Source organism: Oncorhynchus gorbuscha, linkage group LG21 (assembly GCF_021184085.1).
Source record: "Oncorhynchus gorbuscha isolate QuinsamMale2020 ecotype Even-year linkage group LG21, OgorEven_v1.0, whole genome shotgun sequence".
Classification (NCBI taxonomy): domain Eukaryota; kingdom Metazoa; phylum Chordata; class Actinopteri; order Salmoniformes; family Salmonidae; genus Oncorhynchus; species Oncorhynchus gorbuscha.
This window is the reverse complement of record NC_060193.1, coordinates 13,215,571-13,503,928: the sequence shown is the minus strand read 5'-3', so window position 1 is coordinate 13,503,928 and position 288,358 is coordinate 13,215,571. Positions and strand designations below refer to the sequence as shown.

Here is a 288,358-nt window from a genome sequence, read left to right as displayed (position 1 = left end):
CTCAGGAGCTCTTCTATGAGTATGCCCATTCAGCATTGGTCACACCATCTTATGCCTTAGCTCCACCCATCTATTTAAGGACTCACATGTGAGGACATGTACTAAAAACAGAGTGAGTAAGGTAGTGTAGTAAACCAGTGTTGAAAGTAGTAGTCTACAATAAGGAAAAACGCCAGGTAAAAATACACTTCATCTCGTCTTTGGCTTCTATCAAATCAAACCAACGTTTATTTGTCATGTACACAGGATACAGAAGGTGTAAACGGTACAGTGAAATGCTTCCTTGCCAGTTCCTCCTCAACAGCACAGTATCAATATCAATAAATAGAAAACTTGTGAACAGAAAAGTATCCCTCACAACGCCAGGACAGCGGAGTCAATCACCACCTTCCGGAGACACCTGAAACCCCACCTCTTTAAGGAATACCTACGATAGGATAAGTAATCCCTCTCACCCCCCCTTTAAGATTTAGATGCACTATTGTAAAGTGACTGTTCCACTGGATGTCATAAGGTGAATGCACCAATTTGTAAGTCGCTCTGGATAAGAGCGTCTGCTAAATGACTTAAATGTAAATGTAAATGTAATCAATATCAATAAATAGAAGGGGAAAAGTCTCAATGCCAGTAGAGAAAGAACAAAAGAATATACACTAAGTAGAAAAACAATATCAATAACGACAGCAGCAATACGGGAGACAGACAAGGAAGTTAGTTACATGTGAACAATCAGGGGTCAAGTGGCTGAGCAGCATGATTCATATAAAAAATAGCAGCAACATATGGTAGTTGAATGTATGATTGTGTGATTGTGTGTGCAGATAGTCCAAGGGCGCAGGTAGACAGCCATTGACAGTAGCAAGAAAAACAGCCTATGACTGAGGTGGTTGGATACCTTGATGATGCTGCGGGCCTTCCTCATACACAGCCTTGTATAAATGTTCTAGATACCTATGAACTCGCCCCCAGTGATGGACTGGGCCGTCTGTACCACACATGAACAAGGGATTCTATATTTGGAGATTCTGTTTCTGTCCTATTCTTGGCTTTGTTGGAGGGCTTGTGATGTCCATGGCTTCGCCCTGATCTAAAATATAGGTTTGTCATGTTGTGTCCAGTCCAGGTGGTGCTGGTACAGGCAGACCATCTCTGGGAAGAAGGACTTCAGCGTTGAGCAGCAACTCACACCTGGTCTCAACTGAATCGAAACACTGCTTTATGACATCACCAGAGTCTAGTTAGGCTTGGCTGCCTGAGGCGATTCCTAATTGGAGTCAGCTGATTCTCGTTGTCTCGGATTGGGAACCGTATTTAGGCAGCCTGAGTGCGCGTTGTATTTCGTGGGTGATTGTACCTGTCTTTGTGTTATTCACCAGATAGGCTGTATTAGTTTCACTCGTTTGTTGTTTTGTATTCTCAGTTATTTCATGTACAGCATTTTCTTCATTAAATGTCATGAGTAACCTACACGCTGCATTTCGGTCTGACTCTCTTCAAACAACAGACGAACGACATTACAATTATCTGTATTAATAAATGTATCAGTCGTTTTGATTAGATTTAGACATTACTACTTGTAGCAGTAGTTTATATTAGATGTATTAGTATTTGCAGTTTATATTAGCTGTATTAATAAATGTAGCAGTCGTTTTGATTAGATGTTTATATTTCCGGCGCCGATGGAGATGGCCGCCTCGCTTCACGTTCCTAGGAAACTATGCAGTTTTTTTTTTTTTTTACGTGTTATTTCTTACATTGATACCCCAGGTCATCTTAGGTTTCATTACATACAGTCGAGAAGAACTACTGAACATAAGAGCAGCGTCAACTCACCATCAGTACGACCAAGAATATGACTTTCGCGAAGCGGACCCTGTGTTCTGCCTTTCACCCAGGACAACGGAATGGATCCCAGCCGGCGACCCCAAAAAACTACTTCGAAAAAGGGGAAAACGAAGCGGTCTTCTGGTCAGACTCCGGAGACGGGCACATCATGCACCACTCCCTTGCATTCTCCTCACCAATGTCCAGTCTCTTGACAACAAGGTTGATGAAATCCGAGCAAGGGTAGCATTCCATAGGGACATCAGAGACTGTAACGTTCTTTGCTTCACAGAAACATGGCTCACTGGAGAGACGCTATCGGAGACGGTGCAGCCAGCTGGTTTCGCCACGCATCGCGCCGACAGAAACAAACATCTATCTGGTAAGAAGAGAGGCGTGGGCGTATGCTTTATGGTTAACGTGACGTGGTGTGGCCAAAACAACATACAGGAACTCTAGTCCTTCTGTTCACCTGATTTAGAATTCCTCACAACCAAATGTAGACCGCATTATCTACCAAGGGAATTCTCTTCGATTATAATCACAGCCGTATATATTCCCCCCCAAGCAGACACATCGATGGCTCTGAACAAACTTCATTTAACTCTTTGCAAACTGGAATCCATATATCCGGAGGCTGCATTCGTTGTAGCTGGGGTTTTTAACAAAGCTAATCTGAAAACAAGACTCCCTAAAGGCTCCCTAAATTTTATCAGCATATCGATTGCGCAACCAGGGTGGGAAAAACCTTGGATCATTGCTATTCCAACTTCCGCGATGCATATAAGGCCCTGCCCCGCCCTCCTTTCGGAAAAGCTGACCACGACTCCATTTTGTTGATCCCTGCCTACAGACAGAAACTAAAACAAGAAGCTCCCGCGCTGAGGTCTGTTCAATGCTGGTCCGACCAATCTGATTCCACACTCCAAGACTGCTTCCATCACGTGGACTGGGATATGTTCCGTATTGCGTCAGACGACAACATTGACGAATACGCTGATTCGGTGTGCGAGTTCATTAGAACGTGCGTGGAAGATGTCGTTCCCATAGCAACGATTAGAACATTCCCAAACCAGAAACCTTGGATTGATGGCAGCATTCGCGTGAAACTGAAAGCACGAACCACTGCTTTTAATCAGGGCACGGTGACTGGAAACATGACCGAATACAAACAGTGTAACTATTCCTTCCGCAAGGCAATCAAACAAGCTAAGCGTCAGTATAGAGACAAAGTAGAATCTCAATTCAACGGCTCAGACACAAGAGGTATGTGGCAGGGTCTATAGTCAATCACGGATTACAAAAAGGGAACCAGCACCGTCACGGACCAGGATGTCTTGCTCCCAGGCAGACTAAATAACTTTTTTGCCCGCTTTGAGGACAATACAGTGCCACTGACACTGCCCGCAACTAAAACATGTGGACTCTCCTTCACTGCAGCCGACGTGAGGAAAACATTTAAACGTGTCAACCCTCGCAAGGCTGCAGGCCCAGACGGCATCCCCAGCCACGCCCTCAGAGCATGCGCAGACCAGCTGGCTGGTGTGTTTACGGACATATTCAATCAATCCCTATCCCAGTCTGTTGTTCCCACATGCTTCAAGAGGGCCACCTTGTTCCTGTTCCCAAGACAGCTAAGGTAACTGAGCTAAACGACTACCGCCCCGTAGCACTCACTTCCGTCATCATGAAGTGCTTTGAGAGACTAGTCAAGGACCATATCACCGACACCCTACCCGACACCCTAGACCCACTCCAATTTGCTTACCCCCCAAATAGGTCCACAGACGATGTAATCTCAACCACACTGCACACTGCCCTAACCCATCTGGACAAGAGGAATACCTATGTGAGAATGCTGTTCATCGACTACAGCTCGGCATTTAACACCATAGTGCCCTCCAATCTCGTCATCAAGCTCGAGACCCTGGGTCTCAACCCCACTCTGTGCAACTGGGTACTGGACTTCCTGACGGGCCGCCCCCAGGTGGTGAGGGTAGGCAACAACATCTCCACCCCGCTGATCCTCAACACCGGGGCAAAATTATTCAGCCCCCTTAAGTTAATACTTTGTAGCGCCACCTTTTGCTGCGATTACAGCTGTAAGTCGCTTGGAGTATGTCTCTATCAGTTTTGCACATCGAGAGACTGACATTCTTTCCCATTCCTCCTTGCAAAACAGCTCGAGCTCAGTGAGGTTGGATGGAGAGCATTTGTGAACAGCAGTTTTCAGTTCTTTCCACAGATTCTCGATTGGATTCAGGTCTGGACTTTGACTTGGCCATTCTAACACCTGGATATGTTTATTTTTGAATCATTCCATTGTAGATGTTGCTTTATGTTTTGGATCATTGTCTTGTTGGAAGACAAATCTCCGTCCCAGTCTCAGGTCTTTTGCAGACTCCATCAGGTTTTCTTCCAGAATGGTCCTGTATTTGGCTCCATCCATCTTCCCATCAATTTTAACCATCTTCCCTGTCCCTGCTGAAGAAAAGCAGGCCCAAACCATGATGCTGCCACCACCATGTTTGACAGTGGGGATGTTGTGTTCAGGTTGATGAGCTGTGTTGCTTTTACGCCAAACATAACGTTTTGCATTGTTGCCAAAAAGTTCAATTTTGGTTTAATCTGACCAGAGCACCTTCTTCCACATGTTTGGTGTGTGTCAGGACCCGGTTACGAATCCGGGTCTCCGGAGTGAGAAACAGTCACTAAACCAACTGAGCCACGAATAGTCAGCAGAACCCAGAAGATGAGGCAGACACAGCAGTACTTGAGACGGTGTATTTAATAAAGTAAAAAGTGAAGTTCTTCAGGAAAACATGTAACTCCACAACCTCAAAAGGAATTCCACAAGAACAAAGGCAATCCTCCAAGACAAAAAGGCAAATCCACAAGGTGGAAGGCACAGCACAAAAAGCCTCAAAAGATACTCAAAAACAAACAAACAAGAACAAAAAACAGAACTCCACAAGAGAGTCCACCGGGATCAACAAGAGCTCACAGAGTACTAGGGCTGGGTGCTAACATACAAACACAGAGCAAAGAACTGAGTAAAACAAAGGGTTTAAATACAATCAGGGTAAACGAGGCACAGGTGCAAATAATAATGGAGATCAAGGGAAAACAAAAGGTCAAAAGGGACAATGGGGGCATCTAGTGACCAAAAACCGGAACAACCCTGGCCAAATCCTGACAGTGGGTCTCCCAGGTGGCTTTTGGCAAACTTTAAACAACACTTTTTATGGATATCTTTAAGAAATGGCTTTCTTCTTGCCACTCTTCCATAAAGGCCAGATTTGTGCAATATACAACTGATTGTTGTCCTATGGACAGAGTCTCCCACCTCAGCTGTAGATCTCTGCAGTTCATCCAGAGTGATCATGGGCCTCTTGGCTGCATCTCTGATCAGTCTTCTCCTTGTATGAGCTGAAAGTTTAGAGGGACGGCCAGGTCTTGGTAGATTTGCAGTGGTCTGATACTCCTTCCATTTCAATATTATCGCTTGCACAGTGCTCCTTGGGATGTTTAAAGCTTGGGAAATCTTTTTGTATCCAAATCCGGCTTTAAACTTCTTCACAACAGTATCTCGGACCTTGTTCTTCATGATGCTCTCTGCGCTTTTAACGGACCTCTGAGACTATCACAGTGCAGGTGCATTTATACGGAGACTTGATTACCACACAGGTGGATTGTATTTATCATCATTAGTCATTTAGGTCAACATTGGATCATTCAGAGATCCTCACTGAACTTCTGGAGAGAGTTTGCTGCACTGAAAGTAAAGGGGCTGAATAATTTTGCACGCCCAATTTTTCAGTTTTTGATTTGTTAAAGAAGTTTGAAATATCCAATAAATGTCGTTCCACTTCATGATTGTGTCCCACTTGTTGTTGATTCATCACAAAAAAATACAGTTTTATATCCTTATGTTTGAAGCCTGAAATGTGCCAAAAGGTTGCAAAGTTCAAGGGGGCTGAATACTTTCGCAAGGCACTGTATATATCTGCTTTCAGTTGACTGAAATGTCATTAATCATAATAAATATTCTGTAATGAAACTAACCATCAAGAAATTCCACTAACCATCAAGATATCCAAGTACCCTCCAAACTCATCATCAAGCTCGAGACCCTGGGTCTCGACCCTGCCCTGTGCAACTGGGTACCGGACTTCCTGATGGACCGCCCCCCAGGTGGTGAGTGTAGGTAACAACATCTCCACCCCGCTGATCTTCAACACTGGGGCCCCACAAGGGTGCCTTCTGAGCCCTCTCCTGTACTCCCTGTTCACCCACAACTGCGTGGCTATGCACGCCTCCAACTCAATCATCAAGTTTGCGAACGACACTACAGTGGTAGGCTTGATTACCAACGAGACGGCCTACAGGGAGGAGGTGAGGGCCCTCGGAGTGTGGTGTCAGGAAAATAACCTCACACTCAACGTCAACAAAACAAAGGAGATAATTGTGGACTTCAGAAAACAGCAGAGGGAGCACCCCCCTATCCATATCGATGGGACAGTAGTGGAGAGGGTAGTAAGTTTTAAGTTCCTCGGCGTACACATCACGGACAAACTGAATTGGTCCACCCACACAGACAGCATCGTGAAGAAGGCGCAGCAGCGCCTCTTCAACCTCAGGAGGCTGAAGAAATCCGGCCACTTTAAACAATGCTACTTAATATATTGTTTACATACCCTACATTACTCATCTCATATGTATATGTATATACTGTACTCTACATCATCTACTGCATCTTTATGTAATACATGAGTCACTAGCCACTTTAAACTATGCCACTTAGTTTACATACCCTACATTACTCATCTCATATGTATATACTGTACTCAATACCATCTACTGCATCTTGCCTATGCCGTTCTGTACCATCACTCATTCATATATCTTTATGTACATATTCTTTATCCCTTTACACTTGTGTGTATAAGGTAGTAGTTGTGGAATTGTTAGGTTAGATTACTCGTTGGTTATTACTGAACTAGAAGCACAAGCATTTCGCTACGCTCGCATTAACATCTGCTAACCATGTGTATGTGACAAATAACATTTTGATTTGATTTAACCTTAACCCGAGGCCTCACCCATATCCTATCCCTGGCCCTAACCATAATTCTAACTTTAACCCCAAACCAAGTTGTTGCCTATCAGCAGAGTTGCAGTTGTTAGTGTATTGATATTGAATATAGCACCCTAACTAGGTTCATATTTTCTATGTTGGCCTGATATGGTTCCCAATCAGAGGCAGCTGTTTATCATTGTCTCTGATTGGGGATCATATTTAGGCAGCCGTTTCCCCATTGTGCTTTGTGGGGTCTTGTTTTGTGTTGTGCCTGTGAGCACTGCATTTGCTTCATGTTTCGTTACTCTTTATTGGTTTTGCGAGTTTCATTTCATTCATGCTGCGCCTTGGTCCATTTCTTCCAACGATCGTGACAAAAGAAAGTCTTGAATGAGTAGGTGTGTCTAAACTTTTGACTGGTACTGTCTGTCTGTCTGTCTGTCTGTCTGTCTGTCTGTCTGTCTGTCTGTCTGTCTGTCTGTCTGTCTGTCTGTCTGTCTGTCTGTCTGTCTGTCTGTCTGTCTGTCTGTCTGTCTGTCTGTCTGTCTGTCTGTCTGTCTGTCTGTCTGTCTGTCTGTCTGTCTGTCTGTCTGTCTGTCTAAAATTATAAATGAACGATTATCACATATTTATTTACTGAACAAAAAGTTAATCATTTCAATAAATGGGCACATTTTCAGGTAAAAGTTTATTTTGAGTCCTTAAAACACAGTAATGTTTAAGCGTATTCTACACACTCCAACAGAATCAGTAAATGGGGTGCATGTTGAAGTTGAACCTAGTTGCTGATCTTGGGTGGCAGGTACCCTAGTGTTTAAGAGTATTGGGCCAGTAACCGAAAGGACACTGGTTCAAAACCCCAAGCCAACTAGGTGAAAAATCTGTCAATGTGCACTTGAGCAAGGCACCTAACCCTAATTATGCCTGTAATTACGCCTGTAAGTCACTCTGGATAAGTCACTCTGGACTAAAATGTAAATGCCAGTTTTACTTCTACCCCACTAATGGTTGAGGTTAGGAATGTAAAACCACCCAGACTTGATTCAGAGTCAGACTGGAATTCTTCCTGCGTAAGGCATGTCCAATGTAAACAAATAGCTACATAGCCAAAGAGATGTGGGGTCTTTTAATGCTTCAAAATTCATGACTTGTGTTCCATGTACAATACTTTACTTTAGCCCCCCGATATTACCTATAAGTCTTAAAACAACTGAATTAAACTTATGTTAGACAAACAACATCCTAATGCAACAGTTTAAAATTGAAGTTTCTGAAGTCAATCTACTGTAACAGTTTAACTTGATTATTTATTGTCTTGTCATGGCTAAGATGCAATCAGAAACATGTCAAACAAGTGTGTGTGTGTGTGTGTGTGTGTGTGTGTGTGTGTGTGTGTGTGTGTGTGTGTGTGTGTGTGTGTGTGTGTGTGTGTGTGTGTGTGTGTGTGTGTGTGTGTGTGTGTGTGTGTGTGTGTGTGTGTGTGTGTGTGTGTGTGTGTGTGTGTGTGTGTGTGTAGGCGATGATGTGGGACTGCCAAGCTTTGAAAAGTGAAATCAACCCGGTAAGCCATGGTTAGTTATTTTATGATTTACTTTCACTACTCAATGCTTCACATGCCTATGTTTTTAAAACTTACAAATCGTTGTCCTCAGTAAGGTCTGAACTAAGGTTTAAGATGTCATGTTGGAGATGGGTTTCCCCCAACCTTTATATGTGTCACTCTCCTTCACACACAATATAGACCTGCTATACAGAGAGATGGTGAGTTTTCTCTGTGTTCTTCTATCTCCAGGAGACACCATCAAAGGTGAGTCACCAAGATGGTTGAAACACACTATTGGATTACCCGATCAGTACTGTATTGGCTGAGATGCAGGGATGAACTGGAGCAGGTAATCTACCTGTGCATTTCTAATACACAACCCATTTTATTCCTATTCCTAATGTTCATTTTGCGAGAAAACTAAATAAAAAATCTGACAGAGCTAAAGATGGACCATTTACCAGAATTGCCATTTGGCACTCCTTTCCTTACCTGGCAGAGCATGAAAAGATATAGCAATATATTGTTCAAAGTTTTCTTTGGCCTTGATTCAAATCCTTTCAATGAATCGTTTTTATCTCCTTAATTTTCCAGCTATTGCTTCTATGATGGTGACTACCTAGAAAAATGGCCATACAGAACAAATATAACAGAATCAGTATACAGTTTCTCAATGCACCTGGTGATACTGTTGGTATAGGCAAGTCTATAGGCACCTTATCTATAGGTATTGGAAATGCAACTACTAGATTATAGGTATGTGAATTATACTTTTCAATTGGTCCAGGTCGGAGATGGGACGGCTTGGGAGCTGGGCATGGCCAGGGAGTCCATCAACAGGAAGAGCCTTGCCACACCGAGCCCAGTGGAGGGCTATTGGACAATATGTTTGAGGAGAGGAAGTGAGTGTGAGGGGTGTTTGTGGATTACGATGAGGAGATTTTTTATGTAACGGGCAGGTCACCTATTTATTTGTTTATGTGAAACCAGTTCACTGAGAGTGCTACCTCGTTCAACCCCAATTTGATTGACAGCGGAAACAACAAATTGCCACTCATCATTGTTGCTGTTGGTGTTGTCAGTGGAGGCAGGACTTTGGATGATGACATCACAATATGAAACGTACTTTGCCATGGACAATCCATTTGCTTTTGAAAGTGCCCTAAAAAGGACAATGGAAAACAAAATAGGTTTTCCTTAAATGTAGAAAAGCAGAGCCTCTTTATTGATACATAGTTAATAGTTACCTAATCTGGTTTATAGAAATGAATTATCTGTAAGAATCACATGTCCTTTTGTTGAATTAAATGAAATGATGGATGCTCTTCCGGTGAAACTGGAGAGCGTGCAATTCAAAAAAGAATCATAAAAATTCTGGATATTATACATTTAGGTACATACTTCTTATATCTTATATTGGTCTTATATCGTTGAAAGCTTAAATTAGTGTTAATCCAACTGCACTGTCTGATTTACAGTAGCCATTACAGCGAAAGCATGCCATGCGATTGTGTGAGGACGGCGCCCTACATCAAAATATTTTTCCACCTGCACAGGTTTCATAAATTCACAAATAGCAATAAAATATTCACTTACTTTTTGAAAATCTTACTCTTATTTGTCATCCAAAGGATCCCAGCAATAACATGTAATGTCATTTTGTTAGATAAAATCCTTCTTTATATCCCAAAAAGTCTGTTTAGTTTGCTCCATCGATTTGAGTAATCTATTCGTTCAACATGCAGAGACATGCACGTTTCTATTGACTCCTCAGATACCCTAAAATGTAATCAAACTATAATATTGTCTTGTCTTCATCTTGTGCCCAAACACGAATTTCCAAGAGTGTGTCCCCTACTGAAACTCTATGTCTTACTTGTTTTGGAATCTACAAGCCTGAAACCTTGAACATAGAATGCTGAAACCCTGTGGAAGTCATAAGAATTGCATCCTGGGAGCTAAAATTCAAAACGCCCCTATACTTTCCATTGTAAGAGCATAGGCTCTCAAAACAAATTTAATCAGTTTGGTTTTTCTTTGGATTTTCTCCTACCATATGTATTGTGTTACAGTCTCCTACATTATTTTAACATTTCTACAACCATCAAAGTGTTTGCTTTCCAATGGTACCAATTATATGTATATCCTGGCTTCAGGGCCTGAGCAACAGACAGTTTACTTTGGGCACATCGTTCAGGCGGAAAGTGAGAAAGAAGGACCCTATCCCGAAGAAGTTTTATATGTAGCTATGTTGTGTTTTATTTTTGCCTCAGAAACCACTCTGTCTATCCATGTTTTTGGAGCAGAAGAGAAAGGATAATGCAGGGTTTCCCAAGGGGTCTGCCTGGGTGCACCTTTTGGTTTCTGCACTAGCACTACACAGCTGAGTTAACTGATCAACTAGTCTTGGCAAAAACCAAAATGTGCACCCCTTGGAGTCCGGAGGACAGAGTTTGGGAAACAGTGGGGTAATGCGACTATACAAACCAATCATATCATTATCTCACGTCCTGTATCCCTCAGTGACGTGTGGTGAGGTCTGAGGCTGGCTAGGGTTAGTACAGGAATAGGTGGGACACTGAGACCAGGCCCAAATGGCTCCCTATATAGGGCCCTGGTCAAAAGGAGTGCACTAAGTAGGGAATAGGGTGCCATTAGGGACAAAACTGAGACAAGCTGGAGGCTGTACACCAAGGAGGAGAAGGAGAGAGAGGGAGAAAGATAAAGAGCGAGAGAAAGTGAAAGAGTGAGAGAGAGAGCTGAGACCCACCCAAACAAACCCTGGCCACACCTTATATAGGCCCCCCCAGATCAGACCTATGCCCCCATGCTCCCCGTCCCTGCAGCAAAGATCTCAACATAATATAATAATAATAATAAGACAGCTGCACATATACCCAGGCCGTGAGCAGGGCAACAGACCCAACCCCCCTCTAATACACCGGCCCAAGCCCCATCCTGAGACCTAAGAGGTATGTATCAGATACTCAACATGCTCTGCTCACATCTACTGTAATAGTCCGAGCCTAAACCACACAAAAGCAAGACGCTATAGTCGGCTCAGGGAATAGAACCAGCAACTTTTCAGTTACCATCCAAACACTCTTAACCACTAGGCTACCTGTTGCCCTAGCTGAGCCTGTGTCAGGTATTGAGTCTATATTACAGTATGTTAAATGTTCTCATTTTTGCGTCAATAAATAATAAATATATATACCCATGAAAGATAGTCAAACATACATTTATTGTAAATAACAGTTTTTATTTTAAAAATGGTCTGATAAAATATTTCCATGATTGTATATACTTTAAAAATGTAATCAGGAAGGTTCACCATCCAGTGGCTTCATCATTATGCACGCCTTCACACACACAGTATATACAACACAGTATTAACCCACAAATTCCCATTTCTGCCACCTTTGCTGCGTTTAGACAGGCAGCACAATTCTGTGGTTATTTTCCACTCATTTGTCTTTTGACCAATCAGATAAGCTCTGAAAAAAGATTAGATAAAAAGAGATCAGAAATAGTCTGCCTGTCTAAACGTAGCCCTTGTGACTTCATCTATGGCCCACTGGGCACACACTGGTTGAATCAACGTTCCCACGTCATTTCAATTAAATGAAATGATGTTGAACCAAAGTGGAATTGACGTCTTCTTCCTTCATAACGTGAGATAAGATAGCATAAACATTTGCACAAATACATGTGTTACATAAAGGGGATGACATGGTGGTATACAAATATGGAGGATGTGTTGTTTTCAAATAGAAGGTAAGTGGTGATGTTGGACTGATTGTGGAGATGATGAATATGAGGTTGAATGTTTTTATATATATTTCTAATCCATTGTCTATCAACACAATATGTTAGTGCTTGGCCTTGTATCACCATTGTCTATCAACACAATATGTTAGTACTTGGCCTTGTATCACCATTGTCTATCAACACAATATGTTAGTACTTGGCCTTGTATCACCATTGTCTATCAACACAATATGTTAGTACTTGGCCTTGTATCACCATTGTCTATCAACACAATATGTTAGTACTTGGCCTTGTATCACCATTGTCTATCAACACAATATGTTAGTACTTGGCCTTGTATCACCATTGTCTATCAACACAATATGTTAGTACTTGGCCTTGTATCACCATTGTCTATCAACACAATATGTTAGTACTTGGCCTTGTATCACCATTGTCTATCAACACAATATGTTAGTACTTGGCCTTGTATCACCATTGTCTATCAACACAATATGTTAGTACTTGGCCTTGTATCACCATTGTCTATCAACACAATATGTTAGTGCTTGGCCTTGTATCACCATTGTCTATCAACACAATATGTTAGTACTTGGCCTTGTATCACCATTGTCTATCAACACAATATGTTAGTACTTGGCCTTGTATCACCATTGTCTATCAACACAATATGTTAGAACTTGGCCTTGTATCACTGGTATCACTGGGTCCATTCTGTTGGTTAATGTCTTACTACCCTCAACTAGAAGGGGTTTCATTAAGTATGTGGAAAAACATGATTGGATATTTAAGCATATAACTTCAGATCTGACATAGTCCTTTGTTCAGGTACCAGAGTAACTCCAAAATGGCACCCTATTCCCTACATAGTGAAAATAGACCTCTATTTAAGGAGAGGGTGTCATTTAGGGACGCAGCCTGGCCAAGTTGAGTAAAGAGAAGGAGACAGGATTCCTGACTGCATGGTGCTTCTCCTTCAGACCTGCATTACAGCATCATCATACCTAGTACACCTATCAGGATCAGAAGAGCTATGGAGGAAAAACAAAGAGAAAAGTAGTAGAGACAGAGAGAGAAGTAGTAGAGAGAGAGAAGTAGTAGAGAGAGAGAAGTAGTAGAGAGAGAGAAGTAGTAGAGAGAGAGAAGTGGTAGTAGAGAGAGAAGTAGTAGAGAGAAGTAGCAGAGAGAGAGAGAAGTGGTAGTAGAGAGAGAGAAGTAGTAGTTGAGAGAGAGAAGTAGTAGAGAGAGAGAAGTAGTAGAGCGAGATAAGTAGTAGAGCGAGAGAGAGAAGTAGTGGTAGAGAGAAGTAGTAGAGAGAGAAGTAGTAGAGAGAGAGAGTAGTAGAGAGAGAGAAGTAGTAGTAGAGAGAGAGAAGTAGTAGTAGAGAGAGGGAGAAGTAGTAGAGAGGGAGAAGTAGTAGAGAGAGAGAAGTAGTAGAGAGAAAGAGAAGTAGTAGAGAGAGAGAAGAAGTAGAGAGAGAGAAGTAGTAGTTGAGAGAGAGAAGTAGTAGAGAGAGAGAAGTAGTAGAGAGAGAGAAGTAGTAGAGAGAAAGCGAAGTAGTAGAGAGAGAGAAGAAGTAGAGAGAGAAGTAGTAGTTGAGAGAGAGAAGTAGTTGAGAGAGAGAAGTAGTAGAGAGAGAGAGAGATAAGTAGTAGAGAGAGAGAGAAGTAGTAGAGAGAGAGAGAGAGAAGTAGTGGTAGAGAGAAGTAGTAGAGAGAGAGTAGTGGAGAGCGAGAAGTAGTAGAGAGAGAGAAGTAGTAGTAGAGAGAGAGAAGTAGTAGTAGAGAGAGGGAGAAGTAGTAGAGAGAGAGAAGAAGTAGAGAGAGAGAGAGAAGAAGTAGAGAGAGAGAGAGAAGAAGTAGAGAGAGAGAAGAAGTAGAGAGAGAGAAGAAGTAGAGAGAGAGAAGTAGTAGAGAGAGAGAAGTAGTAGAGAGAGAGAGAAGTAGTAGAGAGAGAAGTAGTAGAGAGAGAGAAGTAGTAGAGAGAGAAGTAGTAGAGAGAGAGAGAGAAGTAGTAGAGAGAGAGAGATAAGTAGTAGAGAGAGAGAGAAGTAGTAGAGAGAGAGAGAAGTAGTAGAGAGAGAGAAGTAGTGGTAGAGAGAAGTAGTAGAGAGAGAGAAGTAATAGAGAGAGAGAAGTAATAGAGAGAGAGAAGTAGTAGAGAGAGAGAAGAAGTAGAGAGAGAGAGAGAAGAAGTAGAGAGGGAAGTAGTAGTAGAAAGAGAGAGAAGTAGTGGTAGAGAGAAGTAGTAGAGAGAGAGAGAGAGTAGTAGAGAGAGAGAGTAGTAGAGAGAGAGAAGTAGTAGAGAGAGAGAAGTAGTAGAGAGAGAGAAGTGGTAGAGAGAGAGAAGAAGTAGAGAGAGAGAAGAAGTAGAGAGAGAGAAGAAGTAGAGAGAGAGAAGAAGTAGAGAGAGAGAAGTGGTAGTAGAGAGAGAAGTAGTAGAGAGAGAGAGAAGTAGTAGAGAGCGAGAAGTAGTAGAGAGAGCGAGAAGTAGTAGAGAGAGAGAAGTAGTAGAAGAGAGAAGTAGTAGAAGAGAGAAGTAGTAGAAGAGAGAAGTAGTAGAGAGAGAGAAGTAGTAGAGAGAGAGAAGTGGTAGTAGAGAGAGAGAAGTGGTAGTAGAGAGAGAGAAGTGGTAGTAGAGAGAGAGAAGAAGTGGTAGTAGAGAGAGAGAAGAAGTAGTAGTAGAGAGAGAAGTAGTAGAGAGAGAGAAGTAGTAGAGAGAGAGAAGTAGTAGAGAGAGAGAGAAGTAGTAGAGAGAGAGAGAAGTAGTAGAGAGAGAGAAGTAGTAGAGAGAGAGAAGTAGTAGAGAGAGAGAAGTGGTAGTAGAGAGAGAAGTGGTAGTAGAGAGAGAGAAGTAGTAGAGAGAGAGAAGTGGTAGTAGAGAGAGAGAAGTAGTAGTAGTAGAGAGAGAAGTAGTAGAGAGAGAGAAGTAGTAGAGAGAGAGAAGTAGTAGAGAGAGAGAGAAGTAGTAGAGAGAGAGAGAAGTAGTAGAGAGAGAGAAGTAGTAGAGAGAGAGAAGTAGTAGAGAGAGAGAAGTGGTAGTAGAGAGAGAAGTGGTAGTAGAGAGAGAGAAGTAGTAGAGAGAGAGAAGTGGTAGTAGAGAGAGAGAAGTAGTAGAGAGAGAGAAGAAGTAGTAGAAGAGAGAAGTAGTAGAGAGAGAGAAGTAGTAGAGAGAGAGAAGTAGTAGAGAGAGAAGTAGTAGTAGAGAGGGAAGTAGTAGTAGAGAGAGAGAGAAGTAGTAGAGAGGGAAGTAGTAGTAGAGAGAGAGAGAAGTAGTAGAGAGAGAGGGGGGGGGTTATATTAGATTAGGTACTACGGTAACACTTTATAATAGCTTACATGAATTACAACGTTATAAATGGTCATACATGTTTATAAATTATTTGTAAATGATTTATTTATGAATGTTAACAATTTATAAATGATAAAAGTGCTTATGCCTTGAAGTGCTTTTAATGTTAATGGTTTAATAATTAAATTGTTTGTTATAGTTGAATGTTTAGTCATGTTATCAGTTATTATTATGAAGTGTTTGTGGTGCTTCTTATGTGGTTATTACCTTGAGACAGGCAGAAGGCGGAGGGAGCAGAGTTTAAAGAGTTTAACACAGTAGTGTTGGGGTCGGCCAGGTCCACAGCTTTATCACTGTTCAGAATAGCCTGAGGAGAACCTAGGGTATCTGTTACTGAGGGAGGAGAAAATGACAAGAGGGAGAGAGAAAGAGAGAGCGAGTTAGAGACAAACCAGAAAGAAGAGATGCAGGGTCCACAGGGTGTTTGGAGGTGTAGGGTGAAGTTGAAGCTGATCCTAGATCTGTACCTAGGAGAAACATCACCAGGAGCGTGTTTGGATGAGTGACTCACCACTATTAAAAGTTCCGTTGGAGATGGAGAGGTAGTAGCTGGTGTCGATGGTCCGGGTGGCCGTAGCGTTGGGGACAGTAGCAGAGAAGGTGCATTGAATGGTCTGACCGTTGACTGAGCCCTTCACAGACTCCACAGGCAGCTACCCAACACAACGGTTTTACCACAATTACCATTAGTCAAATGTCAGTAGGCCTACAGTGTAGTATTAGTCAGGTTGCTCTCCCAGGCACTGTCCCAAATGGCACCCAGGTGTATATGCAGGGAATAAGAGTCAGAATTGGGATCAAATTCAACTTCAATGACCACAAAAGTATGTAACTCTAAATCATGAATCCTCTATCAGTATCTTGCTCAATTCATAAAACTCATTGATTACATATCAGTTCACTTCCGGAATTTGCCTGAAATCAATCCGTCAAACTAAAATCTGTTCCAGGAAGTCCAAAATGAAACACTGTGTTCTGATTGGTCCAACTCACCTTGTTGTTGACGGTCAGAACTCCTTTGTCGAGGAGAGCTGTGAAGAACTTTACTTTTCTGTTGCTGTTTGCGCACACATAAGTAGTGTCATTCTGACCCTGTAGATGAGAGATGATGAATTTGAATCAATAAAAATAAATCGTAATTTTAACCGTATTAATTTAGGCTATTTTTTCCCAATTCATTAATCAAATGTAAATACTGAATTTCCTCAAGTTAAAATGACTTCTCCCACCAACCCCAACTCTCTTGTCCTGGGTATTGTAACATCTATGCTAATTCTAAAGGCAGGTTTCCATACCTGTGTGGAAGTTTTGGACAAGCCTACTGCGATGTAGCCACTGGACACTCCTCGTAGCTGGAAGGAGAAAATCTGTCCCAAGGACTTCTTGATGGAGACGAAGAAACAGGACCCAGCCACGGCCGGATCACAGTCTGGCGGCTTAGCAGCACAGAGCTGGGACTTTTTACATTCCGCCATTGAGATATTTACCTGTTGAAGAGTTCCATCATTAGTTGCTGTCTTTTTTACATTAAAGGTGCAATCTGCGATTTGTACATACAGTACAGTTTTTAACTTAAAAGGGGAAATCTGCAATTACTATATATGTTTTTTAACTTTTAAATTATTAATATATACCCATTGATTCTTGAAGAACATAACTTACCTCACAAGCTTAGTTTAATTACATCAGAACACAACATAACTTCTTTAAATTATGATTTCTACATTGTTTTCTGCGTTGTAATAAAGCACTTTTGGGGACTTTAAAAAAGCCCAATAGAAATCCTACGTGAGAACTCCAAAACATGCCTTGCTTACGGGATGGGTGCATCAAGAAGTTAATCTACTTTCTGTTTCTCTATATCTATCTCTAGTTTGTTAATTAACCGAGTTATGTGTGTTTTATGAAATACTAGATATATGTTTTCCACACTGTCATGGATTATATTTATGGGTGAACTGCAGGGTAATGTACGTAACAGACACACTTTTTCAATGGCAGTGTGTGCAGTTTTTTGTCCTACAAGTGCACTTAAAATAATATTTGATTTTGAAGAGAGAGGGGGGGGTGGCAGAAAGGGAGAGAGGGAGAGAGAGATCGTGTGTTTCCTTTTTCTAGTCAGAGACTCTGGGAGACAGAGTGAAACGTGTAGCCTAGGTACTCACCGTGAGAGCTGTGACGGGGTTGACAACAGGTGCCATTGTTACGTTGGGTGCCATTGTTACGTTGGGTGCCATTGTTACGTTGGGTGCCATTGTTATGTTGGCCATAGTAGCATTGGAGTTCGGAGCCATTGTGGTGTTCTGTGCCTCGGCTCCCATCGCCATGTATGCCATTGCCATGACAACTGCGAACATCAGTCTGCTGATATTGTCCATTCCTGATAGAGTAACAGAGATCCACGTAGTAAGCATGGGTGGAAAAACTACCCAAACGTCATACTTGTGTCAAAGTAAAGATACTTAATTAATAGAGAATTACTCTAGTAAAAGTGAAAGACGCACAGTAAAATACTACTTGAGTAAAAGTCTAAAAGTATGTGGCTTTAAATATACTTAAGTATCAAAAGTAAATGGAATTGCTAAAATATACTTATCAAAAGTAGAAGTACAATTATAAATAATTTCACATTCCTTATATTATGCAATCCAGACGGAACGATTTTCTTGGTTTTTAAATTTACAAATAGCCAGGGACACACTGCAACACTTAGACATCATTTACAGATAGCCAGGGACACACTGCAACACTTAGACATCATTTACAGATAGCCAGGGACACACTGCAACACTTAGACATCATTTACAGATAGCCAGGGACACACTGCAACACTTAGACATCATTTACAGATAGCCAGGGACACACTGCAACACTTAGACATCATTTACAGATAGCCAGGGACACACTGCAACACTTAGACATCATTTACAGATAGCCAGGGACACACTGCAACACTTAGACATCATTTACAGATAGCCAGGGACACACTGCAAAACTTAGACATCATTTACAAATGAAGCATTTGTGTTTAGTGAGTCCGCCAGATCAGAGGCAATAGGGATTACTAGGAATGTTCTCCTGATAAGTGTATGAATTGGACTGTTTTCCTGTCCTGCTGAGGGTTTAAAATGTAATAAGTACTTTTTTACATATCGTAATTAAATTAAATCATGTGACAAAAGCAATGAAAAAAGTCTGTATTCCAAGGAGAAAAAGTTCATAATGTCTGATGTGATAGTGGAGGCTAACCAGCTGCAAAACACAAAAAACAACCCTATCACAGGCTTGAAAATGCCCTCCACCAGAGAAACGTACAACATAAATAAATAAATCGTTCAAATAGATGGAAATGTTACCTGTACTTTTGTGACTTGGAAGATTTCTGTGGTTCTCTTTGAACAAGCTGTTCCAGAAGCTAATGCTGCGCTGAGAAGTAGATGTTCTCAACAGGTGTCCTTGAGGCGATGTCGCCACCTGAGCTTACTCACTATTTAAAACAGCACTCGCAATGGGAGGAAGGACAAAGGATTGAGAAACCTACCTCTCTCCTACTTCTTTTTGGGGGTGGTTTCACAATGGCATGCTGGTTGGCGTGACATAGGCTTCCCGGAGGAGGGGTGAACCGGAGACAACACTCAATGGAAACAATTATGTTGTTAAACCTAACCCTCCGACAATAGCTATGTCAAGTCACACTTTTTTTAAAGACCCATCTTCCTGAACCCAATTTATTCTACTCACTTCCTTGTGTGTTAAATATGCTTGGAAACTATATACAAGACTATTTGTAAAGAAATAAGAATAATATCATTAAATATATAATATATAATATAATTATATCATATAATTAAATTAGTTACCAAATGCCAAATGACATTTCATCATTTTTTAAACCTATTCTATGATTCATTCCAGGCCAATAACACGTGTCATTCACACCTGTCTAACTCAAATAACACATTATTCTTGCTTTGTTTTTTTGGACTGAGCTGAGTTGAGCCCCACACAGTGGATGGAGAGCAGGCAGTCTTTTGAATTCAATCTGGATTGTGGCAAATTACCCAAAGGGTTAGATACAGTTTTGGTGAATCAAGACATTTTGTTTCAAGGGATGAAATTGAAAACATTACATTTGCCTGGAGGTGACAAAAGTTTAAGATATGGATGTCCTATTTTCATTAACAAGCCAGATAAATAAAGTGCAATATGTTGAACCTAGTTATGTGTATATTATGAAATACTATATCTTTTTTTAAATGTTCACATACACTGTCATGGATTTTACTGTCCCACCCTAGTGTTGCCAGGGAATCAGGAGGAACATGCCTGTCTGATATCACTTTTTGACAACGCTATCAGAGACATCGATTCACAAACCCAGTATCATACTGTAACAGGTTCAGCTGGCAAGATTGTATCATGGTGACTTTTAATCTGCTATTGTTACGTACACACACCCACATACTGAACAGTAGCCTAGTCGTTTACACACAAACAAAAACACAAACACAAACACACACACACATGCGCACGTACACACAGAAACTCCTTGGTTTTGATCCACAGGGACGACAGTGCTGGTGGTTCATCATGCCACACTAGGCCTCTTGAACCGATAAGGAAACATTTCATTTGTTCTTTTTTTTGTGTGCTTTTAAAATGTGTTGCATGACACATGCAGACTTGCGTTGCCATGTCAAATTGCATCATACTGTGGCACTTTATGAATTTTGAAAATTCTATAACTTGAAAACTTGATTGCTGACATGCTAATCATTTTGTGGACTGTATCAACAGTGGACTAATGAAACAAATACCAAAAGTATAGTTTTTGAGTGGAATATTCCTTTATGGAGAGGAATTGGGGCTAAGGTCCTGTGATAGACTGGCATCCTGTAAAGGAGGGTGTATTGTACATCAAGCTGCCTCACACCACAGAAACAGGAGACAGGCTCCTGTCCTATGGAACCCAACACTGGCTTACAGTCATCACTAGCAAATACAAACAGATCACTAGCCAAAACAAGAGACATAATGAAGGAATACTTTATAAATTAACATTTTGGACAAATGATTTTTTATTTGTTAGCTGGTTATTTCGCAACGTCAAAAATCTCCTGGTTAACATTTTTGGAGAATGTACCAATGCTAGTGGCAATTGATAGTGCCATTTAGCGGTGCATTCAAAAGAAACCACAATCCAATGACATTAGAAATAGGAAGATACACATACAGGCGAAAAATAAAAAGAAGGTAATTATTTTGAGTTATTACAGTACAAAGTATCACTCACCTGTCACTCAATAGTAGGATATTTCAGTCACTCTTGTTTTAGTGAAATGTCTTCCTCTCTCCAAGGTCTGTCTTGCATGTGTCTCTTCAGTCTCTTCATCACTATACTTTATGGATGTAGTCTGTTAATCTATCACGTCAGCTTAAGTTGCCTTAGCAACACGTAAATCATAGCTTCTCGACTTGTAGTTTGTTTAGTCAATGTCAATATATGATTTTCCATAAAGGCATGGAACAGCACAGATTAATTTCAATGTTCAAAGTACAAGATAATAATGTTGTCGTCCATGAAACTCTCTGACACCATATTCTAATCTTTAAGAAATTATATTGAATCTTATTTTTATTTGGTCAATCCTGCTACAAATTGTTTATAAACTAACTATCAAGAAATTGTTCAACTGACTATTCACTAACCGTAACCATAACCTTGGCCCTAACCTTACCATAACATGTCCCTGTACCCCCAACCATAACTAACATTAACCTTGACCTTAAACCTCCAAACCTGGCCCTAACCCTAACAAGTTGTTGCATATCAACAGCGTTGCAGTTGTCAGTTTATTGATATTTAATATTACATCATAAATAACTAGCTTGAGATGAAATATTTGTATATACTAAGGATTATTACATATTTATATAACAAAAAGTGAATAATTCAAATTGAAGTAATTTTCAGTAAATGTGCACATTTTCAGGCAAAATGTGTGTTTGAGTCCTTTTTTAAATTATTTTTTATTTCACCTTTATTTAACCAGGTAAGCTAGTTGAGAACAAGTTCTCATTTACAAATGCGACCTGGCCAAGAAAAAGCAAAGCAGTGCGACTGTTACGAGAATTATGTTCTCAAGGTTCATAACCCAATTTAATTAAACTACTCTGCAACCCAGGATTTGTAAGATACTGGTTGAAATTAAATAGACGGAGGTCCAGCTAAAATAGTAAAAAAGGTTTATTCACGAGAGCACTCGTTAGTTGTACAAAACCATTCATTTTATAATGGCTTCTTACGCACATACATACACACACAACAGTAGGTATCCTACGCACACACTGTCCTGCTACCCAGCCGACAAAGATTAGGGGAGGCCGTGAGAATCACTCGCCGTCCTCCCTCAAGATAGGGAGACCCTGGGAAGTACCTCCCGTCCTTTCCCCAATCTCTCCCACTAGCCAGGTTGGCACCGAATTCTGCTAAGACAGTCTGTGTTTAAGATACTATAAAGACATATTGTACAGATGTATTGTTTTACCCTAATTCTGACTAAAACAAAACATTTATTATAAGTTCACTGACGAAAACTACACACATCATTAATAATAATTTTAGGATTCTAATCAATTTCAACAATTATATGATTTCAGGGTGGAATATTCTAATCATTTCCTTTAACTTGTTCAGTGTAGGGGGCAGTATTTTGCTGTTTGGATGAAAAATGTACCCACATGAAACTGCATATTTCGGAATCTAGAATATGCATAAAACTGTCAGATTAGGATAGAAAAAACTCAAAAGTTTCCAAAACTGTCAAAATATTGTCAGTGAGTATAACAGAACTGATATTGCAGGCGGAAACCTGAGGAAAATCCAACCAGGAAGTGGCTTCTATTTTGTAAGCTCCCTTTTCCATTGCATGCCTTCCCTCCATTTAAAGGGATATCAACCAGATTCCTTTTCCTGTGGCTTCCACATGGTGTGTACAGTCTTTAGACATAGTTTCAGGCTTTTATTCTAAAAAATGAGCGAGAAAGGTCAGATCCCGTCAGTGGATGACTGGGTGCCAGCAGCGTTTTGCATGCACCAACAGAGTGGAGCAGACATTTTCTCTATTGAAGAAGCTACTGTCCGGTTTAAATATATATATATATTTTTTCACCTTTATTTAACCAGGTAGGATAGTTGAGAACAAGTTCTCATTTACAACTGCGACCTGGCCAAGATAAAGCATAGCAGTCTGAACAGACAACACAGAGTTACACATGGAGTAAACAATTAACAGGTCACAGTAGAAAAAAAGAGAGTCTACATACATTGTGTGCAAAAGGCATGAGGAGGTAGGCGAATAATTACAATTTTGCAGATTAACACTGGAGTGATAAATGATCAGATGGTAATGTACAGGTAGAGATACTGGTGTGCAAAAGAGCAGAAACAGTATGGGGATGAGGTAGTTAAAATTGGGTGTGCTATTTACCGATAGACTATGTACAGCTGCCGCAATCGGTAAGCTGCTCAGATAGCAGATGTTTGAAGTTGGTGAAGGAGATAAAAGTCTCCAACTTCAGCGATTTTTGCAATTCGTTCCAGTCACAGGCAGCAGAGAACTGGAACGAAAGGCGGCCAAATTAGGTGTTGGCTTTAGGGATAATCAGTGAGATACACCAGATGCAGCGCGTGCTACGGGTGGGTGTTGCCATCGTGACCAGTGAACTGAGATAAGGCGGAGCTTTACCTAGCATGAACTTGTAGATGACCTGGAGCCAGTGGGCCTGGCGACGAATATGTAGCGAGGGCCAGCCGACTAGAGCATACAGGTCGCAGTGGTGGGTGGTATAAGGTCCTTTAGTAACAAAACGGATGGCACGGTGATAAACTGCATCCAGTTTGCTTAGTAGAGTATTGGAAGCTATTTTGTAGATGACAACGCCGAAGTCGAGGATCGGTAGGATAGTCAGTTTTACTAGGGTAAGTTTGGGGGCGTGAATGAATGAGGCTTTGTTGCGGAATAGAAAGCCGACTCTAGATTTGATTTTAGGTTGGAGATGTATGATATGAGTCTGGAAGGAGAGTTTACAGTCTAGCCAGACACCTATGTACTTATAGATGTCCACATATTCTAGGTCGGAACCATCCAGGGTGGTGTTATCGATTATATATTGTAAAAACAACCTGAGGTTTGATTATATAAAATATTTGACATGTTTCCACGAACTTTACGGACACTATTTGGAATTTTCGTCTACCCCGTCGTGTATGCTCGAGCCTGTAGATTTCTGAACATAACGCCCCAACCAAATGGAGGTGTTTTGGATATAAAAATAATCTTTATGGAACAAAAGGAACATTTACTGTGTAACTGGGAGTCTCGTGAGTGCAAACATCCGAAGATCATCAAAGGTAAGCGATTCATTTTATTGCTTTTCTGACTTTCGTGACCAATCTACTTTGCTGTTAGCTGTTTGCAATGTTTTGTCTGCTGAGAGAGATGTTCTTACATAAACGCTTGGTATGCTTTCGCCAAAAAGCTTTTTTGAAATCTGACACGCCAGGTGGATTATCAACAAGCTAAACTGTGTTTTGCTATATTGCACTTGTGATTTCATGAAAATTTAATATTGTAAGTAATTTAATTTTAATTTGGCCCTCTGCAATTCAGCGGATGTTGACGAAAATGATCCCACTAACTGGATGGGTGCGCCAAGAAGTTAAACATATACATTCCATTCACAATACACCCTTGATGACTAAATAATACACACTGATACCTCATATACTATATGGAAACATAAATGGTATACAAGAATAATTCAAACCAATACATGTATGTTTTTCGATATTCAGCAATGACTGTTATAGGCCTATATCCAATTATAACGCTTCCTGTTGGGATTTTTATTACAATCTTCATAAAAAAACAGTGTTAAACATTATGAAACAGTCTCATCCAACATTGGCTCCTCGTAGTTAAAAGAAACGGAGCCATCTCCTAGGCCTGGAGGCCTGTATTCGTCATCCCACTGGCCAGAGCTCGGAATCTGTCCGTACCTCACCATCTGTTGCGTCATTGACCTCTCCAGAGTCCTGGTAATCAAACCTCTCATACACGGAATCAAACAACATCCACACAGAACCAACACACTCATACAGGTGAAAGTTGCCCACAACACAGTGATGATGATGACATTTTTCCATTTCCCAAACATACTGTCAAACCAATTTGTTAGAGAATTATCCACCCCAGAGTTCTCTGCTAATTTGTGAGCTAATGTGGTTAAACCAGCCAAGGCCTTGGTCACTGACTATAGAGCTATCATCTGATCTAACTTCTTCTACCCGGAATGGCACTAGGTTATCAACTGAAACCCTTACTTTCACTACACTCCATCTTCTTCCATACTGGGTATGTGGATTTATGTTGCCCTCTCTCTCAATGTGAGCTATAACCTGTTTCCATGAACTACACAGGGACTTGCACAGATATCTTTGATAATGGCTCATAGTCCTAGACTGCCAAGGAGTCAGAGACCCCATTTGGTCTACATAGAACTCCACTGAGACATCTTTCCCAATCTCACTCTCCCTTCCTTACTATTCAGTTCTAGTGACCTTTTGAGATGCTATGGTAATATCAAATTCCCCTCATCTAGCACATGAGTCAAGTTACCCTCTTTGGCCTTCTCTGGGTTCATGGTGTATCATGAATATGGCTCCCATGATCAGACAGTTCAGGACGGCCAGCACACCTGTGAAGCCCCACCCTCCCCCAGAGAACATATCACCAGCCAGAGGCCAAGCCATACTTTCACTTCTATGAACGCTCACAGCGGGGAAAGGTCAAGTATAAGGGAATCTTCAGCAGAGAGTTTAACCCCCGAACCCTGTTGGTTACGGTTCTGCTCCTACCCCTGTGATTGTTCGACAGTGTTAATGTGTCTTACCCTCTTACATGTGTGATATGCACCCAGGTAGCTCTTTCAGCTATCCTCACTGCGAAGGCTGTCACCAGGAGTACTTGGTATGGCCCCGCCCAACGGGGCTGCTTCCCGTCCATTCTCCTCAGGGACTGGATTGAGTGAATCACCTTCTCCTGTAATCCACCTGTAGTGCATAAAATCTTGGACATACAGGTTTGGTTAACAAACAGTTTCTCATTTGTTCTATCCGATTATATCTTTAACATCTATGCCTACTTGTTAACTAGAATTTATTTATTTTTTAGTTTATTATTCTAGACCTCAATTTACCCATCCCCCCCTTTGATACCTGCCTCTGCCCAGGTAATAACCTTGCCTACTCTAAACAATGACTTAGGTAAGATTGGTAAATTATCCTTATGTTCTGACATTATCATGTAGGAGCGCCCCTTTCATTCCCCACATGTCCAATTCTCCTTCGGGCATCCATTCATGTCTATCCTATCTTGTTCATTTCCTGGCCCCCCTTCTCCTCTCTGCTCTCAAACCTTCACGGTCTCAGCAGTTCGGGGAGGGCTCCTCTGTCTGCACAACAATGTGTTGTTTCCAAATATTACCTACGCGTCTGACTGTTTGGCTTTATCTAAATCATGGATTTGAGAAAAAACATGTCTATTGTGGCAATCTCTAAAGTCCTTACATATCCTTAATCATCCTATCCCCATCCTATCAATAATCCTGAATCACCACAGATGTCATATATCCCTGTCAACTTTAATACTATTTAAATAAAATCTTCTAATGGTCAAATAAAGCCAAAACGAATGCTAACCATATCATATCTCTCTCTGTACTAATGAGCTCTCTCCTTCAGGGGTGCACTGTATTTTATCTAACAATAACATGGGTTGACCTTAAAATCAGTCTCATAAATAATTTAATATATGTTGCATAGTGTGGGATACCTTATCTACAGTAATTTACCCTCCCTAAGAACTGCAACATACAGTGCCTTGCGAAAGTATTCGGCCCCCTTGAACTTTGCGACCTTTTGCCACATTTCAGGCTTCAAACATAAAGATATAAAACTGTATTTTTTTGTGAAGAATCAACAGCAAGTGGGACACAATCATGAAGTGGAATGACATTTATTGGATATTTCAAACTTTTTTAACAAACCAAAAACTGAAAAATTGGGAACAGAACTTACAACATCTCTCAATCAAAATTGTACTGCCAGAAGTACAGAAAAGAGTGTACCTGAACAACGGTTACATTATTGTGTATTCAACGTAATGACTCAGTTTTACGTTATCACGAAACAATTCAACCTACCTCTTGGCAAAGATATATCCCCTATTTGGATTGAGTTTTGCTTTAATTCTATCGTAAAAGTCAAATCAAACTTTCCATTCTCCAAAATTTAAACGTACGACGTATTTTGCTAAATTTGTAGGAATCTTTCAATGGGCACAACTCTATCGTAATTGTATCTTCATTATTATTTAGAATTCATTAGATTTAGGTAACTGTCTCTTCTATGATTCAGTAATTTAAATTAGACTCAATATGTTATTCGAGTAGGCTATTTAGGCAATACAGTGTATTCCAACGACATCGCCCCACTATTATTTAGAATGGATTGGTCTTTCAATTTAACCTAACCAATCTATTAAAAAGTTACATTTATCCCTTCTATCAATTTGTACCAGCTATTAAAACGTTCAGTTTATATCTTATACAAACATTAGTGATCGTATCTTTCCAGACAAAACATACAAATAGTTGAATTACAATCAAAAACTCAAAATTTTGTAAGAGCATTGGCTGGGAACAGAACCCAGGCCTCGCACATGGCAGGTGAGAATTCTACCATTGAACCACCAAAGCATTGTGAATAACTAAAACTCTACGCAAATAAACCCACTTTACAATTGTCTGTATTCGTAACTCCGGCACCTAGACAACAAAAATAGCCCTAAATTAAAGGTCCAAGCTTTTCCTCAGCGAGGATTCTCATTAATCTCGCTTTCGTTGTTTCTGACTCTCTCTTTTTCTCCCGATTGTCGCGCCTGACCTTCCCCTTAGTTCAATTACAATCTTGGTGATTATGTCCTACTCTGTCACAATGTTTGCAGGGAGCATTACACTGTCTTATTGCAATTGAAACTCTCTTTTTCTTTTGACTCACCCTATCCCCTTTTCTCCACTTTTTCCCTTTCTCTACCTCTATTATCCCTCCCTCGGCTCCAGCAGGCTCCACATATGGGGGTGGTGGTTGTGCGGGTAGCTCCTGCAGCCGTATCCTCACCACCACTATTTCATCAACGGGATTACCTCTGTATGCTTGGTATACTAGAGAAGGATATCGTTTTTGACTCTCACCCTGCCCAATTGGCTAACTTTTTCAGCTGCGGGAGCGGAGGGCAGCGTATCTTGGCTCTCTTTGCCTTTTTTTTCTTATCACCTTCCACTCTTTTCCTGGCTTCCGAAATCCAGATTCTAGCTGTGTGCAACCCCTGATTATTCTGTTTATTCTGCTTCTTCACATCCTTACCACATTCCTTATGTATCTGTTTTATAAGCAAATCTAGTTTTTCAACATCTAGACTCCCATCAAATTCATCCTTCTTTCTCCATTTTGGACAGAAATCAATGTTTCTCTTATCTTTCTGCTCCATATAACGCTGGTCTCCCGTTAATCCCGGGGAGGATTTACCACCCATGTTTGATAAATTCTTGCCGTTACTAGTAGCTATGGTATTTATCGCTATCTATGTGTATGTATTTATATGATCTATGTATGTTCTGTTTACCGTTACCTAGTTACAATCTATGTGTATGGATTTCTATGATTTCTCTTCCCTGGAAACTTTATCTATAGCGTTGCTGTCGATCGGACATTAAATCTCACTTGCACAACTATAAGTTCTTACCCAGGGGCCATACATCCCTAGTTAACCTCGGGTTGTGTTAGAGGACGTTTAAAGTACGCTCTTATCTCGTATCTCACTCCGTTACATTACGTTTCCCTCTCCTCCTTTTTTGGATATTATTTCTTTCAGTATTGAATAGGTGCAGTTATCCCGTTCGCATAGAATTACCTTTCCTTCTCACCAAGCCTAGTTTATATCCTCACCTGTTTTCCTACTTACGCTAGGACTTCATTTAGGTATGTCTTTTGAAATAATAGCTGTCCTATTTGTACAAAACGACCGTCCTATCTAACAACACTTACTATATCCCACACTTAATAACCCTCACGGCTTGCAAGGCCCGGATCTATTAAGATATTTTATTTGTGGTAGCGCAACTTGTATACACTTGTATATTGGTCATACAAGTAACCCACCAAATCTGTTTGGAATCGCAAAGCTCCTATTATTTATAAATTCTAAACATTTTTAGAACATCAAATCAAAGTTAACTTAAATCATTCCCCCCAAATTCAAGAATAAAGATCATTTACCGTTGTCCAGTAGACTGGGAAAAGCAATGTTCATGAGATTCCGTCACCATCTCTGTCAAACTTAGATATATATATACCGGCCTGTTCTTTGAACCCCAATTCAGAGGCCAGGACTTTAATTTACGGGTCAATGACCCACCCATGCACGGTTTTCGGTGTAGTACCTTCGGACGACAGGGACAGATTTTTTGGAAATCCGCTCGAAGGACCAAATTGTCAAAGGAATTTAACAATTCCTACGTGTTCATTAACAAATTCAATTAAAATCATTCTGTCTGTTTCTAAGAATTTGTAAGATACTTATTTGCATGAAATAGACAGAGACCAGTCTATCAAAATTAGCCAATAGTATTTATTCTCGGAGCGAGCTGCTCATAGTAACATGTACATCCGTTTATACATTACATATGACGTCATAGGTTATAAAATGTATCTCCTCCTCTCGACCAGGACAATGCAGGTTCAAAAGTTAATTCCATTTTACTAGCGCACATACATGACACACAATATATCTGGATTATCTCCTGAAGTTTCACCATAGTTTATTACCACTTAGCAGACAGTTCCAGATACGGAAAACCTGGAGGGGCTCTCGCTGTCTTATTTAATTGCCTCAGAGTTATAGCTGAGTCGGTTCAAACATAGGTTAATGACCCTCTTTGCTTACTTTAGACACACACAATACATTCCTCCTTCCACAATGGTTATCATTTCCAATTACCCCTTGTCCATGCTACATAACATCTTTCTTATGAACTAACATTATAAATCAGATGTACTAAAACAGGGTAGAATTCAATTAATTATAGTTATAGTTAAATGTATTCATTGTTTAGCCATTATTCATCAAATTCATAACAGGAACTGATCAGACGAGGGCTGCCAAGGGACTTTACACTGAGATTGAGAATGTTCCATAGCTAGGTGTCAGGGGGAAGAGGAGGATGACACCTGAGAGAAAATACAGACAGAGCAGGATGCAAACCTGATCACAAAAATTGCTACACACACACATCTTACCCTATGACCTACTGTAACTATAAGGAATTGAATATCTACTTTTAGTTGTTGGAATTTGCATTAACCATAATAAATGTTCTGTAATACTCTGCCAACTGAGAGGTCATCCTCCTGTCAGCCAAGGTAAGTAACATCACATAGGGATGTAGGAGAATTTCTGCTATTCAGTTCATTTCTATCAGCTTTAATCTTAAACATTGGGTTGTCTTCACTGGACGCTGATTTCCCATAGTTCAGAGTGTGATTCAAGATGATTCTCTGGACCGCTGGGTGATTCTTTCATCTGTGATTCATTCACAGGCAGCAGGTAAGCCACTAGGACTGTATTCACTAGGAAGCAAATGGGAAGGGACTAACGTGAACTTGACCAATAAGAAACGTTAGTTTTCTTGTAAAACGCCTTCCGTGTGCATTAAAGAATAGAGTTTTGAGGTCATGTTTGTCATAAAACTAGCCTCCTGCATGTGAGCTATGAATGAGTTTGAGTTTTATTTAGCATTAGAACACATTTTAGATATTTGTCGTGTACAAATTACGGCGTTTTTGGAAATGCATGTCAGACTCTGCTTTGTTTTAGCTGTCATTTGTTACATGTTTCAACCTATAATAATAATATAATAATATAATATATGCCATTTAGCAGATGCTTTTATCCAAAGCGACTTACAGTCATGTGTGCATACATTCTACGTATGGGTGGTCCCGGGGATCGAACCCACTACCCTGGCGTTACAAGCGCCATGCTCTATCAACTGAGCTACAGAAGGACCACCTGAAGACATGGCTTCTCCCAGTGGTCTATTATCTGAAGAGCAGTTCCAGTGCTCTGTCTGTCTGGATGTCTTCACGGAGCCTGTTTCCATCCCTTGTGGCCACAGTTTCTGTCTGGCCTGTATCTGTCTGGCCCCTTTTTTTCTCTGTGTTATTGACTTGTTAATTGTTTACTCCATGTGTAACTCTGTGTTGTCTGTTCACACTACTATGCTTTATCTTGGCCAGGTCGCAGTTGCAAATGAGAACCTGTTCTCAACTAGCCTACCTGGTTAAATAAAGGTGAAATAAAAAATAAAAAAATTTAAATTAAGAGACATTAGGGAAAGCAGTGATGTTGTCCCAAATGTAAGAGGGTGTGTAAAGATGACCTGATATCCTAGAGAACTAATTCGCTAAAGAAATGTCTGAAAAGATCAGGATGAAAAGATTGAACATATTTCATCTGGTGTCAAATCTGGAAGTGTTCCCTACGATGTCTGCATGAAGAAGACGCTCTAGGCCATGAAGTGTTGCCTGGTGTGTCAGAGAATGGTGGATCTGTAGAGACACACTTCTTGTCCTCAACAGGATCAATCAGCGTGTAAGAATCACAAGAGACTCCTGGAGCTGTTCTGTTGGAGCGACCAGACGTGTGTGTGTGCAGTGCATGGACAGACCACATAACTCATGACATTGAGAGAGAGAGAGTAAAGCCATGTCGGTAATGTTCTCATTCTTCTTTCTTTTTGACTAAATCTTTTCTTACTCTCTTTTCTTTCTGCTTCATGATTTCACTGTGGTTTGTTGTCTTTTTAGCCAAGACAAATTCATATCCACATGGTAGAATGGCTTTACTAATTTTCTGATTCCAATTATGGTTCCAATTCTAATTCCTAGGTTCTGATGACAAAGACTGAGGCAGAGGTGCATCAGATGATTTAGGTCAGACTGAATAAGGTGCAGTAGATCAAACAAACCGTCAGACTTAACAGAGTGAGTTCTTATCAGCATCTTGTTTATCTAACAGTATGTGACTGTTTTTCTACAGTATTTCCCTGTTGTCATCAGACCAGTTCCAAGAGAGACAAATGATAGTGTGCAAGTCTTCAATGTGATTTTCTACGTGGGGTGCCACAAGGGTCCATTCTCAGGCCAACTGTTTTTCGGTATTTCATGTCATCAGATCAAGAGGATGTGTGGGGGTCATCACTGCTCTGGTGCGCTCCATCGAGAGACGTCATGGCTGAGCTCATCAAGGTGATTGAGGAGGTTTCCCTACTTACAAAGCATGTAGAGGTCTGTCATTTTTATCATAGGTACACTTCAACTGTGAGAGACGGAAAAAAATGAATGCAACAAAAACAAAAATTCAGAAAATCCCATTGTATGATTTTTAAGTAATTAATTTGCATTTTATTGCATGACATAAGTACATCAGAAAAGCAGAACTTAATATTTTGTACAGAAACCTTTGTTTGCAATTACAGAGATCATACGTCTCCTGTATTTCTTGACCAGGTTTGCACACACTGCAGCAGGGATTTTGACCCACTCCTCCATACAGACCATCTAGAGATCCTTCAGGTATTGGGGCTGTCGCTGGGCAATACAAACTTTCAGCTCCCTCCAAAGCTTTTCAATTGGGTTCAGGTCTGGAGACTGGCTAGGCCACTCCAGGACCTTGAGATGCTTCTTACGGAGCCACTCCTTAGTCGCCCTGGCTGTGTGTTTCGGGTCGTTGCCATGCTGGAAGACCAAGCCACGACCCATCTTCAATGCTCTTACTGAGGGAAGGAAGTTGTTGGCCAAGATCTCGCGATACATGGCCCCATCCATCCTCCCCTCAATATGGTGCAGTCGACCTGTCCACTTTGCAGAAAAGCATCCCCAAAGAATGATGTTTCCAACTCCATGCTTTACGGTTGGGATGGTGTTCTTGGGGTTATACTCATCCTTCTTCTTCCTCCAAACACGGCGAGTGGAGTTTAGACCAAAAATCTCTATTTTTGTCTCATCAGACCACATGACCTTCTCCCATTCCTCCTCTGGATCATCCAGATGGTCATTGGCAAACTTCAGACGGGCCTGGACATGCGCTGGCTTGAGCAGGGGGACCTTGCGTGCGCTGCAGGATTTTAATCCATGATGGCGTAGTGTGTTACTAATGGTTTTCTTTGAGACTGTGGTCCCAGCTCTCTTCAGGTCATTGACCAGGTCCTGCCGTGTAGTTCTGGGCTGATCCCTCACCTTCCTCATGATCATTGATGCCCCACGAGGTGAGATCTTGCATGGAGCCCCAGACCGAGGGTGATTGACCGTCATCTTGAACTTTTTCCATTTTCTAATACTTGCGCCAACAGTTGTTGCCTTCTCACCAAACTGCTTGCCTATTGTCCTGTAGCTCATCCCAGCCTTGTGCAGGTCTACAATTTTATCCTTGATGTCCTTACACAGCTCTCTGGTCTTGGCCATTGTGGAGAGGTTGGAGTCTGTTTGTGTGGACAGGTGTCTTTTATACAGGTAAAGAGTTCAAACAGGTGCAGTTAATACAGGTAATGAGTGGAGAACAGGAGGGCTTCTTAAAGAAAAACTAACAGGTCTGTGAGAGCCGGAATTCTTACTGGTTGGTAGATGATCAAATAGTTATGTCAGGCAATAAAATGCAAATTAATTACTTAAAAATCATACAATGGGATTTTCTGGATTTTTGTTATAGATACTGTCTCTCACAGTTGAAGTGTACCTATGATAAATAATTACAGACCTCTACATGCTCGGAAAGTAGGAAAACCTGCAAAATCGGCAGTGTATCAAATACTTGTTCTCCCCACTGTATGTGAGAATGCTATTCATTGACTATAGTTCAAAGTTCAACACCATAGTACCCTCAAATCTCATCACTAAGCTAAGGAACATGGGACTAAACACCTCCCTCTGCAATTGGATCCTGGACTTCCTGACGGACCTCCCCCAGGTGGTGAGGGTAGGTAGCAACCAACACATCTGCCACGCTGATCCTCAACACTGGAGCTCCCCAGGTGTGCGTGCTCAGTCCCCTCCTGTACTGCCTATTCAACCACGACTGCAAGGCCAGGCAAGAGTCCAACACCATCATTAAGTTTGCTGACGACACAACCGTGGTAGGCCTGAATACCAACAACGACGAGACAGCCTATAGGGTGGAGGTCAGAGACCTGGCCGGGTGATAATAACAACATATCCCTCAACGTAACCAAGACTTAGGAGATGATTGTGGGCTACAGGAAAAGGAGCACTGAGAACGTCCCCATTCTCATTCAGAATCGAGCAGGTTGAGAGCTTCAAATTCCTTGGTGTCCACATCAATAACAAACTAGAATGGTCCAAACACACCAAGACAGTCTTGAAGAGGGCATGACAAAGCCTATTCCCCCTCAGGAAACTAAAAACATTTGGCATGGGTCCTGAGATCCTCAAAAGGTTCTACAGCTGCAACATCGAAAGCATCCTGACTGGTTGCATCACTGCCTGGTAAGGCAATTGCTCGGCCTCCGACCGCAAGGCACTTCAGAGGGTAGTGCGTACAGCCCAGTACATCACTGGGGCAAGGCTACCTGCCATCCAGGACCTCTACACCAGGCTGTGTCAGAGGAAGGCCCTGAAAATTGTCAAAGACCCCAGCCATCCTAGTCAGTTCTCTCTACTACCGCATGGCAAGCGGTACCAGAGTGCCAAGTCTAGGACAAAAAGGCTTCTCAACAGTTTTTACCCCCAAGTCATAAGACTCCTGAACAGGTAACCAAATGGTTACCTGGACTATTTGCATTGTGTGCCCCCCAACCCCTCTTTTTTTACGCTGCTGCTACTCTCTGTTTATCTTATATGCATAGTCACTTTAACTATACATCCATGTACAAACTACATCAATTGGCCTGACCAACCAGTACTTCCGCACATTGGATAACCGGGCTATCTGCATTGTGTCCCACCACCCGCCAAACCCTCTTTTTACGCTACTGCTACTCTCTGTTCCTCATGTATACATAGTCACCTTAACCATACCCACATGTACATACTACCTCAATAAACCTGACTAACAGGTGTCTGTATAAAGCCTTGCTACTCTTATTTTCAAATGTCTTTTTACTGTTTTATTTCTTTACTTAGCTACACACACACACCTTTTTTTCACTATTGGTTAGAGCCTGTAAGTAAGCATTTCACTGTAAGGTCTACTACACCTGTTGTATTCAGCATTTCACTGTAAGGTCTATTACACCTGTTGTATTCAGCATTTCACTGTAAGGTCTACTACACCTGTTGTATTCAGCATTTCACTGTAAGGTCTACTACACCTGGTGTATTCAGCATTCCACTGTAAGGTCTACTACACCTGTTGTATTCAGCATTCCACTGTAAGGTCTACTACACCTGTTGTATTCAGCATTTCACTGTAAGGTCTACTACACCTGTTGTATTCAGCATTTCACTGTAAGGTCTACTACACCTGTTGTATTCAGCATTTCACTGTAAGGTCTACTACACCTGTTGTATTCAGCATTCCACTGTAAGGTCTACTACACCTGTTGTATTCAGCATTTCACTGTAAGGTCTACTACACCTGTTGTATTCAGCATTCCACTGTAAGGTCTACTACACCTGTTGTATTCGGCGCACGTGGCAAATAAACTTGGATTTGATTTGATTTGAAATCCCACTATACCACCTTCACTATGCAATCTGGTTTCCGAGCTGGTCATGGGTGCACCTCAGCCACTCTCAAGGTCCTAAATTATATCATAAACGCCATCAATAAAAGACAGTACTGTGCAGCCGTCTTCATCGACCTGGCCAAGGCTTTCGACTCACAGAGATCAGCGTGTCAAATCGGAGGGCCTGTTGTCCGGACCTCTGGCAGTCTCTATGGGAGTGCCAACGGGTTCGATTCTCGTTCTGACTCTTTTCTCTGTATTATTATCTATATCAACGATGTCGCTCTTGCTGCGGGTGATTCCTTGATCCACCTCTACGCAGACAACACCATTCTTTATACACCTTGCCCTTCTTTAGACACTTAATAAACCTCCAAACAAGCTTCAATGCCATACAACACTCCTTCCGTGGCCTCCACCTGCTTTTACATGCTAGTAAAACTAAATGCATGCTCTTCAACCTCTTCAACCATCACACATGGCGGGTGCTGCCCGCACCCGCCATGTGTGATGTAGCCTCTGGACACTCCTTGTAGATGGAAGGAGAAGGTCTGTCCCGAGGACTGCTGGGTGGAGGCGAGGAAACGGGAACCAGCCACGGCCGGAACACAGTTTGATGGCTGAGCAGCACAGAGCTGAGAATTTCCACATGCCACCCTTGAGCTGTTTACCTGTATTTGAAGAGATCATTAGTTGCTGTGATGTTTGTCATTCCTTTTACGTTAAAGGGACATGTTGGTATAAAGAGATCGGGAGACAGGCGCAGGAATGCGTAATAGGAATTTTATTCACCCAAATTACAGTGTGCCATGTACAGGCACGGGGACGAAGACCAAACAAACACTATACAAAACACAGGGTTGAAACCCAAACAAAAGAGGGAGGAGTACCTCGAATAAATACGCCGAGGCAAAACCCGTAACATACACGCACACAATGATACCCCATGGGATGACACCCTGCGCAATAATCATTTGCGCAATACAAGCAGCACAGGTACTCACACGACTAATGGACATTGGAACAATAATCGACAGCCCAAGGGAAACCAACAGGCACATTTATACAATGAAAATCAGGGAAATGGAGACCAGGTGTGCGTAATGACACAGTTCTGGAGGGATTTGTGACATAAAGGGGCAATCTGCCATTAGAACTTTTTTTTTTTACTTTGAATGGATAATCTGCTATTGGTCTATACAATTTTTCACTTTTAAATTATTTATATATATCCACTGATTCTGGGCAGCAGGTAACCTAGTGGTTAGGGTGTTGGGCCAGTAACCGAAAGATTGCTAGATCAAATCCCAGAGTTGACAAGGTACACATCTGTTGTTCTGCCCCTGAACAAGGCAGTTAACCCACTGTTCCTAGGCCGGCATTGTAAATAAGAATTTTCTCTTAACTGACTTGCCTGGTTAAATTAAAAACATAAATTCTTGAAGAATATAACTTATAAATGCCTCACAAGCTTAGTTTAACTACCTCATCAGAACATCTTATTTGTATTTTCTTACATTGTTTGCTGCATTGTTATAAAGCATTTTGACTTTTAAAAAGCCCTATATATGTGAGATAGTGTAGTACATGAGTTTAATTTAAACTCCCAAACAGGCACTTTGCTGACTCTACTTTCTGTTTCTCTATCTCTATCTCTAGTTGGTTATTTTGATTAACTTTTCCACACTGTCATGGATTATATGTATGGGTAAACTGCACAGTAATGTAACAGGCACTCTTTTGCTTAATCTACTTTCTGTTTCCATGGCAGTGTGTGCACTTAAAAAAACGTTTGATTTTGAAGAGAGAGAGAGAGAGAGAGAGAGAGAGAGAGAGAGAGAGAGAGAGAGAGAGAGAGAGAGAGAGAGAGAGACAGAGAGAGAGAGATAGACAGAGAGAGAGAGAGAGACAGAGAGAGAGACACAGAGAGAGAGAGACAGAGACAGAGAGAGACAGAGAGAGAGAGACAGAGGGAGAGAGAGACAGAGTGAGAGAGACAGAGCGAGAGACAGAGAGAGAGAGAGAGAGAGAGAGAGAGAGAGAGAGAGAGAGAGAGAGAGAGAGAGAGAGAGAGAGAGAGAGAGAGAGAGAGAGACAGAGAGAGAGAGACAGAGAGAGAGACAGAGACAGAGTGAGAGAGACAGAGCGAGAGACAGAGAGAGAGAGAGAGAGAGAGAGAGAGAGAGAGAGAGAGAGAGAGAGAGAGAGAGAGAGAGAGAGACAGAGAGAGAGAGAGAGAGAGACAGAGAGAGAGTGAGAGAGAGACAGAGAGAGAGAGAGAGACAGAGAGAGGGAGAGAGAGAGAGACTTTTGTTTGCAACTGTTGAATACACCCTAAATCAGCTAAATACAGACAAGAGTGTGCAAGGCTATATTAAATGTGTCACTGTCTGTCACCTTGATTACCCTAATTTGTCTCTCGACCAATGTGCACCTACGTTGCAAACTTTCATTCATAGGCTAGGTTGTAGCAACCTCATGATGGGTATACGGAAGGTTTAGTGCATTTTTGTTGTGTGTTTTCCAAATGTATTGCACGATTTGGCGTTGCCGTGTCAACAGAGATTTGATGACAAAGGGAATGTGTGTATCAGTGTCCATTCATTTGGTTGTTTGCTTGGTACTTCTATCAGATAAACATGTAAAACCAGCCAGGCTTGATTCAGATTCAGGCAGGAATTCTTCTTGCGTAAGGCATTTCAAAAGTAAATATACAGTTGAAGACAGAAGTCACTAAAATTTGTTTTCAACCACTCCACAATTATTTTTTTAAACAATCTATAGCTTTGGCAAGTTGGTTAGGACATCTACTTTGTGCATGACACAAGTCATTTTTTCAACAATTGTTTACAGAAAGATTATTTCACATATAATTCACTGTATCACAATTCCAGTGTGTCAGAAGTTCACATACACTAAGTTGACTGTGCCTTTAAACAGCTTGGAAAGTACCAGAAAATGATGTCATGACTTTAGAAGCTTCTGAGTCAATTGGAGGTGTACCTGCGGATGTATATCAAGGCCTACCTTCAAAATCAGTGCATCTTTGCTTGACATCATTGAAAAAGAAAAAAATGAATCAGCTTAAACCTCAGAAGAAAAAAAAATGGTAGACCTCCACAAGTCTGGTTCAGCAATTTCCAAACACCTGAAGGTACCACGTTCATCTGTACAAACAATAGTAAGTATAAAGTATAAACACCATGGGACCACACAGCCATCATACCGCTCAGGAAGGAGATGCGTTCTGTCTCCTAGAGATGAACGTACTTTGGTGCGAAAAATGCAAATCAATCCCAGAACAACAGCAAAGGAACTTGTGAAGATGCTGGAGTGAACAGGTAGTACAGGTAGTACTTTTTGGAGAAATGTCATCTGGTCTGATGAAACAAAAATAGAACTGTTTGGCCATAATGACTATCATTATGTTTGGAGAAAGGGGGAGCCGAAGAACACCATCCCAACCGTGAAGCATCGGGGTGGCAGCATCATGTTGTGGGGGTGTTTTGGTGCAGGAGGAACTAGTGCACTTCACAAAATAGATGGCATAATAAGGAAGGAAGATGATGTGGATATATTGAAGCAACATCTCAAGGCATCAGTCATGAAGTTAAAGCTTGGTCGCAAATGGGTCTTCCAAATGGACAATGACCCCAAGCATATTTCCAAAGTTGTGGCAAAATGGCTTAAGTACAACAAAGTCAAGATATTGGAGTGGCCATTACAAAGCCCTGACCTCAACCCTATAGATAATTTGTGGGCAGAACTGAAAAAGTGTGTGTGAGCAAGGAGGCCTACAAACCTGACTCAGTTACACCAGCTCTGTCAGGATGAATGGGCAAAAATTGACCCAACTTATTGTGGGAAGCTAGTGGAAGGCTACCTGAAACGTTTGACCCAAGTTAAACAATTTAAAACAATGCAGCCAAATACTAATTGAGTATATGTAAACTTCTGACACACCTGGAATGTGATGAAAGAAATAAAAGCTGAAATAAGCCATTCCCTCTACTATTATTCTGACATTTCACATCCTTAAAATAAAGTGGTGATCCAAACTGACCTAAGACAGGGAATTTTTACTCTGATTAAATGTCAGGAGTTGTGAAAAACTGAGTTTAAAACATATCTGGGATATTCGGGACTCAAGCGTCCCACCTCAACAAGAGCCGGTGAAATTGCGGGTGCCAAATTCAAAACAACAGAAATCCCATAATTAAAATTCCTCAAAAATACAAGTATTTTACACCATTTTAAACATAAACTTGTTGTAAATCCAGCCACAGTGTCCGATTTCAAAATAGGCTTTACGACGAAAGCCCACCAGACGATTATGTTAGGTCAGTACATAGTCACAGAAAACACAGCCATTTTTCCAGCCAAAGAGAGGAGTCACAAAAAGCAGAAATAGATATAAAATTCATCACTAACCTTTGATGAGCTTCATCAGATGACACTCATAGGACTTCATGTTACATGTATGTTTTGTTCGATAAAGTTCATATTTATATCCAAAAATCTCAGTTTACATTGGCACGTTTAACATAAATGTTCAATAATGTTTCAACCGGAGAATTCCTTTGTCTGTATAAATATGCAGCTAACTCTCACGTGATCAGCTCATGGCACTCTGCCAGACCCCTGACTCAATTATTGAAACAGCTCTCATTCCCCCCTCCTTCACAGTAGAAGCATCAAACAAGGTTCTAAAGACTGTTGGCATGTAGTGGAAGCATTAGGAAGCAATATGACCCCAAAGACACTGTATATTCGATAAGCAATGACTTGAAAAACTACAAAACTCAGATTTCCCACTTGCTGGTGGATTTTCTTCTCAGGTTTTTGCCTGCCATATGAGTTCTGTTATACTCACAGACATCATTCAAACAGTTTTAGAAACTTCAGAGTGTTTTCTATCCAAATCTACTAATTATATGCATATCCTATTGCCCCCCAGTCCCAAAGAAGTTAAATGTATTTGGCTAAGGTCTATGTAAAGTTCGGACTTCAACTGTATATGTGGAAACAATGTAGCTTTTAATGCTTCATAGTTCATGACCTACTTAAACAATTCACAACGCGGAAATCGCTACGCCATTTCCTGGTTGCTAAATTCGAATATTTCACCTAATTTCAGTTTATGTGGCAAAACAAGCAAGTATAGTGTATAGCTTTCAAACTCAACTCTGTACCTCGAAGCCAGTTCCACTAAATGTTTTAATTGTTACGCTCTAATCCGGGACTGATTTATATCTGGGACACCAGGTTTGTGAAATTAATTAATACAGATATGCATCTGCTGGTCACAGATACTGTACCTTAAAAAAAGGAGGGGTGTGGATCAGATAACCAATTATTATCTGGTATGACCACAATTTGCCTCATGCAGCGCAACACGTCTCCTTTGCTTGGAGTTGATCAGGGTGTTGATTGTGGCCTGTGGAATGTTGTCCTACTCCTCTTCAATGACTATGCAAAGTTGCTGGATTTTGCCGGGAACTGGAACACGGTGTCGTACAAGTCGATCCAGAGCATCCCAAACATGGATGACATGTCTGGTGATATGCAGACCATGGAAGAAATAGGACGTTTTCAGCGTCCAGGAATTGTGTACAGATCCTTGCGACACATTTGCTGAAACATGAGGTGATGGCTGCGAATGAATGGCACAACAATGGTCCTTGTCACTGTATCCCTGTGCATTCTAATTGCCATTGAAAAAACGCAAATGTGTCCATTGTCCATAGATTATGCCACCCCCCCCTCCCCCCAACGTTGACATCAGCAAACGACAGCATCTGCCCGGTACTGTTGAAGCCAGCGTTCATCCATGAAGAGCACACTTCTCAATCATGCCAGTGGCCATCGAAGGTGAGCATTTGCCGAACGGCAGTCAGATCAATGATGATGAGCACACAAATTAGCTTCCCTGAGACGGTTTCTGACAGTTTGTGCAGAAAGTCTTCAGTTGTTCCAGAGATGGATGGATTATCTTGGCAAAGAAGAAATGCTCAAAACCGGGATGTAAACAAATTTGTGCACAAAATTTAAGAGAAAAAGCAAAATATCATCAACAAGCCTTGTTCGCTGGCAAGCTAACATCAAGCTATTTTAGCTAGCAAATGTTGTTCTACTAGCTAAATATTGTTTGTTTTTTTGTTTTTTTGGAAAATTATAGAATTATTGTGAAAATAGGATTTCATCCTGCAAATTTTCAAATAAATAAGTGAACTATAAGAAATTAAATATCGATTTGCTTTTACTTGATTGAAATTGCATTAACCAAAAGAAATGTTCTACAATACTTTTGAAATGAAACTAACTATCAATAAATTGTTAAACTGACTACCCACTAACCTTAACCCTAACCCTCACCCTCACCTTAACCCTAACCCTAACCCTCACCCTCACCTTAACCCTAACCCTCACCCTAACCCTAACCCTAACCCTCACCCTCACCCTAACCTTAACCCTAACCCTCACCCTCACCCTCACCCTAACCTTAACCCTAACCCTCACCCTCACCCTCACCCTCACCCTCACCCAACCCTCACCCTCACCCTCACCCTAACCCTCACCCTCACCCTCAAACCCTAACCTTAACCCTAACCCTCACCCTCACCCTAACCCTAACCCTCACCCTCACCCTAACCCTAACCCTCACCCTCACCCTAACCCTCACCCTAACCCTCACCCTCACCCTAACCCTAACCCTCACCCCTAACCCTAACCCTAACCCTAACCCTAACCCTCACCCTAACCCTAACCCTCACCCTAACCCTAACCCTAACCCTCACCCTCACCCTCACCCTAACCCTCACCCCTAACCTATCCCTGGCCCCTAACCATAACCCTAACCCTAACCCTCACCCTCACCCTAACCCTAACCCTAACCCTCACCCTCACCCTAACCCTCACCCTAACCCTAACCCTCACCCTAACCCTAACCCTCACCCTCACCCTAACCCCAACCCTCACCCCTAACCTATCCCTGGCCCCTAACCATAACCCTAACCCTAACCCTAACCCTCACCCTAACCCTCACCCTAACCCTCACCCTCACCCTCACCCTAACCCTAACCCTCACCCCTAACCTATCCCTGGCCCCTAACCATAACCCTAACCCTAACCCTAACCCTCACCCTAACCCTAACCCTCACCCCTAACCTATCCCTGGCCCCTAACCATAACTCTAACCCTAACCGCAAACCTTTGCCCTAACCCAAACAAGTTGTTGGATATAAAAGCATAGTTAGTTAGTTTATTGATATTGAATATTACACCCTAACTAGTATTATTATTATTTCTTTTAACATAATAATGATTATTACATATTTATTTATTGAACAAAAACATATACATTTAAATTGAAGTAATTTTCAATAAATATTTTTGAGTCCTTAAAACACAGCAATGTTTAATGTTTCAGCCTATTCTACACCCTCCAAGATAATCAGTCAATGGGGAGCAGGTTGAAGTTGCACCTAGCCACTCATCTTGGGTCAGTTCTGCCTCTACCCAACTAATGGTTAAGGTTAGGAATGTAAAACCAACCAGACTTGATTCAGAGTCAGACTGGACTCTGCTTTTTCATGTACCATCTCCCCTTTGATGTTCAGTCCAATACTGTTTAGTTTGTTTTTGGTAATACTACTACAGCCTAGTTCCTTAAATGATTTCCAAAGCTTTTTAGGGTAATTTTTGTTCTCAATGATGTTCTCAGCAAAGTAACCCCTCTTACCTTCATCCATCCTGCTCTGTGCTTCATCCACCCTCCTCTGTGCTTCATCCATCCTCCTCTGTGCTTCATTTCTGTGACGTTTATATAGGACAAAATCATGCTGCTCTTGAGAGTTCTTACATTTTTTAAAGGCCTTATTCCTTACTTGGATAGATTCAAGAATCTCATGATTAAACCAATGGCTAGATCTCTGCTTTACCCTGACCAGTCTAATGGGAGCCATCACATTCACCACATCAAGGAATCTACATTTAAAGGCTTCCCAGGCACTGTCTATCCCTACACTATCTAGCACAGGTGACCAGTCAATTTTACCCACTTCCTCCCTAAACCTTTCTACACAGTATTTTTTGAGTTCTCTGATCCTAACGGTTTTGTGACACTTAAACATATCTTTAAAAATCCTCCTTGTGCAAAATGTAATATAATTGCACATACTTTACTGTAGCCCCCCTATATTACCTATAATTATTAAAACATCTCAATTAAAATTATGTTAGACAAACAATTAACTACAGCAACAGTTTAAAATGGAAGTTTCTGAAGTCAATCTATTGTAACAGTTTAACATGAACATGTATTGTCTTTTCACAGCTTTGGATCCTTGCCATGGTACACTCAAAAACATGTCAAACAAGTGTGTGTTTGTGTGCATGAGTGTGTGTGTCTTTATGTGCGTGTAAACGATGATGTGGGACTGCCAAGCTTTGATTCACACTCAGTGGAATAGGACTGTCATGCGTTGGGTAACTGGTGCAGTGAATCACAGGAGAGCAGAGATGAGTGTACAAGATACTTCATTCCACGACAGCACCAGTATACAGACAATACTAAAGGTGCGGAGAAATACCGGTCACTCGAAAATAACGGGCTAAAATATATAACCCGGCAAACATAACCAGCCGACGAGGGTTAAATAATGAACATGTAATTGGGGAATAGAAACCAGGTGTGTAGAAAACAAAGACAAAACAAATGGAAAATGAAAAGTTGATCGGCGATGGCTAAAAGACCGGTGACGTCGACCGCCGAGCGCCACCAGAACAAGGAGAGGGACCGACTTCGGTGGAAGTCGTGACAAGGATGTCCTTGAAACAGTGAAATCAACCCGGTAAACTATGGTTCATTTTGTTATTATTTACTTTCACTACTAAATATTTCACGTTTATGTTTTTAAGACTAACAAATCATTGTCCTCAGTAAGGTCTGAACTAGGGTGTCACGCCTTGGTCTTAGTATTTTGTGTTTTCTTTATTATTTGGTCAGGCCAGGGTGTGACATGGGTTTATGTTGTTGTATTTCGTATTGGGGTTTTGTATTATTGGGATTGCGGTTGAGTAGGGGTGTTGTATAGGCTTGGCTGCCTGAGGCGGTTCTCAATCAGAGTCAGATGATTCTCGTTGTCTCTGATTGGGAACCGTATTTAGGTAGCCTGGTTTCACTTTGTATTTTGTGGGTGATTGTTCCTGTCTCTGTGTAGTTTCACCAGATAGGCTGTAATTAGATTTCACGTTCCGTTTGTTGTTTTTGTATTTGTATAGTTATTTCATGTATCGCTTTTTTCCTTCATTAAAGACATGAATAACCACTACGCTGCATTTCGGTCCGACTCTCTTTCCACAAATGAAGAACGCCGTTACATAGGGTTTATGATGTCATGTTGGAGATATGTTTTCCCATACCTTTTAATGTTTAAAAAAAATTGTATTTGTTATTATTGAATTATAATTATAATTCATGACTAGTTATATAGTTGTTATTAGTGTTTAACTTTCTGTCTAAAGAAGAGAGCTTGAATGACAAAAGGTCAGAGTTGATGTTTCCACAGGTGTTTGTGTTCCATTGTCTGTGGTAATGTTCCGGCAACTGTTCATTACCTATATATGTTAGTAGTTATAACATGACTATAATGTCTTAGCATTATTATCATTTAGAGATGAGTGTTTTTATAAATGAATGCATTGGTTCACATGTGGAAAGAACATATTTTGTTTGGATAATATAATAATCTCCCTATCTCGCTCTCTTTCTCGCTCACTCTCCCTCACATACAGAATGTAGACCTGCTATACAGAGAAATGGTGGGGTTTCTCTGCGTTCCCCTCTCTCTGACTGCTTTACAAGTGGAGGGTTTCAGTGGGGGAGGATCTTCCATTGCTTCTCAGTGTGGCTCAATGCTACCTGGTAATAGTTTTCATGTCAGCACAGGGCAGAGCTCTTCCTCATCATACACTGTCAACCAAACCACCTACCAGCCAGGAGACACCATCATAGGTGAGTCAACAAGATGACTGAGATGCAGGGATGGACTGAGACTGGGAATATTCTCTCTCTCTCTCTCTCTCTCTCTCTCTCTCTCTCTCTCTCTCTCTCTCTCTCTCTCTCTCTCTCTCTCTCTCTCTCTCTCTCTCTAGTATTCATACACTGACATTTTATGGTCTGCCATTTTTATCAAAGGTACACTTCAACTGTGAGAGACGGAATCTAAAACAAAAATCCAGAAAATCACATTGTATGATTTTTAAATAATTAATTTGCATTTTATGGGCATGACATAGGTATTTGATCACCTACCAACCAGTAAGAATTCCGACTCTCACAGACCTGTTAGTTTTTCTTAAGAATCCCTCCTGTTCTCCACTCATTACCTGTATTAACTGCACCTGTTTGAACTCGTTACCTGTATAAAAGCACCTGTCCACACACTCAATCAAACAGACTCCAACCTCTCCACACTGGCCAAGACCAGAGACCTGTGTAAGGATAGGGATATCAGGGATAAAATTGTAGACCTGCACAAGGCTGGGATGGGCTACAGGACAATAGGCAAGCAGCTTGGTGAGAAGGCAACAACTGTTGGCGCAATTATTAGAAAATGGAAGAAGTTCAAGATGACGGTCAATCACCCTCGGTCTGGGGCTCCATGCAAGATCTCACCTCGTGGGGCGTCAATGATCATGAGGAAGGTGAGGGATCAGCCCAGAACTACACGGCAGGACCTGGTCAATGACCTGAAGAGAGCTGGGACCACAGTCTCAAAGAAAACCATTAGTAACACACTACGCCGTCATGGATTCAAATCCTGCAGTGCACGCAAGGTTCCCCTGCTCAAGCCAACACATGTCCAGGCCCGTCTGAAGTTTGACCATCTGGATGATCCAGAGGAGGAATGGGAGAAGGACATGTGGTCTGAGACAAAAATGTAGCTTTTTGGTCTAAACTCCACTCACCGTGTTTGGAGGAAGAAGAAGAATGAGTACAACCCCAAGAACACCATCCCAACTGTGATGCATGAAGGTGGAAACATCATTCTTTGGGGATGCTTTTCTGCAAAGGGGACAGGACGACTGCTCCATATTGAGGGGAGGATGGATGGGGCCATGTATCGCGAGATCTTGGCCAACAACCTCCTTCCCTCAGTAAGAGCATTGAAGATGGGTCGTGGCTGGGTCTTCCAGCATGACAGCGACCCGAAACACACAGCCAGGGCAACTAAGGAGTGGCTCCGTAAGAAGCATCTCAAGGTCCTGGAGTGGCCTAGCCAGTCTCCAGACCTGAACCCAATATAAAATCCTTGGAGGGAGCTGAAAGTCCATATTGCCCACCGACAGCCCCGAAACCTGAAGGATCTGGAGAAGGTCTGTATGGAGGAGTGGGCCAAAATCCCTGCTGCAGTGTGTGCAAACCTGGTTAAGAACTACAAGAAACGTATGATCTCTGTAATTGCAAACAAAGGTTTATGTACCAAATATTAAGTTCTGCTTTTCTGATGTATCAAATACTTATGTCATGCAATAAAATGCAAATTAATTACTTAAAAATCATACACAATATAAATTCTCCCCACTGTACAAAGGGTTTCTCCTGGAGGCCCATGAGGAACGACAGAACACAGCTGTGGGAACGTTCTCTCTGGGCAGTGGGACTGGGGTCGTTCTTGTGCCGTGCAACGGGATCGCAGTGAATTACGGTTAGGGTTGTAAAATTCCTGAAACTTTCCCAGTTGGAGGATTCAATCCCTGCTCATAATGTACCTTCCTGATTCTGGAGATCCTCCAACCGTGATTTCTGGAAAAACTGGGTATTTTGGGCAAATTAGCGTAATTTTCCAGTCCTAGACAAGAGTTTGTTAACTTTACGTACTATAGCTAGAACCACCAATAAGAAATGATCAGTGCCTTACCTTACATGATTGTGTAGCAATGTCATTGTTCTCTATTGATTGACTTTACCTGTTGTTTTACTTTTAGGTCTCTGGGGTGAGTCAAAGCATCAATCTACCTAGATCATCAGTAACAGTCACCTGGACAGCACCATCCACATCCTCATTGGGCAACATCATAGTCAAGTGAGTCTGCTAGAGTTGAAAAATAATGGTAACTTTCCCAAATTACCAGGTTTTCCAGAAATCCTGTTTGGAAGATTCTAGATTTCCTGATTCTTTCCTCCTGAATTCATAAACCTGGAAACCTTACAAACAGGTTTCCTGGAAAATGTGGGAATTTGGGGAAAATTACATTACACAGAACACAATTATTTTTTACAAAATTTTTCTGTTGGAATTTTTTACGAAATGTTTGCCGAAGTGTCATGGATATTGAAACAATTACAGTACTGTATATCCATTTGCAGGATGTTTTTACAGACAAGATTTACAACAATTAGTTGCATGATGCCTCTAAATATTTTCTCTGGGTAACACATTTCCAGGAGAGTTTTTCCAGAAATCCCAGTTGGAGAATCTCTAGAATCAGGAGGGAATGAGCACAATCCTACAACCATGGGAACGTTTCAGGAATTTTGCAACCATATTTTATAGGATACTTGTGCAGTCTAATATTGGTACGATTATCTGTCTTCCTCTTCAAGGACAACATTTATGCAGACCTCTAGTGTATTTTGGATTGCCGTGCCTACCATGACAGTCAGATTGACTGTCCTCAGTGTCAACACTACAAGTGCTCCAACCACAGCTCCTACTCCAACAACCACAACTACAGCTCCTACTCCAACTTCTACTCCAACAACCACAACTACAGCTCCTACTACGAACACCACAACTACAGCTCCTACTACGAACACCACAACTACAGCTCCTACTACAACAACCACAACTACAGCTCCTACTACGACAACCACAACTGCAGCTCCTACTACGACAACCACAACTACAGCTCCTACTCCAACAACCACAACTACAGCTCCTACAACCACAGCTTCTACTCCAACAACCACAGCTTCTACTCCAACAACCACAGCTTCTACTGCGACAACCACAACCACAGCTTCTACTACGACAACCACAACTACAGCTTCTACTACGAACACCACAACCACAGCTCCTACTACGAACACCACAACCACAGCTCCTACTACGAACACCACAACCACAGCTTCTACTACGAACACCACAACCACAGCTCCTACTACGAACACCACAACCACAGCTCCTACTACGAACACCACAACCACAGCTCCTACTACGAACACCACAACCACAGCTCCTACTACGAACACCACAACTACAGCTCCTACTACGAACACCACAACCACAGCTCCTACTACGAACACCACAACTACAGCTCCTACTCCAACAACCACAGCTTCTACTCCAACAACCACAGCTTCTAATGCGACAACCACAACCACAGCTTCTAATGCGACAACCACAACTACAGCTTCTACTACGACAACCAAAGCCTCTAATTTGACATCAACTACACAACTAATAACTCAACAGATGAGCACTACACCTCAAACCGCTGTACAGTCAACAACTATTAGTGGACCTGGTAAGTGTAATGCTCCAGGTGTCGTGGGTGTGGAGTCAAATGCAGGAGACAGAGTTCAATGCTGTGCGTCTTTACTAGCACCAACGCACCACAGGGTGCTCACAAAAGTAACGTTCCCAAACACAGGGGAAAAAGTACAATAGAAAAAATCACGACTAGGCACTAAGCACGTACCTCTACAACAGAGCCGAAGGTTTACAATGAAATAATCCCGCACAACAACCAGGCGGGCCGGCTGTCTAATAAAGACAAACTAATTAAACATGAACAGGTGCTACCAATAAACATACAAGGAGGGGGAGGAAAAACAATCAGTGGCAGCTAATAGGCCGGTGATGACGACCGCCGAGCGCCACCCGCCCGGGAAGGGGAAACACCCTCGGTCGGACTCGTGACAGTAAGTGTGATTTATTGTTCTTAATATCTAATCAAACTGGTAATAGAGGTCAACCCATGTCCGTCCGTCCGTCTGTTTCATGCTTCATATTATTGACTCATTGGGTCTCTACAGGACATTAGTTTGTACTCAGGATGAAATTCACCTCGACGACAAAGCTAACCAAATCGGAGATCTTCAAGCAGGTGAGAGTCACAGTAAAACATATAATTTTATAATAAATTATGAATAATTAATCTCCCAAAATGATTATAGGATGAGGAAAAACCTCACTCAACGGGATTTAAGTGTAAGATTGTTAAACAAATAAGGATATTGAATAAAGATGGAAAGTAAAGTGAAGGAGCGTGAAGAGGAGAGAGAAAGTAGCAATAACAAATTAACTAAATGATGTAACTCCTGTGTTAATTCCGTGAAGAACCGATCAGACGAGGGCTGCCAGGGGACTTTACTCTGTGATTGAGAATCATTCAGAGCTAGTTGACAGGGGGAAGAGGAGGACGACACCTGAGAGAACACAGAGAGAACAGAATGCAAACCTGATCACAAAGAGATCTTACACACATACTTTACAATAGATTATCTTCCAGATTACGGTCTTTAGTTGTTGGAAAATGCATTAACCATAATTAGTGTTCTGTAATAACTTTGAAATGAAACCATATAGGTTGATGACTACATTTTACCTAGAATTGTGTGTTTGTTATAGATAGAAATTAGATTTTGACAAATCATGGAAAACGATGTTGCATCTTTTGAAAATAAAAGGTTTTGTTCTTCTGAATGTCTGTGTGTCAGACCTTTCTGGCGTGGAGAGGGTTAAAAGATGGGGAGGCAGACACAATATCATACATACAGCACTGTAGAAAGGGGAGGGGATAAACTTTACCTCAGCATTTGATTGACACACAGTGGAACCTGATTAACTCTACTCTGCCACCTGAGAGGTCAACATCCTTTCAGCCATGTTAAGTAACATCACATAGGGATGCAGGAGATATAATTTCTGCTATTCAGTTATGTGTTATCAGCTTTAATCTAAAACATTGGGTTGTCTGTCACTGGATGCTGGTTTCCCAAAGTTCCAAGTATGATTCATTTTTAATTTTTACCTGTATTTTACTAGGCAAGTCAGTTAAGAACAAATTCTTATTTTCAATGACGGCCTAGGAACAGTGGGTTAACTGCCTGTTCAGGGGTAGAACGACAGATTTGTACCTTGTTAGCTCGGGGATTCGAACTTGCAACCTTTCGGTTACTAGTCCAACGCTCTAACCACCCCATTCATGATGACTCTTTGGACTTTGACCGATGCTTTCACAGGCAGCTGATAAGACACTATGGTTGTATTCACTAGGAAGCAAACGGAAGAAAACAGGGATGGACTAAGGTGAACTTGTTGAATAAGAAACGTTAGTTTTCTTGCAAAAGGTTTTGCTATTGTGTGCACTAATGAACAGAATTTTAAGGTCATGGCTTGTTGTAAAAGTAGCCACATGCATGTGAGCTATGACTGAGTTTGAGTTAACTCTTTGATTTCCTTTCTCTGCTTTATTTAGGATAGGAAGTTTTAGATATATTGTCCATAGTATTTAATGTAGGAATAGAAGACATTTTTGACATTTGTCCATATTGTTTTATATAGAATTATACGATGCTTTACATATTTGTCCATAGTGTTTTATTAATTAAGCAATCAGGTCTGAGGGGGTGTGGGAAATGGCCAATATTCCATATCTAAGGGCTGTTCTTAGTCACCCTGCAACACAAAGTGTCTGGATACAGCCCTTAGCCGTGGTATATTGGATATATTACACAAACCCTGAGGTGCTTTATAGCTATTATAAACTGGTTACCAACGTAATTAGAGCAGTAAAAATACATGTTTTGTCATACCTGTGGTATACGGTTGCATTCAGGGCTCGACCCACACAGTTTATAAATAGAATTAGAAGACATTTTAGATATTTGTACAGTGTTAAAATTAGGGAGTTTTTTTCAATTTAATTTACAGTGGAAATTCATTTCAAAGACATTGCCTTGTTTTAGCTGTCACTCTGAAACGATGTTCCATTCGTTACATGTTTCAACCTGAAGACATGGCTTCTCCCAGTGGTCTATAATCTGAAGAGCAGTTCCAGTGCTCTGTCTGTCTGGATGTCTTCACGGAGCCCGTTTCCATCCCTTGTGGCCACAGTTTCTGTCTGGCCTGTATTAAGAGACATTGTGGAAAGCAGTGAGAGGGTGATTGAAGATGCCCTGATATCCTAGAGAACTAATTCACTAAAGAAATGAAAAGACTGAACATGTTTGATCTAGTGCCAAATCTGGAGGTGTGCCCTAGGATGTCTGCATGGGGAAGAAGCTCAAGGCCCTGAAGTCCTGCCTGGTGTGTCTGACCTTTTCCTGTGAGATTCACCTGCAGCCTCATCAGAGAGTTGCTATGTTGAAGGTCCACAAGCTGATCGACCATGTGGAGGCCAGGATGTGTAAGAAGCACGAGAGACTCCTGGAGCTGTTCTGTTGGAGCGACCAGGCGCGTGTGTGCGCTGTGGATAGACACGGACCACAGAACTCACAACATTGTTCTAGCAGAGAGACAGAGAGTAAAGCCACGTCAGTAATGTTGTCAAGATCAAACACATCGTAAAACTTAACAGAGTGAGTTCTTATGATAAGCATCTTGTATCTTGTTGATCTATTGTTACCGGTTCAGTTCCATTGGCACAACAGAATGTGACTGTTTTTCTACAGTATATCCTTGGTGTCATCAGACCAGTTCCAAGAAAGAGATAAAGGAAAGCGTGCACGTCTTCAATGTGATTTTCTAGGTGGGGTTACACAAGGTTCAATTTTCAGACCAACTGTTGTGTTTTATTTTTGCCTCAGAAACCACTCTGTCAATCCATGTTTTTGGAGCAGAAGAGAAAGGATAATGCAGGGTTTCCCAAGGGGTCTGCCTGGGTGCACCTTTTGGTTTCTGCACTAGCACTACACAGCTGATTTAACTGATCAACTAGTCTTGGCAAAAACCAAAACGTGCACCCCTTGGGGTCCTGAGGACTGAGTTTGGGAAACAGTGGGGTAATGCGACTATACAAACCAATCATATCATTATCTCATGTCCTGTATCCTTCAGTGATGTGTGGTGAGGTCTGAGGCTGGCCAGGGTTAGTACAGGTGGGAGAGGGGGAAGGAGAGGGGGAAGTAGAAGAGGAAGGAGAGGAGGAGGGGAGGAGGAAGGCGAGGAGTGAGGAGAGGGGGAAGGAGAGTGGGAAGAAGGAGAGGGCGATGGAAAGGGGGAAGGAGAGGAGAAGGGAGAGGAGGAGGAGAGGGGAAAGAAGATGGGGAGGAGAGGAGGAAGGAGAGGGGGAATGAGAGGGAGGAGAGGAGGAAGGACAGGGGAGGAGAGGAGGAAGGAAGGAGAAGAGGTCACCCAGGAGAAGTTCAATGGATCTTTTTTTCACATCATCATGATAAACTCACCTACTCTACCATGAGTTTCCCTATCTCTCTCTTTCTCCCACCTCTCTCTCTTTCCATTTTCCCTCCCCCTCTCTTTTGAGGAGAGGGAGAACGAGAGGGGGAGGAGGAGAGGGGGAAGGAAAGGAGAAGGAGAAGAGGTCACCCAGGAGAAGTTCAATGTGCTGCAAGAGGTGGGGGACTACCTCGTTCATCTTTCTTTCACATCATCATGATAAACTCACCTACTCTACCATGTCCCTATTTCCCTCCCACTCTCTTGTTTCCCTATCTCTCTCTTTCTCCCATCTCTCTCTCTTTCTATTTTCCCTCCCCCCTCTCTTTCGTCATCTCTAGGCTTATGATGCTCAATTGGAAGCAACATCTCAAGGCATCAGTCAGGAAGTTAAAGCTTGGTCGCAAATGGGTCTTCCAAATGGACAATGACCCCAAGCATATTTCCAAAGTTGTGGCAAAATAGCTTAAGGACAACAAAGTCAAGGTATTGGAGTGGCCATCACAATGGTCAATGTTTCTCTCTTCTGTCAAAAGAGGGGCAGATACAATGTTTTGCTCGTAAGGTGGGGCGGAGGCCCCAAAACAAAATTTTGCTTACGACCACCAAAAGGTTAAGGCCGGCTCTCACTGGGGTGTGGATGTGGATGTGGATGGGCAGATCACTGCAGCCTCTCATGATGAGTTCAGATTTTTGTGGCTCCCACCCCCATTAAAGTTGCCCATCGCTGGGATTGAGGAACAACAGGAGAGAGAGAGGGGTAAGAATCTAACCTCTTGAGTAGCTAAATATGTTGCATCATATTCATGATCAAATTTCCCCATTACAAATGCAATAAAAACTTCTTATTGTCAGTCTGTTGTATTCTATTCACTTTGACAGAATCTGTTGAGTCGATAAGAGGTAAGCATGATTGCATGGAGCAGGAAGAGTTACAGCACAGACAGGAAGTGACAGCACTGCAAGAGGGACTGTCACAAAGATCAGAGGTCATAACTGTCACAAACATTAATATGAACAATAAATATAAATGATAATAAATAATAATAATAATAACATTAATTAGGATCACAATGTTCTCAGTTTTTGATGTCTTTCTGTCCTTTCTCAGGAGTTTGACATGAGTGTTGAGGACCTCTGTGAAGCCATCACACAGACAAAGGTTGCTCCCTTCTCAGATCATTTAAATAACGACATTACAACAACAGAACAGTTCCTGTTAAATACGATTCACTTTCTCTTTTGTTATGCATCTCGTAATCCCTCTCGTAGGCCTTCAGGCTACAGCAGGAGGGCCGTGAGGGCCTGCGCTCCCCCGGGGTTGATAGGAAGCTGGAGAAGTCTTCCAGAGAGCTGAGGGACCCCAAGGCATTCCAGGTAGAGACTGTGTTAGAACTACAGAAGACTAGAGACCTACTGTTACTGCAGCACCGCATAAATAATTACCTGCAGGCAGGCCTACACACACACACACACACACACACACACACACACACACACACACACACACACACACACACACACACACACACACACACACACACACACACACACACACACACAGAGAGAGACACAGGCGTGCACGCACACATCACAGGAGGTCGGGGAGGACAGGCTCCTGGTAATGACTGGAGCGAGAAGAGTGGAATGGTATCAAATACATCACACACATGGGTTCCATGGGACCAAAGTTTGGACACACCTACTCTTCTATATTTTTTACTATTTTCTAAATTGTAGAATAATAGTGAAGACATCAAATGATTAAATAACACATATGGAATCATGTCGTAACCAGTGTTAAACAAATCTAAATATATTTCATATTTGAGATTATTAAAAGTAGCCACCCTTTGCCTTGATGGCAGCTTTAAACACGCTTGGCATTCCTGCAACCAGCTTCACCTAGAATGCTTTTCCAACAGTCTTGAAGGAGTTCACACATATGCTGAGCACTTGTTAGCTGCTTTTCCTTCACTCTGCAGTCCAACTCATCACACTCGGCCAAATTCACAATCACATAGCAAATAGCAAATCCCAATCACCTGTCTAGCTGCATATCTTAATTTTGACCTGGCTGATAGCTCTGGTCCAGTGCATTAGTGCACGTTCTTTAACTATTTGAGCTGACTGAGATGTCTATCAAACAGTTATCACAATATTTGGTAGCTAACTACACAGTCTGAAAAAGGTGCAATGTGCTGCAAGATAGCCTTTTGACCTAGTGATGTTGTGTTAACTTAGTGGGGATTTGCAACAATTGGAGCTGATTGGAGACCATTAGCCAGACCATTAGCCTACTTCCAGAAATGAACATGATCCTAATCATTATAATAACTTGATTTAGTCAAACTGTGACTTCAATCAATGTTTACACAGTTGAAATGAGTCTCTGTAGGCCAGCGTTTCCAAAACGTTTTGCCCTAACGCTACACAGATGATTGAAATAACCAACTCATCATCATGCTTTGATTATTTGAATCAGCTACGTGGTGCCAAGGGAAAAAAACAAACACGCACCCATTGGGGTCCCCAGGACCAAGTTTGGGAAACACTGCTCTAGGGCAGGCTGACACTCCTACCTATTGGGGGGCTAATCAGTAACCAATTGGCTGTACTTGTCTGTGATGACCAGTGGGAGACCATGCAGGCTGTGAGCCAGCAGCAGTCAAGTTTGTTGTTGTCCTGGGGTGTCCAAATCAACACTATGTATGTCAGTGGTTCAATCGTTCATATCTCTAGACCAGGCATGGCCAACTCCAAGAAGCACTACGCCCCATACAGACACCAGAGACTCCACAAGTACCACAGATACTGACTTTAGTTCTGGAAAACTCTTCTACTGTAGTTCTGGATGTCCCTTGTACTGTAGTTCTGGATGGCCCTTCTCCTGTAGTTCTGGATGGCCCTTATACTGTAGTTCTGGATGGCCCTTCTACTGTAGTTCTGAGTGGCCCTTCTACTGTAGTTCTGGAAAGCCCTTCTACTGTAGTTCTGGAAAGCCCTTCTACTGTAGTTCTGGATGGCCCTTCTACTGTAGTTCTGGATGGCCCTTGTACTGTAGTTCTGAGGGGCCCTTCTACTGTAGTTCTGGATGGCCCTTCTACTGTAGTTCTGGATGGCCCTTGTACTGTAGTTCTGGAAAGCCCTTCTCCTGTAGTTCTGGAAAGCCCTTCTACTGTAGTTCTGGAAGGCCCTTCTACTGTAGTTCTGGATGGCCCTTGTACTGTAGTTCTGGATGGCCCTTGTACTGTAGTTCTGGATGGCCCTTGTACTGTAGTTCTGAGGGGCCCTTCTACTGTAGTTCTGGATGGCCCTTCTACTGTAGTTCTGGATGGCCCTTCTACTGTAGTTCTGGATGGCCCTTCTACTGTAGTTCTGAGGGGCCCTTCTACTGTAGTTCTGGATGGCCCTTCTACCGTAGTTCTGGATGGCCCTTCTACCGTAGTTCTGGAAAGCTCTTTGCTGTGGACGGTACAAACTGTTCAAAACTAGGGCCCAGTTTCTCTCCTGGTCAGGTCACGATGGGGTCAAGGGGCATTGGGAAAACTCTTGCCCCCGAGAAGAGTGGGGGCAGTGGCACATTGGGTCAGGTTTTACTGGACCATGTGATGTGAGCAGGAACAACTCTGGGCCCTGTATATAGTGTTCAAACTAATGCTACTTGCTGTACCGATCTCTTATCTCAGAACTTGACTGGGTATGCGGAAGCAGGATTTAAAAAAATCTAATTTCATGGGTTGTCTTTCATATTCTGGCTTTCACTCTTGAAAATATGCTTTTAGAAGAAAAAAAACATTTACTGCTATTTAAGTCGAAGGGCTGTTCTGTGTTTTCAAAGATACATCTGAAAATGTCAGTCCGTCTTTAGTATTTTCTCACCACTGTGAGGGGTTGGTTGTATTTGGTTAGGATTCATTGGAGCATTTTTACATGTACACAATAAAAATCACACCCGATTCTTGCGATTACTGTTCTTATTCAGACTTCTCATCCTGGATAGGGATACTGTATGTAAAGCACTTTGGTTTGTGATTGAGTAGCCAACTTGACTTAATCCTCTTGGGATCATGGGAGTCCACCATGGCTCTCCACGTCACTCTTCTGTGAGGGCTTTTTCCTCTGGCTAGGAGACTTCACTCAGTTCCTGTTAGTTGTAGGCCTTCCCTGCTTTATCTTTCCTTTCTAGTCAAGTGGGGGTTTTGTCTTTGCTGAAAGTCTCATCCATTTCCTTCTCCTGATCAGACTGTGATGAGTGGTACTATACAAATCAAATGCATTCCTTTTCTAAGGACCAGTTTCCTGGACACACATCAAGCCTCGTCCTGGACTAAAAAGCCTGCTCAGTGGAGAATCTCTATTGAAAGTACATCTTAGTCCAGGACCAGACCTAACCTGTCTGGGAAACGGACCCTTTGTGTGTATGATCAGTGGTACTATGCAAATCAAATGCTTAACGTTTAATTTCGGTCACAGTACAAATAAAAAGCATTAACTTCTATATTCATACATGAATGGGCCATATTGTGAATATCATTTCATCTGACAAAATGGATGACTTTGAAAGATCTTTAATCGTTCTGTTTTGGACACATTAGTCGTTAGGTACAGTATAGTCGTTTGCATCCATGGACAGGTTCCTGTCCACTGTGCGGTCTGAACTACTACAACATTTGCATTGGTAAATGTTCTGCAATCTGCACTGAACACCCGGTCTGACAGAAACCTGTAGTTAAAGTATCACGGCTTTAGAGACCGTCTGCATAGAACCTTAACCACTAAAAGCCAAAAACCTTTACATGAGATCTTTACTTCCACCCAGATATACTTGCATGCATTCTTCATCAGTTACCATGAATAGTGACTAATGTGAAAGGTCTTGACAGACGGACATATGATGGATAGACCTTCATAGTGTAATGACTAACTGAAAATGAGAGAGACAACACAGTGAACCAATTCAAATACTCTGAGTAACAAGTTCACTTACTGCTCTCTCTCTTAAATATATAAAGGTCCTAGTAGCAGACTGACACTAAAAAACAACATTTCAATTAGCTTCCTATCTTAATGACATGCAAATAGATATTAACTCCAAATGAACATAAGTTAACAGTGAGAAAAGTTAAGTGTGTGAACTGGCTATGGGCCTTCATTCCACCCTCTTCTTATTGACGATATAGGGAATAGGGAGTAATTTCAGACACACCCTAGGTTTGAAATAGCCTGTCATGACTGAATAACAATAGTCAATTGAACAAAATCCCCAAACAGGGTACCCACACATTAACGTGCTGCTGGTATACGCAGGTAGGCAAATAATAAATCACCACAGCAGAACAAAAGGAGATGGAAAATATAATTTAGGACTTGAAGAAGTGCAATAGAAAATATGTTGTACAGTATTATTAGGTACTCAATGAGAACACGTGTGTCTCTTTGGCATAGAAGAAAATGATAGAAATAGACATCCTAGAAGGGGCATAAAACCTCTGATGGCAATTAAAATTCTATTTCTAGGGGGTGTAGTGTGACAAAGCGTATCCTGAGAGATTCTGTGGAACAACAGGAAATGGACTGGATCTTTAGGTGAGAGACTGAAGAAAAAAACAAAACTATTGTGTCTGCTGGTCTCCGATTGGTGAAGCCTGCTGTCACTTGTGGACGCAGGCCAATGGGGTGTCGTCTTAGGCTACGAGGAGGCGGTGCACTTGCTGCAGGTGTTGCTGTGATAGGACAAGACGGTGCACCTGCTCCTGGCCCTTGGCACACGGGATGGCCACGCGGCCTACAAACACCGTGCCTCCCTGCTTCTCCTCCTTCGCCTGAGAAGACAGGAGGGTGAGAAAAGAAGATGGCAAAGGACAACACCTACAGGTTCCTGCTTCCACCAGATATCTGTTGCATTGAGATGTATTCCTTGCATTTGTTTGAGTGCCAACTAAGAGAGTCTGATGTCCGGGTCCATGTTACCTTGACGAAAGAGGAAATGGGAAAGGTGGCAAAGTCAGAGACCTTTGCCCCACCAGGCTGCTGAGAAACCACATGCTCCGCCACTTCACCCTGAGAGAGAGACTTGATGTTATGGCCATTTCCATGAAAAACAGAGATTAGTGGACAAAATCTGAGGTGAAGATAAATACGATGACCATTACTAGGTGTTGATAATATAAATTCAAGTCACCTTCAGCTTGTCCAGGGCGTCACTCAGGCTCTGCAGCCGAGCCGTCTGGTCCAAGAGCTGAGCACTAGCACTCACTGTAGAAGAGAAAGACATATTAGTTCTTTATCTATGTACCAACTCAAATAGACACATACCGTGCCTTTAAGAATGTATTCATACCCATCGGCTCCTTCAACATTTTGTCTTTACAGCCTGAATTTAAAATGAGTAACATTTGAGTTGTTGTGTCACTGGCCTATGCACAATACCCAATTAATGTCAATGTGGAATTAATTCATTATTAATTACACTTTGGAATGTGTATCAATACACCCAGTCCCTACAAAGATACAGGTGTCCTTCCTAACTCAGTTGCCAGAGAGGAAGGAAACAGCTCAGGGATTTCACCATGAGGCCAATGGTGACTTTAAAACAGTTACAGAATTTAATGGCTGTGATAAGAGAAAACTGAGGATGGATCAACATTGTAGTTACTCCACAATACTAACCTACTTGGGGTTTAACTTATCTGATTAAGAGAGAGTGTTTAACTTTTCATAAATGTTTTACAAATCTTACCATTTTTCTTCCAGTTTGACCAAGTATTTTGTGTAGATCGTTGAGAAAAAAATGACAATTTAATGCATTTTAATCCTACTATGTAACAACCAAATGTGGAAAAAGTTGAGGGATGTGAATAATTTACCTATACTGAAACACAAATAATATAAACTATGCCACACACACACACGGTTTCCCGATAGCGATGGAATTTAGGCATACGAGTGTTTTAACGATGCATCTCTCCTACAACGACCGAAGACGTAACACGTTCCCCAGAACACCACGGCAGAGAGAACGTTCGCTAAGTGCATCATTGAGGCACAGTGTCAATACTAATCGGATCGAAAGAAATGCAGCACTGCAGTCAGATCAGCCATCTCCATTCAAATCTTACCTTAACATTAGAATTATTTCACAATACTGACGACGGATCAGCTCCTAGGAAGAAATGATCAACTACGGCTGCAAATAGAAGCAGCTGATTCTAATGCTTACCCCCCATAATAATGACCTAAATCAAGATTTGCACGTTGTTACACATCATGGAATATATTGAGGTAAAAATGACAGACAACCTGCAATTAGCAAAATAGAACTCAATTGAATGGGCGTGAAATAGATTTGAATATGATTGAAATATATAGGCCTGTGTAGTCTATATTACATTGATATTTTAATGCGTTCATTTTGATTTGAAGCATCTTTTAATTGTTTGTAACAATTGCAAAGACATTGTCAACTTTGTACTTGTAGTCAACTCGGTTCTGATGTTATCAGCGGTCACAGAGAGATGGATAATCCTCATGATTCTGTGTTCAGCGGAGATCTTCTGCCTCAGAAGGGCAAAAACAGAAGCATCTAACAACGTACTGAGCTGTTCTGCGAGTGACCTGAGGCAGTCGTTAAATAACAAGCGTTCTCAAGTGCAACTTTAGTAACAATGGTTTTGAGAAACAGCTCTGAGATTTAACGATGCTCCTACGGAGGTTCTAACCATGAACACACCCCTCCCAGTTACCTGGTGTCTTCCTGTTACACAAACACACATCCCTCCCAGTCACCTGGTGTCTTCCTGTTACACAAACACACATCCCTCCCAGTCACCTGGTGTCTTCCTGTCACACAAACACACATCCCTCCCAGTCACCTGGTGTCTTCCTGTTACACAAACACACATCCCTCCCAGTCACCTGGTGTCTTCCTGTCACACAAACACACATCCCTCCCAGTCACCTGGTGTCTTCCTGTCACACAAACACACATCCCTCCCAGTCACCTGGTGTCTTCCTGTTACACAAACACAAATCCCTCCCAGTCACCTGGTGTCTTCCTGTCACACAAACAAACACACATCCCTCCCAGTCACCTGGTGTCTTCCCGGTGATGTCGACCACTTTAACTGTGGCGGTCATCTTGAGCAGGGTCCCTAGGAGCTGCTCCGTCTTCCTGTAGAGAGCCCCGTGGAGAGGCCCCTCAGCAGGGGGAGAGGAAGAAGAGGTGGCCTCTCTCAGGTGTAACTTGGGGACGTGGAGGGGAGGGAGAGAGGCTAACTGGGCTCTCATCTTCTCTGCCTGGAGGAGAGACAAGATACACAGAGTTATCAATAGAGACAGGTACACATTCGGTTAACTATGAGCCCGAAACATACAAATATCAACAACTACCGACAATGTATCCATGACTACACTATTCAATGAACCACATACAACACAGACGTGATCTGGAAACAAGAAAGAAAGCATTGATCCATATTTGGATTAGGCCTGAATAGAGAGACGATGAGACTTAGTGACACACACAAAGAGATGAGTCAGTTCCCTGCGGTGTTCCCTGCGGTGTTCTGACCTTGAGTCTGTTGTTCTCGTTCTTCAGGTGTTTGATACCCAGTCTCTGAGCCTCCACCTGCTGGCGGAGGAGAGGGGAGTCCACCACCTGCATGGGCCCAGACAGACCCCCTGCTCCCGGGGCAAGAGCGGCTGGAGAAAGGGGTTGGATAGGGGGGGAAAGAAAGAATTGAGAAATAAAGCGAAACCTTGTGAGATAAAAAAGGTAAAAAGAACAACAAAACACTATAAAAATATTAGGAATATGTATAGTATGAATGACGTGCGAGGTATAAGAGGTGGCGTGTACTAAGGTGTGTGAGGTGAGGGATCAGACGACTCAGGAACCTCACCTCCGGCGGATCCCGTGACAATGGAGGCGATGCCCGAGGCGGGTGGGGCCCTGAGGCCCTCGATGGTGCTCTTTGATTGGCTGGAGAGACGCTGCTTCAGCTCCGCCTTCTCTGCCTCCAGCTGGTCGATGTCTGCCTGCAGGGCGTCCATGGTCTCCTCAAACTCCCTGTGTGTGTGTGTGTGTGTGTGTGTGTGTGTGTGTGTGTGTGTGTGTGTGTGTGTGTGTGTGTGTGTGTGTGTGTGTGTGTGTGTGTGTGGTTAAACAAAAACAACCCTTAGTCTCACTGGAGATCTGACAGGTTTAACAATATGGTGATCGTGCCACCTAGCCCTCTGATAGGCTAGAGGAAATATTACACCTGTCCAGCCCTCTTCCATTTCACAATAGTCCAGAACGCTATAGTCTCTGTAGTGAATACCTAGGAGACAATGTTGGACATATGCACATCTTAACTGCACATTCTATAACAATAACGTCCTACTTCCAAACAGTTCAACCACCCCCGTCTTACTTCTCTTTCTTCTTGAGCAGGGCCAGAGTCTCATCCAGTTTGGTCTGGATCTTCTCCACACGTTCGTCTGCGTCTTTAGTCGACGTGTCCAGCTTCTTCTCCAGGAGACTGAGACGGACGTGGGCTTCACTCAACTCCTCTCCCTGGGTAGGGAGACAGGAGGGAGGGAGACCGGAGGGAGGGAGATCGGTGAGGTGAGAGATGGGTGCAAGTGGAGGAAAATGTGTGAATGTGTATAAGAAGAAGGATGAGAATGACTGGAGTGGTGTGGTGCATGTGTGTGTAAGAACAGAGAAATATAGACATGTCCCTACCTTGATCTTAAGTGACTTCTTGAGCTCCTTGATGACAGTGTCTCTGTCTTCCAGTTTGACTCCCAGGCCCTCTGCATCAGTGATCTCTGCCCTGAGTGCTGCTGCACGAGCCTCTACTGGGGGAGCCTGGAGGAGGGAGGGAGGGTGGAGAGAGATAGAGAAGTAGACGGAGGGAGGGAGGGAGGGGTGGAGGGAGGGAGGAGAGCGGTGGAGGGAAGGAGGGAGGGAGGGAGGGAGGGAGGGAGTTAGAGAAGTAGACGGAGGGAGGGAGGGAGGGAGGAGAAGAGGTGGTGGGAGGGAGGGAGGGGTGGAGGGAGGAGAGAGGGAGGGAGGAGAGAGGGAGGAGAGCAGTGGAGGGAGGGAGGGAGGAGAGCGGTGGAGGGAGGGAGGGGTGGAGGGAGGAGAGAAGGGAGGAGAGAGGGAGGAGAGAGGGAGGAGAGGGAGGGAGGAGAGAGGGAGGAGAGAGGGAGGAGAGAGGGAGGAGAGAGGGAGGGAGGAGAGCGGTGGAGGGAGGGAGGAGAACGGTGGAGGGAGGGAGGGAGGAGAGCGGTGGAGGGAGGGAGGAGAGCGGTGGAGGGAGGGAGGAGAGCGGTGGAGGGAGGGAGGAGAGCGGTGGAGTGAGGGAGGGAGGGAGGAGAGCGGTGGAGGGAGGGAGGGGTGGAGGGAGGGAGGGGTGGAGGGAGGGAGGGGTGGAGGGAGGGAGGGGTGGAGGGGGAGGGAGGAGAGAAGGGGGGAGGGAGGGGTGGAGGGAGGGAGGAGAGCGGTGGAGAGAGGGAGGAGAGCGGTGGAGAGAGGGAGGAGAGCGGTGGAGAGAGGGAGGAAGCGGTGGAGGGAGGAAGCGGTGGAGGGAGGGAGGGAGGGAGGGAGGGAGGGAGGGAGGGAGGGAGGGAGGAGGGAGGGAGGGAGGGAGGAGAGAGGGAGGGAGGAGAGAGGGAGGGAGGAGAGAGGGAGGGGTGGAGAGAGGGAGGGGTGGAGGGAGGGAGGAGAGAGAGGGAGGGGTGGAGGGAGGGAGGAGGGAGGGGTGGAGGGGTGGAGGAGAGGAGAGGGAGGGGTGGAGGGAGGGAGGGAGGAGAGCGGTGGAGGGAGGGAGGAGAGCGGTGGAGGGAGGGAGGAGAGCGGTGGAGGGAGGGAGGAGAGCGGTGGAGGGAGGGAGGAGAGCGGTGGAGAGAGGGAGGAGAGCGGTGGAGAGAGGGAGGAGAGCGGTGGAGAGAGGGAGGAGAGCGGTGGAGAGAGGGAGGAGAGCGGTGGAGAGAGGGAGGAGAGCGGTGGAGAGAGGGAGGAAGCGGTGGAGAGAGGGAGGAAGCGGTGGAGAGGGGAGGAAGGAGGGGAGAGAGGGAGGAAGGGTGGAGAGAGGGAGGAAGGGTGGAGGGAGGGAGGGAGGGAGGGAGGAGAGAGGGAGGGAAGGAGGGGTGGAGAGAGGGGAGGAGGGAGGGAGGAGAGCAGTGGAGGAGGGAGGGAGGGAGGGGGGAGGGAGGGAGGAGAGGGGAGGGAGGGAGGGAGGGAGGGAGGGAGGGAGGGAGGGAGGGAGGGAGGGAGGGAGGGAGGGAGGGAGGGAGGGAGGGAGGGAGGGAGGGAGGGGGAGGGAGGGAGGGAGGGAGGAGGGAGGAGAGGAGGGAAGGAGGAGAGAGGAGGGAGGGAGGGAGGGAGGGAGGGAGGTGGAGGGAGGGAGGGAGGGAGGGAGGGAGGGAGGGAGGAGAGAGGGAAGGAGGAGAGAGGGAGGGAGGGAGGGAGGGAGGGAGGGAGGGAGGGAGGGAGGGAGGGAGGGAGGGAGGGAGGAGGAGGAGGGAGGAGAGGGGAGGGAGGGAGGGAGGGAGGGAGGTGGAGGGAGGGAGGGAGGAGGGAGGGAGGGAGGAGAGGGAAGGAGGAGAGAGGGAGGGAGGGAGGGGAGGGAGGGAGGGAGGTGGAGGGAGGGAGGGAGGTGGAGGGAGGGAGGGAGGGAGGTGGAGGGAGGGAGGGAGGGAGGTGGAGGGAGGGAGGGAGGTGGAGGGAGGGAGGTGGAGGGAGGGGAGGGAGGTGGAGGGAGGGAGGGAGGTGGAGGGAGGGAGGGAGGTGGAGGGAGGGAGGGGGGAGGGGAGGGAGGGGAGGGAGGGAGGGAGGGAGGTGGAGGGAGGTGGAGGGAGGTGGAGGGAGGGGAGGGAGGTGGAGGGAGGGAGGGGAGGGAGGGAGGGAGGTGGAGGGAGGTGGAGGGGGGGAGGGAGGGAGGGAGGTGGAGGGAGGGAGGGAGGTGGAGGGAGGGAGGGAGGTGGAGGGAGGGAGGGAGGTGGAGGGAGGGAGGTGGAGGGAGGAGAGAGGTGGAGGGAGGAGAGAGGTGGAGGGAGGAGGGAGGTGGAGGGAGGGAGGGAGGTGGAGGGAGAGGGAGGGAGGGGGAGGGAGGGAGGGGGAGGGAGGGAGGTGGAGGGGGTGGAGGGAGGGAGGTGGAGGGAGGTGGAGGGAGGGAGGTGGAGGGAGGGAGGTGGAGGGAGGGAGGTGGAGGGAGGAGAGAGGTGGAGGGAGGAGGGAGGTGGAGGGAGGAGGGAGGTGGAGGGAGGAGGGAGGTGGAGGGAGGTGGAGGGAGGGAGGGAGGGAGGGAGGGAGGGAGGGAGGGAGGGGGAGGGAGGGAGGGAGGGAGGGAGGGAGGGAGGGAGGGAGGGAGGGAGGGAGGGAGGGAGGGAGGGAGGGAGGGAGGGGGAGGGAGGTGGAGGGAGTGTGATGGGAGAAACAGGTAAGAAGAGGGGAGAGAGAATGTCAATGTCATGAAATATACTAGAGTTTATTTCATGACATGTTCCAGATGTAATATATAGTATTGTTAGTTTTGAACGGCTGGTAAAGGAGGTCAGTCTCCAGCCATAGCCCCCCCAGTCTCATACCCCCCAGGGAGAAGGTCCTTTTGTAGCATCTAACTCCAAACTGATAAGATGCCTTTTCTAATAGAGCTGCTATATGGAGATCTGTACCTTTCCCTGTGGTCTCTCAGCATCATACTCTCCCTCCTACATGGAGATACATCTGTCCCTTTCCCTGTGGTCCCTCAGCATCTTGTGGCCTCTCAGCATTGTACTCTCCCTCCTGCATGGAGATCTATCTGTACCTTTCTCTGTGGTCTCTCAGCATCATACTCTCCCTCCTGCATGGCAGTGGCCATCTTGTTCATGGTGGAGATGACAGCGCTGCAGGACTGACGCAGACACTCATGGGGGTTTAGACCTTGGTACCCATACACCTGGAGGAGGGGGAGAGATATAGAGAGAGAGAGAATTAACCAAGAGGACCAACTCTTCATCAATATACCTAACATATGTAAGGACATGTGTCATTACTACACTATAGATACAAAAGTATGTGGACACCCCTTATAATTAGTGGATTTGGCTATTTCAGCCACACCCCTTGCTGACAGGTGTATAAAATCGAGAGCACAACCATGCAATCTCCATAGACAAACATTGGCTGTAGAATGGCCTTACTGAATAGCTCAGTGACTTTCAGAGTGGTACTATCATAGGATGCCACATTTCAAACAAGTCAGTTCATCAAATTTCTTTCCTGCTAGAGCTGACCAAGTCAACTCTAGGTGCTGTTATTGTGACGTGGGAACACCTAGGAGCAACAACAACTCAGCTGTGAAGTGGTAGGCCACACAAGCTCACAGAACAGGACCACAGAGTGTTTAAGCAATTAGCGCATAAAATAATCTGTCTTTGGAACTCTGTATTGAGTGTTGCAACCAATCTGCCTCGAAGCAACTTCAGCACAATAACGATTTGTCGGGAGCTTCATGAAATGGGTTTCCATAGCCGAGCAGCCACACACAAGCCTAAGATCGCTTGGCATTGCACATGGTGTTGGCTGGAGTGGTGTACAGCTCGCTGCCATTGGACTCTGGAGCAGTGGAAACGCGTTCTCTGGAGTGATGAATCACGCTTCACCATCTGGCAGTCCAACGGACAAATCTAAGTTTGGCAGATGCCAGGAGGACGCTACCTGCCCCAATGCATAATGCAGTTTAAGGTGCTATTTTGGCCACTAGATGGCAGCAGTGTATGTGCAAAGTTTTAGACTGATCTAATAAACCATTGCATTACTTACTTGGTTTATTGATACATCTTCGAGTTAACTGTGCACTCTCCTCAAACAATAGCATGGTATTCTTTCACTGTGATAAAAACTGTAAATTGGACAGTGCAGTTAGATAAAAAAATAATTTAAGCTTTCTGCCCATAAGACATTTCTGTGTTCTGAGAAATGTTCTTGTTCCTGACAATGTCACGCTGATCACATTAGTGCACGTTAGCTCAATCGTCCCATGGGGGGGGGGGGGGGGGACGACACCGATCCTGTAGAGGTTTAGCAGTTCCATTTCACACCATGCTGTTCATGTAAATCATTTATTATTAATATTCATATATTAATTTATTATAATTTACCGGTTTCGCCCAGTTATTTATCCCAGGAAAAGGGAGTAGTTTTGGGCGGGAAATCTCGGTAACCGGTTTCCCGACATTCAAACCTAATGGGCAATAATACATTCTGGCCTTTCTCTTGAATTTCAAAGATGAAAAAAAATGCATGTTTTCTTCTTTATATGATCTTTTACCAGATCTAATGTGTTATATTCAAATTTCCACAAACTTCAAAGTGTTTCCTTTGGTACCGAGAACATGCATATATCCTTGCTTCAGGGCCTGAGCTACAGACAGTTAGATTTGGGTATGTCATTTTAGTCGAGAAGAAAAGAGTCCGATCCTTACCTACAACCTCTGCATGATGAATCAACGCTCAGGGTGGGGACAGACCTACTCAGTACGGAGCGCAGTACACAATGCATGTAGACCTAGAGTATCATCTCATCATGGTAACCTTTCTTGTGACAGGTAGGCCTACATTTGCTGCAGCATAGCCTATGATAAAGTAACATAAAGGCCGAATGGCATCTATCTCCATCTGGCTGTCGGGGGGGGGGTCATCGGTTTTTTTGTTCATTTTAAAGAGTACACTTCTTTTCTTCTTCTTTAAAATGAGTGCAAACGCAAGCAAACTCCATTTCAATTACATCCAAAATAGAGAATCTTGTTCTAGATGGACATACAGCCCAATATATAGGATGTCCTAGTCTACCTCTTTCAGGTAATACATTCAATACAGTATTAGTCTTATATTTAGCTAATTAATGGTGGGTTATGCATAATAAAGCTTCTAACTTATCGCCTCAGTTTCTTGGGCAATAAACACGCACCTGTGCTCCGCTGGCCCCTCTCAAATGTTTATTTTTTATTTAACTCTTCTTAGCTCTTGGAGTCTCATTTGGGAAAAGCTAGACGAGAATAGCTTGTTGGATATAATTTATTTTACATTTCTTATACCAATAGACTATTTCGCTAGAAGACCTCAAGTCTATTGAATATGGTGGAATTACACTGCTTTTATTGATATAAAATATTTGTTAAGTTGGAAATTATTTATTTTTTGTAGCTCTTTTTGCTAAATATGAATTAAAACAGCCAATAGAAAAATCAGTGTGTGTTTAGTTTGAAAGAAGAAGGAATGCGTGATGGCAGTAGGTTAGAGCAGTTATTTACTCAGACCCATAACCATTCAAATCTTTGTGGAGAGAAGTGAAAGCCTTCTGCATCTAATTTTAGTCCTATATTATTCAAGGACGTCAATAGAATGATAAATGAAATACGTTTTGTTGTCCTTCAACTGTTGAAAGCGACGAAGGAATGAAGCAACAAGAGAGAAAGAGAAGGTTGGCTTATAAACATTAAGGGGAAATATTATGATATATACATAAACACGTCAGCCTAGGAATTATACGAATAGGCCCTGTTGTATTTCAAAATTAATATCAAATTCACTTGCCTATACTAATTAGTAGGCCGCATGCGTGGGACCAGAATCGCATGTTCTCTTCTGATTTATCATAGTTTGAATGAAGTCCATAATTCCAGTCCATATAATTCAATCCACAGTCAAAACGATTACCCTACTGGAGCTAGTTTAGTTTATTTACCCAAGAGAGGAAACATCTATGGGCTTTTGTTTTTCTGTCGCGTGTAATGTGGCCTTTTATAGCCTCGTTACTGTGTGCAGCCTTGTTTTTGTTATTTTCCTGCTGTTTTTATTTTTTTTACTTACCCATTGTTCACCTAATACCTTTTTTGCACTATTGGTTAGAGCCTGTAAGTAAGCATTTCCCTGTAAGGTCTACTACACCTGTTGTATTCGGCGCATGTGACTAAATACAATTTGATTTGATTTACAGTATGAAATGGATAACGGCACAAACATTTGGGATTTTTTTGGGGCTCATTAAATGTCGTTAATGTAGGGATCATAACGTCTATTATTATATATGGCTCATCAGGCCAAGGTAGTGTCAGGTTCGACACTCCCGGTTTTACTGGGAAATACGGGATTACCCGGGAGAAAAGTGATTTATTCTCAGGATGGAACATTAGTAAAATACAGAGAAAATATTCAACCCTAGTGCAAATTGTAAAGTTTGGTGGAGGAGGAATAATGGTCTGGGGCTGTATTTTATGGTTTGGGCGAGGCCCCTTTGTTCCATTGAAGAGAAATCTTAACGCTACAGCATACAATGACATTCTAGACAGTTCTGTGCTCCTAACTTTGTGGCAACAGTTTGAGGAATGACAATGTCCTCGTGCACAAAGTAAGCTCCATACAGATAGTTTGTCGAGATCCCACTAAACACCTTTGGGATGAATTGGAACGCCGAATGCGAGCTAGGCCTAATCGCCCAACATCAGTGCCCGACCTCACGAATGGTCTTGTGGCTGAATGGAAGCAAGTCCCTGCAACAATGTTCCAATGTCTAGTGGAAAGCCTTCCCAGAAGAGTGGAGGCTTTTACAGCACAACTCCATATTACCGCCCACGATTTTGGAATGAGATGTTCGACGAGCAGGTGTCCACATACTTTTGGTCATGTAGTGTACATGTAGCCTATGTTACTGTATTGTGTGACAGACAGGTCGTCCACATTGATCAAGAAGAATTAGCTCCGGGAGCTAACAAGTGTGTGCCGTATATAGTACCTGTTCAACAGCCTTGAAGGCCACATCATCCAGTTTTAGAGCGTTGAGCCCCTCCTGCTCCCCGAGAGGAGCGACCATCTGTGCCCCCGCCGCAGCCACCTCCTGTAGCACGGCAACCACCCGCGTCAGCTGACGCCTGCAGTCCGTCAGCGTCTCCGACACCTGCCATTGGTCCACAGAGCTGTCAGTCACACATTCCCAGAGTATTTCCACCTCCACAAAGTTGACAGTTGCATTACTGTAGTTGATGAGGTAAGTGTAAACACTAGGCTCTGTGCTCCAAACGCCAGCCAATAGTCAAGGCCAGCTGGTGTTGTTAGCATAGGGCTAAGTGTGCCAGGTTACTTGATGGTCACAGCTAACATGTAGCCTTCTATCACATGCAACTACGTCAATGACTTAAAATTGGCTAATATTCGCATGTATGGACCCACTGGGTTTGGGTTACGCACAAGACCTACAAAATGTTGTTCATACTGGGGCTCCAAAGATACTGTGAAACACTTAACAAGGCCAAGACTCTCCAACCTAAACGTAAGGCCTAATCATAGCGCTAGTCACATACCGGAGCTCCAAAAGACAGAGAGGCTGGCACCCCTGGTACATCGGTCCCTGGCATCCTGCGTCTGATCTTCTTACAGAACTGTTTGATGTCGCTGCAGAAGGTAAATAACAGAGATATATATATATATATATATATATATATATATATATATATATATATATATATATATATATATATACACACACACACAACCAGTCAACAGTTTGGACACACCTACTCATTCAAGGATTTTTCTTTATTTGTACTATTTTTTACATTGTAGAATGATAGTGAAGACATCGAAATGATGAAACCCGTGGAATCATTTCGCAACCTCCAAAAAAGTGTTACAAAAATGAAATATATTTTATATTCGAGATTCTTCAAAGTAGTCACCCTTTACGCTGATGACAGCTTTGTACTCTTGCCATTCTCTCAACCAGCTTCATGAGGTAGTCACCTGGAATACATTTAAATTAACAGGTGTTAAGAAGGAATTTATTTCCTTAATTCCTTAATCCGTTTCAGCCAATCAGTTGTGTAGGGATGGTATACAGAAGATAGCCCTATTTGGTAAAAGACGAAGTCCATATTATGGCAAGAACAGCTCAAATAAGCAAAGAGGAATGACAGTCCATCATTACTTTAAGAAATGAAGGTCAGTCAATCCAGACATTTAAGAACTTTGAACATTCCTTCAAGTGCAGTCGAAAAACCATCAAAACACTTATGATGAAACTGGCTCTTATGAGGACCGCCACAGGAAAGGAAGACCCAGACTTACCTTTGCTGCAGAGAACAAGTTCATTAGAATTAACTGCACCTCTGATTGCAGCCCAAATAAATGCTTCAGAGTTCAAGTAACAGACACATCTCAACATCAACTGTTCAGAGAAGACTGTGTGAATCAGGCCTTCATGGTCGAATTGCTGCAAAGAAACCACTACTAAAAAGACACCAACAATAAGAAGAAACTTGCTTGGGTCAAGAAACATGAGCAATGGACATTAGACTGGTGGAAATCTGTCCTTAGTTCGATGAGTCCAAATTTGAGATCTTGGTTCCAACCGCCGTGTCTTCGTCAGACGCAGAGTAGGTGAATGGATGATCTCTGCATGCGTGATTCCTACCGTGAAGCATGGAGGAGGTGGTGTGATGGTGCTTTCCTGGTGATACTCTCTGATTTATTTAGAATTCAAGGCACACTTAACCAGCATGGCTATCACAGCATTCTGCAGTTACAGTTGAAGTCGGAAGTTTACATACACTTAGGTTGGAGTCATTAAAGCTCATTTTTTCAAACACTCCAGAAATTTCTAATTAACAAAGTAGTTTTAGCAAGTCGGTTAGAAACATCTACTTTGTGCATGACAAGTAATTTTTCCAACAATTGTTTACAGACATATTATTATTTCACTTATAATTCACTGCATCACAATACCAGTGGGTCTGAAATGTACATACACTAAGTTGACTGTGCCTTTAAACAGCTTGGAAAATTCCCAAATTGATGTCATGGTTTTAGAAGCTTCTGATAGGCAAATTGACATCATTTAAGTGAATTAGAGTTGTACCTGTGGATGCATTTCAAGGCCTACCTTCAAACTCAGTGCCTCTTTGCTTGACATCATTGGAAAATAAAAATAAAATCAGCCAAGACCTCAGAAAAGAAATTGTAGACCACAAGTTTGGTTCATCCTTGGGAGCAATTTCCAAATGCCTGAAGGTACCACGTTCATCTGTATAAACAAAATGGGACCACACAGCCATCATACCACTCAGGAAGGATACGCGTTCTGTCTCCTAGAGATGAACGTACTTTGGTGCGAAAAGTGCAGATCAATCCCAGAACAGCAGCAAAGGACCTTGTAAAGATGCTGGAGGAAACAGGTACAAAAGTGCCTATATCCACAGTAAAACGAGTCCTATATCGACATAACCTGAAAGGCCGCTCAGCAAGGAAGAAGCCACTGCTCCAAAACCGCCAAAAATAAGCCAGACTTCGGTTTGCAACTGCACATGGGGACAAAGATCGTACTTTCTGGAGAAATGTCCTCTGGTCTGATGAAACAGAAACAGAACAGTTTGGCCATGATGACCATTGTTATGTTTGGAGGAAAAAGGGGGGAGGCTTGCAAGCCGAAAAACACCATCCCAACCATGAAGCATGGGGGTGGCAGCATCATCTTGTAGGGGTGCTTTGCTGCAGGAGGAACTGGTGCACTTCACAAAATAGATGGCAGGAAAATTACGTGGATATATTGAAGAAACATCAAGACATCAGTCAGGAAGTTAAAGCTTGGTCACAAATGGGTCTTCCAAATGAACAATGACCCCAAGCGTACTTCCAAAGTTGTGGCAAAATGGCTTAAGTACAACAAAGTCAAGGTATTGGAGGGGCCATCACAAAGCCCTGACCTCAATCCTATAGAAAATGTGTGGGCAGAACTGAAAAAGTGTGTGCGAGCAAGGAGGCCTACAAACCTGACTCAGTTACACCAGCTCTGTATGGAGGAATGGGCCAACATTCACCCAACTTATTGTGGGAAGATGGAGAAGGCTACCCAAAATGTTTGACCCAAGTTAAACAATTTAAAGGCAATGCTACCAAATACTAATTGAGTGTATGTAGACTTCTGACCCACTAGGAATGTGATGAAAGAAATAAAAGCTTAAATAAATAATTCTGTCTACTATTATTCTGACATTTCAATTTCTTAAAATAAGGTGGTGATCCTAATTGACCTAAAAACAGGGATTTTTTACTCAGATTAAATGTCAGGAAATGTGAAAAACTGAGTTTTAATGTATTTGGCTAAAGTGTATGTAAACTGCCGACTTCCAACTTCCGACTTTAACTGTATATGCCACCCATCTAGTTTTTGCTTAGTGGGGCTATCCTTTGTTTTTCAACAGGACAATGACCCAACACACCTCCAGTCTGTGTAAGGGAAATTTGACCAAGAAAGAGAGTGATGGAGTGCTGCATCAGATGAACTGGCCTTTACAATCACCCGACCTCAACCAAATTGAGATGGTTTGGGATGAGTTGGATCGCAGAGTGAAGGAAAAGCAGCCAACAAGTGCTCAGCATATGTGGGAAGCTGGTTGAGAGAATGGCAAGAGTGTGCAAAGCTGTCATCAAGGCATAGAGTGTCTACGTTGAAGAATCTCAAATCTACAAATCAAAATATATTTTAACAACTTTTTTGGTTACTACATGATTCCATATGTGTTCTTTCATAGTTTGTCTTCACTATTATTCTAAAATATAGAAAATAGTACAAATAAAGAAAAACCCTGGAATGAGTGTGTGTCTAAACTGGTGACTGGTGCTATATATATTTTTATAATTTATTTCCTTTGAAAATATTTACATAGCCTTGATTGTTAAATAAACACAGTGAAAATATTTACATAGCCTGTAATTTGCACACTAATTTATTCGACATACAGTAATGATTTTCAAATACAAAACAATTAACATTTGTCATGCCGTTGGCCTGGGGGGGGAAGGTTTATGACAGTCATAAATACCTCTTTCCCCCCTTTTTCCGCCCTCTACCCTACTGATGTTACATTTGCAAAACCCTTGATTAACAGAGATTCTGGGAACATCAGAAGGTGGGGGGAAATTAAACTATATTCTGGTAATCCGACTAATGGAACAAATGCGGTGGTATTTAATGAATATGATGTCAGTTCGGTTGTCATCTGAGACATTCTCATCAATGATAATATGACACAAACTCTACAGTGGAAAGTCTACACAGAGTTATCGGATTCACATGGAATTGTTGTTCAATTTAAATGTTTGAATATGAAATTATTCGTGATGGGATGAAATGTGATTTTAGCTTCTAAAATGTGAGATTTGGGTTTTCAAAAGATAGGGCTCTGCTCAATTAGTGGCCCGCCCCTGTGCAGGGACATGGGCTATAAAACTTTTCAAACACGCCATCCTCTCCCTTCCTATATAAGCCCATGACGCCAATATAACTTCCTGTTCCGAGGATGTAGGACGACGATCTGATGTCAGAATGGTTCAGATAATAACTACAGAACGAAGCAAACATCAGCGTGAGCTTTGCTTGCGAATGGTATGAACTTTGAACTCTTAATCACTACAGAAGTGATACCTCCTAGCAGTTGAGTTAGCAACAGCAGCTGCAAATGAAGGTTAGGAAGGAACAGAGTATCCAGTCTATCACACAACGACGCTACTACAACGTATCTAATTGACAACCAGACATTCTTCAAAGGACTCGGTTTGGTGAACACGGCTTTCCATCTACCACCAAACCTACCAAAGCGCAGTTCAGAGTAAATATTTATTGCATTTTCCTTTTCCAAATGGGCGGTAATTTACTGTGCTATTTACGATAGCACAAGCTTTGGCCTTTGTTACTCAGTCTTCCCGCTCTTTCACTCAAACCCAGCCCCTTTTCTTTTGTGTAACAAGCGGTCATATCTGTTCCGCCCGCTAGTGACGTTTTCCTTTATGACATAATTTGTAATCAAGTTATGATTTAATTATGTGTGATTAGTTAGGTATTTAGTAAATACATAATTAAAGCCAATTTTGTATTGCTGATTCAACTTGTTAGCCAGGGTTCGTGCAGATAACTAAGAATTTACAACTTTCAGATGAGACTGCATTAAGGTGATGATTAATATTGACTGCTATTGGCTATTGATGTAAAAATATTACTAGGTCTTTAAGAGTTTATTCGGAAGATAACAGCTCTATAAATATGAATTTGTGGTGCCCGACTCTAGTTAATTACATTTACATGATTAGCTCAATCAGGTAATATTAATTACGGATAAATTATTTTATAGTATAGCATGTCATATCACTTAATCCGGCAAAACCAAAGACACGACACATTGTATGTTACTTTTTACAAACACATACGTCTCAAGGGTCTTAAAAGTCTGATTTATAGAACAGAAAAATACACATAGAGCCATGTCACCTGTGGAGCGGCTGCCTCCTAAACATAAGCAGTAACACAAGCATGGTAAACTTCCTAGGTTGGAAGAAACCGCAATATCAGGGGTATTCAACCAGGGGTCTGCGAAAATATATATACAGTACCAGTCAAAGGTTTAGACACACATACTCAAGGGTTTTCCTTTCTTTTCACTATTTTCTAAACTTGTGACTGGTACAGTACATGGAAATAATATTATTAAATATAGTTATATCAGACCTGCACGTGGTGTCCAGGTCCTTCAGAAGGATGTTCAGAGCCAGCCCCTCCTGTCCCGGCTGCAGGAAAGCCCTGAGACGCACCACCCCAGCACCGATACAGTCCAACGCACTCTGGATGAACTACACACAGACAAACACACACACAGAGGGCGACACACACACACAGACACAGGGCGACACACACACACACACAGGGCGACACACACACACACACACACACACACACACACACACACAGAGGGCGACACACACACACACACACACACACACACAGAGAGGGCGACACACACACACACACAGAGAGGGCGACACACACACACACACACACAGAGAGGGCGACACACACACACACACAGAGAGGGCGACACACACACACACACACACAGAGGGCGACACACAGACACACACAGAGGGCGACACACACAGAGGGCGACACACACACACACACACAGAGGGCGACACACACACACACAGAGGGCGACACACACACACACACACACACAGAGGGCGACACACACACACACACACACAGAGGGCGACACACACACACACACAGAGGGCGACACACACACACACACACACACACACAGAGGGCGAGACACACACACACACACACACACAGAGGGCGAGACACACACACACAGAGGGCGAGACACACACACACACACACAGAGGGCGAGACACACACACACACACACACACAGAGGGCGAGACACACACACACAGAGGGAGACACACACACACACACACACAGAGGGCGACACACACACACACACACAGAGGGCGACACACACACACACACACAGAGGGCGACACACACACACACACACAGAGGGCACACACACACACACACACACACACACACACACACACACACACACACACACACACACACACACACAGAGGGCGACACACACACACACACACACACACAGAGGGCGACACACACACAGAGGGCGACACACACACACACAGAGAGCACAGAGAGGCAGTCAGTTGTGTAGGAAGGCCCTCAGCCCCCATACAATCCAACACACTGAATGACCTGGAGGTCAGACATCAAAAAGTCAAATTGAGTTTAGTTCGACAATGTTTGTTACTGAACCTAGAAAAGACTAGGGGCCTGTTAGAAATCTTGATTACCCCAAGGAAGGGAGGAAAGACCTTAACATGGCCTAGAGAGGTTTACTTTCTTCAGTACACGATAGTTTTACCTTGATGTGATCAGCCAGCTGCACGGTGCAGTCTTCAGTCTGCTCAGCTAGGTGGATGCTGTACAGTTGCTGTAACATAAAACAGATTGGTACATCAATCAAGGCCTCACACAATCTGGAGTTTTATTTATTCTTAAAATTGATGAGGCTTGATAATGTGTTTCATCGGCGTTGAGTTGACAGTGTATAGCGTGTGGTCGAGTGTTTTCGTCTCTCCGTCAGGTGTGCCATGGAGTGCATATGAAGAGAGTGTGTGTGTGAATCCGTGCGTGGTACTAACCTGGTAGTACTTGATGGCCTTGGTGAGAGGCTCCACGTGTACAGTCTCATCCAGCTGGTCTTTGTGCAGCAGGTCAATGAAGAAGTCGAGGGAACGCTCATGGACACTCATCTCTGAGTAGAGAGTCCCCATTCGCGTATACACCTGCACACTGCAGCAGTTCAGAGCTCTAGAGGGAGAGAATATTTGATGGATGAAGTAAATGACACTACTCTGACAACAGCCACAGACGAGAGAAAGCAGACTGCCGAATGAGCTGGTAGTATCTTTTGAGAGTAACATTGGGTATGTCAGATTCACAGTACACTTACTCTTCCTAATTAAGACAGAAAGTTATTCAGAATCTAAAAGATAACCATGAAGGAGTTTTCCTTACTATTTAGTAGTGGCAGAGAGAGACAGACACTTGGCCTTACTGTTGGTATTTGTGCAGCGTGGCCTGCAGCAGGGTGAGAGAGTAGACCAGTCCTGAAGCGAAGCTGAGCTGCTCTCCAGGTGGTCCTCTCATCTTCACCCCAGTCCTCTCCACAGGGTTACCGTTCAGATCAAACTTCTCCTGGGCCTGCTTACTGATCAACTCAGCCTAGAGGGAGGGGGGAACATACATTTGGCATCTTGAAAACAAACACTCCTAGTCAAATGTTGAACCTGTTACTGTTCCCCTCTCTCAATGTACCTTGCAGATGAGTCTTGGTATGAGCAGCAGGACCAGGATACAGTCGTGGTCTCCTCCGTGACGCAGGAAGGAGTCGGGCATGAAGGATGTGAGGAGAGACACCTGTCTGTTGGCCTGGCCCACCTCCATCTTCCTCAGCTCCATCTCTATGGCCTGGAGAGAGACACACACACACACACACACACACACACACTATTTATCTGCAATAACAGCACACACCTGTACATTTAACACTAAAATGCAATGCAAGTTTCTCTGGGAACAAAAAGCACATCGGCAGACTGGTATGATGCTCCCAAAGTGTTGAATGGGACAGTTGGACCCCAAGCTGGTTCTTCACCGGAACCCGCTGCTCTGTGTTCCTTACCTTGGCGTAGGCCTTGGTCTCAGCGAACTTGATCTTGAAGTCAAACAGCTCAGCTGGTGGAGGAGGCTGGACCTGCTCTGCGTTGGCATTCTGAGCACTGGTCAGTTCCTTGTTGGCATCCTACACACACACACACACACACACACACACACACACACACACACACACACACACACACACACACACACACACACACACACACACACACACACTTTAGATACAAACAACCAAAAGAAACCACTGTCACCTAACACCTTTCCCATTTTCCATAAAAGGAAAGTGTTCAGGAAGTTATTAAAACCCCAAAGTGTGACAAACGAGTTCACCTTTCCATTGTTTTAACTACTAAACAGGCTTGTTAGTGTTTTTCATTCTTTTGATTGCATGTTCTTTGACACTCCTCTGAAGTTGTGCTTTCCAACCATACCTGCAGACTGGTGGTACATACCTGCAGACTGGTGGTACATACCTGCAGACAGGCGGTACATACCTGCAGACAGGCGGTACATACCTGCAGACTGGCAGTGAGCTGGTGGTACATACCTGCAGGCTGGCAGTGAGCTGGCGGTACATACCTGCAGGCTGGCGGTACATACCTGCAGACTGGCAGTGAGCTGGAGATACATACCTGCAGGCTGGCAGTGAGCTGGCGGTACATACCTGCAGGCTGGCGGTACATACCTGCAGACTGGCAGTGAGCTGGAGATACATACCTGCAGGCTGGCAGTGAGCTGGAGATACATACCTGCAGGCTGGCAGTGAGCTGGAGATACATACCTGCAGACTGGCAGTGAGCTGGAGATACATACCTGCAGGCTGGCAGTGAGCTGGAGATACATACCTGCAGGCTGGCAGTGAGCTGGTGGTACATACCTGCAGGTTGGTGGTACATACCTGCAGGCTGGTGGTACATACCTGCAGGTTGGTGGTACATACCTGCAGGTTGGTGGTACATACCTGCATGCTGGTGGTACATACCTGCAGACTGGCAGTGAGCTGGTGGTCCATACCTGCAGACTGGCAGTGAGCTGGTGGTACATACCTGCAGACTGGCAGTGAGCTGGTGGTACATACCTGCAGACTGGCAGTGAGCTGGTGGTACATACCTGCAGACTGGCAGTGAGCTGGTGGTACATACCTGCAGACTGGCAGTGAGCTGGTGGTACATACCTGCAGACTGGCAGTGAGCTGGTGGTACATACCTGCAGACTGGCAGTGAGCTGGCGGTACATACCTGCAGACTGGCAGTGAGCTGGCGGTACTTGTTGATGGTCTGCTGGTAGTCTGCTACAGTCTCCTGAGCAGCCTCCACTCTCTTCTGGGCCTCTCTCACCCTGGCCCCGTTCAGGTCCAACTGCTCCCTCAGCTCCATTTCTGTCTCTCGGCTGTTCTCCTGAAGCTCGTCATTCATCTCGTTGATCGCTTCCTGGAGGGGTGAGGTCAAGGTTGACGGGTTAAGGGTCAGAGCAGCTATAGTTGTGATGAGTGGACAGGGGTTTAGGTATGAAGTCATGCAAAGACAGGGTTCAAACACAAACGGTGTCTCTCCGTCTCTAAAACAGTCTCCTTGCCAGTGTCGTGGACCCACATGCAGGGCAAACAGTTGACACAGAGTTGGTTATTCAAAACATACTAACAGAGTTGACTCAACAAATCACTGACTACTCAAAGCATACAAAGTAACGGAGTTGACATGGATATCAAAGTTGACATTAAGGTAACAGGGTTGACATTATGGTAACAGTGTTGACAGGGGTATTGTTGATTGAACTCACCAGGTCAGTGACTGTCTCTCTCAGCTCTCTGACTTTCTCCTCCAGGTCCAGATTCCTCTCAGTTAGAGTCTCTACCATCTCCTCTGCCCCGAGAGCAGCATCCACCTAGGACACACAGTACCAGTCTAAATTTTGGACACACCTACTCATTCAAGGGTTTTTCTTTATTTTCCACATTGTAGAATAATAGTGAAGACATTGAAACTATGAAATAACACATATGGAATCATGTAGAAAAAAAAAGAAGAAAAAAAATGTAAATCAAAATATATTTTAGATTCTTCAAAGTAGCCACCCTTTGCTTTGATGACAGCTTTGAACACTCTTGGCATTCTCTCAACCAGCTTCATGAGGAATGCTTTTGCAACAGTCTTGAAGGAGTTCCCACATATGCTAAGCACTTGTTGACTGCCTTTCCTGACCTCTGCGGTCCAAACCATCTCAACTGGGTTGAGGTCAGGTGATTGTGGAGGCAAAGTCATCTGATGCAGCACTCCATCACTCTCCTTCTTGGTCAGCTAAACAGTTGCTCTTAGCAAAAATGTGTTTGGAGCTACCTTTCTAGCTAATAGGCTATGTTAAGAGTTTACACTTCCTTGTCCAATTAGATCCCATGTGGCTCAGTTGGTAGAGCATGGCGCTTGCAACGCCAGGCATGTGGGTTCGATTCCCACGGGGAAACAATATAAAAATGTACGCACTCCCTACTGTAAGTCCCTCTGGATATGAGCGTCCGCTAAATGACTCAAATGTAAATAATAACGTGGGCAGGTCAAAATCATGAAAAACAATCTACCAAAACTATTAATTTCAAAATGTTGATTACTTCTCCTTGCCATTATCATTCACCTGATGAGACATAAAAAAAAAAATTGTTGCTAAAGTATGATGATCCCTGGGTCGCCAGTTTGCCAGGGAGGGGGTCCCTGGGTCGCCAGTTTGCCAGGGAGGGGGTCCCTGGGTCGCCAGTTTGCCAGGGAGGGGGTCCCTGGGTCGCCAGTTTGCCAGGGAGGGGGTCCCTGGGTCGCCGGTTTGCCAGGGAGGGGGTCCCTGGGTCGCCGGTTTGCCAGGGAGGGGGTCCCTGGGTCGCCGGGATGCCAGGGAGGGGGTCCCTGGGTCGCCGGGATGCCAGGGAGGGGGTCCCTGGGTCGCCGGGATGCCAGGATGCCAGGGAGGGGGTCCCTGGGTCGCCGGGATGCCAGGGAGGGGGTCCCTGGGTCGCCAGGGAGGGGGTCCCTGGGTCGCCAGGGAGGGGGTCCCTGGGTCACCGGGATGCCAGGGAGGGGGTTCCTGGGTCGCCGGGATGCCAGGGAGGGGGTTCCTGGGTCACCGGGATGCCAGGGAGGGGGTTCCGGGATGCCAGGGAGGGGGTTCCCAGGGAGGGGGTTTCTGGGTCACCGGGATGCCAGGGAGGGGGTTCCTGGGCAAATAAAGTTGAAGATCCCTGCTCTATATGAGCAACTGACTGACCTGTTCACTGAGCTCATCCATGGTGGGCTGCCTGACTGACCTGTTCACTGAGCTCATCCATGGTGGGCTGACTGACTGACTAACCTGTTCACTGAGCTCATCCATGGTGGACTGACTGACTTGTTCACTGAGCTCATCCATGGTGGGCTGACTGACTGACTAACCTGTTCACTGAGCTCATCCATGGTGGGCTGACTGACTGACCTGTTCACTGAGCTCATCCATGGTGGACTGACTGACTAACCTGTTCACTGAGCTCATCCATGGTGGGCAGACTGACTGACCTGTTCACTGAGCTCATCCATGGTGGCCTGGCTGACTGGTTGGCTAACTGATGGACGGACTGGCTGACTGACACTATGGTTGACTGACCTATTCACTGATTGGCTGACTTGTTCTTTGAGCTCGTTGATAGTGGCCTGGCTGACTGGTTGGCTAACTGACGGACGGACTGGCTGACTGACACTATGGTTGACTGACCTATTCACTGACTGGCTGACTTGTTCTTTGAGCTCGTTGATAGTGGCCTGGCTGATTGGTTGGCTAACTGACGGACGGACTGGCTGACTGACACTATGGTTGACTGACCTATTCACTGACTGGCTGACTTGTTCTTTGAGCTCGTTGATAGTGGCCTGGCTGACTGGTTGGCTAACTGACGGACGGACTGGCTGACTGACACTATGGTTGACTGACCTATTCACTGACTGGCTGACTTGTTCTTTGAGCTCGTTGATAGTGGCCTGGCTGACTGACTGGCTAACTGACTGGTAGACTGACCTGTACTTTGAGCTCAATGATGGTGGCCTGTCGGAGTGGCTGGCTGACATGTTCTTTGAGCTTGTTGATGGTAACCTAGTTGACTGGCTGAATCACTGACCCGACCGACCTGTTATTTTAGCTTGTTGATAATGTCCTGGCTGGCTATCTGGTTAACTGACTGGCTCACGGACAGCCTGACTGACCTGCTATTTGAGCTCATTGATGGTGGCCTGACTGGCTGTCTAACCTTCTTGTTGAATTACCTATTCTTTGAGCTTGTTGACGGTAATCTAGCGCCCCCCCCCCAGCTGACCGACGAACTGACTGACTGACTGGTTGACTGACCACCTTCAGCTCATTGATGATGGCCTGGCTGACTGACCTGCTCCTTCAACTCATCAATGGTGGCCTCAGCCTGCTTCATATCCTCCTGTAGTTTCTGCTTCTGGGTCCTCAGAGTCTCCAGCTCTCCATTCTTCTTGTCCATCTGCTTCTGCAGCTTCACGTGCTCCTGCTTCTCAGACGAGGACAGGTCACGCATCCTGAGGGAGGGGAACAAATAGTTCTGTTAGAGATCAAACTAAAGGGAAACGTTTAAGGCTGGTTTCCCAGACCCAGATTAAGTACAGTCCTGCACTAGAAACCTCTTCTAATGGACATACTCCACTGAGCAGGCTCTTTAGTCCAGCAGTAGGCTTAATTTGTGTCCAGGAAACTGCCCCAAAAAGTGACAGGCAAATCATTTTGAGCAAATCCTGAAGGGAAGAGACACCCCAGTGTACCCATAAGGGGCACTAGATCTCAATGAAACATCAGGTAACAGATGAGACAGTTTGGTCAAAACTGAAAGCTCTCAAAAAAAAAAAAAAAGAAAAAAAAAAAAGGTATTACGGGTTTTAAGTACACACACCTGACCAGAGCATCTTTCAGCCTGCTGTTCTGCTCCTCCAGCTGCTTTACGTGGTAACTAGAGGCAGCTCCGTCAGAACCTGGAGAAGCAAGAGTTAGGTTAGGTTAGGTTTCGTTTCAACTTTGCCAAGCAAAACTGAAGTCCTTGTCAAATATATGATAGCTATTTTTTCTTAAATACAAAGACAATGGGATCCGAAATGATTGACACCCTTGATAAAAATGAGCAATTATGACTGTATGAAATAAATCATTTAAATACTGACCTATAGTGTATGCAAAACGATTTTGATTAACAATATATATTTTTCTCAATTAAAAAGGTAGGAGCCAAAATGATTGGCATCCCTAAAGATTATAAATAATGGAGTCAAAAGTGAAGTATTTGGTCCCATATTCATAGCACAGAATGACTACATCAAGCTTGTGACTCTACAACATTGTTGGATGCATTTACATGTCGTTATGGTTGCATTTCAATTTATTTTGAGTCCAATAGAAATAAATGGTCAATATTGTGTCATTGGAGTCAGTCAGAATGTTTCTGAACACTGCTACATTAATCTGGATGCTACCAATTACAGATAATCCTGAATGAATGGTGAATAATGATGAGTGAGAAAGTTAGAGTCAAAGATCATACCCCCAAGACAGGCTAACCAGACATGCTAACCTCTCACCATTACAATAACAGGGGAGGTTAGCATGTTTTGGGGGTATGATCTTTGACCCTCTGTATGGGATGAGATACCATAAATAGAGCAGCCTTTCATAGCAACTCACTACTAGTGACCTCTAACCTTTCTCCTCAACCTCGTGTTTAATGATCTCCAGGTCCATGGTGAGTTCCTCCACCTTCTCCTTCAGCGACTCCACCTCCACCTGCAGGCTTTCGGACCGCTCCTCGGCCATCTCCTTGTCCAGGGTGGCCATCTCGATGGCGTCCGCCGTGTCTGACATCTCCTCCATATAGCGGTCCTTGGCCTCCAATGCCTCCCGGGCATCCTGGGAGAGGAACATTAGTGTAAATCTCACATTTGTTGAATGAACAGAGTCAGACGAAATACGCAAAAAATCCAGAATGACAAGAGTGGACGTCATTAGCAATGTCAATCTAACCAAAGCTAAAACTAGGTACCTGACAACAGACTTCCATAACTGGTACAACATTACATAAGGGATGACCGTTTAATTATCCTAGGTTAATGACTACCGGTTTGTTACTTGAAGTCTTGCCAAGTACTCTGATTTAATAAGAGAAGTGGACAGAAACCCGAAAAGAAGCGTGAAGGTTCTGTACTCGTTTCAAAAAGGTGACTACCATAGAGGTTAATCGTTCATGTTTCTGGTGTGTACTGTACCTTCTTGGCCTCTTTGAGTTGTTTCTGCAGGTCCGTCTGCAGCTCCTGCATCTTGGTCTTCCACTCCTGGAGCTGCTCCAGCTGAATCTTGTGTTTCTCCAGCTCCTTCAGCTTGACCTGAATAAACATTGTAAATATGAATAAATAATAATACAAGTTATTACATATTTATCAAAATAAAACAAATCTACTTTAGATGTCTTTATATTTGTATATTCATACAGAGACAGCCAGTCAACATGCTGTACATAATATAATAACAAGATAAATAGATTATTAAAACGACAAAGACCTTGTCCTCCGCCCGCTTCATCTTCAGGGTCTCCAGCTTCTCCTCTAAGTCCTTCACCTGGCCACGCAGAGACTCTTCCTCCTGGAAACACAGAGATGTTCAGGTGTGAAGGTGAACACATCAGGGAAGACAGAGAGAGAAAGGGGGGGGGTGAATAGGAAGGGATGGGGGGGGGGCATTGAGAGAGGGGATAGTGGACATCTCAAAGCAACCAGAGACGTTAGAACCCACATTCCAAAAAAACACCAAGACATGCTCCCACCACCAAGTACCGTGTCTGGAGTAAACTCATTTACTCAGTAATATTAAACCAAAGAAACTCTGCCCTCTGTTGGCATGCAGGTGAAGGGCAGTGGTAGTGAGGCTGAGGAGTAGCACCCTATGATCCCTGGATACGTCCCAAATGGATATCCCAAATGGCACCGTATTCCCTATGAAGCAGTACACTATATAGGGAATAGGGTGCCATTTGGGGCAACCCCGGTTTGTTAATCAAACAACATGCCCAGACCAGATAAGCATGCGTTCAGATACCGTTACCCTACCTGCTTTGATGCAGGAGGCTCAGCCTGTTTACAACGACAACATGGACGGAACACAACAGTCAACAGACAACGAATGAGGAAACACAATGGATGGAGGTGATACCATGGTGAAGCTGGGCGATGCGGACAAAAAGATACAATCACCATAAACTGACTGAATCAATACAACAAATAGAATGACACGTTTACAATAATGTGCACCAGCTTTTGTTGTCACCCTTCAAACTACCACTGCTAGTGTGAATGTTGTAGCCATCAACGGCCGACAGGGCCATAAAGATGGAGGAATTCAGATATGACATCTTGTTTTTAGCACTACCCACAGAGTTCTTAAACTACGGCGAGCGACATGGGTCAATTTGCCAGTAAACTTTGTTTTATTGTCTGCGTCTTAAAGCTTTGGGATCATGTACACGGTGCCAATGACCATACGAATAGTAACGGAGAGCGATGAACAACACTGCAAACTTAGCAAAACAAGGAATGTGTGGTAAGTACATGGGGGTCGCCATCTTCATGCACAGTCGCCATTATCCCAATAATCACCCCATATTAGCAAACTTAATTTCAAACTTCACTTTTCTGTAGAATAGGCTAATTATCGTAATGAATGTCATCAAAATGTGGTATGTGTCGATCATTTTTTGGGTTTATCGTCTCAGCTCTATATAAATGACATATCAGGCTGCAGGCTTTTGTTCCAGCCCAGTAGTAAACATATCCAACAACGTATCAATGTTATGATAAATGGGGTGTTTTCTTTCTGTGCTAGACCAAAAAGCTCCCCAGAACCTAAGGTGATGATCTGATTGGCCACAGGGGGTTGTGGACTGACCTTGCTAGGGGTGGTGGGGGGTGGAGCTCCGGACGTGGCGGGGATGCCACTGGGCAGGGGGACGACAGGAGCCCCCAGCGCACCCTTGGAAGACAGGCTGCCCTCGCTGACATCCTCCCTGGACCGAGAGCTGGAGAAGCCGATGGCCCGGGGAGCCTGGAGAGGTGGGAGGTATAGAGAGGTGGGAGAGGGGGCAGGTAGAGAGAGGTGGGAGAGGGGGCAGGTAGAGAGAGGGAGGTAGAGAGGGCAGGTAGAGAGAGGGAGGTAGAGAGAGGTGTGGAAGGGGGAGGTAGAGAGAGGAGGTAGAGAGAGGAGGTAGAGAGAGGTGTGGGAGGGGGAGGTAGAGAGAGGTGTGGGAGAGGGGAGGTAGAGGGAGGTGTGTGAGAGGGGGTAGAGAGAGGGAGGTGTGGGAGGGGGTAGAGAGAGGGAGGTGTGGGAGGGGGTAGAGAGAGGGAGGTGTGGGAGGGGGTAGAGAGAGGGAGGTGTGGGAGGGGTAGAGAGAGGGAGGTGTGGGAGGGGGTAGAGAGAGGGAGGTGTGGGAGGGGGTAGAGAGAGGGAGGTGTGGGAGGGGGTAGAGAGAGGGAGGTGTGGGAGAGGTAGAGAGAGGGAGATGGAGGGGTGGAAGAGAGAGGTGGGGGTGGAAGAGAGAGGTGGGGGGTGGAAGAGGGGGAGGGTGGAGGTAGAGAGAGGTGGGGGGGGGAAGAGGGGGGGGAGGGTAGAGGGGGAGAGGGTGGGGGAGTTAGGGGGTTAGAGGAGGGGGGGTAGGTAGAGGGTGGAGGTAGAGAGAGGTGTGGAAGGGGGAGGTAGAGAGAGGTGTGGGAGGGGGAGGTAGAGAGAGGTGGGGGGTGGAAGAGAGAGGTGGAGAGTAGAGGAGGGGGTAGGTAGAGGGTGGAGGTAGAGAGAGGTAAAGAAAAGATAGAAAGAGAGAGGGGCGCGAGAGAGAACAGGAGGGAGAAATACAAGTAAATGTAAAAGAGAACTACATCTGTGAGACCGTACCATTACCTGTTAATCCCAGTGACCATAAAAACAGACTGCTCCCAGAAGTGAACACAGAAACATTCCACCCAGAGCCCAGATGAACTCCGGTAAACCCGTATCTAAGTGAAACCTGCCGTGGTGAGCAAATACCACACCCAGTGCCATACAAGTCACCCTTTACTGTGCTGATCTGGCCTCCACCAAAAAGTACCAACAGTTCTCAAGGAACTGGCCAGGTGAACTGAACTGTCTGTAAAAGGGTGAACTCTGGTTTTAGAGGCACTACTACAGTAGTAAGTTACTGCTTCACATTTTGTGGGAACTTTGGTTTAAAATACTAAAACTAACTACGCTGTCGTTTTTCCAGTTATTGCAGTGAATTTGACCTTTGTTCACCCCTCCAGGAATGACCAGAGTTCACCCCTCCAGGACCAGAGTTGATCTCTCCCAGGGGAGTCAGGTGCTTTGAGGCCTGGAACGTACCATGAGGAGGGAGGGGAGGGAGCTGGAGGAGGAGAGACGACCTGGAGTGTTCCACTGTTGTATGAGAGTAGACTGTTAGGGGTTGAAGAGCTGTCTACTGCTGTTCTCTCTTCCTGAGCGAATCTTCTAGAACAACTTTATACACTCTCCTGTCTTAGGGGTTGAAGAGCCGTCTACTGCTGTTCTCTCTTCCTGAGGGAATCTTCTAGAACAACTTTATACACTCTACTACTCTCACATTCTATAGTTAGGCCTAAACAGATACACACACCATGTACTGACGTGCGACATACTCTCAAGTCAAATACTGACTGCTAATTATCTCAGTCTATGACGTTAAACTGTAGCAGTAGATCTCCCACTCTAAAACATCATTCCTTCGCAGACTGTGGTGAGCTACTTTCCTACTCTGTCACATACCTACATCTTCCATATTCATGAGCTTATCAACATTCCGTTGCTCTAATCTACCTCAGAGCGTACTGCTGTGACATCACAAGGTCGACACGATCTACAGTAGGAATGGACAGGTGGGCTCGTCTTTAACAGAACCCTTTTACCACAGCGTCTGCTGTTCATAACAAGCTCACCTTGGTGCTACGATGGGTGATGGACTAGAGGAGGAGGAGGAAGAGGAGGAGGAGGGTATAGTAGCGGCGGAGAGGATAGAGAACACACACACAGGCCCAGCAGAGATGGCGAAGGGCAGTAGTTAGCAGGGCAGAGAGGCAGAAACACACAGGGTTAATATTAGTCAAAACACACTGATATATCACTCTCCAGCAGGCTGGACTGCTGTGTGTTACTGCATTCCCCTTAGTCACTCAAAGGAAAACTCCACCCAAAAACTCTCAGTATTTGCTTCATTGTTGACATACAGAAATACAGCCGGTTTGACGCACTGTGCATCAGATGATGCAACATACCGACTGTATTTCTGTATTTGAAAGCTGTGTATCTTGAAAACTTCATTGCTGACCTGCAAAACATTTTAGAACTATATCAACTATTGACTAATCAAACAAATACCAAAAGAGAGTTTTTGGGTGGAATTTTTTTTAAAGTCTTTGTGCAAGTATGAAGTTTGAGCTGATAACCCGCTACTTTTAAAAACTGAGGAGACGTACTGTAGTTAATATATAAGTGGGTGAAGTCGGTGTTAAAAAGTATATAACATGACTTAAAATAAATTACAAAATAAAATAATCCCAAGTGAAGTCGAGGCAAAAACAAGGCGCATCACAATGCAAGAATACAAAAAAAATGTATTATATATAAAAAATGAACCTAACAGCCAGAACATGGAACATCATGCTCCTAAATGTGTCACGGAACCAAAGTGAAAATGTACGGTGACATGAAACACCCATGTGATCCGTTAGCAGAATACAGAACAGAAGACGAACAAAAGAAAAGCTACGACAGGCCAAAAATATTACCCTGAACAGCCTCGTTCAAAAGAAAAGCTACGACAGGCCAAAAATATTACCCTGAACAGCCTCGTTCAAAAGAAAAGCTACGACAGGCCAAAAATATTACCCTGAACAGCCTCGTTCAAAAGAAAAGCTACGACAGGCCAAAAATATTACCCTGAACAGCCTCGTTCAAAAGAAAAGCTACGACAGGCCAAAAATATTACCCTGAACAGCCTCGTTCAAAAGAAAAGCTACGACAGGCCAAAAATATTACCCTGAACAGCCTCGTTCAAAAGAAAAGCTACGACAGGCCAAAAATATTACCCTGAACAGCCTCGTTCAAAAGAAAAGCTACGACAGGCCAAAAATATTACCCTGAACAGCCTCGTTCAAAAGAAAAGCTACGACAGGCCAAAAATATTACCCTGAACAGCCTCGTTCAAAAGAAAAGCTACGACAGGCCAAAAATATTACCCTGAACAGCCTCGTTCAAAAGAAAAGCTACGACAGGCCAAAAATATTACCCTGAACAGCCTCGTTCAAAAGAAAAGCTACGACAGGCCAAAAATATTACCCTGAACAGCCTCGTTCAAAAGAAAAGCTACGACAGGCCAAAAATATTACCCTGAACAGCCTCGTTCAAAAGAAAAGCTACGACAGGCCAAAAATATTACCCTGAACAGCCTCGTTCAAAAGAAAAGCTACGACAGGCCAAAAATATTACCCTGAACAGCCTCGTTCAAAAGAAAAGCTACGACAGGCCAAAAATATTACCCTGAACAGCCTCGTTCAAAAGAAAAGCTACGACAGGCCAAAAATATTACCCTGAACAGCCTCATTCAAAAGAAAACGTGACAAGCAAGCAACCACCGTTGCAAAGTAGGTGAGCATAGTTTTAAATATCTATACCTTCTTAGAAACGGGCGTCTGTAATGGTATTTGGGGGGAGAGAAAAGGAGAGGGATAGAGAGAAGTAGAAAAGAGGGAAGAGGTCAGGTAGGTCACATGGAGGGAGAGAAAAGGAGAGGGATAGAGAGAAGTAGAAAAGAGGGAAGAGGTCAGGTAGGTCACATGGAGGGAGAGAAAAGGAGAGGGATAGAGAGAAGTAGAAAAGAGGGAAGAGGTCAGGTAGGTCACATGGAGGGAGAGAAAAGGAAAGGGATAGAGAGAAGTAGAAAAGAGGGAAGAGGTCACGTAGGTCACATAGAGGGAGAGAAAAGGAGAGGGATGGAAATCGCTCCCAGACAAAAGGTCTGTATGTTTCCTGTACCTGTTTGACTGATTTTGGAATCTCAGGGATGTCTGAAGATAAAAACAGAACGAACAGATCTTATGTTATTATAAACACACACAACCATTTATAAACTACTGCTAAACTACTTCTAAACCCTTTACAAATACTTGAAGTGGACCGTAATATAACGTGTTACAGTAGCTAGGTTTCCATCCAATCGGCAAAAGATTCTCATGCGAATATTCTATATCTGCTTAACAATACGCGCATTTCCCCACCAAAGATGAGTTTCCATCGAATGGACTTGTTGGGGATTAAAAGGCTGTGCGTGATCCCGTAGTGCACATAACATTTACTTCTGCGGTTTCATTCCCATGTAGTGAATAGAAATGTTCAATGGTTTTCCATGGCATTTTCAACTCTACTGATGGATTTCTCATTCATTTTTTTTAAAATGGCATTGCATAGTTATAATTATTATATTATATATAGTTATAAATTCATCCCTCATTTCATCTGTAGTCTAATGAACTGCGTGGTTTCATGTCATCGCGTGACACCAAGTTTACTTCCATATGATGGGTATTATATCAATATTTGTGCATAAAGAGTTTCTGCAGACAATTCTCACATAATGAATTTAACCGACACAAAAAGATCCCACCATGTCTGGAGTATTTCGTTTTGTCGACATGTGGAAAGTTAACGGACACATTTTCTGTTTCCATCAGGCCTGTCATGACATTTTTTATCCAACATGTACTTTACTCGCTTAAAAACGTTGGATGGAAACCTGGATAGTGTTGTCTTTATGATTGTAGCCTAAAGATCAGTGACATGCTATCCAGGGCTGGGGAGAACTCAGGAAGTAAAGTAGCATTGAGGACAATTAGAATTGGAATTTCAGTTTACTTACTGAATTGACTGAATTGAATTGAAATTAAATGAACCCCAATCCTGATGCTATCTGAGGCCATGTAAATGAAGGCCACAGCTTTGTTATTCTGCTCACCTTTCTGCTTGGACTGGAACTTGGCAGTGGAAGATTCTGGGATGTCTGGAGAGGTGGCACCATCTTCCACAAGCTGGATCTGATAAGGACAGAGAGGGAGACCGGTTCAATACACCAGTCTATTACTCTTCCACAATGTGTGTGTCACAGTTAGAGAGAGGTCGTCTGTCAGTTAGAGAGAGAGAGTGTCTGTGTGTGTCACAGTTAGAGAGAGAGAGAGAGAGAGAGAGTGTCTGTGTGTGTCACAGAGAGAGAGAGAGAGAGAGTGTCTGTGTGTGTCACAGTTAGAGAGAGAGAGAGAGTGTCTGTGTGTGTCACAGTTAGAGAGAGAGAGAGAGAGAGAGTGTCTGTGTGTGTCAGTTAGAGAGAGAGAGAGAGTGTCTGTGTGTGTCAGTTAGAGAGAGAGAGAGAGTGTCTGTGTGTGTCAGTTAGAGAGAGAGAGAGAGTGTCTGTGTGTGTCAGTTAGAGAGAGAGAGAGAGTGTCTGTGTGTGTCAGTTAGAGAGAGAGAGAGAGTGTCTGTGTGTGTCAGTTAGAGAGAGAGAGAGAGTGTCTGTGTGTGTCAGTTAGAGAGAGAGAGAGAGAGAGTGTCTGTGTGTGTCAGTTAGAGAGAGAGAGAGAGTGTCTGTGTGTGTCAGTTAGAGAGAGAGAGAGTGTCTGTGTGTGTCAGTTAGAGAGAGAGAGAGTGTCTGTGTGTGTCAGTTAGAGAGAGAGAGAGTGTCTGTGTGTGTCAGTTAGAGAGAGTGTCTGTGTGTGTCACAGTTAGAGAGAGTGTCTGTGTGTGTCACAGTTAGAGAGAGAGAGAGTCTGTGAGTGTCACAGTTAGAGAGAGGTCATCTGTCAGTTAGAGAGAGTGTCTGTGTGTGTCACAGTTGGAGAGAGAGTCTGTGTGTGTCACAGTTGGAGAGAGAGAGAGTGTCACAGTTAGAGAGAGAGAGAGAGTGTCTGTGTGTGTCACAGTTAGAGAGAGAGAGAGCGTGTGTGTGTCACAGAGAGAGAGTGTCTGTGTGTGTCAGTTAGAGAGAGAGTGTCTGTGAGTGTCACAGTTAGAGAGAGAGAGTGTCTGTGAGTGTCACAGTTAGAGAGAGAGAGAGAGTGTCTGTGAGTGTCACAGTTAGAGAGAGAGAGTGTCTGTGTGTGTCACAGTTAGAGAGAGAGAGTGTCTGTGTGTGTCACAGTTAGAGAGAGAGTGTCTGTGTGTGTCACAGTTAGAGAGAGAGAGTCTGTGAGTGTCACAGTTAGAGAGAGGTCATCTGTCAGTTAGAGAGAGTCTGTGTGTGTCACAGTTGGAGAGAGAGAGAGTGTCACAGTTAGAGAGAGAGAGAGAGTGTCTGTGTGTGTCACAGTTAGAGAGAGTGTCTGTGTGTGTCACAGTTAGAGAGAGAGAGAGTCTGTGAGTGTCACAGTTAGAGAGAGGTCATCTGTCAGTTAGAGAGAGTGTCTGTGTGTGTCACAGTTGGAGAGAGAGAGAGTGTCACAGTTAGAGAGAGAGAGAGAGTGTCTGTGTGTGTCACAGTTGGAGAGAGAGAGAGTGTCTGTGTGTGTCACAGTTGGAGAGAGAGAGAGTGTCTGTGTGTGTCACAGTTGGAGAGAGAGAGTGTCTGTGTGTGTCAGTTAGAGAGAGAGTGTCTGTGTGTGTCAGTTAGAGAGAGAGAGTGTCTGTGAGTGTCACAGTTAGAGAGAGAGAGTGTCTGTGAGTGTCACAGTTAGAGAGAGAGAGTGTCTGTGAGTGTCACAGTTAGAGAGAGAGAGAGAGTGTCTGTGAGTGTCACAGTTAGAGAGAGAGAGTGTCTGTGTGTGTCACAGTTAGAGAGAGAGTGTCTGTGTGTGTCACAGTTAGAGAGAGAGTGTCTGTGTGTGTCACAGTTAGAGAGAGAGTGTCTGTGTGTGTCACAGTTAGAGAGAGAGAGTGTCTGTGTGTGTCACAGTTAGAGAGAGAGTCTGTGTGTGTCACAGTTAGAGAGAGAGAGTGTCTGTGTGTGTCACAGTTAGAGAGAGAGAGAGAGTCTGTGTGTGTCACAGTTAGAGAGAGAGAGTGTCTGTGTGTGTCACAGTTAGAGAGAGAGAGTGTCTGTGTGTGTCACAGTTAGAGAGAGAGAGTGTCTGTGTGTGTCACAGTTAGAGAGAGAGAGTGTCTGTGTGTGTCACAGTTAGAGAGAGTGTCTGTGTGTGTCAGTTAGAGAGAGAGAGAGTGTCTGTGTGTGTCAGTTAGAGAGAGAGAGAGTGTCTGTGTGTGTGTCACAGTTAGAGAGAGAGTGTCTGAGTGTCAGTTAGAGAGAGAGAGTGTCTGAGTGTCAGTTAGAGAGAGAGAGTGTCTGAGTGTCAGTTAGAGAGAGAGAGTGTCTGAGTGTCAGTTAGAGAGAGAGAGTCTGTGTGTATCACAGTTAGAGAGAGAGAGTGTCTGTGTGTGTCACAGTTAGAGAGAGAGAGTGTCTGTGTGTGTCACAGTTAGAGAGAGAGAGTGTCTGTGTGTGTCACAGTTAGAGAGAGAGAGTGTCTGTGTGTGTCACAGTTAGAGAGAGAGAGTGTCTGTGTGTGTCACAGTTAGAGAGAGAGAGTGTCTGTGTGTGTCACAGTTAGAGAGAGAGAGTGTCTGTGTGTGTCACAGTTAGAGAGAGAGTGTCTGTGTGTGTCACAGTTAGAGAGAGAGAGTGTCTGTGTGTGTCACAGTTAGAGAGAGAGAGTGTCTGTGTGTGTCACAGTTAGAGAGAGAGAGTGTCTGTGTGTGTCAGTTAGAGAGAGAGAGAGTGTCTGTCAGTTAGAGAGAGGTTGTCTGTGTGTGTGGTATGGAGGGTTAGCTTAGTTACCTGGGACTGGCGCACAAAGATGCCGCAGTTCTCATCACACTGGAAGTATCTCTTCCCCTGGACCGTGCCATCATTCTTGCCCTTGGGCTCATCCAGGATCACACCCACCCACTTACCCGTGGCAAAGAGCGTGGCGCCCACATACGCCACCGTGCCACGCTGGCCCTTACCGATCACCTCCACCACCGAGCCCACCTTGGCAGGCTTGCCTCCCCCGTCCGCACTCATCTTGCTCAGGAGGGGGCTGCCAGAAATCTGGGGGGTAGAGAGAGAGAACATAGTTTAGGACAGAGGACCTTGTGACTGCTGGTGTTAGTCTACAGCCTCACCTCGGTTTGATTTTTTTGTGATCTTTGCACTTCTCTGTGTGCCTGGAAATCTGTCATTTATCCACAAACAAGAAACAATGACAACTGAGTTCTTGGTGAGATCTAAGATAAAACATTTGAACATTGGATTTTCCACCCCAACAAAGTGAAGCATGCAAACATGTTTTTATTGATGACAACATTCCATGCCATCAACTCGGCCATCAGATTTGCCACCAATGCTCCTTACAGGACACATCACTGCACTCTATACTCCTCTGTAAACCAGTCACAAGACCACTGGTTGATGCTTATTTATAAAACCCTCTTAGGCCTCACTCCCCCCTATCTGAGATACCTACTGCAGCCCTCATCCTCCACATACAACACCCATTCTGCCAGTCACATTCTGTTAAAGGTCCCCAAAGCACACACATCCCTGGGTTGCTCCTCTTTTCAGTTCTCTGCAGCTAGTGACTGGAACGAGCTGCAACAAACACTCAAACTGGACAATTTTATCTCCATCTCATCATTCAAAAACTCAATCATGGACAATCTTATTGACAGTTGTGGCTGCCTTACATGATGCATTTTGTCTCTACCTTCTTGCCCTTGGTGCTGTTGTCTGTGCCCAATAATGTTTTATCATGTTTTGTGTTGCTACCATGTTGCTGCCATGCTGTGTTGTCATGTGTTCTCAACTAGCTTACCTTTATTTAACCAGGTAGGCTAGTCGAGAACAAGTTCTCATTTACAACTGCGACCTGGCCAAGATAAAGCTAAGCAGTTGCGTGTTTTGTCCTATATTTGTATTTTTAATCCCAGCGGGAAGCATTTTGCCTTTTGGTAGGCCGACATCGTAAATAAGAATTTGTTCTAAACCGACTTGCCTAGTTAAATAAAAGGTTAAATAACTAGACCTAATTGCCCATTAAGGCAATTACTCCTAGCTCACAGACTGCCAGGAAGAGGCTGAGGGGGAAAATGGCTGATTTAGGCCTATTTCACAACAAGTATTAGAAAGAAACATATTGATGATAGACCCACTAGGTCTAGTTCCCTCTTCTGAATGTCAACTAGCTGACTTTTTGCTAGCTAGGCCATATAGACAGACACAAGGCCAGCTGACTCATGCTAGCTAGGCCACAGACAGCCTGAGGACAGAGCAGTCACACACCCAGTCATATGGTTCAGCAGACTGTAACCATTACTGCCGGTAGACACAGACAGTACCGCTCACCGTCTACCCACACTGAGGACATTTTTGAGAAATGGTCAAAATGGGCCATGTAGGAACATGGCAAACATCATATGTGGGTCTTCAGGGAGGCAATGTCATGTGAGAGGAGACCAGATTAGCTGTAGCTGGCCTGATAGATATAGTCCGAAAGGCAGACAACTGGGAGGAGTAGCCAGGATCATGGCAGGAATGGTGTTAGTCAGAAACTAGAAACAAAAGAACTAGAAACTGAGCTCTTATGTCATAACACCGGAACATCCAGGAAATGCCATTAACATTGGAATAGTCGACCCTTCCTTCCTAACCGTGACTTCTTCAGCTGAAGCGGTGAACAGATCATGGAGCCACAACATGTTATTTCATCATCATCATCACCAAAATCATCATCTTCAGCACCGTGCTGCATAGCCTGCATTGTGAGTAAAACTAGTATTTTAACTTCATTTCTTTGCCAGCAGAATCAACAAGAAAACTGCTCTTGATACAGTTCTGTTCTCGAATGTGGCACCACTAAAAATGGTTGACCGAAGTATCAAATCAAAAGTAGCCTATAGACAATCACTAGCCTTAAGTAAAATAACTGACTGTTGCTGTTTGTCCGTACAATCAAATCAACTCATACGTAGGAACTAGTCTAGTCTTAGACAGAATATCAGATAGGACTCACCAAGCTACCCCGGCCCATTGCCAGGACGGCCACGGAATGCCGCCTGTGCATTCCAGCCATATTGACTTGTTGCCTTATTTATCCGCAAAATAACAACAGTATCAAACAGTGTAAGCGTTTCCATCTCTCCTCCTAGCTTCTCTCACTATTTTTCTGAGAGGAAGTGTTTGTGACAGAGACAGGAGAGGGGGTGAAAAAGAGATGAGTCTCTGGCAGGGGAAGCTATTAGTGATGCTTCGCCTTCAGCATCCAGAAATCATCACAACTCTTAAGTGAGCTTGTGTACTTCTCCCGAATCCCAACAAGTACACAATAACATTGTTGTCTCCAGCGGTAGCAGCTAGATCATTATGGGAAAACTGAAAATAATCTTACCATAACAATACCTGACAAGACACTAGTAGGGCCTGATATGGACCTGTACTGAAAGAAAAACATCAGTCAGTCAGTGAGAAAGGATGTGTTTCTGATTATGCTCCTGTCAGCACTTGACCGTCACCAATAGAAATGACCATTCTCCTTTTCAGGAGTATGTATCTACTTCAGAGGTTGTCAGTGTCATCTTGCCCTGTAAGATCAGGTGAAAGTGTCATCCAGCACAAACATGATGACAGTTGGCAAGCTAAACTAGCTAGCTGGCCAGGTTCAGTGGTTAACGTTTGTCATCTAACTTAGTTAGCTAACGCTAGTTGGTTACTAAGCTAGCTAACTGTAGTGTTTCGTGTCAGTCAAAAATCTGATTGTAATTTTAGCTAACGTTAGGTAGCTCGAGCAAACAAATTAGCTATCTAACTACTCTGAAAAATGTATATTCATAGTTTTCCCATGGAAAGAAGCAGTGACTCTGGCGAACTAAAATAATTAGCTAGCTAACGTTAAATCAACAATATATTTCATTGTAGCTAGTAACGCTAGCTAGCGAACGTCAGATTCATAGCTAACGTTATACTTGATGCGAAGCCTAACAGTCAATAATCCTGAGAAGCTAGATAAGATAATGTTATCAAACTTCTGCCACCTACCTGCAAAGTTAGGTTTGGTATGATGCTCCAAAATAACTTGTTGGTTAAACGGAAGTTAAAAATATATACATGTAAGGGTCAGTTAGCAATATACCATGTCCACCCTATATTATAAGAAAGGTCCACCCTATATTATAAGAACGGTCCACCATATATTATAAGAACGGTCCACCCCACACCAACTTCCGGTTATTTTTTTCTTATTATAAATGGTCTACTTCCGGTCCTTCTGACAAAAGTGAAATTAATTTAACTAGCCATGCGCAAAACGTTTATATAGAAACAAAACTGTTTAAAATATTTGTACTGTTTTCCCACTCACATGAGCTCAGTATAAAAAAGTTTCCAAAAGGGTTATTCAACTGTTCCCATAGGAGAAACAATTTTGGTTCCCGGCAGAACCCTTTTGAGTTCCATGTCCAACCATCTGCAGAAAGGCCTCTACGTGGAACCCAAAAGGGTTCTACCTGGAACCAAAAGGGTTCATCAAATGGTTCTCCCATGGGGACATTATTTGAGATTTTGATTTACAGGTATCAAAAATCGAATACACATTCTTTGGCACATTCTTGTAAACAACAGGTGTAGACTAACAGTGAAATGCTTACGGCCCTTCCCAGCAATGCAGAGAGAAATAATAGAAAAATAATAATACAAGGAGTAAATACACAACGAGTAACTATAATTTGGCTATATCCACATGGTAGGTACCGAGTCGACATGCAGAGGTAGGAGGTAATTCAGCAACAGGATAGATATTAAACATTAGCAGCAGCGTATGTGATGAGTCAAAAGAGTTAGTGCAAAAAGGGCCAATGCAGATAGTTAAATAGCTACCTGGACTAACTATTAAATAGTTACCCAAATAGCAGTCTTATGGCTTGGGGGTAAAAGCTGTTCAGGGTCCTGTTGGTTCTAGACTTGGTGCATCAGTACTGATTGCCGTGCAGTAGCTGAGAGAACAGTATGACTTGGGTGGTATAGAGGTCCTGGATGGCAGGGAACTCGGCACCAATGATGTACTGGGCAGTGCGCACTACCCTCTGTAGCGCCTGGTCAGAAGCCGAGCAGTTGCCAGTTGCCAAGATGCTCTCAATGGTGCAGCTGTAGAACCTTTTGAGGAGCTGATGGCCCAAGACAAATCTTTTCAGCCTCCTGAGCGGGAAGAGGCGTGCTCGTGCCTTCTTCCCCACTGCGTGTGGACCATGATAATTCCTTAGTGATGTGGACACCAAGGAACTTGAAGCTCTCGACCCGCTCCACTACAGCCCCGTCCCTGTAGGCTGTCTCATCATCATCGGTGATCAGGCCAACCATGTTGTGTCGTCAGCAAACTTTATGATGGTGTTGGAGTCGTGCGCGGCCACACAGTCGTGGGTGAAGAGGGAGTACAGTAGGGGAATATGCACGCATCTCTGAGGGCCCCTGTGTTGAGGGTCAGCGTGGTGAATGTGTCGTTTCAGGTGGTGGCGGCCCGTCAGGAAGTCCAGGACCCAGTAGCAGAGGGACGTGTTCAATCCCAGTGTCCTGAACTTAGTGATGAGCTTGGAGGGCACTATGATGTTGAATGCTGAGCTATCGTCAATGAACAGCATTCTCACATAGGTGTTCATTTTGTTCAGGTGGGAAAGGGCAGTGTGTAGTGTAATAGAGATTGCATCATCTGTGGATCTGTTTGGTGCGGTATGTGAATTGAAGTGGGTCTAGGGTTTCTGGGATAATGGTGTTGATGTGAGCCATGACCAGCCTTTCAAAGCATTTCATGGCTACATATTTGAGTGCTATGGGGCGATAGGCATTTAGACAGGTTACCTTGGTGTTCTGTTCAGGGGGTTTACTTATACGTCAAGCTGCCTCACGCTACAGAAACAGGATATAGGCTCCTGCTCCTATGAGCCGTTCCGGCTCGTACACGTTAAGGCTTGTGAAAGGCTGCTTACTTACCTTGGTGTTCTTGGGCACAGGGACTATGGTGGTCTGCTTGAAATATGTAGGTATTGCAGACGGGGTCAGGGAGAGGTTGAAAATGTCAGCGAAAACACTTGCCAGCTGGTCAGCGCATGCTCTGAGTACACGTGCTGGTAATCTGTCTGGCTCTGTGGCCTTGTGAATGTTAAGTTGTTTAAAGGTCTGACTCATATCGGGTACGGAGAGCGAGATCACACAGTCGTCCAGAACAGCTTGTCTCATGCATGGTTCAGTGTTGCTTGCCTTGAAGCATAGTTGTGGTAGTCAACATAGATTACTCAGATGGAAAAGATATTCAGAGCCTTTTATTCAATGGCTTGGTAAGCTATCTTAGATTGTTGGCTGTTAAAGGCTCTCTATGATGAAAAGAGAACTATGAATGTTAGAGATAGCCTGCACAGATAAAAATACACCTTATGGAACAGCGAGGACTGTGAAGAGAAACAGACACACACGCACACGCACTAGCAAACACACTCAACACACACACGCATACATTGTAACATTGTTGTATGGTGGTATTATACATTTTGATATGTAGTGGTGTATTAATGTTATATGGTGTACTGTTTTTATCTTTTGTTGTATGTGTGATGTAAGCGCCTTAATGTGTTTGGACCCCAGGAATAGTAGCTGCTGCCTTGACCTAACCCTAATACTTGGCAGCTAATAGGGATCCCTGATAAATACATCAAATTAAAATCCAAAAATAAATACTTTGTAAAGGGCTGACAAAATACTTTTTGTAGGTAGCTTATGTTTAGAGCTTCAACCTCAGGATAACACTAAAATCATAAAATAAAAGGTGTACTTATCCCATCCTAAAACCCACACAGCATGATGGTTTTAACATGCCTTTCAGTCCAACAATTATATAACCATCTGGTTGGGGAGACTGTAGTCAAGAAGGAGGAAAGGCAGAAGCCCAGATCTATGTGAGAAATGTGAGGGAGAGAAAAAGAGACTGACTGGGTGTCTGTAGCTCAGCTGTAGTACAACTTCACTTTATGCAACAGTGTAACCAACCTTCCATCTGAAGTACCATCTGAACCATTCCACCTCATATACAAAACGTTGAGCTCTCAGCTCTCTATAAGAACTAGAGACAGAGACTGAGATAAGCAGCTTACTTTGTGGCACGCAGTGAATAATGTTTTGCCTACTGTTTTTTCTCACTCTAAGGCATAGCATACCCGATGAAGAAAACTAAATAGACCTGTACACAGAATAAGTGTCACTTATAATAAATCATTGTAGTTTGGACAACAGTTACCTGTGTGCGCCTGCGCTATGATGGCATTAGCGTGGGGCTGTGCGGAGATGGCCAATCACATCACAAAGGAGGTAGGCTACCGTAACCCATCAACCGGGCCTGCTGGGAGGCGCTTGGCTAGAGCGTAGGTTTGGGTGAGCTGGGACAGCTCAAGACCGCAAGGGCGACAGACCGACAATCAGGGAGTGTGACGAGCAGCAAGTCATCCGTGTCACTCTCGTCTCTGTTCCTTCCCAGCAAGGTAAGAGTTATATTGACTGGCATTACTTGAATTAATTATCATATTACTGAGATTAAATAGTTGATGTGATAGTACGTTTTCGTTTTGATACTATTTGGTGAAAGCTTAATTAAAAGCCCTCCGAGAGTCCCATGAAATGGCAAGAGTCCGGAGCTCGATAGAGCGACATAACGTCGCTTGACATGACACTTGTATGGGATCAATATCAAATGTATCGTGAACACACAGCATGCATTTTGTACTCGTGTATCATGATCTGTACAAATAAGTACCAATCCACAAATGTAAATCACTATCCACAAATGTAAATCACTATCCACAAATTTAAATCACTTTCCACAAACAAACACCTTTTGATTTGTATTTGTAAATCGATATATTGCATTAGAATTTCTTTATAACTGCAGATATGCAGGTCATTTCCAAGGGCCGTATTAAGTAAAATGACTGCCATAAAGATTTGCACATAGGAGAGATATGCGCAAACATGACAGATATGCCAAACCTACAACTCCATGTTTGGAAGCGCTTCCGTCACCTGATCATAGAAAAAAAGTTCTCACTGTAGAAAGCGATTTGAATTCGTAGGAAAAAAGTTTTATACCAGTAAAAAGCGATTTCTATAAATCGCTGACAGCTTCTCGTTCGGCCGTGTTGATGCGGCAATATTGATGCCTGCAGAAATGATAGTATGGTAGCCATAATGTGTAACCATAGTATGTCCAACATACTTAATCGAGCAACACTTTTACGGCATACACCCGTTCATCGCCCAAATAGTTGATTTAGCTGCCAAGTGGGATAGCACAACTAAATGTGAAGCATATGTCATACATTGTAAGTGATAATATTGTAACGACCCTGGGTTTATAAGCGCGGAGATCGACCCTGCCGCACGAGCATGCTTTTGCGGCACAGTCGATAACGCGCCGGACCTCGGGCTCGAAGGTCGAGGGTTCGAGACCTGCTCCCTGCTGTTTCATTACAACATTATAATCCATCCGCTGTCTCATGTTGCACAGACGATGAGCATTAAGGAGATATAAGTATTCCCGAGGCCTCTAGCCGTTTCCCCAGGAGAGGCATGCAAACGGTAGGTTATGGGATCAGACAATCAACACAGCTGCCAACACTCCCCTGTCCAATCTGTGGCATTATATTACCATTATATGAGTAATAGCATACATACAAGAGGTATACAAACAGACAATGATAACATATGCTAGGGGGTACAACAAATGACAGATTATACAAATATCTTAAAATACACACGTATTGATTGTTTTAACAGCTTTCTTATTAGAAGAATGTAGAATGGTCTTAAATGTACTGCTCAAATTCCTCATAGAAAACATGGAAGAGTAGTTTTTTGTTAGTGAATTTACATTCATGAATATTACACTGTGCCATTAGCACAATTAGATTTGAGGTAAAAATGGCTTTTCTTTATCATTATTATAGTTAATTAAGGAAACCGAGCAGCATATTCTCCCATAGAAAAACTAAAGTCATCAATAATAATAACATTTGTAAAGAAATGATGGCAAGATATTTATCATTTTATAAGTAGACAATACCAAAATAAATGCAAAACTTTTTCTGGATGCTCAACACAACTACAGTTAATGTTAATATATTTTTTCATTTTATCCAGGTAATGATTCACAGGGTAATACTTATGGATCATTCTGAAAGAGACCTCTTTGATCTTGTTAACAAGCAGGTATCTGTGTGGTAATAACCTGACTTTTTATTCCAATAGATATTGAAAAATGTATTCCAGTAAGTTGTGACATAAGGAATGGATACAATATCCCTTTGAAATAAAGCATGTATAGGTCTGTTGTTCTGAGGGAGCAAGGAGAAACACCGTTTTCCTATTGGAGAGTCAACTGGATTAAGGAGGGCAGGTCAAGAAAGTGAGGTCTGGTTACACCTCTAAACAAACAACATGAGAGTTCCAGATGGAATAGCATCAAAGACTATGGCGAACTCTCTAGTTGTAACAGGGATATTGTAATGAGGTTTAAAAAAAATCCTCCAGTAGGATATGATTATTAAACCAGTTCTTCAAAAATAAAGACTTGTTTCTATACAAAATATCCGTATAGTTCCAAATGAAATGCCAATGCGGGGAAAATTATGTTGATATTTTAACGACCACGCTAAGAATACTTGTCTATGAAAAGCAGATCATTTTGTAGGAATCTTATCAATATTATAGTTACAAAGTAACATAAAATTGAAGCCACTAAAACGGGAGAAGATATAAGGAGGGATGCAATTACAAATTGAAGAAGGATTCTGAAATGTTTAGCCCAATTTATTCAAAGTAGGAAAATCCCCCAAAAATTGAGACCACATATTCATATGTGTTCATAATGACAGATTTCCTAGTATAATGTGTACGGACGGTTCTTCCAGATGAAGTTGGAAAGCATCTGGTCAACTGCTTTACCTATTTTGTTGTCAAGATGCAGGGACTGGGCTGCATAACTAAGTCTGAAGATACCTTCAGCTGTAGAAAGCAATACTCAACCTTTCAAGGATAAATCCCTCTGCAACCAATGGTTCAACTTCTTTTCGTTTTTTTCGATAATAGTTATGAAATTTAATAAGCATCTTATCTTTCCTGTTGACCCTTACATATGGTAATCCCAAAGTATGTTACATTTTCCTTGACTGGAATATTGCATATAGAGGGTATACAATTTACACATATTAAGGTGTAGGCAAAGACCAGATGCGTTGGGAAAAATATTTATCACATCAACTACTCTAGGAATCTGATCAGCATCTTTCAAAAAGAGTGTGGTGTCATCTGCAAGCTGACTGATGATGATAATATCTCTGTCAGCAATAGAGATCCCTTTTATATTGCCGGATTTAACAGAACATTTAAGAAGTTGGGTTGCAAGCAGGAAGAGGTAAGGTGAAATTGGGCAACCTTGCCTAATTCCTCTTTTCAAATCAAATCTAGGAGAAGTGCTTTAATTCAATGGAACTGTTCCCATTCATTATAAAGAGTTTCAATAGTACAACAAAATAATTCCCCAAAACCACATTTCTCAAGGGAGCGAAATAGAAACTTATGTTCCACTGTATTGAAGGATTCATAAACGTCTAAGAAGACAATCAAACTATCTTGGAAGATTAGATCAGAATAGTCAATAAGGTTTAACAGCAGTTGGAAATTATGAGATACATGTCTATTCCTCATGAAGCCAGATTGAGTCCCTTCTACTATTGAGTCCAATACTGCATTCATTCTTTTTGCAAATATAGATGCTAATATTTTGTTGTCGTTATTGAGAGGATAGATTGGACGCCAATTATCGAGGAGAAGCAAGTCTTTCTTGGACTTAGGTATTAATGTAATCAGACCTTAAGTCAAACTGGGAGGGAGAGCATTATTTGCAATGCTTTCAGAAAATACTTCCAATAGAAATGTGGCTAACTGTTGAGAAAAAGTTTTGTAAAACTCAGCAGATATACCATCAGTCACAGGAGACTTATTGTTGTTAAGGTGTTCAGTAGAATAAATGATCTCTTCAACTATAATAGGGTCATCACAGTGTTCCCTCTCAGCCTCCCAAATTGATTTCACATCCCCCAGAGTGTCCAAAAAAATTGAGTTGAGGACCTCACAATACTTATAACTCTATAAAATCCTGCAGAAGTTGCAACTAAAGATAGAGATTAATTTGGGATCATCTGTGATGAGAGCATTAATATGTATTTGTTGAATTGTATTATTTTTAGTGGTATTCTTCTAACCTGAGAAAATAAGATGAATTTTGTTCACCCTCCTCTCGCCACTTCTTCCTGGATTTTATTTATTTATCTATTATTTTACCAGGTAAGTTGACTGAGAACACATTCTCATTTGCAGCAACAACCTGGGGAATAGTTACAGGGGATGAATGAGCCAATTGTAAACTGGGGATTACTAGGTGACCGTGATGGTTTGAGGGCCAGATTGGGAATTTAGCCAGGACACCGGGGTTAGTGCCATGGGATCTTTAATGACCTCAGAGAGTCAGGACACAACCGTTTAACGTCCCATCCGAAAGACTGCACCCTACACAGGGCAGTGTCCCCAATCACTGCCCTGGGGAATTGGGATATTTTTTAGACCAGAGGAAAGAGTGCCTCCTACTGGCCCTCCAACACCACTTCCAGCAGCATCTGGTCTCCCATCCAGGAACTGACCAGGACCAACCCTGCTTAGCTTCAGAATCAAGCCAGCAGTGCTATGCAGGGTGGTAGATCTGACAAAGGCTTCTTCTGTTTTCAGTTTATACATATCATCCAACTTGTGTTGTAGCTCAAACAGGACAAATTTGTCGTCCTCTGAGAGACTTTCAACAGGCTTATGAACAAGAGAGGTGATCTTTGTAATTACACTTTCTTCTTCAACTCTCCTCGTCTTGGCAAGAATACTAACATATTTTCCAACCTCACAATTAAAAAGCTCCCAGTTGTTATTGTATGAATTGTCATTTATAGTTTTGTTCCAGAAGTGTGTAATTAAATAGTTTATCTCCATCTTTACAAACTCATGTTTTAGTATAGAGCTCATAAGCTTCCTGGAGGATGATCTGCCAAGGCCATTATCAGAGAACATGTTTTAATGTCAATTTAAATAGCTCTGCCAATGCTCCGTTGACATATTACATCACCAGTTGTTCTCTATTGTCTATGGAGAGGAATTCCTGTGGAGAGAGAGTTCACAGACCTAATATAAACAATTTATCATGTTGACATATTACATCACCATTTGTTCTCTATTGCCTATGGAGAGGAATCCCTGTGGAGAGAGAGTTCACAGACCTAATATAAACAATTTATCATGTTGACATATTACATCACCATTTGTTCTCTATTGCCTATGGAGAGGAATCCCTGTGGAGAGAGAGTTCACAGACCTAATATAAACAATTTATCATGTTGACATATTACATCACCATTTGTTCTCTATTGCCTATGGAGAGGAATCCCTGTGGAGAGAGAGTTCACAGACCTAATATAAACAATTTATCATGTTGACATATTACATCACCATTTGTTCTCTATTGTCTATGGAGAGGAATCCCTGTGGAGAGAGAGTTCACAGACTTAATATAAACAATTTATCATGTTGACATATTTGGTTTTCATCTTACTTTTATTTAGTTTTTAGACTACTTTAAAAAAAAACTTTGTCCTGTTTATTTAGTAGTTTTTTCTAAGAAGTTGCGAAGTGTTAGGCCTATGTGTAAAAAATAAAAAGTTACCGGAGACAGTAGAGGGCATGCCTTTGGGGCAAATTCGAGAACTGTCTGTAGTTGATATGAAATAGAATAAATTAAATGAACGCAGAAAAAAATCCTGCATACAAATTCCAAATCAGGGCGTTGTGCTGAAGTTATAATTTGCCTAGTTTTTATTTATTTGACCCTTATTTAACTAGGCAAGTCAGTTAAGAACAAATTCTTATTTTCAATGGCGGCCTAGGAACTGTGGGTTAACTGCCTTGTTCAGGGGCAGAACGACAGATGTTTATCTTGTCAACTCGGGGATTAGATCTTTCAATCTTGCGGTTAAAAGTCTAATATTCTAGCCACTAGGCTACCTGACTTGCCTAGTTAAATAAATGTTCAATTCAAAATGAAAATAAAAATAAAATACAAAAATAACTCTATTAGACTGACATGTCATTTGCTCATCATGAGACACAGTAAACATGTTGACAGCAGTAAGTATTCTGAAAGCCCTCCAATCAAAACTGCCTTCCATATTTACAATCTTTGAAATCCAGTGATTTTTGTTTTATGATTGTAACGATAATTTTTAATATAGTTGTGACATCAACACCATTTTAACATTTTGTCAGTGTCATTGATTAAATCTTTCTGGTGAGATTAATATTGAGGTAGATCTTCACTGAACTAAACTGGAGGTCCCTAGTCTGGGTGCCAGTCTGTTTCTAAAACCTTGCCAAATCCATGTCACTCATAGTTTCATAAGGAGTTGGCAAGATACCAGAAATAGAATGGCAGGCTAGGAGGGCCCCTTACACCAGATCCTGCCCCTGACAATCTGTTCTTAGATCAGTGATAGGAAGCCTGTCTGACAAGGCACCCACCCCTGTTCAAAGTATATCTGATAATGTCCTCAAGGGGCTGTGCCTTGTACCAATGACCTTTTTAACACAAACAAACCTGTATTGTGCCCAAAGACAGGGGAATTAGTATCCATTAATTACAGAACAATCACAGTAACATACTTTTTTTCATTGGCCTTTAACTTGCTACCATGTTATTACCATGTTGGTCCCACTTTCGGAACTATAATGTAAAGTGCTACGACAGTGCCAGTTCTCTGCCCTCCTGGCCAGGTGTCCCGGATGTACGGTTACTATGTTACGTCTAGTCTATGAGACCAGGCATTTTGGCCAGGGTTCCCTTGAAAAATAGGTATTTTGACCTCACCTTTATCAGGACAACGTGGTCAAATAAAATAATAATAGTTATGTAAGTCACCCTTTTATTTGAATAGGTAAAAAGATCAAACTATGATATAAAACAGACATGAAACAGAATTTCTACTTCCTGGTTTTATGTCCATATAGATGACGGACGTGGAGCTGATGAAGAGGATGTTACGGGCGGTGCTGGCGGCCAATAAGAGCGGGCCCGGGGTGTCTTTGTCTCGCCTCCAGTCTGAATACAAAGCTCTGACTGGTGAACAGATCCCTCATAAACAGATGGGTCATGCCAGTCTGGACACTCTGCTGCACAGCATTCCCAGCGTGGTTCACATGGAGCGCAACCGCACTGGGGAGGTGAGGAGAGAGTGTACACACATACACATACAAACTCATGGATGGATGGGTGGACGGATGGACGGATAGATGGACGAGTGGGTGGGTGGGTGGATGGATGGGTGGGTGGATGGACGGATGGGTGGGTGGGTGGATGGATGGATGGATGGACGGATGGGTGGGTGGACAGGTGGGTGGATGGGTGGATGGGTGGGTGGGTGGACGGATGGGTGGGTGGGTGGGTGGATGGATGGGTGGATGGATGGACTGGGAGACAAACAGCATGAGGAGAAAACACACAAACACATAGACGGATGGACAGATGGACACACACAACACAACACTTGCACAGCAACACGCACATATACAGTGGGGAGAACAAGTATTTGATACACTGCCGATTTTGCAGGTTTTCCTACTTACGAAGCATGTAGTTTTTAATTTTTATCATAGGTACACTTCAACTGTGAGAGACGGAATCTAAAACAAAAATCCAGAAAGTCACATTGTATGATTTTTAAGTAATTAATTTGCATTTTATTGCATGACATAAGTATTTGATACATCAGAAAAGCAGAACTTAATATTTGGTACAGAAACCTTTGTTTGCAATTACAGAGATCATACGTTTCCTGTAGTTCTTGACCAGGTTTGCACACACTGCAGCAGGGATTTTGGCCCACTCCTCCATACAGACCTTCTCCAGATCCTACGGACTTTCAGCTCCCTCCAAAGATGTTCTATTGGGTTCAGGTCTGGAGATTGGCTATGCCACTCCAGGACCTTGAGATGCTTCTTACGGAGCCACTCCTTAGTTGCCCTGACTGTGTGTTTTGGGTCATTGTCATGCTGGAAGACCCAGCCACGACCCATCTTCAATGCTCTTACTGAGGGAAGGAGGTTGTTGGCCAAGATCTCGCGATACATGGCCCCATCCATTCTCCCCTCAATATGGAGCAGTCGTCCTGTCCCCTTTGCAGAAAAGCATCCCCAAAGAATGATGTTTCCACCTCCATGCTTCACGGTTGGGTTGGTGTTCTTGGGGTTGTACTCATCCTTCTTCTTCCTCCAAACACGGCGAGTGGAGTTTAGACCAAAAAGCTCTATTTTTGTCTCATCAGACCACATGACCGTCTCCCATTCCTCCTCTGGATCATCCAGATGGTCATTGGCAAACTTCAGATGGGCCTGGACATGCACTGGCTTGAGCAGGGGGACCTTAATCCATGACGGCGTAGTGTGTTACTAATGGTTTTCTTTGAGACTGTGGACTGTGGTCCCAGCTCTGGTTGGTAGGTGATAAAATACTTATGTCATGCAATAAAATGCAAATGAATTACTTAAAAATCATACAATGTGATTTTCTGGATTTTTGTTTTAGATTCTCACAGTTGAAGTGTACCTATGATAGAAATTATAGACCTCTACATGCTTTGTAAGTAGGAAAACCTGCAAAATCGGCAGTGTATCAAATACTTGTTCTCCCCACTGTATACACACATACACACACACCAACACTCAGACACACAAACACACACAGTCTTGTACAGCTAACCTTGTGGGGACTCAGAATTCAGTCCCATTCAAAATCTTATTTTCCCTCAATTTAACCCTAAACCTAAACCCTACTCTTACCCTACCCTAACCCTGCAACTAACCCTAGCATCTAACCATAAAACTAACCCTAGCTTCTGACCCTAACTCAAAATGTAATTCCAACACTAATTCTAACCTTAACCATGAAACCCCAGGAAATATAGCATTTGACCTCGTCAGGACTAACAAAATGTCCCCAGTTGGTCAAATTTTTGTTTGTTTGTTTAATATTAGTCCTCACAATTCACTTACTGTACACATACACTCCAGTGGCTGGCTAAAAATAATGAAAGTATCAAAAGATGTCTCTATGAGACGCCAAAGTAATTAAAGCAAGGATGCTGAACGATGATTATCCTGCTGGTGTGAGATAATGAGTGTGCCCTGTGTTGTGTGCGTGCACGTCTGCGTGTGTGTGTGCCCTCTGGTGTGTGTGTGCCCTCTGGTGTGTGTGTGCCCTCTGGTGTGTGTGTGCCCTCTGGTGTGTGTGTGCCCTCTGGTGTGTGTGTGCCCTCTGGTGTGTGTGTGTGCCCTCTGGTGTGTGTGTGTGCCCTCTGGTGTGTGTGTGCACGTCTACGTGGGTGTGTGCCCTGTGGTGTGTGTGCCCTGTGGTGTGTGTCTCCTCTCGATCCTATCCAGATGGTGTGTTTCGCCTCAGTCTCCAGCGAGACGGCCCACGTTGCCAAACTGGTGGCTCGACAGCGTACCTCCAAGAAGACTGGACGACCCCAAATGGTCAACTGTCAGATGAGGGTCAAACCGGCCGCCCCTCTCATCCTCAATGGTAGAGTGTGTGTGTCTGTGTGGGGGGAGGTCTTTGTCTGACTGCCTAATCCATATTATTTTTCAATATGGAGTGGCTTCCGAGCCGACTTTTCTCGACCCCTCTTCCCCACAGCTAAAGGTCCCGACGCTTCTGCGAATGTGCAGAAGCTGATTCAATGTCTGCAAGCTCACATCGTGATACTATTCTACATAACACAACCAAATACAATAGCAGTGTAACATTACTGGAAGACAAAAAACACCACCTCATTTCTTATGAGAATTTAGATTGTGCCAAAACTCAACACTTCACGTCACTAAGCAAAATATGTGCTTTGATTCAAATCAACACAGGTAGGCTATGCTGCAGCTTGTTAACACCATCTACTTTCATTTGCTCACTGTACAAACAACGCTGTAGGCTACCTCGGCGCAAAGCTGTAGGCTACCTCGGCGCAAAGCTGTAGGCTACCTCGGCGCAAAGCTGTAGTCTACCTCGGCGCAAAGCTGTAGGCTACCTCGGTGCAACGCTGTAGGCTACCTCGGCGCAAAGCTGTAGGCTACCTCGGCGCAAAGCTGTAGGCTACCTCGGCGCAACGCTGTAGGCTACCTCGGCGCAAAGCTGTAGGCTACCTCGGCGCAAAGCTGTAGGCTACCTCGACGCAACGCTGTAGGCTACCTCGACGCAACGCTGTAGACTACCTCGACCTAACGCTTTAGGCTACCTCGACCCAACGCTGTAGGCTACCTCGGCGCAAAGCTGTAGGCTACCTCGGCGCAACGCTGTAGGCTACCTCGGCGCAAAGCTGTAGGCTACCTCGGCGCAACGCTGTAGGCTACCTCGGCGCAACGCTGTAGGCTACCTCGGCGCAACGCTGTAGGCTACCTCGGCGCAACGCTGTAGGCTACCTCGACGCAACGCTGTAGGCTACCTCGACGCAACGCTGTAGACTACCTCGGCGCAACGCTGTAGACTACCTCGACCCAACGCTGTAGCCTACATCGACCCAACGCAGTAGGCTACCTCGACCCAACGCTTTAGGCTACCTCGACGCAACACTGTAGGCTACATCGACCCAACGCTGTAGGCTACCTCGACGTAACGCTGTAGGCTACCTCGACGCAACGCTGTAGGCTACCTCGAAGCAACACTGTAGGCTACCTCGACGCAACGCTGTAGACTACCTCGACGTAACGCTGCAGGCTACCTCGACGTAACGCTGTAGGCTACCTCGATGTAACGCTGTAGACTACCTCGATATAACGCTGTAGACTACCTCGACGTAACGCTGTAGGCTACCTCGACCCAACGCTGTAGGCTACCTCGACGTACCGCTGTAGGCTACCTCGACGTACCGCTGTAGGCTACCTCGACGTAACGCTGTAGGCTACCTCGACGTACCGCTGTAGGCTACCTCGACATAACGCTGTAGGCTACCTCGATGCAATGCTGTAGGCTACCTCGACGTACCGCTGTAGGCTACCTCGACATACCGCTGTAGGCTACCTCGACGTAACGCTGTAGGCTACCTCGACGTAACGCTGTAGGCTACCTCGACGCAACGCTGTAGGCTACCTCGACGTAACGCTGTAGGCTACCTCGACGTAACGCTATATAACTCAAGAGGCTCTAAATGCATATCCCCATGAAACTGATTGAGGTCAAATGGTTACTATGGACTATGGACGTATCATTCACTATTGACTGGGAGGAATGTGAAGGGAAGGAGACCACAAAAATGTGTGTGTAAAATAGAGGTAAAGAAACGTGCAGAACGTGATTCAGGATGCGGTGGAACAGGGCGGTTACCTACGGGGATCCGTAGCCTCAGCCTTTTCCATAGCCACCAAACCTACAGTATAGAAAGGCATATTGGGTCTTATCTGAGCAAGGCAGCCTTGTGTCTGTCTCTGTATACACCAGCTATTGTATTAGCAGAGATCCAAGCCTTTTGAAACTGAGATTTCACCTCATACCGATTCCATTGAATGCCCCCTTTTGGAATGAAACTGGTGAAGATGCAATTAACTTTTATCAAATTACACAGACACTTGAGCTTGATTGTAGAATAAGTCTGAACTCAATTACCTACATACGTTTGGAATGGGACCGCACTGGTTGAAACAATGTTGTTTCCACGTGGAACCAACGTTGATTAAATGTTGAATTCATGTCTCTGCCCAGTGGGACAGTGATGTAGTACAATGTACAGTATGTACTTGATTTACAAGAGTATGCTGACAGGTTGAAAGTTAATGACATGGAAAGGTAGCTTGACTATTTCCTGATTAAGTTGTATAATAATAATATATAATGATATGCGGTGGAACAGGGCAGTTTAGGGGATATATGCCATATTGACTCAATGTGAAGGGAAGGACCACAAAAATGTAAAATGAGGTAAAGAAAGCGTGTTATCCAAAGCGACTTACAGTCATGTGTGCATACATTCTACGATTCCATTGAATGTGGTCCCTGGGAAGATCGAACCCACTACCCACTGGCTTGATTAGAATAAGTCGCCATGCTCTACCAACTGAGCTACACAGTATTCAGTGCATTTCTTCAGTGTTCTGTACATTCTTTCAGTGTTGCGAGAGGGGAAGAGATGTAGGGGGATGAAGTAGTAGAGGGGAAGAGAGCTGACAGGGGGGTGAAGTTAATGAGATGGGAAGGTAGAGAGGGGGAGAGAGAATAAGAAGGGGGGAGGGAGGGAGGCAGAGATAGATTGGGGAGGAAAAGGGAGATGAAGCAGAGAGGGGAGATGGGCAGGGAGAGAGAGATGAAGTGGAGAGGGGGATATGGGCAGGGAGAGAGAGATGAAGTGGAGAGGGGGATATGGGCAGGGAAAAGAGATGAAGTGGAGAGGGGGATATGGGCAGGGAGAGAGAGATGAAGTAGAGAGGGGGATATGGGCAGGGAGAGAGAGATGAAGTGGAGAGGGGGATATGGGCAGGGAGAGAGAGATGAAGTGGAGAGGGGATATGGGCAGGGAGAGAGATGAAGTGGAGAGGGGGAGATGAAGTGGAGGGGGAGAGAGATGAAGTGGAGAGGGGGATATGGGCAGGGAGAGAGAGATGAAGTGGAGAGGGGGATATGGGCAGGGAGAGAGAGATGAAGTGGAGAGGGGGATATGGGCAGGGAGAGAGAGATGAAGTAGAGAGGGGGATATGGGCAGGGAGAGAGACGAAGTGGAGAAGGGGATATGGGCAGGGAGAGAGAGATGAAGTGGAGAGGGGATATGGGCAGGGAGAGAGATGAAGTGGAGAGGGGGATATGGGCAGGGAGAGAGAGATGAAGTGGAGAGGGGGATATGGGCAGGGAGAGAGAGATGAAGTGGAGAGGGGGATATGGGCAGGGAGAGAGATGAAGTGGAGAGGGGGATATGGGCAGGGAGAGAGAGATGAAGTGGAGAGGGGGATATAGGCAGGGAGAGAGAGATGAAGTGGAGAGGGGGATATGGGCAGGGAGAGAGAGATGAAGTAGAGAGGGGGAAAGAGGAAGCAGAGAGAGGGTGGAGAGAGAGAGAGGGGGTGGGGAGGGAGAGATGAAGTAGAGAGGGGATATGGGCAGGGAGAGAGATGAAATAGAGGGGGGAGAGAGGAAGCAGAGAGAGGGTGGAGGGAGAGAGGGGGGGTGGGGATGGAGAGATGAAATAGAGAGGGGGAGAGAGCAGCTGTGAACAGAGCATTTGGAAGCAAGAGGTACGGTGCTGATTCACATGCCAATACAGCAGCCTCTGTCTCTTCCTGCCTCCTCTCTCTGTCAGTCTGTCTCCCTCTCTCTCTTTCTTTCTCTCTCTTTCTCCCTCTCTCTCTCTCTCTCTCTCTCTTTCTTTCTTTCTCTCTCTTCCTCCCCTCTCTCTCTCTCTCTCTTTATTTCTCTCTCTTCCTCCCTCTCTCTCTCTTTTTATTACTCTCTCTTCCTCCCTCCCTCTCTCTCTTCCTTCCTCCCTCTCTCTCTTCCTTCCTCCCTCTCTCTCTTCCTCCCTCTCTCTCTTCCTTCCTCCCTCCCTCTCTCTCTTCCTCCCTCTCTCTTCCTCCCTCCCTCTCTCTCCTTCCTCCCTCTCTCTCTTCCTCCCTCCCTCTCTCTCTTCCTTCCTCCCTCCCTCTCTCTCTTCCTCCCTCTCTCTCTCTTCCTCCCTCTCTCTCTCTTCCTCCCTCTCTCTTCCTCTCTCTCTCTCTTCCTCCCTCTCTCTTCCTCCCTCTCTCTTTATCTTCCTCCCCCTCTCTCTTCCTCCCCCCTCTCTCTTCCTCTCTCTCTCTCTTCCTCCCTCTCTCTTCCTCCTCCTCTTTATCTTCCTCTCCCCCTTTTATCTTCCTCTCCCCTCTTTCTCTTCCTCCCCCCCTCTCTCTTCCTCCCTTCTCTTCCTTCACATCTCCTGAATGGAGGCTGATTACAGCTAGAAATACTGTGCCTTTCTGAACCAGGAAACTCTGGGATGCTACTTCTGCTGTATCTGCCTCTGTCTCGCCACCTCCAGTATCGTCTCGCCTAACCTCAGATGGCGCGTCACTAGACACTGTGTAACTGAGTTGAGTTGTGAGACAGACTGCCACATTCGATAATTAGCTGCAGCTAAAGTATCTGTACAAGCAGTGGAATAAGGAGGCTACCTGGCTGCGGTGGAGGACATGGTGAGTATTAGGTTCTGCAGAGGTGTGGAAGGGAGGGAGGAGGAGACAGTTAGGCTTAGTGGTGTGGAGTAGTGTGGTGTGACATCATGACCGCTGGGATGAGCTGACATGGATGATGTAACATGTCAGACAGTTCAGAGTTGCGTTGTGAGGCAGACTGCCACATTCTTGAGTATTAGGTTCTGCAGAGGTGTGGAAGGGAGGATGAGACCGCCAGGCTTAGAGGTGTGGTGTAGTGTATTGTGAGGTGGAGTAGTGTATTGTGAGGTGGTGTGGAGTAGTGTATTGTGAGGTGGAGTAGTGTATTGTGAGGTGGTGTGGAGTAGTTTATTGTGAGGTGGTGTGGAGTAGTGTATTGTGAGGTGGTGTGGAATAGTGTATTGTGAGGTGGTGTGGAGTAGTGTATTGTGAGGTGGTGTGGAGTAGTGTATTGTGAGGTGTGGAGTAGTGTATTGTGAGGTGGTGGGAGTAGTGTATTGTGAGGTGGTGTGGAGTAGTGTATTGTGAGGTGGTGTGGAGTAGTATATTGTGAGGTGGTGTGGAGTAGTGTATTGTGAGGTGGTGTGGAGTAGTGTATTGTGAGGTGGTGTGGAGTAGTGTATTGTGAGGTGGTGTGGAATAGAAGAGTGTGGTGTGGTGTGGGATAGAATAGTGTGGTGTGAGGTAGTGGAGTGTGGTGTGTAGAGTTGTGTGGAGTAATGTGTTGTGGGGTAGAATTGTGTAGTGTAGTGTGGGGAGTGGAGTAGAGTAGTGGGGTGTGAGGTAGTATGGTGTGGAGTAGAACAGTGTGGAGTATAGTAGTGTGGAATAGTGTGCTGTGGAGTAGTGTCATGTGGAGTAGTGTGGTGTGTCGTGTGGAGTAGTGTGGTCTGGAGTAGTGTGGTGAGTAGTGTGGTGTGTCGTGTGGAGTAGTGCGGTGTGGAATTGAGTGGTGTGGTGTGGAATGGTGTTGAGTGGTGTGTTGTGTTGTGGTTTGGAGTAGTATGGAGTAGTGTGGAATGGTGTGGTATAGTGTGGAGTTGATTTGTGTTGAGTGGTGTGGAGTAGTATGGAGTGGGTTGGTGTGGAGTGGTGTGGAGTTGAGTAGTGTGGAGTGATGTGGTGTGTGACGTCATGACAGCTGGGATTGGCTGACATGGATGATGTAACATGTCAGACAGTTCAGAGTTGCGTTGTGAGGCAGACTACCACATTCTTGAGTATTAGGTTCTGCAGAGGTGTGGAAGGGAGGATGAGACCGCCAGGCTTAGAGGTGTGGTGTAGTGTATTGTGAGGTGGAGTAGTGTATTGTGAGGTGGTGTGGAGTAGTGTATTGTGAGGTGGAGTAGTGTATTGTGAGGTGGTGTGGAGTAGTTTATTGTGAGGTGGTGTGGAGTAGTGTATTGTGAGGTGGTGTGGAATAGTGTATTGTGAGGTGGTGTGGAGTAGTGTATTGTGAGGTGGTGTGGAGTAGTGTATTGTGAGGTGGAGTAGTGTATTGTGAGGTGGTGTGGAGTAGTGTATTGTGAGGTGGTGTGGAGTAGTGTATTGTGAGGTGGTGTGGAATAGAAGAGTGTGGGGTGGTGTGGGATAGAATAGTGTGGTGTGAGGTAGTGGAGTGTGTTGTGTGAGTTGTGTGGAGTAATGTGTTGTGGGGTAGAATTGTGTAGTGTAGTGTGGGGTGGAGTGGTTGTAGAGTAGTGGGGTGTGAGGTAGTATGGTGTGGAGTAGAACAGTGTGGAGTATGGTGTGGATAGAACAGTGTGGAATAGTGTGTGGAATGTGTGCTGTGGAGTAGTGTCATGTGGAGTAGTGTGGTGTGTCGTGTGGAGTAGTGTGGTCTGGAGTAGTGTGGTGAGTAGTGTGGTGTGTCGTGTGGAGTAGTGCGGTGTGGAATTGAGTGGTGTGGTGTGGAATGGTGTTGAGTGGTGTGTTGTGCTGTGGTTTGGAGTAGTATGTAGTAGTGTGGAATGGTGTGGTATAGTGTGGAGTTGATTTGTGTTGAGTGGTGTGGAGTAGTATGGAGTGGGTTGGTGCGGAGTGGTGTGGAGTTGAGTAGTGTGGAGTGATGCGGTGTGTGACGTCATGACAGCTGGGATTGGCTGACATGGATGATGTAACATGTCAGAATCTGATGTGGGTTGATGATGTAATGTAAGGTGGATGATGTAATATTAGTCTTGCACTGGATTGGATAGGGTGGTGTCATGTCGGAACTAGGTTAATGAACCGGATACAGGTATAGAGCATTATGGGTACTATGGTATGTCATGCTACAGGTACACTGTATATACAAAAGTATGTGGACACCCCTTCAAATGAGTGGATTTGGCTATTTCAGCCACACCCGTTGCTGACAGGTGTATATAATCAAGCACACAGCCATGCAATCTCGAAAAATCTTGGAGCAACAATGGCTCAGCCACGAAGTGGTAGGCCACACAAGCTCACAGAATGGAACCGCCGAGTGCTGAAGCAAGTAGCGCATTAAAATCATCTGTCCTCGGTTACAACACTCAATACTGAGTTCCAATCTGCCTCGGGAAGCAATGTCAGCACAATAACTGTTCGTCGGGAGCTTCATGAAATGGGTTTCCATGGCCAAGCAGCCACACACAATCCTAAGATCACCATGTGCAATGCCAAGTGTTGGCTGGAGTGGTGTAAAGCTCGCCGCCATTGGACTCTGGAGCAGTGGAAACGCGTTCTCTGGAGTGATGACTCACGCTCACCATCTGGCAGTCCGACGGAAAAATCTAGGTTTGACAGATGCCAGGAGAACTCTATCTGCCCAAATGCATAGTGCCAACTGTAAAGTTTGGTGGAGGAGGAATAATGGCCTGGGGCTGTTTTTCATGGTTCGGGCTAGGCCCCTTAGTTCCAGTGTAGGGCAATCTTAACGCTACATCATACAATGACATTCTCAATGATTCTGTGCTTCCAACTTTGTGGCAAAAGTTTGGGGAAGGCCCTTTCCTGTTTCAGCATGACAATGCCCCCGTGCGCAATGCGAGGTCCATACAGAAACGGTTTGTCGAGATCGGTCTGCAAGGACTTGACTGGCCTGCAGAGAGCCCCGACCTCGTACCAACTCCATATTAATGCCCATGATTTTGGAATGAGATTTTGTCCACATACTTTTGGTCATGTAGTGTACAATGTTAAGTGCTGCAGACAGATTCTAGAATATCTGACCTCCAATCAAGGCTTCGGAAAAACAAGAGTATGATAATTTGACGATCGAGCATATTAAAAAGCTATATTGTCATCCATTTGATCCCACTGGCGATGATGACTTGTTGGCCTGGCTTTTCGGGATGATCGATGTCATTACTGGAATGGACTGGAAGGTATGATGTCATCTCAAAACTGAGCAGCAACGGAAAGCATGATGATGACGTAATCTACACTGGCAGCTATAGTGACTGTTTTTTCTAATTGACTAAAGCACAGGACGTCAGTGCCTTGTCTAACTGTGCTATTTTCTCCCCTTGCCAACTGACCTTTTGCAGATGATGGATGTGAAGGGCGTGAGTTTCTGAGTGTGACATGGCACGACGTGGAATGCTTTGCCTATTTGTGTGTGTTAGTTCTGTACATGTTTCTATGTGTGTATACAGCTGTGTATTTCTTATCATCCTGCCACTACCCTCTTTGTCTCCTCCCCAGCCAAGCCCAGAACCTCTCTGAGACAGCCAGACCACAGGGGTCGCGGTCTGGGGCGAGGAGGAGGTGGGGGCGGCCGAGGATTGGGAGTCCAGCATGGAGACTTCAGACAGGGGAGGGACATGAGGGACACCCAATCAGAGGGAAAGAGCAATCAGAGCTCCAACCAGAACAAACCAATCAATCAGAACACCCCTGCTACCAGGAAGTCCTATGTGCCCTCTGAGAGGTGAGTGGTGATTAGTGGAAACCATAAACTAGACTGGCTAGACTGCACTAATCATTCCCTAATGACTGAAAGGAGTTACATGGAAAAGAAATGGAGGAAGAACTTGTCAAAAAGCAGGACAGACTGACGTTCTCTCACCCTGCTGACCTAATACTGTGAATAGCAATCATCTGTTGGGGCTGTTTGAAAATCTGTCCTTGTAGAAAATGACTCTCTAGAAATTAAATAGTTAAGAGTTTCTTACTCTGTTAAAAGGTGGAATCTCCTGTAGGGGGAAATATTGCCACTGGCCGTTCCACCACGGTTGTTATTGTTTCTGTTGCGGAGATGAGGAGCGTTGTGCAGATTAGTGAAAAACATTTGAGTACGTATTGTGCTCGTCTACCGTGCGTGTGATGATGTCAGAGGGGAAAAAATGGTTTGTTTTCATTATCTTCTTTGTTGTTGTAATAACGCAAATGGATGCGGCTGTTTCACCATGAAGGATTCCAGCTTTATGGAAATATCACTTTGAGTTGCAAGCATTGCCTTTGCTGGGAGGGGAGGATTCTGTTCCATGCACTCTAAAACAAACTAGGAATCAGAATCAGGAACTACTAGGAATCAGAATCAGGAACTACTAGGAATCAGAATCAGGAACTACTAGGAATCAGAATCAGGAAATGAAAGGATGAAAATAATGAAGACAAGGATTTTTCTCAGTCAGTCAGTCAGTCACTCTCCATTCTGTGTTTCTTTCTCTCTTTCTTTACTCTGTCCTCTCCGGTCCTCTGTCCTCTTCGGTCTGTCCTCTTCGGTCTGTCCTCTTCGGTCTGTCCTCTTCGGTCTGTTCCTTAGTTAATGACTTGAATGAGAATAGCACTGTGAATCAATGGCGCTGGAACCCACTGGTTGGATTGGTGGTGCCAGCAATCCCTCTCCTCTCTCCCTCCCGCTCGCTCCCTTTCCTCCCTCTGTGCTTATTCAGGAGTAGCACCAGAGCTGCAGCAGCCTCTCTTTCTCTCTTTCTTACCCCTTCTGTCTCCCTCCCCCTATCCTGTTTTTTCCATCACAATCTGGGCCCTGGCAGCTAGCTAAGGAAAACAACTGACCTCAACCGACTTAATCTTCTGTTTTGTGTATCAGTGACACTCTCTCACCAGACAATGGACCACAGCAGAGACCTGGGTGGCATGACTGAAACCATAGGGACAAGGCAGACTAATCTCTCTCCTATTCTGCTACAGATTAGCAGCCCATTGAATCAGGATGTCTGTAGTAGGACAGTCACTTTCATCTGAAGAGACACGCAAGCAGCACGCACACATGCACACACACACAGCACACACACAGACACACAGACACACACACACACACACACACACACACACACACACACACACACACACACACACACACACACACACACACACGCACGCACGCACGCACACACACACACACACACACACACACACACACACACACACACACACACACACACACACACACACACACACACACACACACACACACACACACACACACACACACACACACACACACACACACACACACACACACACACACACACACACACACACACACACACACACACACACACACAGCATTATGTCCAGCTAGCAGCAGGAAGCTTGGTCAAGAAAATTGATTTGAAATACCAATTGTTATTAGCTTCAGTAATCGTGCACGACATTGGCTGTTTGCATTTCGAAATGCCCCTAATTAACCATATCGGGTCAAAATTAGAGGTCGACCGATTAATCGGAATGGCCGATTGATTCGGGCCGATTTCAAGTTTTCATAACAATCGATATTTTTGGGCGCCGATTTTGCCAATTAAATTGTTTGTTTCTTTACACCTTTTATTTGGTCTCTATTTAACGGTAAGTCAGTTAAGAACACATTCTTATATTCAATGACGGCCAAGGAACGAGGCAGAACAACAGACTTTTACCTTGTCAGCTCCCATGACACCTTCTAGCAAAATCTGAAAAGCAGTTCCTTCATTCATTTATTCCATAGTATATTTTTAGATTCACTTAAAATAAGGTCTGTGTTCCGTGTAGGCTTACACCACCTTGCCAATTGTATAACTGTGTAGATATCCATAGGACAAGGTAACTGATCAATATTGGCTAAATATAAGGGAAGATAAAAAAAAAAATTGTAGAGTGGATTTATGAAAATATTTTGACAAACGTTACATTATCCTAGTGAGATTTACACGAGTATCAAAACGCAGAGGCGGTTTAAGCACGAAACACAGACCTTATTTGAAGTAGATCAAGACATTTTCTATGGAAGACATGAACGGTAAAATAACGAAGGAACCCCTTTCAAGTTCAGCTGCAAGTTATAACAGGAATTATAACGCTCAAACTATTTCTCTCTAAACCATATACCTTTGACTATTACAAGCCTGCTGCTGCCTATCACCCCTCAGTCAGACTACTCTATCAAATCATAGACTTAACTATAATAAAACACACAGAAATACGAGCCTTAGGTCAAATCCGGAAACTATCACCTCGAAAATAAAACGTTTATTCCGTTCCGTATTTTATCTAACGGGTGGCATCCATGAGTCTAAATATTCATGTTACATTGCACAACCTTCAATGTTATGTCATAATTACGTAAAATTCTGGCAAATTAGTTCGCAAAGAGCCATGCGGCCCAAACTGTTGCATATACCCTGACTCTGCGTGCAATGAACGCAAGAGAAGTGACACAATTTCACCTGGTTAATATTGCCTGCCAACCTGGATTTATTTTAGCTAAATATGCAGGTTTAAAAATATATACTTGTGTATTGATTTTAAGAAAGGCATTGATGTTTATGGTTAAGTACACATTGGAGCAACGACAGTCGTCGATTGATTCTTTTTTTATAAGATAAGTTTAATGCTAGCTAGCAACTTACCTTGGCTTACTGCATTCGCGTAACAGGCAGGCTCCTCGTGAGGCAGGTGGTTAGAGCGCTGGACTAGTTAACTGTAAGGTTGCAAGATTGGTTCCCCCGAGCTGACAAGTTAAAAATCTGTCGTTCTGCCTCGTTCGTTGACCGTCATTGAAAATAAGAATGTGTTCTTAACTGACTTACCTAGTTAAATAGAGACCAAATAAAAGGTGTAAAAAAGATATATTTTTAAATCTGCAAAATCGGTGCCCAAAAATACTGATTTCCGATTGTTATGAAAACTTGAAATCGGCCCTAATCAATCGGCCATTCCAATTAATCGGTCAACCTCTAATTTTGACCCGATAAGGTTAATTAGGGGCATTTCGAAATGCAAACAGCCAAGGTCGTGCACGATCACTGAAGCTAATAAAAATTGGTATTTCAAATCAAATCAAATGTATTTGTCACATACACATGGTTAACAGATGTTAATGTGAGTGTAGCGAAATGCTTGTGCTTCTAGTTCCGACAATGTAGTAATAACCAATGAGTAATCTAACCTAACAATTCCAAAACTACTACCTAATACACACAAGTGTAAAGGGATAAAGAATGTGTACATAAAGATATATGAATGATTGATGGTACAGAACGGCATAGGCGAGATGCAGTAGATGGTATCTAGTACAGTATATACATATGAGATGAGTAATGTAAGGTATGTAAACAAAGTGGCATAGTTTAAAGTGGCTAGTGATACATGTATTACATAAAGATGCAGTAGATGATATAGGGTACAGTATATACATATTCATATGAGATGAGTAATGTAGGCTATGTAAACATTATATTAAGTAGCATTGTTTAAAGTGGCTAGTGATATATTTTACATCAATTTCCATCAATTCCAATTATTAAAGTGGCTGCAATTGAGTCAGTGTGTTGGCAGCAGCCACTCAATGTTAGTGGTGGCTGTTTAACAGTCTGATGGCCTTGACATAGAAGCTGTTTTTCAGTCTCTCGGTCCCTGCTTTGATGCACCTGTACTGACCTCGCCTTCTGGATGATAGCGGGGTGAACAGGCAGTGGCTCGGGTGGCTGTTGTCCTTTATGATCTTTATGGCCTTCCTGTGACATCGGGTGGTGTAGGTGTCCTGGAGGGCAGGTAGTTTGCCCCCGTTGATGCGTTGTGCAGACCTCACTACCCTCTGGAGAGCCTTACGGTTGTGGGCGGAGCAGTTGCCGTACCAGGCGGTGATACAGCCCGACAGGATGCTCTCGATTGTGCATCTGTAGAAGTTTGTGAGTGCTTTTGGTGACAAGCCAAATTTCTTCAGCCTCCTGAGGTTGAAGAGGCGCTGCTGCGCCTTCTTCACAACGCTGTCTGTGTGGGTGGACCAATTCAGTTTTTCTGTGATGTGTACGCCGAGGAACTTAAAGCTCACTACCCTCTCCACTACTGTCCCGTCAATATGGATAGGGAGGTGCTCCCTCTGCTGTTTCCTGAAGTCCACAATCATCTCCATTGTTTTGTTGACGTTGAGTGGGAGGTTATTTTCCTGACACCACACTCCGAAGGCCCTCACCTCCTTCCTAGTAGGCCGTCTCGTCGTTGTTGGTAATCAACCCTACTACTGTAGTGTTGTCCGCAAACTTGATGATTGAGTTGGAGGCGTGCATGGCTACGCAGTCATGGGTGAACAGGGAGTACAGGAGAGGGCTCAGAACGCACCCTTGTGGGGCCCCAGTGTTGAGGATCAGCGGGGTGGAGATGTTGTTACCTACCGTCACCACATGGGGGCGGCCCATCAGGAAGTCCAGTACCCAGTTGCACAGGGCGGGGTTGAGACCCAGGGTCTCGAGCTTGATGACGAGCTTGGAGGGTACTATGGTGTTAAATGCTGAGCTGTAGTCGATGAACAGCATTCTCACATAGGTATTCCTCTTGTCCAGATGGGTTAGGGCAGTGTGCAGTGTGGTTGAGATTGCATCGTCTGTGGACCTATTTGGGCGACAAGCAATTTGGAGTGGGTCTAGGGTGTCAGGTAGGGTGGAGGTGATATGGTCCTTAACTGGTCTCTCAAAGCATTTCTCAATGACGGAAGTGAGTGCAGGTAGTCGTTTAGCTCAGTTACCTTAGTTTTCTTGGGAACAGGAACAATGGTGGCCCTCTTGAAGCATGTGGGAACAGCAGACTGGGATAAAGATTGATTGAATATGTCCGTAAACACACCAGCCAGCTGGTCTGCGCATGCTCTGAGGATGCGGCTGGGGATGCCGTCTGGGCCTGCAGCCTTGCGAGAGTTAACACGTTTAAATGTTTTCCTCAAGTCGGCTGCAGGGAAAGAGAGTCCGCAGGTTTTGTTTGCGGGCCGTGTCAGTGGCACTGTATTGTCCTCAAAGTGGGCAAAAAAGTTATTTAGTCTTTCTGGGAGCAAGACCGTCTGGTCCGTGACGAGGCTGGTTTTCTTTTTGTAATCCGTGATTGACTGTAGACCCTGCCACATACCTCTTGTGTCTGAGCCGTTGAATTGTGACTCAACTTTGTCTCTATACTGACGCTTAGCTTGTTTGATTGCCTTGCGGAGGGAATAGCTACACTGTTTGTATTCGGTCATGTTTCCGGTCACCTTTCCCTGGTTAAAAGCAGTGGTTCGTGCTTTCAGTTTCACGCGAATGCTGCCATCAATCCACGGTTTCTGGTTTAGGAATGTTTTAATCGTTGCTATGGGAACGACATCATCAATGCACTTTCTAATGAACTGGTTATCATTGGTTATCTACTACCGGTGTGAGTTGTTTGATAAATCACACTTTTATTATGCGTACGAACATTCTAAGTTCCGTTCGTAAGTAGTATTTTAGAATAATTTCTATGCAATAATGATAAATGAGGTCCTGGGCCCACAATTATCTATGTCTGGGGATTTCAGGCATTGATTGGCCTTTTTCGGGTGCTGTTCTGCCCAGCGACTCAGTTGTATAAGCGTGATCTATTCAGAATGTTATGCTCCTATTGTCTAAGGTAATTCTGGGATGGAGAATCTCCCTTCAGAAAGAATTGTGGGTAGGGTGTAATCAGTGTAGTAGAAGGGGAGAAGGCTCACTCACCCATTGAATTGAATGGGGATGACTGTTCGAGGAGTTATTCCATTTCTATGAGGATATCTCAGGCCTCTACACTCTAGCACAGGTCTAATGTTTATGGAGTGTGAACAGGGTACAGCGGAGTACAGTAGAGTACAGCAGTCTCGTCTAGCACTGACTGGGTTGACTGATGTTGCTGGCTTCTTCCACCTGAGTCTTTTTTTGGTTGAGAAATGGGGACACAAACTGCCATTATGTATCCAACCAGGAAACAAAACAAAAAGGAAATGAATGCAAGTTCTTTTGTTATTCCGCCATTGGTTCAGTGTGTCTGTTTAGACTCTCTGTCATTTGAAGGATACAGTCGAAATGGTTCCAAGTCAAGACTCTCTCTCTTCTTGTTGTGTGTTTAGGTCAGACAAAAGGATGACCCTGCCGTCACTGTTCCAGATGGAAGTGCACACTCATATCTCCAGGAACACCCAGAGCAACCGTATGTGGGACACTGACACACACACACACACACACACACACACACACACACACACACACACACACACACACACACACACACACACACACACACACACACACACACACACACACACACACACACACACACACACACACACACACACACACACACACAAATACCCAGCAGAGCAACAGTATGTAGGACAGTTTAAGGACTACAATAGACTGACTGTATGCCCCAGATCAGGGGTCTTATCGGTCCACAGCTTTGCTGTTTTCATCTGGGGTGTAGTTCCTCACAGAGAGATCAGTCTTTACATCAGAAGTAAAACAGCTGTGTAAATGACTGTTTCAAGAGATGACTGACCCCTCTGGTTCCAGTCCTTCACATTACTGTCCTTTGAATAGAGCACGTCTCAAAGCAAAAATCACATTACAGGCTAGAGATTAGCATTAGGCTGCTAACTCATGACTTAATTCTCTGTAATAAGAGACAGGTTCTAGGAAAGCAGACTGTTTTTAGTGTTACCCCCCGAGGCACCAAAAGTCTCTTGCAATGCAACACCAAGTTTTTCTCTGGGCCCTAGACTATAGCTGCCTGGTCAGGACAGACTCCTGGACTTTCTATTCCATATGATCCAAAAAACTGTGCAATAACAATTCTATACTTATATTATTTCATACAAATCGTGCCTAACCAATTTCACCTAAGATGTCCTCCTCTTTCCTCCTCCAGTTCCCACAAACTTCAAAGAAAATGCTGTCTCGGGGAAGCCCAAGCCACATCACTACCCCAAGGACTACAACCCCTCACCCGGTGGGAACTACAACCCCCAGCAGGTGCAAGGGCGTATCAGCGAGGTTCTGAACAAGTACAGTAATGGTTTCTGGGTGTCCAAGCTGCCTCAGCTCTACAGAGAAATGTACAAACAGGACCTGCCTAGTGAAGCAATCAAAGACTTGGAGCACTGGACACACATCTGCACCGTACGTACCAAACTTGTATTGTATTTATACTGATGTACAGTATTCAATTACACTGTTGAAATACCACTATCTTGGTAAGACCTGGAGCACTGGACACACATCTGCACAGAATGTACAGATGTAGGAACTTCATTTGACCACCCTATTGCAGGAGAACATTCCTGCAATGTTAGGACATTACAACTTGTAGTCTATTTGAGGTTGAAAAAGGCTTCTGAAGTTTGTAATTTCCACTTTGAAATTTCAGACTTGATATATCTTTACGAAAAAATGTGAGATGCTTGATACATACTGTATGGCCACTGGTTGTTCTAGACTCTGTTTATCAGAAGAATATGTCCTCCTGTTCCAGGTAGAGAAACCATGCAGCAGCAACCCCAATGAGTTACTCCTCTACCCGGCTAAGGAACCAACACAAACACAGACCCCATCCCCTGTCCCTACCAGAGTCCAATACCCCATCTCCACCGCCTTCACCCCATCCATGGACATCAAGCCCCAGTCAAAGCCCCCTACCACCCCCTCTACCACTACCATGAGCCCCCTCCCACTCACCCCCCCCTCGTCCTCCCCTCGTCCTCCAGCCTCCCGCTCCACCCTCTCTCCCGACCTCAGACAAAAACTGGGAGAGCTTCTCGTCAAATACAGCAATGGTCTATGGGCCCACGCCTTACCCAAACTCTACTTGGACACGTACAAAACCAAACTCCCAGAGCACATCCTGGAGAATCTCTCGCTGCTCTCCGACTTCTGCACCATCGAATACCCCATGCCGGACAACCCCAAACGGGCCATTCTGTACAAGAGGACCAGGGAGGAGAACCACAACAGGAGGGAGTCAGTGGAGGAGTGCAGGGCCAGAGAGGAGGTGGGGAGGAGGCTCAGTACCCAGACTATACCTCCTCTTCTCATCCCCCGAGAGGAGTACCCCTCTGTGTTGGTGGGGGAGGCTGCTAATACCAATGGAGTCATACTCCGGTAAGAACCAGTGGGATGGGCATGGGAGTCGTTTGGTTGTGGTGCAGTAAGAATATGCCCTCAGTGCTGTTTAACTAAGCCTTACCTGGATGAATAGAAAGAAATGAAAGATTCTCCTCTCGCTCTCTTCTTACCCCCCTCAAATCAAATTATATTTGTCTTATGTGCCAAATACAACAGGTGTAGACCTTCCCGTGAAATGCTTCCTTACCCTCCCCTCTCTCTCTGTGTATCCTCCATCCAGGTACATAGGAGAGGGTTACTCCCAGGCACAGGAGGCTCTGGAGGACAAGATGAGAGAATTCTACTGTTGCCAGGACAACAACACTCGTACTCGTGACAAGAAAAGTGGTACACCCCTGGCCTCCCTAACCTCGGGACAGCTGGCTGCCGTCAGAACTGAGGAGGACGAGGAGATACTACGAGCACAAGTCACAGAGGTCATGGCCGACAAGGTCAAGGTGAGTTCAAAGGTCAATTGGTTGAAACTTCGAAATGAATAAAGATACAATTTCTATATCGTAGGGTATTTGTTATGGGTCTATGGTGCCATGTTAATGGTTGAAGGATAGGAGGAGGGTTTAGGGATTGACATTTTAGAAAATGAATCACTTCTCCATTTTTTTTTTCACTTTTCTTCTGCGAATCTGTAGGTTTACTATGTGGATCACGGGTTTTCAGAAGTCATCGGCAAGGCCAAAGTGTTTGAGCTGCATGAGAAGTTTTTCAACCTGCCTTTCCAGGCCACCAAGTGTCAATTGGCTGGTGAGTTTTGATCACAATCTTAGACAGTTAATTATATATATTTTTTTCATCACAAAGTTGCAGAAGGCTTGTTGATATTTATACAATAGTGTTACAGTCAGATGTCTGGACTCAGTTTCTTCTTCTTAATGAAGTGTCTGTCTGTCCATCTGTTTTCCTACCTAGGTCTGGAGCCTTTCTGCCAGGAGCCTGCTGTCCTGAAGAAGTTTGAGTCCATGACCAGCGGCAAGATCCTATTGGCTGAGATCCTAGAGAGAGGGCAGACCCCATTGGTGGTCCTGTACGACACGTCGCAGGATGATGATGTCAACATCAACGCTGCATGTATCAAATCCCTGCAGGACAAGACTCTGGCCAGCCCCCTACAGGTGGGTAACTGTCATAGGAGGGGAGAGTGCCTGTACCACTGTCAGTGGGTCGGAGGCGTTCTGGAGCATCTTTCATCACCTGAGTGGAATGGGATCATGTCTAACCCATCCATGGTTCTCTCTCTCTCCCTGTAGGTGAACAGTGCCTATATGAACGTGGCGGTGAGAAGTGTGTGTTCAGACGGGACCTTCTACTGCCAGCTCCCGTCTCGAGGTCTGGCCAAACTCACTGAGATCCTGGAGAAGGCTGAGGCATACTTCCACTCACAGGTACTCGTGTGTGTGTGTGTGTGTGTGTGTGTGTGTGTGTGTGTGTGTGTGTGTGTGTGTGTGTGTGTGTGTGTGTGTGTGTGTGTGTGTGTGTGTGTGTGTGTGTGTGTGTGTGTGTGTGTGTGTGTGTGTGTGTGTGTGTGTGTGTGTGTGTGTGTGTGTGTGTGTGTGTGTGTGTGTGTGTGTGTGTGTGTGTGTGTGTGTGTGTGTGTGTGTGTGTGTGTGTGTGTGTGTGTGTCGTCCTCTGAAGAGGCTGCTAAGAGCCAGACACAGTTGAGATTAAGGAACATAATCTGGGGTTAAGACACAGGCTATTTAGTTCATCTCATCACATGACACTGGAACTGACTGTCATTGACCCAGTGGCAACATAGTACCTACCGTAGTCTCCCACCGTAGTCCCCCACCGTAGTCCCCTACCGTAGTCCCCCACCGTAGTCCCCAGTTACCATTCACTGTCCCCAGTCCCCAGTTATCATTCACTGTCCCCAGTCCCCAGTTACCATTCACTGTCCCCAGTCCCCAGTTACCATTCACTGTCCCCAGTCCCCAGTTACCATTCACTGTCCCCAGTCCCCAGTTACCATTCACTGTCCCCAGTCCCCAGTTATCATTCACTGTCCCCAGTCCCCAGTTACCATTCACTGTCCCCAGTCCCCAGTTACCATTCACTGTCCCCAGTCCCCAGTTACCATTCACTGTCCCCAGTTACCATTCACTGTCCCCAGTCCCCAGTTACCATTCACTGTCCCCAGTCCCCAGTTACCATTCACTGTCCCCAGTCCCCAGTTACCATTCACTGTCCCCAGTCCCCAGTTACCATTCACTGTCCCCAGTCCCCAGTTACCATTCACTGTCCCCAGTCCCCAGTTACCATTCACTGTCCCCAGTCCCCAGTTACCATTCACTGTCCCCAGTCCCCAGTTACCATTCACTGTCCCCAGTCCCCAGTTATCATTCACTGTCCCCAGTCCCCAGTTACCATTCACTGTCCCCAGTCCCCAGTTACCATTCACTGTCCCCAGTCCCCAGTTACCATTCACTGTCCCCAGTCCCCAGTTATCATTCACTGTCCCCAGTCCCCAGTTACCATTCACTGTCCCCAGTCCCCAGTTACCATTCACTGTCCCCAGTCCCCAGTTATCATTCACTAAGACAGTGTTCAGGTTTGTTCTGATGCACAAAATACAGACTCTCTCTCTCTCTCTAATATCTATATACCAGGCTACATAATATTGTATATTAAGTGTATTCAGACCCCTTGACTTTTTCCACGTGTTGTTACTTTGCAGCCTTATTCTAAAATTGGTTAAATTGTTGTTGTTTTTCCCCCTCATCAATCTACATATGATATATTAACTTTGACCTGAGGTGTTCTGCTTCAACAGTCTGAGTCAACGTAGATCTCATGTTTGTTTTTTCGCCAGTGTCTGTCTCACGTTGATGACATTATCCTGTCCTATACTGATAACATAATCTCTTCTGTCTGGCAGGGGACGTCAGAGTTCCTGGTGTCCAGACCGTTCTGTGGGAAAGGCTGTCTGACGCGCTACAAAGGCAAATGGTCTCGCGTGGAGGTGAGATGGATTCTGTTGCCTATACAGTCAATAGTTTGGGGCAGGGATAGATACTGCATGTCCCATCTACAGTTCTGCCTAAAGGTCATACCATCTAGCTTCAGTTTGACCCACAATGAAGAGGTGGAGCAGAAGGTGACTTACCTGGACAGAAGTTAGCTAGCTCAATTTTACACCAAATATTGTAAAAAATGTATACAGATGGAGGATCTTAATTTGACCAGTATTGTCACGGCAAAATAATCCTGCAGCAACAGGATTTGAATGTTTAGTCCATAATGTTGCTTGGTCTGTGGTTAGCTGGCCAAAATTAAGCAACATGAAAACTGCAATACTTTTAATATAACTGTGTGTTAGTGTGGGTTTTCAGTGAATATATATAAATCATCCAGCTCCTGCAGTGCAGAAGAATTCTCAGCAACATAAGAGTGATCCAATTAAGATCCCACATCTGTAGCACACAATGCTAGCACATCCTAGACAACCAGGTCATATGTTATGTTCTCACACTTTCCCTGTATTCTTTCACCCTCCCTCATTCCCCTATGTCTCCTATAGATCACTAACCTCCATGGTAGTCGTGTGTTGGACATCCTCTTCATAGACCTGGGGGTGCAGGCCTCAGTGGAGGTGATTGAGCTGAGGGAAGTCCCACCTCCTTTCCTATGGGACCTGATTGCCATCCCACCACAGGTCAGAACATGGATGGAGAGATGGTGTGTGTGTGTGTGTGTGGGAGGGGAAGGGGGGGGTGTCTGTGTATAGGTAATGTAGTCTGACCTGCTAGGCGGTGAAGTGTTGTCTGGGTAATGAAGTCTGACGTGCCGTAGTCTCTCTAGGCGGTGAAGTGTTGTCTGGGTAATGTAGTCTGACGTGCCGTAGTCTCTCTAGGCGGTGAAGTGTTGTCTGGGTAATGTAGTCTGACGTGCCGTCGTCTCTCTAGGCGGTGAAGTGTTGACTGGGTAATGTAGTCTGACGTGCCGTAGTCTCTCTAGGCGGTGAAGTGTTGACTGGGTAATGTAGTCTGACGTGCCGTAGTCTCTCTAGGCGGTGAAGTGTTGTCTGGCTGACCTGACTGTGAGTGGTGTGGGCTCCTGGACTCCAGACGCTGTTCAGTGGTTCCGAGACGCCGTGCTCAACTCCACAGACTGCAGTGTGAAGGTAATGTATTACAACTCTTTTTTTTCAGTGTGATTGAGTTCTATGCCAAGTCTAGTCATCTGTTTTGTGGGTGCGTGATACATTCTCAGAATGGATATTGGAAGTTATCAACGCATACTATAGACTCACACTGAGACACAAATGCATACACATACTCCTGTATATGTGACCATCGTAAACTTAAAGCGGAATTCTTCTTAACAGTGATAGATTTTATATTACTGTTTTATATCTTCACTGTTTTACAGAGCATTTGCACAGTTTTCAGACCCTTTGACTTATTCCACATTTTGTTACATTGCAGCCTTATTCTAAAGTTGATGAAATAGTTGTTTTTCCTCATCAATCTACTCACAATACCCCATAATGACATCACAATACCCCATAATGACATCACAATACCCCATAATGACATCACAATACCCCATAATGACAAAGCAAAAACAAGTTTTTAGACATTTTTGCACATTTATGAAACATTTAAAAAAAATCATATTTACATAACTATTCAGACCCTTTACTTAGTACATTGTTGAAGCACCTTTGGCAGTGTCTTGGCCTCGAGTCTTCTTGGTTATGACTCTACAAGATTGACACACCTTTATTTGGGGAGTTTCTTCCATTCGTCTATGCAGATCCTATCAAGCTCTATCAGGTTGGATGGGGAGCGTCGCTGCACAGCTATTTTCAGGTCTCTCCAGAGATGTTCGATCGGGTTTGAGTCCGGGCTCTGGTTGGGCCACTCAAGGACATTCGGAGACTTGTCCCGAAACCACTCCCGTGTTGTCTTTGCTGTGTGCTTAGGGTCGTTGTCCTGTTGGAAGGTGAACCTTTGCCCCAGTCTGAGGTCCTGAGCACTCTGAAGCAGGTTTTGATCAAGGATCTCTCTCTGCCAAGTTTCCTCCAGAAGTGACTCTTAGCATTCAGGCTACAGAATTCAATCTTGGTTTCATCAGACCAGAGAATCTTGTTTCTCATGGTCTGAGAGTCCTTTAGATGCCTTTTGGCAAACTCCAAGCGGGCCGTCATGTGCCTTCCATCTGGCAGCTCTATCATAAAGGCCTGATTAGTGGAGTGCTGCAGAGATGGTTGTCCTTCTGGAAGGTTCTCCCATCACCACAGAGGAACTCTGTAGCTCTGTCAGAGTGACCATCGGGTTCTCAGTTTGGCCAGGCGGCCAGCTCTCGGAAGAGTCTTGGGGGTTCCAAACTTCTTCCATTTTAAAGATGAGGAGGCCACAGTGTTCTTGGGGACCTTCAAAGCTGCAGTAATGTTTTAGCACCCTTCCCCAGATCTGTGCCTCGACACAATCCTGTCTCGGAGCTCTACGGACAATTCCTTTAACCTCATGGCTTGGTTTTTGCTGTGACGTGAACTGTGGGACCTTATATAGACAGGCGTATGCCTTTCCAAATCATGTCCAATCAATTGAATTTACCCCAGATGGACGCCAATCAAGTTGTTGAAACATCTCATAGCAAAGGGTCTGATACTTATTTAAATAAGGTATTTCTGTTTTTTGTCATTGTGCGGTATTGTGTGTAGATTGCTGAATAACGAAACAAGTATTTAATCCCTTTTAGAATAGGGCTGTAACGTTTTGTAAAAAATCAAGGGGTCTGAATACTTTCCGAATGCCCTGTATATTACTGTTTTATATCTTTGCATCTTTACTGTTTTATATCTTTGTTTTTTGTCATTATATCCTCTTGGTATGAATGTACAATTTTTATATCTTTCGAGATTGAAAGTAGTGTTAGGTTTAAGCTCTTTGTGTATGGGAAGTGTAATTATTTAGTGGTAGACTGTAGGAATGTGTTTTCCCAATAACTCCAGGTGCTATCTGATAAGAAGAACAGGAGAGCATGGATAAATCCTGGATGAAGGAAAAGTACTGAAGTACATCTTAGTGGAAGGGGGGGTGAGGGCTCAGGGTAGAAATGGACACTCCACTGTATTGAATGTGTGTATTCAGCTGTTACATTGGAAATGTCACTCTGAGATTGGGCTGTTTTGTATGATAAATATGTTTGTGTATTGAACTATTGGGCTTCTTATCCACTCCCCGACCTCTCTCCACAGATCGCCAAGCTGGATGAGACCAAGCGCAGTGTAGCCCATGTCTACGTGTTCCCCGACAAGAACTTCCAGGACCCCGCGAGGAGTCTCAACCGCCAAATGGCTGCCTCGGATCTCTTCAAACACGGAGGGGACCACTGGTAGGGCTGGGAGTCCATTTCAACAAGTCAGTTCCTGAATCCTACACAGTGTGGAATCTCCTGCCGTTGTGCAAACTCCCCTTTCTAGTGGGGTTGGGGTTAGGAAGAATACACTTTTGAGTGGCTCTTTGACAATTGACAATAGTATATATTTCATCTTCTCTTATCACAGCCCTTCCAAGACCTCCACTTGTACCTCCACTGCCACCCTCACCTCTACCCCCAAGACCTCCACAACCACCACCACACCCAGCTCCAACGGGACCAAGCCCCAGCTGAGACGTGCCCGCTTGGAACCAAGGCCGACAGGGGGTACAAGCACCCCTCAGGGGACTCCCCCACCTCCCTCATCCACCACACCTATCAAGCTACCTCTGCTGCTGGAACTACCACCTGCAGGCCAGTACCATACAGTGCACTCAGAAAGTATTCAGACCCCTTGACTTTTTCCACAATTTGTTACGTTACAACCTTATTTTAAAATAGATTAAAAACGATTTATCAATTTACACACAATACCCCATAATGACAAAGCGAAAACTGTTTTTTGGAATATTAAAAAAAATAAAAAACAGAAATTCCTTGTTTACATAAGTATTCAGACCCTTTGCTATTTGTATTGAAACTCAGCGTCCATCATTCTTAAATAGAAGAAGTTTGGAACCACCAAGACTTTCTAGAGAGACCTTAAAATAGCTGTGCAACGACGTTCCCCATCTAACCTGACAGAGCTTGAGAGGATCTGCAGAGAAGAATGGGAGGGAAAAAACTAATACAGATGTGCCAAGCTTGTAGCGTCATACCCAAGACTCGAGGCTGTAATCCTTTCCAAAGGTGCTTCAACAAAGTACTGATTAAATCGAATCAAATTAAATTTGTCACATGGCCGAATACAAAAAAACGTGAAATTCTTACTTACAAGCCCTTAACCAACAATGCAGTTCAAGAAATAGAGTCAAGAAAATATTTACTAAATTAACTAAAATAACACAATAAAATGACATAACAATGACAAGGTTATATACAGGTGGTACCGGTACAGAGTAAATGTGCGGGGGTACAGGTTCGTCGAGGTAATTAGTCGATGTGACTTTGCATAGATAACAGCGAGTAGCAGCAGTGTAAAAACAAAGGCAGGGAGGGTCAATGTAAATCGTCTGGGTGGCCATTTGATTAATTGTTCAGCAGTCTTGTGGCTTGGGGGTAGTAGCTGTTATAAGGAGCCTTTTGGATCTAGACTTGGTGCTCCGGTACCACTTGCCGTGCGTTTGCAGAGAGAACAGTCTATGACTTGGGTGACTGGAGTCTTTGACTATTTTTTGGGCTTTCCTCTGACACAGCCTATTATGTTGGTCCTGGATGGCAGGAAGCTTGGCCCCAGTGATGTACTGGGCCATACGCATTACCCACTGTGGCGCCTTACGGTCGGATGCTGAGCAGTTGCTATACCAGGAGGTGATGCGACTGGTCAGGATGCTCATGATTGTGCAGCTGTCGAACTTCTGAGGACCCATGCCAAATCTTTTCAGTCTCCTAAGGTGGAATAGGCATTGTCGAGCCCTCTTCACGACTTTCTTGGTGTGTTTGGACCATGATAGTTTGTTGCTGATGTGGACACCAAGGAACTTGAAGCTCTCAACCTGCTCCACTACAACCCAGTCGATGAGAATGGGGTTCTGTTTGGCTCGCTTTTTCCCATAGTCCACGATCAGCTCTTTGTCTTGCTCACATTGAAGGAGAGGTTGTTGACCTGGCACCACACTGCCATGTCTCTGACCTTGTCACTATCTCATCGTTGTCGGTGATCAGGCCTAACACAGTTGTGTCGTCAGCAAACGTAATAATTGTGTTGGAGTCGTACTTGACCATGCAGTCATGAGTGAACAAGGAGTACAGGAGAGGACTGAGCATGCACCCTTAATGGGCCCCGGTGTTAAGGATCAGTGTGGCAGATGTGTTGTTGCCTACCCTTAACACCTGGGGGTGGCCCATCAGGTTGTCCAGGATCCAGTTGCAGAGGGAGGTGTTTAGTCCCAGGGTCCCAGAGTGATGTGCTTTGTGGGCACTATGGTGTTGAACGCTGAGCTGTAGTCAATTAACATCATTCTCACATAGGTGTTCCTTTTTATCCAGGTGGGAAAGGTCAGTGTGGAGTGGGATTGAGATTACATCACCTGTGGATCTGTTGGGGCAGTATGCGAATTGGAGTGGGTCTAGGGTTTCCAGGATGATGGTGTTGATGGTGTTGATGTGAGCCATGACCAGCCTTTCAAAACACTGCATAGCTACTGACGTGAGTGCTTACGGGGTGGTAGTCATTTAGACAGGTTACCTTCGGATTCACCACAGGGACTATGGTGGTCTGCTTAAAATATGTGGGTATGACAGACTTGGTCAGGGAGAGGTTGAAAATGTCAGTGAAGACACTTGCCAGATGGTCCACGCGTGCTCTGAGTACATGCCCTGGTAATCTGTCTGGCTTTGCCTGTTTGATGGTTCGTCTGAGGGAATAGCGGGACTTCTTATAGAGCATCCGGATTAGTGTCCGCTCCTTGAAAGCGGCAGGATCTAGCCTTTATTTCGGTGCAGATGTTGCCTGTAATCCATTGCTTCTGGTTGAGATATGTACGTACGGTCACTGTAGGGATGAAGTCGCCAATGCACTTATTGATGAAGCCGGTGACTGAGGTGGTGTACTCCTCCTGGAGAGTAGCATCCGCGTCATCTTACCACTTCCGTATTGAGTGTGTCACTGGTACTTCCTGCTTTTAGTTTTTGCTTGTAAGCAGGAATCAGGAGGATAGAATTATGGTCAGATTTGCCAAATGGATGGTGAGGGAGAGCTTTGTAAGTGTCTCTGTGTGTGGAGTAAAGGTGGTCTTGATTTTTTTTCCCTCTGGTTGCACATGTGACATGCTGGTAGAAATGAGGTAAAACAGATTTGTTTGTCTCTATTAAAGTCCCCGGCCACTAGGAGCGCCGCTTCTGGGTGAGCATTTTCTTGTTTGCTTCTGGATTTATACAGCTTGTTGAGTTTGGTCTTAGTGCCAGCATCGGTCTGTGGTGGTAAATGGACGAATAATATAGATATTGTGTTCTACAGCTTATAGCCGAGCAATACCTCGATACTTTTAAAAATATTATACATTGTGCACCAGCAGTTATTGACAAATACACACACACACCGCCCCTTGTCTTACCAGACGTACAGTAGCTGCTATGTCCTGCCGATACACGGAAAACCCAGCCAGCTCTATATTGTCCGCGTCGTCGTTCAGCCACGACTCGGTGACACACAAAATATCCGTTTTTAATGTCCCGTTGGTAGGATAGTCTCGACCATAGATCTTTGAGTTTGTTTTCCAGTGATTGAATGTATGTATAATGTATAAAATATCAAATAAGTTACAAACAATGTGAGGGGTAACAAAGAAAATAGCACAGTTGGTTAGGAGCCCATAAAACGCCAGCCACCCCTCCGGCGCCATTATTATTATTATTATTATCATTATTATTACATAGTTCACTGTGTAGGGAATATTTTAGAACAGACACCATGTCAGCACCTTTGAGAATTCCCTACTGTCCACATATACAGTGAGTTCCCAAATTATTGGCACCCTTGATAAAGATTAGCAAAAAAAATAAGTTGCCAATAATTTGGGATCTGACTCTATCTACAAATGCATTGTTTTATACAATATTTTAGCATTTGATCAGTTTCCTGACCAAGATGCCCAATATTGAATCATGTTGCTAGGATGCCAAAGTCAATTCTAGTGTTCTATATGTAATTATATGGTCCAAACTCTCTCTAATCTGTCTCTGCTGCAGGTCATAACATGGATATCTATGTGTCGGTGGCGTGTCATCCGGGCCACTTCGTAGTGCAACCTTGGAGAGATATGTACAAGCTGGTGGTTCTGATGGAAGAGATGATCCTGTACTATAATAAAACAGAGGAGAAGCCTCTCAAAGGGGAGAAGAACCAGATATATGCTGCCAAAGTAGAGAACAAGTAAGTATGTTGGTAGTGGATGGTAGCAGGGGGGTTATGTGTCTTGGGAGTGTGTTGGGGCACTGTAGCCCGAGAGTGTGTATGAGGGATTCTGGTAGGTCTTCTAGTAAGATAGTCTGACTGCATTCATTAACAGTGTACTAAATTGGGCACCCAGGCTGAGGATGAACTTGAATTAACAAACCTCTTGATTGAATTAACTTGCTTAATTGACCTCTCTGTGCCCTCCCAGTTGGCACCGTGTGCTGGTGAAGGGGGTGTTGACCAACGGTCTGGTGTCGGTCTATGAACTGGACTATGGTAAAAATGAGCTGGTCAGCGGCACACAGCTCCGCCCCCTCATACAGGAGTTCCGACTGCTACCATTCCAGGGCATCACCGCACAACTCGCAGGTAACTAAGGAGAGTCGCCCCAGGCAACCATATTAGCGTAGACTTCAAAATGCACCCAGACTGCAAAAGAATCAGAAACAAGTGGTTCTTCTGATCTGCACATTTTGGAGAAAGGGTTATGTCCCTTATATGGCTGTGTTGTTGTGAACAAATACCTCTGGAATGTGTCACATGGTCCTTGAGCTTGTTAATGTCTAGATAAGTCCATTAATTATGAATATACCGATTGTTTGAGTAGGGAGTCCTCTGGTGGCCAGGATAGAACTGAACTGAGAAATGACTTCAGTGTTAGTCATGAGTTAAGAGCAGGGGTGACACATACGGGCCAGATCCGGAAGGGGGAACTGTTTTTGGTGGACGGAGGAACTAATTTAAATGGATTAAAACCACATTTAAACTGTGTAGAAAGGATAATGGACTTACATTTAAACCATTTTTATACCTCTCTAATTATCACTGAAATTACACCTAGACTGTCAGGGAGCATAGAAAATCCCCAAAATGATTAATAGAGGACTATCTTTTTTGCTAATTATGACCACGAGGAAATTTTCAGTGTGGCCCTCCGGACCTTGTTGAAGATCGAATTCTGCCCCTGGGACAAAATTTGTTTGACACCTCTGGTTTAAAAGATATATGTGATATAAATGTTTTACTTTACTTTTTTTCCCATTTCATGAAATTAACATTTTTACTTGCCTATTTCTCATACATAATTCAGAGGATAGTTTTTTTCATATGAAGCTTGTTGATTGGCTAACATTTCTTCTCCACCAATAGGAGTGAAGCTGAGGCAGTGGTCAGAGGAGGCTTCCATCTTGTTCCGGAACCATGTGGAGAAGAAGCCGCTGGTGGCCCAGCTGGAGGCCGTACAGGATGCGCATCACCCCTGGGACAGGAAGTTGACCGTCTTCCTGGTTGACACCTCGCAGGAGGAGAGGGACATCTGGGTTCACGACATCATGGCCGAGTTCGCTGACGAACTCACCAAAGAAGTGTAGTTCGATCAACCCTGTGCACAACAGTGCATCTATAGTGCTGGTTATGGCAGGAACAACTAGGTAGATCTATTTAAAACAAATGTAAAAGAAAATATATTTTTTAATTAGAATAAAGTATAAACATTTGTTTTGGATATCTAAGTGTAGTTGGATGCTGGACTTTTCTACAGATGTTGCTATGAGAAACCAGAACTGTTGCCGTTACAATGGGAGACAGTTGGAAGGAGAGGAGACTTGGACTTGTTGTGCTTGAGAGTGGGGGGGACACAGTGAAACACACTCGCTCACAGTATGGGATGGCATTCTGATCAAAAGCTCAATAATATCACCATCGTGCCGACTTCCCTAAAAGCTTTGCCACACAGAGGAGTTGTCATAATCTGTTGAATGTCTAGCTGTGATATGGGATGGGTTTCCTGACGCCTTCGCTCATATTGTACTTTTGTTTTCTTGACTCAATAAATCTGTATGTGATACATAAGCTGCATTAACAATCAACGCACACAAAGTGCATTCAAACTATTCAGACCCCTTGACTTTTTCCACATTTTGTTACATTACAACCTTATTCTAAAATGTATTAAATATTATTTTTTTTCTCATCAATTTTCACACAATACCTGATAATGACAAAGCGAAAACAGGTTTTTATAAATGTTTGCTAATTTATTAAAAATAAAAAAACGAAATGCCTTATTTCCATCTCTGCAGCACTCAACCAATCAGGCCTTTATGGTAGGGTGGCCAGACGGAAGGCATTCCTCAGTAAAAGGCACATGACAGCCCACTTGGAGTTTGCCAAAAGGCACCTAAAGGACTCTCACACTATGAGAAACAAGATTCTCTGGTCTGATGAAACCAAGATTGAACTCTTTTTGGCCTGAATGGCAAGCATCACGTCTGGAGAAAAACTGGCACCATCCCTACGGTGAAGCGTGGCAGCATCATGCTGTGGGGATGTTTTTCAGCAGCAGGCACTGAGAATCTAGTCAGGGTTGAGGGAAAGATGAACGGAGCAAAGTACAGAGAGCTCCTTGATGACAACGACCCTAAGCACACAACCAAGACAAAGCCGGAGTGGCTTTGGGACAAGTCTCTGAATGTCCTTGAGTGGCCCAGCCAGAGCCCGGACTTAAACCTCTGGAGAGATCTGAAAATAGCTGTGCAGCAATGCTCCCCATCCAACCTGACCGAGCTTGAGAGGATCTACAGAGAGGAATGGGAAAACTCCCCATACAGGTGTGTCAAGCTTGTAGTGTCGTACCCAAGAAGACTTGAGGCTGTAATCGCTGCTGACGGTGCTTCAACAAAGTACTGAGTAAAGGGTCTGAATACTTATGTAAATGTGATATTTCAGTTTTGTATTTTTTATCAAATGTGCAAACATTTCTAAACCTGTTTTTGCTTTACACACTATAATATATAATGACAGACTGATAAGGGGGAAAAAACTAAGGCTGTAGCGTAACAAAATGTGTAAAAAGTCAAGGTGTCTGATTACTTTCCGAATGCACTGTAACTCAACTTATCAAAGACTGTTGTTAATTAAGACAGTTACAGTATGAAGGCCTTTACCGAGACCTGTACACTTCAGTCTGACGTCAGGAAGGTTTACAAAACATACTTAAAGGGATAGTTCAGCCAATCTTTTGGTCCATAGACTGCTTTGAAGGTAAAATCACTGAACTGTCTCTCTAAAAATATGTTGCCTCTCGTCAGTTGATGATGCAAAGAAGCCATTGTTATTTCTATTTCCTGTTCATGTGACTTAGATCGGTTGGGGAAAAAATAAAAGTGGGTTTTCATTTATTTATTTTTCAAGTGTTGAATTTGTGCCAGACAACAAGACTTTCTGCAGATATCCTTAGGGACCAAGGGTTGTTTCTGTCCATGTGAACTGATAAAAACTCTAGTTTGTTACAATATTAGGCTAGTGCTGCACGATATGTTGGAAATATTGCTGAATTGTTGAAATACCGTTGGGAGTGATGGTTTGGCTGGAGTTTAGCTGAGAACAGAATATCTACTTGGCGTTAAGGGGTAATTCAGCCATCTTTACATATTTAGATATTTTTTTCCTAACTTTGAAATCAGTCTACAGACAAGGAATGACTAATCCACACTTTGATTTTGTTTATAAAATACACAGCTTTTCATGGGGAGGAAACAAAAATATGTAAAATCGCTGAACTATTCCTTTAAGGGTATTGGTTTTAATTTCGTTGACATTTAGACTTGAGGTTGACTGCATACAATATGTAAAACGTTTTAGAAATAATGTTAAATGGTCAACTTTGCCAAGTTGTTTGCAGAAGTAAGTTCATACCGAGACAGAAAGAAAACATAACTTTGTTGTTGTCTGTAGTTGTCACTCATAATGAAATTCAAAGTCTTTATTAAAATAGCAATATGGTAACTTATCTACATGTCATATCACATCAGTGTCAATAAATGGATAAATAACCCAAATACATTACAGTTCATACTCTTTCCCAACGTGCACACCTTCATGTCTTTTCTCAGTGACTGGGTATAGAGGAGAGAACAGGAGAGGTTGGGAGGAACAGAGGATGGGGAACAGGAGAGGTTGGGAGGAACAGAGGATGGGGTGCAGGAGAGGTTGGGAGGAACAGAGGATGGGGAGCAGGAGAGGTTGGGAGGAACAGAGGATGGGGGGCAGGAGAGGTTGGGAGGAACAGAGGATGGGGAGCAGGAGAGGTTGGGAGGAACAGAGGATGGGGGCAGGAGAGGTTGGGAGGAACAGAGGATGGGGAGCAGGAGAGGTTGGGAGGAACAGAGGATGGGGAGCAGGAGAGGTTGGGAGGAACAGAGGATGGGGAGCAGGAGAGGTTGGGAGGAACAGAGGATGGGGAGCAGGAGAGGTTGGGAGGAACAGAGGATGGGGTGCAGGAGAGGTTGGGAGGAACAGAGGATGGGGAGCAGGAGAGGTTGGGAGGAACAGAGGATGGGGAGCAGGAGAGATTGGGAGGAACAGAGGATGGGGAGCAGGAGAGGTTGGGAGGAACAGAGGATGGGGAGCAGGAGAGGTTGGGAGGAACAGAGGATGGGGGCAGGAGAGGTTGGGAGGAACAGAGGATGGGGAGCAGGAAGGTTGGGAGGAACAGAGGATGGGGAGCAGGAGAGGTTGGGAGGAACAGAGGATGGGGAGCAGGAGAGGTTGGGAGGAACAGAGGATGGGGAGCAGGAGAGGTTGGGAGGAACAGAGGATGGGGGACAGGAGAGGTTGGGAGGAACAGAGGATGGGGAGCAGGAGAGGTTGGGAGGAACAGAGGATGGGGGACAGGAGAGGTTGGGAGGAACAGAGGATGGGGAGCAGGAGAGGTTGGGAGGAACAGAGGATGGGGAGCAGGAGAGGTTGGGAGGAACAGAGGATGGGGAGCAGGAGAGGTTGGGAGGAACAGAGGATGGGGGACAGAAGAGGTTGGGAGGAACAGAGGATGGGGGGCAGGAGTGGTGAGAAGAGAAGAGAGGATGGGGAGGAGTACATCTCATTCTTAGATCTAATATACACATTACATCATTAGGCATGGATATGATCTTGTATTATTTTAAAAGGCCAATCGATCATTAGAAAACCCTTTTGCAATTATGTTGGCACAGCTGAAAACTGCTGTTCTGATTTAAGAAGCAATAAAACTGGCCTTCTTTAAACTAGTTGAGTATCTGGAGCATTAGCATTTGTGGGTTTGATTACAGGATCAAAATGGCCAGAAACAAATAACTTTATTTTGAAACTCATCAGTCTATTCTTGTTCTGAGAAATGAAGGCTATTTCATGTGAGAAATTGCCATGAAACTGAAGATCTCATACAACGCTGTGTACTAATCCCTTCACAGAACAGCGCAAACTGACTCTAACCAGAATAGAAAGAGTGGGAGGCCACGGTGCACAACTGAGCACGAGGACAAGTACATTAGTGTCTAGTTTGAGAAACAGACACCTCAAGTCCTCAACTGGCAGCTTCATTAAATAGTACCCGTAAAACACCAGTCTCAGTTCCTCAGTCCAGTGTCTGTTTTCTTTTGCCCATCTTAATCTTTTCTTTTTATTGGCCAGTCTGGATATGGCTTTTTCTTTGCAACTCTGCCTAGAAGGCCAGCATCCCGGAGTCGCTTCTTCACTGTTGACGTTGAGACTGGTGTTTTTTGGGTACTATTTAATGAAGCTGCCAGTTGAGGACTTGGGAGGGATCTGTTTCTCAAACTAGACACTCTAATGTACTTGTCCTCTTTCTCAGTTGTGCACCGGGGCCTCCCACTCCTCTTTCTATTCTGGTTAGGGCCAGTTTGCGCTGTTCTGTGAAGGGAGTAGTCCACAGCGTTGTACGAGATCTTCAATTTCTTGGAAATTTCTCGCATGGAATGGCCTTCATTTCTCAGAACAAGAATAGACTGACGAGATTCAGATGAAAGTTATTGTTTCTGGCCATTCTGTGCCTGTAATTGAACCCACAAATGCTGATGCTCCAGATACTCAACTAGTCTAAAGAAGGCCAATTGTATTGCTTCTTTAATCAGAACAAAAGTTTTCAGCTGTGCTAACATAATTACAAAAGGTTTTTCTAATGATCAATTAGCCTTTTAAAATGACAAACTTGGATTAGCTAACACAATGTGCCATTGGAACACAGGAGTGATGGTTGCTGATAGTGGGACTTTGTACGCCTATGTACAGTTCCTTGCGAAAGTATTCGGCCCCCTTGAACTTTGCGAACTTTTGCCACATTTCAGGCTTCAAACATAAAGATATAAAACTGTATTTTTTGTGAAGAATCAACAACAAGTGGGACACAATCATGAAGTGGAACGACATTTATTGGATATTTCAAACTTTTTTAACAAATCAAAAACTGAAAAATTGGGCGTGCAAAATTATTCAGCCCCCTTAAGTTAATACTTTGTAGCGCCACCTTTTGCTGCGATTACAGCTGTAAGTCGCTTGGGGTATGTCTCTATCAGTTTTGCACATCGAGAGACTGAATTTTTTTCCCATTCCTCCTTGCAAAACAGCTCGAGCTCAGTGAGGTTGGATGGAGAGCATTTGTGAACAGCAGTTTTCAGTTCTTTCCACAGATTCTCGATTGGATTCAGGTCTGGACTTTGACTTGGCCATTCTAACACCTGATATGTTTATTTTTGAACCATTCCATTGTAGATTTTGCTTTATGTTTTGGATCATTGTCTTGTTGGAAGACAAATCTCCGTCCCAGTCTCAGGTCTTTTGCAGACTCCATCAGGTTTTCTTCCAGAATGGTCCTGTATTTGGCTCCATCCATCTTCCCATCAATTTTAACCATCTTCCCTGTCCCTGCTGAAGAAAAGCAGGCCCAAACCATGATGCTGCCACCACCATGTTTGACAGTGGGGATGGTATGTTCAGGGTGTTGCATTTACGCCAAACATAACATTTTGCATTGTTGCCAAAAAGTTCAATTTTGCTTTCATCTGACCAGAGCACCTTCTTCCACATGTTTGGTGTGTCTCCCAGGTGGCTTGTGGCAAACTTTAAACAACACTTTTTATGGATATCTTTAAGAAATGGCTTTCTTCTTGCCACTCTTCCATAAAGGCCAGATTTGTGCAATATACGACTGATTGTTGTCCTATGGACAGAGTCTCCCACCTCAGCTGTAGATCTCTGCAGTTCATCCAGAGTGATCATGGGCCTCTTGGCTGCATCTCTGATCAGTCTTCTCCTTGTATGAGCTGAAAGTTTAGAGGGACGGCCAGGTCTTGGTAGATTTGCAGTGGTCTGATACCCATTCCATTTCAATATTATCGCTTGCACAGTGCTCCTTGGGATGTTTAAAGCTTGGGAAATCTTTTTGTATCCAAATCCGGCTTTAAACTTCTTCACAACAGTATCTCGGACCTGCCTGGTGTGTTCCTTGTTCTTCATGATGCTCTCTGCGCTTTTAACGGACCTCTGAGACTATCACAGTGCAGGTGCAATTATACGGAGACTTGATTCCACACAGGTGGATTGTATTTATCATCATTAGTCATTTAGGTCAACATTGGATCATTCAGAGATCCTCACTGAACTTCTGGAGAGAGTTTGCTGCACTGAAAGTAAAGGGGCTGAATAATTTTGCACGCCCAATTTTTCAGTTTTTGATTTGTTAAAAAGGTTTGAAATATCCAATAAATGTAGTTCCACTTGATGATTGTGTCCCACATGTTGTTGATTCTTCACAAAAAAATACAGTTTTATATCTTTATGTTTGAAGCCTGAAATGTGGCAAAAGGTTGCAAAGTTCAAGGGGGCCGAATACTTTCGCAAGGCACTGTAGATATTCCATTAAAAATCAGCCGTTTCCAACTACAATAGTCATTTACAACATCAACAATGTCTACACTGTATTTCTGATCAATTTCATGTTATTTTAATGGACAAAAAAATTGCTTTTCTTTCAAAAACAAGTACATTTCTAAGTGACCCCAAACTTTTAAACGGTAGTACATGTGTAGTAGTACACACAGATGCACACATACAATGTTATCTCGTCTTAGTCTAACAAGATTCATTAAAGCGATAGCGTCCTCTCAGGTCTTCCAGCGCTTATCGAATGGACAGAATCATGACGAACTCTGGGAAGCAAGAGAGGGGAAATTAGAAAGGCCACAACATGTTTGGCCACCACTGCGTTAGAGAATGTTGTGTGTGTATACCAGTCAAAGGTTTGGACACACCTACTCATTCCAGGGATTTTCTTTATTTTTACTATTTTATACATTCTGGAATAATAGTGAAGACATCAAAACTAGGAAATAACACACATCGAATCATGTAGTAACCAAAAAAAAGTATTCAACAAATCAACATATATTTGAGATTAGTAGCCACCCTTCACCTTGATGACAGCTTGGCACACACTTGGCATTCTCTCAACCAGCTTCATGGGATTGTCACCTGGAATGCACTTCAATTAACAGGTGTGCCTTCTTAAAAGTTCATTTGTGGAATTTCTTTACTTCTTAATGCGTTTGAGCCAATCAGCTGTGTTGTGACAAGGTAGGGGGTGGTATACAGAAGTTAGCCCTGTTTGGTAAAAGTCCATATTATGGCAAGAACAGTTCAAATAAGCAAAGAGAAATGACTGACCTTCATGTCTCCATCATTACTTTAAGACATGAAGGTCAGTCAATCCAGACAATTTCTTCAAGTGCAGTCGTAAAAACCATCAAGCTCTATGATGAAACTGTCTCTCATGAGGAACACCACAGGAAAGGTAGACCCAGACGTACCTCTGCTGCAGAGGAAAAGTTCATTAGAGTTACCAGCCCCAGAAATTGCAGCCCAAATAAATGCTTCACAGAGTCCAAGTAACAGACACATTTCAACATCAACTGTTCAGAGGAGACTGTGTGAATCAGATCTTCATAGTCAAATTGCTGCAAAGAAACCACTACTAAAGGACACAAATAAGAAGAAGACTTGCTTGGGCCAAGAAACACGAGCAATGGACATTAGACAGGTGGAAATCTGTCCTTTGGTCTGATGAGTCCATATTTTAGATTTTTGGTTCCAACCGCCGTGTCTTTGTGAGACGCAGAGAAGGTGAACGGATGATCTCCACATGTGTGGTTCCCACCGTGAAGCATGGAGGAGGAGGTCTGATGGTGTGGGGGTGCTTTGCTGGTGACCCTGTCTGTGATGTATTTACATTTCAAGGCACACTTAACCAACATGGCTACCGCAGCATTCTGCAGCTATATCCCATCCGGTTTGCGCTTTGTGGGACTATCATTTGTTTTTCAACAGGACAATGACGCAACACACCTCCATGCTGTGTAAGGGCTATTTGACCAAGAAGGAGAGTGATGGAGTGCTGCATCAGATGACCTGGCCTCCACAATCACTCGGCCTCAACCCAAATGAGATGGTTTGGGATGAGTTGGACCGCAGAGTGAAGGAAAAGCAGCCAACAAGTGCTCAGCAGACTGTTGGAAAAGCATCCCAGGTGAAGCTGGTTGAGAGAATGCCAAGAGTGACATTCAAGGCAAAGGGTGGCTACTTTGAAGAATCTAAAATCTAAAATATATTTGGATTTATTTAACACTTTTTTGGTTACTACATGATTCCATATTTTTGATGTCTTCACTATTATTCTACAATGTAGAAAATAGTAAAAATAAAGAAAAACCCTTGAATGAGTAGGTGTATCCAAACTTTTGACTGGAACTGTAAGTGATCATACTTTTGTGTGTGTATCCTGAATGTTTTTTGAGTATTTCCTCCACGTCTGTGTGTGTGCACAATTATCTCCTCACCGTCAAAGTCGACGCTTCCATCTCCATTGATGTCAATCTCCTTGAGGATATCTTCCAGCTCTCCTTTCTTCAGTTTCTCCCCCAGAAAACACTTCACCGCTTCCTTCATCTCATCCTGACTGATTTTCCCATCACAGTCTTGGTCAAACTGAGAGGAGAGGTGAGGAGGGGAGAGGGGTGAGGCGAGGAGGGGTGAGAGGAGAGGCAAGGAGGGGTGAGAGGAGGAGTGAGGAGGAATGAGGAGAAGTGTGGGGAGAGGTGAGGAGGGGTGAGAGGATGAGTGAGGAGGAATGAGGAGGGGTGAGAGGAGAGGCAAGGAGGGGTGAGAGGAGGAATGAGGAGAAGTGAGGGGAGAGGTAAGGAGGGGTGAGAGGATGAGTGAGGAGGAATGAGGAGAAGTGAGGGGAGAGGTGAGGAGGGGTTAGAGGAGGAGTGAGGAGAGGTGAGGAGGAATGAGGAGAAGTGAGGGGAGAGATGAGGAGGAATGAGGAGAAGTGAGGAGAGGATGTTGAGGACGAGAGGATGGGGGTGAGTAAGTAAACAGGTGAGTTAATATTGGTTGAGGGATGAATCTGAATTTGAGGAAGAGTAGGTCAGCTCAATCATGCAATGATGTAAACGCTGGAGGATGAACGTTTGAGTTATAATGCCTGTGTTTTTAGTTGTAGTTTCCTTTGGTTCCAATCTCAATCTCCTACCTGAGAGAAGGCTGATCTGAGCTCCTTCAGCCCCAGCATGTCAACAGTCTCCCCCATTATCCTGGGACCCATTAGCTCACAGAAGTCATCAAAGTCCATCAGACCACCCACTGCAGAGAAACATACCAATCAACAATCAGGACACAGATAGGGACTGGACCAACACACCAATCAACAATCAGGACACAGATAGGGACTGGACCAACACACCAATCAACAGTCATGTCAGTCATGTCACTACATTGACATGAGTCTGTATCTGTTCTCCTCTCTGTCTTTCTCTCTGTCTTTCTCCATCTCTCTTTCTCTTCAGCAGTCATATCACACAATCCTCATCTTGATCTCCAGCAGAACTATAACGGGTCTGTAGCAGGTCTATAACAGGTTATAAAAGGTCTATAACAGGCTATAACAGGTCTGTAACAGGTTATAACAGTTCTGTTACATGTTATAACAGGTCTGTAACAGATTTATAACAGGTCTGTAACAGATTTATAACAGGTCTATAACAGGTTTTAACAGGTCTATAACAGGTTATAACAGTACTGTAACAGGTTATAGCAGGTCTGTAACAGGTCTGTAACAGGTCTGTAACATGTTATAATAGTACTGTAACGGGTTATAGCAGGTCTGTAACAGGCCTATAACAGGTCTATAACTGGTCTGTAACAGGTTAAAACAGGTCTGTAACAGGTCTGTAACAGGTCTATAACTGGTCTGTATGTAACAGGTTAAAACAGGTCTGTAACAGGTTAAAACAGGTCTGTAACAGGCCTATAACAGGTCTATAACAGGTCTGTAACGGGTCTATAACAGGTCTGTAACAGGTTTGTAACAGGTTAAAACAGGTCTATAACAGGTCTGTAACAGGTCTGTAATGGGTCTGTAATGGGTCTATAACAGGTCTGTAACAGGTTACAACACATCTGTAACAGGTCTGTAACAGGTTACAACAGATCTGTAACAGGTTATAGTAGGTCTGTAACAGGTTATAACAGGTCTGTAACAGGTTATAACAGGTCTGTAACAGGTTATAACAGGTCTATAACAGGTTATAACAGGTCTGTAACAGGTCTGTAACAGGTCTGTAACAGGTTATAACAGGTCTATAACAGGTTATAACAGGTCTGTAACAGGTTTGTAACAGGTTATAACAGGTCTGTAACAGGTCCATAACAGCTTTATAACAGTTATAAGACACTCACTCCTCATCTTAATCTGTTGTACTATTTCCAGAAGCTCCATCTCAGTGGGCATGTAGCCCATGGTCCTCATACACTCTGCCACGTCCTTGTAGTTCAGGTAGCCGTCACAGTCGTAGTCAAACTCCTTGAAGGCAAAGTCCAGCTCTGCTCCAAAAGTCAAATGTTAGAGGTCAGAAGGTTATGATGACACCATGGAAGTCGAATTACTAGAAAGAACATTCCCATTTAAGTCAACATGTGATGGCTGGGCTGACGGCCATATTGATTCTACCCCTGACAGTACTGTCAAAGTTCTGTGGTCTGAGGGGCGTTTTGTCCATTCTAGTCATGCTATTTCTATGGATGACTCAAAGCTTCCCCCCTTCTACAAATATAATGTCTGGCTGAATCCTAACTTGAGTAATACGAGCTCAATGTATTGAGTGGTGCTACTGGTCAACGTACTTGAAATAAAGCATTCTACTGTATATGCAACATCACTGTGCTAAGAAGACTCACCATCCAACTCAGCTTGAGCCAACTCTCTCTCCTAAAGGAAGACAGCAGGGGAGAGGTGTTTTAGAGAGGGAGAAACAACACTGTCTGACAATACTTCAACCAGGCTTACATTTTGTGTAATATTATAGGGCATGACTTGCAGAAGATCCCCATGTACTACAATGTGGATAAAGGGGCAACCTTGAAGACGTTGGGACAAAAACAGATGCTTATGGCTAGAAGTTTAGGACAGGAAATGTTAGATTTAGACTGTTGTGTAAGAGGAGATCATTCTGGTATTGTAGTGAGGTAAATTAGTGAGGGATTGGGGACAGGTACAGTTAAGGACGTTTCCTTCTCATGGTGGATTAAATCATTAAGAGTTCCATCCTGTTTCTCTGGGAAAACATTCAACCTGTTGTGTTGATACGCACAGCCGACATGCTCACACTGCATGCTCAATACGATCTAGTTTTAAGTTCTGATTTGAATTCTTCTTTCCTTAATCGATGTCCCCGGGTTAAGTTTCACAGTGTCAAGAAACATTATAAATGAAGAGAACAGCAATTGTTCAGAAAACATAAAACATAAAACATATCAATTGGTCTAAACATGATTAAAATAACCATATAACTTTCCCCTTTTGTTTGATGCTCTTCCAGCATCTTCTAGCCTTAATCCTAATGAGTGGTGAGAGGATAACTACTCTGTGTGTGTAACTTAAAGGATCATTACTACCCCCACAAACACACACACACACGAACACACAGTCATACACACAGGAAGGCACGGATGCAGCATGCTGGCAGATAAGCAGGCACGCACTCACATACATTGGCATGCAAAGATCAGAAGCTCAGCTAAAATAGCAGCTTCCCTGACTTTTCACTCCCCACCAAACACCAGCCTGCTGTTAGCCTAGCATGTCGCTCACTAAGTGGTGTGGGGTTATAGGTCAGGATTATGGGGTAGGGGTTAAAGGGTAAAGTAGCTGTGTGTATACTGCTCCAAACACGCTGCAGAGTAGGGTGGTGTGTATCTTCTCCATGTCCTGTCTCTTCTGCTCTTTCTTAGACACCTTCTTGGGAGCCGACTCCGAACCCGAGGCTGAGGACTTCTGGGAGGATTTACCACCTTTGCTAGGAGCCAAGAGAACACAGGGGTTCATATTAGAGACATTGACAAGCGCTATCTTACCGGCTCAGTGGCCTTGTGGTTAGAGTGTCCAACCCTGAGATTGGAAGGTTGGGAGTAACACTAAAAGACTGTAAAAATGGGAGACAATGCGTCTCTGCTTGGCATTCAGCATTAAGCGGATAGATTGGGGGTAATGCTCTGCGATAGACTAGCGTCATGTCCACTCCAGGTGGTGTACTTGTTCATCAAGCTGCCTCACGTTACAGAAACAGGAGATGGCTGTTCTATGAGCCATTCTTGCTCACACATGCCAACGCTGGTGCAAGGATACTTACTTACCATCTTGCCACCTTGACTTAACATAATCACCATTGGGTGAATGCATAGAAATAAGTTCATCACTCAATGGCCCCACGTACACAATCAAAGTTTTACAGCTGAAGTAAAATGCATTTGGTACAACAGTTGTGATAAAAACAGAGATATTTTCTGCAACAACAACAAAAACAAAAAAAACGATCCAGGTATCGTGGTGAAGACACCACTTGAAATGATTTTGGGCCAAAAACATCAGGTGTATCACAACCGCTTTGTCAGCCTCAGGCAACATATCAGTGTGGTTCCAATGTCTCTCAATAACTTTATTGTTGCCCAACATTCCCACTGTCATTCCCTGCTGTGAATTCTCCTGTCTCAGATGATCTTACCTGTCTGTAGAGGCTGCAGACGTTGCAGAGGTTACAGAGGCTGCAGACGTTGCCGAGGTTACAGAGGCTGCAGACGTGGTGGATGGGGTCTTAGACATACTGGAGAAAAATGTGGAAAGTTACTCAGTTTGTTACACACTCACAAAAAAAAACATGATTTCTATTCAAGTCTAGCCAATCACACTGAGGGAAAAGAGGTGTCACCTACTTTAAGGATACACAGTCAAGGAGTAGGTCATCAACCAATCTCACCTTCTATTTTGTGCAAAGAGTTCAAACTGATAATTGATCTGCGTTGTCCTTACCTTCAGCTGTCCAGTACAAAACCAAAAACTAAAGAAAGAAATAGGAGATTGCAGTCTTTCTCCTTCAGTAATGTGAATGACAGGATTGGGTCCTCTTGCTCTCCTCTCCTTCATCCCTCCCTCCCTTCCCTCCCTCCGTCCATCCGTCAAAGAGTATTATCATGTGATTACCTGGCTAAATGTGTCTAGGTCAGATAACCAAACAACACGCGTGACAGAGTGTGATTGACTGTGGCTCTGCCATACACACACTCACGCACACATTGTCACAGGGTGTGTGTGTGTGTGTGTGCGTGCGTGCGTGCGTGCGTGTGAGTGTGAGTGTGCGCGTGTGATGGATACAACTAATTTATTTAGTGAAGCAGTGCACATTTTCAAAGGCACAAAGATGAATGATGTTTAATTGAAATTATATTTCAATTCATCAAATTCAGAGCAAATGAATTGATGAATAAAAAGATAAGATAGGATTCACATGAATAGGCTGTGTGGTAACCTTTAATCAATCAGTCCTCTTTCAGTTGGTGTTTACCTAGTGTAGATGCAGGGTTGGGGTCAATTCCTTTTCAATTCAGTCAATACAGGAAATAAAAAAGGGCCGCTGACACAGGGCACACTGGTAGCCCTGAGCCCTCAGAGCCCTGGTAGCCCTCAGAGCCCTGATAGCCCTCAGAGCCCTGAGCCCTCAGAGCCCTGGTAGCCCTCAGAGCCCTGGTAGCCCTCAGAGCCCTGGCAGCTCTCAGAGCCCTGGCAGCTCTCAGAGCCCTGGCAGCCCTCAGAGTCCTGGTAGCCCTCAGAGCCCTGGCAGCTCTCAGAGCCCTGGCAGCTCTCAGAGCCCTGGCAGCTCTCAGAGTCCTGGTAGCCCTCAGAGCCATGGTAGCCCTCAGAGCCCTGGCAGCCCTCAGAGCCCTGGCAGCCCTCAGAGTCCTGGTAGCCCTCAGAGTCCTGGTAGCCCTCAGAGCCCTGGTAGCCCTCAGAGCCCTGGCAGCTCTCAGAGCCCTGGTAGCCCTCAGAGCCCTGGTAGCCCTCAGAGCCCTGGTAGCCCTCAGAGCCCTGGTAGCCCTCAGAGCCCTGGCAGCTCTCAGAGCCCTGGTAGCCCTCAGAGCCCTGGTAGCCCTCAGAGCCCTGGCAGCTCTCAGAGCCCTGGTAGCCCTCAGAGCCCTGGTAGCCCTCAGAGCCCTGGTAGCCCTCAGAGCCCTGGTAGCCCTCAGAGCCCTGGCAGCTCTCGGAGCCCTGGTAGCCCTCAGAGTCCTGGTAGCCCTCAGAGCCCTGGTAGCCCTCAGAGCCCTGGCATCTCTCAGAGCCCTGGTAGCCCTCAGAGCCCTGGCAGCCCTCAGAGTCCTGGTAGCCCTCAGAGCCCTGGCAGCTCTCAGAGCCCTGGTAGCCCTCAGAGACCTGGTAGCCCTCAGAGCCCTGGTAGCCCTCAGAGCCCTGGTAGCCCTCAGAGACCTGGTAGCCCTCAGAGCCCTGGCAGCTCTCAGAGCCCTGGTAGCCCTCATAGACCTGGTAGCCCTCAGAGCCCTGGTAGCCCTCGGAGCCTTGGTAGCCGTCAGAGACATGGTAGCCCTTAGAGCCCTGGTAGCCCTCAGAGACCTTGTAGCCATGAGAGCCCTGGTAGCCCTCAGAGACCTGGTAGCCCTCAGAGACCTGGTAGCCCTCAGAGACCTTGTAGCCCCGAGAGCCCTGGTAGCCGTCATATACCTGGTAGCCCTCAGAGCCGTGGTAGCTCTCAGAGCCTTGGTAGCCCTCAGAGACCTGGTAGCCCTCAGAGACCTGGTAGCCCTCAGAGACCTGGTAGCCCTCAGAGCCCTGGTAGCCCTCAGAGACCTGGTAGCCCTCAGAGACCTGGTAGCCCTCAGAGACCTGGTAGCCCTGGTAGCCCTCAGAGCCCTGGTAGCCCTCAGAGCCCTGGTAGCCCTCAGAGACCTGGTAGCCCTGGTAGCCCTCAGAGACCTGGTAGCCCTCAGAGACCTGTTAGCCCTCAGAGACCTGGTAGCCCTCAGAGCCCTCATTGGAGACCTTCAATACAATACAACTTTATTGTCCATATGTTACAGTAAAAAACAGAGATTTGTCATGTGCTTATATTCACAAAACACACAGACCTGGCAGACGAAGTGGGCCGGGAGATGGTCAGTGTACCCGCCTCGCCTCGATCCCAGTTTGGCCTCAAGGTCGTAGTGGACAGGGTTGAGACGATGGGCCCTATCAGCCTCCTGGTCCCACTGGTCATTGTGGACTGGGCTGGGTGAGGATCGCGATGGCTCCTCAGATACCAATGGAGGAGGAGGAGACGGATTCAGTCTGATCATGTCACTGTAGAGGCGGTTACAGCCTGTGCTGTACGTCCAGCTGACCAGGAGGTGGGCCTGGTGGGCAGCAAGGCTGGGGAGGGGCAGCCAACACAAGCCACACTGGTAAGCCTGGGAGCCCTGGTCGTCTGGTGCCTCGGTGAGGTCCTGCAGGATGGACACGCGGTGGAGGAAGAGCATGGAGGTGGTCGGGACACTGGAGGTACCGCCCAGGTTCACCTCAAGGTCGTTGGGTACGGAGTAGAGGCATTGGGCCCCATCGGACTCCGGTTCATGCTCCTGGATACTAAATACCTGTGGAGGGAAGACAGGCAGAAGTAAAGGTTTAGTCCCAAATAGCACCCTATTCTCTACATAGTGCACTACTTTTGATTAGATAAATGGCACCCCATTCCCTACATAGTGCACTACTTTTGATTAGAGAAATGGCACCCTATTCCCTACATAGTGCACTACTTTTGATTAGAGAAATGGCACCCTATTCCCTATGTAGTGCACTACTTTTGATCAGGGTCCATAAGGAATTGGGACCTATGCAAAATTAGGCTTGTAAATTAGATGGAAACGTTTGGATATCATTGTAACTCAGACACATCTTCTTATTAAAATAAATGTTTCAGTTCTGAAATGATTTAATTTGTCTTTGGGTGATAAATGCATTCCAGTGTAATATTTGGTTCTGTTTCCCGGGAAATAACGTGAAATTCAGACACTTAATAGAATGCCATTATCAAGGAACCCTAACATCATAATTGATATCTATCATGTATTCGATTTTGACAGAAGCTTATTTCCCGGGAAAACAGAACCTAAGGTTCGACTTTTTCACCAAAGAAACGTGCTTACGAATGTCATTTTAAAAACGTATGTTTAAGTGTTTTTTTAAGTGTGTGACGTTGAATAAATATTATTCAATAGCTTTATTGTTTGCTTATTGTCTAATCTAGGTTCAAACACCTTTTAGGTGTTTCATAGTGCAAAACGGGCTTGGAACCTGGTTTATTTATTTATTCTAACAGATTCGAATGGAAATAGTGAGTCATTCTTTCCATTCAGTTGGACATGATAGACAGGGCTCTGGTCTCCGAGACTAAGTGTTAACTCCAGGCCAGGCTGATAGAGAGGAGGAAAGGGAAGCGCTGACTCTCTTCCTAGGATGTGACAGAGGTTAGCTTGGGCAAAGGACACTTATTTTAGAGTACGCAGCAGCTGACTGTGGAAATGGTTAAATGACTACATTAATCAATAGGCCTAAGCAGTTGTGTTTTATGTACGTACACGTAGGCTACGTGCGTGCATGCGCGTAGCATTTTCAATTTCTCAATAGGAAATAGCTGAAATAGCAAGGAATTATGAATGCCACGACGAGGTCAAAGTGAAAAAGTTGTATATACGACACTTAGCACTCAAACTTCTGGAAAAATGTATCTGAGGATTGAGAAAACAGTTAAACTTTCCCAGTCAATGGCCTATATTTACAACAGCGAAATCCTTCTGTTGACAGAACAGCGCGGTGGATTTAAGAAAAGAAAGAAACTTTATTTGTTCAGTCAGCGATTATTAACCTGTTCCCTGCAGTCAGCTGCACTTTCTTCGCACCGATGGCACACTGGAGCAGCTCGTGTGCCAAACGTCACAGGACAGAACAATTCTGATGGAGTTGGGAAATCCTCTGTAAGCAAAACAACGGATGACAATCACCGACTTTTCACCAAAGATCTGACTTTGGAATAAGTAACGCTTCTATGGACCATTAAGTGACAACACAATATTGATATTCTTCTACAAGGCATCTCTAAGTCAGCGGTTTTAACGTCTCACGCCCTCTTCGACAGTGGTAGTAAACATTTGTGACGTACCCATGGATAGTGTGCGCACGGCGCGAGGAGGGTACAGATGCTCATGATATCCAGCTTCGCTCGGGGAGTTTAAAGTAGGGCTACAACATGAAAAAGTTAATTATGTCAACCGCGGAACAAGAGGTGGAACCCGTGGCGGTGGTTAACCGTATGGATACTAGCACTCGCCATTACCGGAGAGAGCTCTCAGCAGAAGACCACAACCATGATCCGGTAAAAAAGGGGACCAGAAGTAGAAAAATGGGTGAGTCATTGATCCATAAAGTGACATTAAAATGACACACAGATCCACAATCTGCCTCTGCGGTAGTAGCATACCGTGATATTGTTTTTAGGACTACCAGTCAAGTCTCAGAACACCTCATTCAAAGGGTTTTCTTTATTTTTACTATTTTCTACATTGTAGAATAAGAGTGAAGACATCACAACTGTGAAATAACACATATGGAATCATGTAGAAAACAAAAAAGTGTTAAACAAATCAAAATATATTTTATATTTGAGATTCTTCAAATAGCCACCCTTTGCTTTGATGACAGCTTTGCACACTCTTGGCATTCTCTCAACCAGCTTCATGAGGTAGTCATCTGGAATGCATTTCAATTAACAGGTGTGCTGCCGCCTTAAGTTAATTTGTGGAATTTCTTTCCTTCTTAATGCGTTTGACCCAATCAGTTATGATGTGACAAGGTAGGGGGGTGTACAGAAGATGGTCTTTTACCATTAGGGTTAAGTCCATATTATGTCAAGAACAGCTCAAATAAGCAAAGAGAAACGACAGTCCTTCATTACTTTAAGACATGAAGGTCAGTCAATCCGGACAATTTCAAGAACTTTGAAAGTTTCTTCAAGTGCAGTCGCAAAAACCATCAAGCACTATGATGAAACTGGCTCTCATGAGGAACGCCACAGGAAAGGAAGACCCAGACGTACCTCTGCTGCAGAGGAAAAGTTCATTAGAGTTACCAGCCCCAGAAATTGCAGTCCAAATAAATGCTTCACAGAGTTCGAGTAACAGACACATTTCAACAACAACTGTTCAGAGGAGACTGTGTGAATCAGATCTTCATGGTTGAATTGCTGCAAAGAAACCACTACTAAAGGACACAAATAAGAAGACTTGCTTGGGCCAAGAAACACGAGCAATGGACATTAGACCGGTGGAAATCTGTCCTCTGGTCTGGAGTCCAAATTTGAGATTTTTGGTTCCAACCGCCGTGTCTTTGTGAGACGCAGTGTGGGGTGAACGGATGATCTCTACATGTGTATGTCCCACGGTAAAGCATGGAGGAGGAGGTGTTATTGTGTGGGAGTGCTTTGCTGGTGACACTGTCTGTGCTAGTCATACAAGCTCAGTTTAAAAGAGGGTTATTTGACAACTTGATCGTTGTTTCAGTTCTATCTATGGTGGTCTGTTTGGTGACCCTGCCCCCTTTCTCTCAATTCTTCCTTCTTGTTTAGTTGGTGACACTGTTATGAAATCAGATATTTCCTCGTGTGTGTGTGTGTGTGTGTGTGTGTGTGTGTGTGTGTGTGTGTGTGTGTGTGTGTGTGTGTGTGTGTGTGTGTGTGTGTGTGTGTGTGTGTGAAAGCGATAGCACACATAGGAAACATGGGTAGAGGACTAGGGATCATATGTTTTCCTGCTCTTGTCATAATAAACACATAAAGGACATTTCAGCCAAAAGGCCAATAAAGAACTTTTGGGCATGTCACCTTTTAATTTTTAGGTTATTTTGTTTACCTACTTCTTACACTCGATCAAAGTAGCATACATACTGTGTTCAGTATTAAATGAACATGTCTGTATATTGCAGAGCGCTCCAGCTCCAGAGGAGCAGGCACATCCGAAGACGGCTTCCCAACAGGTGACTAACTAATGACTGTATCTACTTTACAGGGCTGATCTAGAATCAGTTCCCACTGGTCCATGTAATCTTATTCATTATGATCTACAAGGCTAAACTGATCCTAGATCATACCCTGAGACACTGTATTAATACAGACCCAGAAATATGACACCTTTCAGTGAAAGGGGGATTTCCATTTTCAATCGTTCAATGTATGTATATCAGACACTTCATTCTCATTGTGGAAACTGAGAATTTAACAGAATGGAATTTCATGAAGGTTCCAACCACAGTATTTCCAAAAGAAGGGGGGAGAGTTTGGGGTTTGGCTGTGGTAGTTGGAGTAAAGTTATGGTTTATGGGTTTAACTCTCTCTCTTGCCATTATGAGGTCTAAGATTCAACTGTGGGTTTTGAATGACTCATTCTGCTATGAACCATCAGGCTATTTCATACAGCCTCATGCTTCCAGTATCAAAATAGGGGTAGAGAGTAGCCTGAGTGCCAGCCTATTTATGCTATCATGCCAACTCCCTGTCACTCAATAATGACAGCAATGGAGACAGATCTGGGACCAGGCTAGGTTGAGCGCAACACACTGAGCACTGCTGTAGTGGTTTGACCCACGCTATGACTGCAGACTCAAAGTCAACCATTAAAAAGGCGAGGTGACATTGGGTCATATTACAATCATATAAGTTATGAGTTAAGAGTTTCATGTTTGTTCAGTAGGAAACTGTTTTTATATTTTGTATATTCCGACTGTGGTTTTTAGTGTACCAATAAACAACTTACTGCAGTTATTGTGTGTTCTGCACTCTTTCTTCTCTTGTCTCACGAAAGCAGTAGCCTGTATGCTATTAAACTAGAATTCACTAGCCTGGTCCCAGATCGGTTTGTGCTGTCTTGCTAACTCCTATGGTTATTGTTACATTTGGTGTGACAGTGACCATAGGAGATGGCAAGACAGCACAAACAGATCTGGGACCAGGCTGGAAATTCACTTCTCATCATGGAAAAAGCATGTATTTGACAGTGAATTTGAACTATGATTCTTGTACCTTGGACCTGAGAGAGCCTGAGAAAGCCACTTTGAAGTCATTGATTAATCTCTGTGGGTCATTCACTGTCAATCACAGGGTCACCAGACCAGTCCCTTACTGAAAAACAACATGAATGTCATGTGGACACCTATTAAGTGTTCCAAAAACACATGTTTTCATGTGATCACGTGATCGTATGTGAAGTTAATATGATAACACGAGACATGTAAAGCAACATGTGATAACATGGAACTACACATGTGAAAACACGATCAAGTGTTCCAAAAACACATGATTTCACATTCAATTTCGCATGTGAAATCATGTGGTTTTTCTGTAAGTGGTGAGATGATTGTGTCCAAAATGGCCGTTGGTTAATAAAGAAACGGGAAGTAAAGTTGAGGAGACAGTATTAGTACTGTACCTGTCAGGATATTGACATTGTTGTTCTGAGTCGTTTTTAGTCTTTTAACTATGACAAACCTCAAACGACACTTTTGAACTGCTGACTGAAGTGAATTACTTCTACGTGGTGTTTTGAGAAATAGCATTATTGTTTATTACAAAGTCACCAGAGTATCTCTGTCACCTCTTCTCTCCTACAAAACATTAACTAGAGAAGGATTGCCCATACTCAGCCTGTCATAGACTAATGGTGATTTTTAACGTGTCCTTGTGTGTTTCCAGCGCTGCCCATGCTGTTGGCCATGGTGGAGGGGCCGGACAAGCTTCCTGCAGACGAGGGGTCACAGGAAGTGCTGAGGGGGAAACTCCGCCTCCTGGAGGCCGACAGCATAGAGGTCAACGCTCTCTTCATGGTATAACACTCTATTAACCTTTTATGTATCCAGGTTAGTCTTGTCACAGGTTGGCATTTATTGTCAGAACTCTTGACCTGGAGGCATCGCTGCAGAGTGGTCAGTAGCTAGCACAGCCACAAAGTCATAAAACCTGATATTAACCTTAAATGTAGACACAAAATATCATTTTTGTTTTCATGAACTACGATATAGACAATTTTGACTTTGCAGTTGGCCCATTTAGTGGAAATCGCTCAGTTCTGCCTCCAGGGAAAGATTCAGGACAATAAATGTTAACCTATGTAATTTTCATGTAATCTTTATGTACAGCTGTAATCTATTTGTACTCCTGTAATCTACATAGGCTGCTAAAAATGCATTTGCTATGATACTGTACTCAGCACATTTTGTCAATACTTTGTCTCAGCTTTTGTGGAATTATCGCGAGTGTGAAAAGTTATAGTGAATATAATGAATGCATTGTGTATGGTCATATCACCAGTTTTGCATTTGAAGTGTTTGTGTTATCAGGTTGTATTTGTTCTTATTGTGTACTTTATTAACATATTACATTGCTTTATACAGTAGTTTGTGAGAAATCATGTACATTTAGAACTCTTCTCTGTTTTCCTCTCCTGTACTTTTAGGAACTGTCAGCTCGGCTTGTTTCCATCAACTGTGAAGAAAACGCCATATTTGTCTCATTCAAAACATTTGAAGAGATATGGAGGTTCACCACGTATTACACAATGGGTAATGTTGTCTAGTATAAGAAGTACTAGATATAGTATGGGGTTTTTATTTACATGAATGATACACAAGTTCTGAATCCTAACTTAACATACGTGGTTATAGAATACAGTGGGGCAAAAAAGTATTTAGTCAGCCACCAATTGTGCAAGTTCTCCCACTTAAAAAGATGAGGCCTGTAATTTTCTTCATAGGTACACTTCAACTATGACAGACAAAATGAGAAGAAAAAAATCCAGAAAATCACATTGTAGGATTTTTAATGAATTTATTTGCAAATTATGGTGGCAAATAAGTATTTGGTCAATAACAAAAGTTTATCTCAATACTTTGTTATATACCCTTTGTTGGCAATGACAGAGGTCAAACGTTTTCTGTAAGTCTTCACAAGGTTTTCACACACTGTTGCTGGTATTTTGGCCCATTCCTCCATGCAGATCTCCTCTAGAGCAGTGATGTTTTGGGGCTGTTGCTGGGCAACACGGACTTTCAACTCCCTCCAAAGATTTTCTATGGGGTTGAGATCTGGAGACTGGCTAGGCCACTCCAGGACCTTGAAATGCTTCTTACGAAGCCACTCCTTCGTTGCTCAGGCGGTGTGTTTGGGATCATTGTCATGCTGAAAGACCCAGCCACGTTTCATCTTCAATGCCCTTGCTGATGGAAGGAGGTTTTCACTCAAAATCTCACGATACATGGCCCCATTCATTCTTTTCTTTACACGGATTAGTCGTCCTGGTCCCTTTGCAGAAAAACAGCCCCAAAGCATTATGTTTCCACCCCATGCTTCACAGTAGGTATGGTGTTCTTTGGATGCAACACAGCATTCCTCCAAACACGACGAGTTGAGTTTTTACCAAAAAGTTATATTTTGGTTTCATCTGACCATATGACATTCTCCCAATCTTCTTCTGGATCATCCAAATGCTCTCTAGCAAACTTATGAATTGAAAAACTGTATGGCAGAGAGGGATGAGGCAAAGGTAATAGCAAATAAATCTGACAACACAGCAGACTGGCAAACATACAGTAAATTGACAAGTCACGTAACTAAACTAAACAAAAAGGAGAATGAAACTATACTATGGAAGAAAGATGAATGAAAGTTAAAAGTGCTGGAATACTTTAAATACAATTATAGGCAAGAACGCAAACTCTGCTCCATCTTTCATTGAGGCAGATGGCTTGTTCATAACAAAACCCTTTGATATTGCCAACCACTTGAATAACTGTTTTGTTGACGAGATTAGCAGACTTAGGTATGACATGCAAACAATAAATGCTGAGTCTTCATATTCATGCATAATGGACCAAAAAATGAAAGACAAGCACTGTAGTTTCAAGTTCCTCAAAGTGGGTGTGGAAGAGGTGAAAAAAATTGTTGCTATCAGACAAATCACCTGGTGCCAACAACCTGGATGGTCAATTGTTGAGGTTGGTAACAGAATACATTGTGACTCCTGTTTGTCACATCTTCAATTTAAGCCTAGAAGATGCCATTTGCCCTCAGACATGGAGGGGTCTGAGGTCATTTCTACCCAAATATAGCAGAGCACCCTTTAATGGCCTCCCGAGTGGTGCAGCGGTCTAAGGCACTGCATCTCAGTGCAAGAGGCTTCACTACTGTCACTGGTTCGAATCCAGCCATGATTGAGAGTCCCATAGGGTGGCGCACAGCGGCCGGACGTCATTGTAAATAAGAATTTGTTCATAACTGACTAGTTTAAAAAATATAAATGTGTTTAAATGGTTCAAATTGGCAACCAATCAGCCTGTTGCAAGTGCTTAGCAAACTTCTGGGAAAAAGTCGTTTTTTTCAAGTTATTTTACAGAAAACAAAGGGCACTTAACATGCTTGGCACTGACACAAATGACTGATGATTGGCTGAAAGAAATTGATAGTAAAAAGATTGAGTTGTTTTGTTAGACTTCAGTGGATTTGAATCCTCTGCCTTTATTATTGGATAGAGTTACAATTATAATAGAACACAGATGGTTTTCATTAATGGAATCCTCTCTCTCTCTTCGTTAATGGAAGCCTCTACAAATTCAGTGTGGTGTACCGCAGGGCAGCCGGCTAGGGCCATTTTTGTTTTCTATTTTTACAAATGGCCTTCCACTGACCTTGAATAAAACATGTGTGTCTATGTATGCTGATGACTCAACAGTATACATGTAGCATGAAAATGAATAACTGAGACACTTAACATAGAGTTCCAGTCAGTTACAGAATGGGTAACTTGCAATAGGCTGGTGCTAAATATCTCTAACTAAAAGCATAGTTTTTGGGACAAATCACTCGCTTAACACTAAACCTCATCTGGATCTATTATTGAATAATGTGGCTATTGAGCAAGTTGAGGAGACTAAACTGCTGGGTCTAACCCTAGTTAGCAAGCTATCATGGTCAAAAGATATGGACTTAATGGTTGCTAAAATGGGAAGAGGTCTGTCCATGATAGGGCGTTGCTCTGCCTTCTTGACATCTCAGTTGACCAGACAGGTCCTACAGGCCCTAGTTTTGTCGCACCTGGACTACTGCCCAGCGTTGTGGTCATCTGTGGCAAAGAACGAGTGCCAGTAACATGCATGTCAGTCTCTCCTGGCTCAAAGTTGACTGCATCACTATTGGTCTTTGTGTGAGGTGTTGAAGGTACCGAACTGTCTGTTCAAGCAGTTGGCACACACAACAGAAAACATGCAACCAGAGGTATCTTCACAGTCCCCAGGTCCAGAACAGAGGCTGGGAAACGCACAGTATTAAATAGAGGCATGACTACAGGGAACTCTCTGCCACCCCAAGTAAACTCAAGCTAGCAATTAAACCAGTTTTTAAAAAACAGATAAAAGAACACAGCACAAAGGGGACTGTGACGAGACACAGACATTTTTATAGTGTATTGTAATTTGCACTGTACTGTGTATTAGACCTAGATGTTGTGTGCATGTCCTGATATGTAGGTGTCGTGACTTGACTTTTAACATTAATCTGAACACTGTTATATATCTAATCAACTGTGTTGTTACCCGATCAAATGAATCATGTAACAATTAACTCATTAGGATCTGGGGCACCACGAGAGCAGTTATTTAAAGAGTTACCATCTCCTGAATTAAACTCTAAAGGTCTTTACCTATCACATCTATAAACAGTCAACTTATTAATCATAACCTTGTATTATATCATCATTCTGAACAGTCGTAACCTCTTTGCATCTGCAAAAACCCGAGCCTTACTCGGTAAGATTCAGTACTACGCAAATTGATTTAATTATTTATTTACTAGCTAATTAAATGGTAACACAAGACTACCTGACATGATGACTCCTTGCTGTCCCCATTCCACCTGACTGTGCTGCTGCTCCAGTTTCAACTGTTCTGCCTTATTATTATTCAACCATGCTGGTCATTTATGAACATTTGGCCATGTTCTGTTATAATCTCCACCCGGCACAGCCAGAAGAGGACTGGCCACCCCACAGCCTGGTTCCTCTCTAGGTTTCTTCCTAGGTTTTGGCCTTTCTAGGGAGTTTTTCCTAACCCCTGTGTTTCTACACCTGCATTGCTTGCTGTTTGGGGTTTTAGGCTGGGTTTCTGTACAGCACTTTGAGATATCAGCTGATGTACAAGGGCTATATAAATACATTTGATTTGATTTGATAAGCATACACACTTAATACATTAAAAACAGGTCCCTGGTGGACTGACAACAATAGGGCTACTTGTTACAAAAGACATGGAGAGGGCGAGAGAGGGAGTGGGACCGAGACACTTAACGTTGGTACATTTGGAAACTACTCTCACTTGATTTCTTACTCCAAGCGGGTGGCGGCACAGGAACCACCCGCGTGGAGTAAGCAATCATGTATGTATTTACATGAAAATTCTTAACCCATCATTTTATACAGTTTGTTCAAAAGGGGACGGTTCTGTCAGGCTGACACACTCTCTGACCTCAATCAAGGGGGCGGTGACTACTTACTGTGCACAGTTATAGAAACAATTTCCTCTTAGTTTCTAAAATCACATCCCTCTCTTAACAATATATGCCATTTAGCAGACGCTTTTATCCAAAGCGACTTACAGTCATGTGTGCATACATTCTACATATGGGTGGTCCCGGGATCGAACCCACTACCCTGGCGTTACAAGCGCCATGCTCTACCAACTGAGCTACAGAAGGACCAAACAAAACAAAAACACAAATACTTTTTCATATAGCATGCACAACGCAGAGGATGGAAACTTTGTACATGTTGTATGTATACTTTCCAAGTTACAGTATTTCCTTTTATAATATTTTTAATGACATCACAAAATAACATCCAAACCGACATTAGTGTTATTTTAGGTTGCCTCTGACAAATCCCCACATTCTATATTAGAAATATTGTTCTAGTAGTTGCTTTTGAACGTGTTAGACTTTTGGCGCGAAAACTCTTCTTAAAACAAAGTACATTCCTTGGGGGAATTTAGAGAGGGATGTCTGAATGTTTTGTCCTTGATTTACAACAGGGTGTGAGGTGTTAATCCCCACCAGTTCCCTCCTCCCCCTCTGCGGGTGAGAGGGGGTCTGGTTGAAGTTATTTATTGCAAAGCTGTTCTGACCTATTTGGATCCTCACAGGACAGTCATGACATGATATAGGACACGTTTTTAAATGTATGTATTTCAGTCCTTGACTAATAATGTTCTATACTATGTACTATATCATGTTTCATGTGGACCCCAGGAAGAGTAGTTAATTATTTTGTAGCGGCTAATGGGGATCCTAATAAATACCAAACAAAGTAGAGGTCTTCGCGGGTTCGGGTGGGCCCGATATACCCGACCCGGGCCTGAACAGGTTCGGGTCTGAAATAACAAAGTAACTGATTTTATATCTCCGATGGAAATCATTACATAAACTACTTCTAGACCAGGACTTCTGACTGACCTCTGACATATTGACATCTGACATTTGACCTCTTTCCCCCAGGCTTTCTGGGTCAGTGCATGGAGAACCTGCTGTTGGACCAGGACTTCTGGTTGAGTTCTCTGGACCAGGAGTACTTTGCCATAGAGATCTCTATCCAAGAGGAGACTCTCAACCTCATGTACAAAGGCATCCTTATGCAAGAGGGTAACTCGCCCAGTGACTCACAGAATTAAAATATCTGACTTCGACAGCTTTTGGTACCCACATTCACTGTGGTGTATTCAGAGTAGTGTATTCAGAATATACAGAAGCACTTCATTTGAAAAGTCAGCACATACAGATCACATGAACATTGAGTATCCGTGTTATGCTGTTATGAGATGTTATACATGTTATACTCTTAATTACAATGCTACAAATGATTAGTTATTTAGTTATACCCACAAATGAAGTATGACAAATCTCCCCCTCTGTCAGGTTCCTTGTTCGCCAGCTGCAGCTCCACCCAGATGTTTGACAGCTCCACCTCTGGTAGAGACCTCTACCTGGAGCAGGGGGACATCGCCCTGTTTGAGCCCCCGTTCCTGGGCTCGGGGTGGACCGTACTCTCCCTGGGGGATGGAGCCCGGGGGACCAAACCCAAACCAGCCCTGGAGCCCGTCATCCCCTTCCACCAGTCAGTACTTTGCCTAGTGTATACTTAGCTATTTCATTCTTGGTCAATACAGAAGAAGAAGCATACTGCTAATTTTCCAAGTTTCGCCTTTTTATTCACATATTTCGTTCCTGTTTCCGCCCTATAGATGGTTCCTCAAATCATGTGCGGAGAACATCTTAGTTGGCAGTGGCAAGCCAGCATGTGATTTCCCCTGCCAGTTTGGTAAGAAGAACCTTGTTTGAATTCCACTTGACAATCCTAATTCTAAGGGCTTCACTTTTCCTTTTTCTCATAGAATTAGAGTTATATGGAGGAATTCTAGAGTCTAAACTTACTTTAAAATTCTAATGAATCTCTCCTGTCCACCTCTCTCTCCCCATGCTAGCCACTGGCTCTTGCGTGGCCACTGTTGAGTATGACGCCGGTGGGCCAGACGAGCTAAGCCTGGAGCAGGGCGACCGCATCATCATTGTGGGCCTGTTGGTGTCGTGCTTCGAGTGGTTCACTGGCAGACTGGAGAGGACAGGAGAAGTGGGATTGGTGATGACAACACTGGTCAGACCGGCCGATAGCCTTTGTGAGTAAGTGTGTCCTTCTGCTGAGTTATGTATTGATTAACTGGTTAACTGCATCAGATTAGCTGTGTCATCATGTATCCAGTAGTGATATATTCATAGAATTAAATAGAACACTTACATGGTGATTGGTATGCCAGCAACTATGCAGCTCGATGGTATCAGCTACTCAAGTGTAGTTTTCCACACACAACAGTTTCCTATGTGTATCAAGAATGGTCCACCACCCAAAGGACATCCAACCAACTTGACACAACTGTGGGAAGCATTGGAGTCAACATGGGCCAGCATCACTGTGGAATGCTTTCGACACCTTGTAGAGTCTGTTCCCCGATGACTTGAGGCTGTTCTGAGAGGAACGTTCCTTTTAGAAAGTGTTATCATTCTACCTTGTCTGAATTTAGTAGACATTTAGTTTTATTAACTCCATTCTAGGGCGTCTGACATTTTCCTAGAGAAAGAAGAGAGGTTGTTTTTCAACCTGAAAGAAGATCAGATTAAAGAGGAGACAATCGCCTTGCTGAAAAAAATCAACCAGAATGATGTTGGACATGTCTACAAACTTGGTGAGACAGAAATTGGGAATTGCTCAGGGGCTCTTTTCTTGGTGAGACAGAAATTGGGAATTGCTCAGGGGCTCTTTTCTTGGTGAGACAGAAATTGGGAATTGCTCAGGGGCTCTTTTCTTGGTGAGACAGAAATTGGGAATTGCTCAGGGGCTCTTTTCTTGGTGAGACAGAAATTGGGAATTGCTCAGGGGCTTTTCTTGGTGATGAACAGCTGCCAGCAAGTACAGCTTGTTTTTATTTTTGCTCTCTTTGACTTGCTTACTGTGTAAAGACGGTCTGTTTTGATATTGATTCATTAATTATTGCTTTCATTCCAGATCTGATTGCTCAACCGGATTCTCTAAATGAACCAACTCAAAGTAGGGCTATTTATTGTTTGCTTTGTACTTATGGACTATTGTGTTTGAGTATTTTTTTTCTCAACTTGGAAAACTTTCAAATAATTCCCTTTTTCTGATTCCTCCCACATGTCAACAAAATCATAAATAATGATCTTCATCTAATGTCTTGCAGATGGTTCCCAAGGCAACATGGACGCTCACCAACAAGCAGAACTGAGGAGGAAGATTGAAGAGATTCTGCTAAAAGGGAAGATGAAATCGAAGGTGCCTCAAGCAACTGTGACGTCAAATGGAACTCTGGAGGACCAGAGTGAGACCTCTAAGACTACATTACCCAGCGGGCCTCACTTCACCATCCAACCAGTTGAGGAAGGCACCACCACCAACCAGGAGAAATTCCTTCCTCTTCTATCCTTCCTGGGTGGCAGCAACTACAAGTCAGAGTTTGGCGCCCTCTATGGCCAAACTCCAGAACGGCTCCTCGCCACTTTCACTGGCCACTCCGACGACGTTGACAAATTAGTGGCGTATCTAGGTGTTGCCAGGGAAACTGCCAGGAAGAAACGTCTCCATTGGTCCCAGAGCCGCCTCTGTTTCCTTTTGGGGAAACTCTGCGCAGGACGATCAAAATTTTCCCAGGCTCGCGTCTACTTCGAGGAGGCCCTTAGCGTCCCTCGAGACATCTTCACGGACATGCTAATGCTAGCTAGCATTTACGCTAACCTAGCGGTGATCTATCTCATGCAGAAAAATACAGAGAAATACTTGGCTCTGTCGGAGCGGATCGCTGCGCTGCTAATGGGCATCCCTTACTGCGTCTCGACAGTGGAGAAAGACTCAGAAGTTCTGAAATTTATCCTGAAGAAGGCGGTGCTTAGTCACAATAAAATGGCAGAAGCCAGAGCATGCTTCCTTTTGGCCAAGCTCCACTGGAGGCGAGGAGAGGCGGCGGACACCGTTCCCTTCCTGGAGAGGCTTCTGGTTCTCTTGGCGGAGCCCCCTGGTGTCCGGAGCGTCGTGCCCAGCCATGGCTACCTCAGCCTGGCGGGGTTGTACAGCCAGCTCTCCCTCCCTCACCTCTGTGTCAGCTCGGCCAGGAGAGCCACGATGCATCCGTCTGCTAGGCTAGCCGATTGTCTGAATGGAATGGGGCTGGTTCTGGAGAACACAGACAGACTCTATGGGATCCGGAAGCAGGACGTCGCCATTCCGGCTCAAGTGGCTCCATATCTCAGCCAGTCGCTCTCCTTCACTGGGCGATTAGATGGAGTCGGTGGCACTGGTGACCACACTCTAAGCCAGGCTCTAACACTCTGCCTATCCCAGCTGTTTCAGGAACATGGGATGCTAGGTCACGCCGTACGCTCCATGCACACTCTCATAGACCATCATTGTGCGCCGTCATCATCATCGGGCACCTCTAGCATTCCTGAACGAAACATCGCCCTTGTGTGGCTAGCATGGCTCCACATCTGTAACAGCCAACCAGAGGTTTCTCTAGACATCCTCGACTCAGTGCTGGCCTCCATGCCAGAACATTGCACTACCCCACAGGAAGGTACACTTAAGTTGTTATTTTGCACATACTATACTGTTGAACTTACCTCTACATATGTATTTTTTTGTAGATACCTTGTAATGCTTGTTTGTGTTATTGTAAAAATATGTGAGTATTTGTATCATTTATTTACTACTGCTGTAAGTATGACAAACTAATTTGCCCTTAGAGATTAATGAAGTACAATCTCATCTCAAGGACTGGTCCACAACATGAGGGGTGTAGCCTTGCGAAGCATGGGGGACCTGAGGAGGGCAGTAGAGAGCTACCAGACGGCCATTGATGTGTGTGAGGAGTGTGAGGACCGGGCTAACTGGGCAGTAGCAGAAGCTAACCTGGGGTTATTGTGTCTGAAGGCTGGGGCTAAGGTATATGAAGGCTGGGGTTATTGTGTCTGAAGGCTGGGGCTAAGGTATATGAAGGCTGGGGTTATTATGTCTGAAGGCTGGGGCTAAGGTATATGAAGGCTGGGGCTAAGGTATATGAAGGCTGGGGTTATTGTGTCTGAAGGCTGGGGCTAAGGTATATGAAGGCTGGGGTTATTGTGTCTGAAGGCTGGGGCTAAGGTATATGAAGGCTGGGGCTAAGGTATATGAAGGCATGAAGGCTGGGGCTAAGGTATATGAAGGCTGGGGCTAAGGTATATGAAGGCTGGGACTAAGGTATATGAAGGCTGGGACTAAGGTATATGAAGGCTGGGACTAAGGTATATGAAGGCTGGGGCTAAGGTATATGAAGGCTGGGACTAAGGTATATGAAGGCTGGGGCTAAGGTATATGAAGGCTGGGACTAAGGTATATGATCAGAAATATATTATTTTATTGTGTTACTATTTCCTTTTTTTAGTTAGACAATTTTAAAAACTTTTTAACTCTGCATTGTTTGGAATGGGCTCGTAAGTAAGCATTTCATGGTTTCGTCTACACCGGTTGTATTTGGCGCATGTGACAAATAACATTTGATTTGATAAATGAATTATGATTACAAAATTCCCAGGTTTTCCAGAAATCCTGTTTGGAAAGAATCCGTGAATATTCCAACAGGGATTTCCCGGAAAATCAGTTAATTTTGGGGAAAGTTGGTGAAATGTTGCTACTTTAATTAGGATTCCAGATAGATTAGCAGTCCTGTCTCTTCATCCTCAGAGGTTAGCGGAGCAGCATCTAACAGAAGCTGTTGAGATGTTGTCAGCGCTGGAGGGACAAGAACATGAGGTTCATTTTATTCATTTTTTATTTTTACACATCCCTATTAGGAGGACAACTTTATTTTATTTATTTTTCATGTAAAAAAATGTACTATTTTATTTATTTATTTTGTTCTATGTAATACTTGTTAGCGTTACAATTTACTGCAGGTGTCATTATGAATGCTTTCATAAAGCCTTTATAACAGCCATATAATATACATTATAACCTTTTGTCATTAGTCGTTACCTTTTGTTATTCAAGGTGAACTTTACCACCGTGCTGTTGGAGCTGGGACAGTACTATGTGAACCAGAGACACCTGGACAGAGGAAAGATCTACTATGAATGGGCTCTACTCATGGCTATCAAGTCAAACCACTCAGACAGTACGTTCATTTGTTTTATTTTGTTGAAACCATCATTTCCTAGTGTCACCACAATGCTAGAGAATACATGGCTCACATACAGGTTCAAACACTATTCTCGCCACTAGCCGTCAGCTGAATCAACATTAGGAGGTATGGGGAACCTCTGAGAACGTTGGTATTGGATCCAAGGAAAGGAAATACTCTCAAGCCTGTGGTTAGTTTTTGTTGGCGAAACCGAGATGCAGAATCTTTCATACGTGAATATTTCCCTGCTAAAATGACATGGGTTATGCATTCTACAGTTCTATAATGTATTTATTTAAGATTTGAATGTTTAAATATTAAGTTACTATATACTGAACATATGGAATGAATTTCATTTGCAGTATACCCGATTCATCACTTCTGCCCCAAATATGGGTTACTCCTCTGGCGAATGTTGAGGCTTTAGCTCAGTAGGCTAACAGAAAGATGCTGTTAATCCGACTCTCCGTGCTCTATTCCCCTCTCCCAGGTCAGTTGAGCGTGACGCGACGCTTGTGCCACCTTTACAGAACAGTGTGTCCGGATGAGGCCCAGTGCATCATCTACAACGAACATCAGCTGGCCCTGCTGGTGACCCGGGGAGACAGGAGACAGGAAGGAGAGGTGTTGGAGACCATCAGCCAGCTATACCTTAGTCTGGGGACAGAGAGGTCCGTCCGTCCGTCCCTCCCTCTCTATCTATTTATTTGGCAGCAAATGATAACATTCCCCATGCTTTCCATCTCTGTGTCCAGGGCTAGGCGGTCTGCTCTGGACTACACTAAGCGTAGCCTGGGGATCTTCATAGACCTGGGCCGGAGGGAGAAGGAGGCTTACGCCTGGTTACAGGCTGGGAAGATATACCACCTGCTGGGCCAGACTGAACTGGTGGACCTTTATTTACAGGTCAGAACCTATTCTATAGCACAGTGCAGACAGCAGTCACTCAGAGTTACATTGACATGTTACCTCTTGTATTTCCTCCCAGGTGGCCCAAGATGTGGGGGTGAGTACGGGAGACACACACTTCATCCTACAGCTGCTGGAGGCAGCAGGGGACGTCTTCTTCAACAGCTCAACGGAGAGAGAGAAGGCTGTCTGCTTATATGGGGTACGACACAGACGCACACACTGCTTCTATGGGGTAGGACAGGGGTGGTGTATGTATGTGTGTGACCCACCTCGTGTGTGTGTGTGTGTGTGTGTGTGTGTGTGTGTGTGTGTGTGTGTGTGTGTGTGTGTGTGTGTGTGTGTGTGTGTGTGTGTGTGTGTGTGTGTGTGTGTGTGTGTGTGTGTGTGTGTGTGTGTGTGTGTGTGTGTGTGTTAGGACCGTGCCCTGCCCATCGCGGTGAAAACCAGCAGTACAGAGGTCAGACTGAGACTGTCTAACAAGCTGGTGGAGCTGCTGCTGCAGATGAAGCTGTATGGGGAGGCTGTTGAGTACGCCCAGACCGCCCTGGACATCAGTGTTAAACTGGGTAGGACACACAACAGAGCCCGTCCTTGCTTGTATTTTCCAATAGAAATATGTATTTACATATCGCAGATGCTCTTATCCAGAGTGAATTACAGTCAGTGCATTCCAGTAAGGTTTGGCAGGAAAAAACAACCACATCACAGTTATTACAACAATAACAAAAAGCCGCCATCAGCAGAATCCGTGCCAGGAAGTAAAAACAAGTGCACCCAGGCTCTTTCTGTGAAGAAATACTAACTAATGAAACCACGGTTGTACTTCATATAGGAAACCGTCTGAACGAGCGTGTGGCGTTCCACCGCCTGGCTACTCTGTACCACTGTCTGGGTCAGTTTGAGCTGGCTGAACACTACTACCTGAAGGCCCTCTCCCTCTGCCCCACGCCCCTGGAGTTTGATGAGGAAACCCTGTACTATGTCAGGGTGTATCGGACGCTGGGGGACATTATATTCTATGACCTGAAGGTAATCAAATCAATCAATCAATCAATGGAATTCATGACTGGGCAGTTTGTTGTATTTTCAGGTTTTAAATACATATCTATAAGAAATTAAAATTTGATCCCAAAAGTTAAACTTTGAATTGCACTCCTTTGGAGAAATTCCGTGTCAAGATGGAGTTGATGCCAACCCTCGAAAACATGTTGAAAACATATGCATGAATTTCCATTTCATTGTGGCTATATAACGCTTGATTTACATGGACCAAACCAAAACGGCTTCAACGATTCCTCCACTGACCCGAACCAACCTTACCTCTAACCCCTAACTTTTCACCTTTGACACTTAGGACCCGTATGACGCCGCAGGGTACTACCACCTAGCACTTGCTGCAGCCATGGACATCGGCAACAAGAAGTCCCAGCTCCAGCTCTGCACCCGATTGGCTACCATCTACCACAACTTCCTGGTTGATCGGGAACTGTCCCTCTTCTTCTACCAGAAAGCACGAGCGTTCGCCTCCGACCTCAATGTACGACGCATCAACCTCTCGCCAGACCAGATCTTCAGCAGTATGTCACAGTACAAGACGAACAGGGTGAACATCCAGGAACCAAGAAATAAGTCACCGCCAAACGGCCATATTGGTTTGAAGTTAGTGAGAAGAGGGGAGAGGTTATAGCCTGGACCCAGATCTGTTTGTGCTCTTACCAACTCCAATGCTCATTGTCAAGCAAAACATGACAATGAGTTACAAGGAGTTGCTATGATAGCACCAACAGACTGGCACTCAGGCTAGAGAGTTTATGGGTGTTGGAGGATATTGTGCCAAGTGGGCGTTGTAGGCCTTCGGTTTAAATATGTAATTTTTGAACTGCTGAGATGTGTTAATGGGATTTTGCCAATCAGTGTTCTGTGCCTTACTGAACAATATCACTTAGAATAGAATCATACAGCAATGACTGAATATCTATAATTGTCTTCAGTTGATGACCAGAAATGAGTTAAGTCATGGTGAAAGTAATGAATCATGAAAGATATCTCATATAAAAAGTCAGAGAAGATAATGGAGAAGGTCCAGCTGTTGCAGGTTACAGTGGAGTGAATTGCTCTGTGAGAGTGAAGACCACTTGGACTGCGCGGCTGGGCCCATATCCACAGTGTCTCATAGTAGGAGTGCTGATCTAGGATCTGTCCATACAGTCGTATTTATTCTGATCCAAAAAGGCAAAACTGATCCTAAGTCAGCACTCTGATAAGCCGTCAATGCCTTTTTTTGTATGATTAGCTAGTTTTCCATCCAATCGGCTCAAAGGTTTTCATGCGAATATTCAACAATCCGCATAATGAAAATATGCACATTTTCCCATCAGTGGTGTTTCCACCCAACGGACTTGTTGTAGATAAAAAAATCAATGCGTGATGACGTAGTGCACACAAATTGTACTTTTTCGCTTAGGTTTTCATGTAATGAATAAAAATTGAAAGAGTCAATGTGTTTCCATGGCATTTTTCTTTTTTTTACTCTACTGATAGTTTTGTCACAGAAACTGTTGAGTTGAATAGAAAATGTGCCTCCTCTGGTCTGGGCACGTGCACTCTAGCCAACAGTTGGCAGATCCAGTACAGGTATGCTGTGCTGGTAGTCTACATCATGAGATTATAATGGATAAGAAAGAGAATATTTATTTGTCAAATGTCGATCATCAAGTCACCAGAATAAAACCCTTGATATTTATTGGAAAGGAGCATCAAGCTCATCACCGTCCACTTTCCCCACCCTGTTAAGTTCATAACTTATTTCATCTGTAGTCTAATAAACTGCATGGTTTCCTGAGTCATAGTGGGAGGACCACACACCATATAATCTTGTGACTCCAAGTTTACTTCGATATGATGGTTATAATATAAATGATTATATTGTATGTTGTGTAGTAAGCTGTTAGTAGCCCATGTGCTTCACTCTAATAATTTTGTCTTTCTCCCTCTTAATTTCAAATACTGTTCTGACTAGGTGGTGCACATGTAGCCTATAACCTGTTTTAGAGAAATGTAATCATTGAATATTGTAAGTGTTTTCATTGTTTGCTTATATGCCCCCTTTATCCTAAAATTCTGACTTGGTGTACAGGGAGAATACTGTAAGAACGGCCCTTGTTCTGAATTCTGTCACTCTACATTTCAAAAGTGCTGAGCAAATAGTTATATTGACTAAGTGCGTCATCGCTCGCTCAGTTAAGGTCTTAATCGAAATGATGGATTGCCTCTTATTCGCTTGTCATCCCCTTATGGTTTAGTTTGCACATATCAATTGTCAGTAGAAATCACGTTTGTCTAAGGAAGTCAGTCATATCAGCTATGTTTTTTTAAAGGCAATAAATGAGGCTGAATTAACTGTTTCGCTGCTCGACAAGGCTCTGCTGATAGCCAGGTGTAACAGTGGTAAGGTGTTGGGACTGCTGTTGGGACGCTGTTGTTGGTCACCGTTATAGTGCAATTCATGTATTGTGCTGTGACTTTGCTGGCATGCATCCCCAAAGAATTTGGGGGATTTGTCCCACCAAGATTTACATGCTAAAATTGCCACTGACTGGGGCCACCATGTGCCCCCTTGACAAGGGAAAAGCTCTGGGCCCTGGTTATAACATCTAGTTATCCTACCAACGTTTACATTTTAGCAGAAGTTATTATCCACAGCGAGTTGCAGTTACTGCATTATTCTTAAGGTAGCTACAGTGCCTTCAGAATGTATTCATACCCCTTGACTTTTCTCACCCTCACACAATACCCTATAATGACAGCGAAAACATGTTTTTAGAAATGTTTGCAAATTGATTGAAAATGAGATCTAATTTACATAAGTATTCACACCCCTGAGTCAATACTTTGTAGAAGCACCTTTGGCTGTGTTTACAGCTTTGAATCGTGTTGGGTATGGCTGTATCAATTTTGCTAATCTGAATTAGGGGATGTTCTCCCATTCTTCCCTTCAGATTTCCTCAAACTCTGTTAAGTTAGATGTGGAGCAGTGGTGAACAACAATCTTCAAGTCTTTCCACAGATGTTCAATGGGATTCAAGCCTAGGCTTTGGCTGGGCCACTCAAGGACTTTCACATTCTTGTTCTGAAGCCATTCCTGCATTGCTTTGGCTGTATTTCTTGGGGTCATTGTCCTGTTGGAACACACATCTTGGCCCCAGTCTAAGGTTGTTTGCACTCTGAAGCAGGTTCTCATCATGGATTTGCATGGATTTGCCATTCATTGTCCTCTCTGTCCTTACCATTCTCCCAGTCCCTGCCGCTGAAAAGTATCCCCATAGTATGATGCTGCCACCTCCATGTTTCACTGTAGGGATGGTGTTAGGTGGGTAATGAGCTGTGCCTGCTTCTCCAGACATAGCACTTTGCATTCAGTTACAATGTTGACTCATCAGACCACAGTTCTGATCATTATTCACAGTTCATTCATGACAATCCGTAATCATTGTAGCATCCGCATTAATGTAGGAGTGTTTAGAAACATATTCTATTCTTATTCACAATAAAAGTGACTCCAGAATGGCACAATACATTATTTACCATTCATTATTATAATCTGAAACACAACCAGAACAAACAAAAATGCATCCAACAAGTTTGTAGAGTCACAAGCTTGATGTAATCCAATGTGCTGGATACAGAGCCAAAACAACAACAAACAGTGTCGCTGTCCCAATACTTTTGCAACTCACTGTATGTTTTCCTGAATTAGAGCAGCTCACTGTATGTTTTCCTGAATTAGAGCAGCTCACTGTATGTTTTCCTGAATTAGAGCAGCTCACTGTATGTTTTCCTGAATTAGAGCAGCTCACTGAATTATCACTGTTTTTTCCTGAATTAGAGCAGCTGAATTAGAGCAGCTCACTGTATGTTTTCCTGAATTAGAGCAGCTCACTGTATGTTTTCCTGAATTAGAGCAGCTCACTGTATGTTTTCCTGAATTAGAGCAGCTCACTGTGTTTTCCTGAATTAGAGCAGCTCACTGTATGTTTTCCTGAATTAGAGCAGCTCACTGTATGTTTTCCTGAATTAGAGCAGCTCACTGTATGTTTTCCTGAATTAGAGCAGCTCACTGTATGCACCAAACACTTTCCAAATGAACCACATGCTGTGCTGGAGTTCTGTACATAAAGCATGCCTGGAAAGCTCTGACTATTGAAAAAGTTACGGACAAAGAGAGAGTAATTCTGAGTCTTACTTTTCTGTAATAAGTGGTAATATCACAACTTCAGCAACAATTATTTTTTTTTATCCCAAGAATAACACATATAAAGTATGCTTAGGAATCGTGAAAATATCACCAAGTGCTGCTTCCCCCATTAACGGTCAGCTCAGTTGGTGACTGGAACAAGGGGTCCAGTGTTTCCGAAAAGTGCCAGGAGTGATTGACGTTAAGCTTTCAAATAAACATACCCGCGGTTGGTGAAACACATATGGTTCTGTCCCCAATGGAACGCTATTCCTTACAGGCACTGGTCAAACCTAGTGCACTATATAGGGGATAGTGTGTCATTTCCTCTCTTCTCTACCTAAACAAACATGTATTAGGCTCTAGCCTGATGCCCATTCCTATTGGAGAGAGAGTATGTGCGAAAAACAACCACCATTATGTTTCTACCGGCTGGTCATCTTAAATTGTCCTTAAAAGGGGTGCTTATAAAAACATGTGTTTCCGTCCCAAATGCCAACCTATTAGTGCATCCGATTCCATTTATAGTGCACTCGTGCATTGTGTAGGGAGTAGGGTGCCATTTAGGATGTATAGTGCACTTGCTCACATCCAGACGAATGGATGACTTCATATTTTGAAAAGGAAAAAACAAATTGCCACGCGACAGCTCAGTTACTGAGTGCATCCACGCCCATGTTTACAGACAGAGACCCAATTATTTACGTCAATATTTTGACACATATTTTGACACGTTTATTGTCATGAATCTTGCACTGGAGTCAGACTGAGCGGTATCCGCTACATGGGCCAGCTGCAAAGTAAAAATTGGCTATAGTGTAAAAAGAAATGTATGAAAACAAAAATATGCTTTTTGGTTTTAACCAATTTTATGGCTGTGCCAGCTAGTGACCACTCTGCAGAGCAGCCTCCAGAACAAGATTCATGACGAAAAACGGTAACCTGCATAATATTGCTCAGTGAGTATTGTGATTAATTATGCTTTGGCCTACCGTGGCAAGGTACAGACAAAGTTCATTTTCAAGTTATTCATCACAAGGTATGATGACAACGTACATGCTCGATGTGATGAAAACTCAATGGTTATGAGGTGTGTGTCAATGAAGTCAGTTTTCTCTCCGCCTCCTGGGGGCGCGTTTTTATTATCAAAGGCCTCTTGCTCAGCTATGCGCTTTGGAGGGGCAGAGCCAGACCAGATGCGAACGAATGATATGAGATCTTCCAAAAAACCTGAGAAAAGAAAAGCCTGCTGCACTGACACTCGTTTCAATGTAGACTCGGCGTCACCGGGATCATTACAAATAACGTACAGCTAGTTGTAAACACTGCATCGATCTTTGTGATGAATTTCCACTCCTTTGGGATAAAGTTGCCCGTTTAATCTGAATCAGGATATGCATATGAGTGAAGAACTTTTCAGTCGTAAGAAGACACCAATGTCTGTCCTGCAAGCGTAAATTTGTCTCAACAGTCCCGTGAAAGTGATGCAAAAAGACGTTGCGCGTCGTTCAATCTTCCCAAATGACCAGTAACCGTTTTGTGACGAACATGACCTTCATGTAAATACTTTACATTATTTTTATTTTATAGGTTTAACTTTTACCAAATCGCCAACAATGCAGGTCCTTCTGTTTGCCACCGTTCTCTTCTGCGTGGAGGACTTCGTCCGTGCTGAGCCCAAACAGAAGTGCACAGAGCGCTGCGACGTGAGCACTTGCCCCAGCCCCAGCTGCCCGATGGGGTACGTTCCAGACCGATGCAACTGCTGCCTGGTATGCGCCCAGGGCGAAGGCGAACCATGCGGGCGCAAAGACGACCTTCCCTGCGGTGATGGACTCGACTGCAAGCACCCGGCCGGCAAGCGTCTCGCCAAGGGGTTCTGCCAGTGTAAATTAGTGCATAAAGTGTGCGGCAGTGATGGCAATACATATGGGAACGTGTGTCAGCTTAAGGCGCAGAGTAGGAAGGCACTGCAACAGGGTCTGCCAGCCATCAACTCGGTCCAGAAGGGACCATGCAAAATCAACCAAAACAAAGGTAAGTCATTTGTGTCTAAAAATAAACTAAATAAACAACAACAAACAGTTGCAACATACAATTCAATATTAGCAGAAACTCGCTGTTTATTATCTATGCATGGTCACTTTACCCCTAACTAAATGTACAAATTACATCGACTAACCTGCACCCGCGCACATTGACTCGGTACAGGTATGCACCCATGCACATTGACTCGGTACCGGTATGCACCCGCGCACATTGACTCGGTACCGGTACCCCCTGTATATAGCCTCGGTATTGTTATTTTGTGTTATTTTTTATTTATTTAGTAAATATTATCTTAACTCTATTTCTTGAACTGCATTGTTGGTTAAGGGCTTGTAAGTAAGCATTTCACGGAAAAGTCTACAACTTTTGTATTCCCGTGCATGTGACAAATCAGATTTGATTTGCACACACACACTTACTTTGATGCACTTTATGCAATGTGGATGATTAATTGATATGGGTGATGTTTGCATAGTGCAGTTACAGGGTTCATCCAAAATGACATCCTCTTCCATATAGTGCACTTCTTTTTTTTTTACATACTGTAAGCTGAGATTTGGTTCGGGCCCATCGGGCTCTGCTCAAAAGTAGTGCGCTATATAGGAACAGCTTACTGTAAGTAGGCTAGTGGAAGAGCATGAACAACCCTTCAGCCCCTCCTTTGTCAAAACAGGTAGCCAGCAGACTGTCTGGGTGACTGGATCGTTAAAGTTAACCCCTAAAGTCAACCCCTACAAGTCCTTTATGTCCCTCATTGCAAAAGGACAAATGTTTCCCATAGACACTGATCTGAGGCCAGTTTTGTGGTTTTCCCTCCTAATGGTTTAGGTTAGGATTGGGGGAGAGAAAGCTGATCTGTGCCTTGGGGAATCTCCATCATTACACCCAGACAGACTTCCTATAGATTAGACTCACATGATTAAAACTAATCACCATCCACTGAATGAATGACTTCACTTGTCAGAGTTCAATGTTTATTTTCCTGTCTAGCTTTTATTTGCATTTCCTGTGTCCATTTATAGGCATTTTCCTGCCCAGGGGTGGCAGTTACCTTGGTTCCCATTCCATTCAGAATGTATTTATTTTTTATAAAAAATAATGTAGCACATTACAAATAGTTCCTGGGGGACATTCTAGAATCAAAACATGACTTCATACCATCTCCGGCCTAAAGAGTTCCTTTTTGGATGGTGGGTAACACGCTTCACTGCAGGCGACATCAACAAAGTTGTACTGTGTAATATAGACAACAGAGCTCATGCAAACTGAGGGGGCTCCATTGTAATATGGAAGAGATATCATGCAGGTATTTTACACAGAATTAATCCAACCGTATTAAATTTGTCCATCAATTCCCTTTTCAAAACAACTAAGTGTATAACGTCTCAGGTTGACCTGACCCGAATAATACAGTACTTTCTCACTAATGAGGGAAACAGTTGGCTTGTGTTCCTTCAGAGACTTTACCAGAAGCAGGAAGTCCCATGCAGACACAGAAAGTTATGGCATATCCGATTTGTATTGACTTTGATCAGAGGTAATTATTCTGTGTCAGGGGATTAAAAGCATGTGACTGACTGCCATTGAATTGTTCTAATCTCCATACATGGGTTCAACTACTATTTGAAATAATTTCAACTATGTAATCTGGGCTTGATTGACCTTGCCTGGTGCAATAGAACCAATAGAATAGTCCCAAAACTGCTAACCTTGGCAATCGGGCACTCCAGGGAGAGCAGGGCAAATGTTTAAGATATTGGAAAGATTTCAAATAGTATTTGAACCCATAACTATATGGAGTTTAATATGAGGGATACGGATGACTGATGATGAGATTTGTATTCTAATCTGTTCATTGGTCCAAATCATCCATGAGCCAATTAGAATCGAGGCTTTGTAGAGACCTCACACAGGCAGATTATTATGGATGGTGGCGTTTTATCTTAATCTCCTGACAAATTGGCCAATTACTCAAAGCTTCCCTAACTAAACTGATCATTCCCCGTTGAGTTAGGAATAGAAGATTATCACCGTTTACATTTTTAGTTTCTATTCTCACATCTCCATTGCCTCTCATTTCTCAGTCTACAGCATATCCCACTCAGTCTAATATTATATCAGCATGTGAACCCATTCAATTTACGTGTTTGCCCTCAAGTCATCCTTGAGTTATTTCAGATGGACCAGCTACCACATCGGCCTAAAGCTAAAATGATCTCCCCATTATCATTAGGATGGGCTGGCCTTCAGTCTAAGTACATGATTAGTATCTTCAAACTGTTCTTCATTCCAAACCCACATTTTCCAGACTTCTCTCAAACCCTTACCTTAGCATTGCATCTACAGTATGTACACATGCATGTGTGCACATAAACACTGGAATTACAATATATTCTTCTATCCCACAGAAAAGCATGAGGTACAGTATCATTATTGGCCACCACACAGGATAATAGCAGCCTGGTTTCCAGATTTGTTTGTGCCGTCTTGCCAATAACCATATGAGTTGGCAAGACCGTAAAACAAATCTGGGGAACCAGGCTAAACTAATAGCAGAGTTGGTTTTTCCACAGTTACTGCCAAGATTGTGCCATCCACTGGTTTGGTTTTTCTAATGCTTGGTTAGCCAACCGTAGAGGACCAATTTGTAGCCTAGTGCTGAAATATGTTCTTCTGAAATTCCACTTCGCTTGGATGTTTAATTCTAGACTCCCTTAGCCAACGGTTTGTCAATGATTACGAGGATGACCATAGCCAAAAATTGGATTTGCAAATGGTTAGAATGAGAATAGTTCTAAAATCTAGAGTCAGATGTTTTTCCCTGACCATGTGATCTGACTAGGAACTCTGGGCCCTGGTTAGTGATAGTGTTTTTCATGATGACGATCCCCCAGTCAGGAAAAACTCCTGGCCCTAGTTTAACTGCATGTGATGAATAAGAGTAACTGGAAAATCTGGGAGTTGATATTGAGGTCACTGGTACGCCACAGGCTAGTTTCAGGACAGAGTGTATGTTTGCTGACTGTTTGTACTCTAAACTCAGCTCTGTAGCCTGATTTTGTATACATGCACAAGCCAAGGAGGTCACACACCGACACACACACACACACACACACACACTGACACACACCGACACACACTGGAAAACCGCAGTCAGCTGAGGAGAACAAAACGATACCCGGTGATGCGGCTGCCATGTAGTGGAAATAACTCGCTGTAATTAACGTTTGTTAACGGCTGCACGCCACACACGCCACCAAGGCTCTTTCATGGCCCTGAAAGACTGCAGCCCGGCACAACCTCCCAGCTGCTTTTAGACCAAAGTGCTGAGCTTTCATTTAGGAAGGAGGTGGAGGGAAGAATAAAGTAGTGTAGGGCTTCACAGAGGAACCTGCACTTGTTGACCTCCGATATGTGTTGCTGCTGTTCCAATACTGTTGATGTTGTTGTCCTGATCACATGACCTAACTAGGGACCACTCTGGGCCCTTACTGTTACCACTTTGAAGCCTACTGTTTACTGCACATTAGGCTGCAGCTAACAGATAACAGCTAGAAAATATGACGTTTGACTGGTGATGGTGTGGAGGAGTGACTGGATTCTATTGTTAACATGAGTAATTCTTCCCGCTAGTATAGGTACTTCACACCCCACCAGTCCCAGGTATAAGTTTAACTTCATAGCTGACGTGGTGGAGAAGATCGCTCCGGCTGTGGTCCACATCGAACTCTTCCTCAGGTACGCTGAGTGTGTTTGTGTAGGCAGACACGTGTGTTTGTACTGCATTATACAACGGGTGTGTCTAATCCTGCATGCCGATTGGTTTAAAGCGCATCCCTGGTGTCTATTCCACCAATTACCACCGGCTAAATCTGACGTTAAAATGCCTATTTACTGTGTTCCATTTGACTGCGCAATCCACTGTCTTATCAGCCCAGCCAAGTAATTTATAAACTTGATCTCCACTATCAAAAGCATCTAGACATTATCTCACATTTCTTTTTAGAATAACATTTAGTTTTCAACATTGGAGATTTGTATAAACCTTACTGTCTGTCTCTCCGACATTTGCAACATTGTTTCAATATTCAAATTGGATTCCCAACTGGGTTTTGTGTCAGTATGTGTCTTACTCATGTTGAAGAAAGGGCACATGATGGTTGAACCAAAATGATCACATATAACGTAGTAACTTAGTAGTAACTTCATCACAACAGTGTGGATCGTATGTCATCTCTCATCATAGGCAATAGCACTTCACATGACACAGTAAACTCTCGTCTTGTCATTAGACATTTTATATTTCTAGCTCTATGTGTACCTCTTTTGACCTCTTGAACCCCAGACACCCTCTGTTCGGCCGGAACGTCCCTCTGTCCAGCGGGTCAGGCTTTGTGATGTCAGAGACGGGCCTGATAGTGACCAATGCCCACGTCGTGTCCAGCACCACGCCTATGTCAGGTCATCAGCAGCTCAAGGTTCAGATGCACAGTGGTGACATCTACGAGGCGACCATCAAGGACATTGACAAGAAGTCCGACATCGCCACCATAAAAGTCAACTCACTGGTGAGACAAGTGGATTATATAAATGGCATATATTATTATTAGATATACCACTGTATTGTTGACTGGTTGATTTATATAAAAATATTCTAATCTTTCCCCATGGAGGTCCGGACTACTGCTGGTTGTCTGTTCTACCTGATAATTCTTTGTGAACAATGTGTCTGTGGTAAGACTCCAATATTTGTGGTGAGAGGAAGACTAACACTGTATCCTAAAGACTTTTGGACTTTTTACAATGGAACGGTCCAAATACTATGGTGGTTATATATTCAGGCTCATGTTTTTCAGGATAAAAATAAATAAACAGAATGGAGCTAAGCACAGGCAATATCCTAGAGGAAAACCTGGTTCAGTCTGCTTTCCACCAGACACTGGGAGATGAATTCACCTTTCAGCAGGTCAATAACCTAAAACACAAGGCCAAATATACACTGTAGTTGCTTAATCTAAATGATAGTGGTGGCTGCATGATGAAGCCACCGCTATGCTTGAACATATGCAGAGTGATGCTCAGTAATGTTGCATTGGATTTGCCCCAAACATAAGGCTTTTGTATTCAGGAGAAAACAGTTCATTTCTGTGCTACATGTTTTGCAGTATTACTTTAGTGACTTGTTGCAAACAGGATGCATGTTGTCAAATATTTTTTATTCTGTTCCTTCTTTTCACTCTATTAGGTTAGAATTGTGGAGTAACTACAATGTTGTTGATTCATCCTCAGTTTTCTCCAGTCACCATTGGTCCCATAGTGAAATCCCTGAGCGGTTTCCTTCCTCTCCGGCAAGAGATCGGTTGTATTGATACACCATCCAAGGTGTAATTAATAACTTCACCAGGCTCAAAGGGGTATTCAATGTCTGATTTTTTTTTTACCCATCAACCAATAGGTGCCATTCTTTGTGAGACATTGTAAAAACATCCCTGGTCTTTGTGGTTGAATCTGTGTTTGAAAATTCACTGCTCGACTGAGGGGCCTTACAGATACGTGTGAGGTATAGAGATGAGGTAGTCATTCAACAATTGTGTAAGTCCATGCAACTTGTGTGATTTGTTAAGCAAATTCTTACTCCTGAACTTATTTAGGCTTGCCACAACAAAGGGGTTGAATACTTATTGACTTAAAGACTTTTCAGCTTTTCATGTTTAATTAATTTGTACAAATGTCTAACAATATAATTCCACTTTGACATCATGGGGTATGGTGTGTAGGCGGATGACACAATCTCAATTTAATCCATTTTAAATTCAGTCTAACACAACATGGACATGATGAATATGAAGTTGAAAAATGAAGTTTCCTTTTAAAGATTTCCTACAAGTCTCTCTCTCCTTCGCTCTCCTACACTATCCGTCTGTGAGCACATGTTTCTACTTAACTCTTCTCTCTCTCTCTCACCTCTTTTCCCTTTTCATCTTCCCCCTTTCTGTCTATTCTTTCTCCCTTTCCCACCCGCTCTCTTTCTCCCCCATCCTTTCTCTCCCCCACCCTCTCCCTGACCCTTTCCCACCCTCTCTCCCCCACCCTTTCTCTCCCCTCCCCCACCCTTTCTCTCCCCTCCCCCACCCTTTCTCTCCCCCTCCCTCTCCCACCCCCTTTCTCTACCTCCCTATCCCCCACCCTCTCTCCCCCACCCTCTCTCCCCCACCCTCTCTCCCCCTCCCTCTCTACCTCCCTATCCCCGACCCTCTCTCTCCCCCTCCCTATCCCCGACCCTCTCCCCCACCCTCTCCCTATCCCCGACCCTCTCCCCCACCCTCTCTCTCTACCTCCCTATCCCCGACCCTCTCTCTCTACCTCCCTATCCCCGACCCTCTCTCTCTACCTCCCTATCCCCCCCGACCCTCTCTCTCCCCCTCCCTATCCCCGACCCTCTCTCCCCCTCCCTATCCCCGACCCTCTCCCCCCCTCCCTCTCTCTCTACCTCCCTATCCCCGACCCTCTCTCTCCCCCCTCCCTATCCCCGACCCTCTCTCTCCCCCTCCCTATCCCCGACCCTCTCTCCCTATCCCCGACCCTCCCCCACCCTCCCCCACCCTCTCTCTCTCTCCCCCCCTCCCTATCCCCCCACCCTCTCTCTCCCCCCCCACCCTCCTCTCTCCCACCTCCCCCATCCCCTCTCCCTCTCTCTCTCCCCTCCCTATCCCCGACCCCCTCTCCCCCCACCCCCTTTCCCCACCACCCTCTCTTCCCCACCACCCTCTCTCTATTCCCCCCACCCCCCCTCTCTCTCCCCCACCCTTTCTCTCTCTCCCCCCCCCTTTCTCTACCCCCCCCCACCCTCTCTCTCCTCTCTCCCCCACCCTCTCTCTCTCCTATCCCCCGACCCTCTCTCTCCCCCACCCCGACCCTCTCTCTCCCCCTCCCTACCACCCTCTCTCTCTCCCCACCTCCCTCTCTCTCTCCCCACCACCCTCTCTCTATTCCCCATCCCCGACCCTCCCCCTACCCTCTCTCTCCCCCCTACCCTTTCTCTCCCCCTCCCTCTCCCACCCCCTTTCTCTACCTCCCTATCCCCCACCCTCTCTCCCCCCTCTCCCCACCCTCTCTCCCCCCACCCTCCCTCTCTCTCTCCCCACCTCCCTCTCTCTCTCCCCCCACCCCTCTCTCTCCCCCCCTCCCCCACCCTCTCTCTCCCCACCTCTCTCTCTCTCTCTCTCCCCCTCCCTCTACCTCCCTATCGCCCTCCCTCTCCCCCACCCTTTCTCCCCCACCCTTTCTCCCCCCACCCTCTCTCCCCCACCCTCTCTCCCCCACCCTCTCTCTCCCACCCTCTCTCTCTCCCCCCTCCCTCTCCCACCCTCTCTCTCTACCTCCCTATCCCTGACCCTCTCTCCCACCCTTTCTCCCCCACCCTCTCCCACCCCCTCTCCCCCTCCCTCTCCCACCCTCTCTCTCTACCTCCCTATCCCTGACCCTCTCCCCCACCCCCTCTCCCCCACCCACCCTTTCCCACCCTCTCTCTCCCACTCTCCCCACCACCCTCTTTCTTCACCACCACCCTCTCTATTCCCCACCACTCCCCCCTACCCTCTCTTTCCCCCAACCTCTCTCCCCCTCCCTCTTCCTCACCACCCTCTCTCTTCCCCACCACCCTCTCTCTCTTCCCCACCACCCTCTCTCTCTTCCCCACCACCCTCTCTCTCTTCCCCACCACCCTCTCTCTCTTCCCCACCACCCTCTCTCTCTTCCCCACCACCCTCTCTCTCTTCCCCACCACCCTCTCTCTCCCCACCACCCTCTCCCCCCACCACCCTCTCTCTATTCCCCACCACTCCCCCCTACCCTCTCTCTCCCCCACCCTCTCTCTCTCTCCCCACCACTCCCCCCCCCTACCCTCTCTCCCCCACCCTCTCTCCCCTCCCCCACCCTCTCTCGCCCCCCCTCACATCCCCGCCCTCCCATCATCGCCCCCCTCCCATCATCACCCCCCCCTCCCTCCCATCATCGCCCCCTTCCTCTCTCTTTTCTCCCTTTAGAAAAAGCTCTCTGTGCTGTTGCTAGGCCACTCGGCCGACCTTCGACCCGGTGAGTTTGTGGTTGCGATCGGCAGCCCCTTTGCGCTCCAGAACACGGTTACCACGGGGATCGTGAGCACGGCCCAGAGGGACGGCAAAGAGCTGGGCATCAGGGACTCTGACATGGGCTATGTACAGACGGACGCCATCATTAACGTGAGACATTCTATTAAAGTTTATCTAAACTTTATTTAAAGGGTAATTACAGCACACTCCACTTATAACCAATTCATCGGCTGTCTAGCTGTCTGTGACATTTAGAGGACTTCCATGATCATACACACAGAGACACATCCCATTGGTTGTTTTAATAATCATTGTTTCCATCTTTTCTCAGTATGGAAATTCAGGTGGACCTCTCGTTAACTTGGTAAGAGTTACATCCGCACCCATAACATTAGTCATAACCTTCAATGTGATAATCTTGAGAAGAAGCCGTTGCCATAGAAATATAATACGCTAGTAATAAAACGTTCACTGATCTTGTGAGTCATGTTGCCAGGATTCCCATTCTAATATTCTATGTAATTAAATGAAGCCAGCCCAGTGCTGACATCTTAAAGACCCCTGTATAGGATCTCACCAGGATGGTGAGGTGATCGGTAACCGTAGCAATCCAGTTTCTATTCATAACACAATGTTAATGGGTTCGATCCCCGGGACCACCCATACGTAGAATGTATGCACACATGACTGTAAGTCGCTTTGGATAAAAGCGTCTGCTAAATGGCATATATTATTATTTATTATTACATTATCTGCCTGACTGCCACCAGGATGGTGAGGTGATCGGTAACCATAGCAATCCAGTTTCTATTCATAACACAATGTTACATTATCTGTCTGACTGCCACCAGGATGGTGAGGTGATCGGTAACCGTAGCAATCCAGTTTCTATTCATAACACAATGTTACATTATCTGTCTGACTGCCACCAGGATGGTGAGGTGATCGGTAACCGTAGCAATCCAGTTTTCTATTCATAACACAATGTTACATTATCTGTCTGACTGCCACCAGGATGGTGAGGTGATCGGCATCAACACTCTCAAGGTGGCTGCTGGGATTTCCTTCGCCATCCCCTCTGATAGGATCACACGCTTCCTCAACGAATCAATGGACAAGCAGAGCAAAGGTAGGCCCACCCCTCCCCTCCCCTAACAAATCATTGGACAAGTCGAGCAAAGGTAGGCCCACCCCTCCCCTCCCCTAACAACTCATTGGACAAGTCGAGCAAAGGTAGGCCCACCCCTCCCCTCCCCTAACAAATCATTGGACAAGCAGAGCAAGGCCCGTCACCATACAGTAAAGACACACAGGCAGAAGCATGTGTCACGTGGTGAGGTTGGACGCAGGTGCAGAGAAGAGACCAGACGAGGAATCAGTGGTTAAGGATCAACATAATACTTCACTGAGAACCGGTAGCTTCAGGGTCACAGTACACTTGAATAAAACAACAAACACTAAGTCTCAAATACTCACTCAGGAAACAACCTCACTCAGGAAACAACCTCACTCAGGAAACAACCTCACTCAGGAAACAACCTCACTCAGGAAACAACCTCACTCAGGAAACAACCTCACTCAGGAAACAATTCCGTTTTCTGCAAAGGACAACAGAAAACACACCTCTTTTAACCGTGACATCATAATGAATAAATTGGACGCACCTGAGTGTCGTTAATGTCTCTAGGACAGGAACCATGACAGCATGATCACATCTTAACAGAAAAAGGAAGTAGAATAGAACAGATGAGTAAATAACTTTTTTTTAACAGAAGTGAGATCACTGAAGAAGCGGTTTATTGGAATAAGGATGCTCACCATCACCTCAGCGTAAGTCTTGGTAACACGTGTGTTAAACTATATATTACATATTATATGTTACATCTCTATGGTCTACAATAAATACAGAAAAAGGTACTATTTCCAAAAGTAACTTTACTGTGTGTCTGCCTGTCTGTCCTGTGTAGCCTGGTTGAGGAGCTGAAGCAGCAGAACCCAGACTTCCCTGATGTCTCTAGTGGGATCTACGTTCATGAAGTGGTTCCTCACTCTCCTGCACAGAAGTAGGTGGTCTATACTGCTATACAATGACCATTGATTGGCTTAAAATATTTAGTTACATTTTATAATAACGTTCATGAATAAGCTGCGAATAAATGAACATTATTATTTGTATTTAAAAACTAAATGCTTTGCAATACCCACAGACCATGTGAAAATGTATATATTTTGAAATCCCTTTTCTCCACACAGAGGTGGAATCAGAGACGGCGACATCATCGTGAAGCTGAACGGCCGTCCGCTGCTGACCACTGCTGACCTACAGGGGGCGCTCACAGAGGAGACGACTCTGCTGTTGGAGGTCAGGAGGGGCAACGACGACCTACTCTTCAACATCCAGCCTGATGTCATTATGCAGTAATCATGACGAAAATGACCACCAGTGTATTCAAGATTTAAAAAATAATCATCATCTGAACGTTCTGTAACGTTGCAATGTCACTCATGAACAGGCCCCTTGCTGTTCAACACCGAGCCCTACGACGTCATCGGGCAGTAACCATGGCAACTGTGGTGTGGAATCCGGGAGACTGATAAAAGTATATGGACCACCAAACAAACACGCTTGTTGAGAGACCTAGACACTGATAGTTGCCCCTAATCACTGATCTAGGGTCAGTTGTTTGTTTCTCCCCCTAATGGTTGATGATAGGATTTGGGAGGGTAAAATAGGATCCTAGATCTATGCCTAAAGGGTGACTTTTTAACCATTCAGATCCAAGGTGAAGACTATCAACAAACAGAAAAACTGTGTTTGTTTGTTGGAACCTTGATGGGGAAACGATAGACCGACTGAACCTTGTTTGGCAAATCTCCACAGAACTCTGGAGTCCAGATGCATTTAGGACTGAAAGTCCCAGTGAAACCAAACACTTGATTTGTATTGTTATATATGTGTTTTGTATCATCTAAATGTCTTTGTCAAAGCATACGAGCTGTTACTTGAGAATCACTTACTCCAAATGCAAGCGATCATTGCTAAGACAAGTTTTAGCATAATAGATGTTTCAATTGTTACATTGCTTTTATGGCCTTTTAAATCTGTTAGAATAGAAATCATTTCTGTATATACGAGTAGCTGTGTCCAATGCTGTCGGTTCGGAACCATTCCCCTAACCAACTGTGAATGTTATTTGGTCAGTTATAGGTTGAAAGAAAGATCACATTTTGGTCAGAAATGGTCAGTTGAAAGAAATACATTATTTTTTCAGCTGGTAAAATGTAAGCAAATGTCTGATTTGAATCTGTTGCTGTATTCCTGCGGTCTTCTACTATAACCGACACGCTGGTAACACTTTACATTAATGTCCCCTTTATAAAGCTGTTATGAGTTGTTCATAAGTAGTTTACGATACCAACTTGTGCTTAAAGTATGAATAAATAAACTCACTTTACAGGCAGTGAGTTATATATTAATCATCATTTCTTCAGATTGAATGTTTTCATATGAGAATGAACATCTTTAATGGAACCGAGGTCATAGGGCGTCCTTACATTGACCCAGTGAGGAGTGTGTGTCCGTTCATGTGTGATTCCCTTGACAACGTTCTGCTGCACTTGGAGATGGCTGATGAGGAAGTCAGGAATGTTTACTGCTGCAGGCCTTGTTTAGTACAATCAGAGAATTGTGGCTGCCTGCTACACACACACTCAAACACACACACTCTCACACGTGCACAAACACACACTGAAATGTCTTGAGTCAATAAGTATTCAAGCCCTTTTGTTATGACAACCTAGCAATGATCACCAAACAATTTGACAGAGCTTGACATTTTTTTTAAAGAATAATGGGCAAATGTTGCACAATCCAGGTGTGGAAAACTCAGACTCACTGTTGTAATCGATGCCAAAGATGCTTCTATAAAGTATTTAAGCAGCACCTTTGTGAATACTTATGTAATTTATATATATCTGTATCTCATTTTCAATCAATTTGAAAACATTTCTAAAAAAAGATGTTTTCACTTTGTCATTATAGGGTATTGTGTATAGGTGGCTCAGATTTTTTTTTAAATGTAATCCATTTTTGAATTCAGGCTGTAACACATTTTTTATTTTGAATTAGTCAAGGGGTAGGAATACTTTCTGAAGGCACTGTATGTATGTTATGTTAGGGGTCACAAAAAAAAAATCTGCGTTTTACTTGTCTTGCCACAGTGTCATACATGTATTTCTAATGTCCTAAAGGAGGATGTCTGGAAAGGAAACTGTATGGGAGAGAGATGACACGGAGAGTCTGGAAGAGTTTTAGATGGGATTTACTGCCATGGAAGAGTTGACCCATATTCTTGTATGCCAGAGAATCTGTGAATTGTTGGCTAATATCCTTGATGCAGCTACTACTGCTAAGTGAGCTTAGTATAGAAACTTGGCATATTGCTATGAGAGAAAGAACATTTAAACAAGTTTCAATTGCAACTTATATCCAAGTTGGGTGCTCGTGATGGATATATCCTATTAGGTGCTCGTGATGGATATATCCAAGTGGGTGCTCGTGATGGATATATCCAAGTGGGTGCTCGTGATGGATATATCCAAGTGGATATATCCAAGTGGGTGCTCGTGATGGCCCTTCTCAGTGTGAAATCGCTCTTGAATCTCATAAAACAATGTCATGATTTTGACCAGGGTTCATCTGTCAATATTGACTATAAGATACTTAGGTAATGGTTTACCCATCTTGCTCAGGCACAACTCTGTTTAAACCATTTATAAATATTGTCTTAATAACAATAGGATGTTGCATCCTAACACATGAAAACGTAGCACACCTAGAAACAGATCCTCCCCACCAAGGAGACAGTCATCTTACAGCCAAGGAACACGTTTGGTTTTCAGCTTTGTGATTCCAGAAAGGGATTTCTAGGTAAAAGGTCATATAAACTCAATCTATTCTCCATCCTGCTTTAGTTTGAAAGACTCATAGAAATAAACTCAATCTATTCTCCATCCTGCTTTAGTTTGAAAGACTCAAAGAAATAAACTCAATCTATTCTCCATCCTGCTTTAGTTTGAAAGACTCAATCAAATAAATAAACTCAATCTATTCTCCATCCTGCTTTAGTTTGAAAGACTCAATCAAAGAAATAAACTCAATCTATTATCCATCCTGCTTTAGTTTGAAAGACTCAAAGAAATAAACTCAATCTATTCTCCATCCTGCTTTAGTTTGAAAGACCCAATCAAAGAAATAAACTCAATCTATTCTCCATCCTGCTTTAGTTTGAAAGACTCAATCAAAGAAATAAACTCAATCTATTCTCCATCCTGCTTTAGTTTGAAAGACTCAATCAAAGATGAGGAACCTGGGATTTCTTCAGAAGGTTGGAACCATAGAAATAGAATCGCTATAGAAATCATTCTAGTTCTGACGTTGGAACACTACAAAAACGTTCAGATAGAAATACATAATGTAGAACAGATAATATTCATTATCTAACATGTCTGTCACTATAAATGATGTCTCTTTCCAACACTCTAATGTTTCAGCCTTATGAACACACCCTTTAAGTTTTGCTGAGTTAGTTCACTGGAAGATTTACTCTGTGGTTATGACAACAACAAGATATAGGCCATAGTAATACTAGCCTTTCAGGCCAGTTCTTGTAGCTCTTGGCGCACAGAGCGAGGCTGCCGGGCTCCAGTTTCCCAGCCCAAACCTCAGTCTGTGTGGGTAACTGATCAATCCAACATGGCTGTTGGAGCCATGTGATTTAGTGTATCAGCATTGTGTGTGTGTGTGTGTGTGCGTGCGTGCGTGCGTGCGTGCGCGTGCGTGCGTGCGTGCGTGCGTGTGTGTGTTTAGGTCTATGTAGCCTCAATCCAGCCATAACAGAGCAAATGTGAGATTTTGGAAATGCAATATGAAGTTTTATGTCATTTAATGCATATTAATGTTTCATCTACGTTCAATAAGAAGTCATACATATGGATAATTTGGACATCAGAAATAATGCATGTTGTGGGTGTTGTCTGGTTCTCTGAAATAGGTCCACAGTTGAATGTGGATCCCAAAGCACTGAGTAACTGCAACTGAAGAGGTGACTATATCCTTTCTCTTTTCCAGTCTCACTCTCTCTCTCTCTAGATACAGCTGGTGCCTCCATTCCTTCTCTGTTTCAGACCACATGTGTTTTAAAGGAGTATCCTAAACACAACCCACCGGTGCAATCTCAAACCAATATAGAAGTTCACCTTTGCTCCCATTCTGACTGCAATTTGCCTTTATCCTCAGCAGCTGTGAGCTTTAAACCCTGTAATAAAGACCATCCATTTAGTTATAAACCATCCATTTAGTTATAAACCATCCATTTAGTTATAAACCATCCATTTAGTTATAAACCATCCATTTAGTTATAAACCATCCATTTAGTTATAAACCATCCATTTAGTTATAAACCTCCATTTAGTTATAAACCATCCATTTAGTTATAAACCTCAATTTAGCTATAAACCTCCATTTAGTTATAAACCTCCATTTAGTTATAAACCTCCATTTAGTTATAAACCATCCATTTAGTTATAAACCATCCATTTAGTTATAAACCATCCATTTAGTTATAAACCATCCATTTAGTTATAAACCTCCATTTAGTTATAAACCTCCATTTAGTTATAAACCATCCATTTAGTTATAAACCATCCATTTAGCTATAAACCATCCATTTAGTTATAAACCTCCATTTAGCTATAAACCATCCATTTAGCTTTAAACCATCCATTTAGCTATAAACCACCCATTTAGTTATAAACCATCCATTTAGCTATAAACCATCCATTTAGTTATAAACCTCCATTTAGCTATAAACCATCCATTTAGTTATAAACCATCCATTTAGTTATAAACCATCCATTTAGTTATAAACCTCCATTTAGTTATAAACTTCCATTTAGTTATAAACCATCCATTTAGTTATAAACCATCCATTTAGTTATAAACCTCCATTTAGTTATAAACCTCCATTTAGTTATAAACCATCCATTTAGCTATAAACCATCCATTTAGTTATAAACCTCCATTTAGCTATAAACCATCCATTTAGTTATAAACCATCCATTTAGTTATAAACCTCCATTTAGTTATAAACCTCCATTTAGTTATAAACCATCCATTTAGCAATAAACCATCCATTTAGCTATAAAATAAGACATTGGTGTCTTGGCTGATGTATGCTCAGCATGGTTTAAGTTAACACCATTATTGTCTTATAGTTAATTAAGCATCTGTAAATATTGCTGACAGTACAGTAATAGACACAGGGACACTTTAAATGACCTGGCAGTTTGGGTTGAGTTATGATGTTCGGTTCATAATTCATTGGGATGAACTTGTGTCTCCTGAAAACAAAGAGCTAGAATTTGGCCTCCTAGAATCTCCTGGGGTTCTAGAACGAATGCCTGGAATGTAACCATAGAGACACAGCAAGTGAACCTGGAGAAAGGGTGAGACATCGAGGGAAAGGGAGATAGAGAGATGGTACAGATATAGAGGGAGGAAAAGAAGGAGATGAAGAAGAAAGGAGAGATAGAGTGACAGAAAGAAGAGAGGGAGACAGAAAGAGTGAAAGAGAGAACGAAATAGTAATGCTACTAAAAACAGACGAGAGCAAGGGAAGGAGAAGAGATGGACGGCACAGACATACAAGAGAGGGAGAACGGCCAGAGGGAGGGAAGGAGAGAATGAGTGACAGCAAGAAGAGAAGGAGAACGGCCGGAGGGAGGGAAGGAGAGAATGAGTGACAGCAAGAAGAGAGGGAGAACGGCCAGAGGGAGGGAAGGAGAGAATGAGTGACAGCAAGAAGAGAGGGAGAACGGCCAGAGGGAGGGAAGGAGAGAATGAGTGACAGCAAGAAGAGAGGGAGAACGGCCAGAGGGAGGGAAGGAGAGAATGAGTGACAGCAAGAAGAGAGGGAGAACGGCCGGAGGGAGGGAAGGAGAGAATGAGTGACAGCAAGAAGAGAAGGAGAACGGCCAGAGGGAGGGAAGGAGAGAATGAGTGACAGCAAGAAGAGAAGGAGAACGGCCGGAGGGAGGGAAGGAGAGAATGAGTGACAGCAAGAAGAGAAGGAGAACGGCCAGAGGGAGGGAAGGAGAGAATGAGTGACAGCAAGAAGAGAAGGAGAACGGCCGGAGGGAGGGAAGGAGAGAATGAGTGACAGCAAGAAGAGAGGGAGAACGGCCAGAGGGAGGGAAGGAGAGAATGAGTGACAGCAAGAAGAGAAGGAGAACGGCCGGAGGGAGGGAAGGAGAGAATGAGTGACAGCAAGAAGAGAGGGAGAACGCCCGGAGGGAGGGAAGGAGAGAATGAGTGACAGCAAGAAGAGAGGGAGAACGGCCGGAGGGAGGGAAGGAGAGAATGAGTGACAGCAAGAAGAGAGGGAGAACGGCCGGAGGGAGGGAAGGAGAGAATGAGTGACAGAAAGAAGAGAGGGAGAACGGCCGGAGGGAGGGAAGGAGAGAATGAGTGACAGCAAGAAGAGAGGGAGAACGGCCGGAGGGAGGGAAGGAGAGAATGAGTGACAGCAAGAAGAGAGGGAGAACGGCTGGAGGGAGGGAAGGAGAGAATGAGTGACAGCAAGAAGAGAAGGAGAACGGCCGGAGGGAGGGAAGGAGAGAATGAGTGACAGCAAGAAGAGAGGGAGAACGGCCGGAGGGAGGGAAGGAGAGAATGAGTGACAGCAAGAAGAGAGGGAGAACAGCCGGAGGGAGGGAAGGAGAGAATGAGTGACAGAAGAAGAGAGGGAGAACGGCCGGAGGGAGGGAAGGAGAGAATGAGTGACAGCAAGAAGAGAGGGAGAACGGCTGGAGGGAGGGAAGGAGAGAATGAGTGACAGAAAGAAGAGAGGGAGAACGGCCGGAGGGAGGGAAGGAGAGAATGAGTGACAGCAAGAAGAGAAGGAGAACGGCCGGAGGGAGGGAAGGAGAGAATGAGTGATGGTACAGACATCGAAATAAAGCAGGGAGACATGAAGGAGAAAACACAGCTGGCCCAGACAAGACAACCACAGCTACATAGAGTACTAGTCAAAAGTTTGGACACACCTACTCATTCCAGGGTTTTTCTTTATTTCTGCTATTTTCTACATTGTTGATGCTACATAAGAAGTGGAATAATACTGTTAATATGACCTTGTGTTCGTAAGCTTTTTCTGTGAATTTATGTAAATCATCAAGCTCATCTGCATTAAATTCTCAGCAACAAAATAGTGATCAAATTAAGATCCTACATCTGTAGGCTGAAGATGGTCAAATTTAAAGAAATATTGCAAAAATAATCTGTCCAAACACACACATTCAGGTGCCAATGGGCATCCACAATAGAGACAAGTGTCTAGACTGTTTGCAATGCCAAGCACTTCTAATTCATAGGTCCTGTCCATGTCCCTCCCAATTAGGAAATTATGAATTTCAACAAGTCTGCCATCTTGGATTCACCAGTAGGTCAGAAGTGGATTGACTGGTTTCCAATAAATGAATTACTTATTAAGTCTACATGCAATTTATGATGTTGAAATATTGTGGTGACTTCCAACATAAACATTCCTCAAACCCTTATCTGAAACGGTAACAAACATTTTAGAGCAATTATTTTGAGATTAAGTTAAAGTTACAACACACTGACGCACGCACACACACACACACACACACAGTCTTGTACAGCTAACCGTGTGGGGACACACAATTCTGTCGCATTCAAAATCCTATTTTCCCAAACCCCTAACCCGTACTCTTACCCTTACCCTAATCTTAAACCTAACCTTAATCCAAAAACCTAAACATATCCCTAGCTCCTAACCCTAAAACTAACCCTAGCTTCTGACCCAAACTCTAAATGTAATTCTAACCCTAACACTAATTCTAACCTTAACCCTAAACCCCCTAGAAATAGCCTTTGACCATGTCGGAATGTCCCCAGTTGGTCAAATGTTTGTCTGTTTACTGTTCTTGAGGGGACTTCTGGTCCCAAGAATAATTAAACACATCCACACACACATATGTCCAAAGCTTTATTTTAAGGACCGGATGTTGGGAGGACAAGGGTTGTGGTGTTGAGTAATGAATATTTCCTTCCCAGACGACGTGTGAGTGTGCATGTGTGTGTTGTGTGTGTGCTGCCAGGCAAATACAAACACAAAACTGTGTCACACTGCCACATGTGCTCCCTCTCCGGCCTCTAGGTCACCATCATTATGCGCACCTGAGCGTCATCAGACTCACCTGGACGCCATCACTTCCCTGATTACCTTCCATATATATGTCACTCCCTTTGGGTCCTTTCTCAGGCGTTATTGTTTCTGTTCCTGTGTCAGTTCTGTGCATTGTTCGTGTTTCTTATTTTGTATCATGTTATATTTATTTATTAAAACACTCACTCCCTGAACTTGCTTCCCGACTCTCAGCATACATCGTTACACACACACACACACTAGGATCTTTGGGGTTTTCAAACTTTGTTCAGATCCAGAGAATCCGATCCAGAGATGGATGAACTAAACCTCTTTTCCCCTTTCTTATGCATCTTCTTATAGAGGGACTATCCAAATAACATGTGACCTATTATTTGCCAAGATGGTGTGTTTAGAATGGATCTTTGGGGGTTGAAAAACTCTGACACATAGATGGATTCCACCCTTTCTTAAACTTCCCCAGACTCAGACGAACCTGTGGATATCATTTCTTTTGTCTCTGCATGCTAACTAGATTGCTAACTAGCACTAGTGCCAAGACTGGAAGTCTATGAGTCTATGGGTAGCCACAGACTTCCAGTCACTGTGCTAACAAAACTAGATAACGGGCATCCTTGCCAAAATCCCGAAGTATCCCTTTAAGAAGAGATGGATCATTTTAGAACTTTAGAAGTCTTTTTTTTTTACTACAGCCCCTGCTCAAGAAAACAATATCAGGACATTGTGGGAGGTTAGTTTGTTCATAAGGATATAATCCGATTTTCATTGGAATGGATGCTGATTGCCAAACATGAAGCTCAACTGATAGGAATGAGAACACAAGAGTATATAAAAAGGACAAACATTATTAAAATGTCATACGATTGTAATAAATGCTAATGTGATCACCGAGACTTCAAATCTGGGTCTCCAGTGAACCACAACAGTGTTAGCCAGCTGAGCTAAAACCTTGACATTCTCTTGGGAAGTTAACACATGTCTTCAGGTCTCAGGCAAGGGTACTACTCATCAAGCAAGCATGGTTACTTAAGATGTGAATATAAAACTAACTAAGTATGTTTAGTTTGCTTCACTGAATTATAATCCATCAATGCAATCCATTTATTTGTATTAGTCAAAATCTTTATTTCATGTTTATTTTACAAACCCTTTATTCAGTCAGTATTTGACAAAATGTGCAAAAAAATATATACAGCTGTACATGTGATATACAGTACAACTATATACACATTAGACAACCATGGAATCATTTGGCAATCAAAATAAGCTCAAATATCTTTCTGTACAGCACTTTGTGACATCTGCTGAGGTAAAAAGGGCTTTATAAATACATTTGATTGAAATCTTAATTCATGTAGTTATCGATAATCTACTTCATGTGGGGTTAGCTGGCATCCCATGGTAAATCAGTTCCAATTCTGAAATATAATATAATGAATATAAACTCTTTCAAATCAAATAAAAAAGTTTATTTGGCACGTGCGCTGAATACAACAGATGTAGAACTTAGTGAAATAATTAATTACAGGCTCTAACCAATAGTGAAAAAAGGTATTAGGTGAACAATAGGTAGGTAAAGACATAAAACAACAGTAAAAATACAGGCTATAACAGTAGCGAGGCTATAAAAGTAGCGAGGTCACATACAGACACCGGTTAGTCAGGCTGATTGAGGTAGTATGTACATGTAGATATGGTTAAAGTGACTATGCATATATGATGAACAGAGAGTAGCAGTAATGTAAAAGAGGGGTTGGCGGGTGGTGGGTGGGACACAATGCAGATAGCCCGGTTAGACAATGTGCGGGAGCACTGGTTGGTCGGCCCAATTGAGGTAGTATGTAAATTAATGTATAGTTAAAGTGACTGTGCATATATGATAAACAGAGAGTAGCAGCCATGTAAAAAGGGGCTTTGGGGGGGAACACAATGCAAATAGTCCGGGTAACCATTTGATTACCTGTTCAGGAGTCTTATGACTTGGGGGTAAAAACCATTGAGAAGCCTTTTCGTCCTACACTTGGCACTACGGTACCGCTTGCAATGCGGTGGTAGAGAGAACAGTCTATGACTGGGGTGGCTGAGGTCTTTGACAATGTTTAGGGCCTTCCTCTGACACCGCCTGGTGTAGAGGTCCTGGTTGGCAGGCAGCTTAGCCCCAGTGATGTACTGGGCCGTAACGCACTATCCTCTGAAGTGCCTTGCGGTCAGAAGCCAAGCAATTGCCGTACCAGGCAGTGATGCAACCAGTCAGGATGTTCTCGGTGTTGCAGCTGTACAACCTTATGAGGATCTCAGGACCCATGCCAAATCTTTTTAGTTTCCTGAGGGGGAATAGGCTTTGTCGTGCCCTCTTCACAACTATCTTGGTGTGTTTGGACCATTCTAGTTTGTTGTTGATGTGGACACCAAGGAACTTGAAGCTCTCAACCTGCTCCACTACAGCCCTGTCGATGAGAATGGGGGCGTGCTCAGTCCTCCTTTCCCTGTAGTCCACAATCATTTCCTTAGTCTGGCACCACCCGGCCAGGTCTCTGACCTCCTCCCTATAGGCTGTCTCGTCGTTGATCAGGCCTACCACTGTTGTGTCGTCTGCAAACTTAATGTTGGTGTTGGAGTCATGCCTGGCCATGCAGTCATGGGTGAACAGGGAGTACAGGAAGGGACTAAGCACGCACCCCTGGGGAGCTCCAGTGTTGTGGATCAGCGTGGCAGATGTGTTGCTACTTCCCTTCATAGGCAGTTTCCCACAAGTACCCCAATTTTACCATCGTAAATAAATCCTTTATTTTATATTTTTTTGGGGGGGGGGTTGAATTTGAGGGCCATACAGATGTAGGATCTTAATTTGAGCAAGTTTGCTACAGCAGGAAAATAATCCTGCAGCAACAGGAAATGTGAATTATTATGTGGATTATTATGAACTTGTATTGACTCAGAGGTGTGAATACTTATGTACATTAGACATTTCTGTATTTCATTTTCAATATATTTGCATTTTCAATAAAGTAACTAAAATGTATAGTTTAATTAAACTGTTTTTAGATATTTTTAATTTAACATGTTTGTTATTATCACATAAAGTATTAAGGTGTCTGTAGCTTCGTCGCGAACCAGGAGGCATGACAACGACTTCATTTCTATAGCTTCCAAAATGTAGGTACCGTGGCTTCAACAGTCATCTAGGGACCCAGGGACTCTAGAACCGCGATCTGGAACCATACAGCTTGGGTCAGAGGAAAACCCACCACAGGCTTGTCTGAGGTGAACTCTGCCCACCAGGATGGATGCTCTAGAACCTTGTTCCCCTCCATCACCGTAAACCACAGCTTCTTACACCTCTAGAACACAGGAAAGAGACAGAGAGAGATGATAGAATGAATAGGAAATGTGTGTGAGAGAGAAAGAGAGAGACCGAGAGAGATGATGGAATTAAGAGAGATGACAGAGAGAGATGATGGAATTAATAGGAAATGTGAGAGAGACGGACGGACGGACGGACGGACGGACGGACGGACGGACGGACGGACGGACGGACGGACGGACGGACGGACGGACGGACGGACGGACGGACGGACGGACGGACAGACAGACAGACAGACAGACAGACAGACAGACAGACAGACAGACAGACAGACAGACAGACAGACAGACAGACAGACAGACAGACAGACAGAGCGAGAGACAGACAGAGCGAGAGACAGACAGAGCGAGAGACAGACAGAGCGACAGAGCGACAGAGCGACAGACAGACAGACAGACAGACAGACAGACAGACAGACAGACAGACAGACAGACAGACAGACAGACAGACAGACAGACAGACAGACAGACAGACAGACAGACAGACAGACAGACAGACAGACAGACAGACAGACAGACAGACAGACAGACAGACAGACAGAGAGGGACAGACAGAGAGAGGGACGGACAGAGAGAAAGAGAGAGAGACAGAGAGATGATGGAATGGAATTAAGAGAGATGACAGAGAGAGATGATGGAATGAATAGGAAATGTGTGAGAGAGAGAGAGAGAGAGAGAGAGAGAGAGAGAGAGAGAGAGAGAGAGAGAGAGAGAGAGAGAGAGAGACAGATGTTATATAATATCATAGTAGTCCAGCTGTTAAATCTTATCTAGCTGTACACTCACCTATGACTAATCACCACTAGTTTACATTAAAACATGTGCAAACGTAGTGTGTGTGTGTGTGTATGAATATACTTTGTGTCAAAAATATAAACCACAGTGTTTTTATAAATACTGTATCTAGTCAGCAGCATTACTCATCCAGCTCTTCTCAAAAACTCCCCCGTTCAAAGCAATATAACAATCTCTTTCCAGAAACTGTATTAACCCAGCTTAACACAGCTATAAACCTAATGCTTTGCTTGTAATGTTTGTGGTTGTTGGGACTTATTAAGCCTGTCTGGTTTGTTAGTGATTCATACTGAAGAGACAGAAGGTGACTAGGAGTAGATTATGGCAGAAGTCAGACATTCTCTGTTACTACCCTCCAGGGGGTTATGATAACAGTTTGACCTCCCTCCAGGGGGTTATGATAACAGTTTGACCTCCCTCCAGGGGGTTATGATAACAGTTTGACCTCCCTCCAGGGGGTTATGATAACAGTTTGACCTCCCTCCAGGGGGTTATGATAACAGTTTGACCTCCCTCCAGGGGGTTATGATAACAGTTTGACTACCCTCCAGGGGGTTATGATAACAGTTTGACCACCCTCCAGGGGGTTATGATAACAGTTTGACTACCCTCCAGGGGGTTATGATAACAGTTTGACCTCCCTCCAGGGGGTTATGATAACAGTTTGACTACCCTCCAGGGGGTTATGATAACAGTTTGACCACCCTCCAGGGGGTTATGATAACAGTTTGACCTCCCTCCAGGGGTTATGATAACAGTTTGACCTCCCTCCAGGGGTTATGATAACAGTTTGACCACCTCCAGGGGGTTATGATAACAGTTTGACCTCCCTCCAGGGGTTATGATAACAGTTTGACCTCCCTCCAGGGGGTTATGATAACAGTTTGACCTCCCTCCAGGGGGTTATGATAACAGTTTGACCCCCTCCAGGGGTTATGATAACAGTTTGACCTGGGGGTTATGATAACAGTTTGACCTCCCTCCAGGGGTTATGATAACAGTTTGACCTCCCTCCAGGGGGTTATGATAACAGTTTGACCTCCCTCCAGGGGGTTATGATAACAGTTTGACCTCCCTCCAGGGGGTTATGATAACAGTTTGACCTCCCTCCAGGGGGTTATGATAACAGTTTGACCTCCCTCCAGGGGGTTATGATAACAGTTTGACCTCCCTCCAGGGGGTTATGATAACAGTTTGACCACCCTCCAGGGGGTTATGATAACAGTTTGACCACCCTCCAGGGGGTTATGATAACAGTTTGACTACCCTCCAGGGGGTTATGATAACAGTTTGACCACCCTCCAGGGGGTTATGATAACAGTTTGACCTCCCTCCAGGGGGTTATGATAACAGTTTGACCTCCCTCCAGGGGGTTATGATAACAGTTTGACCACCCTCCAGGGGGTTATGATAACAGTTTGACCTCCCTCCAGGGGGTTATGATAACAGTTTGACCTCCCTCCAGGGGGTTATGATAACAGTTTGACTACCCTCCAGGGGATTAGGGGGGTCCAGAGTCAGAGTCAATGTGGAGGCTATATACAGGGGGTACTGGTGCAGAGTCAATGTGGAGACTATATACAGGGGGTACCGGTACAGAGTCAATGTGGAGACTATATACAGGGGGTACTGGTACAGAGTCAATGTGGAAGCTATGTACAGGGGGTACTGGTACAGAGTCAATGTGGAGGCTATATACAGGGGGTACCGGAACAGAGTCAATGTGGAGGCTATATACAGGGGGTACCGGTACAGAGTCAATGTGGAGGCTATATACAGGGGGTACCGGTACAGAGTCAATGTGGAGACTATATACAGGGGGTACCGGTACAGAGTCAATGTGGAGACTATATACAGGGGGTACCGGTACAGAGTCAATGTGGAGACTATATACAGGGGGTACCGGTACAGAGTCAATGTGGAGACTATATACAGGGGGTACCGGTACAGAGTCAATGTGGAGACTATATACAGGGGGTACCGGTACAGAGTCAATGTGGAGACTATATACAAGGTGTACTGGTACAGAGTCAATGTGGAGACTATATACAGGGGTACCGGTACAGAGTCAATGTGGAGACTATATACAGGGGTACCGGTACAGAGTCAATGTGGAGACTATATACAGGGGTACCGGTACAGAGTCAATGTGGAGACTATATACAAGGTGTACTGGTACAGAGTCAATGTGGAGACTATATACAGGGGTACCGGACAGAGTCAATGTGGAGACTATATACAAGGGGTACTGGTACAGAGTCAATGTGGAGACTATATACAGGGGTACTGGTACAGAGTCAATGTGGAGACTATATACAGGGGGTACCGGTACAGAGTCAATGTGGAGACTATATACAGGGGTACCGGTACAGAGTCAATGTGGAGACTATATACAGGGGGTACCGGTACAGAGTCAATGTGGAGACTATATACAGGGGGTACCGGTACAGAGTCAATGTGGAGACTATATACAGGGGGTACCGGTACAGAGTCAATGTGGAGGCTATATACAGGGGGTACCGGTACAGAGTCAATGTGGAGACTATATACAGGGGTACTGGTACAGAGTCAATGTGGAGACTATATACAGGGGTACCGGTACAGAGTCAATGTGGAGGCTATATACAGGGGTACCGGTACAGAGTCAATGTGGAGACTATATACAGGGGGTACCGGTACAGAGTCAATGTGGAGACTATATACAGGGGGTACCGGTACAGAGTCAATGTGGAGACTATATACAGGGGGTACCGGTACAGAGTCAATGAGCGGGGGCACGGTTAGCTGAGGTAATATGTACATGTAGGTAGAGTTAAAGTGACTGTACATAGATAATGAACAGAGAGTACCAGTAGCATAAAAGAGGGGTCTGGCCAGCCATTTGATTAGCTGTTCAGGAGTCTCATAGCTTGGGGTTCGAAGCTGTTAAGAAACCTTTTGGACCTAGACTTGGAGCTCCGGTACCGTTTGCCGGGCGGTAGCAGAGAGAACAGTCAATGAACAGGGTGACTGGAGTCTTTGACCATTTGACCTTCGACCAGTTGGAAGGCATAGTGGGATTACTTTTAAGCTTTGGGGTTTGAGTCCCGCTCCTTCAAAGTGGCAGCTCTAACCCTTTAGCTCAGTACCCTTTGTCATACAACATGTTTCCTTCTCCATTCTAACCTGAACTGCACTGAGAAAGCAATGCATGTATCAAACCATGCTTATAATGGTGTTAGAAGGCCTGCGTGTCAAATCCAACTGCCCTAATATTAACTATATCACTAGTCATCAATGGATTCTTTCCTCTTCGTTGTGGATGAGTTTGACCCCTATTCAGAGTGTATATTCAATGCTTCCCTCCCCATTCCATGAGAACTTCTGGGAAGTTCTGGAATTCCCCTGTGCATCTGGCTTCAATCACCAGCGCTGTGTTGCTTTGGCAACACCTCAGGCAGGGCGTTGATTGGATGCAGCATGTCTTGTTATTGTTATGGTAACAGTCACTCACACCATGTATGCATCCCAAATAACACTCTATTTCCTACATACTACACTACTTTTGATCAGAGTCCTATGGGCACTAGTCAAACGTAGTGCACTACATAGGGAATGGGGTGCCATTTGGAACAGATCCACCATCTCACTGACATCACCACTGTAGCGTTAGTTAGTATGGTATTGGGTAGCTGTTGTCGTGGTGATCTACATCGCTGGACATTTGTTATGCCTCTCTGGATCGTGTTAATGCAATTAAAAATAAATGGGTTTATAATCTATGGACACACATTTTTAAATTAAATGGTGGCGCTATGGGTTGAACTAAACTTTATGCCCACGAACACACAGTCTGCACAGTCTGCAGTCTGCACAGTCTGCACAGTCTGCACAGTCTGCACAGTCTGCACAGTCTACACAGTCTACACAGTCTGCACAGTCTGCACAGTCTGCACAGTCTGCACAGGGAGCAGAGGCGGTCCGACTCACACATGCGTGAGGTTGGAGAGAAATGCCATTACGTCAACGACATAAAGCAACACCACTGTAGTTAAATGTCCATTAAGTTAACAACAGCATCGTGTTAACAACAGCATCGTGTTAACAACAGCATCGTGTTAACACCTGCGAATGTCCATTAAGTTAACAACAGCATCGTGTTAACAACAGCATCGTGTTAACAACAGCATCGTGTTAACAACAGCATCGTGTTAACAACAGCATCGTGTTAACACCTGCGAATGTCCATTAAGTTAACAACAGCATCGTGTTAACAACAGCATCGTGTTAACAACAGCATCGTGTTAACAACAACATCGTGTTAACAACAGCATCGTGTTAACAACAGCATCGTGTTAACACCTGCGAATGTCCATTAAGTTAACAACAGCATCGTGTTAACAACAGCATCGTGTTAACAACAGCATCGTGTTAACAACAGCATCGTGTTAACACCTGCGAATGTCCATTAAGTTAACAACAGCATCGTGTTAACAACAGCATCGTGTTAACACCTGCGAATGTCCATTAAGTTAACAACAGCATCGTGTTAACAACAGCATCGTGTTAACAACAGCATCGTGTTAACAACAGCATCGTGTTAACACCTGCGAATGTCCATTAAGTTAACAACAGCATCGTGTTAACAACAGCATCGTGTTAACAACAGCATCGTGTTAACAACAGCATCGTGTTAACACCTGCGAATGTCCATTAAGTTAACAACAGCATCGTGTTAACAACAGCATCGTGTTAACAACGGCATCGTGTTAACAACAGCATCGTGTTAACAACGGCATCGTGTTAACAACAGCATCGTGTTAACAACAGCATCGTGTTAACAACAGCATCGTGTTAACAACGGCATTGTGTTAACAACAGCATCGTGTTAACAACAGCATCGTGTTAACAACAGCATCGTGTTAACAACAGCATCGTGTTAACACCTATGAATGTCCATTAAGTTAACAACAGCATCGTGTTAACAACAGCATCGTGTTAACACCTGCTCCTCCTAATACTATTCCTACTGACTATGACCCGGGCCAAGAGCTTTTCCTGGTCAAGTTATGAGGTCAGGAATACTCCTATCCCTAACTACAGAGCGCAACAGCTCATACTATTGTGACTGTTCTGTTGTACTGCTGTAAGGTCACGATGATGATAAAGATATTGATTAATTATCAACTAGACTTTGATTTGCAAGGGTAATGCATTACCCACACACACTTAACCGGTCCGACCGGTCCGACCTCACGCATGTGTGAGTCGGACCACCCCTACTTTAACAGTAAAGCTTCCCCACCCCTCCTTTAACAGTAAAAAGCTTCTCCACCCCTCCTTTAACAGTAAAAAGCTTCCCCACCCCTCCTTTAACAGTATGCAGCCTCATGGGGGGGGGGGGGGTCTTGTATTACTATCCTCATGGGTACTGGAAATAACCGAAAGTCCCCACAAGGATAGTAAAACAAGGAACATTCTCCCTCGTGGGGTCATTTCCCATGTCCCCATGAGGACAGAGGTTATTTTAGGCTTAGGATTTAGGGTTAGGGAAAATAATCAATTTTAGGTTCCCACAAGGATAGTAAAACATATGCTGTGTGTGTGTGTGTGTGTGTGTGTGTGTGTGTGTGTGTGTGTGTGTGTGTGTGTGTGTGTGTGTGTGTGTGTGTGTGTGTGTGTGTGTGTGTGTGTGTGTGTGTGTGTGTGTGTGTGTGTGTGTGTGTGTGTGTGTGTGTGTGTGTGTGTGTGTGTGTGTGTGTGTAAACTCAGTGTCTGAGACATTGTCATTAGTCTCCACAGACCCTTCAAACACAAGAACACTGTCTGAGTTAACGGATAAAGAGGCTGTTGTTACAGACAGGAGTGTATGATTAAATCAATGGACGACTGTTCAGCATACTGTTAGTCATACATAGGAGCACTGAAAGGACTGTGTTTTAATAAGATGTTTTAATGATGATGAATACATAGACATTGTGTTTTAATCAGATCAGTAAATGGATGCTGAATACATAGAAAGTGTGTTCAGGTATTGACAGGTTAGTATCTTAGCTAGCCACAGACAAATGTGTGTTGTGTAACGCTTTGTTCCTCCAAGTTAAGCAGCCATAGCTCCCCAATCTGCTGAGGTATACAATGTACTTTACAATCAAATAAACAGAGAGAGCGAGAGAGACAGAGAGAGAGACAGAGACACAAAGACAGCGAGAGAGACAGAGAGAGAGACAGAGACAGAGACAGAGACACAAAGACAGCGAGAGACACAAAGACAGCGAGAGACACAAAGACAGCAAGAGAGACAAAGACAGCGAGAGAGACAAAGACAGCGAGAGACAAAGACAGCGAGAGAGACAAAGACAGCGAGAGAGACAAAGACAGCGAGAGAGACAAAGACAGCGAGAGAGACAAAGACAGCGAGAGACAAAGACAGCGAGAGAGACAAAGACAGCGCGAGAGACAAAGACAGCGAGAGAGACAAAGACAGCGAGAGACAAAGACAGCGAGAGAGACAAAGACAGCGAGAGAGACAAAGACAGCGAGAGAGACAAAGACAGCGAGAGACAAAGACAGCGAGAGAGACAAAGACAGCGAGAGACAAAGACAGCGAGAGAGACAAAGACAGCGAGAGACAAAGACAGCGAGAGAGACAAAGACAGCGAGAGACAAAGACAGCGAGAGAGACAAAGACAGCGCGAGAGACAAAGACAGCGAGAGAGACAAAGACAGCGAGAGAGACAAAGACAGCGAGAGAGACAAAGACAGCGAGAGACAAAGACAGCGAGAGAGACAAAGACAGCGAGAGACAAAGACAGCGAGAGAGACAAAGACAGCGCGAGAGACAAAGACAGCGAGAGAGACAAAGACAGCGAGAGAGACAAAGACAGCGAGAGAGACAAAGACAGCGAGAGAGACAAAGACAGCGAGAGAGACAAAGACAGCGAGAGACAAAGACAGCGAGAGACAAAGACAGCGACAAAGAGACAGAGAGAGAACATACTTATTAGAATCCAATTTGCACCCCACACACACAGCCTTTGACCACACACCCCCCACACACACACAACCTTCTACCCCACACACACAGCCTTCTACCACACACCCCACACACACAGCCTTCTACTACACACCCCCCACACAGCCTTCTACCACACACCCCCATCTACCACACACACACAGCCTTCTACCACACCCAGCCTTCTACCACATACCCCACACATACAGCCTTCTACCACACACACCCCACATCCCCACACACACAGCCTTCTACTACACACCCCACACATACAGCCTTCTACCACACACTCCACATACAGCCTACCACACCCCCCACACAAACATCCTTCTACCACACAGCCCGCATACACAGCCTTCTACCACACAAACAGCCTTCTACCACACACCCACACCCTTCTACCACACTCCCCACATCCCCACACACACACAGACCTCTACCACACACCACACATACACAAAGCCTTATACCACACACACACACCCCACACACACAGCCTTCTACCACACACACCACACACAGCCCTCTACCGCACACCCCACACACACAGCCATCTACCACACACCCCACACACAGCCTTCTACCACACACTCCACATACAGCCTACCACACAGCCCACATACAGCCTACCACACAGCCCACATACACAGCCTTCTAACACACAGCCGTCTAACACAGTCTACCACACACCCCACATACAGCCTTCTACCAGACACTCCACACACTCCACATACAGCCTTCTACCAGACACTCCACACACAGCCTTCTACCCCACACACACAGCCTTCTACCACACACCCCACATTCCCACACAGCCTTCTACCACACACTCCACACACACAGCCTTCTACCACACACGCAACATACACAGCCTTCTACCACACACCCCACATCCCCACACAGCCTTCTACCACACCCCACAAACACAGCCTTCTACCACACACACTCTACCCCACCTGTCTCTCTACCCCACCTGTCCCTCTATCCCACCTGTCCCTCTACCCCACCTGTCCCTCTACCCCACGGGTTTCTCACAGGTCCCTCTACCTCTCAGGTCCCTCTACCCCACCTGTCCCTCTACCCCACCTGTCCCTCTACCTCACAGGTCCCTCTACCCCACCTGTCCCTCTACCTCACAGGTCCCTCTACCCCACCTGTCCCTCTACCCCACCTGTCCCTCTACCTCACGGGTTCCTCACAGGTCCCTCTACCTCACAGCTCCCTCTACCCCACCTGTCCCTCTACCCCACCTGTCCCTCTACCCCACCTGTCCCTCTACCCCACCTGTCCCTCTACCTCACGGGTTCCTCACAGGTCCCTCTACCCCACCTGTCCCTCTACCTCACGGGTTCCTCACAGGTCCCTCTACCTCATCTGTCCCTCTACCCCACCTGTCCCTCTACCTCACGGGTTCCTCACAGGTCTCTCTACCTCATCTGTCCCTCTACCCCACCTGTCCCTCTACCTCACGGGTTCCTCACAGGTCTCTCTACCTCATCTGTCCCTCTACCCCACCTGTCCCTCTACCTCACGGGTTCCTCACAGGTCTCTCTACCTCATCTGTCCCTCTACCCCACCTGTCCCTCTACCTCACGGGTTCCTCACAGGTCTCTCTACCTCATCTGTCGCTGTAGCAATCATTGAAGTAATGGAAGATCAACATACATGTTTTGTATTTGTTTTGATTTGTTAAAGGGGACACTGCAGTGAAGCTTTTGAGTCCAACATCTAAATTAGGCTACCATGTAGGGAAAGTGAAATCTTACCAATTTGTTTTATATTCTTACTGGAGCTAATAAAAAGTGAAATAAGTCAAAACACATTTTGGATTGATCTGATTTAGTATGTTATTGGTCTCTGAGTTAACACATGACGGCCTTTAGCTAATCCCTGTTTGGACAGCACCACACCACACATTATGAGCCAACTGGCTTTCAGAGGGCTGCCAAATCAAACGCTTGCTCCTCACACACACACGTTTTATCATCCTTATGGGGACCATTAATTGATTCCCATTCAAAATCCTATTTTACTTAACCCCTTACCCCAAAATAGCTTTCTTCCTTTTCCCCACTTGTCAGAATGTTCCTTGTTTTACCAGAAGGTCCTCCTCACAAGGACAGTAAAACCAAACACAAACTAGGGAAAGGGATTTGAAATGATTTCACGACTTGAATATCATATTTTTTCAGATATCCGGATAATCAAAATACATGTGTTTTAAAGAAAATAATATGTATTTTTAAACTTCAATGGAGACTTGCTCACACGACTTGAGAGAAAGACACTGCTTGTTTCAACAGAGGGGTGGGGGAGGGGCAAGAGTGGAGCAGGCGCCAGTGTGTGTGACAGTCTATGTGATGCACGGAGAAAGAGAGAGAACATAGCCAAACCGACTCGCGCTAATTAGACAAACTTGTTACTGTCACATTTTATCGTTCATACCATCTGGTAGTGCCGGTCTTGACTGCAATCGTTTTAAAGAAGCTAGCTAGCTACAGTAGCCAGCTACGTCTACAACAACAACTCCATTCATATGAAACAACAGCCTACAAGACAAGAATGTCCTCCCTCCCCCTCCTGTTTGCATTGGCAATTGAACCGACTGCAAAGACTTAGACAGGACCCAAACATGTCTAAGCTACCGGTGCGTCTTTCTTTAAATAGTATTTTTTATAAAACATTCAGTCTGTCTGAATGTATTTTTTATTTATTCTCAAAAATGAATACTCCCCCAAGAAATCGAATACTAACGTCCGTTAAGATGTTTGAATGACCGTGTCTATCCCCAACACAAACCTCCTAAACCCTCATTCTTCTGGAGGCAGAGAAGAGATATGAGAAAAGGAAGGTCTCTCTCTCGAAGTCCTGTCTTGAAGACATTTAAATACGTTGGTGTTCATCCATATTTCTGTAGCTACAAGTCTCTCACCATTGCCACTTGTTACAGACTCCCCTCAGCCCCCAGCTGTGCCTTGGACACCATATATACTGGGACATGCTTAACACCCCGGCCGTCCTACAATCTAAGCTAGATGCCCTCAATCTCACACAAATTATCAAGGAACCCATCAGGTACAACAATAAATGCGTAACCATGGGCACCCTCATAGATATCATCCTGACCAACTGGCCCTATAAATACACCTCTGCTGTCTTCAAATCAGGATCTCAGCGATCACTGCCTGCGTCTGTAATGGGTCTGCAGTCAAACGATCACCCCTCATTACTGTCAAACGCTCCCTAAAACACTTCAGCGAGCAGGCCTTTCTAATCGATCTGGCCCGGGTATCCTGGAAGGATATTGACCTCATCCCGTTAGTAGAGGATGCCTGGTTATTCTTCAAAAGTGCTTTCCTCACCATCTTAAATAAGCATGACACATTCAAAAACTGTTGAACTAAGAACAGATATAGCCCTTGGTTAGCCACAGACTTGACTGCCCTTGACCAGCACAAAACATCCTGTGGCGTATTGCACTAGCATCGAATAGTCCCCGCGATATGCAGCTTTTCAGGGAAGTCAGGAACCAATATACACAGTCAGTTAGGAGAGCTAAGGCTAGCTTTTTCAAACAGAAACTTGCTTCCTGTAGCACAAATTCCACAAAGTTTTGGGACCTTCTCCGCTATGCAATCTGGTTTCCGAGCTAATCATGGGTGCACCTCAGCCAGGCTCAAGGTCCTAAACGAAATCATAACCGCCATTGATAAAAGACAGTACTGTGCAGCCGTATTCATCGACCTGGCTAAGGCTTTCGACTCTGTCAATTACAGCATTCTTATCGACAGACTCAATAGCCTTGGTTTTTCAAATGACTGCCTCGCCTGATTCACCAACTACTTCTCAGATAGAGTTCAGTGTGTCAAATCGAAGGGCCTGTTGTCTGGACCTCTGGCAGTCTGTATGGGGGTGCCACAGGGTTCAATTCTCGGGCTGACTATTTTCTATGTATATATCAATGATGTCGCTCTTGCTGCTGGTGATTCTCTGAACCACATCTATGTAGGCAACACCATTCTGTATACATCTGGCCCATCATGTTAAACAACCCTCCAAACGAGCTTCAATGCCATACAACACTCCTTCCGTGGTCTCCAACTGCTTTTAAATGCTAGTAAAACTAAATGCATGCTCTTCAACCGATTGCTGCCAGCACCCGCCCGCCCAACTAGCATCACTACTCTGGATGGTTCTGGCTTAGAATATGTGGACAACTACCTAGGTGTCTGGTTAGACTGTAAACTCTTCTTCCAGACACACATTAAGCATCTCCAATTCAAAATTAAATCTAGAATCGGCTTCTTATTTCGCAACAAAGCATCCTTCACTCATGCTGTCAAACATACCCTCGTAAAACTGACTATCCTACCGATCCTTGACTTTGGCGATGTCATTTACAAAACAGCCTCCAACACTCTACTCAGCAATTTGGATGTAGTCTATCACAGTGCCATCTGTTTTGTCACCAAAGCCCCATATACTACCCAACACTGCGACCTGTATGCTCTCGTTGGCTCGCCCTCGATACATTTTCGTCGCCAAATCCACTGGCTCCAGGTCATCGAAAAGTCTTTGCTATGTAAAGCACCGCCTTATCTCAGCTCACTGGTCACCATAGCAACACCCACCGCGGAGCACACGCTCCGGAAGGTATATTTCACTGGTCATCCCCAAAGCCAACACCTCATTTGGCCACCTTTCCTTACAGTTCTCTGCTGCCAATGACTGGAATGAATTGCAAAAATCACTGAAGCTGGAGAGTTATATCACCCTCACTAGCTTAAAGCATCAGCTGTCAGAGCAGCTTACTGATCACTGTACATAGCCAATCTGTAAATAGCCCACCCAACTACCTCATCCCCATATGGTTACTTATCCTCTTGCTCTTTTGCACCCCAGTATCTCTACTTGCACATCATCATCTGCACATCTATCGCTCCAGTGTTAATGCTAAATGGTCATTATTTAGCCTCTATGACCTATTTATTGCTTTACCTCTTTAATCTTCTACATTTGCACATGCTGTATTTAGATTTTTTATAGTGTTATTGACTGTACATTTGTTTATTTCATGTGTAACTCTGTGTTGTTGTTTTTTGTCGCACTGCTTTTGCTTGATCTTGGCCAGGTCGCAGTTGTAAATTACAACTTGTTCTCAACTGGCCTACCTGGTTAAATAAATAAATAAATAATACATACAAATTCTGTGGCTATATATATTTAACAGAATGACTGTATTCTCTATGGTACATTGTAGAGCGTCCTCATTCTCCCTCCCTCTCACACACACACACACACACACACACACACACACACACACACACACACACACACACACACACACACACACACACACACACACACACACACACACACACACACACACACACACACACACACACACACACACACACACACACACACACACACACTTTCCAGCAGATAAAAGGCCTGCATTCCGTATTATTTATGGAATGATTCCTAAAATTAAAATCTGTGTCCAATTTCATTGCCGATTTCCTATTGACATGAGTGATTTCAAATAAAAGTCAGAGTTAGACGCAGACATATCCGTCCGTTGACAACAGCACCAGCCTAGTTGACAACAGCACCAGCCTAGTTGACAACTGCACCAGCCTAGTTGACAACAGCACCAGCCTAGTTGACAACAGCACCAGCCTAGTTGACAACAGCACCAGCCTAGTTGACAACAGCACCAGCCTAGTTGACAACAGCACCAGCCTAGTTGACAACTGCACCAGCCTAGTTGACAACATCACCAGCCTAGTTGACAACAGCACCAGCCTAGTTGACATTGAATAAGGCCCAAGCAACGTTTTGTTGAACTAAAGGATGAAACAAGCACACACACCCAAAATGCTCTCTATTTCTAATGACAACGGTGTGTTGATATTTAAATTGCTCCAGAAGTGATCACAGGCAGTGATTTTTAGTCTTCAAGTTTAGATAGAATAAGGCTCAGCTGGCTATTGAAACACACATGCCCGCACGCACGCACACACACACACACACACTACACGTAATGACACGTGCTTGAGAAAGGTGGGTTTATATTTACATTCTTACACATTACCTTGGCAATCTTAACATAGATTTAACCATCTGTTTTGGGTTATTACACCATAAAACCATTTGCTCATTCATAATGCTGTGGGGTGGTGTCATGTGATTAGGGCTGTTACGGTGACAGTATTACCGCCACAGCGACGGTCACGAGTCATGACCACAGTCAAATTCCACGTGACCATTTAGTTACGGTAATTAGGCTTCTCCAAGCTCTGATGCTGCTGATGGTCATTAGTAGCCTACCAAACTTGCTAAGTGCCTGGTACTCAGCACTCTATTGTCCATCTAATCACTCTGACAACAATGCAAATGTAATCGAAAATCTAATCAAAAACTTCATGAGAGCCCATGAGCTCATGTTGTGCAACATTTCTATAGGCTATGCAATGCTTTAGAACAGAGTGATGGCTTCTATTAAAAAGAGGAGGTTCTCATCAGATTTCTATAGGCTAACAAATATATATCAACTTTCTTAATATTAAGCACATTGTTTGTTTATCTTTACAACAAGAGTATAGTCTACCTGGCTGGCATGAAAATGAACCATGTGAAAAGCATTCTCCATTCGCTATTTAAGTGCATAAATGACATGTATTTTTTTCCACTGCCCCTATTCTGAGAACAGGGAATTAGAATGGACAGATAACAGTCCATTCTAATTCCAAACTAATTTCACACATATATTATTATCATTAACACAACATTTCATGACCGCTACAGCCCTAGTTGAGATGGTGTGTGTGTGTACTATTTACCTGCGAGCCTCGAAGTCAGCCTTGCCAGAATCCTTCTCTTGGGCCAGCCTCCTCTGACATTCTCTCGTAAGGAAACACACCAGCCATTTATACACTGCCAACAGTACTGAGGTGGGAATATAGAGAAGAACATTTTTTAATCGTGTTCTTAATGTTTTGTATACTCAGTGTACAGTGTGAAGTAATGGAGGAAGTGAATTTGCCCTTTCTGCTAAAAACAAATATATCATCAGGGCTCACGAGTGGCACAGTGGGCTAAGGCACTGCGTCTCAGTGCTAGAGGCGTCACTACAGACCCTGGTTCGATTCCAGGCTGTATCACAGCTGGTCGTGATTGGGAGTCCCATACGGCGGCGCACAATTGGCCCAGCGTCATCCAGGTTAGGGTTTGGCCATCATTGTAAATAAGAATTTGTTCTTAACTGACTTGCTTAGTTAAATAAAGGTTAAATATATACACTGCTCAACAAAAATAAAGGGAACACTTAAACAACACAATGTAACTCCAAGTCAATCACACTTCTGTGAAATCAAACTGTCCACTTAGGAAGCAACACTGATTGACAATAAATTTCACATGCTGTTGTGCAAATGGAATAGATAACAGGTGGAAATTATAGGCAATTAGCAAGACACCCCCAATAAAGGAGTGGTTCTGCAGGTGGTGACCACAGACCACTTCTCAGTTCCTATGCTTCCTGGCTGATGTTTTGGTCACTTTTGAATGCTGGCGGTGCTTTCACTCTAGTGTGGAGTCTACAACCCACACAAGTGGCTCAGGTAGTGCAGCTCATCCAGGATGGTACATCAATGCGAGCTGTGGCAAGAAGGTTTGCTGTGCCTGTCAGCGTAGTGTCCAGAGCATGGAGGCGCTACCAGGAGACAGGCCAGTACATCAGGAGATGTGGAGGAGGCCGTAGGAGGGCAACAACCCAGCAGCAGGACCGCTACCTCCGCCTTTGTGCAAGGAGGAGCACTGCCAGAGCCCTGCAAAATGACCTCCAGCAGGCCACAAATGTGCATGTGTCTGCTCAAACGGACAGAAACAGACTCCATGAGGGTGGTATGAGGGCCCGACGTCCACAGGTGGGGGTTGTGCTTACAGCCCAACACCGTGCAGGACGTTTGGCATTTGCCAGAGAACACCAAGATTGGCAAATTCGCCACTGGCGCCCTGTGCTCTTCACAAATGAAAGCAGGTTCACACTGAGCACATGTGACAGACGTGACAGACTCTGGAGACGCCGTGGAGAACGTTCTGCTGCCTGCAACATCCTCCAGCATAACCGGTTTGGCGGTGGGTCAGTCATGGTGTGGGGTGGCATTTCTTTGGGGGGCCGCACAGCCCTCCATGTGCTCGCCAGAGGTAGCCTGACTGCCATTAGGTACCGAGATGAGATCCTCAGACCCCTTGTGAGACCATATGCTGGTGCGGTTGGCCCTGGTTTCCTCCTAATGCAAGACAATGCTAGACCTCATATGGCTGGAGTGTGTCAGCAGTTCCTGCAAGAGGAAGGCATTGATGCTCTGGACTGGCCCACCCGTTCCCCAGACCTAAATCCAATTGAGCACATCTGGGACATCATGTCTCGCTCCATCCACCAACGCCACGTTGCACCACAGACTGTCCAGGAGTTGGCGGATGCTTTAGTCCAGGTCTGGGAGGAGATCCCTCAGGAGACCATCCGTCACCTCATTAGGAGCATGCTCAGGCGTTGTAGGGAGGTCATACAGGCACGTGGAGGCCACACACACTACTGAGCCTCATTTTTACTTGTTTTAAGGACATTACATCAAAGTTGGATCAGCCTGTAGTGTGGTTTTCCACTTTAATAAGAATATTTTATTAATTCAGATCAAGGATGTGTTATTTTAGTGTTCCCTTTATGTTTTTGAGCAGTGTATATATATTTATTTATTTTTACATCAGGTTATATTTACTATATGTACCTATTAAAAGGGGGAAATTAGTTTGGCTTTGGAGATTTCATAAGGTTTTAAACTCAGCAAAAAAAGAAACAGCCATTTTTCAGGACCATGTCTTTCAAAGATAATTCCTAAAAATCAAAATACCTTCACAGATCTTCATTGTAAAAGGGTTTAAACACTGTTTCCTATGCTTGTTCAATGAACCATAAACAATTAATGAACATGCACCTGTGGAACTGTCGTTAAGACACTAACAGCTTACAGATGGTAGGCAATTAAGGTCACAGTTATGGAAACTTAGAACACGAAAGAGGCCTTTCTACTGACTCTGAAAAACACCAAAAGACAGATGCCCAGGGTCCCTGCACCAGACATCAGCGGCAACAACGTCGCCTATGATCACAAACCCACCGTCGCTGGACCAGACAGGACTTGCAAAAAGTGCTCTTCACTGGCGAGTCGCTGTTTTGTCTCACCAGGGGTGATGGCCGGATTCACGTTCATCGTCGAACGAATTAGCGTTACACCGAGGCCTATACTCTGGAGCAGGATCAATTTGGAGGTGGGGGGGGGTTCATCATGGTCTGGGGCGGTGTGTCACAGCATCATCGGACTGCGCTTGTTGTCATTGCAGGCAATCTCAATGCTGTGCGTAACAGGGAAGACATCCTCCTCCCTCATGTGGTACCCTTCCTGCAGGCTCATCCTGACATGACCCTCCAGCATGACAATGCCACCAGCCATACTGCTCATTCTGTGTGTGATTTCCTGCAAGACAGGAAATGTCAGTGTTCTGCCATGACCAGCGAAGAGCCCGGATCTCAATCCCATTGAGCATGTCTGGGACCTGTTGGATCGGAGGGTGAGTGGTAAGGCCATTACCCCCAGACATGTCTGGGAACATGCAGGTGCCTTGGTGGAAGAGTAGGGTAACATCTCACAGCAAGAACTGGAAAATCTGGTGCAGTCCATGAGGACTTAATGCAGCTGGTGGCCACACCAGATACTGACTGTTACTTTTGATTTTGACCCCCCTTTGTTCATGGACACATTATACCATTTATTTTAGTCACGTGTCTGTGGAACTTGTTCAGTTTATGTCTCAATTGTTAAAATCTTATGTTCATACAAATATTTACACATGTTAAGTTTGCTGAAAATAAACGCAGTTGACAGTGAGAGGACGTTTCTTTTTTTGCTGAGTTTATAGACACAATATATACCTATTAAAAGGGAAATTAATTTAGCTTCAGAGATTTCATCAGGTTATATTTACAGTACAACTTAGGGAAGAGAATCAAGGAACGGTTCCAATGCGTACAGTATCATTAAGACTTTATTAATCCAGTTCATATTTTAGACACGGAAAAACGATGAGGCTCATTAGCATGCTAGCAGAAACTAATGATAGTAAGCATTGACTTGTGAAACTACCTTTAACGTCCTTCATACTGGACACAGAGACATAAAAATGGTATCCACAACTTCATCTGACTCTGGGGAAGTATATACATATTGCCAAAATCCTGAAGTATCCCTTTAAAATAACGCTGTGGAAACCATGCTCCAGTTTGCGAGGAACCAAAGGTCACACAACATCAAGAAAATGTTTAAAACAACATTCTCTTAGAAGCCTCCAATGATAAAGAATAAATTGTAAACTAGGTGGTTTCAGCCCTGAATGCTGATTGGGTGAACCCCCTTAGTGTATTTAAGCAATAAGGCACCTTCCTTTTTGTGATGGTATTTGTATTATACTTATAGCATGGAAGAGGTCTTGGACAACACAGTCCCAGTCTGTCAAGGTCATACATCATCAAGCTCAAACACTATGTCTGATAACAGTAAGAGAGAAGCCATCAGTCAACCTGGAAGCATGTGGAAATCGGTGGTTCTGTGGTGGAAATCCCTGGCCGGGCCAAAGCCTCCTTGCGGGACTTCAAACAGACAGGGAGGCTTTCACACAAAAGGAAGCCACAGAATGAATGCACACACACACACACACACACACACACACACACACACACACACACACACACACACACACACACACACACACACACACACACACACACACACACACACACACACACACACACACACACACTTGGAGTATCAAATATTTTCCAGGGTAAATGATTCCCTCTCCAAAAGGGGCACACATATGTTAGAGGTAGTGAATGACTGAATGGATAGTGAGTGACTGAATGAATAGTGAGTGATTGAATGGATAGTGAGTGACTGAATGGATAGTGAGTGACTGAATGAATAGTGAGTGACTGAATGAATAGTGAGTGACTGAATGGATAGTGAGTGACTGAATGGATAGTGAGTGACTGAATGAATAGTGAGTGACTGAATGGCATAGTGAGTGACTGAATGGATAGTGAGTGACTGAATGGCATAGTGAGTGACTGAATGGATAGTGAGTGACTGAATGGCATAGTGAGTGACTGAATGGATAGTGAGTGACTGAATGAATAGTGAGTGACTGAATGAATAGTGAGTGACTGAATGGCATAGTGAGTGACTGAATGAATAGTGAGTGACTGAATGAATAGTGAGTGACTGAATGGCATAGTGAGTGACTGAATGGATAGTGAGTGACTGAATGGATAGTGAGTGACTGAATGGATAGTGAGTGACTGAATGGCATAGTGAGCGACTGAATGGATAGTGAGTGACTGAATGGCATAGTGACTGACTGAATGGCATAGTGAGTGACTGAATGGCATAGTGAGTGACTGAATGGATAGTGAGTGACTGAATGAATAGTGAGTGACTGAATGAATAGTGAGTGACTGAATGGATAGTGAGTGACTGAATGGATAGTGAGTGACTGGATAGTGAGTGACTGGATAGTGAGTGACTGAATGGATAGCTTCAGTGACTGAGTGGGGGTTGAATGGAGTGCAGGTGTCTGAATGTGAGTGACTGAATGGATAGTGAGTGACTGAATGGCATAGTGAGTGACTGAATGGATAGTGAGTGACTGAATGGCATAGTGAGTGACTGAATGGATAGTGAGTGACTGAATGGATAGTGAGTGACTGAATGGATAGTGAGTGACTGAATGGCATAGTGAGCGACTGAATGGATAGTGAGTGACTGAATGGCATAGTGACTGACTGAATGGCATAGTGAGTGACTGAATGGCATAGTGAGTGACTGAATGGATAGTGAGTGACTGAATGGCATAGTGAGTGACTGAATGGCATAGTGAGTGACTGAATGGATAGTGAGTGACTGAATGGCATAGTGAGTGACTGAATGGATAGTGAGTGACTGAATGGCATAGTGAGTGACTGAATGGATAGTGAGTGACTGAATGGATAGTGAGTGACTGAATGGATAGTGAGTGACTGAATGGCATAGTGAGTGACTGAATGGATAGTGAGTGACTGAATGGATAGTGAGTGACTGAATGGATAGTGAGTGACTGAATGGTATAGTGAGTGACTGAATGGCATAGTGAGTGACTGAATGGATAGTGAGTGACTGAATGGATAGTGAGTGACTGGATAGTGAGTGACTGGATAGTGAGTGACTGAATGGATAGCTTCATGAGTAGTGGGGGTTGAGCGAGTGCAGGTGTCTAGTGAGTGACTGAATGGATAGTGAGTGACTGAATGGCATAGTGAGTGACTGAATGGATAGTGAGTGACTGAATGGCATAGTGAGTGACTGAATGGCATAGTGAGTGACTGAATGGCATAATGAGTGACTGAATGGCATAATGAGTGACTGAATGGCATAGTGAGTGACTGAATGGATAGTGAGTGACTGGATAGTGAGTGACTGGATAGTGAGTGACTGAATGGATAGCTTCATGAGTAGTGGGGGTTGAGCGAGTGCAGGTGTCTGTGTGTGCTCATCTGTGTGTGTCTGCGTGTTTGAGTCTGAGTGTGTGTGTGTGTGTGCGTGTCTGCGTGTTTGAGTCTGAGTGTGTGTGTGTGTGTGTGTGTGCGTGTCTGCGTGTTTGAGTCTGAGTCTGAGTGTGTGTGTGTGTGTGTGTGCGTGTTTGAGTCTGAGTGTGTGTGTGTGTGTGCGTGTTTGAGTCTGAGTGTGTGTGTGTGTGTGTGCGTGTTTGAGTCTGAGTGTGTGTGTGTGTGTGCGTGTTTGAGTCTGAGTGTGTGTGTGTGTGTGTGTGTTTGAGTCTGAGTGTTTGAGTCTGAGTGTGTGTGTGTGTGTGCGTGTATTTGTGTGTGTGTGTGTGTGTGTGTGTGTGTGTGTGTGTGTGTGTGTGTGTGTGTGTGCGCCCATCTGTGTGCATCTGTTTTCACAGCTTCTAGGGCCAAGACATGCAGAGGAGTGTATAACATGATGATGAGGACAAACATATGATCTGGATCGATTATCAGGAGGATATGGTTGTAGGGTTTAGACACACAAACACCAACCAGAGACCATATGAACTTTGAAGGATCAGATAGGGAAATATTTATAGCTTTAGAGTAGATTTAGTTTTTTGGACAATGTTAGTTACTAGGAAACCTTACAAACCACTTTAATAAAAATAAAGAGAAAAGAGAAATAACAAAAACAAAATCAAACCATTGCCATCTAAGCATTGAGAATGAGATACTCCTTTAGGGAGCATACCGGGTAATCGGTAATACCGGCACTGAACACAAGAGGAGCTATTTTCAAACCCCACTGAGCCTCTGTAATCCGAAAGGTTAGCAATTCTGTCAAATCCCATAATGAATGCTAGCTAAATGCTAATGAGCACTTTGCAAAAATGTTAGTCTCTGACAAACTATTTGCAGGACAGACCTCCATAAAGTTATACAAGTAACTTAAAAATGCTACTTACAGTTTGCTGCACGCAAAAAAAACAAATATTAGACAGCAAGGCTCTTGTTCCAGGATTCTCTGCGGTTACCAAGAGAAGTTTGATTTTGAAGGAAGCTAACCACTTAGCTAGATAACTAGCTTCTAAATTAGATAACAAAATGCACAACTGCAGAGCATTTAGCACATTTTAGACATATAACTTAATAGTTACAAAATATTTAGCTGCTAAACACTTAATTGTGAATTCCATACTGCAACTAGATCACCTGGCGCATGACTGGGGACTACCGGTAAGCTTCACAATGAAAAACGATGTGCGAGGTGAAATGAAGAACGCAATCTATTTACTACAGGTATTTACTTAAAAAGTTGCTACAAATATTCAAATGCATTAAAACACTTCCAAATTTGTAAGTCGCTCTGGATAAGAGCGTCTGCTAAATGACTTAAATGTAATGTAAATGTAAAAGGGTTATTTGGCTGTCCCCATAGAATAACCCTTTCTGGCTTCCATGTAAAATGCTCTGTGGAAAGGGTTCTACCTGGAACCAAAAAGGGTTAAATCAATGGGTTATCCTATGGGGAAAATCAAAGAACTCATTTAGGTTCTAGATACAGTACCATCAAATTGTGCTATTGAAAAAAACATGTCATGGCTATTTCCAAATGCAGAAACAGCCACTGTGTATACGCTATACTGCCCAAGCCTAACACAAGCACACACACACACTTGAATTCTACTCCTCCACCTCCTACTCCCTCTTATGACACAGACACACGTGCTTGGCCTTTACTGTGACAACATAAACATTACAATGGTGACAGGCTGTGACCGATCCGGTACACAAAATGGGAGCCTTTATTTTTACCTTTTCTCATTCCAATCGAGCCAATTAGATGCCAGAGCTGACCTGTGTTGCTAGGTGACCCGCAGGCTGAGTCACCCTCTGTGGTATGATGTCAATAAACCGACCAGATGTTTTGCAGATGGGGGAGAAAGGACTTGGTGTGTGTGTGTGTGTGTGTGTGTGTGTGTGTGTGTGTGTGTGTGTGTGTGTGTGTGTGTGTGTGTGTGTGTGTGTGTGTAGCATATGAGGAAAGAGAGGCTCTAGCCAAGGTTCACATCATCTGTTCCCTCTCTGAGACATGGGCTGTCTGGATGGCTTTACCTCGGAAGGGCATTCATTCACTCACACAGCTGCATGCAGAACATAGCAGGAAAACACAGCCTGGAGCCGGTGTGTGTGTGTGTGCACGTTTTCGATTCAACACATTCTATTTGCATTTGTTTAGTTGCTTTTTAATTGACATCATTTTGTTCCAGCCCTCTACAATTGAACAGAGGTCTGGGGCCTAGCCAGTGTCTGGGGTCATTCGGCGGGTTGGCGTGGCTTTGCTTACCCTCTACCAGGTGTGGCAGCTGGAGTGTGGCTGTTACATCTGGCATCATGACAATAGCTTTCCAGTAAAGAGCTTTCCACCAGAACCAGAACAGTGGGCGGCTTATAGAACTGACTGCTCATAGGCACAGAGCTAAGGGTGTCACGTACAGGTTGGTGACACCTTAATGGGGGAGGACAGGCTCGTGTTAATGACTGGAGCGGAATCAGTGGAACGGTATCAAATACATGAAACGCATGGTTTCCAGGTGTTCAATGCTATTCCATATGCTCCGTTACGGCTATTATTATGGTGTCATGTGTGTGTGTGTGTGTGTGTGTGTGTGTGTGTGTGTGTGTGTGTGTGTGTGTGTGTGTGTGTGTGTGTGTGTGTGTGTGTGTGTGTGTGTGTGTGTGTGTGTGTGTGTGTGTGTGTGTGTGTGTGTGTGTGTGTGTGTGTACCTGTGGAGTCCATGCACTGCTCTGTGGATGTGGCAGTGAACCTAGTCTCCAGAAGGAGGTCAAAGTCTTCCAGGGAGTTGACAGATTCCAGTGGACACTCAAACCTCACTACATGGACAATGATCAGATACAGTTAAAGTCAGAAGTTTACATACACTTAGGTTGGAGTCATTAATAAACACTCGTTTTCCTACCACTCCAGAAATGTCTTGTTAACAAACTATAGTTTTGGCAAGTCAGTTAGGACATCAACTTTATGCATGACACAAGTCATTTTTCCAACAATTGTTTACAGACAGATTATTTCACTTATGATTCACTGTATCAAAATTCCAGTGGGTCAGAAGTTTACATAAACTAAGTTGACAGTGGCTTTAAACAGCTAGGAAAATTCCAGAAAATGATGTCATGGCTTTAGAAGCTTCTGATAGGCTAATTGACATCATTTGGAGGTGTACCTGTGGATGTATTTCGAGGCCTACTTTCAAACTCAGTGCCTGTTTGCTTGACATCATGGCAAAATCAAAAGAAATCAGCTAAGACCTCAGAAAAAGAATTCTGGTCCTCCACAAGTCTGGTTCATCCTTGGGAGCAATTTCCAAACGTCTGAAGGTACCACGTTCATCTGTACAAACAATAGTACGCAAGTATAAACATCATGGGACCACGCAGCCGTCATACCGCTTTGGAAGGAGACGTTCTCGTTCTCCTAGAGATGAACGTACTTTGGTGCGAAAAGTGCATATCAAAAAAGTGCAGAACAACAGCAAAGGACCTTGTGAAGATGCTGGAGGAAACAGATACAAAGTATCTATATTCACAGTAAAACGAGTCCTATAGTGACATAACCTGAAAGGCCGCCCAGCAAGGAAGAAGCCACTGCTCCAAAACCGCCATGAAAAAGCCAGACTACAGTTTAAAACTGCACATGGGGAGAAAGATAGTACTTTTTGGAGAAATGTCCTCTGGGGGAGGCTTGCAAGTCGAAGAACACCATCCCAAAAGTGAAGCACGAGGGTGGCAGCATCATGTTGTGGGGCTGCTTTGCTGCAGAAGGGACTGGTGCACTTCACAAAATAGATGGCATTATGAGGGAGGAAAATTACGTGGATATATTGAAGCAACATCTCAAGACATCAGTCAGGAAGTTAAAGCTTGGTCACAAATGGGTACCAAATGGACAATGACCCCAAGCATACTTCCAAAGTTGTGGCAAAATGGCTTAAGGACAACACATTCAAAGTATTGGAGTGGCCATCACAAAGAACTGACCTCAATCCTATAGAACATTTGTGGGCAGAACTGAAAAGGGTGTGCGAGCAAGGAGGCCTACAAACCTGACTCAGTTACACCAGCTCTGTCAGGAGGAACAGGCCAAAATTCACCCAACTTATTGTGGGAAACTTGTGGAAGGCTATCCGAAACATTTGACCCAAGTTAAACAATTTAAAGGAAATGCTAACAAATACTAATTGAGTGTATGTAAACTTCTGACCCACTGGGAATTTGATGATGAAATAAAAGCTCAAATAAATAATTCTCTACTATTTTGTCATTTTACATTCTTAAAATAAAGTGGTGATCCAAACTATATATGCTGCACACACACACATCTACACCTCAAATGCATGCTCCTCGCGTCCTCTCCTCTTCCCCTTCTGAAAACCCATTGGACAAGAAAGCCAGAGGTCTCGCCCCTCTGACCTTCTCCGCCAATGGGTTGAGGAGAAGGGGAGGAGAGAGGACCCATTTGTGTCTCTCCCTCCATCTCTCTTTCTCTCCCAAGTATTGGGATCACTGTCTAACCCTCTTTCCCTTCCTCAACTACCGTTCCTTTCCTTTCTTCCTTGTCAGTTGGTCCGTCCTTCATCATCATACCGATCTGGAACTCCAAAAGGCCATGAAGATGGATTTACAGTGGTGCGTTGCAAAGTAATTGGGGGCAAAAAAAATGTCTCTGGGAAAATATTAAATTGATTTGCATTGCTTGCTTTCCGAACCCTGCTATAACAACTAGTTTGTTATATATTGTTTATCATGTATTCTGATCCCTATTAGCTGACCCCTTAGAGACCACTAGTCCTTCTTGGCTTCACAGAGGATTTATGTAACCTTCAGTGAAATGATAAAGGATTTATATCCCAAGGAATGTCTCCGGAAAAACTCCTGGCACTAGTTATGTCCACCAACAGTAACCAACTGGGATTTCTTGGTCGTCTTTGGGACCAAGCTGACGACGGGTGGCCGAGAAGTGAATAGCTACCATCATGGCAAGCTTCAGGTTTATAACATCCATTCTGGAGATGGAGACTCAGCCCCTGGACAGGGCACCCAGGAAAACGCTTGTTAGGGGGTCATACAGAGAATGGCGGGAGAGAGGGTGGACGGACGGGAGGGAGAGAGAGTGGACGGGAGGGAGAGTGGACGGGAGGGAGGGAGAGTGGACGGGGGGAGGGAGAGTGGACGGGGGGAGGGAAAGAGGGTGGACGGGAGGGAGTGGACAGGAGGGAAGGAGAGAGGGTGGACAGACAGAGGGGAGAGTGGACAGGAAGGAGAGTGGATGGACGGATGGGAGGGAGGGTGGACGGACAGACGGGAGGGAGGGTGGACGGACGGATGGGAGGGAGGGTGGACGGACAGACGGGAGGGTGGACGGACAGATGGGAGGGAGAGTGGACGGACAGACGGAAGGGAGGGTGGACGGGAGGGTGGATGGGAGGTAGGGAGGGTGGACGGACGGATGGGAGGGAAGGTGGACGGACGTGAGTGAGGGTGGACGGACAGATGGGAGGGAGGGTGGACGGGAGGGAGGGAGGGTGGACCAGTTTTCATATCTTTCAGAATTTATTTGTGGAGCCCTTGAATAAACCTTAAATAATGCAAGAGGGTAAAACTCTTCTCAAGAGTATCAGCATTCACTTGTTTAAAAAAAAAAACTAACTGATTGAAGGAAATCCCACTTAATTACTATTAACTGATTAAGACAGTCCAGTTCTCCAAGTTTATGTACAAGTTTAACATCAATGTGAATCATTTTCTGTTGACTTTCACCAACATTTTCAGGTTTCAGGTTGTTTAGAGTAGTCATGTTAAGACTGACTCCTTTACATGTCTCAGGGGTACAGAGGAATTTTCCAAACATTTCCTCCTACTCTCCTCACCCACTTTTTCCTCTAGGCTCCTTGTTACCCATTAAACTAGCAGTAAAAAAGTGCCAATTTTGACCGGGGTCGTATTCATTAGGCACCAAACAGAAGAACACGGGCTGAAACAAGTAGGGGACACACTGAACTTGTCCAATAAAACAAAACACTCATTTTCATTTTCCGTTGCAAAACTTTTTACTGCATTTTGTTACGGTTTGCTGTAACGAATACAGGCATTTCTGGGGATCCAATCCTAACCGCAGAGCGATTAAGGGCTCCCTCCTCCCCTTGTCATTAGGTGTTTTCTCAGAAGCCTCTTAAGGCCAAGTTCCCATCATTCAGGACAACCCAGAGAGGCCCGCTTTTTTTCTTTTTACGTGTTTGAGCACATGCAGTGTCATCTCAGTGTGTGTGTCTGTCTGTGTGTTTGTGTGTGTGAGAGTGCATGTCTGTGTGTGTGTGTGCAAACACAGACAGACATTTTTCTTTTCACGGGTCAAACCCATCCATGTTTGTTTGGAACAAAAACAGAGGAAAGATTCCTCCTGTGAGATCAGGCGTGGACGCCTGAAGACTTCAAACCAGATTGTTTGTTTATATGTTTTCATTTGACATCCCACCACGGATAAGTAGAGCCCAGCCAAGTCCTACAGAAGGTTGGTGTTGGAATCCTGGCTAAAACTTTACAATGACAAACTATTAGGTTCTGAGACACAATAGTAGATATTTGATCATAGTCGTGGACACGCAGTTAGTTGTAAAAAAATGTACTTCTACTTCCTCATCCTTTCCTTTTTCCAGAGAGGAAAAGTATTTGTGAAAGGAGTCTGTGTGTGTGAGTGTGTGTGAGTGTGTGTGTGTGTGTGTGTGTGTGTGTGTGTGTGTGTGTGTGTGTGTGTGTGTGTGTGTGTGTGTGTGTGTGTGTGTGTGTGTGTGTGTGTGTGTGTGTGTGTGTGTGTGTGTGTGTGTGTGTGTGTGTGCGCGCATACAGGTGGGTTTCCTCACCTTAAAAATGAATGACGGAGTATCCCTCAGGGTGACATCAGTGATCATATTGAGCATATTTCCAGAGGGACTTGGCCATTGTGAAACACTGCAAACCTGATCGGTGAAACTAAGAATATCTTAGGTAGTTGCCAATAACCATTGAGCCCATTTTAGGAATACTGTTTCCGTGACATAGTGACCAGGTCAATCAAGGTGAAAACTATGATCCCTTATTGATGTCACTTGTTAAATCCACTTCAAAATCAGTGTAGATGAAGGGGAGGAGACAGGTTAAAGAAGGATTTTTAAGCCTCGAGACAATTGAGACATGGATTGTGTATGTGTGCCATTCAGAGGGTGAATTGGTGAAACAAAATATTTAAGAGCCTTTGAACTGGGTATGGTAGTAGGTGTCAAGAACTGCAACCTGCTGGGTTTTTCAAGCTCAACAGTTTCCAGTGTGTATCACCTAAAGGACATTCAACCAACTTGATACAACTGTGGGAAGCATTGGAATCAACATGGGCCAGTATCCCCGTGGAACACGTTCGACACCTCGTAGAGTCCATGCCCCGACAACAAGAGGCTGTTCTGAGAGCAAAAGGGGGGGGGGGAACTCTGCACACCCTGGGAGAGAATGTTATGCACACCCTGGGAGAGAATGTTATGCACACCCTGGGAGAGAATGTTATGCACACCCTGGGAGAGAATGTTATGCACACTCTGGGAGAGAATGTTATGCACACTCTGGGAGAGAATGTTATGCACACCCTGGGAGAGAATGTTATGCACACCCTGGGAGAGAATGTTATGCACACCCTGGGAGAGAATGTTATGCACACACCCTGGGAGAGAATGTTATGCACACACCCTGAGAGAGAATGTTATGCACACACCCTGGGAGAGAATGTTATGCACACCCTGGGAGAGAATGTTATGCACACCCTGGGAGAGAACATTCTTATGGTTGAAAGTTCTGTTCCAAATAACATTGTGGATGTTCTAAGTAATATAAAGTGGGATTCTACTGCCCTCTGGTGGTCTTGAATTGTCTAGAAGAAAAAGAAACACCTATTTAGGCGAGGTGCTGGCTAGCGGAGTAGAAAACTTGAAAATAAAAGAAAGCCGCACACTCTAGGAGCTCAGATGCAAAAATGTAATTACCAACGTTTCGACAGCCAAGCTGTCTTCATCAGGGTATAATCGCAAACACTGCGGGATGACTTGTTTATGTAGTGTCAAAAGACACAGGTGTCTGTAATCATGGCCAAGAGTGGCCTAATATCATTGGTTAATTATCAAATATTAAAATGTCATACAAATAACAGCATACAAACAACAAATGGATAGCATACGATCATAGATTAATTTGACTACACAAGCTTACAAACAATTACAATGGCAAAGGCACAATAATCACAAGAATGGCTTCAGATCAAAGTCTAAATTGAGACCGAAGGGCGCAAGGGTCTTTAAAGTTAAAGATCCAGGCAGCCTCTCGTTCACCCCTTCTCCTAGGGAGGGTGACATGTTCGATGCCAATATAACGCAGACGAAATCGAGTTGCCTGCCTCCAAGAAGTGGGCCGCAACTGGATAAGTAAAGTTTTTACACCTAATGGTGCTACGATGCTCTGAGATACGTACTTTTAATTCGCGCTTTGTTTTACCTACATATTTTTTTACCACAAGGACAAGTTATAAGATAAATAACTGCCTTAGTGGAGCAGGTAATAACACCTTTGATTGGGATCGATTTCCCTGTTTGTGGGTGTTTGAAGGATCTACATTTATAAGTGCCATTGCATTAGAGCAAAACGAGACATACAATACCTAAATAAAAATAAATAAATAAATACGTAAATAATATAGTTGGTAAGAGAATGGTAATTGCAAAGGGGAGGGGGGGGGGGCTATGCCCTCCCTCCAAAACAGTACTAATAGTCACAGGATCAGTACCACACAAATGTACACTTTCACCTCCCCCCAAGAGGCCCCAGAAGAAGACAAAAAGGATCCATCAAACAAAGCTGGCGTGTCATCACAGTGGTCCTTTATGGCGTGTCATCACAGTGGTCCTTTATGGCGTGTCATCACAGTGGTCCTTTATGGCGTGTCATCACAGTGGTCCTTTATGGCGTGTCATCACAGTGGTCCTTTATGGCGTGTCATCACAGTGGTCCTTTATGGCGTGTCATCACAGTGGTCCTTTATGGCGTGTCATCACAGTGGTCCTTTATGGCGTGTCATCACAGTGGTCCTTTATGGCGTGTCATCACAGTGGTCCTTTATGGCGTGTCATCACAGTGGTCCTTTATGGCGTGTCATCACAGTGGTCCTTTATGGCGTGTCATCACAGTGGTCCTTTATGGCGTGTCATCACAGTGGTCCTTTATGGCGTGTCATCACAGTGGTCCTTTATGGCGTGTCATCACAGTGGTCCTTTACAGTGGTCCTTTATGGCGTGTCATCACAGTGGTCCTTTATGGCGTGTCATCACAGTGGTCCTTTATGGCGTGTCATCACAGTGGTCCTTTATGGCGTCATCACAGTGGTCCTTTATGGCGTGTCATCACAGTGGTCCTTTATGGCGTGTCATCACAGTGGTCCTTTATGGCGTGTCATCACAGTGGTCCTTTATGGCGTGTCATCACAGTGGTCCTTTATGGCGTGTCATCACAGTGGTCCTTTATGGCGTGTCATCACAGTGGTCCTTTATGGCGTGTCATCACAGTGGTCCTTTATGGCGTGTCATCACAGTGGTCCTTTATGGCGTGTCATCACAGTGGTCCTTTATGGCGTGTCATCACAGTGGTCCTTTATGGCGTGTCATCACAGTGGTCCTTTATGGCGTGTCATCACAGTGGTCCTTTATGGCGTGTCATCACAGTGGTCCACAATCCTTTTTTAATCAGAGTGCAGACCGTGACAGGATAGCTACTAGTGAATCCTCATTGACACTCAAGTCGTTTAACTCTATGAATCATGGCTGAGTTGCTGAAGAAAACAAAAAATGGTGCAAGGTTTAGTTTCCAATATATTTATGTTTTTATACAAGTCAGTGTATTTATTTTGATTACAAATAACAAATAACCAGTGTGTGTGTCCCATCCACCCGTGTCCTAGGATCGTACTTGGCTGTGGTCCTCATAGCTCTGGTATTGGAGGGAGACAACAACATGTGCAGCTTACAGGACTTCGGACACCAGAAGTTGTATTGTATTGAACTGGCGTGTCATTGTATTTCAACAGTTTTGTGTCCCTGGATATATGTTTATTGAAGTAGAGAAATACATAGCCTGTAGTCATATTGTCTCCATACCTGTTTATCTATGGGCGATGTGCAATCTGTTTCTCTACTGTCAACCTTTTAGTTTTTTTCTCTCTTTTTGTTTTTATGGAGAACATTTGGGTCAATGCCTAGTTGGTAAAGCATGGTGCTTGCAACTCCAGGGTTGTGGGTTCGATTACCACCGGGGACCAGTTAGGAAAAATGATGAAAAATGTATGCACTCCCTACTGTAAGTCACTCTGGATAAGTGTGTCTGCTTAAATTTAAAAGTGTGTGGTAACAACTAGAAGTTGTCTTTTAGGTACAGCATTCTAGCATAGTTAGCCACATCCAGGGCAAAGTGCATACATGCATAACACACTGAACAACAATAACCTGCCACTATGAAATCACTGTTTAGACGTGTTTACATGGCTTCCAATACATTTCAAAGGGAGAAGGTAGATATGAATGAATGTGTATGCTGATCGTTTGTCTACTGTCATGTCCTCCGTATCCTGCACATACTCGGCTATGTCTCTGGGATCCGGAGTTGGCCACTGTCCCACCAAACATCTGAAACAGAACAAAGCCATGCTTACACTGTAATAATCTCTTATATCATGTCTCCTGAGAAGATAAAGACATGCATTACTCCATATGATGCTTCTTCAAAATGATGTTATCATAGACTGTTCTCTCTGCTACCACACAGCAAGCGGTACCAAGTCTAAGTCTAAACAGCTTCTACCCCCAAGCCATTAGATTCCTGAACATCTAATAAAATGTCTTCCCAGACTATTTGCATTGCCCCCCCCCCAACCTATTTTATACCGCTGCTACTCTCTGTTATTAATTATTCATAGTCACTTTAATAACTCTACCTATATGTACAGATCACCTCAATTACCTGGACTAACCAGTGCCCCCACACATTGACTCTGTACCGGTACCACATGTATATAGCCTCGCTATTGTTATTTTACTGCTGCTCTTTATTACTAGATCCTTTTTCTTCTTATTCTGTTTTTTTAAACTGCATTGTTGGTTAGGGGCTTGTAAAGTAAGCATTTCACTGTAAGGTCTATTCGGCGCATGTGACTTAATACAATTTGATTTGATGATGTCTAACCAGTCTTTGAGACACTACTGTAACACTACTGTTTTGGCTGGTCCCTGCAGATCACATAAAGAAAACAAAATCCATCCATCCATTCTCCTCCCATCTGTCCAAACTCACCCATTTGTTGGTCCAGGAACTTTTCCCCCAGTGACCAGCTGTACATGCCCTGACAATTTTTCTATCCCCATCTCTCTCTCTCTCTCCCTTTCTCTCCTCTTAGCCCATCGATCCATCTAAACTCACCTATTTGTTAAGGATTCAAATACTTGGCACCCAGGGGCCAGTCATACATGCCCAGACAGTCATTCAGCACCACTGTCCTCCACGACTGCCCCATGATATCATCGTGTGTCAGGAAGTCGTACCGGAACAGCTGTTTACAGCGTCTGAACGTGACCTCACACATCTACTCCGTGGACAGGTCTTAGCCGGGCTGCCAAGCAAAGATGTGCTCCGGACGTTAAAGAACGAGCGTGTGTTGTTCTGGAATTGTGGGCAGAAATATTGTCACGTGATTTGTGGTAGATACCTGAGACGGAAGAGCAAGCGAGATATTTTTCTGGTTTATACACAGTCATTGAACTAACTAGACCAGACTCAGCTGCTATTGCATTGGTGCGTATGGGGGAGCCACTCCTTAAGTAGACTGGAACTGTGACCTACCTTTTTTAATGGTAAACAGCCTTTATGGGATATCTTCATTTTGAAGAATAAGAATAAGTCTAACAGTCAGTCACCATTGTCAGTGTTTCTTAACATAACCTATTTACACATAAAAGGCTCTGATATAAAATGTGGTTAGAGCGTTGGACTAGTAACAGGAAGGTTGCAAGTTCAAACCCCAGAGCTGACAAGGTACAAATCTGTCGTTCTGCCCCTGAACAGACAGTTAACCCATTGTTCCTAAGCTGTCACTGAAAATAAGAATTTGTTCTTAACTGACTTGCCTAGTTAAATAAAGGTTAAATAAATAAAAAATACTGCTAAATTCTTATTGCATACCGTACTTTAAATGCTAGCAGTCCTCTCCCTCAAGGAACATGACCATGTCTTTCCAGTTGAAGGACGTTTTCCTCCTGTGTACATCCAGAGGAACTGCTTTTGTCCATCTTGCTCATACTTTCCTGTGTAGTTGGTGACACTGATTCTGTCTAAGGCACTTTATGCTTCCCTAGAAGAAAGAGTGGAAATAACAGGGGATGAGTGGAGAGTTGTATTGATGCCATCCAATCTCTTGATGTAGCCTACTCGAAAAGATTTTAGATAACATTCTTGAGAATGTGCAGAGAAGTGGCAGCCAGGGTGTGTAGTTCAAACGTATTTTTCAGAAAATCATCTATAGAGCAAGGGTCACATTTCAATATCTGAGAAAACCATGCATAACATCTATCAATTTGCTCTATCAACAAATAACTATTACCATCTTAACATGGATTATCACAAACCTAGACTAGATAAACGTGTCATTTTGTTGAGACTGACAGGCAAATAAACAAACACTTTCATAACACAGCACACTTCCAAAGCGCTCACAGCTGAATATAATTACACTACGTATAATTATTTTATGTTATGTCGCGCATTTACAGATTATATAAATTCATAACCAGAAATTCCTTCCCAAATTGATAAAATCTGATGTTCTTACCTGTACACTGCCCTGCTCTGCTCGGATGTCACGTCAAGGCGCTAGGTCAAAAATGACGCATGTGCAGCGCGACCGATTTTGTGTTGTTAATCGGCAGGGTTGTTATTATAAAATCGTCTTGCTAAACTGCTACTGCTTTTTAACCCATTTTAAAACGTCCCAAATGTAATTTAAGTTATGTCCCTTATTATGCATAGTGCCGTATAACAGCAAATCATCTGTTCTAAAAGTGATGTTATTTTCTTGAAACCGGAAGTCCGGAAAGGGATCAAAGTAACGGGGGTGACTGACGATTGCTTCAACTACACCTGTCTGCTTCATTGAATGAGGTTTACTAGAACATTTGTGTCCGTTTTGATCCCAAATATAGTTTAAAACACTGCGCAAACGCTTAATTGTATATAAGTCATATATTTGCACAAAACTGCAGTTTAACGGTGAGTACGGGTTAGCGTTATCTCTAACACATACGTTAGGCCGACCGGCTGTATTTTTTTTATTTTTATGTTGGCTAGTTAGCTTGCGTTAGCAGCGACATAACTAGCTAGTCTTGCTAACAGCACCGTTTTACACCTAATTTGTTATGTAGCTAACTTGCTATATCACGAATGTATTTGCTTCTAGATTGTGTATGTAACCCAGTAAGGTGTAACATATACATATTTTGATGGTTAACGTAAAATTAGCTTAAGTAGGTCATGTCGAAACAACCTAAACATGTATCCATCTTTTCATTAGCTAGCTAACGTTAGCTAGTTAGCTTAGCAGCTAATGGCTAACAAACTAGCTGCATACGCCAGCAGTAGCCACCTTGCCAGCTGATGTTTTACTACCTAATGAGCAGTCCTGTAATGCAAATTTGTAAAGTATGTATTCTTTTGCGTCTTCAATAGGAGTGTAAACCACCACTGCCTAGCTAGCGCAATAATTACACATTCTGTTTCCTGTTCACAGCAATAATGATTAGTTACAGTAACGTCACATATTGCTTTTTCACGGCCAAGGATGTAAATTAGTCGATGCAAATGTAACTTATATTGAGCTGTTGACAACTACCTATGTGACATGGACAGCTTATCTAGCTAACACACACATTTGGCCAAATAATTGTAGAAATAAAAATATGGTTGCAGATTAAGCGTGCACATATGCGAGACACTTAATTTTATATATATTTGCTTACTAGTACCAGAATACCTTTACCTACTGCAAAAAAAAAAAACACTAACCAGTCATGTGCCATTCTTCCGTTGTCTCTCCCCTCACTCGTTCCACAGGCGACGAGCTGGCGCAGGTCGTGGGTTGCCCGTGGACCATGAGGGACAGTGGTAGCAGCCTAGCACAGAACCGCTGGCAGGGAGAGCTGGGCCTAGCTGTGGGCCAGGAAGACAGTGGAGGTGGTGGTGTAGGGATCTCTGGAGGTCACCTGGGGATGGACCCCACCTCCACCCACCAGATGCCTAGCCCCATGCACCTGAAACTGGACCAGAAAGAAAGGGAGGCCTGGGATGCTGAGTACATGGAGGAGTTGGAGCGGGAGGAGATGGAGGAGGATGGGGATGAGGAAGAAGATGAGGAAGAAGTGGATTTTGAAGAAGGTGAAGGCTGGGATGAGGAGGAGCAGGAAGAAGAGGAGGAAGATGGAGAGGAGGCTGAGGTTGAATGGGAGGTCCCACACATGGTTCCCACCACATCCCTACAAGAGCAGAATCATCATCACCAGCTGCAAGCACCACTGGAGGATGATGACGACGACAATGACAACAACCAGGCCGAAAATAAAGCCAGGGACTTTCCCAGCAACCCTATCCAGTCCAGGCTCAATGTGCTCCGGCAGCGCAGGCTAAGGCGCTGGCGGAAGCTCCGCTCCCATTCCGGCCTTCGGTCCCGCCTTACTCAGCATTGGAAGACCTGGCGTCAGCGGGCCCTGTGGGTCGGCACCCTGGGGCACAGGAGGGCGAGGAAGTGGCCCCAGTACAGTCAGTACGCCAACCGGCACAGGAGGGGAGCAGACCCGGGCCTCAGCCCGCTGTCAGACGACGAGAGGCTCAGTGGGTCTGAACGAGGTGAGCTCCCTAGATGGGGAAGTTGTTTTTGAGAAACTGAAGGGTTGACAGTTTCTTTGATAAACAACACACTTAGATGTAGCAATACATAAAACATTCCATCTATTTTATACACATTAACAGGTACCATTAACTTAGTAGAGGAAAACAAGTGTATTGCTTAAAGCGTCTGACAATGAGTGCCTTGATTTTTACCAATCTTAAACGGTGTAATCTCCACGATAATTGCCGTAATGTTTTAACTATTCCTAAACTCATACTAACCAGGATGTAAGATGACAATCATCATAATGTTAGCAATTCTCTCTGTGTTGTTGGGAAGGACCCGTAACTAAGCATTTCACTGTTCATCTACACCCGTTGTTTACCAAGCATATGATGAATAACATTTGATTTGAATTGACTAAAGTTGTCATCCCTGCAGACGACCGGTTGAATGGTTACTCAGGAGATTACCAGTCCATCCAGATGGGAGTTCTGGGGGAACCGGAGGCTTCCTACTCTATCGTCCGAGAGAAACCTGTGGAGGTTGCCCTCACTGAAGAACACATGAGCTGCGTGCATGGTAAACAAAAACATATATAATTGTTCTTCCGGAAAATGACCTTTTCTAGTTAAATTGATTATGTTATTAAATTACTGAAACACTCTTACAAACATGTTATAACACACCCTATCCACTAAGCCCTGACAATTATACACTTGCAGGGCAAGGAAGGAATGATTTTTAAATGGACCACCCTAGGCCGGAAATTCACCATTCGTTCATCCCGCAATGATTTTGTGTTTTCAGCCACCGGTAGCTTGTGGGTGCTTTATATATGCTACAGTCAAATATGATTGCATGTCAATTATATTAATTGTATAATCATTCATGTACGCCTACTGTATGAAAGCTAGTAAATTAATTAGCTAACTAACGTTAGCCTGCCTAGCTGGAACTTATGAAGGACATTTTTTTTATTTCTAAAATTTCCAAATGATAACCAAACAAAAACATATACTTTTTACAAGACATGTTTGTGCCGTCGTGTGCATTAGTAGCACAATTTCTAACTTATTTGTATTTGTTTTTACTTACACTTTTATGTTGACTAATCCATTGATGTTGTTTTTAAGTTTTCGCTGACTTTTCTTAGCGGATGTACAATCGTCGCAAATTAAATTATGGGGAGTTTCAGGCCCCGGAGTGAACATTATTGCACACTCTCAAAGCCAACTAAAAACTAGGGCTGAGGGGCTTACGTCGCAAACTTCCCTTGCTTGGCTAATAATTTGGACCGCCCTCCAAGATGGCGACGGGGATTCCCGCAAGGGCTCAAGGCGAGGTTAAGTGGACGAGGGTGTGTCTAAGTGTTTGGACCGCAGCCATGGTTTTACATACCAAACCCATGATGAAAATGTAAAAGGAAGGTCCAAGCTTTATTAGTCGTATGTACAGTATACACCGTCCAATGACAAGTTTACTTGAAGGTACCTTCTCCACAATGCATCAACAGTAAGAAATAATAAAAGATAAGAATATGAACATAAAGGTAATGGTTCAGTAGTATAGAATAAACGTGTTAGCTGAAGGATAATACAGTAAGGCTCAATTTATAGTCCAATATTTACACTTGCTTTGGGGAAGGGGGAATTGGGGGGCGAGTGTATTTAGGTAGTCAGTGCAGGTGGTCAGTTCATTTCAAGGAAGTGTTGCATCAACTCCGGTGAAATCTACATCAGGTGTCAATTTATGCTCAGTTAAAGAGACATTAAGGTTCTTACATTTAAGTCATTTAGCAGACGCTCTTATCCAGAGCGACTTACTTTCCTATTGGTATAGTTTCTTTGCACACCTGCTACCAACAGGATATGATTATAGGACTGAGCTTGGCTGCTGAAGGTCATGTAGAATCCTCTACTGTCTGTGTGATTTCCCCCCCCCATAGTAGAATCCTCTACTGTCTGTGTGTCTATTACTCTCCCAACAATCTGTTTTCCCATTCTCTCAGGGATCCTGGACGAGTCTCTCCAGAAGTATGGCAGTCTGATCCCCATCCACGCTGACGACGTGGTGGAGAAACTACAGGACATCTTCAATGACAACTTCTCACAGCCTCACAGGTCCGTCTGACCCACACACATGCAAACACACACAGATATGCAAAGCAATACACACACACCTGCGCATGGTTCACACACGGTACACGTGTACAAACCCCAATGAAACATAATTTCCTGTACTGTGCAGGGACACATACACAGAGAGCGACACCAACCCAAAAAAGAAACACAATGTAGCCTAATATTTATACTACCTGATGTCGACTTGGGATCGGTAAGGAGCCTTTTAAATGTTGGCCTTAAAAAGCCTGGTTCTGTTGGCCGAGGCCTGGTGGAATGTAAATAAATCTGTCCTTACAGAGAGTAGTCACACATTCCTTCTACGCAGCACACATAGTCTAATTCTATGATTTGACTCCAAAATATGGTATTTTTACCTCTTCTTATCTGTTAAGCTATTTGAACCAAAGGGAAAGGAAACCACCAACATGTTACCAGCATCACCCAAGTTCTCAGTATGTTGATGCAAGTTAGTCTTTTTGTTATGACAAGGCATTAATCTTATAAACTGAAGATGGTGACTTAAGCCATCTGTAATGCAACAGGTATTATAATGCTTTGTCGAGTGTTTAGTACAGGGTCCCGCCCACTTGGTCATTGAGCCAGTTCTGTCCATTCAACATCACCAGGGTTTATGCACCAAACAGAAGAAAACAGAGTGAAACTGAGGGAATAGTTGTAGAAAAATGTCTTGCTACAGTGTGCACTATTGAATATGACCTAGCTGTTACCAAGTGTAAACTTTTAATATATACACACACACAGTAGAATTTAGACGTTTACATACGCTTAGGTTGGAGTCATTAACTCGTTTTTCAACCACTCCACAAATTTCTTGTAAAACAAACTATAGTTTTGGCAAGTCGGTTACGACATCTACTTTGTGAATGACACAAGTCATTTTTCCAATAATTGTTTAACCTTACACTGAATTTTATGTGAAATAATATATCACAATTACAGTGGGTCAGAACACTAAGTTAACTGTGCCTTTAAACAGCTTGGAGGGGGGAAAAAATGATGTCAAGGCTTTGGAAGCTTCAGATAGGCTAATTGACACAATTAGAGACAATTGGAAGTGGACTTGTGGATGTATTTCAAGGCCTACTTTCAAACTCAGTGCTTCTTTGCTTGACATCATGTGAAAATCAAAAGAAATCAGCCAAGACTTCACAAAAAAAGTTGTAGTCCTCCGCAGGTTTGGTTCATCCTTGGGAACCATTTCCAAATGCCTGAAGGTACCACGTTCATCTGTACAAACAATAGTACGTGAGTATAAACACAATGGGACCACGCAGCCATCATTACATTTACATTTAAGTCATTTAGCAGACGCTCTTATCCAGAGCGACTTACAAATTGGTGCATTCACCTTATGACATCCAGTGGAACAGCCACTTTACAATAGTGCATCTAAATCTTTTAAGGGGGGGGGTGAGAAGGATTACTTTATCCTATCATAGGTATTCCTTAAAGAGGTGGGGTTTCAGGTGTCTCCGGAAGGTGGTGATTGACTCCGCTGTCCTGGCGTCGTGAGGGAGTTTGTTCCACCATTGGGGGGCCAGAGCAGCGAACAGTTTTGACTGGGCTGAGCGGGAACTGTACTTCCTCAGTGGTAGGGAGGCGAGCAGGCCAGAGGTGGATGAACGCAGTGCCCTTGTTTGGGTGTAGGGCCTGATCAGAGCCTGGAGGTACTGAGGTGCCGTTCCCCTCACAGCTCCGTAGGCAAGCACCATGGTCTTGTAGCGGATGCGAGCTTCAACTGGAAGCCAGTGGAGAGAGCGGAGGAGCGGGGTGACGTGAGAGAACTTGGGAAGGTTGAACACCAGACGGGCTGCGGCGTTCTGGATGAGTTGTAGGGGGTTGGTGGCACAGGCAGGGAGCCCAGCCAACAGCGAGTTGCAGTAATACAGACGGGAGATGACAAGTGCCTGGATTAGGACCTGCGCCGCTTCCTGTGTGAGGCAGGGTCGTACTCTGCGGATGTTGTAGAGCATGAACCTACAGGAACGGGCCACCGCCTTGAAGTTAGTTGAGAACGACAGGGTGTTGTCCAGGATCACGCCAAGGTTCTTAGCGCTCTGGGAGGAGGACACAATGGAGTTGTCAACCGTGATGGCGAGATCATGGAACGGGCAGTCCTTCCCCGGGAGGAAGAGCAGCTCCGTCTTGCCGAGGTTCAGCTTGAGGTGGTGATCCGTCATCCACACTGATATGTCTGCCAGACATGCAGAGATGCGATTCGCCACCTGGTCATCAGAAGCGGGAAAGGAGAAGATTAATTGTGTGTCGTCTGCATAGCAATGACAGGAGAGACCATGTGAGGTTATGACAGAGCCAAGTGACTTGGTGTATAGCGAGAATAGGAGAGGGCCTAGAACAGAGCCCTGGGGGACACCAGTGGTGAGAGCGCGTGGTGAGGAGACAGATTCTAGCCACGCCACCTGGTAGGAGCGACCTGTCAGGTAGGACGCAATCCAAGCGTGGGCCGCGCCGGAGATGCCCAACTCTGAGAGGGTGGAGAGGAGGATCTGATGGTTCACAGTATCGAAGGCAGCCGATAGGTCTAGAAGGATGAGAGCAGAGGAGAGAGAGTTAGCTTTAGCAGTGCGGAGCGCCTCCGTGATACAGAGAAGAGCAGTCTCAGTTGAATGACTAGTCTTGAAACCTGACTGATTTGGATCAAGGTCGTCATTCTGAGAGAGATAGTGGGAGAGCTGGCCAAGGACTGCACGTTCAAGAGTTTTGGAGAGAAAAGAAAGAAGGGATACTGGTCTGTAGTTGTTGACATCGGAGGGATCGAGTGTAGGTTTTTTCAGAAGGGGTGCAACTCTCGCTCTCTTGAAGACGGAAGGGACGTAGCCAGCGGTCAGGGATGAGTTGATGAGCGAGGTGAATGTAAGGGAGAAGGTCTCCGGAAATGGTCTGGAGAAGAGAAGAGATGAGGGGATAGGGTCAAGCGGGCAGGTTGTTGGGCGGCCGGCCGTCACAAGACGCGAGATTTCATCTGGAGAGAGAGGGGAGAAAGAGGTCAGAGCACAGGGTAGAGCAGTGTGAGCAGAACCAGCGGTGTCGTTTGACTTAGCAAACGAGGATCGGATGTCGTCGACCTTCTTTTCAAAATGGTTGACGAAGTCATCTGCAGAGAGGGAGGAGGGGGGGGGGATTCAGGAGGGAGGAGCGTATTGCCTGCCTTGTGAATAGGGGGGGAGGTGAGAGGGTGAGGTCAAAAGTGGAGAGGAGTGGAAAGAAGGAGGCAGAGAGGAATGAGTCAAAGGTAGACGTGGGGAGGTTAAAGTCGCCCAGAACTGTGAGAGGTGAGCCGTCCTCAGGAAAGGAGTTTATCAAGGCATCAAGCTCATTGATGAACTCTCCGAGGGAACCTGGAGGGCGATAAATGATAAGGATGTTAAGCTTGAAAGGGCTGGTAACTGTGACAGCATGGAATTCAAAGGAGGCGATAGACCGATGGGTAAGGGGAGAAAGAGAGAATGACCACTTGGGAGAGATGAGGATCCCGGTGCCACCACCCCGCTGACCAGAAGCTCTCGGGGTGTGCGAGAACATGTGGGCGGACGAAGAGAGAGCAGCAGGAATAGCAGTGTTATCTGTGGTGATCCATGTTTCCGTCAGTGCCAAGAAGTCGAGGGACTGGAGGGAGGCATAGGCTGAGATGAACTCTGCCTTGTTGGCCGCAGATCGGCAGTTCCAGAGGCTACCGGAGACCTGGAACTCCACGTGGGTCGTGCGCGCTGGGACCACCAGATTAGGGTGGCCGCGGCCACGCGGTGTGGAGCGTTTGTATGGTCTGTGCAGAGAGGAGAGAACAGGGATAGACAGACACATAGTTGACAGGATACAGAAGAGGCTACGCTAATGCAAAGGAGATTGGAAGGACAAGTGGACTACACGTCTCGAATGTTCAGAAAGTTAAGCTTACGTAGCAAGAATCTTATTGACTAAAATGATTAAAATGATACAGTACTGCTGAAGTAGGCTAGCTGGCAGTGGCTGGGTTGTTGACTTTGTAGGCTAGCTGGCAGTGGCTGCGTTGTTGACACTACACTAATCAAGTCGTTCCGTTGAGTGTAATAGTTTCTACAGTGCTGCTATTCGGGGGCTAGCTGGCTAGCTAGCAGTGTTGATTACGTTACGTTGCGTTAAAAGAACGACAATAGCTGGCTAGCTAACCTAGAAAATCGCTCTAGACTACACAATTATCTTTGATACAAAGACGGCTATGTAGCTAGCTACGATCAAACAAATCAAACCGTTGTACTGTAATGAAATGAAAATGTGATACTACCTGTGGAGCGAAGCGGAATGCGACCGGGTTGTTGAGTGCGGAAGTTCTATTCGGTAGACGTTGGCTAGCTAGCAGTGTCTCCTACGTTAAGGACGACAAATAGCTGGCTAGCTAACCTCTGTAAATTAAGATAATCACTCTAAGACTACACACTCTAAACTACACAATTATCTTGAAGACAAAGACAACTATGTAACTAGCTAACACTACACTAATCAAGTCGTTCAGTTGAGTGTAATAGTTTCTACAGTGCTGCTATTCGGTAGACGGTGGACGTTTGCTAGCTGGCTAGCTGCTGGGCAAATAGCAGTGTAGACTACGTTAGGACGACGAAATACGATAATTGCGCAATTATCTTTGATACAAAGACGGCTATGTAGCTAGCTAAGAAGAAATTGCTAAGATTAGACAAATCAAATCGTTGTACTATAATGAAATGTAATGAAAAGGTTATACTACCTGCGGACCGAAGTGATGATGCGACCGCTCGCTCCAACCCGGAAGGAAGGAGACAAGTTCTGTATCCTAAAGATGAACGTACTTTGGTGAGAAAAGTGCAAATCAAAAAAGTGCAGAACAACAGCAAAGTACCTTGTGAAGATGCTGGAGGAAACCGATACAAAAGTATCTATATTCACAGTAAAACGAGTCCTATAGTGACATAACCTGAAAGGCCGCTCAGCAAGGAAGAAGCCACTGCTCCAAAACCGCCATGAAAATGCCAGGCTACAGTTTATAACTGCAAATGGGCACAAAGAAGGTAGTTTTTGGAGAAATGTCCTCTGGTCTGAATAAACAAAAATATAACTGTTTGGCCATAATGCCCATTGTTATGTTTGGAGGGAAAAGGGGGAGGCTTGTAAGCCGAAGAACACCATCCCAAAAGTGATGCACGGGGGTGGCAGCATCATGTTGTGGGGGTGCTTTGCTGCAGGAGGGACTGGTGCACTTCACAAAATAGATGGCATCATGAGGGAGGAAAATTATGTGGATATATAATTTCAAGGTATTGGAGTGGCCATCACAAAGCCCTGACCTCAATCCTATAGAAATTTGTGGGCAGAACTGAAAAAGCTTGTGCGAGCAAGGAGGCCTACAAACCTGACTCAGTTACACCAGCTCTGTCAGGAGGAATGGTCCACAAGCTTCCCACAATAGGTTGGATGAATTATGGAAGGCTACCCAAAACGTTTGACCCAAGTTAAACAGTTTAAAGGCAACTGACCAACTGGGAATGTGATGAAAGAAATACAAGCTGAAATAAATAATTCTCTCTACTATTATTCTGAGATGACACATTCTTAAAATAAAGTGTTGATCCTAACTGACCTTAGACGGGGAATTTTTACTGGGATTAAATGTCAGGAATTGTGAAAAACTGAGTTTAAATGTATTTGGCTAAGATGTATGTAAACTTCTGACTTCAACATGTATGTGTGTAAAAATGGTTCAAGTTGTTATCCTTTACTAATGTCATATTTCCAAAAAATACAAGAAGGCGGCCAGTATAATACAGAAAAGGTTTTGAACGTTTTATATTCCTCGTCTGATGTTTCCATGTCCAACAGGAAAGCGGTGGTGCAACACCTAATCCAGTCCTACCAGAGGTCGTCCGGCACGGCCATGGTGCGTGGGTTCCGCGTCAACTACAAGCGTCATGTCCTCACCATGGATGATCTCAGCACGCTGTACGGACAGAACTGGCTCAATGACCAGGTGGGTGGGACCCTGTACTAAACACTCAACAAAGCATTATCAGGTCTGTTGCATGCTTATAACAAGTCATAAAACAACTATGCCCTAAGGTGGGACCCCCGACCAAATACAACAGACTGGATTCTAACTTCATATCTGCACTTGAGTTTTTGCATACATTTTGCGTACTTTGCAATGATGTCTTTGCATGACTTAAGCAAAATTTGTATTTGTTTGCATGTCAAGTTAGGATTGTGCCTTATTTGCAATAAGCTGTTATTTTTTAAGGTCCAATGCAACCATTTTTATCTCGGTATCAAATCAGTTCTAGGTAACAATTTTAAGTACCTCGATTTGTATTTATCACATGCACCGAATACAACAGCTGTAGACTTTACAGTGAAATGCTTACTTACAAGCCCTTTACCAACAATGCAGTTTTTTTTAAAGGTTAAAAAAAAATATTTAAAAATAATAATAATTAAAGAGCAGCAGTAAAATAACAAAAGCGAGGCTATGTACAGGGTACCGGTACAATGTGCAGGGGCAAAGGTTAGTCGAGGTAATATGTGCATGTAGGTTAGTGACTGCATAGATTAATAGTGTTGCAGCAACTGTGGGGGTTTGGGGGCAGGCAATGCAATTAGTCTGGGTAGCCATTTGGTTAGCTGTTCGGGAGTCTTATCGCTTTGGGGTAGAAGCTGTTTAGAAGCCTTGTGGACCAAGACTTGGCGCTCCGGTAGCAGAGAGCACACTCTATGAATCAAATTGTATTTGTCACATACAAATGGTTAGGTCTACCTTATACACAAGCGTAAAGGAAATAATAAGAATATGTGCATAAAAATGTGCATAAAAATATATGGATGAGCGAAGGCCTACTGCTTCTTGCCTATGCTGTTCGATGGTATAATCTATACATATATTTACACACATACATTTTCCGCCAAGATAGAACTGCCAAAGGGGGCGGTGATAACCTGCAGAGTTCTGTCAATTCGAGCTTCTACTTCTAAAAATGCACCTTTCCAGAAACAAGTCTCTCACCGTTGCCTCAAGCTATAGACCACCCTCTTCACCCAGCTGTGCCCTGGACACCATATGTGAATTGATTGCGCTCCATCTATCTTCTGAGTTCGTGCTGCTAGGTGACCTAAACTGGGACATGCTTAACACCCTGGCCATCCTACAATCTAAGCTTGATGCCCTCAATCTCACACAAATTATCAATGAACCTACCAGGTAATGGGTCTGCGGTAAAACAACCACCCCTCATCACTGTCAAACGCTCCCTAAAACGCTAGCAGGCCTTTCTAATCGACCTGGCCGGGGTATCCTGGAATGACATTGGCCTTCATCCCGTCAGTATAGGATGCCTGGTTATTCTTTAAAAGTGCTTTCCTCACCATCTTAAATAAGCATGCTCCATTCAAAATATTTAGAACTAGGAATAGATATAGCCCTTGGTTCACTCCAGACCTGTCTGCCCTTGACCAGCACAAAAACATCATGTGGCATTAGCATTGAATAGTCCCCGTGATATGGAACTTTTAATTTTATTTTTTACCCCGCTTTCTCCCCAATTTTGTGGTATCCAATTTTTTTTTGTATCTACCATCTTGTCTCATCGCTACCGTACGGGTTCGGGAGAGACGAAGGTTGAAAGTCATGCGTCCTCCGATACACAGCGCACATCCAACCCGGATGCCAGCCGCACCAATGTGTCGGAGGAAACACCGTGCACCTGGCAACCTTGGTTAGCGCGCACTGCGCCCGGCCCGCCACAGGAGTCGCTGGTACGCGATGAGACAAGGATATCCCTACCGGCCAACCCCTCCCTAACCTGGACAATTGTGCATCGCCCCACAGACCTCCCGGTCGTGGCCGGTTACGACAGAGCCTGGGCGCAAACCCAGAGTCTCTGGTGGCACAGCTGGCGCTGCAGTACAGCGCCCTTGACCACTGCGCCACCCGGAAGGCCTCGATATGCAACTTTTCAGGGAAGTTAGGAACCAATATACACAGCTAGCTTTTTCAAGCAGAAATTTGCATCCTGTAGTACAAACTGAAAAAAGTTATGAGACACTGTAAAGTCCATGGAGGATAAGAACACCTCCTTCCAGCTGCCCACTGCACTGAGGCTAGGAAACACTGTCACTACCGATAAATCCACAATAATTGAGAATTTCAAAAAGCATTTTTCTACGGCTGGCTATGCCTTCCACCTGGCTACCCGGTCAACAGCCCTGCGCTCCCCACAGCAACTTGCCCAAACCTCCCCCACTTCTCTTTCACCCAAATCCAGATATCTGATGTTCTGAAAGAGCTGCAGAATCTGGACCCCTACAAATCAGTCGGGCTAGACAATCTGGACCCTCTCTTTCTAAAATTATCTGATGAAATTATTGCAACCCCTATTACTAGCCTGTTCAACCTCTCTTTCATATCGTCTGAGATTCCCATAGATTAGAAAGCTGCTGTGGTCATCCACATCTTCAAAGGGGGAGACGCTCTAGACCAGGGGTGTCAAACTCATTTCGCATCGTGGGCCACATACGGCCTAGGGAGATGTCAAGTGGGCCGGACCATTAAAATTATACCATACTCTGCTATAAATAACCAAAATATCATGTATTTCCTTTGTTTTGGTGTAAAGAAGCACAAGAACATTAGGAAAATATTGAAATTTAATGAACTATCCTTTTACAAAACATTTCATGAAACACCTCATATTTCCTTAGACAAATGTGCAATTTACTTTTATCATTCACAAATATGCATTGCAACTGATCCCACTGATTGTACAAAGGCACAAAACTTTAATTGGTACTGAAAAATATAGTAATGCACTTTAAGATTAAATGAGACTTTTAAAGAAAGGAATTTTTAAAATTTTTAATGAAAGTTGACTGCTGTTTCCTCAGACCCGCCAGCAATTCGTTAATCTTATCTCTTCTCAGTTGTCCTTGCAAGCCGTCATATTTTTCGCTGTGATGAGTCTCGTAGTGGCGTTGAATATTATATTCCTTCAATACCGAAACTTGTTGCAAACACACCAAGCACAAAGGTTTTTCGTGCATCTCTGTAAATAAATAGGACGTGGTCCATTTTTCTTTGAAAATTCTACACTCCTTATCTACTTTTCTCCGTTTGGATAACGACATTTTGGCTAATGAGGGTGTAGCGGAGAGGTAGAGATCAAGGTATTAACAACGTCGTAACAAGCAGCAGATGGCGCATTGATACCGTCTGCTGTTTTCAGTCTGTCTCAGTGATGCGGCTTGTCTTCTACTCTGATGGAAAGAGTGCGCCCCTTAGCGGATAATCCATGAATTGCAGCGAATTAAAAATATAAATTCCATGTCTTTTATGCATTTTTTCCACTTTCAAATTATCCTGCGGGCCTGATCGAACCTCCTTGGGGGCCGGTTCCGGCCCGCGGGCCGTATGTTTGACACCCCTGCTCTAGACCCAAACTGCTACAGACCTTTCTCTATTCTACCCTGCCTTTCTAAGGTCTTTGAAAGCCAAGTTAACAGATTACCGACCATTTCGAATCTCACCGTACCTTCTCCGCTTTGCAATCTGGTTTCCGACCTGGTCATGGGTGCACCTCAGCCACGCTCAAGGTCCTAAACGATTTAACCGCCATCGATAAGAGACATTACTGTGCAGCCGTATTCATCGACCTGACTAAGGCTTTCGACTCTGTCAATCACAACATTCTTATTGGCAGAATCAACAGTCTTGGTTTCTCAAATGATTGCCTCGCTTGGTTCACCAACTAGTTCTCTGATAGAGTTCAGTGTGTCAAAGCCTGTTGTCCGGACCTCTGGCAGTCTCTATGGGGTTGCCACAGGGTTCAATTCTCAGGTCGACTCTCTTCTCTGTATACATCAATGATGTTGCTCTCGCTGCTGGTGATTCTTTGATCCACCTCTACGCAGACGACACCATTCTATATACCTCTGACCCTTCGTTGGACACTGTGTTGTCTAACCTCCAGATTAGCTTCAATGCCATACAACTCTCCTTCCGTGGCCTCCAACTGCTCTTAAATGCAAGTAAAATGAAATGCATGCTCTTCAACCGATCGCTGCCCGTACCTGCCTACCCGTCCAGCATCACTACTCTGGGAGGTTCTGACTTAGAAAATGTGGGCAACTACAAATACCTAGGTGTCTGGTTCGACTGTAAACTCTCCTTCCAGGCTTTCATTAATCATCTCCAATACAAAATGTAATCTAGAATTGGCTTCCTATTTCGCAACAAAGCCTCTTTCACTCATGCTGTCAAACATACCCTATTAAAACTGACTATCCTACCGATCCCCGACTTCGGCCATGTCATTTACAAAATAGGCTCCAACACTCTACTCAGCAAACTGGATGTAGTCTATCACCGTGCCATCTGTTTTGTCACCAAAGCCCCATATACTACCCAACACTGCGACCTATATGCTCTCGTTGGCTGGCCCTCTACATATTTGTCGCCAAACCCACTGGCTCCAGGTCATCTGTAAGTCTTTGCTAGGTGAAGCCCCGCCTTATCTCAGCTCACTGGTCACCATAGCAACACCCACCCATAGCACGTGCTCCAGCAGGTATATTTCACTGGTCATCCCCAAAGCCAACACCTACTTTGGCTGCCTTTCCTTCCAGTTCTCTGCTGCCAATGACTGGAATGAATTGCAAAAATCACTGAAGCTGGAGACTTATATCTCCCTCACTAGCTTAAAGCATCAGCTGTCAGAGCAGCTTACGGATCACTGTCCCTGTACACAGCCAATCTGTAAATAGCCCACCCAACTACTTCATCCCTATGTTTTTGCTATTTTGCACCCCAGTATCACTACTTGCACATCATCATCTGCACATCTATCACTCCAGTGTTAATGCTAAATTGTAATTATTTAGCCTCTATGGCTTGTTTATTGCTTTACCCCTCTTATCCTACCTCATTTGCACATGCTGTATATAGATTTTTCTACTGTATTGATTGTATGTTTATTCCATGTGTAACTGTTGTATGTGTCGACTTGCTTTGCTTTATCTTGGCCAGGTCGCAGTTGCAAATGAGAACTTGTTCTCAACTAGCCTACCTGGTTAAATAAAGGTGAAATATATTATATAACATGGAATAGTTTAAAGTGGCTAGTGATACATTTATTACATCCAATTTTGTATTCTTAAAGTGGCTAGAGATGAGTCAGTATGTTGGCAGCAGCCACTCAATGTTAGTGATGGCTGTTTAACAGTCTGATGGCCTTGAGATTGAAAAACGGCTTTTGTCTTTCGGTCCCAGCTTTGATGCACCTGTACTGACCTCGCCTTCTGGATGATAGCGGGGTGAACAGGCAGTGGCTCGGGTGGTTGTTGTCCTTGATGATCTTTTTGGCCTTCCTGTGACATCGGCTGGTGTAGGTGTCCTGGAGGGCAGGTAGTTTGCTCTCGGTGATGCGTTGTGCAGACTTCACTCCCCTCAGGAGAGACTTACGGTTGTGGGCGGAACAGTTGCCGTACCAGGCTGTGATACAGCCCGACAGGATGCGCTCAATTGTGCGTCTGTAAAAGTTTGATTGTTTTTGGTGACGAGCCAAATTTCTTCAGCCTCCTGATGTTGAAGAAGCACTGCTGCGCCTTCTTCACCATGCTGTCTGTGTGGGTGGACCATTTCAGCGTGTCCGTGATGTGTACGCTGAGGAACTTAAAACTTTCCACCTTCTCCACTACTGTCCCGTCGGTGTGGATAGGGGGCTGCTCCCACTGCTGTTTCCTGAAGTCCACAATCATCTCCTTTGTTTTGTTGACATTGAGTGTGAGGTTATTTTCCTGACACCACACACCGAGGGCCCTCACCTCCTCCCTGTAGGCCGTCTTGTCGTTGTTGGTAATCAAGCCCACCACTGTAGTGTCGTCTGCAAACTTGATTCAGTTGGTGTGCATGGCCGTGCAGTCGTGGGTGAACAGGGAATACAGGAGATGGCTGAGAACGCACCCTTGTGGGGCCCCAGTGTTGAAGATCAGCGGGGTGGAGATGTTGTTTCCTACCCTCACCACCTGGGTGGAAGTCCAGGACCCAGTTGTGCAGGACGTCCCAGGGTCTCAAGCTTGATGACGAGTTTGGAGGGTTCTATGGTGTTAAATGCTGAGCTGTAGTCAATGAACAGCATTCGTGCATAGGTATTCCTCTTGTCCAGATGGGTTAGGGCAGTGTGATTGTAATTGCGTCGTCTGTGGACCTATTGGGGAGGTAAGCAGATTGGAGTGGGTCTAGGGTGTCAGGTGGAGGTGATGTGGTCCTTGACTAGTTTCTCAAAGCACTTCATGATGACGGAAGTGAGTGCTACGGGGCGGTAGTCATTTAGCTCAGTTACCTTAGCTTTCTTGGGAACAGGAACAATGCTGGCCCTCTTGAAGCATGTGGGAACAGCAGACTGGGATAAGGATTGATTGAATAGGTCTGTAAACACACCAGGCAGCTGGTCTGCACATGCTCTGATGACTCTGCTAGTGATGCCGTCTGGGCTGGCAGCCTTGCGAGGGTTAAAACGTTTAAAGTTTTTAGTAACGTTGGCTGCAGTGAAAGAGAGCCTGCAGGTTTTGGTAGCGGGATGTGTTGGTGGCACTGTATTGTCCTCAAAGCGAGCAAAGAAGTTGTTTAGTTTGTCTGGGAGCAGGACATCGTGGTCAGCGACGGGGCTGGTTTTTCTTTTGTAGTCCATGATTGACTGTAGACTCTGCCACATACCTCGTGTCTGAGCCGTTGAATTGCGACTAGACTTTGTCTCTATACTGACACTTAGCTTAGTGGTACATCACCACCGATGCGCTTGCTAATGAACTCGCTCACCGAATCAGCGTATTCATCAATGTTATTGTGCGACGCTATGCGGAACATATCCCAGTCCACGTGATCGAAGCAATCTCGAAGCATGGAATCCGATTGGTCAGACCAGCGTTGAACAGACCTGAGCACGGGCATTTCATGTTTTTAGTTTTAGTATGACTAGGGTGGCTGGAGTCTTTGACCGTATTTAGGGCCTTCCTCTGACACAGAAGCTTGGTCCCAGTGATGTGCTGGTCTGTACACACTACCCTCTGTAGTGCTTTGCGGTCGGAGGCCGAGCAGTTGAAATACCAGGCAGTGATGCAACCAGCTCTCGGTGGTGCAGTTGAAGAACTTTTTGAGGATCTGGGGACCCATGCCAAATCTTTCCTGTCTCCTGAGGGGGAATAGGCTTTGTTGTGCCCTCTTCACGACTGTCTTGGTGTGTTTGGACCCTAAGGGGCTCCCGTGTTGAGGATCAGCGTCGCGGCTGTGTTGTTACCTACCCTCACCACCTGGGGCGGCCCGTCAGGAAGTCCAGGATCCAGTTACAGAGGGAGGTGCTTCGTCCCAGGGTCCTTAGCTTAGTGATAAGCTTTGAGGGCACTATGGTGTTGAACGCTGGGCTGTTGTCATTGAATAGCATTCTCACATAGGTGTTCCTTTTGTCCAGGTGGGAAAGGGTGGTGTGGAGTGCAATAGAGAGAGCATTGTCTGTGGATCTGTTGGGGCGATATGCAAATTAGAGTGGGTCTTGGTTTTCTGGGATAATGGTGTTGTGAGCCATGACCCAGCCTTTCAAAGCACTTCATGGCTACAGATGTGAGTGCTACGGGTCGGTAGTCATGAGCACAGGGACTATGGTGGTCTGCTGGAAACATGTCGGTATTACAGACTCTGTCAGAGATGGGTTGAAAATGTCAGTGAAGACACTTGCCAGTTGGTCAGAGCATGCTTGGAGTACACATCCTGGTAATCCATCTGGCCTTGTGAATGTTGAACTGTTTAAAGGTCTTACATCTGTGTTATCACGCAGTCATACAGTGCAGCTGATTCTCTCATGCATGTTTGTGTTGCTTGCCTCAAAGCGAGCATAGAAGTAATTTAGTTTTTCTGGTATTCTCGTGTCACTGGGCAGCTCGCGGCTGTGCTTCCCTTTGTAGTCTAATAATTTGCAAGCCATGCCACATCTGACGAGCGTTGGAGCCGGTGTAATGCGATTCAATCTTAGTCCTGTATTGCCTGTTTGTTGGATAATGTTGCTTCCAAGTTAGTCCCGCTCCTTGAAAGCGGCAGCTCTACCCTTTTAGCTCCATGCAGTTGTTGCCTATAATCCATGGCTTCTTGTTGGTGTATGTATTTACTGGTTAGGTTTCCATCCACTTGGCGTCAGATTTTTATGCAGATTTGAGTATTCGCATTAAGAAAATATGCATATTTTCTTACAAGTGGTTCGTTTCCACCAAATGGACTTTTTATCCCCCCAAAAAATTGTACCGAATAATAATCTAAAGTTCGATGTGTTTCCATTGTATTTTCAAATCTACCTTAGTGTTAATTGGCAAATGTGCCTATTTTGGTCATGGCATATGCACTCTTACTAACAGCTCAGAATGTTGTGTGGGTAGACTTGTCTTCCCAAACTCGGTCCCTGGGATCCCCCTGGGTGCACATTTTTGTTTTTGCCCAAACACTACACAAAATAACCAACGCATCAAGCTTTAAAATAATCAATCAGCTGTTAAGGGCATGTAAATGTAAATGAATATTTTTTGGTCAAATGGCAGCCAAGCATTGATCCTTTTATTTTTTTGAAGAGCATCATGCTCACCACCCTGTGAAGTTCTTAATTTATTTAATCTGTATCTCAGCAAAATGCATGGTTTTTCTAGTCGTAGTGCAAGGAAGGTCAGTGCTATTCGGAATCCTTGGGACATCCTGACTCTAAACCCTAACCTTATCCCTTAAGGGATAGTTCAGGATTTTGGTAATGAGGCCCTTTTTCTACTTCCCCAGAGTCGGGTGAACTCGTGGATACTATTTTTGTATTTATGCTAACTAGGTCAATTGCTAAGTAATGTTAGCGCAATGACTGGAGGTCTATGGTATCTGCGTGCTAGCAGATAGCGCAATGACTGGTAGTCTAGGTTAACGCTAGTTATCATTGGTTCATGAAACTACCTCTCACTTCCTTCATACTGGACACCAAGACGTACAAATTGTATCCAAGAGTTCATCTGACTTTGGGGAAGTAGATAAAGGGCCTCAATGCCCAAATCCAGAAGTGTCCCTTTTACATTTTTTTATTTCAACTTCAATGGGATAGGGACGTCCCAAGGATCCCAGATAACATGTACAGTGGGAGGACCACACACACCATATCATTGTGTGACTCCAAGTTTACTTCTATATGAAGGTTATTATAATCTATATTTGCCCATAAAGGCATTTACACTGGAATTTCTCGCATAATTAATTTTACTTTACAAAAAGATCCCACCACGTCGAACTAACAAATTATGTCTGCGTTTATAAAATTGTACCGAAACTACTTTTTATTTATACAGTATAACTTTACTTGCATAAAAACTGTGGATGGAAACATGGTTACTGTGATTGTTTTTCGATTAAAATAGTCAAAAAGAAACAAATAGCAATTTCTCAAGCAAGAGTTTTGCTATGACTGTCTGGGAGTGGTCTGAGTGGGGAGGGGAAAACGGAACACTAGATGTTGGCAGAGAGGTTTGGAACTCATTGATCTATTAATGAATTTACTGCCTGGTGATGTCACCAGGTAAGTGTCATCTCCATCCCACAGAAAATGTTAGGTTTTTTTTCAAAACCGCTTTTACAACTAAAAGGGTAGTAACATTTTCACAATTTTACACTATTATTCCAAACTGTAAGTGTGTGTGTGCAGATTGAGCACAGGAACATCATGTTTGACAGCACTGGGCCTTTAAACAGTTTAAAAGCAAGGCATTTGTACATTGTGGTGATAAAATGTTTCTTCAGGTCATGAACATGTATGGTGACCTTGTGATGGACTCGGTGCCCGAGAAGGTAGGAAAACATTTACAACATACTTCCACAAAATCCATGATGTTTTTTCCCCTCCACAGAAAAACCATATACAGTGCCTCAAGTAAGTATTCATACCCCCTGACTTGTTCCAATTTTCTTTTTACCCATCTACACACAATACTGCATAATGATAGTGAAAACATGTTTTTTGATAGTTCTATACTGCATTTTCAATATATTGCCACATTTGCATGTATTAAGTAGAGGTTGACCGATTATGCTTTTCAACGCTGTTTAATCGGACGATTCAATTATTATGATTTTTTTTAAATGTATTTATAATAATGACAATTACAACAATACTGAATGAACACCTATTTTAACTTAATATAATGCATCAATAAAATCAATTTAGCCTCAAATAAATAATGGAACATGTTCAATTTGGTTTAAATAATGCAAAAACAAAGTGTTGGAGAAGAAAGTAAAAGTGCGTACGAGCCTGCTGGTGCCTACCACCGCTCAGACTGCTCTATCAAATAGACTTAATTATAACATAATAACACACAGAAATACGAGCCTTAGGTCATATGGTTGAATTTATTATTTCAGTGAAATACGGAACCGTTCCTTATTGTATCTAACGGGTGGCATCCCAAAGTCTAAATATTTCTGTTACATTGCACAACCTTCAATGTTATGTCATAATTACGTAAAATTCTGGCAAATTAGACGGCCCAAACTGTTGCATATACACTGACTCTTCGTGCAATGAACGCAAGTGAAGGGAAACAATTTCACCTAGTTAATATTGCCTGCTAACCTGGATTTCTTTTAGCTAAATATGCAGGTTTAAAAATACATACTTTAGTGTATTGATTTTAAGAAAGGCATTGGTGTTTATGGATAGGTACACATTGGAGCAACGATACGCACCGCATCAATTATTTACAACGCAGGACACGCTAGATAAACTAGTAATATCATCAACCATGTGTAGTTAACTAGTAATTGATTGATTGCTTGTTTTTAAAAGATAAGTTTAATGCTAGCTAGCAATTTACCTTGGCTTCTTACTGCAGTCTCCTCGTGGAGTGCAATGTAATCAGGTGGCTAGAGCGTTGGACTAGTTAAGTGTACAGTTGCGAGATTGAATCCCCGAGCTGACAAGGTAAAAATCTGTCATTCTGCCCCTGAACAAGGCAGTTAACCTACCGCTAGGCCGTCATTGAAAATAGGTGTTCTTAACTGACTTGCCTAGTTAAAGGATAAATAAAGGTGTTGTAAAAAATCGGCCTAATCGGTGTATAGAAATACCTAAATAATCGGCCATTCCGATTAATCGGTTGACCTCTAGGATTAACTTAGTAGAAGCTCCTTTGGCTGCGTTTACAACTGAGTTGTGTTTGATGTCTATCAGCTTTGCACATCTGGATTTGGGGATTTTTCTCCCATTCTTCCTTGCAGATTTTCTCAAGCTTTAAGTTAGATGGGGAGCGGCGGTGAATAACAATCTTCAACAGAGATTCAAGTCTGGGCCATTCAAGGACTTTCACATTCTTGTTCTGAAGCCATTCTAGCGTTGCTTTGGGTCAATGTCCTGTTGGAGTGTCAATCTTCGCCCCAGTCTGTCATTTGCACTCTGAAGCAGGTTCTCATCAAGGATTTGCCTGTATTTGACTCCATTCATTGCTCCCTCTATCCTTACCAGTCTCCCAGTCCCTGCAGCTCAAAAGCTACCCCATTGCATGATGCTGCCACCAATGTTCCCTCAATTTTATTCCAGCACTGAGCAAATTTCAGGTCTGCTGAGCGCAAACTTCTGTGCAACTTCCAGCGCGTGTTTACTGTGAACAAAGGCTTCATCCGCTTTAAGTTACAATTTCAGACAGTAGTCAAGTAGGCTACAGTGGCTATTTGATCATAATGTAGGCCTACCAGAGTGGCCTACCATCATAAACAATGGAGAAAATGCATCCCATAAAATTGTAACATGGAAATGGCTGGTCTATCATAAACACATTGGCTGCTACTGTAGGCTAGTGTTCAATGTAGACCTACATTCCATGAGACTTTTGAAAAAGTCATGCAGTGCTTGACATTAACATGCTCATCCACTTGTCCTTCAGACAAGGTGACTGAAAATGGTAATTGATGCAAGAAACCACTTTACAAAATAAAATACATTATTATTCCCATACTATTATTACAGGGAATCAGGCAAATTATGCTACCCTCTACCTAGTGGCTACTTAGCTTATTCAAGCATGTCTCAAAATACAACACTGCCCCTTTAAGATAAAAAAAAAGCTCTTCACTTGACTAGCTTTTCAAAGATGTCTAGAAATGTTGCTGACTACAAATGGTCTGACTGGGCTAATAACTCACTAACTAGCCAAGGATATGAACGGTGCACTAAATAATGTCCAAACAATTTCAATTGGCCACAGGTAGACTCTCAAGTTGTAGTGACATTGCGAGGATGATCAAAGGGAATTGGATGCCCCTGAGCTCAATTTGTAGTGTGCCTTTATGCAAACCTAAATGGCTTCAGTCTTGCCATTGGTTGAAGTGGTGTAGAGATGGTTTTCCTACTGGAAGGTTCTACCATCTAATAATATAATATAATAATATAATAATAATAATATAATATATAATAATAATATATAATAATAGCCAAGGAACTCTAAAACTGTAGATCTATAGCAAAGGGGTGTGAATACTTACTGTACCAGTCAAAAGTTTGGTCACACCTACTCGTTCCAAGATTGTACTTTATTTTTACCATTTTCTACATTGTAGAATAGTAGTAAAGACATCACAACCAAAAAAAAGTGTTTAAAATTCAGATTCTTCAAAGTAGCCACCCTTTGCCTTGACAGTTTTTCACGCTTACACTATCTCAACCAGCTTCATGAGGTAGTCACCTGGTGCTCATCAGTTGTGTTGTGACAAAGTAGGGGTGGTATACAGAAGAGAGCCATATTTGGTAAAAGACCAAGTCCATATTATGGCAAGAACAGCTCAAATAAGCAAAGAGAAACGACAGTCCATTACTTTAAGACATGATGGTCGGTCTATCCAGACATTTAAGAACTTTGAAAGTTTCTTCAAGTGCAGTCGCAAAAACCATCAAGTGAAACTGGCTCTCTTGAGGCCCGCCACAGGAAAGGAAGACCCGGACTTACCTGTGCTGCAGAGGATGAGTTCATTAGAATTAACTGCACCTCGGATTGCAGCCCAAATAAATGCTTCACGGATTTCAAGTAACACACATCTCAACATCAACTTTTCAGAGGAGACTGCGTAAATCAGTCCTTCATGGTTGAATTGCTGCAAAGAAACCACTACTAAAGGACACCAATAAGAAGAGACTTGCTTGGGCCTAGAAACACAAGCAGTTGACATTAGACCGGTGAAAATCTGTCCTTTTGGTTCGAGTCAAAATTTGAGATTTTTGGTTCCAATTGAGATGATTTGGGATGAGTTGGACCGCAGAGCAAAGGAAAGGCAGCCACCCAGTGCTCAGCATATGTGGGAACTCCTTCAAGACTGTTGAAAAAGCATTCCAGGTGAAGCTGGTTGAAAGAATGCCAAGAGTGTGCAAAGCTGTCAAGGCAAAGGGTGGCTACTTTGACGAATCTCAGTTATAAAATATATTTTGATTTAACACTTTGGTTACTACATGATTCCATGTGTTATTTCCTAGTTTTGAGGGCTTCACTATTCTACAATGTAGAAAATAGTAACAATAAAGAAATCCTTGAATGAGTAGGTGTGTTCAAACTTTTGTCTTGTACTGTATGTAAATGAGCTCTATTTAATTCTCAATACATTTGTGAAATTTTCAAAACACTTTCACTTTGTCATTATGGAGTATTGTGTTAGATGGGTGAGAAAATAAATACAATGTTGATTTAAGTCAAGGGATATTAATACTTTCTGAAGACACTATATATTCAGTGAATGAGAATACCTGTACCATCCGTCTTGCTCCCTCTCTCAGGTTCACTTCTTCAACAGTTTCTTTTACGACAAGTTGAGGACGAAAGGCTACGATGGAGTCAAACGATGGACAAAGAACGTAAGAAACCCTATTCATCCCATAAGTGTTTTCTTTTCCCCCTTACGCTGGCTTTTCATGATCCTTTGTCAATCCATTTTCCATTGAAATTGTAGCATACCTCACTGAACAAAAATGATAAATGCAACATTTTAAAGTGTTGGTCCCATGTTTCATGAGCTGAAATAAAAGCTCCCATATGTTCAAAACACACAGCTTATTTCTCTTATTTTGTGCACAAATGTGTTTACATCCCTGTTAGTGTTTCTCCTTTGCCAAGATAATCATCCACCTGACAGGTGTGGCATATTAAGAAGCTGATTAAACCGCATGATCATTACACAAGTGCACCTTGTGCTGGGGCCATTAGAAGGCCACTCCTAAAATGTGTACTTCTGTCACAATGCGATAGATGTCTCCAAGTTTTGAGGGAGCGTGCAATTGGCATGCTGCCTGTTGGAATGTCCACCAGAGCTGTTAATGTTAAGTTCTCTACCATAAGCCGCCTCCAATGTCGTTTTGGTGAATTTGGCAGTACGTCCAACCGGCCTCACAACTGAAGATCATGTGTATGTGTGGGTGAGCAGTTTGCAGATGTCAACATAATGAACAGTGTGCCCCATAGTGGGGTTATGGTATGGGCGGGCATAAGCTACGGAGAACACAGTTGACATTTTATCGAAGGCCATTTGAATGCATAGATATACTGTGAGGAGACCCTGAGGCCCATTGTTGTGCCATTCATCCGCAGCCATCCTCATGTTTCAGCATGATAATGCACACCCCCATGTCGCAAGGATCTGTACACAAGTCCTGGAAGCTGAAAATGTCCCAGTTCTTCCATGGCCTTCATACTCACCAGGCATGGCACCCATTAAGCATGTGTGGGATGCCCTGGATTGACGTGTACGACTGAGTGTTCCAGTTCCTGCCAATATCCAGCAACTTCACATAGTAATTGAAGAGTGGACAACATTCCACAGACTACAATCAACAGCCTGATCAACTCTAAGCAAAGATGTTACGCTGCGTGAGGGAAATGGTGGTCACTGGTTTTCTGATCCACACCCCTAAATTACCTTTTTAAGTATCTGTGACCAACTGATGCATATCTGTATTCCCAGTCATGTGAAATCCATAGATTAGTGCCGAATGAATTGATTTCAATTGACTGATTTCCTTATGAACTGTAACTTGCATACATTTCAAAGATTTTAGTATCTTGCGTTTTATATTTTTTCAGTGTACTTACCTGGCAGGTTTACCCAGGCGAAGCCATTGCATTCAGCTTTTGACGTCATTTTAGTTAACTCTAATGGTGCCTTTAGATGGTACAAGCTAGACAGAGAAACGGATTTCATTGTTTTCTATTAGAGCATGACGGTAAATGCCCTCAGCCGCCACGGTAGACTGGACTTGTCGTCAGAGTTAAAATAGTTCAACTTTTGCCATCTGCTGTAGCGTTGTTTCCTACCGCACATTGGTTGTACTAGTGTGTAGTCATCTGCACTTTAACGAAATACATTTGTAAAGAACAGACAACCCTTTCTCTCTTTCCCCTCTCGGATGAAAATAGCACATGTTACGTGTTGTTGTTCATCATAATGCTCTCTCTACTCTATCAGGTGGACATATTCCAGAAGGACCTGCTGTTGATCCCCATCCACCTGGAGGTCCACTGGTCCCTGGTCAGTGTGGACATCCCCCGTAGGGCCATCACCTACTTCGATTCCCAACGCACACTTAACCGACGCTGCCCAAAGGTGAGTGCCTGACTGCCACTCGTGACTGTCAGATTAGAACAAGTCCTAAAAATCACCTATATTGATTTAGTCTGTGTTTTGAAGTGGGACTGAAATAGTTGACAGTACTCATTTTGGGCATTAGGTATTTTATATTTAGGAGCCAGTATTAAAGCAGTTAAATGTGAAGTTGCGGACAGCATCAGCCCACTTCAAGAACTGTTCTCTATAAATGATCTGCTCTTTTCCACCACCTCAGCATATTGCAAAGTACCTGCAGGCGGAGGCTGTCAAGAAAGACCAGAGAGATTTCCTCACAGGGTGGAAAGGCTATTTCAAAATGGTATGTCAAGATTTCTCAGGAATTAACAACCAGGTGATTGTTTGACTGTGTCGGGGAATATGTTTTTTTTACCAAAACATTTCGATGTGTGTTTCAGAATGTTGGTCGCCAGAACAATGACAGTGACTGCGGAGCGTTCGTTCTTCAGGTGGGTCCTAATTATAATCCTAGATGTTCATACTTGGATCTTGAGCCATGGTTCATAGCTGTCCATGTACGTCACACTCTTGTGCTGAATTCCTAATCAAGATCGATCGCCATTAGCTTTTGCAAATGCAGCAGCCACTCTTCCTGGGGTCCACATGAAACATGACATAATACAGAACACTAATAGACAAGAACAGCATAAGGACAGAACTAAATTTAAAAAAATAAGAATATAGAAATAACAAAGATTCAAAACACTAGGATTTAATAGGTTTGATATGATATGATAACTGCTTAACCTTGCCCTCTGATGGCTAGCTGGAACCATTTGGTGCCAGAAGTCCTGGACACTGCTTTGGGGCCCTTTGTTCACGACACTAGGGCAGGGTTTCTCCAACTCTGTCCTCAGGACACCCCTGGGTGTACTTTTTTTTTTTTTGTCAACTCTGCAAGCTTTGATTATTTGAATCAGCTGTGTAGTGCTAGGGCCAAAACCTGCACCCAGGCTGGGCCTGGGACAGAGTTTGGGAAACACTGCACTATGTCTAACCTCTCTCTCTGTGTTCCTTCCAGTACTGCAAGACTCTGGCCCTGGGGCAGCCGTTCAGCTTCGGCCAGCAGGATATGCCCAAACTGAGAAGACTCATGTACAAAGAACTGTGTCACTGCAAGCTCTCGCTGTGACGCCACGCCCTCTGAGGATTCTTAGTGAAGAAGCGGCAGATTCTAACGAGGAAGTGAGGGATGGTTCTAACAAGCTATGGTTAAGCTAGTGACTGAAAGAAAGGAAAAAAGTGTTACATTTCAAAGGAACATTTTTCTCTTCACAACGACATCCAGAGACTTTACTACTTACTTTAAGTCAGGAGGGCATTTTATATTTTCTCCCCACGTGTTTTCTGCCCTCTTTCAGTTTTTCTCCCTTGACCCCCACCCCCCCTTAGTTTTTAATTTTCATGTCCATGGTTGTTTCCTTGTGGTTGACAGAGGCCAAGTCTAAGAGTGTGTCCTAAATGGCTCAATGTTCCCTATGTAGTGTACTACTTTTGACCCTAGCCTTATGGGCCTTGATCAGATGCAGTACAAGGTATAGGTAATAGGGTTCCTTTTGGGACGTAAACCATGTCTGCTATTCTCTGACAGTGAAACTGTATTTTAAACCTTTTTAAAACCATTTTATTTGGACTTGGGAGACTCTCTCTTTCTCTCAACAGATGTATCACCTTATCGACGCAGGAGCCCCCCCAAACAGGCAAGATTGGAGTGGAAACAAGTGGTTATTCTAGCTTCTTTACTTAAGTTCTTGTTTTTTGTTCCTCCCTCTCGTCAGTAAAAAAAAATAAACATGTTGCTAATGCTTATTGTTCATGGTGTTTTGAGGGCAGTGATGATTTATGTTTCTTATTTTGATTCAAATAAAAACTCTGACTAGTTCATGTTGACGTCATATGGTTTGGACCATGTCGGCTACAAACAACTTTGGATCCCAAATGGCAGCCTATGCCCCTTTTTAATAGTGCATCACTTTTGATCAGGGAAGCACATGTTCTTCACAGTGGTATTAAATCATATTTCCCTCTTTCTTTTAGTAACTGAAAACACATTGTTGATCGGTATCATGTGTTAAGTTTTTTTGTGTGTGTGTTTTGAGCAGAAGTCAGATGGAACATAAGTCAATTATCTTTTAAAAAGCATTTAATTTATTAGACAATTAAAATAAAATAAAATGCATACATAAAGGTGCTCCAGCCGGTGACGCCTCCACTTAGAATTGAAGAAAATCATCAAGGATAACACAAGTGGTAATTCAACAAGATTAGGCGGCAATAGTGGCAACCGACAATGATAGACAAAGTTGATAAGAATAAACAAACACAGGGAAGAGATGAATGGAAGTTGAATATTTCTGTCATGTATTAAGCGAATTTGTTTAAATTGAGGAATAGGATGGTTTTTCATGAAGATACAAAATTTGGCAATGGAGTAAAAGTAACAATACCTTAACTCAAGTGAAAGTCACTCAGTAAAATACTACTTAAGTACATTTAAAAACAAATACAGAGTTTTACTTCAGTATCAAAAGTAAATGTAATTGCTAAAATATACTTAATCAAAAGTATACATTTCAAATTCCCTATATTAAGCAAACCAGACCGCATGATTTGTCTTGATTTAAAAATAATAATAATTATGGATAGCCAGTGGCACACTTCAACACTCCGACATCATTTATAAACTAAGCATTTGTGTTTAGTGAGTCTGCCAGATCAGAGGCAGTAGGGATGACTGGGTAGTTTCTCTTGATAAGGGTGTGAATTATACATCTGCGTGAAGGTGCCTTTGGCATGCTGCAAGGAGGCATGAGGACTGCAAATGTGGCCAGGGCAATTAATTGCAATGTTTGTACTGTGAGATGCCTAAGACAGCGCTACTGGGAGACAGGACGGACAGCTGATCGTCCTCGCAGTGACAAACCACGTGTAACAACACCTGCACAGGATCGGTACATTCCAACATCACACCTGCGGGACAGGTACAGGATGACAACTGCCCGAGTTACACCAGGAATGCACAATCCCTCCATCAGTGCTCAGACTGTTATCAATAGGCTGAGGCTTGGAGTGAGGGCTTGTAGGCCTGTTGTAAGGCATGTCCTCACCAGACATCACCGGCAACAATGTCGCCTATGGGCACAAACCCACCGTCGCTGGACCAGACAGGACTGGCAAAAAGTGCTCTTCACTGACAGGTCGCGGTTTTATATCACCAGGGGTGATGGTCGGATTCTCGTTTATCGTTCAAAGGAATGAGCGTTACACCGAGGCCTCAGGATCGATTTGAAGTTGGAAGGTCCATCATGGTCTGGGGCGGTGTGTCACAGCATCATCGGACTGAGCTTGTTGTCATTGCAGGCAATCTCAATGCTGTGTGTTACAGGGAAGAAATCCTCCTCCCTCACGTGGTACCCTTCCTGCAGGCTCATCCTGACATGACCCTCCAGCATGACAACGCTACCAGCCATACTGCTCGTTCTGTGTGTGATTCCCTGCAAGACAGGAATGTCAGTGTTCTGCCATGGCCAGCGAAGAGCCCGGATCTCAATCCCATTGAGCACGTCTGGGACCTGTTGGATCGGAGGGTGAGGGCTAGGGCCATTCCCCACAGAAATGTCTGGGAACAGGTGCCTTGGGGTAAGAGTGGGGTAACATCTCACATCAAGAACTGGCAAATCTGGTGCAGTCCATGAGGAGGAGATGCACTGCAGTACTTAATGCAGCTAATGGCCACAACAGATACTGACTGTTACTTTTGATTTTTACCCCCCTTTTTAGGGACACATTATTCCATTTCTGTTAGTCACATGTCTGTGGAACTTGTTCAGTTTATGTCTCAGTTGTTGGAACTTGTTACACCGCTGTATTTGGGGAAAACAAAGCCATTAATGCATACCATATTTATTCCAAAATGTTTCTGTAACAATGTCAGATGCCAAGCAGTTTCCGTACCAGGCGGTAATGCAATCAGCCAGGATGCTCTCTGGTGCAGCTGTAGAACTTTGAGGATCTAAGGACCCATGCCAAATCTTTTCAGTCTCCTGAGGGGGAATAGGCTTTGTCGTGCCCTCTTCACGACTGTCTTGGTGTGTTTGGACCATGATAGTTTGTTGGTGATGTGGATACCAAGGAACTTGAAGCTCTCAACCTGCTCCACTACAGCCCCGTCGATGAGAATGGTGCTCGGTCCTACTTTTCCTGTAGTCCACAATCATCTCCTTTGTCTTGATCACGTTGAGGGAGAGGTTGTCTTGTCACCACACGGCCAGGTCTCTGACCTCCTCCCTATAGGCTGTCTCATCATTGTCGGTGATCAGGCCTACCACTGTTGTGTCATCTGCAAACTGAATGATGGTGTTGAAGTCGTGCTTGGCCATGTAGTCAGTTAACAGTGTTGAGGATCAGCATGGCAGATGTGTTGTCACCTACCCTTACCACCTGGAGGTGGCCCGTCAGGAAGTCAAGGATCCAGTTGCAGAGGGAGGTGTTTAGTCCCAGGGTCCTTAGCTTACATTAACAAATAAAATAATAGTTTTAAATATATATGAAAGACAACAAAAATACTATTTACACACTTTCATATTATTATATGCGCTGTGATAAAATATATATATTTTTTTTTTGCCTGAGTAACCTCTGGTGGCAGAGCATTCCACAGTGACATGGCTCAATACATAACTGAGCGACTCATTAATTCTGTTTTTGGTTTGGTTACCGTGAAGAAACCCCCCATAGTGTTGCTTTGCTAGGTCTTCCTTTGCAAAAATGGACTATATTACCGGACAGTCATGAAGATGGGACAATATCTATTCAATTCAATTTAAGGACTTTATTGGCATGGGAAACATATGTTAACATTGCCAAAGCAAGTGAAGTAGATAATAAACAAAAGTGAAATAAACAATAGAAATTAACGGTTAACACTTCCAAAAGAATAAAGACATTTCAAATGTCATATTATGTATATACACAGTGGTGTAACGATGTGCAAACAGTGAAAGTACAAAAGGGAAAATAAAAATAAAATCTGGGTTGTATTTACAATGATGTTTGTTGTTCACTGGTTGCCCTTTTCTTGTGGCAACAGGTCACAAATCTTGCTGCTGTGATGCACACTGTGGAATTTCACCCAGTAGATATGGGAGTTTATCAAAATTGGGTTTGTTTTTCGAATTCTTTGTGGATCTGTGTAATCTGAGGGAAATATGTGTCTCTAATATGGTCATACATTTGGCAGGAGGTTAGGAAGTGCAGCTCAGTTTCTACCTCATGTTGTGGGCAGTGAGCACATAGCCTGTCTTCTCTTGAGAGCCATGTCTGCCTAAGCCTAAGGCGGCCTTTCTCAACAGCAAGGCTATGCTCACAGAGTCTGTACATAGTCACAATATCACAGGCTGAACAACTAGTCAGTTGATCTTTGTGTCAAAAACGTGTAACGTGTTTTTATAACAGACCTACCTCTCCCCATCTTCAACGGAATTTTGTCAATATGACTTGACCGTGATGATAACTGAACATCCAATGTTAGTCCTCAAAAGTGTGCTATTTGAACCCAGGGCTAGAGTGGAGCTGAGGTTGCCCATCACATCTCTCAGTTGTTGTTTTATGGTGAACATTACCAAAGCAAACGACATTAGTCATCATTAGATTCGTTTTGTCTCCATGACTAACAACAGAGGGTAGTCTATGTAAGTGATGATGCTTAAATTAATCATGTTATCCCACATAAACTGAAGCAGTATACGTTGCGAAAATAGGAGACGTCTTCTAATGCCGCTTTCAAATGTTAGTCGGTACTTGAAGAACATTTTTGGCTTGTTGATTCGGTGAACGCGGCACGTGTATAACTTCACCCAGTTATCAAGTCGAACATTTTCAAATGTCCTAGTTCTGACTAGCACTTGAACGCGGCATAATTATGACTTAAATTTGTGAAATTAAGATATAGTGACGTGCAGACTTGTGCAGGGCTCTGGTCATATGGTTTGTTTCACATGAACTAGCCCTGGATCGGTTTTTAGAATTCTTATTCTTGAATGAGATTTTCAAACAGGACCAAAAACGCTGTTCTAAGATCAGGGTCCGAGCGCGCTCAATGTTGCAAAGGGGATACCCAATGAAAACCGACATTAAGACTGCTTTTGCCCAATAGCTACATGCAATGGGAGGGTTATGCACTCTATCCCGCCTGCTTGTGTGCAAATCAACGCGATTATGCTGTCAATCACTTACTTAACGACGTATAAAATTAGCCAATGATATGTCATAGTGGGGGGAGTCACAATTGATTGACATGGAGCTGCTGCAATGAAATCGCTAGTTCGGTCATCACGTTGACGTATATATAAGGTTCCTACCACATTCTCATCCTTTGTGATAATGTCGGCTGAGTATGAAGATAGGTAAGGAATGAACGCATACAGTTGGCACTGTATTGCGTAATATTGTTTAAGTTGTCATTTCAAATAGGAAATGTCGTAACGCATGTGAAATGAAAATGTAATGCCATGTTTGAAGCAAAGTTGTTTGTTTACAGTCGCTAGCATATTACGGGCTAGCCAGTTAATGATCATTTTGTTAGCTCGTTTAAAGGTCCATCGACCCGGCTTTTTGAGAACTTTTTTACTTATCTGTAACGTCGAAAGACGGCGTTTTATTGTCAGTGGTATAAAAGCAGGTGAATTGGGCAACATTGAGTAGGCTTGCTTTGAAAGCCCCTGCCATATCGTTAGCCCAACTTGCTACTTTTCAGTGCGAGATGCGACGGTGCCGGTTTCTCCGCATAGTGACGCTTTTCAAGCCTGGTCAAGGCCTTCCCGGAATACCGCCTGAATTGTTAATCTAGTATTAAATAAACCCTACTTTTGAAAATACAACGACCTATTTATCTTCAGGGCAACATCGTAACAAATTACAGGTCAGCTGGATGGCGAGTGCCGGGGCAAATTTCACGCACATGGTCGTCGTAGTTAACGGTATTTGCGAGACAATGGCAGGCCTTATGATTAAGATGGAATGATTTACGATTGCTATTTTTTTTCCTGACCTACTTAGCACACCGGACACGACTAGTGTATTTAAAAAATAGTCGAGATGTGATATAGATTAAGCTGCCAAATAAACCGAAAAAGGGCTCTACTTTGGGCCTAGTTGGCTGGCTAGCAAGCTAATCCTAGTTTGACACGTATATGTAAACCTGGTACCCACCAGTCGTTTTCATGGGGCTTCATTTCAGTAGGAAAATGCGTTTCTCGGGTGTTCAAAAAAAGACTAAATTGACACCCCCCCCGAGTGTTTTTAAAACAAATTTTATATATTCAGTCGTTTACGCTTGCTGTTATCCCGCTTGCTATCACCAGCATTCAGGCCGTGAAACGATCATCTTGAAATGGCGGCTTTGTAGACCATGGGGCTTTTTTCCTCGGGAAATGCCGCGCCCCCCTCGGTGTTCTACAGAGCGAACTCCGGTGTGCAATTCTGCTGTTCGTCAATAGTATTAACGCTTATGGAAAGTTTAGCTGACTTATTCTAAGCTATTCTGGTAGATAAACTGCTTTTGGCGATGACTACTATTACTGGGACTTACCTATTTTTCTAGTGTAGCCTAACGATATACGTTTTTTAAAGCTACAATACGCGAGCTTTTGTAAATAATAGGATTTCCCTAGTGTCATTAATGCTTTGGTATTTGTTAATTACCATCTACTGTTAAATTTCAGACCTCCCAGAGATAATGGCCCAGAGGGCATGGAGCCAGATGGGATCATTGAGGTGTGTATTGCTTCTGTGTGACAACTTCTACATTTGATGTGAAAGACTAGCTAGATGCGCAATAACTCCAGTTATAACTTGATAATGTGTGAAATCTACCTAATTAAATGCAGACGCTGTACATACTCAGGTGGTCAAGATACTGTGTAATGAGGCCTACCTTGCTAATTGGATTCCAAAAGCTCCAATGTATGAAGTTAGATATGCTGTGGAGTTAAAGGATGGCTGGTTTTTACCTATTTGAATGCACTGTCAACTTACACTGGATATGATTGTCTGGTAACTTACTAAAATGTCATTTTGATGTCTATATTCTGCCCTCAACCTACAGAGCAACTGGAATGAGATCGTGGACAGTTTTGATGAGATGAACCTGGGCGAGAAGCTGCTCAGGGGAATCTATGCCTATGGTTTTGAGAAACCCTCTGCTATCCAGCAGAGGGCTATCCTCCCTTGTATCAAGGGTGAGTACTCAACCACACCCAATTATCAGATGCTTAGGCATAATGGTAAAATACTAAATCTACGCCTTATGGGATCATTCAAAAACATTTGAATGGTGATCTTGCCATGTCAATACAGCATGGTCACTACAGTGACTGAAATCTACATTTTTCTTAGCTCGTCAGCTTGAAAAGACCAACCGTCACTTTAGCTGAAGGTACTAAAAGTGCTGAACTCTTTCCTTCTGCATGTTGCTTTCATGCCCCCTGTCAACTGGGCAAGGCGGTGTCCTCTAATGGCACTGAATCTTATATCTGGCAGGGGAAGAGAAACAGTCCATGTTCATCCCAGCCAGCTCTGTTCAGTGGGGAATAGGCTGGTTCATGCTATGGGCACAGATGACACAAACTAGTCAAATTTGGTTCATTTTGGGCTTAGTAGCTTATATTTACTGCCTTATTGAAACAACTCGGAAAGCGAACTGGTGTTGGTTGGAGGAGCTTTCTGGTTTAGTTTGTGTTTTAACATAATATTATAGTAAAAAGTGTTGGTTAACACCCAAAGAGTAATGAAACTTTACACTAAATCAGGCTGAGTGTGTATGAACTATTTATATGCTGAGCTTGGCATTCTTGTCTGTCTCCAGGTTATGATGTAATTGCACAGGCTCAGTCTGGTACTGGGAAGACTGCGACCTTTGCCATCTCCATCCTGCAGCAGATTGACATGGAGCTGAAGGGCACACAGGCCCTGGTCTTGGCCCCCACCAGAGAGTTGGCTCAGCAGGTGTGTTGACAAGGGAGGAGAGGGAATGAGCTGGACAATAAAAGGAATTAAAAACAAATGGGTAATGTTCACATCTCCAGCATGAAACCGTTGCATTTCTTGTCCTATATCCAAGAATTGCATTTGAAGTTACTTTTTAGTAGGTTTAGTTTCTGGCTTATCAGTGACCGCTTTTAAGACGTGCCACAAAGCTAACTTTGGTTTGGCCTAGTTTTAACTAGCTGCCACTGAAACCAGAAGTGCTAGCCAGAGGTGTCTGTAGCCTTAATGTAAACCGCTGACATTATGCTAACCCTGAAATGTCACACAATTCTAAACTCTGGACTTTTTGTGTTTTTTGACCTTATTAACCCCCCTGTCAACTGGGCAAGGCAGTGTCCTCCAATGGCACTGAATCTTATATCTGTCAGGGGAAGACAATCATTCCATGTTCATCCCAGCCAGCTCTGTTCAGTGAGGAATAGGCTGGTTCATGCTATGGGTACAGATATATATCTTGTGTGCTTCAACATATACCGTTGAGGTTTTCATGTGGAAAATAGGTGACAGTCTTACAAACTACAGTGTTTGCTTTAGTAAAGAGAACCACCCTGCTATAGTCTGAAACTATTCTGTTTCTCCCCTAATTGTATTTTGAAGTTTACTATGTCTCCTCCTCCCCTCAATAGATCCAAAAGGTCATCTTGGCCCTGGGTGACTACATGGGAGCCTCCTGCCATGCCTGTATCGGAGGGACCAACGTCCGTAACGAGGTCACCAAGCTGCAGGCCGAGGCCCCTCACATAGTGGTGGGGACCCCTGGTCGCGTGTTTGATATGTTGAACCGCAAATACCTGGGTAGGTAGGGGTTAAACAATTGTTTACTTGACCATCAATGGCTGAATTTCTGCTTGGAGTGAGGCTTTTAAAAAAGTACTTGAATACGCCTTATCCAATTTCAACACTTGTAGTAGTTGACCAATTAACAGTGTAGTGGTAACATCAATGGTTTGTTTCACATTTTGTTTGCAGTGCATACGACCTAATCTTGACAGGGTAGGATTCTAGAGCTGTATAATGATGAAATCCATGCGTGTCAACTGACTCTGGAACCCCCTGAGTGTTCTAGTTCTACCACTTAGCGTTCTGTTGGCTGGTATGTTCTGGACCTCAGGGCTCTGGGACTTATGATCAGATTCCACACTGGCTGAATACAGTATTTTTCAATCACTCAAAACTTGGTTTGCACTTGGGTAAAGGCATTGAATCAGATGGTTCATTGGGCAATTACCCTCGTTTTATCCCTTCTGCCATGAATGTAGTAGTGACAATACCAGTGAAGACAGAATAGGTGACTACTTGTAGATGTATGTTTAATGGTGCATCACTCCACCGTGCCTCCATGCAGCCTCCAAGAACATCAAGATGTTTGTGCTGGATGAGGCTGATGAGATGTTGAGTCGTGGTTTCAAAGACCAGATCTATGAGATCTTCCAGAAGCTCCCCACCAGCACGCAGGTATGTCATTCTGACTACTACTAACCCCAACCCACCAGCACTATTACACCCATCTGTAGTAACTCTCACTAGAATCTGTTTAGGATTAACTTTATTTGACATGATCTGTTTCATCTAGCTTGAAATAATTAACATGGTAGCCATTGCTTAAGTGCACTGTCTTAATTAAGGACATTTAGTTAGTTTGTAAAGTCACTTACTTATTATACCTTATCTAACTGATCTATAGGATAGGCTTTAATAATTATCCTCCTAGAACTACCCATCCCGGATCGGGAGAATATTTGCAACTACACTAATTAGCATAGCGTAACGGTCAAAATATATTACTAGAAAATATTCCTATTCGTGAAATATAGTGAAACACAGCTTAGCATTTTATTAATCACCCTGTCATCTCAGGTTTCAAATGATGCTTTACAGCCAAAGACAAGCGTTTAAGTTTATTGATAGCATAGCATTATGTCCAGCTAGCAGCAGGATGCTTGGTCACACATTAGAAAAGGAGTCAAATGAACCGTTTACCTTTGAAGATCAAAGGTTTTCACTGACAAGACTCAATTAGACAGACTTTTGTTCCATGAAGATTGTTTTTATACCCAAAATACCTCCTTTTGTGGTCACGGTAAAAGCAAAATGGCAGTCACTTCCTGATTGGATTTCAATCAAGGTGCTTTTCAAATATCTATTCGCAATATCAGTTCTGTTATACTCACATACCATATTTTTACAGTTTTGGAAACTTTAGTTTTCTATCCTAAGCTGTCAATTGCTGTGTACTTTGCTTTTAGTAATGAACTTGAATCAGTAATGAACTTGATTCAGTTTAACTGCTCTCCAGTGACTGGCCTCAGTCCCAACCCATAACTTATTGGCAGTTTACAACTTAGTCACCGGTTGCCCAACTTTCAGTTTACCACTGTTCAGCACACCAGTCACTCCTGTGGGTGTGGTTGGCATTGCCTCATCTCTGAGGTTGAACAGTTGACTTCAAGGGGCTATTCATTTGTCATTTTCTAGTGTGAAAGTCCATTCTCTGCCCTTGCTGCTCAGACCCAGAAACTCGTAGTGTCTATTTATTATTAGGTGAATGGAAGTTCTCTCCACCAAGATGTAAATGTAATGAGCATGACATGATTCGGAATAGTTTTGATCTGCTGCACCCCCTTGAAACAACTTATCTTGTCTGTAGGAAACCATGCACCTGTAAAACTAAATTGTTTTAATCTAATAGTTCTCACTTGATTTGTTTGAAATACTTTTGGGCTCCACCCTCTTGACTAAGGCGCCTAGTGAATTGACTCTCCTGCTCCTCGATTACTTTTGACCTTTTTCAAAGGGAGGCGAGAAGACTCAGTCTTTAAGCAAACACAATTGACAAGTCAATTGACTTAAACACATCTAACAACACTTTATCATTCCTGTTAATTAAAATAGTTAAACATGCCCTTTAACCGCTGACACTCCTCTAGGTGGTGCTGTTGTCTGCTACCATGCCCCAGGATGTCCTGGAGGTCACCAAGAAGTTCATGCGTGAGCCAATCCGCATCCTGGTCAAGAAGGAGGAGCTTACCCTGGAGGGTATCCGACAATTCTACATAAATGTGGAGAAAGAGGTGTGTGTTGCCGTTAGGCACAGATCTAAGATGGGGTTGCAATGGGGGGGGGGGTCTTGATGAAACTCATGCATGTCAACTGATCCAGAATCCCCCCCGTGCCTCTGTGGCCAGTTGGCATTCTGTCAGCTGCTTGTTAGAATGGCCTCCGGGCTCACTGGGCGTGATCTGACTGTAAAGCTGCGTGTGGCACACCTTCATGATTTACTGTCCTGCCAAAGAATTTCCTCTTGTGAGATTTTGGCTCATAGTTAAGTTGGACTAGGGTAGAGAAGTATGAGTGAAAAATATTGGGTGGTTAATCATCTGTTGATGCGTTCTATACTTCTATTTCGCTATTTGTACCTAAACTCGCAAGGCCAAACTAAAGCTACTTCTGATCAGACCATATCCATATTGTGGAAGGTTATCCTTGTGAGTGACTAAACTCACATCCTTGACTGCCTAGTCATCTTCTAACCCATTGTCAATGTCTCCCCTCTACCAGGAGTGGAAGCTTGACACCCTGTGTGATCTCTATGAGACCCTGACAATCACCCAGGCTGTGATCTTCATCAATACTAGGAGGAAGGTGGACTGGCTCACTGAGAAGATGCATGCCAGGGATTTTACTGTGTCCGCTCTGGTAAGACGAATACCTTTTTGACTAACCATTAGGGTGGATAGAGGGCACCACCATGCATCGCTGCTGTAATGTTGTGCGTACCCTCTTAACTTCTATGGACTGACCTGACTACTCTAGCTGTTGCTATGAGATCTCTGGCAAGAGTAAGGAACCCCATTTGAGCTTTAGCCATAGCATGAATATAACTTGGACCTTATGCTACAGACTAAATGCTGGAGAATTGAAACTTTTTAAAGTTTAATTTACGGTCATTTTAGATCAAGGCACTGCGTGGTCAATTTAACATCTGCACTGGCCGTGCAGCATTTACGGTGATACAGCCTCTGCAGAAGTCAGGGCATTCCTGCTTCAGCTTCACGGTGCTGTTGTCAGGGGAGCTTGTTTATACAGGACCTCTTGCCCCCACCTACCATGTCAGTGCGGAACTATATGGAGTCCTCAGCCTTACGATATTTGGGAGGCGTGTTAGTGTAAGTTTATTCTCTGCGTGCCTCCGGAGGCTCCACAATTGCCTCACACCCTCCATACGGAGTCTCCAATACCTTTTCAGATCAAGCTCAAATTGGCTCATAGATTTGTGACCCAGGCTCAAGGCAATCATGGTCATGTCCATAAGTGTCTGATTTCCTTAATGTAACTGTTGATGTGGGGTTGTCCCATACAATTATTGTGTGCGTCAAGTCAATGGGGTCAATTGAAAAATCAAATCAAATTGTATTTGTCACATACACAGTCAGATTTTAATGGGGTCAATTCAAAAAGTCAAATGCAAATTGTATTTGTCACATACACATGGTTAGCAGATTTTCCCGGGAATGCGAGAATGTATGCAAATGACTTGTGCTTCTAGTTCCGACAATGCAGTTATTATTATTATATTATGATAACCAACAAGTAATCTAACTAACAATTCCAAAACTACTGTCTTATACACAGTGTAAGGGGATAAGGAATATGTACATAAGGATATATATCTGACCCCCCCCCCCCCCCCCTGTCAACTGGGCAAGGCGGTGTCCTCTAATGGCACGGAGTCTTATATCTGGCAGGGGAAGAGAAACAGTCCATGTTCATCCCAGCCAGCTCTGTTCAGTGGGGAATAGGCTGGTTCATGCTATGGGCACAGATGAGGCAAACTTATTATTTTTACACTGTATAGCATTTTGACAACTCAGTCTAAAGGCCACACCAGTGATAGTCTACAATAGCCAGACTGGACCCTGGGTCTAAAGGAATCTCATACCGTTGTCTTATGCATTCATATGACTTGTAGCTCATGTCTGATCTCTTCTAGCACGGAGACATGGACCAGAAGGAGAGGGACTTGATCATGAGGGAGTTCCGTTCAGGCTCCAGCCGGGTTCTCATCACCACTGACCTGCTGGTAAAGTCCCTTCCTGTTAATGGTGTCTCACTTAAATGGTCGCCCCACCCACTCCCTGTTAATTTGGGCCCAGAACTCTCCTACCAGCTTGGTCTTTGGTAGTGGATCTAATCTGCTCTCCAGTGACTGGGCTCAATGTCCCAACTCATGTAGTTCTCTAATGTAATGTCTGTTTCCTTGTTGACTGACTATGTGAAACATGTGCATCCTCTTACGCTTTGTCACCAGTAGAAGTACAGCGCTAATGAGTCATTATTCCCTCGTCTCTGTCCCGCTCCAGGCCAGAGGTATTGATGTCCAGCAAGTGTCCCTGGTCATCAACTATGATCTGCCCACCAATAGGGAGAACTACATCCACAGGTGACTAAGTGCAATTCCCAGAATGCAGTGGTAAAATGTTGAACATTATGATCCATGCAGAGTGATATTTTGACACCAGGGTGGTACATGTTTGATATGCGCCAACATATATTTGACTTTGTAGGTGGCACCTCTTGTTGCTTCATACCATTATGAACGAGCTCAAGCGACAGTGTGGGCCCTAATGTTCTGGCACTCAGTCTTTCTGGAGAGGCCAGCAACTTGTCTGAATTACACTGCCATTGCTAAAGTTGTCAAATATTACTTATGAAACAATGCCTGCATTGTCATCAGTTGTACTTTAGACTGATATCAATGTTACTCGCTAGCAAATTGTCAAATGGCTATCTAATGGTGTACTCCACTCAAATATTATACACTAAAATGATTAAAGTTTTTCGTAACTACTTTTTAATATAATTGTATTTCCAAGCCATTGAAATGCACTTGATAATCATCCGCGCTCATTGATTAGCATGTTCAGTTGTGCATCTGCAACCATGGATAGTAAGCATAGGTTTATAAAGCTGTATAATGATGAAATCCATGCGTGTCAACTGACTCTGGAACCCCCTGAGTGTTCTAGTTCTACCACTCAACGTTCTGTTGGCTGGTATGTTCTGGACCTCAGGGCTCTGGAACTCATGATCAGATTCCACACTGGCTGAATACAGCGTATTTGATGGGAGTTGAGGATCCTTTCCAGGTTCTCTTACAATGCATTTAATGGAGTACACTGGGTAGAATTATAGAATTGGGGAGAACGAATGGCTAAATGTGAACTCTGCCAATTGTTCCAGATAATGGGTTGAACTGATCTATTGTCCAGTAGCACCAAGCAGCTCCTCTACATGTTAACCAAAAGAGATGAAACTAAATATCCAACATAAACCCTCCATTCTCTCCGGTCAGGATTGGTCGAGGGGGTCGTTTTGGCCGCAAGGGAGTTGCCATCAACATGGTGACTGAGGAGGACAAGCGCACGCTGAGGGACATCGAGACGTTCTACAACACCACTGTTGAGGAGATGCCCATGAACGTGGCTGACCTCATCTAGATTCTGGAAGATTTCCTTCTGCCCCGTCCCAAACCTTCTGTCCCCTCCAATCCTATTGGCTTCAACAACAAAAAAACTCCAATCAGTTAAAACGGCGATCACTCAGATCCTGGAGCCCTCCCCCTCTTGACCCTATTTCACCTTTGATTCCTATTCTTGTGATTGCATACCGACTGGTATTCAAACTCATTACAAATGATTTTACTCTTACACTGGGGGTTTTGTCTTGTCTTCATAGCCCTTTACGGTATTCTGGTCAGGTAAGTATAGAATAGCTTAAGTTCTACCACACCCACACCGCTTTCCAAAGTAAAAAATGCATTGTCGATTGGGCTGTTCCTCTTTGGTTTTTAAACCCCTGATACCCTGAGATGGTTCTAAATGATTGGGTGCCCAAGCACTAAAGACTGAAGTTTAGAACTGATACTGGGTGATACGTTTTAACTCCCCGGAGTTTGATAGAGGGCACACATGCATCTTTGCCGTAGTGGCTTTTGTGCATTTTAGTTATTTCGCAGATGCTCTTATCCAGAGCGTCTTACAGGAGCAATTTCTGTTAAGTGCCTTGCTCAAGGGCATATTTTTCAGTTGTCTTGGGGTTTCGGGCCAGTAATCTAACGGTTGCTGGTAAACGATCTTAACCACTAGGCTACCTGCCATCTGTGCCCTCTATTTAACTTCATGGACTGACCTGACCACCTTAGTTTTGGTCTACTCTTTACCCCCAATTGATTCAACTTAATGGCATTTGTGTATAATGTTGGGAAGTGACTAGGTTTTAGTTAGGGTGACTCTCTGGCTGCATCTGACACTGCACCCTATTCCCTATATACTGCACTATGTAGGCTACAGGGTGCAATTTTGGACGTGACCTCACTATTGTGACGTGCTTCATTGATCTTCAGTCAGTGGGTGTTAATAGTTAAGTGTGATTATAACATTACTATTGCCCTTTTGGGGGGGGGATCTTGGAGAAGTTATAACTACCAGAATAGTACTTCAGAAAAGACTACAATGTATCCAACTCGTCTTGGGAGGTGTGTTTTAAAGGGGTTCGAGGAGCAGCATCAACAAATAAAAAATAAAATGTAGAGAAGTGATCATGAATGAGTATGAAATGTTTCCTTGATCCTGATCTCTGCTGTGTGATTCTCTTGTTTATACTTTCTTTATCCTTTTGTATAGTCCGACGTTTAGCATTATTTTAGTTTGAAGCCTGCCGTGTATTGGTGGGGTGACAGGGCGATTGCTGCTCAAGGAAGAAATGTGACATTCCAACTTTTCCCCAAAATTCCCAGATTTTCCACCAATCGCGGTGGAAGGGTTCTGCAGCCCTACAGAGATCCAGCTATGCCTCTTTTCCAATTGTCACAAACCCGGTTGTGAGGATTATACATTTCACAGGCTATTTCCTTCAGTTTATAAGTTTATTTCCAGAAAGATTCGATTTGAAAGGGTCACACTTTTGTAACCTACCTCACAACTGTTGGAGAGGTCTTTATACGAAGGACCAACCTACAAATGAGGGCGACTTATTTTTTCACTTTATAAAATTGCCTGTCACTGGGTGGGCGGGGAAAGGAATGTGCAGAGTTATTGCTTGGTCAGTGCTATTTTTTAACTGAATTTATTAAAGGAAATGTGATTGTTAACATTTTTTGAGACGGGAGCAGTGTACCAAATTTTCTACATTGGGTTCTGTATAGTATTTATTTTAATGGTCTTAAATAAAATAAAGGTATTTCTCCTTTTTAACAAGAACTATGGTTGACGTTGCATTCGTGTCCATTTTCACACATTAGGTTGCCAATAGTTATTTAAATTTTCCTGGTGTTTGTAATTGGTTTATGTTCATATCTGCTTTCACATATTTAGGGTATGCCATAGGCTCTGTCCTGTTGTCCTACAGTGCCACTGAGTTGGTGAACTGAAAGGGTGCCTACTGCTAGTATTTGAACAGGTGTAAAGCCAAGGTTGGTGACTGACTGCTCCATGCAGTTATGGGTTGTTTACTAACGAGTATAAATCATTGGCTGATCCTAATGACCTTGATGGAGTTGTGATCCCTCCTAATCCTTAGGAAGTCCCACCCAGTTTAACTTGCAACAGTGAAATAATTCAGTGGTGCTGCCTCAAACAGGCTTTTGGGCACAAGTAATGAGGTAAGTCTCGTATTTCACTTACATCTTTAGATGTCCTTGAGAGTGGTGGGTTACAAACTGGTCCTGTTCAAAATCATGGTTCAAGTTGCATTCATATGTACAAAAAATTGTTACATGTGTAGACTGATAAGCTTACATACGGGTCCTTTTCCAACAATGCAGCTATCAATTTACTAATATCTCACACATTTAAACATCTCAAATTGTCCTAAGAAAACATCCTACCATTGATCTTGATAAATCTCAATTGATGGTAGTAGGTTAAAAAAAACTTAATCGCCACGGGGCAAATAAACTGTCAGGCTGCCCAACTTTGAAACCGTACTGGAATGAGGTTGTGACTAGGAGTACAGCAATAGGTGGAAGTGACTTTTCCTAGCAGGTTAGGAAAGCATTTTATCTAACTCATTCTAACCTGCTACGTTAATTATCCAATCCTGCTGCGTTAGTTCTGACTTGGTGTGTAATTTCTCTTAACCTGCTCTCTACTATCTAGTCGGAACCCCTGAAATTATGTTCCTGGTGTCTTGTGAATTGGCCACTGCCATCACCCCCTGGTGCTGCTACAAGAGCTGTGTTTAGACAAGCCGCCCAATTCTGATTTTCCACTAATTGGTCTTTTGATCAATCACATGAGATACTTTTCAGAGCTGATCTGATTGGTCAAAATAGCAATTTGTAGAAAACAATGTCAGAATTGGGCTGCGTGGCTAAACGCAGTTTACTTAAGTACAGTTGGTCTGTTTCAAGTTGCTCGAGTTCAGGGGTGTTAAAATCTTACGCTACAATGTCCGGACTACTGCTGGTTTTCTGCTCTACCTGAAGTGTCCCATGTTATAGGGGTATAATGACCATTCATTCATTCTCACTGCCCTCTCTCAGGGAGTCATGGTTGCCAGGGGCCTTGTCACACTTCTAACTATGCAAGTCATTTAAGAACAAATTCTTATTTACAATGACTGCCTACATCGGGCCTTACCCGGACGACGCTGGACCAAATGTGTGCCACCCTATAGGATTCCCAATAACGGCCAGTTGTGATGTAGTGACGCCTCTTGCACTGAGATGCAGTGCCTTAGACCGCTGCGCAACACAGTGTCGTTAGCCAATCAGTCATCTTGGGTCCCAGATCCCCAATTCCTGCCTCCCTTCTGTCTCCTTCAACCAGCCACGGAAAGAGCAGCAAGCTCATCTCTGTCCTGCACAACAACAGCTGGACTCACATCTCTGGACGTCCACTACCTTTTCCATGTGTGTTTCATCCGTGTGTGTCACGGATCGTTGAGGGTAACACTGAGGTTGCCTTATTCCCCTCTAACCAGGGGAGGTGCTAGTGGGTCACACATCAGCGCCAACGGAGAGTCGCTCTCTTTCAATTAGACTTCATAACACATACACAGCATAAAAAGTGTCAACTTTACTACTAGCAAGTAGCTGCATTTCCCTGGCGCCTGCAATGTCACTGGAACGTTGCCATGATTCCTTGGTAAAACTAAAGCTATTATCTTGAAGCAACTGTATCTGTTTCAAGTGTGGCTTGTGGTGACATGTCTTTGTAACATCTTATCAGGCATCTGATACCTACATGGCATTGACACAGTTGGGTTGATTTGTTGACAGTGTGGCCTGTGGCAATACACAGTAACATACATCTTATTAAGCACTAACTTTGTCTAGGCTACTGTAGTTGCTTGATAACCACCAGTAGTGGAACAAATTCTCATACATACTCAATTCTCATACTTGAGTAAAATTAAAAAATACCTTAATAGAAAATGACTCAAGTGAAAGTTACCCAGTAAAATTACAACTTGTATCAAAAGTAAATGTAGTTTCTAAAATATACTTAAGTATCAAAAGTAAAAGTACACATAATTTAAAAAATATATATATGTATTTTTTTCTGATAGCCAGGGACACACTCCAACACTCATTTACAAACAAATCATTTGTGTTTAGTGAGTCAGCCAGGTAAGAGGCAGTAGGGATGACCAGGAATGTTCTCTTGATTAGTGTGAATTGGACCATTTTCCTGTCCTGCTAAGCATTGAAAATGTACCTTCGGTGTCAGGGAAAATGTATGGAGTAAAAAGTTACCCCAAAAACGACTTAGGTAGTAGTACTTTAAAATATTTTTACTTCAGTACATTAGACCACTGATAAGTACATGTCACAGCTAGCTTGAGCAGGGTGGGAAACAAGTGCAGTATTATAAAATGGTATCAGAAATCAAAACAAAAGACGTTTTTTATTTTTTATTAGCAGATTAAACTATGAACCATCTATTTGTCTTGAAACAGGCCTCGTCTCTTGTAACAGCCAATCAAATAGCTGAGATAAAATGATGATTGGAAATTCTGCAGATTTTATCACATATCTTTGCTATGATACATTTCTTATGAAACAAAAGGAGACAGAAGATTATATTCATACATACCGTCACTGTAGTTGTTAGATGGTAGACATGATCAAGAATACAGTAGTCATTTGATCAGATAGTGAGTGATACATTTTCAACCAAATTTCAGAGCTATTTCAATACTATATTGGAAATTATAATCCTGGTAAACTATTTTATGAAGTCTGAGGATTTTAGAAGTGTAGTTTTGCCTAATAACCACCAGATGTCGTTTCAGGAAAAGTTCATCCACTTTAACTATCCTGGTTTGCCCCAATAAGCCATATGAATTACTGCTGTTTCTGTTTGTGTTTCTATGTTAGAGGGAAAAACCTGGATACATTCAGAGGCATTTTGTTACTAAACATTTGTCTTTTAATTCCCTCCTTGCCATTTTGATTATTGCTACACTACACGACTAAAAGTCTGTGGACACCTGCACATCGAATATCTCATTCCAAGATCACGGGCATTAATATGAAAAGTCTGTGGACACCTGCACATCGAATATCTCATTCCAAGATCACGGGCATTAATATGACGTCTGTCCCCCCCCTTTGCTGCTATAAAAGCCTCCACTTTTCTGGGAAGGCTTTTAACTAGATATTGGAACATTGCTGCTGGGATTTGCTTCCATTCAGCCACAATAGCATTACAGAGGTCGGGCACTGATGTTGGGCAATTAGGCCTGGCTCGCAGTCGTCATTCCAATTCATCCCAAAGGTGTTCGATAGGGTTGAGGTCAGGGCTCTGTGCGGGCCAGTCATGTTCTTCAACACCGATCTCTGCAAACCATTTCTGTATGGACTTCGCTATTGTGCACGGGGGCATTGTCATGCTGAAACAGGAAAGGGCCTTCCCCAAGCTGTTGCCACAAAGTTGGATGCACAGAATCAGCTAGAATGTCAATGTATTCTGTAGCATAAAGATTTCGCTTCACTGGAACTAAGGGGCTTAGCCCGAACCATGAAATAAGCCCCAAACCATTATTCCTCATCCACCAAACTTTACAGTTGGTACTATGCATTGGGGCAGGTAGCATTCTCCTGGCATCCGCCAAACCCAGATTCCTCAGTCAGACTGCCAGATGGTAGAGCGTGATTCAACACCCCAGAGAACAAGTTTCCACTGCTCCAGAGTCAAATCGTGGCAAACCTTACACCACTCCAGTTGACGCTTGGCATTGTTCATGGTGATCTTAGGCTTGTGTGTGGTTGCTCGGCCATGGAAACCCATTTAATGACGCTCGCAACGCACAGTTATTTTGCTGATGTTGGTTCCAGAAGCAGTGTTACAACCGAGGACAGACCATTTTTACAATCTACAGCACTTCAGCACTCTGTGGTCCTGTTCTGTGAGCTTGTGTGACCTACCACTTTGCAGCTGAGCCGCTGTTGCTCCTAGACATTTTCACTTCACAATAACAGCACTTACAGTTGACCGGGGCAGCTCTAGCAGGGCAGACATTTGGCGAACTAACTTGTTGGAACAGTGGCATCCTATGACGCGAGTCACTGAGCTCTTCAGTAAGGCCATACTTCTGCCAATGATTGTCTATGGAGATTGCATGGCTGTGCGCTCAATTTTATACACCTGTCAGCAATGAGTGTGGCTGAACTTGCCAAATCCACTCATTTGAAGGGGTGTCCACATATGTATAGTGTATTTTGTTTAGAGTAAGCCTGTTGGTCGGGTAATCTACCAGCATCTCTCTCACCGTATATAACCTCAATTATAGTAGCAGCTATTCAAGCCCAAAGGCATCTTTATTCAATATTCCTCAACACACATGCACCCATACCCACCCATGCACCACACAAACCATTTTCCTCCATCTGTCCCTCATACACTGTCCGCCAACTTCCCAGCACTCCCCTCACTCACTCCACCATAGACCGTACCTCTCTGTTTGTCCCCATCCCAAACAAACAGGTCTAACCCCTAGCCCATTCCAAACCCCCTGTGGCCGACACCTCATCACAACAAGTTATGTTTCTGTGTGTTATTATACGTGTTCACTCAGTCACAGTGTAGGTGGCCCACCGTCCAACCCCAACCACTTTCACTACCCTGGGTCTGTGCTGGCTATAACCCCAACCTCCACCCCCCCCCCCCACACCCCCGCTGGCTGCTCGATTGTGGGGCAGAGGATTATGCGAGGGGGAGGCTCGTAAAGGGCCTGCCAAGGTCTTTCTGGGCTGTGACGGATGGATGGGAGACTGAAGGCACCATTAGCATGAGAAGAGAGAAGGGAGAGAGGAGGGAGAGTGAGAATAGAGGTGCATTCAATGGGCCTGTCAGAGAACACTGAGGAACAACCCCGCCCTCCTTTCCATTCCTCCACCTCCTTCGCCACCAAAACCCACCACCCTTCTCTTCTTTTCTTTAGCCAGACTTCTCTCTCTCCTCAAACTTTTCTATCTCCTTTCTTCCATCTTCTTCAACTTATTCCCTCCTTTCTGCCTATCTTTCTTTCATTCTTTCTCTGCCCCTCTCTAATCTATCTGTCTTTCTCTGCCCCTCTCTAATCTATCTGTCTTTCTCTGCCCCTTTCTAATCTATCTGTCTTTCTCTGCCCCTCTCTAATCTATCTGTCTTTCTCTGCCCCTCTCTAATCTATCTGTCTTTCTCTGCCCCTCTCTAATCTATCTGTCTTTCTCTGCCCCTCTCTAATCTATCTTTCTTTCCTTTTTTAACCCCTGTTTCTTAGTTGATTTCGTCTCACTTAATTTCTGTTCATTCTCATTTCCTTTCCATCAATCTCAAAGTTATCGGGGTGATTACCATAGCATTTGAATCCTCATTATTTGGTCTGGTGCAAATGACTGTGACAATAAACTCTAAAATAGGGTTTAGATACACACTGCCCTGAGTGGGACTCAGTAGCCATGATGTCATGCTAGGCTTCTCAAATGCACATTAAGTGACTGACACCATATTCGGTAAAGGGTGTCAGGGTGTCAGCTTAATATGAATTAATCATTAACCTTTTTTCCAAGATGGCGCAGCAGTCGGATGTGTGTTTGTCTTTGTCTTATCCTGTGTAAATGGTTGGGTTTTTTCATATATTTTAATCTCACTTTCTATCTACGAACTAAATATACTTTCCTGCAACCCGCCTCACCCAATGTGGTACGGAGCTGCTATTTTTATACTTCATAACTGGAACCTCCATCAGGAGCTAGCCATCTAACTAGCTACTAGCTATCAGTCTTTGTTAGCCACGGCTAGCGGTCTTCACCTTTAGCTCGGACACCAGCCAGCTTTAGCTTGGACAATACCTGCCAGTCTGCACAGCGCGATATCAACCCAGAGCATATCGGACTGCTTCTCTCTACCACATCACTGGATTCCTGCCGCAAGCTCTGGACCTCTACACCGGATCATCGCAGCTAGCTAGCTGCAATCAAGTGGCTACTGTTAGCTAACGCCTCTGTCCCGAAGCCAGCACCAGTTAGCCTTGAGCTAGGCCCATATACCAGCTAACTTCTTGGACTACAATACCTCTTTTGCCAATTGGCCTAGACCCTTTATTGTCGACACGGGGCCCCACCCAATCCATCACGACTGGTCTGCCGACGTAATCGTCCAATGTGGTTTCAACAGGCGTTTCCATTGCGATGTCGCCGAATACCCATCCGCTAGCCCCGGCCCGCTAGCTTTCTGAATGCCATTGTCTCCCACTCGCCTAGCGTAATAGCGACTACCGAACGGCTCCTTGACTCACCTATTGCTGCTCATTGGACCCTATGATCACTCGGCTACACAACTTATGCCTGCTGGACTATTTACTAAAGCGGTACCTCTTTGTTTATCTGTCAGCCCCAGTCTCGAACTCAGGTCCTGTGCGTACCTAACTTATCCTCTCTGCCCATTCATCGCCATTTACCGGTTGTTGTCTTAGCTCTCCCGATCAACACCCACACCCGTGATTGCTTTATGCCTCACTCTAATGTCAATATGCCTTGTCTACTGCTGTCTCGGTTAGAACTGATTGTTTTATTTCGCTGTAGAGGCCCCAGTCCCGCCAAACATGCCTTAGATAGCTCTTTTGTCCCACCCCCCACACATTCGGAGACCTCACCTGGCTTAACTGGTGCCTCCAGAGATGCAATCTCTCTCATCATCACTCAACACCTAGGTTTACCTCCACTGTACACACATCCTACCATACTTTTGTCTGTACATTATGCCCTGAATCTATTCCACAACGCCCAGAAATCTGCTCCTTTTATTCTCTGTTCCCAGCTCACTAGATGACCAGTTATTATAGCCTTTGACCGTACCCTTATCCTGCTCCTCCTCTGTTCATGTAGACGTTAACCCAGGCCCTGTAGCCCCCAGTATCACACCTATTCCCTTGTCGCTCTCTTTTGTTGACTTCTGTAACTGTAAAAGCCTTGGTTTCATGCATGTTAACATCAGAAGTCTCCTCCCTAAGTTTGTTTTATTCACTGCTTTAGCACACTACCCTAACGCTTATGTCCTAGCTGTGTCTGAATCCTGGTTTAGGAAGGCCACCAAAAATTCTGAAATTTCCATCCCCAACTAGAACATTTTCCGTCAAGATAGAACTGCCAATGGGGGTGGAGTTGCAATCTACTGCAGAGATAGCCTGCAGAGTTGTGTCATACTATCCAGGTCTGTATTCAAACAGTTCGAGCATCTACTTATAAAAATCCAACTTTCCAGAAATAAGTGTCTCTCTTGTCTCAATTTTCTAACATCTGTGGCATTGGCTCACAGGAAAATGGGCAAGGAAATAAAACAAATATTGCTAGAACCTATTTCTTGAATTCTAAATATCAGACATTTGAAAGCTCTAGTTTTGACCTTCATAATACCTATGTTGGCAGTAACTTTACAAGCACTAATTATGGTCAATTTAGACTGAGAATAGTATCTAGTTATGGTAAAGGGTAAAATAAGTATAGCCAGTTATAATTGTAACGGTTCAGCTGATTATTTAAAAAAATAAGATCAGTCTATACATGGCTAAAATAAATGGAATATAACATACTGTTTACAGGAAACTCACTCTCCATCCTTAGATGAAGATGCATGGAAAAAGGAATGGGGTGGTGAAATATTTTTTTGTCATGGACAAAGGAACTCAATGGGTGTGATGATATTAATTAACAAAAATTTCAATCTGAATGTGCAAATAGTCAGGAATGATTCGCAAGGAAGGTGGATCCTTTTGAATATGAACGTGGACAAAAAAATAGATTTGTCTCATTAATCTATATGGTCCAAATCAGGATGATCCACACTTCTTGAAAAACATTTATACCAATTTATTGAACTTAAAGGCAACAAATGATCTAATCATTATGGTAGGAGACTATAACACAGTGTTAAGAACCTCAATGGACCGTAAAGGTAATTACTCTACAAACTATCATCACCGTGCCCCTAAGGAAATTAAAAATATTATGGACACATTACAAATAGTGGATATTTGGAGAATAAAAAACCCCGACCTAGTGAGATATACATGGAGGAGACTTAATCAAGCTAGTCGTCTTGACTACTTTGTCTTTTTCTCTCTTGTACCAAAGGTTAAAAAAGTTTTAATAGGAGACAGAATACGATCGGATCCTCATCTAATTGGCATTCACATCTCTTTTAGATTTTCCACATGGATGGGGATATTGGAAATTAAGTTTACTGGAGGTTAACTTATTTTTTAACAAAGACAAAATGTATAACTGAATTTTCCAGTATAATATAGGTTCAGCAAATCCCCTTATTGTTTGGGATACCTTTAAATGTATCTTCAGGGGTCATTCAATTTAATATTCATCAATAATAAAAAAGCACTTTCTGGCTAAAGAGACAAGAGTAACAAGGGAAATCCATGAACTAATAGTACAGGTAGACAGCAATAAAAATGATACTACAGAGATACCTAATAAGTTAGAGGAAAATCAAAAAGAACTTGAGGAACTTATTCAAGAACGATCTAATGTAAACTATTAAAAAAATAAAACAAACTGGATGGAATATGGAGAAAAATGCACAAACTTCTTCCTGAATGTCCAATACAGGAACACTAACAAAAAATAATTTGCAGAAACTTGTTACTGAAGACAGAGTCATCAATGATTCTCTGAATTATATTTTAAAAGAGGAAGCTAATTATTTTAGGCAGATGTTTTCTTTTCCGCCTCATCCTTTCCCACTGAATGAAGATTATGGTAAGGAATTCTTTACAAATAATATAAAAAATTGAAAATTAACAAGGAAGAAAGATCAGTGCGAATGCCAAATTACAGAGGAAGAACTCCTTGAGGCTATTAAATCCTTTCAGTCTGGAAAAACCCCAGGGCTTGATGGGATACCGATAGAGGTATATCAAGTATTTTTTGATATACTAAAAGCTCCATTGTTAGATTGTTTTAACTACTCCTATAGAAATTGTAGTTTGTCAGGTACTCAGCAGGAAGGTCTGATTTCTCAATTATTAAAACAAGACCCAGATGGAAAACATAAAGAACCAGTCTATCTAAAAAACTGGAGGCCCCTTACATGTCAATGTTGTGATGCAAAAATACTAGTAAAATGCATAGCAGTCAGAATTAAACGGGTTTTACCAGGTATTGTTCATCCTGATCAGACAGGTTTTTTACATGGACGATACATTGTAGATAATATACGACTGGAAACTACTGGAAATAATAAAACATCATGAAACATATAAGAAGCAAGGAATGGTATTTACAGTGGATTTTGATAATGTAAGACTGGATTTTATTTATAAATGCCTGGATTTTTAAAAATTTCGGTAATTCTCTTATAAAATGGGTCAAAATAATGTATAGCAACCCCGTGTAAAATAGTAAATAACGGCTAATTGTCAGAGAGCTTTGAATTGTCAAGAGGAGTTAAACAAGGGTGTCCGCTGTCACCATATCTATTCGTTATGGCCATCGAAATGCTAGCTATTGAAATCAGATCCAATAACATTAGAGGATTAAAAATCCAAGGCTTAAAAACAAAGGTGTCCATGTATGCTGATGAATCAAGTTTTACATTAAGTCTGCAAGCTGCAATGTCTCATTGAAGATCTAGATAACTTTTCTGGACTAAAATCTAATTATGATAAGTGTACAATATTACATATTGGATCCTTAAGAAATACAACTTTTACATTACCCTGCAGTTTACCTATAAAATGGGCTGATGTTGAAGTAGACATACTCTGTATTCATATCACAAAATATATAAATAAGCTCTCCACAATGAATTTCAATAGAAAACTTGTAAAAATAGACAAGATCCTGCAACTATGGAAAGGTAAATAACTGTCTATTTATGGAAAAATTGCCCTGATTAACTCCTTAGTTATCTCAGTTTACTCACTTATGGCGCTGGCTACTACTGATGATTTGTTTTTTTCAAATCATATGAGGAAAAAATATTTTGTTTTATCTGGGACACTAAAACCAGACATTAAAACTATCTATATAATAAATATGAATTGGGTGGGTTGAGATGATTAAATATAGAAGCACTAAACCTCTTTCTAAAAGCTTCATGTAACGGCTCTCTTCTTCGTCTGATGATGAGGAATAGGAATCATCGGACCAACACGCAGCGTGGTAAGTCTTCATAGTAAATGTAATTAAATAAACTGAATGACAAAAACCAACAAAGAGCGTGAATGACACGAAACAGTCCTGTAAGGTGAAGAGAAAAAAAACACAAAACAAGGAAACAACTACCCACAAAAATAGGTGGGAACAGGCTACCTAAGTATGGTTCTCAATCAGAGACAACGATTGACAGCTGCCTCAGATTGGGAACCATACCAGGCCAAACACACAGAAATACAACACACAGAACAAAACATAGAATGAAAAACATAGAATGCCGACCCCAACTCACGCCCTGACCAAACCAAAATAGAGACATAAAAAAGGAACTAAGGTCAGGACGTGACACTTCACTCATTCAAAAGTTTTATTTTACTCCGAAATGGTTCTCAAGTAGATTACTAAGAAAAGCTCATCCATTGTTTAAAAATTGCCCTTTTGCCTTTGTACAGATTGCCATGTCTCATTTTCGATTTATTGAAAATTATACTTTTTTCAATTTCATCCCCCTGAAAAGATAGAACAAATATTATGGCTGAACTCAAATGTGCTGGTTGATAAAATACCTGTATTTATGGGAAAGATGTATAAAAAGGGTATTTTGTTCTTAAATGGTATTGTAAATTGGAATGGTAGTTACAGTGCCTTGCGAAAGTATTCGGCCCCCTTGAACTTTGTGACCTTTTGCCACATTTCAGGCTTCAAACATAAAGATATAAAACTGTATTTTTTTTGTGAAGAATCAACAACAAGTGGGACACAATCATGAAGTGGAACGACATTTATTGGATATTTCAAACTTTTTTTAACAAATCAAAAACGGAAAAATTGGGCGTGCCAAATTATTCAGCCCCTTTACTTTCAGTGCAGCAAACTCTCTCCAGAAGTTCAGTGAGGATCTCTGAATGATCCAATGTTGACCTAAATGACTAATGATGATAAATACAATCCACCTGTGTGTAATCAAGTCTCTGTATAAATGCACCTGCACTGTGATAGTCTCAGAGGTCCGTTAAAAGCGCAGCGAGCATCATGAAGAACAAGGAACACACCAGGCAGGTCCGAGATACTGTTGTGAAGAAGTTTAAAGCCGGATTTGGATACAAAAAGATTTCCCAAGCTTTAAACATCCCAAGGAGCACTGTGCTCTAATATTGAAATGGAAGGAGTTTCAGACCACTGCAAATCTACCAAGACCTAGCCGTCCCTCTAAACTTTCAGCTCATACAAGGAGAAGACTGATCAGAGATGCAGCCAAGAGGCCCATGATCACTCTGGATGAACTGCAGAGATCTACAGCTGAGGTGCGAGACTCTGTCCATAGGACAACAATCAGTCGTATATTGCACAAATCTGGCCTTTATGGAAGAGTGGCAAGAAGAAAGCCATTTCTTAAAGATATCCATAAAAAGTGTTGTTTAAAGTTTGCCACAAGCCACCTGGGAGACACACCAAACATGTGGAAGAAGGTGCTCTGGTCAGATGAAAGCAAA

General features: G+C 43.8%; 8 protein-coding genes, 1 long non-coding RNA gene, 3 other non-coding genes and 1 pseudogene across 26 annotated transcripts; 9 read left to right on the top strand and 4 right to left on the bottom strand.

The window, feature by feature from the left end:
* Positions 1-11,672: 11,672 nt before the first annotated feature.
* LOC124008580 (putative ferric-chelate reductase 1) lies at positions 11,673-19,094 on the bottom strand. Of its 3 annotated transcripts, none has more exons than XM_046319975.1 (7): positions 18,926-19,094; positions 17,735-17,949; positions 16,865-17,056; positions 16,563-16,661; positions 16,081-16,222; positions 15,777-15,896; positions 11,673-13,249 (listed from the first exon to the last, which is right to left on the bottom strand). In XM_046319975.1, the coding sequence occupies exons 2-7, from the start codon at positions 17,945-17,947 to the stop codon at positions 13,206-13,208; spliced, it is 810 nt and encodes a 269-aa protein (XP_046175931.1). In that variant the 5' UTR covers positions 17,948-17,949; positions 18,926-19,094; the 3' UTR covers positions 11,673-13,205. The 3 variants fall into 3 exon arrangements, with proteins under 3 accessions (XP_046175931.1, XP_046175929.1, XP_046175930.1); XM_046319973.1 differs by having other exon boundaries at positions 15,777-15,902; positions 18,926-19,092; XM_046319974.1 differs by having other exon boundaries at positions 15,777-15,902; positions 18,932-19,092.
* A 32,367-nt stretch (positions 19,095-51,461) lies between these two features.
* On the top strand, positions 51,462-55,658 carry LOC124008882 (annotated as a pseudogene).
* Positions 55,659-57,976: 2,318 nt separating this feature from the next.
* On the bottom strand, positions 57,977-97,205 carry LOC124008176 (dynactin subunit 1-like). 7 transcript variants are annotated; one of them, XM_046319254.1, is made up of 34 exons: positions 97,025-97,205; positions 96,378-96,425; positions 93,788-94,042; positions 90,983-91,061; positions 90,007-90,038; positions 89,646-89,663; positions 87,912-87,935; positions 87,322-87,375; positions 85,858-86,013; positions 85,023-85,046; positions 84,478-84,558; positions 84,186-84,302; positions 83,625-83,829; positions 82,826-82,904; positions 82,298-82,457; positions 79,684-79,788; positions 79,143-79,334; positions 77,909-78,028; positions 77,542-77,694; positions 77,282-77,448; positions 76,866-77,034; positions 76,586-76,654; positions 75,370-75,491; positions 70,175-70,265; positions 69,610-69,771; positions 65,641-65,772; positions 62,571-62,696; positions 62,257-62,399; positions 61,744-61,910; positions 61,413-61,543; positions 60,934-61,138; positions 59,025-59,098; positions 58,814-58,903; positions 57,977-58,665 (listed from the first exon to the last, which is right to left on the bottom strand). In XM_046319254.1, the coding sequence occupies exons 2-34, from the start codon at positions 96,378-96,380 to the stop codon at positions 58,528-58,530; spliced, it is 3,843 nt and encodes a 1,280-aa protein (XP_046175210.1). In that variant the 5' UTR covers positions 96,381-96,425; positions 97,025-97,205; the 3' UTR covers positions 57,977-58,527. The 7 variants fall into 7 exon arrangements, with proteins under 7 accessions (XP_046175210.1, XP_046175214.1, XP_046175212.1 ...); XM_046319258.1 differs by lacking the exon at positions 87,322-87,375 and having other exon boundaries at positions 96,378-96,420; XM_046319256.1 differs by lacking the exon at positions 89,646-89,663 and having other exon boundaries at positions 96,378-96,420.
* On the top strand, positions 80,293-80,363 carry trnaa-ugc. Its single transcript has one exon. It is a non-coding gene; the product is annotated as a tRNA-Ala (tRNA).
* Positions 97,206-100,399: 3,194 nt separating the features above from the next.
* LOC124007841 (tudor domain-containing protein 7B-like) lies at positions 100,400-138,860 on the top strand. The gene is made up of 19 exons (XM_046318620.1): positions 100,400-100,506; positions 107,120-107,332; positions 109,547-109,691; positions 117,959-118,184; positions 124,587-124,666; positions 125,384-125,634; positions 125,987-126,612; positions 126,857-127,073; positions 127,266-127,377; positions 127,543-127,745; positions 127,881-128,015; positions 129,509-129,592; positions 130,151-130,285; positions 130,640-130,753; positions 132,836-132,972; positions 133,145-133,371; positions 136,807-136,990; positions 137,223-137,383; positions 138,164-138,860. The coding sequence occupies exons 2-19, from the start codon at positions 107,120-107,122 to the stop codon at positions 138,382-138,384; spliced, it is 3,471 nt and encodes a 1,156-aa protein (XP_046174576.1). The 5' UTR covers positions 100,400-100,506; the 3' UTR covers positions 138,385-138,860.
* A 5,874-nt stretch (positions 138,861-144,734) lies between these two features.
* On the bottom strand, positions 144,735-153,589 carry LOC124007851 (calcium-binding protein 2-like). Of its 4 annotated transcripts, XM_046318633.1 has the most exons (9): positions 153,314-153,589; positions 152,910-153,227; positions 150,904-151,002; positions 150,063-150,198; positions 149,081-149,111; positions 148,583-148,726; positions 147,378-147,487; positions 146,680-146,827; positions 144,735-144,996 (listed from the first exon to the last, which is right to left on the bottom strand). In XM_046318633.1, exons 1-9 carry the CDS (start codon positions 153,439-153,441, stop codon positions 144,968-144,970), a joined length of 1,143 nt encoding a protein of 380 aa, XP_046174589.1. In that variant the 5' UTR covers positions 153,442-153,589; the 3' UTR covers positions 144,735-144,967. The 4 variants fall into 4 exon arrangements, with proteins under 4 accessions (XP_046174589.1, XP_046174590.1, XP_046174591.1 ...); XM_046318634.1 differs by lacking the exon at positions 152,910-153,227; XM_046318635.1 differs by lacking the exons at positions 152,910-153,227; positions 153,314-153,589 and adding an exon at positions 151,209-151,328.
* A 1,186-nt stretch (positions 153,590-154,775) lies between these two features.
* LOC124007840 (SH3 domain and tetratricopeptide repeat-containing protein 1-like) lies at positions 154,776-173,432 on the top strand. Its single transcript, XM_046318619.1, has 20 exons — positions 154,776-155,623; positions 157,197-157,247; positions 158,959-159,089; positions 159,719-159,824; positions 164,800-164,943; positions 165,217-165,415; positions 165,543-165,619; positions 165,783-165,978; positions 166,408-166,538; positions 166,859-166,900; positions 167,055-168,440; positions 168,639-168,808; positions 169,586-169,654; positions 169,892-170,015; positions 170,512-170,692; positions 170,777-170,927; positions 171,010-171,132; positions 171,349-171,499; positions 171,766-171,962; positions 172,288-173,432. Exons 1-20 carry the CDS (start codon positions 155,467-155,469, stop codon positions 172,618-172,620), a joined length of 4,119 nt encoding a protein of 1,372 aa, XP_046174575.1. The 5' UTR covers positions 154,776-155,466; the 3' UTR covers positions 172,621-173,432.
* Positions 173,433-177,338: 3,906 nt separating this feature from the next.
* Positions 177,339-189,292, top strand: LOC124007846 (serine protease HTRA3-like). Of its 2 annotated transcripts, none has more exons than XM_046318627.1 (9): positions 177,339-178,203; positions 181,854-181,953; positions 182,561-182,783; positions 186,261-186,455; positions 186,637-186,669; positions 187,320-187,434; positions 188,078-188,135; positions 188,273-188,368; positions 188,559-189,292. In XM_046318627.1, the coding sequence occupies exons 1-9, from the start codon at positions 177,783-177,785 to the stop codon at positions 188,725-188,727; spliced, it is 1,410 nt and encodes a 469-aa protein (XP_046174583.1). In that variant the 5' UTR covers positions 177,339-177,782; the 3' UTR covers positions 188,728-189,292. The 2 variants fall into 2 exon arrangements, with proteins under 2 accessions (XP_046174583.1, XP_046174584.1); XM_046318628.1 differs by having other exon boundaries at positions 178,040-178,203; positions 181,849-181,953.
* Positions 189,293-230,274: 40,982 nt separating this feature from the next.
* LOC124007860 lies at positions 230,275-233,532 on the bottom strand. 2 transcript variants are annotated; one of them, XR_006834027.1, is made up of 3 exons: positions 233,294-233,532; positions 232,648-232,816; positions 230,275-231,098 (listed from the first exon to the last, which is right to left on the bottom strand). It is a non-coding gene; the product is annotated as an uncharacterized LOC124007860 (long non-coding RNA). The 2 variants fall into 2 exon arrangements; XR_006834026.1 differs by having other exon boundaries at positions 232,653-232,816; positions 233,294-233,527.
* senp3b (SUMO specific peptidase 3b) lies at positions 233,507-261,049 on the top strand. 2 transcript variants are annotated; one of them, XR_006834025.1, is made up of 12 exons: positions 233,507-233,730; positions 234,571-235,359; positions 235,784-235,924; positions 237,354-237,465; positions 243,340-243,487; positions 253,310-253,357; positions 257,325-257,402; positions 259,007-259,144; positions 259,383-259,466; positions 259,564-259,614; positions 260,187-260,350; positions 260,828-261,049. XR_006834025.1 is itself a non-coding variant. In XM_046318624.1 (11 exons), exons 2-11 carry the CDS (start codon positions 234,609-234,611, stop codon positions 260,295-260,297), a joined length of 1,662 nt encoding a protein of 553 aa, XP_046174580.1. In that variant the 5' UTR covers positions 233,508-233,730; positions 234,571-234,608; the 3' UTR covers positions 260,298-261,049. The 2 variants fall into 2 exon arrangements, 1 of the variants encoding a protein (XP_046174580.1); XM_046318624.1 differs by having other exon boundaries at positions 233,508-233,730; positions 260,187-261,049.
* Positions 261,050-265,470: 4,421 nt separating this feature from the next.
* LOC124007849 (eukaryotic initiation factor 4A-I) lies at positions 265,471-276,468 on the top strand. Its single transcript, XM_046318631.1, has 11 exons — positions 265,471-265,569; positions 266,887-266,938; positions 267,270-267,402; positions 268,029-268,168; positions 268,837-269,005; positions 269,556-269,665; positions 271,138-271,281; positions 271,769-271,906; positions 273,201-273,290; positions 273,571-273,650; positions 274,563-276,468. Exons 1-11 carry the CDS (start codon positions 265,547-265,549, stop codon positions 274,705-274,707), a joined length of 1,224 nt encoding a protein of 407 aa, XP_046174587.1. The 5' UTR covers positions 265,471-265,546; the 3' UTR covers positions 274,708-276,468.
* On the top strand, positions 269,220-269,362 carry LOC124008983. Its single transcript, XR_006834214.1, has one exon. It is a non-coding gene; the product is annotated as a small nucleolar RNA SNORD10 (small nucleolar RNA).
* On the top strand, positions 274,180-274,322 carry LOC124008984. The gene has a single exon (XR_006834215.1). It is a non-coding gene; the product is annotated as a small nucleolar RNA SNORD10 (small nucleolar RNA).
* Positions 276,469-288,358: the final 11,890 nt, after the last annotated feature.

Coding starts and splice junctions, on each gene's coding strand:
- LOC124008580 (XM_046319973.1), bottom strand. CDS start 17,947: ATGGACAATATCAGCAGACTGATGTTCGCAGTTGTCATGGCAATGGCA. Junction 16,662..16,864: donor TGTCCAAAACTTCCACACAG/GTATGGAAACCT, acceptor TCTCATCTACAG/GGTCAGAATGACACTACTTA. Junction 15,903..16,080: donor CAACGGAACTTTTAATAGTG/GTGAGTCACTCA, acceptor CTCCTCCCTCAG/TAACAGATACCCTAGGTTCT.
- LOC124008176 (XM_046319254.1), bottom strand. Junction 77,695..77,908: donor AGACCAAGGCCTACGCCAAG/GTAAGGAACACA, acceptor GTCTCTCTCCAG/GCCATAGAGATGGAGCTGAG. Junction 65,773..69,609: donor CCTTCAAGGCTGTTGAACAG/GTACTATATACG, acceptor CCCCTCCTCCAG/GTGTATGGGTACCAAGGTCT.
- LOC124007841 (XM_046318620.1), top strand. CDS start 107,120: ATGACGGACGTGGAGCTGATGAAGAGGATGTTACGGGCGGTGCTGGCG. Junction 118,185..124,586: donor TCCTATGTGCCCTCTGAGAG/GTGAGTGGTGAT, acceptor TTGTGTGTTTAG/GTCAGACAAAAGGATGACCC. Junction 126,613..126,856: donor ACCAATGGAGTCATACTCCG/GTAAGAACCAGT, acceptor TCCTCCATCCAG/GTACATAGGAGAGGGTTACT.
- LOC124007851 (XM_046318633.1), bottom strand. CDS start 153,441: ATGACCAGTGGGACCAGGAGGCTGATAGGGCCCATCGTCTCAACCCTG. Junction 153,228..153,313: donor CGGCCCACTTCGTCTGCCAG/GTCTGTGTGTTT, acceptor ATTGTATTGAAG/GTCTCCAATGAGGGCTCTGA. Junction 151,003..152,909: donor ACGGCTCTGAGGGCTACCAG/GTATATGACGGC, acceptor ATTTTTCTCCAG/TATGTCTAAGACCCCATCCA.
- LOC124007840 (XM_046318619.1), top strand. CDS start 155,467: ATGAAAAAGTTAATTATGTCAACCGCGGAACAAGAGGTGGAACCCGTG. Junction 165,416..165,542: donor CCCGTCATCCCCTTCCACCA/GTCAGTACTTTG, acceptor TCCGCCCTATAG/ATGGTTCCTCAAATCATGTG. Junction 168,441..168,638: donor TTGCACTACCCCACAGGAAG/GTACACTTAAGT, acceptor TCTCATCTCAAG/GACTGGTCCACAACATGAGG.
- LOC124007846 (XM_046318627.1), top strand. CDS start 177,783: ATGCAGGTCCTTCTGTTTGCCACCGTTCTCTTCTGCGTGGAGGACTTC. Junction 182,784..186,260: donor CCATAAAAGTCAACTCACTG/GTGAGACAAGTG, acceptor TTCTCCCTTTAG/AAAAAGCTCTCTGTGCTGTT. Junction 186,456..186,636: donor AGACGGACGCCATCATTAAC/GTGAGACATTCT, acceptor ATCTTTTCTCAG/TATGGAAATTCAGGTGGACC.
- senp3b (XM_046318624.1), top strand. CDS start 234,609: ATGAGGGACAGTGGTAGCAGCCTAGCACAGAACCGCTGGCAGGGAGAG. Junction 235,360..235,783: donor GCTCAGTGGGTCTGAACGAG/GTGAGCTCCCTA, acceptor TCATCCCTGCAG/ACGACCGGTTGAATGGTTAC. Junction 259,145..259,382: donor TTAACCGACGCTGCCCAAAG/GTGAGTGCCTGA, acceptor CCACCACCTCAG/CATATTGCAAAGTACCTGCA.
- LOC124007849 (XM_046318631.1), top strand. CDS start 265,547: ATGTCGGCTGAGTATGAAGATAG. Junction 269,666..271,137: donor AGCTCCCCACCAGCACGCAG/GTATGTCATTCT, acceptor ACACTCCTCTAG/GTGGTGCTGTTGTCTGCTAC. Junction 273,651..274,562: donor AGGGAGAACTACATCCACAG/GTGACTAAGTGC, acceptor CTCTCCGGTCAG/GATTGGTCGAGGGGGTCGTT.